Source organism: Eschrichtius robustus, chromosome 5, assembly GCF_028021215.1.
Source record: "Eschrichtius robustus isolate mEscRob2 chromosome 5, mEscRob2.pri, whole genome shotgun sequence".
Lineage (NCBI taxonomy): Eukaryota > Metazoa > Chordata > Mammalia > Artiodactyla > Eschrichtiidae > Eschrichtius > Eschrichtius robustus.
Window position 1 is genome coordinate 71,587,881 of NC_090828.1, and position 288,358 is coordinate 71,876,238.

At 40.2% G+C, this 288,358-nt stretch overlaps 1 protein-coding gene across 7 annotated transcripts; it reads left to right on the plus strand.

Moving 5' to 3' along the window:
* Window positions 1-21,636: 21,636 nt before the first annotated feature.
* Window positions 21,637-229,654, plus strand: RBMS1 (RNA binding motif single stranded interacting protein 1). Of its 7 annotated transcripts, none has more exons than XM_068545019.1 (15): window positions 21,637-21,872; window positions 137,707-137,882; window positions 187,617-187,675; window positions 192,671-192,762; window positions 201,761-201,918; window positions 203,948-204,027; window positions 215,600-215,706; window positions 216,591-216,640; window positions 216,767-216,860; window positions 219,344-219,391; window positions 220,287-220,337; window positions 223,689-223,799; window positions 224,740-224,820; window positions 226,136-226,220; window positions 227,036-229,654. In XM_068545019.1, exons 1-14 carry the CDS (start codon window positions 21,798-21,800, stop codon window positions 226,211-226,213), a joined length of 1,260 nt encoding a protein of 419 aa, XP_068401120.1. In that variant the 5' UTR covers window positions 21,637-21,797; the 3' UTR covers window positions 226,214-226,220; window positions 227,036-229,654. The 7 variants fall into 7 exon arrangements, with proteins under 7 accessions (XP_068401120.1, XP_068401119.1, XP_068401118.1 ...); XM_068545018.1 differs by having other exon boundaries at window positions 137,710-137,882; window positions 215,600-215,715; XM_068545017.1 differs by having other exon boundaries at window positions 21,639-21,872; window positions 215,600-215,715.
* The last annotated feature ends 58,704 nt before the right edge of the window (window positions 229,655-288,358 follow it).

Consider the following 288,358-nt stretch of genomic DNA (forward strand, 5'->3'; position numbering starts at 1 on the left):
GCTCAGAGTACAAACGTGTAAAATACATAAATTAGCACCTTGAGTCAAAAACCAAGGTATGTTTTTAACCAGCACTGAAATGTGGATAAGCTCTCCCTCCCACTCTTCTGCCCCCTTAGGGTGGCCCCGCAGGAAGCCAAGGGGCAGTGATGAAAATGTAATATATCGTGATTGTTGTAGTAGTTTGACAGCTATAAAGACTTATCAAAAATCATAAAAAATTCATGTAAAGTTGGTGAATTTATAATAGATGTATATTATTATATATTATAATAAAACAATTAATAGTAAAATGAAATATTTAAAATGTAAATGTATTCTATTTAAATATCACAATAAAACAAATAAAAAATGTAAAAGAAGGGGTGAGAAAATTTGAAAATAATTAGCAATTAGAAGAGCTACATGGACCTTAAAATGTTCCCTCTTCCCTCCTTCATTGTTTCTTTTTTCTTTTCTTTTTTTAAATTTATTTATTTATTTATTTTTGGCTGTGTTTGGTCTTCGTTGCTGCGTGCGGGCTTTCTCTAGTTGTGGCGAGCGGGGGCTACTCTTCATTGCGGTGCGAGGGCTTCTCATTGCGGTGGCTTCTCTTGTTACGGAGCATGGGCTCTAGGCTCAGTGTGTAATGGTCTGAAATTACAGAAAAAAAAGAAATATGTTCTCATTTGTTCTTTATATATAGAAGAAGTTAAACTTACTGATGCACTTGTGAAAGCAACCTCATCTGAACTTCTAACTTGAGAACTTTTTCCACTCCTCCTCAGGAATGGTAATGTCCTGATGTATGGGATGTTTTCTGTTTGCCCTTCCAAATCCACCATACACCCTTCTCTTTTATAGACTGCATCATTGAGCATCTTTTCCTCTGGCATCCATTTTGATTCAACCAACAAGAGGCACCAGTAGGAGGGTGGAAAGGGAATAAAGTTGGGTGTTTTTTCCCCCAGCTTTCTTTATGTCAAGTGAAATTCTCTTTCAAAGCCATACAGGTGCCTCCCTCCCCACCTACAGTTATAGCTACTGGCTCTAGATTCCGTTGAGTACTTCCTCACGTCTCCTGCAGTCCTAGTAAATACACGCTATAGGATTTCACTGTCCCTGTTGGTTTCTCCCAATCCTGCTATAATGGGTTGAATGGTGGCCCCAAAAAAGATATTAAAAGATGTCCACATCTTACCCCTTTGTTTGTAAAAATGATCTTTGCAGATGTAATTAAGTTGAGGATCTTCAGATTAGGAGATCATCCTTGACTGTTTGGGTGGGCCCTAAATCCAACGACAAGTGTCCTTATGAAAGAAAGGCAAAGAGAAATTTGACACAGACAGAAGAGAAGAAGGCAATGTGAAGAGAAGAGGAGAAGGCAACGTAAAAACAGAGGCAGAGACTGGAGTGATGTAGCCACAGTCAAGGAAGCCAAAGAATGCCAATAGCCAACAGAAGCTGGAAGAGGTCAGGAAGGGTTCTCCTCTAGAGCCTCTGGAGGGAGTGCAGTCCAGCCAACACCTTGAATTTGGACTTCTGGCTTCCAGATTGGTGAGAGAATAAACTTCTGTTGTTTTAAGCCACCAAGTTAGTGGTAATTTGTTACAGTAGCTCTAGGAAACAAATACACCTGCCCATACCTTTGTAAAAATACCCCCTTAAAACTCTTGCCAATTACCCAGTTTGCGTGTCTCACCTATCTCCTGCCAAGATCCGCTGGATGTATCTGGCAATGAGTGAGTGTCTTATTATTTTTACCTCTGAACTATAGAAGTGCTCTGGTGACATAAAAGAAAAACTGGTATTTCCATTACTTATTCTTATCAAATAGTATTTAGCCTATATACACTGGTAACTTTCTATTCAGCATGAGGTAGACCTAGATGCATAAGGTATGCTACTAAGTCCCCAAAAGACCTTATTGTGGGGTTGTTTCTCCTGTAAGATAGTTCCACAGTAAGGATGGTAGTTTTCAAAATGTTCTATAAAATGTCCTATGCAGTGGGAATTGATATCTGGAAGAAGAGACTGTAACTTAGTTTTATGACTATGACTTTTCATATTTAATTTCCAAAACCATGATCAAGAATAGAGTCACCAGGTGGCCTACCAAAACAACCCCTGTGGGAGAGATCAGGCCAAAAGATAATTACATGAACGTTGTTTCTAGAGAAGTAAAGCCATGACACAGGCCAGGGAAAATTAATCAGAGAAGAACCCTAGGACAGCTCTTTGGGGAGCATCTATATTTAATGTGCAAAAGGTTGAAGAAGAGGCAGAAGAGTAGTTAGAAGCATAGGAGGAGAACCAGGAGAGTGAGGAGTTTCAAGGTACCTGAAAGCATGGAGTGTTCCTAAATCTGAACCTCAGGGGTTCAGAGGAATGAGCACTAAAAAAGGCCATTAATTTGGAGACGTTCAGGAGAGTGTCTGGGACAAAAGCCAGACTGCAAGAGAAGGCTCTCCTGGCTGCTGATAAGGGTCTACTGGGCTGGGTCAGTTTTCAAATACACAAAGGGCAACTATCTCATAGTGATGGCTCTCAACATTGGCTGTACATTCTCATCTGTAGGATGCTTTTGACTAATACCAACACTGGGGTTCCCTCCCAGACCAATCAAATCAGAATTGGGGGAACAGGAGTCCAGGAGATACCATTGTTTAAAAGCTCCTGGGTTCTTCTAATGAGCATCCAAGATTGAGATTTACTGCTATGGAGGAGTCCACAGAATATAGCCCAGGCCAAAATCCAGCAGGCTGACCATTTTTATAAATAAAGTTTATCGTGAAACAGATGCACCCATTGTCAGCTGGTATATTGTCAGTAGCTGCTTTCATGCTACAATGGCAGAGTCAAATAGTTGTAATGGAGACCACATTGCCCACAAATATGAAAATAGTAACTATCCGGTCCTTACAGAGAAAGTTTGAAGACTTGGTATAGAGTGGGGTTTCTCAACTTTGGCACTGTTGACATTTTTGACGGAATAATTCTTCATTGTGGGGAACTGTCCTGTGCATTGTAGGAAGTATAACAGCATCCTTTGCCTTTAACCACTAGAAGCCAGTAGCACCCCCTCCCAGCCCCACTCCCCACCAAGTCATGACCATCAAAACACCTCCACACATTCCTAAATGTCCCAGGGGATGCAAAATTGCCCTGGTTGAGAACCACTGCTGTAGACTATCAAAGAATATGCAGTAAATTCTTGTTGTTCACCGTAGTTATGTTCTGTAAAGTCACTGAAAACACTGAATTAATGAATACTGAGCCATTGCTCCTAGGGGAAATACAGGGTTAGGTTCCTGTGAGCTTCTGGTCAGAACAAAATCAATACATATTCTTGTTTCATGTGCGTTTCTGTTTAAAGACAAAATATATACATGATTATACATATATAATAATATATATAATATTATATGTAATATAATCGTATATATACATATATATACACATATATATCTTACAAATAATTATTGACATATTTCTTTATAATAAAACACTAGACAAGATGGGTTTAACATTTTCATGACCCTAGGTAACATGACCATAAATCCTTTGTTTTCAGCCTCACAACAATTCATCATCCCATGAATCCACAAATACAGTTACATTTTTTATCTTTTTTATAACTTCATCATGGACTATAAGTGTCACACTTTCCGGAGCAGCCTCATGTACAGATTGGTGGATTTCCTCTTCCTTTTTCTGAATGTACCATCTTGTTGATTCATTAACATTGAGCTCACAGCCAAAGCACTATAACTCATGCCTACACAAAGCATATTTTCTCCATACGGAACATCACAGTTCATTGTTTAAGGAACACACTAGACAGCACTTCACCACAACATTTGAGGCCATTTTAAACAGTGAAATCATCAACAAAGAGCACAAAAATGCAAAAATCATGGCAACAAATAGACTGCAAAAAGCACACCGTTTACAGTCTGAGAGCTGAAACAAGAAGGCAGAGATCGCCTTGCTCAACTTGAACTGAAAATGTGCCTGACAGGAGACAAAATTCTTTGCTGCTCTGTGCATGTCCACAAATGACCACAAAAGCCACAAGAATTGGTTTTGGAATTACAAATAAATTTTAGTGCGTAAACTAAACAGTAAGAGAATCAACTATATAAGATAACACTAAATTACCAGCATGTAAATCCCAACTTGGACAAGGACCATGGTTTATTTATCCTTACATAACAAATGCTTAACACATGGCTAGTGTTCAATACACATATGTCTAGCAAACTAATGAACATTAGAAACAAAAAAGTATTCTAATCTGCTCATCGTTCTTTTAAAAGGAAGTAATTCTTATAGCATGAAGACTATGGAGAATTTACAGAAGATCTGGTGATTTTTACTGACTGTTCCAATGCTATCTGAAGAAGTTTGAAACTTGACAACTGGTTATCCAAATGTGGAGAACACAGGTGAAATTTGGAAGTGCACCATGGAGCAAGTAGAGAAGGTGACAAGTATAAATTTAAGTCAGTTTTCAGGTCCCCTTAAACTAAAGTGAGTTTGGAATATGGATCCCAATTCATCCTGACTTCTACTGACTGGTGAGGTCAGGCCAGCTCTGGACATCTCAAGAAAGTCAGAGTTGCCTCTGTGACTCTTTATGACAGTTAACTTAAGATTCAATTAATCACAGAATAGTGGTAACTCTGCTCAATAAAGGGTAAATTCTTTTCTTCATGTTTGCACATCTTCTACAAGTTTCTGTGCTGTCTGGAAATTCTATGAAGAATTCCTATTCTCTGGGCAATCACTTCCAAACACTGTAATTTTTGCCAATGTCCAAGATCAATATAATAATTGCAGCAATGAGATCTTACATTTTAAAATTAGTAATAATAGCTAACATATTATTATTTATTATTTACCAGGTAAATAATACTTAGTGATATAGACTTATGACATAAGTAATATTATAATAGTCATATGATATGAATAAATATATATTTATTCATATCCATTTAATATAACTTATAAATAGGAAAAATTATTAGCCTCCTCACTATTTTTCCAGTTTTATTGAGATATAATTGTACATACAGCACTGTATAAGATTAAGGCGTACAGCATAATGATTTTATCTTCCCCCATTTTATAATGAGGAAACTGAGGTACACAGGGGTCAAGTAACTTGCCCAGGGTCACACAGCAATTAAACAAGAGAACAAGGGTTCAAATCTATTTCCTAACTCCCATCCACCAAGCCATCTGCTATACAATATAAAGAGACTGCACAGTAGTTTGAAATGATCAGAAAATATATCTTTGGCTAAATTTTCTGAGTCTGTAGACGCATTAACCACTCAGTACTATTTATTAGTCATAAACCTACTGAGCACTGGTAAAATACAAAACGTCGTTGCACTTGAGGAGACTGTAAATTTTTACCAGTGCCTGATGATTTTCCACTTCTTTTTTTTTTTTAATTTTGTTACCTGATTCAGACGGTTATCTGCTTTTTTCTCTTTCTTTCTTTTCTTTCTTTTTTTTTTTTAAATGGCAATTATTTATTTATGGCTGTGCTGGGTCTTCGCCCAAGCGGGGGCCACCCTTCATCGCAGTGCGGGCCTCTCACTATCGCGGCCTCTCTTGTTGTGGAGCACAGGCTCCAGAGGCGCAGGCTCAGTAATTGTGGCTCACGGGCCCAGTTGCTCCGCGGCATGTGGGATCTTCCCAGACCTGGGCTCGAACCCGTGTCCCCTGCATTGGCAGGCAGGCTCTCAACCACTGCGCCACCAGGGAAGCCCTCTCTTTCTTACTAATGTAATTTGCCTCAAAATTTGTTATAACATGAAAAATAAAATCATGCCTTTGTCATGGGGGTTTTATAATTCATGGGAAAAGATCAAGACAGCCTGTCAAAGTGATATTAACCGTTTCTTTGAGAATATGAAGATATGACCTTAGAAAGCCCAGGAAATGCTGTAGCACGAGTGGAAAAAAACAATTGTTTCAACCAGGACATACTCTACTTTACTATACACAAATTAAGATGATTTAAGGACAGGAGTAGCTGTATACAGTGACTGCCAGAGGAACCTAGAAAACACGTTCTGTTTTGACCATAACAAAATTAATCATGTGCAGAATGGCTGAATCTGATAAAGAATTCTTATCTAGCACACGTGGCTACATGTTAGCCTCAGTACCAAAAAAAGAAAGAAAGAATACAGACAAAAGCAGGCTGGATCAAGGAAAAGTATTCAATCTTTTTTACATTCTTCAAAACAGGAATTTTCTAAGAAAAATAAAATGAGGAAACCAGGCTTGTCAGAATGTTGATATCAGAGGAAGACGACTGATTTATTTTTGTAGAATAAATTTATAAAATAAATTAGCCGAAACTACAGCAGTAATGCAGGATGCTTTAAGAAAGCATGTCCTCACCTATAAAAAAAGATTCCCCTGCAATATCAAAAAAGCATTTGATTTTGGGAGAGGGCTGAATGGAAAAACATTTAAAAAAAAAAGGGATGTTGACCAGGTGTGAGTTAAAGTAGTCACTTCTATCCTTGACTAATCTTTGTCCTTTTACATCTCCTCAAAAATTTCAGCTTCCTGATATGTATAAGAACTAAATAAAATCTGATGGGAGGCAATTAGCAAAACTCTAGCAGGATGGTAAACAGCGATTTTTCCCCCAAAGCAATCTAACCTCATTGAACAAAAATAAAAGTGTAGAAGGAGGTGGAGTAGTTTTCATTATTGTGTATCTTAAATATAACCTTGTTCAAATATAATCTTGCTTAAATATAATCTAATTTCACTAAGCAAAAATGAAATCTTTTGGGGGGGGGGGTTGCGTGCAAGGTACATCATTTTCTCTCTTAGACATAAGCATATGTTCCCAGTCAAATGTCTTAAGATTTTTAAGATTACATAATTACACTTACAGAATTTGGGATTTTAGAAAACCCTATTTGTTAGTGCATATCCTATTCTTACAACACAATGTGACATTTTACTAGTATATTTAAAGTCACAGACAATCTAAAATACATCTTATTTTCTATTTGATCCATTTTTATTATTTCCTTAATTTTAAATTTGTGGAAAATGTCTCTTGTATTAGATGGAAATTTGTAAGAAGTGCATGGAGGCCCTCTTAATTGCGTGAAAAGCAAACCAAAAGTGTGGATTGGATTTGAAATGGGGTTATTGAGAAAGCAAGAATGCTCCCAGTCCCTGGGTCTTGTTAAAAATAGGGCAGACTGTCCTCTGTCTGGGCGGGTTTGGGTGTGGTCCCGACTGAAGGCAGGAGAATGGACGAGAATAGACGACCGCACACTGTTACTGACATCCTGAGGACACTAGGATCTTAGAAGCCCCTGGACTCGGCAGGGTGGGAGTAAAGGAGAGAAAAACTCTTCCGAGTTTTTGTTGAACCACCAGAGCCTGAGATGTAAACACATCCTTCATTCCTGTAGGTTTCTGTAACTGGAAAACCCTAGAATATATGGGTAGCCTCGTTTTACCCAATCAATGCATTAGTCACGATGTGCTAGAAAGGATCTCAGAAAGTATTCACCCTTAGGCAACCCTTCACAAAAGGGTGTAACCCTTAGTTTTAGGAAACTGAATCCCCTGGGATCCAGGGAAGCGTATTATTTAAAGGAATTCTATATTGAGTCCTTTCCTTAAGAAAATACCCACCCTCTGCTTTGCTTTTTTTGTTTGTCCATAATTCTGGTTTTCCTAAAATGAGGTGTACTTGTGTGAGACTGTCTTAATTTTTACTACTACATTAAGAATTTTTTAAAAAAAAGATTCAGTATTTATTGACTGTATCTTTGTGTAGTTACTAAAATTATAACTATAAAAACTAAACAACTTGTGAAAATGTAAATGAAAAGTTGTATGAGAAAAGTAGAGCTTGAAATCGTGCATTTGCTAAAGATTTTACAACTATATAAAAATTATAGTTATATCCGAATTAAGATCAGAAGATGCTTTTATAAGATAAGGGTTGAGGGACTTCCCTGGTGGTCTGATGGTTAAAACTCCGTGCTCCCAATGCAGGGGGCACAGGTTCAATCCCTGGTCAGGGAACTAAGATCCCACATGCTGCATGGCGCAGGCAAAAAAATTTAAAAATTAAAAAAAAAAAAAGATAAAGATTGATAACAACACAATATTATAGAAAATTTATATAAATGTGCCTATTAATTTCAAATTAATTATAAAATTAACTGAACCATTTATATGTTCCATTGGCTCTTTGCTTAAAGTGAAATATTGAGGCATAATGCATTGAGTATGAACTCAGTTCAAAACCTGATTCCTCCACTCTGAAGCCTTGGGCAAGAGGTAACCTCACATAGTCTTTGTCTTCTTATCTGCAAATGCAAGGATAGTAACCTACAAAGCAGGGTGACAGAGAGGATTAAGTGAGAAAACATTTAGTAAATGGCTGACATTGTACAAGAGCTATGAAGTGCGAAAGATCCATGGAAGTTAAATGTAAGCCTGAGCTTCAGGAAGCCATAGAAAATGGCCATTTTTCAGGCTGGATCCTGGTGGGTCAGAGGTGCCCTGACCTAACCACACTTTGCCCATTCCCCACCAATGCCAATTACCCAGCAAGCAATCTAGTCTCCCTGCACAGCATTCATTAAGGGGTGTTCACTACCCTTTGAGTACATAAGAGATCTACCTTTCAAAAAGTTGGAATATTCTAATGATTCCACAGCAGTAAACACCACTGCCATGTAATCACATTACCCAGAAGTCTAACCTACTTCCTTCTAGACATCAGGGTGCAGGTACAGTCCTTCTGAATGCTCGATTAGATTTCCTCCTCCCCCTAGGCCAGACATCTCCCAAATACCAGGAAATCCATCTAAAGCATCTTGAAAGTGCAGGATTACTCGCATTTCATTATTGTTGCTAAGTCAACCACAATATATACCAAACACAGAAAGCCCTGACAAAGATTGGATGGCTTACAATCACTGGCATTCTGCATTGTACCTGCAGGAAATGTAAATGACTGAGGTTTGTATGAACTGGGATTTAGTCCACCAAACAGTCTTGCTTATGTTCCACTATCCATTATAAAGTGGGAAGGTTGCAAACATAACAAGTCTCATGCAATCCTTGAAGTGTAAGTTGATGGGGAGTAATGTCCCCCCAAAGTGCAGGTGGACAGCTTAGTGTCAATCTAAGAAATCTAGAAAACTACCACACAAGGGGTGAATTTTAGGTTCCCAATGTTGTTCAACATTCCTTATGAGTGACAAAATGGAATTGAGAAAATTCTCAATTCTGGTATGATAGCACATATGACAAGATTATTAACACTTAAAAAATAGAAGAAGATTGAAAATGTTCTTTGTAAATTAGAGGTATGTGTAAACAAAGAATTTTGATCGAAAAGTACAAAGGCAACATTAATTAACACGTGCCCTGAAATTGAAATACTCTCTGCTGATGTAACAGGAGAAATAATCTAGACATGCCATCAATAAAGGGGTTTGAGATTACAATGGAGCACAAGTTAACGATACTGATAAATCAATAGTGGATTTGTCTTGTTTCCTTGTTATAATAACAGAACAGGATACTATCTTCAAAGAAGGGTGGATTGTAAGAGCTTGGTAGAGCACACACTTTACTGAGCATAAGAAGACAGTGTTTTACTAGACTATCCAATTGAATCATGATGTAGTAAATTATGGGAGACCCAGAAAATGCATCTAAATTTCAGAAAATATTTAAAGGAAAGGTGAAAGGCCTGAAGTTATTTAGTCAATAAAAAAGATGCTGGAGAAGTTTTTTATATCACAGAGCAGTGACTAAACATTATCCATCTTCCGCAGGGCAGGATGTGATTTCTTATGTCATAAATTACAATTTGAGCACCTAGAAAGTAGGGATTTCTTGATAATAAAATAACTAAACTGTTAAATAAGTTATTGAAGGGAGTTATGCGATCCTACAAAGTCTATAGGTCAATGATAAATGAGAAGCTCTGTATAATGTGAACTAGTTTAATGTTTACACTCAAAGTGTTAGACCAGAGAATGTCTAGAGGTTTTAGCCAAGCCCTGTACGCCATAGACATTTTGACTTAACTCCTACCTTCAGTCTACTGCCCTTTTCTCTCTACATGCTTTCCCTCTTGGTTTTGACCACAACCCACATACAGTTGCTGACTCCAAGTCTATCTCCATCTCTGACCTCTCCTCTTAACTCAGACCCACAGATACAAATACCTGCTGGACACATTCACTCACATTTTCACTGGCACCTTAAAATCAATGCCCTCTGCCCCAAATACTTTACATAAATGTTCATAACAGCACTACTCACAATAGCCAAAAGATGGAAACAGGCCAAATATTCATCAACGGATGAATGGATAAACAAATTGTGGTATACACATACAATGGAATATTATTCAGCCATAAAAAGGGATCAAGTACTGATACATGCTACAATGTAGATGAACCACAAAAACATGCTTAGTGCAAGAAGCCAGGCAAAAAAGGTCACATGGTATATAAATCTGTTTATATGAAATATCCAGAATTGGCAAATCCATGGAAACAGAAAGCAGATTGCTGATTGCCAGGGGCTGGGAGGAGAGGGGAATGGGGAGTAATTGCTTAATGGGTAATTTTCTGAATTAACTTCCAGGTAGCACACAGTGTGTACTGTATGAGTAAGTAAGTAAAAGAGTACGTAGTAAGAATGTGTTCCTTTGAACTTTCTACATATGTTACTGTGGCAGTCAGACTCCAAGATGCCACTCATGATCCCCACTCCTTGCACTCACATTCTTGTCACATTGTAACTAATAGAATGTGGCAGAATTAGAATTGATAGTATGTCACTTCTGAGATTTAGGTTATAATAGACACTACAGCCTCTACCTTGGTTGAGTTTCTCTCTCTCTTTCTCTCTCTCTCTCTATACACATGCACACACACACACACATACACACTATATATGTATATACAGTTGTCGTGTCATTAGCAGAGCCGTCCTATACAAAGGCTCACATTGAGAGGAACTGAGGATGCCAGCCAATAGCCATAAGTGAGCTTGGAAGTGGATCCTCCAGCTCTTAACCTTCAGGCGACTACAGTCCCAGTAGACATCTAAATCTTATGAGAGACCCTGAGTCAGAATCATCCAGCTAAGCCACTCCCAAGTTACCGACCCTCAGAAATCATGTGAAATAATGATTGTATGTTGTTTAAGTTGCTAAAGTTGGGATAATTTGTTAAGCAGCAATATATAACAAATATATACAATGATTAAATTCAGCACTAACCATGGCAATTATTTGGAACTTACACCAGCAAAAGATTTTTTTCAGGGAGGAGTGTTTTTATCACTAATATCACACTCCCTTATTGCCTGCACCCAGAATGGACAGCTCTTATTGCTCTTATATATCCTGACTCTAGATTAAGCCATTGTCATATCTTCCCTGGAATAACTGGAGTATCTGATTCTAATCTCCCCCATTGCCATTGAATCTATCTACCATACTGATGACACTGTAATCTTTCTAATCGTAAATCTGACCTTGTAACTCAGATTACAACTCAGACTCTGTAAAACCCCTTAATAACTCCCTTATACAGGCAGAATAAAGCCCAAGTGATTTACAAGTTCATGTTGCCTATGCAAGAAATACTGGAAATGTCCACTTATTGCAGAGTAGTATTCTAATAAGGTTGTCATGATCTAGTCCCCACTTAGCCTTTCCAGCTTCAATCCCTGCTCACCTCTGCGTGTACTTGGAATTTAAGTCATAACGAAAGATTTGTAGTTCTCCAACACTTTTGCATATACCAATATTTTGTCGAGAATTTTCCAATTCTCCTTCAACTCTACTCTTGCTTCATTCCACTTGTATCCCTATTTACTTGGTGAATTATTTTTTTTCCTCACAAACTATAGCTAAAAGTGTCTCTTCTTAAAAAAGCTTCATTGGACATCCTCAGTCCAAATAAAACGTTTCTTCCTTATCCAGCTTACCACACTCTATAGCAATTGTATGTTTACATGTCTGTTTTCACTACTAGACTGAGAACCACTTAAGGACAGGAACTATATTCAATTTGCCTTTAGTGCCATGTTGATTAACACAGTGTCAGGTTACCCAGGAGACATGTGCTAAACAATGGAATTAATAAACATTGAAAATTAAACAGCAACAGCAACAAAAACTATCCAGTATCACAAAACCCTAACTCACATGCTATTGTAATTTTTACACAAGCATTTTCATATTTTTCTAGATAATAATTTTATATAAATTATCAATTTTTATTCCTAGCATTAGCACAGTTCAGTGTTCTGCATTTATTTTTCATTTTGGATACTTCTATTGCTATCTGTTCAAGTTCAGTAATCTTTTCTTCTTCATTGTCTAAGCTGCTGTTAATCTTTTCAAGTACATTTTTCATCTCAGGCATTGTTTTTTATAAATAAGTAGAGACCATCACTACAAGTTAAATATATAGCATAGTATGACTGTCAGCTAAAATCACCTTTTTCTTCCTTCCTTCCTTCCTTCCTTCTCTGTCATCCCATTAAAAAGAAATTTATCAGCATGAGTTCCTTTCAAGTTCACAGGCAATTTAGTCCATCACGCTAATGTTTCTGGTGATGATGTTGGTGGCACTAGTGGTGGAACAGGTGGCGAGGGTGATGGTAGGGGTAGGAGAAGGAAGAGGGAGAGGAGAGAAAGGAGAAGCTGAGGGCGAAGAAAAAGATGAGAGAAAGAAAGCGATCAAAGGGAGAGAGAAGAGAAGGAGGAAAGAAATACAAAGGAAACACAATCTAAGTAAGAAGGTAGTACTGAACAATATTTAAAAATAGGGCTTTTAGCATCAGCAGTCCTGGGGTTTTACCCTAGATTTTTAACTTACCATAAAGAACTACCTTAGTTAGGCCAATTACTGAATATCTCTGTCTTTTTTTTTTTAATATATAAAAGAATTGTAATTAATACTTTTATAGTGCTTACTTTGTGCCAGGCACTAGTTTAAATGCTTTATGGATATCAACTCATTTAATCCTCTCATAAACCTCATTTTACACTTTTCCAGTCAGGGAGGGGAACAGCCAGCTTTAAACCTGGGCAGTCTGACTCTGGAGTCTGTGCCCTTAATAGCAGCATCTACCTGGAAGGATTTCAGTGAGGATCAAATGACGTAACTTATGTGTGAGGTCTTTGTAAACTAAAAAGTAATTATGGGGAATTCCCTGGCGGTCCAGTGGTTAGGACTCCACGCTTTCTCTGCTGAGGGAGGGTTCCATCCCTGGTCGGGGACCTGAAATCCCGCAAGCCGCGCCGCGGCCAAAAATAAATAAATAAACAAAAAGTATGAGGTTAAAATAATTTCAAGATAACTGTGATGGCAGTGACGCTGATAAAATGTAGATAAGACTACAGGAAGTCTTAAGGACAAAAACAAAGTATTGCTAGAATTCAACTATAATTTAGGTTCGGAAAATGCACAAGTGCTAAGGAAGCTAAAGGTGATGCTTCCTTTATGTGTTTCCTTTCTTCCCCAGCTTTCTAATTCCACGGCACCATCAAGCAAATAGAATTACCAGCGCCTTCCCCCTTGACTTGGCTGATCACCTATAATCCCACAGAACCCATACCCTGGTAGATAAAAATTGATAGAATTTATAGTCTTAGGCTTCTATTTTGATCAAATATTTCTATGTGGCCTTGAAACACATATTATATCTTTTCATTTCAGTACTGCATTGAAGAGTGTATGTATGTATAGACATATATATATATTATATATACATATATAATATATATATACACTGTTTGGTTAAATCTCAGCTTTTAGGACATTGTACCATCTCATTTAAAATGCTTTTTAAAAAAATCTCAAACCTTGAAGAATTGAAACAACTAAATAGTTATCTTTAAAGTTGGGGTTTTTGAAAGAAAGAAAGAGAAAGAAAGAAAGAGAAAGAAAGAAAGAAAGAAAGAAAGAAAGAAAGAAAGAAAGAAAGAGAAAGAAAAAGAAAGGAAGGAAGGGGGAATTAGGGAAAGGCAAAAATTCTCTCCTCTCACTCTTCTGATATCTCTTTAGAAGTTCTCTTATTGGTGAACACACTGGAAACATCCTCTAATTTAAAAAGAGCCTTAAAATATTAGGAGCACAGGCACCTTTTCTTGACCTCTTCTGACTATGAAATCATGAAATCACAGCCTACCTCATACAGGCATCTAAACATCTTGCTGCAAGGGTCAGGTTATTTTAAAAAGTGAAACTGCAGTTGAAAAAAAACCCCCTTAGTTGACACATGCTTAATAACATGATTTTGTTTGACTTTGTAAAACATTTTAGAAAAATCATGTCATTAAATGATTTTTATCAAAAGCATTTTAAAAACCTGGAAAGCAAGGCACAAAAATTAAAATCTATCTTTAGGAAATATTGGCCTCCACAAAATGCAAATTTCTAACCAATAGCAGCTTGAGGACTGCTGGCCTATTAGGAAAGAAAACAGACCATAACGTGAAAGAATTTTTTCCCCTTCACATTCAGCTGGCTTACTCCCTGAACTTTTGAAAATTTTTAATTATTTGGGGCTTTAATATCATCAAAGGTTGTAATAATACTTATCAGCAGCCGGTTTACAAACACATTCATAGGACCAGCTAAGAAGTGCAAATCATGGAACCTTGGTTCTTCAAGACCGGGTTCTATGTCTTGACTTGCCTCTAGATGCCAGACCATTGCACACTGAGGGTGCTCACTAAATGCTTACTTGATGAATTAATTAGTTATAAATTATTTCATTCACCTTTTTCTGGAGATGATTCTCTGGGCTATGGTGATAAAGAGGTGAAACCTTCTTTATAGACCACCCATCCCCAACAGGGCTGATTGGGGGAATGTACGGCCTTGACGGTCAGCTGAGTCCTTAGTTCGACCATATTCTTAGATAGATAGCAGCATCCAACTCCGTGCATGACTCGCCAAGTTTAGGACTAGTAGTCCCCCACCATCAACACTATTAAATATTCACTGTAACTGAGTTCCTCAGCTGTGCCCAATTTTAGCCCTTATTAATATATTTATCAAATACACATTTTAATTCATGTATACTTTTTGTCTATTTCACTTCTTGAAGGAATTTTTTTCTGAAGTTTAGTATCTACTGGTTGAATATACGTGGGCCCCTTTTATTGACCTAAAATACACTGGGGCAAGGAAGGGGTGTGTAGGTGGTTGTTACACAGTCACTCTTGTAAATCACGAAATCACTGAATTTCTAAATTGGAAAGGACCTTTGAGCATTTAAAGAACATTTCTTCCCACGAGTTCTGGAGGATGCCTCCAGTAAATTTGCATGTAAATTGGATAATTGGTGTTCGGAGAGAGGTTCAGACTGGGTGCCATGGGAGAGGCGTTCAGTCCAACCTGGTGGTTGAAGGAAGCCATGATGGAGCTGTCTTAAGGAAAGGGTAAGAGTAGACCAAGCGAAGAAAGGTAAAATGTGCTCCAGGCAGATGGATCAGAAAAATCCAAAGCTGGTTGGAGTTGTACAACAATTTGGTGAAGGTTAGAAGGAGCAGGCATGAAGGAGAGGAAAGAACTACAAGTCACAAGGAGAGAAATCAATCTGGAAAAATGAGAAGGTTTGGTCAGGAAGGGAGTTTTGAGCTGTGATAAAAAAAAAAAAAAAAAAGTGAACTAAACAGTGCTTCCCAAACTCTGGTGGAGGATAAGAGACACATTCTGAGAATTTTTAAATTTGTGTTTCACCTTGATGGAAAAAATGTTAAAGTATATTGCTACTTATAAAGGTAACAAGATTTTAGTTTCTTAAGACGGGTCTCTACAAAATAAGGTTTGAGGATAAATACCTGAGAAGCATCAGTGATTTATACATACCTTCCCTGAAGACTGTAAAACAATTCCCTACTCATGACAAAACTTCATTGTACATTATAACCAATGGTTCCCTTTTATCTACACTATTATTTGTTTAACCGTCTAAGAACTCTAACATATATGTCAGTCACACTTTCACCTTGCTAAAGCTACGTGGCCATTCTGTTTTAAGTGTTTAATAAATGTATTACAGACATCACCTAGTTACCTAATGTGGAAGTAAATTCTCCAAGTTCTGCGTGAAGTCTTTCTGATGAATCTAAATCCCATTTCCAATTCACTGATGCTCTAGCACAGGGGTTTTCATAGCAAAATTTCTAATTTTATCCTTCAATTATTTCAATACTCTCAGACAGATGGCATTAGAACAACGGCATTCATCAATGCTAATTTGTTTGGTCCACTTCTGATTAACTGTACTGAAAAAAAAAGTTTACTTTTAGTTATAAGTGAAACCGGATTGGAGATCTTCGATGGGACAATGTGGGCCTCAAAGTCTTTAACTTGGGGTTGCTTCTACAGAGACACAACCCCCCACCTTTCACCTCATCCAAGGTTCTTATGGATGACCCACTCTCATTATCATGTCTCCTCGAAGTGGTTTTCCCTGACTACTTAAAATTCCTAACCAGCTCCCACAAAGTTACTCTCCTCCCATTAGCATGTTGCGTTCTTCATAGAGTTTATCATAATTTATTATGGTTTTATCTCTGTCTCTCTCACTAGACTGTACGCTCTATGCAGGCAAACACCAAGCCAACTGTATCCCCAATGTCCTGCACATAGAGGATATTTCTTAAATGTTGGTGAAGCTATAAAGGTATAACTTCTCTTGGGGAAAACACCAATGGCTCATGCTTGCCTAAGGGTCATCTTGGCACAAATTTCATTAAGAATATTTCATGAGCTCCTTCCCCCACATGTAATAAGGATAAAAAACACATTTTAAGGAATTTGTTATTGCATAAAAATTTTAAGAGCAAGCTGATGTGGGTTTCTTAGAAAAATAGCTAATCCAGGTGTGGGCATGAGCTGTGCAAGGACCCAGGACAATATTACTATGCTAGAAAGCAAAAAAATCTATCAAAGACTCTTGGGGTCTGGTTAAAAAAAAAAAAAAAAAAAGCCACAAAAGCGAATTTGAAGGGTTCCCCGTTAGCTGAAGATGGGACAGTTCGAGCATCAACAAGAATAATGATTGTGGTGGATTGGAACAAATCAAACATATAAAAATTCACAAGTTCAGGATGTTGTTACTTAAAGCTGGTTAGCTTTGGAGTTTCCTATGGCATCAACTCATTATTCTGAAACTTGGTAAATAGGGGGAAACTTATCCTGCTCTTCCTGTGCTAATTGTATTTCAAGTTAACCAAAGAATTGAAGAGAGAAAAATTCTTCTCCATAGACAATTTCCAACTAATAAGTAAAGAAGGAATGAAAAAACTATGAAAACCACAATTTTGTAACCTCTAATGAAATAATGGATTGAGGTAAGTTATGAATGACTATTAATACCATGGAACCTTTTAGGGGATAAATCAAACTGATAATACCTGAACTTCTGATCAATCTTAACATCACTAAAATGAGACAACCAGATATTATGTGTCTCTCTTGATGTGACGTGATGGACATCACATCACCTCTGTGTGTTCAGCACCATCTATGAAGCGTTCTTTGCCAAAAACAGTGAACCAGCATGTAATTAAACCTCTAGAACTAACCATCAACTTTAAATGACACCACGAGGTTGCAGTCAGCCATGTGGGAAATTCTACAGGACAAATGACTTGATTTCTTTAACAAATAAACACCAATTTAGAAAGTGAGTGGGGGTGAACGTTTATATATTAAAAGAGGCTTAAGAGATATATCAACCAAATTTAACATGTGGACATTGTTTCATCCTGATTTAAACAAATGAACAACAAAAAGCGATTTTTAGATAATTGGAGAAAAATGAACAAGAACTGGGTATTGATCTTAACAAATTGCCGTCAACTTTGTTAGAGGTGATCATGATACTGTGTTTTAAAAAGTTCTTACTTGTCAGAGGTAGATATCAAAAGTGTTGCAGGTGAAATGACACAATGTTTGGGATTTGCTTTAAAACACTCCAGAAAAATTAAAATGTGTGTGTGCGTGTGTGTGAGAGAGAGTGAGAGTGAGAGAGAGAGAGAGCGAGAGGAAGAGAGAGAGAAACAAGAAAGACAAAATGGTGATACATTTTGGAGCTGGGTATTAGGAACAGAGGAATCATTATTCTCGCTGCTTTGGTATATGCTTGAAAATGATCATGAATAAAATCAAAAGCTGAGTTTTGTTTTTAAAATGTTTTAGTATGCAATACAGCAAACATACAAAAGAGTCTTGGAACCACTTAAAGAAAAGTATTGAAATATATTTTTATAGATCCACAACCCAGTGCAAAACATGGAACATTACCATCTCTACAAGTCCCCTCCCAACCCTCCGTGAACATCTCACTCTTCTTCTCCCTCAGAGATAAACCACTATTCTGAATTTTATGTTATAATCCCTTTGTTTTTCTTTATAGTTTTAAAACCATTACTCATGTAACTATTCTTACACAACATATTGTTAAGATTTTTTTTTTTTTCTGTTTTTCAACTTCATGCAAATGGAATCATGCTTTATGTTGACTTGCTTCTTGCAACATCAATTTTGAAATGATCCGTGTTGCTGCTTTTACCTATAGTTTATTCATTTTCACTGCTGCAAAATGTTCCGTTGTAGGCATATACCACAGTCTTTTTATCCATTCTACACTTGGTAGACATTTAAGTTACTTTCTGTATATTATGAACACTCCTGTACATTTCTCTTGGTACACAGATAGATGGAATTCTCTGAGGTAGATGCCTACAATTACTGTGCCATAGCATACATGCAAATAAATTGGGGAATATCAAACTGTTTTCTAAAGTGGTGAATGTACCAATTTACATTTCCTCCAGTAAGCAGTGTTTTTGAGATTTTCCCCTTTTCTACATCTTCACCCACCCTTATTATTTTCAGAGTTCTTAATTTTTGCCAATCTGGTGAGTGTGAAATGGTATCTTATTATTATTTTAATTTACATTTCCTTTATTACTAATGAGTATGAGTATCTCTTCAAATGTTATAGGGACATTTGTGTTTCCTCCTCTATGAAATATACATGTTTAATCTTTTACTCATGTTTTAACATGTTATTTTTCTTTTTAAAACTGATTTCAGGGAGTTCTTTATATATTCTATTAGCCTTTTGTAGTTATATGGATTACAAATAATTATTTTGTGGCTTGCTTTTTCACTCTCTTTATAGAATCCTTTGATGAATCAGTGTTCTGAATTTTAATAGAGTCAAGTTGATCAATCTTGTACTCTTGGTCACCTTATTAAAGAAATCTTTCCCTACTTCAATGCTATCAAGATATTTCCTATATTATCTCCTAACAGCTTTATAGTTTTGTTTTTTTTTACATCTAGGTCTTTGATTCGTTTGAAATTCTTTCTTCCCCTTTTGTGAAGCAGGGCTCCAATTTCATTTTTTCCATATGGATAGCCAATTGACCCAGAATCATTTATTGAAAAGCTCATTCTTTCTCCACTGCTCTGCAATACCACCGCAGTCATAAATCAAGTGTCTACATAATTGTGGGTGTGCTTCTGGGCTCTGTAAAACAGACTGAATTTTCATCATCCAGAAAAACGTACAACAGTCTGAGTTTGGTAATTTCTTTTATCAACTCAGGCCTAGAACTCCTGAGATTGTTCTTAACTTGTTCTCTTCCTTCCGTCACTCCTGTAAACCATCATTCCTAGTCCTCCTAGGTTCTTAACACAGGTTAGTTCACATGGTTCTCTTAACAAATGCATTCAAGAGTCCCACAGTGAAACAGTATAAAGAACTATTTTTAGCTCCCTTAGCTAGGCAATGGACCACCCCGACCTTCAGATCGACATTAACCTCCACAGGGCCCACCATACAGCAGAAGCTCAGCTATAGGATTTCACATGGGTTAACTGTTAATTTTTTTAAAAGAACGTGATTTGCCTCCTGGCATATCCAAAATATTCTCATATGAACTTACATTTGTTTTTTCAAAATGTATAACCTAGAAATTTGTCTAAATCATATAAAGATGATAAAGGTTTCATTTCACTATTGCATCATTTTAAAGTATCTTACTAAATCTTTTGAAATGTAATCAAATAAAAATGTAACTGTTTGACAAAATCATGCATTCCATTTCAGTTTGATTTACCTTTGTGCTATTATGAAAACAGACTCTCAGAAAACCAAAATGACCAAACAGAGTAATCAAGGTCTACTTAATAACAGATTAATTTTTCATTACATTTTATTAGATGCGCAACAACTCCAATTTGAAGGTGCTTTCCTACTTATCCTATTTGTACATTTTTGGTATTATCTCTTGTTGAGCTAGAATATAAAAGTCTTCTACAGGCAGCTTCAGGGACCAATTAACTCCATTAAATTATATCCAGTTATGTAGTGAACTGAACCACTGCTGTCTGGGGCTGTCTGGAGCTGTGACAATTAGGAGATGGAGAGAGGCAGAAAGGGAGAGATTGATTTTAATATGTCACTGAAGCACACTGCAACAATATGCCAGCGTGACTTTCAAAATGGCCTTAAAATATTCCAAACTCAGGGAGTTTCCTTGTTCCTGAGTGGGAGTTGTCAGACTGTCTGGCAGCATTAGAAAGAGGCAGAGAAAAGCTGATGTCTATATTGTGTCCTCTAATAATAACATTCTGCCTCTTTGCGACATCTTCCCCTTAGAAAGATCCGTCTATTTGTTGTGAGGAGCGTGTGTGTATATGTGTTTGAGTGCTTTGCCTCCTCTTGTGCAGAGGGCATGATTTCACCTCTCATATCTCACCAAACTCACCAATCCGAAGGACACTAACCCTCCCAAGGTCACCTAGAAAATTAGTGTTGTGGCCTGGGGGGAACCGAACCCAGGTGTCCCCACTCCAGCCTTGTGGTTGGGCACTAAATCATTTTCCTCCTCTTGTGAAAAAAAAAAAAAAAAATCATTGGGCGGGGGGGGGGGGCGGGGGGCGGGAAGTGAGAGATGAATCAGATTTCCTCCTCTTTCCCCCTTACCTCCCCTCCCCCTTAAGGAGATAAAAACTCATGAAAGCAAACAAGGTGTCCACTCTGCAGTTTTTAAGCTGGGTCCCCCCAAAGAAGGTGTCCACTCTGCAGTTCTTAAGCTGGGTCCCCCCTCCCCAATCTACCCCCACCCTCCACCCCCAACACAAAGCGATTCGGGCTCCCAAGGCTTCTGCCCGTCAAGCCTGGGAGGTGAGGAGTGGTTAAAAGTCAGCCCTCACCTCCAGCCGGTCCCGGCTCCGCGGCGCCCAAGCCCCGCCCCCGCCCGCCCTTCCCCCACGGCCTCGGCACGCCAGCCCCTCTCCCCTCTCCCAATCGGGCGCACCCACCCCAGATGCCGCCTGGCACCGAGCGCAGCCGCCGCCGCCGCCGCCGCCGCCGCAGCACTTTCCACTTGTATTGATCACCTCCCGGCCCCGCTGAGCCTGCTCGCCGCAGCGGAGCGCGGCCGGCGCGCCAGCCCTTGGCAGCCCCGGAGCACTCGGGCTCCGGGAGGCAACTCCTTGCGAGCGCCCTGTCCGGGGTGCCCTCTGCGCTCTGCAGTGTCTTTCTCTCTGTCTGGGAGCAGAAGCAGGAGGAGGAGGAGAAGGAGGAGGAGGAGGAGGAGGAGGAGGACGTCTGGTCCGGGCTGGGAGGTGGAGCAGCGGCAGCCGCCACCGCCGGAAAGGGAGAGGCAGGAGAGACCGAGACTTGGAAACCCCAAAGTACCCGCGACCCTGCACGGCAGGCTCCCTTCCAGCTTCATGGGCAAAGTGTGGAAACAGCAGATGTACCCTCAGTACGCCACCTACTACTACCCCCAGTATCTTCAAGCGAAGGTAAAGGGGCGCCGGGGGCGGGGGGCGCCGGGGGCGCGCGCGGCTCCGGTCCGGGAGGGGCACGCGGCGAGCCCCCGCCACCCCCGGTGGAGTTGATGGAAGGTTGCTAACTATAGCGCTGGCCTGGGCGAAGCCCGGCGGCGCGCGGGGCGGCGGCTGCCCGCGGAGCGGAGTGCGGGGATCGGGTTACAGAAAGCCGCGGGGGGAGAGACTAGACAGGAAAGAGCCGCCGGCCCCTTCCTGGCCCGGGAAGCGGGGAGGGTCGCGGGCCGAGCGGCGCCCCTCGCCGAGCCTTGGCTGCTCGGCCGCCGACGCCTGGGGCCCGCGGCAGGACCCGCTGGTGGCGCGGCTCTTCGAGCCCTTCTCCTGGGCCTCGCCCGGCGAGCAGTAACTCTCGGCTTCCCTCGGAGTGGCGCGGAGCCTCCCACCCCCCGGGGACGCCCCTCAGCCTCCCGCGCGCGAGACAACTGGGGCTCGAGGCGGGGGACGGGACTTTTTCCTCCCCGCCTCCGGCCCTGCGCGCCCGCCCCTCGCCTTGATCTTTGTGCGGTGTGGCACTTCACCTGGTTACTGATTTCTACTTTTACGCTGTTGTTTTGGGTAGAAAAGTGGCCAAAGTTCACTCAGCGTTCATTGATGTCCCTTTTAATCTTCCCTGTAGCTTCTGCAAAGGAGGGACAATGGGCAGATTTCGATGCAGAGAAAGGAGTGACTTAGTATTTAGTTTAGAGACATACTACCTTACATGTTTACCACAGATCGATTTCCAGTGGTGCTTTCTCAAAAACGGCCTTGGAACACGCTTAGGTAACACAGCGGATGACATGTAGTCATACAAATTGCGACTGGCTTTCCAGGGGCCCTGGGTACGTTGTTAGTGGGCCTATCCTATTTTGACAATAAGAATTTGATGCCTCCTGAACTCGAAAAAAAATATTGGGTCCATGAAGAGTGAGGGTTTCACTGCTTTGGAAGCTTTTTCCCACAGTTTGGGAGGGCGAAAGTTGGATGCACCAGACTTCTTCAGCAATTAGCATCTCTTATCTTGACTCCTGGTGCCCTTCTAGATCACAAAAGATGCAGCCTCTGAACTTTCTTTGGGAGGTTGTAATCATGCCCTGCTTGCTGGCAGAGGGCATTTCTGGCCTGGTGCAGAGAATCTCTGATTCAACCTTGATCCGCTTTTCTTTCTTACAAGTGTGTGTGGTCCATGTTATGTACCTACATCATAGTTTTGTATGTGTCCATGTAAAAAGGACACTTGTGAGCATAGAGACCTGAAATTTCTTAGCCCTCAAGGGCCTCATTTTCACCCCTCTCCCCATTTTCATTTTACTTTGGGTCGCCACAAAGCGGCAAGATGGTAGCAGCAAGGGTACCCATCATTCATTCTTGTGTGGTCGCTGCTGTATTTGTTTTCAGGGAGTGGAGGGAGGTACCCGTGTTTTGGTGAGCTACGCTGTAAATATAAGTTGTTCAAAGAAATTTTGAAGTGCAATCAATGCTCTACCTTTTAGATATCATATATGTTTAATGCACTTGTTTAAATTATGCAGCATTGGGTACCTAAAAGACAGCCTGTTCAACACTTAACTATATGAATAATAAATAACATACACTCAGGTGAAAAAGAAAAAAAGGCCATGTTTCTACAGGCATATTCACCTTAGTAATTTTTATGTACCATTAGTAAGTTAGAAACCAAGTACATAGCATTTAATATAGCTAATGCAATGCCATTTGGCTCTTTTTGCCCCGTAAATAATTGAAGAGAGAGAGACAAACGGCAAGAGCCTGCTCTAGTAATTAGGGTCGGATCCCAGAAAGCTTTAGGGCCCATTTTCTGAAAGTGTGCTTCCTGCATAAAGCATTTAATATTGATTTGTGTTACGGTAAATGACATTCTCAAAACATATCTTGCTGTTTCTACTATGAAATCTGAAATCCTATTATTCTGAATCTCTTTGTTTCCGGAGAAAGACATACATACTCACTTGACCTATATAACTTGGTATTAAAGTTTGATAATTAAATCTAAATTCCCTGTTGTAAAGTATCTTGATTATCTCAGGAAGAGGCATCTCCTAAAATGTAAAGCGACTAGATGCAGATTTTAGGTAGCATAGTTCAGAACACATAGCCCTTTTTGTCTCCCTTATCTCATCTATCTCTTGGTCACATGGTATTGTGAGTCATTAAAAAAAATAGAGACCTGATTTGATTTGTAGTTAGTTAGTTTAAAAACAAGTGTTACCTAATCTACCTAAACAGTTAATAAACTGACGTAGAATCTGTTGTCTACAGTGGTGATCCTTGCCTCTGTGTGTGTGTGTTTTAACCTTCCTGAAATATGGGATAGAAAACATCACTGTTTAAAGTACAGTGATGTGTTTGCTAGACAGAGTTGTTTTGAAACTTCTGTGTGGAAGCTATATCAAAAACTGAGGGATGGCACGGTCGTTTACCAAGTGATATTTGACTTAAACTTGTGATCAAGAGATGGATGTGTTTTGAATTGAAAAAGAATAAACAGATGGGATTTCTTTTCATTACAAGGAATAGATACCAATGAAAATGGCACTTGAAAATGAGTTTTGTTGCCATACCGTAAAAAGTTAACATATGTCAAATCATTCTTCGTATGTTAATCATCCAGAGTCTGTTTTGAAAAAATTTAGTAATTTCTCTCTATAAAAATATATTAGTTACTTCTGCATTCTACTAACAATCAACAACCAAAAAAGCCTGTGGAGCTAGATTACAGTGTGTGACCATATTGGTATGCTTTGTGCTTTGACAGAAAAAGATAATTATTAGAAAAAGTAATACAGCTGCATTAAACATAAAGTAAAATTGAGGATGTTATAGAAAGGGAGGACATGGGTGGAAATGAAGGAGACTGCGAAATTTTCATAATGCCTTAGCATAGAGTAACAGAGATTGCAAGTAACCTGATTTTACACGCTTGTTGAGTTTTTTGTATTTCTCTGTTAAGGATGGTCTTATCACAGCAGGGTTCTCTTTGTCACCTGACACATTCATTCTAAGATACAGGTTGATGTAGCTTCATAAATATAAGCACGTATTGTTCTAAAGGATTTTCTAAATTATTAAGTGGCATGCCATATTACTAAAAATTAAATTTGGTATCTACTTTTCAGATACACAGGAAAAATTCTGATAATGTAACATATTTTAATTAACATTTTGTGTGTAGACGTTTTCACTTATTGCAAGGCAACCCTTGAATTCTGTTTGTTTCAAAGATACCATGATGTACGTTACTGCCAATATGTGTATGCAAATATTTATGGAAATCGAAATACTTATTCTAGTTCTTCTGAAAAAAGGGAAGTACAAAATGTTCTTTACATGGTTAGCTAATATTTCATACCAGCTACAAGCAGTTTGACACATTTGTGTCTTTATTCATAGTTATATTGTTTTGTGTCCTAAGGAAATGTTCTACACTAGAGAAATGTTTGTTTCTAGAACAAATTTTTGTTTTAAAGCCATTTTTGTATAAGTGTATGCCAAAGAACATACCTGAACCTAGCTTCAAAATCTGAAAAATAATGAGTAATATAATTTGGTGTTCTATTAGTGAAGCTACTAGAAAAAAAGCAGCTTTTCTGAATTGAATTTTTGGGTACATTAACATTCTGTTGAATTCCTTAACTTTTCCTTAGTCATAGTCAAATGAATATTGTATCAATCTGTTTCTCCAGGAATGAGGGGTCATGATTTGATACGTGGAACTACTGAGTATATTAAGGTGAATTGGAGGTACAGTGGCATGATATTAAAACTTGGGTTGCTCTGTGTCTTGAGAAGTAAGTACGTTTGTGAGATGAATAAAGTTTGCTTAAATGCATCAATACAGTAATACAATATTTTACATGATGAATACACCTTATTTCCTTAAGCGAGCGGGATATTGTGGCTATCTGGAAGTGGTGTTGGAAGGCTCAAGGTCATGGAAATGCTAAAAAATCAAGGTGCATTATGATGAAATATTGTAGCACCCTTCCCCTTGGGTAGCCATTTCTTTTGAATTTCCATAATACATATTATTTTTTTATATGTTGGGAGACAAATCTTATGCTCCTAGAACGGAACAGGGAAAGATAAGTGAAGAGAAGTAGGAAAGTATTCAGTCATTTAGTATCAGTATAACTATATATACCTTACATGTTTGGTAATCTTGGCTTCGAATTTAAATTCAAATATGGGCAATTTCCATGTAATACACTTTCATGAAAAACATTTTTTTAAGCTTTACTGACATATTTCTCAGACTTTGTATTTTGCTTAGTGGTTTTTTGGAACTTTTAAATTACCCCAGCTTACTTAATGAGTACTGAAATTTTAAGTCGTAGGTCTTTAAAGACAAAGGGACCTTTTTCCCTTTTCTTTTTACTAAAGAGGGAGTTGCCAGAAAATAAAATTCTTTTTTTCCCTTATGTCTGCTTAACCAATAAAAATCATGTGAGGAAGATCTAGAATGGAGGTAAAAATGATATGGACACCTAAATGTTGTTCATTCTTTTTAAAGATGAAGAATTTCTTGTCTAGTTTGTTTTTTATTGGATGCTCAGTTCCCTAAAGTTTATTTTCCCCAAGCATGGTGTCCTTATCCCACACTAAGTCTCTCTTCAAAGGCTATCAGCCCTCCCTATTTCCTTGCTTGATTTGCAGAACAGTAGGTGCTAAATAAATGCTTGTTAGTGACTATTATTATTCTGAATGAGTACATGCAAAATTTTCTTAGACCAGAAAAAAATTATAGACCAAAATCTACGAATATAATAACTCAGCCTGATTTTCTAATGAAATCTCAATATAGTTTGATTTGAATGTTAATTTATTTTGTTCCTATAATGAAAACTTCAAACATTTTATGAAGTAAGATCCCTAAGATGAATCACATTATCAGTTGATCCATGCTTAATTTATGGAATCAAAAAGTGCCTTTTTTTTTTTGGCAGTCTTTATTAAAGAATATGGTGCCAGGAAAAAAAACTCATAGTATTATATCAAAGAGGGAAATGTTACATGTGATAAATCGGTGACTCAGCCTGTCTTTGCCTCTTATTACTGGCCCCCACCAACACGAGTCAAACTTTTTTCTGCTTAATTTTCAAGAAAATCCTTATTTTTCATAGTATTTCAGATGTGGTAAAAACATTTATTCATTTAATGGATAATAAGTAAAACATAAACTAGCATTGAGGTGTTCAGAATTATAATTATCTCTGTTACTGAGCGTTGTATAACGTTAAATATGACATTCAGCCACCTAGCTTTTTATCTCATTCATTGGGTATTACAGGAATAAGCGGGAACATATCCAGTTGTTCTTAAGTGGAAGTGTTTTATTCAATGTAACATCGCTTATTTTAAAGAAAGTGTAGTAATGATATGTCAGTGATTTAAATGCAGTGCCATAATATTTGGTACAAAATTAAACCATATATTCAAAATTGAACATTGGGCTTGGGGATTTTATGTGGAATGAATGTAAATGTTCTGGTTTCTCTGCTGTATCATTTTAACGAGTAAGTAGTAAAACCTGGTGGAACTCGGCTATGCCTCGGGAGAAGCAGCACTTGGATGATACAGACATTTACCACCGGGAGTTTGGTCAGATGGTACACAGCAAAATGTCTTCTTAGATTGTGTGTGTCAAACACACATGCAAATTTGAGCATGCACACAAATTTGATAACAGAAACTAAATCATTTCTTAATCAGGTAGAAATGTGGGGAAAAGTGTAAAGAGAAAGGTAACAGCCAAGCCAACCAGCTAAACATGTATCTCACATATTTGAATTCCTTATTTTTGCTTAATGCATCTAGTCTCCTTAAAATAATTATATGAATATTTAAAATTTTCAAACAAACATTGGAAAATAAGTGTGTCAAAGATGGTGAGAGAGAAAAAGGGGGCAAAAATCAACACCTCGACCTCCTAGAGGAGAAAATGTTCAGTCTAAAACTGAACATTGTCATTCTCCATACATTGTCTTTTAGCTAATTCTTCAATGGATGCATTTACCATTTTAGAGCATGGAGAACAGTCTTCTGGATGACAGATATGAAAACCTAGATTCTAAAAGAGAGATTAGATGCTTATATCAACAGCTAACTTGCTTATAAATCTGCTACTGTAAACACACAAAATCAACGTCTGGTGGATGATTGCCTACAATGGCTGTAACATCTGTATTCTGGAATTAAGCTAAATTTTAATCTGGTGTTTGTGGGAAATTGCTGAGGCTCATGAAGGGCTAAAATACTAACTAAGCGATCGTATTTCCTTAGTGACCCCAGAGCACCATTCTCTGCGTTTGATACTGGGAAAGGTTAGGGAGTGTAATATCTGGTCCCTGCTCTCCAGCTGCCAGGGAAGACAGAATAGACACAATTCAAGACATAAGCAAAGGATATTTACAAAATAGTACACCCAGGAAGGCAGCATACCAACCAAGGGTCTGAGTGACAGGAAGGCACTCAGATCTGTATGTGGGATTAAATACAGTGCCATGTGTATTGTGAGAAAAAGTAAAGTGCTAATAAAAGTTCTAGTAAACCTGGGAATTTTAGAAAGAATTGGGCTTTAGATTAATGAATGAAAATTTCTTGAAATGATAGTCACCATTGTTTTGTATATTTTCTGCTCTATAATCCTTTTATGACTACTTAGAACTTTAAAGAATATCGCCTTTTTCTACTTTATGTTAACTCCTTCTCCTCAAAGTTTCATATTCAATTACCTTATTTTACATTATTATTTTTCCAGTTTTATGCTTTTAAATGTGCTATTAAACCCACCTATTAGGGTTGTGACAGGCCGAGAATATAATTCTTAAATGATGACATAATGGTTATATAGAAATATAGAAATATTACATTTATTGTTTAAACCATTTGAAGTGATGTTTATTTCTCCTAATTTATTAGCCTTCTTTGGAGTTTTGTTATGTTGCTAATTACATCTTTGTGTGCCTGCAATCTACATGGTGATAATGTGTCTATTGTGAGCTGGCATTTCTTCAGAAAATAACAGATTTTTTTATTATTCCTGATCTTTCCTGGTTATAGCTTTTTATTCTCTTTATTTGGTCATTATCTATCTTTAATTCTTTTAAAATAAGCTGTTTACTCTGCAATGGAGCTATGTCCGTCAGGAGTCATATTATCCTCTGGCCTCAGTGTGAGACACAGAACCTATCCCTCTGGCTACCCATTGAACAAGTGCTGTTGGGCTGCTGGGTCCAGAAAAAGAGCAATTTCAGGGATGGTTTTCGTGCAACAAAACTAGATCATTTCATTGATATCATAAATAATTTTTACTGATCTTGAAGGAAAAATGCATCATCTTCCCAGCTCTGCAAGTGGGTGGGCCTTCTTTACATGATACTAGTTTTGTTTTTTATAAGTTGAAAAATTTACTAATAAGAATGGGCAGCTTTGATTAATTGCATTGTTTTAAAAATGGAAGCCTTAAAAAAAACAATTCCTAATCTCAGCTCTTAGGTTTTATTCTACATGATTATTTGCATACCTTTATTAACAACAACAGCACAGAAAGAACTGGCTAGCAGAGAAACTTCTATAGCTGAAATTCTATAGCTGGGCAAATGATATTTTTTAGAGCTCTATGTGATTTGTTCTGTGATTGGGTATACCTTATCTTACAAGCGAATTGTTTTTCCAACAGGTTTTGTTCCCAAAAGTTCACTTATCAATTATTTAGAACTTGAAACTCATCTAGTATATTTCATATATAAATTGTTATCTTTAATGATAGGGTCCCCAGCCAACCCATAAGAGCTTGTGAAAGTAACCCACTTTATAATTCACATACACTTGTTCTGTACTGGTCCTACCATAGAACCAAATCATCACAAGGGGACAATGTTTCTGGGAGGAGGGGGGGCGGTGAGTATTCAGAGTTGGAATTCGGGGAACCCATCTTTGCCCCCTTTAGGGGAGTGAGGAGTTTTCCCTAACTCACCTGAGGGGCAGTGGGAAGACGAGTTCCCTTAGTCCCTCAGAAGGGGTTTTGAGCTTCTAAGACTGGGGGCAGGGTTTCAAGAAGAGATGGGAGGTGTGGCTTGTGGAGTCACGTGGGTCAGGGATTTGCGAAGCTGGGAGTTGTGGTTTCGGGAGCTTCTTGCTGAGTTAAGACCCTGGGAGACGTCCTCGCTCCTCACTCCTCGCTCCTGAGACTAGCTCCCCGCTTACTTGTTTTCTTTTCCTGTGTTGGCCTCACTGATCATCTCTTGTTCCCTTTCCTCCTAGCCCACCCCCAGTTTTCATAAAGCAGTCCCCGGCTTTCTAAGAAGTAGGGCTTTTCATCCCTAGCTCGTCACTGACTAGATTACTACAGCCTCACAAGCTTTCCTTGTCTTCTCTAGCACGGAATCAAGCAAACAGCTCTTGAGACTGGTAACAAGAAGGATATCAAAAGACAAAGAAAACATTGTTCAATACCATCACTTCTCTTATTTTCACCAGGTCCTGGTCCAACAATGGTTCATAACTCTTAGGGGAACCTCAAACCTTGAGAATCTGATGATGGCACATTCCCATTAACCTCAGATTTTTACTGAGACTCAGCCTGTAGAGCACAGGTTAAGAATCCTCCCCTGAAAGGAGGGCAAAAATGGGACCAGTCTATGCTTTAGAACACGACTCAGACCATAGATCCCTTGGTATTTTGTTTCCGGATTGCGGCTTGACTCTGAGGTGAAGAGCTAGACAAAGCCCAAGGGCCTGCAAAGTAGGAATGGCAAGGGTCCAGGGGGTTGGGTAATCTCAAAGTGTGCTTCCTCTTTCCCGTCTCCTTTTCCCCCACTCCTTCCTTCCCCTTTCTCCTCCATTCCTGCTTCTACCTTTTCTTCTTGCGCGGTAACAGTAGTGCCACTGTGGACTGGCTTCTGACCAGCTACACGTTTGTGTGCCCAGTGGTGAATCTGCCAGGGTGATGGCTGCATACAAGCTACTCCCACTGCGTCTGCCCAAGTGGGTTTGACTTAGTTTGGCTTAAAAAAAAAATCTTTGCTACCTCTTAATGCTACAGATTATGATTAAGAATTTGCTAATTACAGTTCCCTCTTTAAATGGGATTTTCTTTCTGATTCCTTATCCAATTTTATATGGAAAATTTTAATAAAATTGTATTTGGTAATGTATAAGTGTTATAGAAGCACAGGCATGATGTAATACTTTGAACAAAAGAGAATATAATTAGCATAATAAAAAGTGTTTTGATGCCAAATGTGTGCTCTTAATGAGATTGGAACTTAAATATGACATAGTGAAATGGTAAGCTGCATACAATTTTTCTGTACCCATAATAAAATTTAAAATCATATGTAGCCATTTTTTTCTGTTTCTTGAATATTTCACAAAAATATTCTTTATCTAAAAATAACCACAAAAGTATTTTTCTGATTGGCAAAAGACTAAAAAAAGGTGTGTTTCTTACTTGGTAATAGTTCCTCAGATTTTAATTTTAATAGCAAAAATCTTAAATGTTGATTTCGATTGCTTTTTTTAAAGAGTAGATTATATCTTAACATATAAATAGGATTTCAAATGACAGTGTTCTTTTCTACCCCTCTGTCTCTGTCACCAAATTCAAATTCATGTCTCAGCAGTTCGGGATGTTCTTCGGTGCATATCCTTTGAGCCTTCAAAATTTGATTTGACTGTGTGTTCTGACGATAGCTGGTTCAGATAAGCACATGGTGATCGTCATCTGTGTGTCCGGGCCCTAATGAACATCTGCTTTCTAGGGCGCCACAGGAGCACCTTTCTTTGTTTCCTCTTCCTTTGCCTTTTTGATTTGAATCTTGTTAAACCCTGCAAATGGGGTTGTTTTTCAGTATGCAAATACTCCTATCTCCCTTTTTGGAAAAGAAAAAAAAAGCGCCAGATATTTTAAACATGAACGCGTTGGGAATTTAAAAGGAGGCTGCAGGAAGCAAGTGCACAACTATAGTTCTACTCTTGACCACTCAGACATGTTGTACTAAAATCATCTAGCTGAGACCATAGAGTTGGAGCTACCTGGTGGGCAATTTAATTAAATTCAACAAACACTGAGCAGGCATTGTATTAGGCCCTGGAAGGTGCAAATATGTAAATGAGGCATGATTCTTGCCATTGTGGAGCACGAGATAATTTTATTTACTTGTTTATTTAAAATTTTTATTTGAGGTAGAACATATATATAGTATAGCGCACACATTTTAAATATATAGATTGTTATGCTCATGTAATGGCCACCCGGGTCACTCTGTGACATTTCCAGCACCCAGAAAGCACCCTCATGCCCCTTCTCACAGTTTCCTCCTCAAAGGTATCTGCTAGTCTTACTTCTATCTTTGTAGATTGGTTTTGCCTATTCTTTTTTTCGTTAGGTGTTTTGTATTCACAGCAACCTTGCACATTAGAATCACCTGGTGAGCTTTTATTATTTATTTCTTATTTTTTATTTTTGGCTGTGTTGGGTCTTCGTCTCTGTGCGAGGGTTTTCTCCAGTTGCGGCAAGCGGGGGCCACGCTTCATCGCGGTGCGCGGGCCTCTCACTGTCGCGGCCTCTCTTGTTGCGGAGCACAGGCTCCAGTCGCGCAGGCTCAGTAGTTGTGGCTCACGGGCCCAGTTGCTCCGCGGCATGTGGGATCTTCCCAGACCAGGGCTGGAACCCGTGTCCCCTGCATTGGCAGGCGGACTCTCAACCGCTGCGCCACCAGGGAAGCCCTTGCCTATTCTTGTACTTCATAAAAATGAAGTCCTATCGTATGTATCCTTTTGTATCTGGCCTCCTTAGCTCATCAACATTCTGGTTTGATTCATCCATGTTCTTATGTGTAACAGTCGATTTCTTTTTTTAATGCTATGTAGTATTCTATTAGAGAATATATCATGATTCATTTATCTGTTCTACTATTAATGGGCATTTGGATTATTTCAATTTGGAGCTGTTATGAATAAAATTGCTGTAATTATTCTTGTTCATACCATTTGGTCAACATATGCATTTAGTCATAAGAGAGGAACTGGTAGGTCACATGATATGTGTATGTTCACCTAAAATGGTAGATATTACCATTTTCTAGTCCTACTGGCAAAATGTGAGAAAGCTATTTGCTCTGTATGTCACTAACACTTGGTATTGTCAGTCTTTTTAATTTTAGCCCTTCTGGTGGGTGGTATCTCATTATGGTTTTAATTTGCATTTCCCTGATGATTAATGATGTTGAGCACTTTTTCATATATTTATTGGCCAATTGGATCTCCTCTTTTGTGAAGTGTCTTTCAAGTATTTTGCTCACTTCTTAAACATAACAGCTTTATTGAATATAATTCACATAACATAAAACTCAACCTTTTGCTTGCTTTTTTTTTTTTAATATCTTTATTGGAGTATAATTGCTTTACAATGGTATGTTAGTTTCTGCTTTATAACAAAGTGAATCAGCTATGCATATACATATGTCCTCATATCTCCTCCCTCTTGCATCTCTCTCCCACCCTCCCTATCCCACCCCTCTAGGTGGTCACAAAGCACCGAGCTGATCTCCCTGTGCTATGCGGCTGCTTCCCACTAGCTATCTATTTTACATTTGGTAGTATATATAAGTCCATGCCACTCTCTCACTTCGTCCCAGCTTACCCTTCCCCCTCCCCGTGTCCTCAAGTCCATTCTCTATGTCTGTGTCTTTATTCCTGTCCTGCCCCTAGGTTCTTCAGAACCATTTTTTTTTTTTTTTTAGATTCCATGTATATGTGTTAGCATACGGTATTTGTTTTTCTCTTTCTGACTTACTTCACTCTGTTTGACAGCCTGTAGGTCCATCTACCTCACTACAAATAACTCAATTTCGTTTCTTTTTATGGCTGAGTAACATTCCATTGTATTTATGTGCCACGTCTTCTTTATCCATTCATCTGTCGATGGACACTTAGATTGCTTCCACGTCCTGGCTATTGTAAATAGAGCTGCAATGAACATAGTGGTACATGACTCTTTTTGAATTATGGTTTTCTCAGGGTATATGCCCAGTAGTGGGATTGCTGGGTCGTATGGTAGTTCTATTTTTAGTTTTTTGAGGAAACTCCATACTGTTCTCCATAGTGGCTGTATCAATTTACATTCCCACCAACAGTGCAAGAGGGTTCCCTTTGCTCGCTTTTTATATGGGGTTGTCCTTTTTATTGGTTGTAGGTTTTTAAATAAATTCTGGATACAAATCGTTCATCAGATATATATGTATGAGAGTATCTCCTCCCAATTTTCAGTTTTCCCTTTCATTTTCTGATTACTATCTTTTAATAAATAGAAGTTCTTAATTTTAATGAAGTTCAGTTTATGATTTATGTTCACCGCTTTTTGTGTCTGTTTTAGAAATCATTGCTTACTTTAAGGTCATGAAGTTATATTCCTATTTTTTCTTCCAGGAGCTGTATTTTATCTTTCATATTTAGCTCTGCAATCCATTTCTAATTAATTTTTGTGTTTGTGGATAGGGTCAAGATTCATTTCCCCCCCATATGAATATCTAACTGATCCAGCAGCATTTATTGAAAAGACATTTTCATTTTCCCCTTTGAATTTCAGTGCCGCCTTTGTTGTAAATCAGGTGACCACATTTATGTGTTTCTTTTTCTGGACTTTTTGTTTGGCTCTGTATGTATTCTTGTGTCAATACTACCTGGTCTTAATTACCAGAGCAATATATTAACTGTGTATTCTTCAAAGTGGCCTTAACTATTCTAGATCTTCTACCTTTTAAAATAAATTTTAGAATAAGCTTATCAATTTTCATAAAAAAAGAAATCTCATAGAATTTTTATTGGACTGACATTGTCTATACATCAATATTGGGACAACTGATATCTTCCAGTCCTTCTTAATCCTCAGCAATGAAGTCAAGTTTGGGGTTTGGGTGGGGGGGGTGGTAATTATTACATCACAAGTACATTTGGCAAAATCAGTTCTGATTTTCGAACGATTTATCCAAATATATCATCTTTTTAATGTTACTCATTTATTAGAAAGATCCTTTATCCTATGAATTGCTTAAACCCTTAAATAAATTGCACTTTAAAGGATTATAAATAATCCATCTAAAAATTCAAGTTACACACCTCAGTGTTGGTTACTATGCAGAGAGAATGTCATTGTGTATAGTTTCATGAAATCTGTAAGAAGGATATCTCTTCTTATTTATTTATGAACTTACCAATTTTAAGTAACTGATAATAAAACACAATGGAAAATTATTGTTTTAAATGCTTATTTCTTAAATACAGCCGATGATTTCTTCAAAATTTATAGTATGATAGTTGGCATAGACTCTAAGAAAATAATTCTTTTGAAGGGCGAGAGAGAATATTCATTATCAGGTAAAAATTAATTTTGAAAAGTAGCTTATAACTGAAACTTCGCCCTTAAGAACAGATGACATGCTTTTGGATTTTTCTTGAATGCATCTCAAAATGTAACTGTTTCTCCTTTATATTCTTTATTCTCCCTTTGAGGCTTCGTTTATTTGATGATGTGTCATCCAATCACCTTGTCTGATATAAGCATGATAATCAGCTGAAAATTAGTTTGTGTTCGGAGAATTTCCTAACATCCCCTGTGATTTTTTTTTTTTTTTTTTTTTTTTTTTTTTAATATACCCTGGATATTGTGAAAACAAAGGCTGGGAATAGATGTGCTTAGAAAGCAATAGGACATGCTGCTCTATGGGCTTCTGTTCCTTCAAACTTTTTCTTAGATGTTCTAAAAATCTCATATATATTTTTTTCTTGCTTTATATTTAAGGTTTTTAAGCTTTGATTACTGCCGACTTCAGCCAGCCAAAAACAACTACATAGAACTTTCAAAGCTTATTAGTTCTGGCTGGGTTAGCTTGGGTTGAGTAGGAGGTTGAATAGGTGACTTCTGAAGTCCCTTTCAACTCTAAATTTTATGATTCTGGGAATTTATAACATCCAAGAATCACAGAATGTTAGAACTAGAAGGAACTTTAAGATAATCTGATCCAAGCCACTCACTTTCCAGATGAGGAAAGCTACCCAAAGTGAAGAGACAGGAGTAGAGTTCCAGAGCCAGGGGGTGGGGAGTAGGGGGGGGGTGGGGGATGGGGAGGGGGAGTGACAGGAGGGCCAGACCTCACATGACTGGCCAGTGCTGTGACCTGAAGGAGGGAAGGAAGGAAGAAGGCAGGCCACACACAGCTTTAGCAGCTATTCCAGGAAACTTATCAGAGGTTGGACTGGGGTGTGAATGGGGCCAGCGTCACCAGCTGGTTTCTGATTGGAAACCAATAGTGGTCACCCTGCCGGCCAGACTTCTGCGCTTCCTTCCCCAAGCACGGCCACTTCTCCTGGTTTGCCACAACAGTGTCCAGATCTGATTCTGCTTTGTTCTCCTGTTTTTAACCCTACAGGTTAGCTGGGTAGCGCTACCGTAGGTGGGCCCTGCTCATCCACCATGGCTTCTGGCCTATTCAAGGCCTTGTCTCCTTCTGGATTCTTCCTTTACCACATTCCTAAGGGTCTTTGTTTTCATAGCCCTGTGTCTGGGGCCAAAACCCTCTCACTTTTTCAGCACGCCTGGAGCCTTCCCACACTAGCAGGATACACTCCAGACTACTTCATTCTCGCTACACTTTCTCTGTCTTGCCATCACTACCTGCTGTAACCTGTTTGGTCACCAAAACAACAACAACAGCACAACCCAGAGAGGCTCTGATTAAGCACCTCCTTTCTTTGTTGAAGCCAACCCTCTCATTCACCGCTCTGATGGGAACCACTTTCTTCCTAATGCCAAGCACTCCACATTAGTCTCTAGTATCTCTTGTTTTTTTCATGAGTTGTTTGAACATAGTTGACAGCCTTCTGCATTTATATAGGATCGGGTTTCAGGAGCTCCATTTTAGTCAATTACATAGAAGACCTCAGAGAAAGAAAACACACAGTAGGAGGCATCAACAGGTCCATTGTGCTACTTGGATACAGCTTTTCCCTCATGCTGTTTGGATCATATACTCATTAAATACATTAGCTGGAAAGAACATGCCTGGCCATATGCCTCACTTTAGGGAAATCAAATACAGGAGAAATTGGGATATAGTAAGCAAATAAGAGAGAATGATTTTCCCACAGTTTACAAAACGTTCTTCAGTGAAAATGCCTCCCTAAGTTCACTTACATATTTCTAAGTCTTTGACAGAAAGTATAATTTAAAGTTGAGCCATCAGGAGCCATGGCCTATTAAAGAGTAATTAGATATTAAGAGAAATAGTTTGTGAAATAATTTCTTAAGTCAGTTGGAAAGGGTGAGTTTATTTTGTCGTATTAGGTTTACAACCAACTTCTGAGGAATGCATGATTGAGCAAAGGTACAACTGTAGTAGCCTTTTGTGTTTGTTTTGTTTTTTTTCTCACTGCTGCAAAAACCCTCAGTGCTGATTGGTTCAAACCTTATGGTTTTCCTCCTACTAGTGTGTGTCATCGTGACTGGTAAACTCTGGAAGCCATGGCACGCACAGAAGGAAATGACAGAAAGGCCTGTGGGTGATTTAAAATCATCATATTAGGGCCACTACATTATCTGTAAGGAAAACAAATTGTTTGTGGACCATTAGTAGTTGATAAGGGTCACAGTCAAGGAGGTTTCCAGTGTGGTGGTGTTTTTAAAGATTGGGGAGAGACGTGCCTTTTTAAAACATCTTAGGGTGCCTCTTTTACAGAGCAGTTGATTTCTTGGGCCAGAAAGTTCTGTCAGGTGGAGTGAGTGAATCATCTTTAAACAACATGTTGCAAAGCAAAACGAAACGAAACAAAAAAACACCATGTTGCTCTAACATATTTGGCTATTAATAATGTGTGTGTGTAAATTGCTCTGAGTCTCTCCCAAAACACAGTGGTAGCTTTGTGTTTGAATTTCCTTTACTTATTTAATTATTGCAGGAAAGATGGGCCTGCTTGACACTTTAGAAGTCATGTACATTGTTTGTCTAAGTTAAAAACATATGTATTCCATCAGAGTGACTTAAAGGAAAGTCAGGGTTCCAGTAAGCACAGGAGTAATTATTATCCTTAGAAACAGGGAATTTTTTTCTGATCCAAGTTTACTTCCTAAACTAAATGTTTCTGTTTTTAGTAACCTTTTATCTAACTTTTTCAATATGTCACGAAGCTTTTGAGCAAAGTTTACTCACGTTTTAAAGAATGTACAGGCCTATTAAGGCAGATATATCTAGTTCTGCATTGGTTATTATATGCTTACTCTTGGGCAGCTGATAAAATCTCGTTTTTAGGATGTTTAAAATATGGGGACATAAGAGTTTACTAATTTGATCTTTCCTCATTCCTTATTATATGTTAACTTTCACTAGGTGGAATTTCATTTAGACTATATGTAATAAATTTCATTATAATGTAATATAATTTACATGTTGGGAGATAAGATGGAACAAGTCAGAATATCAGGAAAGAAAAAGCATAGCATGAAGTTTTATGTGTATTTAAACTGAATTTAGTAACAGTTTAATATATCATTTTGTTAACAGTAATTTGTGTGTATCTTATCTCCTTTATAAGAATGTAAGATTCTTAAGACAAGAAATATGCCTTGTTCATTTTTTGTGCCTATTACAATGCTCTGCACATAGTAGGTAGTTAAATAAATGTTTATTAAATTGAATCCATGTCTATTGTTTACTAATATGATAAAGAGAAGTATGAAGCACAGCCAGAATTCTTTAGGGGTGAAATGCTAATGCTTAAAATACACACATGATTACGATAAAAACGGGTTTTTAGTCTAAATTACCTAAATAATTTTCTCAATCTGTAGCTTTACTATTAGACTCCTTGTTTGTGCCTAGAAGGCCATCACTACTATTAAGCTAGTTTGTCATTGTCATATCAGCATTTCATGAAGTACACAAACAAAATATTCAAGTTAAATATAACAAATGTAATGTGTATAGAAATGAGAGGCCCGGACTTCCCTGGTGGCACAGTGGTTAAGAATCTGCCTGCCAATGCAGGGGACACGGGTTCGAGTCTTGGTCCGGGAAGATCCCACATGCCCGTGCGCCACAACTACTGAGCCTGCGCTCTAGAGCCTGCGAGCCACAACTGTTGAAGCCCGTGAGCCACAACTACTGAAGCCCGTGCGCCTAGGGCCCTTGATCTGCAACAAGAGAAGCCACTGCAATGAGAAGCCCATGCACCACAACGAAGAGTAGCCCCCCCCTCGCCGCAACTAGAGAAAGCCCACACACAGCAACAAAGACCCAGTGCAGCCAAAAATAATAAATAAATTAAATAAATAAATTTAAAAAAAAAAGAAATGAGAGGTCCATTCAAATGAAAATTTTACTTGTAAGTTTTTGAATAACATATGGATGGGGCATTATTATTGAAAAGCAATTAAATATTTTAAAAGGGCTACATTTCTAAGAACGATGTTTTTTAGGATTAGCTGGAGGTGTCTAAGGGCCTAGAACTGTGTCTGGAAGGGTTTGTGATTATAGTTGTCAGGGTTTTGACAGGAAACATATTGCATACTCAAACTCGGTATTCAAGGGATGTTTAATAAACAAGGATATTTACAAATGTGTTGGCAGGACTTAGGGAAACCACAAAGGGATAATGACATGTTCTGAGGCCAGCAAAAGATGGGTATTTTTACTACACAGGGTCTGAAGGGCTAGAGGTGGGAGCAGTTCCCAGAAGCTAGAAGGGGAGCCCTGCGAAGAGGGCTGCCTGAGAGGAGCAGTGACCTTAGCTGAGGGCCAAGGCCAACCTAGGTTGGGCAGACATCCCTCACTTCCCTCCCATTTTTGGATCTCCTGCGAGTGCCTCCAATTGGAATCCGTAGGAAGCCAGAGGGAGGAGGGTCCCTCTGATGCAGGGCATTATGGGTCAGCCTCTCAGGGCACAGAATAGGGTGGAGAAGGTGGAGAGGCAAATGGAGGAATGGGGATCAGTAAATATTTGTCAAATAAATAAATGGCTGCTTACTACTTTTCTTAATGAATAGTTTTCTTTTTCCTTCAATTAACAGTGCTACTTATTGCCTTCTTAAAAATCTGTATTATTCCTTGAATGAGCTAAGCAGTATTTAGTAGAGTGCCTACTATGTGCAAAGCATTTTGCCAGGCCTGTTGCTATCAATAGCAGATAACTTTCTAAGAAAATTGTCTGCTAGTGGAGTTGTACCTTGCTTTACACAATAGATAGATATTGAAAACAACCAAACAAGTGTTGACATTAAATACTTTGAAGTGGCATTGTAAAGTAATCCAAAGCACCTCATTTCAAGTAAATTTGGGAAGATTGCTCTTTAAAGCAATCCTTTAGTGCAGCTCTGTCCAGTAGAACTTTCCACAATTATGGGAATGTTCTATATCTGCACCGGCTGATGCAGTGTCCACTGGCCCTGTGGAGACTATTAAGCACTTAAAATGTGGCCTGTGTGACTAAGACACTAAAAAGGTTTAGCCACATGTGGCTAGTGGCTCTCATATTGGGCAATACAGCTCTAGTAAATTCTTAAGGAAGTATGGGCTACCTGATTTAATCTTTGTGTGAAATCCATTTTGAAGTAAGAAGTTGGATCCTGCATTTACAGATTTTCAGATTGCTAGTCTCCATGTATAGGAACCCTGCAAATACTGGAGACCAGAATGTAAAGGGAAAAAAAATCAAAAACACCCAAGATGGAGTTGGTCCTAAAGCTTTTTGGCTAGTAAAAGTAAAGCAAAAGATGCAAAAACCCTTTTATGTTATATAGGATATGCTTTACAGATATAGGTTATGTTTATTTAGACTGAGTTATGTTTAAAAATAGACCATTGTGTCCAGGTTTCTCATCATTAAAAAGTCTACTTCAATTAAAAAACAATACATTTATTTCCATAATGTAGATATTCTGTACCATACTAGTTGCTTCCATTCTTAGGCAATTTGTTACAAAGAAGATATTCAAAGAATGAAGCTAGGAAGTCTAGTATGTACCCAGCTAGAAGAAAATATGATATTTATCATATTTTATCATTTATATTTTATCATTAATAATGATGTATTAAAGGTGTATATATCTTCTCTTTAAGATCTTGATATTTAGAGTCTTCATTTTTTGTTTATTTTCTTGGGTTTACTGTATATATATAATATATTATATACATATAATATATAATATATATTCAGCTTTATGATAAAATCTGAGATTTCTCTTGGCCATTTTTATAAAGTTTTCTTCTTTTTAGCCTGTCTTTAGAAATCTGCATTACACTAAGTCCAGAATCTGAAAAAACAATCACTTGAAGTTCATAATTATTCCATAAGGAAAAACAGATGATTACATCATGGATATGACATATTACTTGTAATGCAACTGAAAATATTTTTCAGGGCATTAAGTTCATGGATATTTGGTTTCTGATTATTCTTATTCTGTTCAAGCCTACCTTTCGCCTGCCTTTTCCACATTGTGCTTTATTTGATTGGTCTTTAGTAGGCCATAAGAATTATATATGAGACTGTGCCTTTTAAAGTGAACAAGGTCTAAGGTCATTATGGCAGATTTTAAAAATGACTCTTGCTGTACAAACTCAAGAATGTTTTTGTTTTGTTTATTGTGGTAACATATACATAACATAAAATTTACCATTTTAACTATTTTTAAGTATATAATGCCGTGGCACTAAGTACATTCACATTGTTGTACAACTATCAGCACTCAAGAACATTTTTCAGTCCCTAATATTGAGAGGTGATGTTTCCAGTTTCATGGAGATTTTTTTTTCTCTTCTAAAAAGAGCAACAAAATCATCCACAAATTCTTGTTTGTGTCAGTAAGGAAACATCTGCTAAAATCCTATCAAATGGCATTGTAAAGTGGTATTAAATTAGCATAGCTACTGTAAGCTTGTTCATCAATATACAAAAAGAAGTTGTTGAAGTAACTTTTAAAATGAAACGGCACTTTAAATAGGAAAATGCAGTTATTTGGCCTCTTTCCATTTCATTTTTGAAGGAATTTTGTCAGAAACCCAACAAACACTATAGACCAATGATATGGTATGTGCTGAAGAAAGGTGTGGTTTAATGTATGGGATATATCACACTTTGTGACTCACCTTCCTTTAATGTATTTTTCAAGTTTGTATAATAACATCCATACTTAAGCTTCCTTTTTTTATTCCTTTAATTGAGTTCTTGAGATGATACTAACACAGCAATGAAATTTTAACTCACTTTTATGTGTGATAAAACGCATAATTGACTCATAATATTTTGGGAAATTATAAAAGATAAAACCAGCTTTCTTCCACAACATGAGTTCTGCCTACTTATCTGTTGCCATAGTAACCAGGTAAACACTAATAAAACCAAAGGGGCATCAAAAAAGTTTCTTACATCATTTGCATTGAAAATTCTTCATGGGACCTTTTAAAAATATTATCTGGGTAGGGGAAGGAAAGATTTACGTAATGGAAGAGAAGTCAAACTTTATTTGAATATAGAAAGAGAGTTGAAGGGGTAGAAATCTGTATTGCTGAGAAAGGAGTTTTCAGAGCAGACTGTTTCTGGTATTTTATACCAATTATGTGCAGCTATTGCTTTGAATAAATTTTGCTGCCCTGCTGAGATTTCCTTTTTACAAATCCTGGAGCAATTATAAGATGGAAGTCTGGAATGTATAAACAATGTCCTTTGAACAGTAAATGAGTCTCATTCTTATAAAACTCAAGGGTAGGAATGTACTACCTTTTATTCTGTTTCTCTGCCTTTCCTTCCTCCGTAATCATTGCACAGAAACTCGTGTCTACTTTGAGTGGACAAAAACAGGAATTTTGACTAGAAATTCTTTTGAGGTATAATTTCTATCCAACTAACAAAATCTCTCCATTGCTATAACACAATAAACAGTATACTTAATAACTGTTCAGTATAGCTATTGATTATATATTTCTATATCTCCAACCTTAGCCCAACAAACTGTAATAGATTACCTTTTTCTATAGACCTGGAAAACAAAATACTGCCCCAAGTCAGTTTCGTGGGGAGAAAAATGACACCCTTAGAGCATAACATTAGGCTGAGTTTCCAAATGTTAGCTTGTTTTATGTGACAAAGCAATCTGCACTAATCATGGCAAACAATATATCAAATCCTAAAAAGAAGTCAGCTGTCACTTGGAATTAACTGTAAAAAGCCTGAACTCCATTATTTTGCTGAACTTACAGACCTTATACAATGTTTACAGTAAGGTTTGGAGAGTTGCCTAGCATTGGAATATATACAATTAAACAACACAGTGGAACGGCCCTTTTATGTCAGCACTGCTAAAAGACCGCCATTATGCTCACATGATAGTCATTCTTGGAACTCTTAACATAAACAGGAGTAGAGAACATTCATTTGTAATTCTGTCTAAGTGCATGTAGGATTTTATTTTATTTTATTCACATAAACCCGCATGGAAACTAAAGATAGCAATAATAAAGGGATCACCGAATGAGAATTATTTCTTTGTCAAAGAATGTCATACTTTTATTTTGTTTGCAACTGAGCCTAAGTACTCAGGTCTTTGGACTTTTATGTAAGCTTCTATAAACAAGGCAGATTGTGTTTAAATTTATTACAGGGGCTTCCCTGGTGGCGCAGTGGTTGAGAATCCGCCTGCCAATGCAGGAGACACGGGTTCGAGCCCTGGTCTGGGAGGATCCCACATACCGCGGAGGAACTAAGCCCGTGCGCCACAACTACTGAGCCTGCGCGTCTGGAGCCTGTGCTCCGCAGCAAGAGAGGCCGCAACAGTGAGAGGCCTGCGCACCGCGATGAAGAGTGGCCCCTGCTCGCCGCAACTAGACAAAGCCCTCGCACAGAAACGAAGACCCAACACAGCCAAAAATAAATAAATAAAGAAGCTTTCATTTAAAAAAAAAATTTATTACAAAGTGAATTTATTTGTTTGAAGATACGTTTACACTAGAAATTAATATAAAATGCACTTCCTGGTTCCCACTTTCAGACATTTATCAAAAATAACAAAGGTAAAGAGGCAACAGAATATCATAGATTAAAATGAAACCAAACATAGGCTGTGTTAAATCCACATCATGTTTCCTTGAAGTTAGATTAGGTCAATTTAATAGTTACAGCTAGACCAGAAGGGTTGATCCTTCAGTGCAACCACAAGAGGGAAAGATACACAACTGAAGCAATTTCTTGTTTTTGGAAAGTGGAAATATTTAAGAGATTGATTTATAGTTCTGTCTTTCAGTTATATAAATATATATTTTTAATACATGTATTGGATTTTCCCTGTAGTATTTTTTTCCTATAGGCTTCCCAGGGATGTGTTTGGCTTTATAATTCCGAAAATTAGTTTACATTGAGGCCAAAATAAAGCATAGCTGTAATCACATGACTCAATATCAAGAGGAAGATTTGAGCTCAGTTTAGATCACTGGAGCCAATGACTCCAGCTGTTTTTGCCTCTGTTTTCTAGTCTGTTGTCTAAAATTTGGGAATTTGTTAAGCATGTTTCCAGAGAGGTTTGAACTGCTTGACAGAAAGTTGACCTGTTAAGTGGCCAAACAAAAAAGGACTGTCAACTTGTATATGAAAAGTTTGCAGGATATTTGAATGACTGAGTGTTAAAGCACCTCAGAACATAAAAGGTTATCTGAAATAGGATTTTTTCAGTAAAAAATGAAATGTTTGCCTCTCCCTAATCCTGGCCTGAAATTTGTAGTTTAGAACCTTCAATACAGACCACTTTTTGTCCTTTACTTTCGTTTGTAGCATGAATCCTTCTCTCCACTTCTCTAAATACCTGGTGGGCCTCCACTCTTAATTAGAATAACTGAAAGATTATATTGAATTAGACTAAGGATTTCCCAAACATGGTTTTGACCCTATTTGGACAGGGTCAACCAGATGCCCCAAGTATCCTTTAAATAACCAGTGAATCGATCATCTGTATGACTAGACTGTTCTTGCACCCGCTTACGTGTTTAAGGACACTCAGAGCAATAGGATCCACATACATTTGTGCAGTACTACTGGATTCCTTTTTTTTTTTTTTTTTTTTCAAGAAAATACACACTTCAAATGTTTCCTCTATTCCTTTCTTTTCATAATTTCAGGACTAAGTTTGGTTTTGATTTTATAAACTTTAAAAATATCTCTTTCAAATTAATATTTTTCCAGAACGAAGAATCCTAATTTTATATTTCTTTTCTTTGAATCATTCTAGTTTATAATTTAGTTTAGTTGTTTGGAAGGGCAATAATTACAACTTCACAGAGTAACCTAATGCACTTGAATTTTGTGCATAGTAACATTAGATTTTCGATTATATTTCCATTAAATAGCTCGCCATGCCCCATGTTCATTGCTCTTTGGGGTTGTGGTTCATGTTGGGCTGCCACCTTTCAGGTGGTCCCAAATGACTCCCGGACACCGTTCCAGTTGTAGCTGGTAGTTTAGTGGGCTGTGTTAGTCTTACTCATGGATATTGAAGATCATCTGTCACCTTTTTGACTCACTTTCCCATTTTCTCAGCCTCATCAGCACAGTATGTGTCGTGATGACAGGAAAGAGTGGTGTATGCAGATGTGGCATTTCAATGCGTACCACTTCTTTCAAATTTTATATAAAAATGTTAAGTTAAGCGGGACATGAGTCTGAGAGAGACCATTCTTAGAACTTAAAAGAATTATGTCATGATTCTCATGTGGGTTTCCTGTTACATTTCCTTCCACTCTAATGTTCATTGCACAAATACTCTTACCCAGGCCTATGGAGGATTCGCAGGTCAGAAGACATATCCCCACTCTTGGAGAGAGTACAATACAACTAGGGGAAATAGTATGTAATTAATAGCCATTCACAGTTTGAGTTGAGGGCTGTGGATGGTATGAGGAGAGTGGTCTATGGGAAGGTGGAGAAACAGACTTCTTCACTTCAGGATAAATGAAAAACATCTCTGTGGATGGGGCAACATCTGTGCTCAGCTTTGATAGCATGGTGATGATCAGCGGCGTCAGTGGCAGAATAGCGTTGGTACGTTTGGGGTGGTCTAGAAGAGCAGTGCAGAGAGCCTAGCATCCATGTAGGAAGACAAGGCGGATGAAAAGTTCTTGCTTTATCCTTTGGGCAGTAGGGAGCGATTACAGGTTTTAAGCTGAGAAACAGCAACATTTCAGGGAAATTAATCCAGCAGATGCAAAACAAATGGGTTGGAAGTGAGGGGAACTCTAAGCATAATAAAGCTTTTTCTGAATATATTTTAAAGTGGATTCTGTGGCTACTGTGTCAGAGATTTCTTGAAAACCCCTAACTAAGAATATAGACAGTACCTAACGAAGATGCTGTCTATATTCTTTCAAATATTCTTTCAGTGTTAAACAGTTCTTTTCACTACTGACCACGAAAATATTTAAGTGCAAAATCAAATGTGCCTGTGATATGTACAAAAGACACCTAGGCAAAGTGATTCTATGTTTTTTCCTTAATTATTTGAATTTGGAATTCCACTTTATAAGACTCAAGTACTATGTAAATTCATCCTGCACAGCTGCAGGTGTAGGCGATGAGAGACTGCATTGTAGTAAGGTAAATTGTTTTGAGCAACAGTAACAAAAATAATAATGCTAATGATTACAGCTGACATTTTTTGAATATTTACTCTATGCCAGGCACTGTTCCAAGAAGTTTATGTGTATGCAAATCACAATTGTTAAAATAGAATATATAGTTAAGTATGAATGGGCCTCATATTAAACAACAGAAAAATGGGAAGAGAACAACAAATTGGTGTGCTTGATAAATAGAACAAATTTAATCTATAAATATTGTCTCTTTTCATATAATCAAGAAAACACCCATGTACTAGGCCCTGTGGGAAATGAATGATGTCACTGTTTTATACTGACAATTGAAAAAATCTATAATATAGTTAATTAACATATGCTAGAAAGTAAAAATAAATTGGGTGAACAGAATAATATTTGGGGAGTGTGATGTGGAGCTATTCCAAGCAGAATACCAGCTTGGATTTGTTTTTCTTTTACATCTACACCCGCACAGCAGCCTCATGGATTTAAAAATAATTATGTGCAGTTTTATCGCCTTGGCTCTGGAGCACTGCACTCAGTGAAAATCATAGTTATCTGCATTAGGAGGCTGCCGATGCAGCCTGAGCATCTTTTATTAAGAATCTTGTCTCACTCTGCCTTTCAGAAATGTATAGCCCCGCCCCCTTCATTGTTTTATCTATTCACTACGAGGTCAGCTTTTTGTCTCCTTAACTTTATTCTATTTTTTGAAATCTCTCTTTTACTCACTTGTGGAGTTACATTACAGAATGTGTATCTCCTATAATTATATATCTTGTGACAACTCTCTTGATGCTTCCCAAGAATAATTTCTGAGTTGTTTGCATAATCCTGTGGCTTGAGTGAGAGTTAGTTATAGGGATACCAATAAGGTCCTGAGAGAAATCAGAAGGGCCAGATATAAATGCTGAGATTAGTGGCTCCCTGAAGAAAAACACCCCGTGGGAAGGTGGGTACCAATGTGGGCAATTAGAAAGCTTTGGATAGTGATTCTGGTGGAGGGTTGTCCAACCTGGAAGAAGCTGAAAACTACTAGAGAAATGACGAGTTTAGAAGATGCTGGACGTCCCTGGGGCCCCGAAGCCCTGAGTAGCCATCAGGGGCCACGTAACATGCATGGGCAGAGTCCAGGGAAGCCCGGAGTCAGGGCTATGGTGGGAGCAAGGACCCAGGGGATGAGAATCAGACCCAGGCAAGAACCTCTGGTTTTTTCACATCCAGGGAGGCGGACAGAGAGGATTCTGGTTTGAGTTAAGGTTGAGAATGAAGGTAGATTTGGACAAGAGACTGAAAATGCTATGGAAGAATGATCTATCTCTGTAGATATCACTATATGTGGAATCTTAAAAAAATGATACAAATGAACTTATTTACAAAAGAGACATAGACTCACAGACTTAGAAAACAAACTTATGGTTACCAAAGGGAAAAGCGGTGTCGGGGGGTGGGATTTGGGATTAACAGATACACATTACAATATATAAATAGATAAACAACAAGGACCTATTGTATAGCGCAGCGAAGTATATTCAGTATCTTGTAATAACCTGTAATGAAAAAGAATCTGAAAAAAAATATATAAGTATAACGGAATCACTTTGCTGTACACCTGAAGCATTGTAAATCAACTATACTTCAATTTAAAAAAAAAGGAATGATCTAATGTGTAAACATGAGCCAGGCCACGTGGAATTTGAGAGTGTGTACCTGTAATATGTCTAATTTGTATGTAGTTTATTCCCTGAGATTCTCTTTAACGTTTGCTTGTAAACAGTTACCAAGTCAATCATTTTGTCTATTTTAAATGACTTTCTGGACATGTGGTACTTCAGAGTGGGGACTGAGGGCATTGTAAGAAGAGTATAAAGGCATGAAATCAAGTGGTTTTGTCTTAGGAGGAGAAACCTGTGTTCCTTCAGATGATGGTAACAGAACATTTCCCGTGAAGTGGCATCAAACAGAGACTTTTTGTTTAAGGGTCCCCTGGGTCTGGGTTTTGGCATGTATACATGTAATAATCCCAACACAGGTAAATACTGACTGTATCATGGGTAAGGGCAGAACTAATGCTAACAAATAATTTTTTCAGTGGGTTGTTACTAAGCTAGCCCTGCTACCTCTTTTCATGCAAGAGTTCAAATTTCTCGTGGTCAGTAAATTAGGTGTTCACTGTTCAAAGCTGAATTAATGAGTAAAAGTTGCTTCAATGATTTCTTACAGTTTTTTAAAAAAGGCTTAAGGATAAAATTCCCTCCAACTTTCCTGCCCAAGATAGAAGTTAATGTGCCACAGCGGACTTCCCTGGTGGCGCAGTGGTTAAGAATCCACCTGCCAGTGCAGGGGACACGGGTTCGAGCCCTGGTCCGGGAAGATCCCACATGCTACGGAGCAACTAAGCCCGTGCGCCATAGTTACTGAGCCTGAGCTCTAGAGCCCACGTGCCACAACTACTGAAGCCCGTGCACCTAGAGCCCGTGCTCCGCAACAAGAGAAGCCACCGCAATGAGAAGCCCACGCACCGCAACGAAGGGTAGCCCCTGCTGACCACAACTAGAGAAAGCCCACGCGCAGCAACGAAGACCCAACGCAGCCAAAAATAAATAAATAAAATAAATTTATATATAAAAAAGAAGTTAATCATATTTACTTATGCTATATATTTTAACCAAATGATCAAAATTGCATGTTCCACATGCTGTACATAATAATGTTATTTTGAATGAGAGCTAATCAAAGTTATCAGAAAGTAGTTTATATGTTTTTTGTTGAAATTGGAGGAATGAAAATAAGCTTACTTCTATTAAAGCTATTTATTTGTTTGTTTTTTATTGAAGTATAGTTGATTTACAGTGTTTCAGGTGTATGGCAAAAAAGCAGACTAAAGACAACCTTTCAATGCTAGACCATAAAATAACAGACCCAAGAAGGGGGGGGACCTGTGCATTTACTCCTCTAACCATTTTGGGATAGCACTCTAACCATTTTGGCAAAACAATCCAAAAGTAAATCAGATAGAAACACGAATCTATGTTCCCAGAGAGACTGTTAGTAAGCTGCTTGCAAGCATGGGTCGTGCCTTCAAATTGCTTTGAAACCTCTGTTATACATATAGTGGACACATACGAATAAATACTTGTTGAGTGACCCAGATCCATATATAATATCATCTTATTCTTTTTAAGAAAACAGCTACTGCGTTTCCTTAATTCCAAGTGTACACATTTCCCCCCAATACTTAACCTTCCCTGAAATCAGAGTGCATTGTCTGGTTGGTGGCATGTTTGAGGGGTTGCCAGCCTGGGTGAAAGTCCTGTTCTTCTGGAGGGGATTTGTGGATTTGGGTTTACTTGTGATAGCCACCTGGGGACACTACCAATCTGAGCCCACTTGAAATTAAATCTGCTTGAGGTTTTGTTGTGCCACACTGGTTGTGTGGATATCGTACCAGCTGGTACTTCCAATTCTTGGAGGAGATTTTTTTTTTTCTTCTCTTCAGCCAGTCATGAGCTTGAGACATGCACATTTCCTTGCTGTGTCTTTCAGTGCAGTAAGTTTATTTCTTGTTTGCCCTACTCCAGATGATGGGACCCCCCTTGCTCTCCCCATTTTCTATAGAGTTCTTCTATCAGATTCCTCATTTTTTATTTCGAAGTGGTACGTGGAATAATGGTGTATCTTGTTGTTGGTGGCATCTTAGGTTTCATGAAATACAGTATTTGTTCAGGTTGCAGTTATCCAGCTGGTCCATGGCACTTGAAAGCCCAGACAGAGGTTCTGCTGATTGGCTGCCACTGGGGCCAGAAAGCTTATTTTGTGTAGAAGATGGTTACGATACCCTCTTGGATCTGAAGGTATGAGCCAATGTGGATGACAATTAACGTCTTAGTGTTAATTCTGCGAAGCCTCTTTGGGCTTTGGGAAACAAAGTCCCACTGTACTTCATCATGGTTCTTTGCAGGTGGCACTCAAGTGATACAGTCCAGAGTCCAAGAGGTATTTAATCAAAAGCCCTCATTCTTCTCATTAGTTCTGACTACATACTCTTTCTTTTCCTTTATGGCTAAGTTTCCACTTTACAAACTTACTGGTCAGTTGCATCCTTTTGCATTTCTCATAGCAATTGATCCTTGCCCATTTTTTTTGCTATCACATGTGCAGAGTAGAATGCCCTCCCAAATTGTAATCTCCACTTGTTAACAGACTATTCATTTCTCTCCTTCATGGGTGTTGCCAACACTTTCTTAATGCTTCTGTCCCAGGTGATTCTCTTCCTCTTTGGGAAAAGAGACAGGAGGAAGAGAATATTTATTTATTGCCTGCTATTGTCAGGTACTCTATGAAATTATTTTCTTTAATCCTGACAACAACCTGTGGAAGATAATTATTATTATCCCATTTTATGTAAGAGAAGACTGAGGTTCACAGAGGTGAAGCACCTGCCCGAGGCCATGCAGTAGGTAAGGAGTTGAGCCAGGATTTGAAACCTGCGTTAGACTTCAAAGCCAAACTATTTTCACTCTACTTCATCTTTTCATTTGAGGGCAGAGCTTCATGTAGGTTTTTATGTTTTGTTTTGTTTTTTAAATTTCTCTTAGGCTCACTGAAGTGATTTATTCACAATAGAGATTGAATACACATATAGAATTCCACTAAAGCAGGTGCTGCATCTGACTATATCATAGGTGTTGGCCCTGAAGCTTGAAATTTGGGCTTTTGTTTTGTGTGTGTGTGTTGCATACATGTTACATTTTGGTTACTGTGCTACCATATGAGAAATGAGTGCTTTTACCTCAGATAAAAATAAAACTGAGGGCTCGCTAATCTAATTCTCAAATTTAAAAATCTCAAAATTCGTCTGATATCTGCTTTGGTGTCTCATTTTTCAGATAGATATCTAATTTAGAGTTTTTACTCTTTAGGATTTGGCAAAGCATCAATTGAAAGCAAATAATATTTTATATTTCCGTTCAGTTATATTCTGAGACTCTCTATAACTTACTACTGCATAATTTATTGAGTGAATTTAATGTCGTAAAAGAAAATGATTTTAGAAACTTTTATTTTTAAAGGTATGATTGACAGACATAATGTAACTCACTGGGGATGGCAATAAATTGCAATAAGATTATAATCAAAGCACTTTGAGTGTGTATGTACCATATGATAATAATACATGAATACGCTTTAGGCTAACACAGACTTTTCTGATAAGTGTGAGAATTACCCAGAGAGGGAGGTTTTATGGAAGCTAGATGACATTCATAATTACTACATAAAGACTGAAATTCAGGAGTGTGTGTGTGTGTGTGTGTGTGTGTGTGTGTATACACATACCTGTAGCCCTACCAAGGCCTAATTTATTTATCTGTCCTCTTGTTTCCCACCGCTTGATCAGACCCAAGCATAACTTGGGTAATCTGAACTAGGCTTCTAATCTGATGGGTTCTACCGTGAACTTTGATGACTGATGAGCAGTCTCAGGAGAAGGCAATAGAGAGAGGAGAGAATTCTGTCCCACAGTTCTCACACTTGGTTCCTGAGGCAAGCCTGCTTTAATGATTTCTTGCTGGGATTCCTTATTTCTTTTCTTTTCTTTTTTTTTTTTTTTTAAAGTATTTGTTTATTTATTTATTTATGGCTGTGTTGGGTTTTCGTTTCTGTGCGAGGGCTTTCTCTACTTGTGGCAAGCGGGGGCCACTCTTCATCGCGGTGCGCGGGCCTCTCACTATCGTGGCCTCTCTTGTAGCGGAGCACAGGCTCCAGACGCGCAGGCTCAGTAATTGTGGCTCACGGGCCCAGTTGCTCCGCGGCGTGTGGGATCCTCCCAGACCAGGGCTCGAACCCGTGTCCCCTGCATTGGCAGGCAGATTCTCAACCACTGCGCCACCAGGGAAGCCCGGGATTCCTTATTTCTGATACTGGCTATGATTGGTTAGTATCTGACTTTTTCTCACCCTTAGACCTGGTCCCTCTTTGAAAACAAATAATCGGGTCGCCTGACTACAGGCGTGAGGGCTGACAGGTGATGACTGAAAAAGTGGTACCTTTCTCATCTTTACCAAATAAAAAAGGTTGAATGAAAAATGTAGTATTGAGTTTGGCAGGAGTAATAATGTTGGAGTTAGGCTACAATATTGGGACCTGATTTTTTTCAGTGTAGGTGGTGATGTATGTTTGTTATGCAAAGACTACACAGCTACCTTAGAGAAAAACAGGAGAGACAAGACTTTGAGTTTGGAATTTCTACAGAGTTGAGTCATAAAATGTTGGACGTGCTGTTGTAGTGTTGCAATGACTATGCCAAAGTCAAGTTTTACTGCATCACGTATTGTTGTCATTAGTAGTGACAGGCTGGCCAATTAATCTGTCTCTTTGGAGAAGGAAAGATTAACTTATTTGTCTTTTTGTCATTATGATTGTCTGTCTGATAATAACTCAACTTTGGAACATCTTCAAAACTCATTTGCTTCAATGCCCTTTGAAAAACTCTTGGCCAGAATATAGTTAAAGATAAATATTGACAATTATATTTGTGGAACTGTAGTACTATGCTATTCTGTAAATAAGTACATTGCAGTTACTCTTGGGAAAATTCAAACCTCATGGAGATCCTTCCTTATTGTATATAGCAATCTACGTTGTGGAATGTGACACAATTCCTATTAAATAGGATTAGTCCATTCGTGTGGGCCTTACAAGGGCAAGGATCTTTTCTTAGTCTTCATATCCCAGAATTAATGACACGTTCGACAAATATTTGTTGAATGCATGAGTATATGGGCAATTGAATGATTTTAGAGAACATGTATGACTTTTAAATAAAAGGTATTTAAAGCTATACTATTTTAAAAAATCAACCTCCAGAAAGCTTCAGAGAATAAGAACCTATATATCTACCTTAAAGTATTAATAGTTATTAACATTTGCCACATATGCTTTACCTCCTTTTTTCTTCTTAATCGAAGAAATAAAATAGTGCCTTCACTCCTTTCTCAGAGGCACCTCTCACCATGAATATTGAGACTATTCTTCATGTTCGTGTCCTTATACTTCTCCTACATTTATGTGTATTAATAAAACAATGTATAGTAGAGGATTATTTTGTGTTTTTACATTTGCATTTATGATATCATACTATGTGTATGATAGCGTATCATTCTGCAGTTTTGTTCATTCACAGGTTACATTTATGAGAACTGTCCATGTTGATTACATATAGATCAGTTTTATTCATTTTATTGCTTAGTAGTTTTCTGTCTTATACTGTAATTTGTCTACTCACTTTTTGATGCATATTTAGATTGTTGCAGGTTTTTTCACTGTTCTGGAAATGTCTCCACAAATATCTCTCTATGGGTCCCTTTGTGCGCATGTGTGGGAGCTCCTCTGAGGCCTGTTTCTGGCAGGGGAGTGGGAGGTCTTGGTGGGTCCTGTGCTCTCTGAAAGGGCTGTCTTAATTTATCCTGACACCAGTGTGCAGGAGAGTACCTTTCCTCCATATTCTTTCAAACAGGCTTTAGTATTTAGTAAAATATGCAAAATGGGTTTTTTTAAAGTTCATGGTAGATGGCTTAACTGTTACTTACTTTTGCAAAATTCAAACTCTTTTTCATAACCTTAGAGGAGAAGGAAGACAACATAATAAACAAAACCCTTGCGAATGAGAAAAGGGAATAGCCATGGAATAAAATAGGAGACATTAAGTTAAAAACCCTTTGGTTGCCCTTCATTGAAGGTTTCTGTTGAACCACACTGAAGTGCATCTCATTCTCAAAGGGGTGGTGACTAACCCCCTCCCCACTTCCCATGACAATCCTGGCTGAAAAGACTCCATAATAATCATTTTTCAGTCCTAAACACTCGGTCTCGTAGCAGCCTGAACTGATGCTTTTGAGAGGCATATTATAAAATGAAAGTAGGTATCTAATGAGAGGTTCTGGATTAAGTAGCTTAAGTGAGTAAGAATCAGCTTTTACAGTGATTGGATTAACCATCCTGACCAATCTGAACATCTTTTTGAACCTCTTTTTTCTAGAAAAGATATCATCTCTTTTATGTGGAAACTACTATTAGCAGAAATGAAACCCTGGTTTTGTCAGAAAGAAAAAAAAAGCATTATGACTAATTTTATGGATCAGGGTTTTTTTCTCTCAGCCCCTGACAGTGTGTTCTGTTTTCTTCTCATTTCTGCAGGAAGAGCCCATTTCCTTGGCATGCTTTTGCCTTTAATGTATAAATAGCAAGTGTTAGATGGCCTTTACCTCAAATCTCTTCCATTCATCTCAGGTACTCATTCTTCTGTTGAAATGGCCCGCTAAATCTGGCAAATGACCACGGTTAATACGTTCTTTACCTTTTTGCCCAACTTCTCTATTTCTCTGGCCAAATATTCTTATTGTTGAGAGTATCATTTCCACTTACCCAGTTCTAGAGTCTCCAAAATCACCTGGTTGTGAAGTTTTCCTCCTGAGTACCGCTCACTGCCCTTGCCATCAGAAAATCAGCCTTTTGTCTTTTGTCCCTTTCTCTCCTACCCTCATCTGACCGGTGTGAGATGTTAAATTCTAGATTAAAAGAAGGTCTCCTCAGGGCTACCTTGAGATGCCTGGGCAAAAGGCAGGCCTAAGAGTAGAGGGCAGGAGTCATGTGCTTGTTTTTTCTATATAGTACTTAGCACGTTGTGAACTCAGTAAGTCTTAAGCACAGACTCTTTAGTGTCTGCTTGCCAGTTATTGTGATAAATGGCACAGAACAGATTGGTTTTCCTCAAAACACAGTATGCTTTCAGGCCACTTGAATACCCTCCCCCAGATGAAGTTGGTGCACATCCAAGTTTGGGGCCCATTGGGCTAAGCAGAAGAGAGCTGGGGAAGGAAATTGGTGGGGGCAGAGCACATAAAACAATAGTAATAGCTGAAACAATAATACTAACTGGTGTTATCTGTTGTTCAGGGTCATCTGCTCTGCTCCTTGCCTTCCATTGCCATAGAAAACTGAAAATTGATTGAATTTATTAAATCAAGAAGATGACAATGGTGATTCCATTCAGCTGCCTATAAACCTGAGGGATTCTTTCACAGCTAAGCAAACAGCTACATGGCTAATGCCTAAAAGAAAATAAGCAGCAGGTCCAAGGGAAATTAAACTCTCTCCTTTTGCTGACTCCCTTTCTATTATATTCTACTGGAAACGTGTATCTGTGAAGAATTTCTGAGTCATTTGCTGTAGGCAAATACTTGTGTGGACCTAATGGAGTATAGAGCAGTGAGAACAGAGGTCATAACTCAGGGAGGAGGGCGGGCAGTGGCGGTGATGGATGGGAACTAGGGCAGGGTGTCTTCTGCAGCCTTCGAGGCCCTTTGCGCTTGCCACGGTCCCAGAGCTCTCATAAAGCCACACCAGCCACAGGGGCTCTCCTTCCAGAGGTGATGGAGGTGCAGGCTCGGGCCCTTCAGCGACCACTGTGCTGACTTTACAGGAGTAAAAGGAAAGGGACAGGAAGTCACACCCTGCCCACACATACTTGAATTGAGTGAAGTAAGTTCTAGAACTGCAGACGAGGCCACAGCCACCCTGCCTCTCTCTGAGGTTTGTAATGCCACCATTTACACTTTGCTCCTTCCGTCAGAGCATTGTCTTTGGTTCAAAAAAAAAAAAGCACATCTTCTGAGAGGGATAATATTAAGCTTCATTGCTCATCTCACTCTTATTGTAGCAGACTGGGTGAAGAACAAAGAACAAGAGGATGCTGCGTGTCTATAGAAGAGCTATGGTCACCAGAACGGGGGATGGGGGATGGTCATTCCTCAGGGAGCTTAGGGACCAGAGAGAAACCCACCCCCGCTCAGTGTGTTTGTCATATTAGTAAAATGAGAATAAGGTGAATCAAGGGCAGCCTTCAAGGAGCAAAACAGCCAAACAGAAGAATACAGAAAAAAGCAATGGGTTGTCTGATGACCTGTGTTAGAAAGGGGAGTGAGCGCTCTTGCAGCAGCAGCTCTGGGACTTCCTTCTCCTGGAACCTCACCAGCCCGTGACCTGTGGCCAAACCCCAGTGACCTTAACCGAGGCTCAGCCTCTCTGAACTGCAGAGTCCTTATCAGCGAGCTGTCCTTTCTGGAGCCTGGCTGTTGATTCGCTTACCTCCTGGTGACACGCTAAATGATGAAGACCCCCAGATCTGGTCACCACCTTCTCCTCCTACCCCTCTCACTTTGTGCCTCTCAGAGTCATTAAGTGGCCTCAACTTCTATCCCCACAGAAAAGCCGATGCATCCCCAAATTGATGACCAGAAGCAGGACCTTCACCTTGATTGCCTCGCCGCAGGTCAAGGATGGAACTTTTGGGCGCGGGGTAGGGTCATCACCTGCTTCAGGGAGATTCTACCTCCTTTGGGCCCAGAGATTTGTTTTAACTTATCTACAAGGTTAATGGATTTAATTGTGTGTTTGTTAGATTGTAAGTAAGGATTCTTCCCAGTTAATGATGCTGGTGTAGGAAAAGGCATAAATTCTCCCATGGCTCAGCAAGCTTAGCCCTGAAGTAAAATAGTGTTTAGACCTTTTCTCCTAATATATGCTTCTGTGCACACTGGGTTCAATCAATATTGACGAACGGGTCTCTTAGAAAGAAGATGGGTGCGTTAGACCTTATCTCATCTATCCAGTAAGTCAGTTGTTGTGCTTCAAGTATTAGTATCAGGCACTCTTCTGAAACTTTACTTTCAAAGTAATGGAAAAGTGGAATAAATTATTTATTGAGAACTTTGATCATGAAATGCCCTGGTCTCTTGAGGCAATAAGATTAACCGTATAACACGTGAAATAATATACAAGTTGGTCCACGGTTAATAATGATTAATGAGTGGAAGAATGAGGAAAATGTTTTAAAATAGGTCAGAAATGTAGTGCTTATGTTGGTTCGTACTTCTGTTTGAAATTTTTAAAGATCAGTATATGTATCATTTTCAGTTATTTGAAATATGCCATTAAGAATTATGGATATAGAGTTTCCCCCAAATGCATTTAATCTTTTAAGCATTTGTACTATTACAAAGATCGTGGAGGATCAAATGAAAGCATTTTAAATGGAAATCTTATAAGAAGGAAGAATGGCAGCACTTTGAGTGGTGTCCTGTTTACTTTTCTAAGATGAAATTAAATGTCATGTATTTGGGAAGCCCACTACAGTTTTTTTTTTTTCTAAGGGAGACAACAACTTTGTAACCCTAAGAAGGAGTAGATACTTATGGCAAATTGGAATAAACATGCCAGTGTTAGAAAGAAGACCAAGAAAGCTCGAATCTACATGAATGGAAACTATCTGAAGTGCCATAGACACTCTATTAACAGGATTGTTTGGAACATGAATGCAGACCAACTGTAGGCCAAACAATCTCAAAATGTAATTGCATCCAAAAGCAATTAGACATGGTGGGTATTAGGTCTTGTCTCTGAAGCAGTCTCATAAAGGTGCTGCCTGAATTTCTAAGGAACTATGTAAGCTGGTACAGTTTTTGCCAGTGTGCCTCTGATTGGTGGTTAGAAAAGCGTCACAGCAGCACATAAAGGCTTTGTGAGTCTAAAGTGAATGAGACTTACAGATCTGCCCCAGCCAAGAATCCCTTTCTTCACAACTGTACATGTAGTGTATATTATGGACCTTGTGCTTAAAACATTTCTCTGGAGATTTCTGTCTGTGCGTTTTGAGTCCCAGGACCCCAAGATGTGGCCAGCAGTTCTTACTTCCTTGCTTCTAAGGAAGTTCTTGGGGTGTAGTTGCCGTGTGAAGACCTCTCCACTTTGGGTAAAGACCCTGGTAACTTTAAATATTAGTAAATCGGGAAGAAAACGTTCTTTCGTGTAATGTCATGTGTGAAACAACTTCAGTGGAAAATTTCTTGATCCACTTTTTAAATACTGACAATTTTAATGATCATTGTGAGTAAATGAAGGTACACGTTAATCCAATTACAATCACTGCACCTAAGTAAATATTCAGGGTTATGTACTATAGAAAGAGTCACTTCTACCCTGCCATCTAGTATAATATGTAGCACAGATTATCTGTAGCAGAGTATCTACTTAATAAATATTGGTTAAAGAAATAAGTGAATTGGGACAACCAGGCTGAAATAGAATTAGGTCTAAATAGGAGAGATAAGTGCCATTTATAGCATCCAAATAAGGTGTCTGAATATGGTCATCAGTAAAGCTTTAGTGTGATGATATGCAAAAATTAATGCTGACAATGTTTTTATTCTAAGAGATATTTAATGTGTATTAGAGAAACCTATATTTCTTTGCAAAGTTGTCTTGCTCTTATGCAATAAATTGCTCGAAAGTGGTGGGTTGCACCCAGAAGTGTCAGGAAATCACTGAGGAAGTCACGTGATGTGTCAAAGCATGACATTCGGGCCGGCACTGATTAATGCGTAGGTAGCACTGCCCAGCTAGCTGATCAACTGTTGTATGTTGCCTACTTAGCAATCTCTGGTCTATGCTCTGAATCATGTCTTATGATTTCAACATGTATTTGTGAAATTATTCAACACTTAGCATACCTTAAAGGCATAAAGCAAATTGTGGCTATTTCTTGAGGCCATTGGTGCCGCAAGAAATGTTGTGCTCCCCGCCCCCCCCCCACTCCTGTTTGTGGCAGTGAAGCTTAGGAATAAGAAAGACCATGTTCACATCAAAGCTCTGTGACTTATTTGCTGTGAAAGCCTAATATTTCTAATATAAACATATGATAGTTCTTAGCCTCAGTTTACCTCTCTGTAAAATGGGGCTACTACTACTAATTCACAGGATCGTTAGTCTTCTCAACCTCTGTTAAGTTACACAAAGTCCCTTGGAACTGGCCAGCTGAGGGGTGCTGGAAAGGAAGTGTAGTTGTCTTGGTTTGGCCGAATATCTCTATTATTGTTGAGAAAATAGCCCATGGAGGACAGTTGGAGGCTCCAGAGGAGGTTGGAGAAGCAAGAAGCAGCTGAGTTAGTGGAGAGGGAGTGCGAGAGGCAGACTCCTGCTAGAGCTCAGTACCCTGACGGCAGCTAAACGTTAGAGTTGGTAACTTGGCAATGAGGGACTAGACAGTCAGAACAGAAAAAGCTGGAACAACTCAAAGAGGCTTCTGCTCCCATTTGGTATAGAAATGAATAGTCCTACATTTTTTAGTATCTCTTGAGGTTTGCTATTAAGGTAAAACATGATACCTAATGTTCAGATTATGCTCAGTATATGGTGAATTATTAAGAGAACTTTATCTGTAGAGATGCTCAGGATATTGTGTTTAAGAAAGACGGAAAATCTAAAATATTACTTAGAAAATTTTTCATTAAAAGAGTTAATATAAAAATCTATAGTGTATCTTATTTAAACTCGTAATTATCTAGATTAAAAGGAACACCAAAACTTACCTGGAATCCATTTGCAAAAAGCTCCAGTCAGATGGAGGTGACCTCTCATTCACATTTTGGCTTCGTGATACTGATTTAGCAACAGTTTCCTCATCTTTCAAATGGAAATAAAATTACTACCCACGTACAGCTGGTAAGAGGTTTAAAATCAGATAACCCCTGGAAAGCACTTAGCACAGTACCTAACACAAAGTATGTGCTAAACAGAGCTTAGCTTTTATGATTGGTATTCTTACTGTAAGTGTTACAATTACTATTTTACCCTTTCAAGATTCTTTTTCTGAAATTATTAAGACCCACTTCTTTTACATTAGCTGAAAGTCTTTGCTCTCTACTCCTTTGCTTGGTCTGGATTTCCTTTTCTTTCATTGATTTTCCAAACATTGTTTTGATATTGGGTAAATCACTGCCCATTAAAAGCTTGGGAAAGGAGCTTATATTGCATTGTGTGTGCTGGTTATAATTTTCCCTGTGCTCTCTTTCTTTTCTTGTCTTGGCTGGATGTTGGATATTTCTTTGGTGTCCTCTCCAGGCATGTTCATAGTTTTCTTTCCCAAGCTCTAAGTAGTGCCCATGGGACATTGTGGCTTGCCAGCCAAAATCCATGTATTGAAGTGTGCACATGTGTGTTCCTGTTAGTCTTTGTTCATCCTGCAACTATATTTCTCTTCTTCCTTCCTCTCCCTCTTTCTGGTTGTAGTATTTCTTTTGGTTTAACAAAATGTCACAAGAACATTCTAAAAATGATACTGTGCATTATCTCCTTTTTGTGACATAACTGTAACTTGAGTGAATTTGTTCTCAACAGAGAGAAGGAGTGTGACATTTCTAAACAAACAAAAGTAACAGCCTTTACTGTTTCTTATATGCCATTCATAAAGCCGCAGCTTAGGTAGAAAAGGCCAAGTCTTCAACTGAAGTTAAAATGAAAAAATTGAGTTTCAGTCAACATCAGATACTAGTCTTTATCTTGACAAGAGGCTTTAAACACTTTGGAAAGATAGCTCTGATTAAACATTTGTTGGCACGTACAGTGTGGCATTCCAGGAACCAGGATCTGTACTGTAACTTCGTATACGTGAAGTATATTTTCAGAGAAACAAGAGCTACAGGGGTGGCTTGGGTTTAACTGCTGAGGATGATCAGAGACAAATATTTGACTGATGAATATAATATTTGCTGGATGTTCAAATAACTATTATCCCAAATGTACTAGAAAATCAAATAAACTGAGAACTTTTCCTTCTCACTAGTAATTCTACCTAAAGGAATTTTAATTCCTCACTTCAGAGTGGTATTTTTTAAAATGTAAATCTGATCCATTACCACCCACCCCTCCGAACTCTGCCCAAAATCTTTAATGGCTTTTGGGTGCCCTTAGAAGACAGTACAGTCTCTTTGATGGAACCAGCACGTCTTAGAGGGGCTGGCCCACTGTGCTCCTGCTTCACTGGGTTCCTGGCTTACCATCCTTCACTTTCTCAAATGCTCCACACTCCCTTCTGTCTCAGAGCCTTCCAGGACATTTCCCCTTTTGCAATTCTCTTTCTCCCGTTCTTTACAGGGTTTATTCCTCCTAAGCCTTCACTTCTCATTGTCACAGTTACTTTCTTAGAGAGGGCTTTCCTGGTGTCCTGATTTAAATTAGAGCCTCAAAGTTGCTGTCTTACATGCCCTTCTGTTCTTTTCCCTTATGGCACTTATCACAGTCTGTAATTGTAGATTTATTTGTGTTTCTTTAGCATCCATCTCACAAGTAGATTGTAAGCCGCATGAAGACAAGGATTCTGTTTTATTCACAGCTGTATACATGGTACCTAGCCCGATACCTGGCAGACAGTGAGCCCTGGATAACTGGGAGCTGAATTGATAAATATGTAAGATTGCAAGAGAAGGATAAACAATTGAAATGGTTTGCATGTGTCATCTTTGCTTCTTTTCTACCTCTGGCTTGCTGTAAACAATCTACCTCTCATGAGATTTCCTCAAAGAAACCATTATAATATTATTTTAATTTGAGTAGCAATGACGCAAACGTTCATTGAGTTACAAGCCGGGTGCTTCTGCGCGCAAAGGTAAATTAGATGTGGCTTCTACGTTAATGGAACTCATAATATAAACCGAGAGATAAACATTTATCTAGCTCTCTGGAGGGCAATATGGGGAGAGTTCCCAAGGGCTTGTGTCTGGGGGAGAGGTGGACCGGATGGAAGAAACTTTCATACAGGAGATGACATTGAAGCGCACTGAGTTTGGAAGCAGTTGTAGAATGTTTCTAGATGGAGAATGTTGAAAGGCTATTCTTGGTGGAAAACCTAAAATGTGCTAAGGCAGAGGGGCATCAAAGTACATGCTGTGAGAGGTTCTGTGTGGCTGGGAGTGGGTGTGGAGAAGGGTGAGTATTGGAGGAGAGTGGCAGGAAATGACGTCGGCAGGATAGATTGGGTGTAGGTTCTGGATCATTGGAGTCATTTTGCTAAGAGTTTTGGATATTATTCTGTAGACCATAAGAGGCCACGAAATGTTTAAAGCAGGTGAATGAGAGAGCACATCTGTGTTTTAGAAACTTAATGCTGGAGTTCCTTCTGAAGACCTTTCCAAGAGAGCTGTTTTAATAGAGTGATGGCAATGTGTTACTGAGTGCGTAGGAAGGAACCGAAGAGGACAATGAATAATAACCAGGCTTTGCAGAAGCTAGGTTATAAGGGGAAGGAAAATAATGATGGGATCTCTTTTAAAAATCTTTCTTTTTAAAAAAATTATGAAAGTAATACGTGCTTAATAGAATTTGGAAAATACAGAAAGTTATAAAAAAAAAAAAAGAAAGCAAAGATTATAACATGGTTTTGGAAGGGAAAGCAGAGTCAAGGGAAAATGTTCTTAGGGGAGCTTTTGGAAATGATCTGGAAGGATCTTCCCCTGTAGAGATGCCTTAGTTTGTTTTTTTCTTTTCTTTTCTTTTTTCTTTGCAGGTGCTAATTCTATCCATCTAGAGGGGCCTTTTGGGTCTCAGGGCTTTTGCATATATTTGTTCCTCTGTCTGGAATAGCTTCTCTTGCTGTCCTCCCTTCCCCCCTTTGACTTAGTTAACTTACACCTTCAGGCAAATAATACTAATAATGAGCATCATAATAATAGCTATAATTTAGAAACATATATTGATCACTTTTTAGATGCTATTCAGTGGTTAGTGCTTTCATTTGTTATCTACTTTAATCCTCACAAGAGTTCTATATGGGAGGTACTATTTTTATCCCATTTTCCAAATGAAAATGCTAAGGCATGGCCAGATTAAGTGACTTGAACAAGTATAAATACCACTAGTTATTTCCTCAGGGAAGCTTTCCACACCCCCGACCGAGTTAGGAACCCCTAAATATGATCTCATAGCTCCTAATTTCTCCTGGGAGACTTTTATCACTTTAGTACTCATTTGATAAATGTAGATCTTGCCTATTGGACTGTATGTCCCATGAGGGCACGTTCTATGTCTTGTTCCTGGCTGTACCCTCCAGTGCTTAGCTGTGTGATTACGTGGCACATAGTACGGTGCTCAGTTAACCAATCACTTGACACTAAAGATCGCTACTCTTGTAGTGAGGTCAGTCTAAGCCTGTGATGCTCTGACCTGGTAAAAGCACCTATACTGGAAAAGGGGCTGTTTCTTAGCTGGGCTCCATGACAGCCCTGGGGCCTTGAGATATGAGAACTTTGGAATTTCCTGGGGCTTAGGTGCCTCTAGATCAAACTGTATATCTTTTTTTTTCCATTTCCTCTCAGTTCCCTTTCTTCCATGGAGCAATCTCGTAACTGATCTGATTTTCTAGGCCTTGAACTAGATCGCATCTTCATGCAGGTCTAGACAACAGGGACTCCTGGCCTAGGTTGATACTCAGATTCTCTGAGCAGTTTCCTTTAAGGGTTTGAGTTTGCTTTTTTTTTTTTTTTAACTCATTCAGGGCCACTTTGGACAGAGGCTCTGATTCTTTTAAAAATTTTTTTTTTTTTTTAATTTTACTTATTTATTTTTGGCTGTGTTGGGTCTTCGTTTCTGTGCGAGGGCTTTCTCTAGTTGTGGCAAGCGGAGGCCACTCTTCGTCGCGGTGCGCGGGCCTCTCACTATCGCGGCCTCTCTTGTTGCGGAGCACGGGCTCCAGACGCGCAGGCTCAGTAGTTGTGGCTCACGGGCCCAGTTGCTCCGCGGCATGTGGGATCTTCCCAGACCAGGGCTCGAACCTGTGTTCCCCTGCATTGGCAGGCGGACTCTCAACCACTGCGCCACCAGGGAAGCCCTGAGTTTGCTTTTATTCAGGTTTTATGCATCTGATTTTCACTGAACTTTTCAAGCTTTATAGTTTAAAAAAATAATGAATTAGATGGAGATTATAGAAAGGTGATTTTTCAAGATAATGCATTAAACGTTTCATTTTCATATTTTGTCTGACGAATTGGCTTTCAATAGATTTGAAAATCACCAATAAAGAAACTGAGGTTTATTTAGTAAAAAAGGTAAATTATTGATTTTTTACATTTTAATTCAAATGTAGGTTGCACTGTACATTTTAAAGTAAATATATTTTTGGATTGGTTTTGGACCTGCTGCTTCTTTATTCTGTTTATCAAGCAATAAGAACTGTGAAGGCACTAGAATTTGAATACTCTCGTTTCAGGAGGTTAATCTCTCAGGTATTTTGAACACAGCAACCAATATCCACAGAGCAAATGTTTAAATTAGTTTTGACATAAATAAATTTAAGGATCCTGACTACTTCTTTAACAGTTAATACAAAGTATCAAGAAAAGAAGCACACATTATGAATTTTTTTTCCTAGTTTTAGACATTTAGTAGAGTTCTTTTTGTTTTGTTTTGTTTTTTCCCCCCTTAACAAAAAGTGGTCACAGTAAGGCATTTAAGGCAGGTCAACTTGAGTTTCAAAATATTGTCTTGGGAACTACTTTAGTCTTTATCTTTGTCTTCCTGTTTATTTATAGACTGGAAAAGGAACACAGCCTTTCCTGCTTTTTCAGTTTCCTAATGATGATATCTCAGTTTGTACCGAATTAATCCAGAGGAAGAAGGCATTCTTTCTACCTCTACAGCAGAAACCACCTCTGTGAAAAGCTGGGGTTAGGGCTGTCAGAGTCAAGTGGTTTAGCGATTTCCACCATTTTACTTTATTTAAAAGGTAACACAACTTTCTAAAAAATTTCTTCGCCCTAAAATGTATTAGAGCTGGTATTATAGAAAGAATATAAGAATTGACAGTATTATAAAAGGATATAAAGATAGTAAGCCATAGTAAAACTAACTTTGTTGGCATTTCATGGCTGGTTGTGATATCAAATTTTGTTACTTTGGGTATGAAATGAAACTTAATAGAGCCTATGTTCTGATTACCCTATTTAAAAAAATATTTTGCATTCATTCATTCAGCAGACACTTCCTAAGGGTGCTGAGTGTTAAGCATTCAGAGATAGGTACGACCTCATTATTAGACAGAAGGAGTCTGGGTCCATGAAGGGTTGTGTGCAGTTCACTCACCCACCTTTAAACAATGCCCCCTCCCAAATAATACTGGACTGTAATATAAATGAGAAATAAATTTTCATTGTGTTAAATCCCTAAAATTTGAAGGTTATTTTTTATAGCAGTTAATCTATACTGATTAATGTACTCGCTGCCCGCTGTCAGGATACCTCCCCCTAGTAAGCATTAGTGAGAAGCGGAGGAAGAGTTTCCCAAGTGGAGAGTGGCATAGGGGAGAAAGAAAGGTTGGAACTTTCGAGAAGCAGTTTAGTGTGGCCAGGGGGTAATGGAAGTGGAGGGCAGTGTTTATGGATGGGACTGGAAAGGAAAGTCAAGGACCGATCATGGAAAGCTTTATGGGCCAAGCTAAGGGAAGAGAACCACTGAGACCTGAGGGAAAAGCAGCCTCAGGGATAGAGTATGTGATGGAGGGTGTCCAGGCAATAAAGAAAAGGCGCTAACCCAGATTTGGTAAATGGTTTAATAATAGAAACAGTTTCTCACAATAGAGATAATTTTTAGTCATGGTCATGCTTAGTGGGTTTTCCCACATACAAGGTCTCCAAAAGTTTGTGACTGTAGACCCCTCTATTGATGGTAATGGACATTGATAGAACATGAGCCAAGTGAAGGAACTGGGAGTGTTTAGCCTGGAGGAGAGGGAACTTGAAAGACCATAACCATTGCCTTCAAGTGTGGATAGCAGATGGAAGAGGGTTATACTTGACTGAGTGGGCCCAAAGGCTACTTAAGACAAATAGGTGGAAGGGTAGGGAGACAGATTTGCGTTCAGCGTAAGGAAGAACTTTCTGTTATAACTGCCTGAAGAGCAATCATTCAGTCCTGGAGAAGACAGCCACAAGTTTTATGAACAGAAAGGATTGGCATAGACTGGCTTCACAGCTTGGGGGTATTGCCATGCAGGTGGTTCAACTATTGGATGAGACTGAGACGAGATACCTTTTGAGGTCTTTGCTAATAGTCTCATGTTCTTTGATATTGATCTGAAGTTTAACATTTTATGAAGGCTAACTACTTAGATTTTGCCCTGATTTCAAGGTCAGGGAAATGTGTGATATAAGGGTTTAAAAACTTCCAAAGAGAGGGAAGACTGTACTTGCACAAGTGTCTCTACCCAGAGCTAACCATTTGGCACTTAATACGTACTTTTTGTTGGAGCTGATGAACAGGCATTTTTGTCCAGTTCACATGGCTAAATGACCTTGCCTTGATATCACTGAATGGTATCTCCAATAGAATGTCAACCCGCAACAACAAGGCAGTGGGGTGAAGGAAAAAGATACTATCTTCCTCTGAGATATTGGGGGAAGAAATTTTCCCTTAACTCCCTTATTTATCAGAGCCAGATAGCTCAGCTGTTCCTCTGAAACTGTCAGGCTTTCTCACATTGCTGCCTCTGAACTGATGGATGGGGATTGATGGATCTTGCTTACCAAATGTGCATTGTAGGAAGACACAACTTTATTTAAAATACCATTAAGATGCAAACATATTATAGCTACTCTGAAGGCTTTCTCTTACAACATGAATTATTCAAACAGCTTCTTAATAATTGCATTGATTTCCACAGTTAAAAACAGATCAGATTATGGAATCTGTTCAATACCACTTAAATGTTTATAGATGTTAGAGTTGACAAAGACCTTTTAGACACTGATAATTCCTTTCACTAGATCGGAATGCTAGAGATTTGACATTACTAGTAATGCTCTGTGATTATTTTTAATAAATCAGGAGCACTGTAACAGCAGCCATTAAGGTCTTCATTCTTATTCCATTTTTTCCCCCGAGTCATTGCCTGAAAATCTAGTTATGCTAAAAATCTGAGCCAAAACTTTTACATTTATATTGATCAGAAGCTTTTATGTTTCCTTTGCAAAGATCAATATAGTAAACATGCCTTAACCTGCCTGTATTGATGCACGTATTTTAAAAACCTATGAATATTTATTGTGATAAAATCCAATAAGATTGCAGCTTCTCAGATGCTGTTAGTACCCTATGAAAGAGAGGCAAGTTAACTAGTATGAAAAGAAATTATAGGTGAAGCAAAAATTAGATCTTATGTTCTTTTTGATTTTCCTCTTATTTGGAAGTTTCTGGGAAGATGATTTCCGTAGTGTTTTACTCTGTGCGGACTGCCACAACAAGATACCATAGACTGGGTGGCTTAAAAACCAGGTATTAATTTTCTCACAGTTCTTGGAGGCTGCAAGTCAGAGGTCAGGGTGCTAGCATGGTTGGGTTCTGGCGAGAGCTCTTTTCTTTTTCTTTTTAAAATTTATTTTATTGAAGTACAGTTGATTTACAATGTTGTGTTAGTTTGTGGTATACAGCAAAGTGATTCAGTTTCATATATATATATATATATATATATATATATTCTTTTTCATATTCTTTTCCATTGTGGTTTATTACAGGATATTGAATATAGTTCCCTGTGCTATACAGTAGGACCTTGTTGTTTATCCATTCTATATGTAATACTTTGCATCTGCTAATCCCAAACTCCCAATCCATTCCTCCCCCACCCCCCTCCCACAAATCTGTTTTCTATGGCTGTGAGTCTGGTAACCACAAATCTGTTTTCTATGGCTGTGAGTCTGTTTCTGTTTCATAGATAAGTTCATTTGTGTCATATTTTTAGATTATACATATAAGTGATATCATATGGTATTTGTCTTTCTCTTTCTGACTTACTTTGCTTAGTATGATAATCTCTAGGTCCATCCATGTTGCTGCAAATGAAATTATTTCATTCTTTTTTATGGCTGAGTAATATTCCATTGTGTATATGTACCACATATTTATCCATTCATCTGTCAATGGACATTTAGGTTGTTTCTATGTCTTGGCTATTGTGAATAGTTAGAGTTCTTTTCTTGATGTGTAGATGACTACCTTCTTGCTATGAGCTCTCATGGTCAATCCTTGGTGCTCACAAGGCATGGAGAATAAAGCCACCAATCCTATCGGATTAGGATCCCACCTTTATAACCTTATTTAACCTTAATTTCTCCCTAAAAGCCCTATCTCCGAATACAATCACATTGGAAGTTAAGGCTTCAATATAAGAATTTTGGGGGGACAAAATTCATTCCACAGCACATAGGCAGTGGACTCTGGAGTCAGATTGCTTGCGTTTAAATGTGACCTGGAGCAAGTTACTTAACCCTCTCTGTTTCTCAGTTTTGTATAAACTGAGGATAAAGAGTGATGATTTCATAGCTTTATCATGTTGAATAAATGAGTTAAAACATGCAAAGTACTTAGTGCGTGGCATATACTAAACATTCAATAAACGTTAGCTATTATTATTGAATATCTAACTAGGTATTTATGTCTCAGCTAATAAGACTTTTGTGATTTTATATATGTATTATCCAAGTATTCATGTTTACATATCAAATGATTACTAGCACTGGAAAGTCAAAGCATGCCTTGAAAATTTTCCCTCTGAAATTTGATAGATACTTAACTATAAGAGAATAAAGTATATTTTATTTTATAAAATTCTTATAAAGAAGTTGTTCCCATCAGTGTTGATCTAGTCACCCCCTTTCTCCCTGTCTTATCCCGTCTCCCAGCGCTGGAGAATGTCTGCTCTGCAAACAGACTCAGGACCTTCTCTGTCTATAACCTAAAGGTTTCAAGATGACACTGTAAAAACAAATAGCAAGGGTGGAGTAACTTTCCTAGTGACTGAAAAAGGAATTCTCTACTTTTCCTATTTTTCCACTTAAATCTTTTACACACACACACACACACACACACGTACTCACTCGCTTTCCTACTTGTACAATAAAAAACAGAACACATGGTTGTATACCTTATTGTTGTGGAAATCAAGAAACTTCATCCATAACAAGAAATTCAATAATCTTTGGACTACCCTAAAGGGAGTTTGGGGTAAAAACATCCCCATTTAGTTATTGTCTTGGAAAGCTAAACAGAAAACAATTGACAACTTACCAGTAGTTTTATAGGTAATATACGGTTGCCTAATTCATTGGCTAATATTCCATTTCCTGTGTTAGATTGAACACCGACTGGAATTTGAATTGAGTTAAAAGGGTAGAGAAAGTGCACTTAACTGATTCTCAAATAATAAATTATTTTTTAAGATTTGCAACACATGCCATCAGACAGTCTCCAATCCTTCCTGGCTCTTTCTGAGTCTAGAGAAGGAGCTATGTTTTCTGTCAGCATCAGTCATTTCTATTTGGCAGGTAGGCTTAAAAAAAAAAAAGGAAGGAGAAAAAGCATGAAAGACAACGCCCATGAGTTCTCTTTGCCCCCTTCCTAGCAAGCAGTTCTCTTTTCCTGCCTTCTGAGTCCATGTTGCGGGTGTTGGACCTATAGCTTCCCTCCCTCTCCCATTTTGAGTCCATGAACAAGTCATGGATATATTACACTTATAAACGTTTCGTTCTAGACAGTTGTACTTATGAGTCAAATTTTAAGACTTTCACTAAAATTGGAAACCTAAGAGTCTTTTTATATCTGAGCTCCTGCTTTAAAAAAAATTAAAGTGAAATATTTATGTAGTGCAATCTCTAGCTGCTGTAGGATGTACAGTTTAAGTGATCTATCTTTGTAATACTTTTCAGTGTTAGGATGGCCAGTTCTACTAGAATATTGAATGCAGTAGAAAATAAAATCAGCGTGGTATGGGCATGTACCACTTATGTGCAAATTAAGGCATTTATAAATTATTTTTCATATGTACTGGGATACAACTATTTTGCAAACTATGGTCAAATATAGTATCAAGAAACAGTCCTTCTGGGGGAAAAAAGTGAACTTTCACACCTATCTCTGTACTACAGAATTAATTTGAACTGAATCGTAGACCCAAATATAAACTCAGAACCATAAATCTTCTAGAAGACATGGGAAGATGTCTTTGTGACCTCAGAGTATGCAAAGGTTTCTTGGATACCACACAAAAAAGCACATCATAAACTTTAAAAATTGATTAATTGGATATCATCAAAATTAAACATTTTTGTTCACCAAAATATAACTTTAAGAAAATGAATAGACAAGTACCACCTGGGAGAATATTCGCAGCACATATATCTGACAAAGGACTTAAAAATACAAAACACATAGAGAATTTGTACAAATCTATAAGAAAAAGACAACCCAATTAAAGACTCGAACAGGTATTGCACAAATTAAGATACATGAATGGCCAGTAAGCTCAAAAAAGATGATCAACATTGTTAGATGTCAGGGAAATGCAAATTATAGCCACAATGAGATGCTATTTCACATCCACTGGAATAGCTGAAGTATGAAAAGCTGCCAGTGCCAAATGTGGGGGAGGATATGGAGTACCTGGAATTCTCAGTCAATGGTGGGAGTATAAGAAGGTCTAACCACATTGGAGAACTGTTGGACAGTTTCTTACTACTTTAAACAGACATTATATGACCTAGCGGTTCCAATCCTAGGTATTTACCAATGAGAAATAATAATACAGGCTTACAGAAAGAATTGCATAAAAATCTTTGTAGCAGCCTGATTCATAAAGCCAAACGCTAGAAACAGTCCAAATGTCCATGGAAAATGGATAAACAAATTCCTTTATAATGGAATACTACTCATCAATAAAAAACACTACTGATTTAAGCAACAATACTGGTGAATCTCAAAAACATGCTGAATGAAAGAAGCCTGTTGCAAAAAAAAAAAAAAATCCTTATTCTATGATTTCATTTACATGAAATCCAAATACGGGCAAATCTAACCTATGGTGATAGACTTCAGATAGTGGATGGAGAGGGAGGTTGACAGGAAAGGGGCATGATGGAACTCCTGAGGGATGGAAATGACCTATGTCTTGTTTTGAATGGTGGTTACACAACTGTATATAGTTGTCAGAACTCATGCACTAAACATTTAAGATCTGTGTATTATATCTCAATTTTGTTAAAAAAAAAAAAAGAAGAATCTGTCTTCCTCTGTCAAAACTTTTGCAGACAGACGAATAATCCAAGATGGGAGCCTAGAGAATGTGAGAAAATGTTATATGTGAGATTTCTTGGAAGAAGAAGCAATTGGCTGCCCCCAATGTGTACAAATATGTCTGTGCTACCAGAACTCCTCAAAAGAATGTTAGAAAGGAGGACCTGGAGTCAACAACCTACTGAGGAAATGGAAAGCACAGCTTTTGGGTGCCAGCAGATGCTAGCGACATCACTGAAAAGGCCATTTTAGAGTGAACAGATTTTGGTGAGGGGGGGTAGTGGGGGAAGGGGGTTTTGCCAGCAGTAAAGTTGGCGACTTTCGTGCTTCACCTAGAGGTAAAGGTGGTACATGGGGATCCTTCCAAGGATACTTCAGGTGTTCCTCGGCTTGGGAGTCGACTGACCAAAAGACCAGTTAGTCAGTCTACCTTGAAGGTGGAGCTGAGGCATCCATCCTAAAGTCAGGGAAGCCGGATTGGTTTTAGGTGTCAGAACTGTCGCTTAGACGTGGTTTCTTAAGGCCAGGAATGCTGGGTTCCGTCTCAGGGAGGAGACCAGATCCATCTGGTCAACCTTCCTGACGGAGAAGGTGAATCCATTTATGTTCCCAGTTACCAGAGAGCATTGATCCTCCAAAGATTGCCTTTTGTCCGCATAAACAATGGGCTTTATATAACTTGATTCCCCTACGGAATCCCTTAAAATGATCTCAAAGAGTATTCTTGACTTCTGAATGCTTTGAATGCTGCTGAAAAGCAAAAAGGACTTGATGGGGATTCAGAGAGGGCATCAACATCAAAGTAACTTCTTCTTTTCCTGCAATGGTAGGAACAGCAGGAACCTAAGGCATTTCTTATCTCTTGTCCAGGTCCTGTCAAAAATCTCATCTGGTCACAGTAGTAAAAGTGGTATGAACAGGGTGATTCTCCTGCATTTTTGGAGTCAGGCTCTTGAAAACTGTTTTAGAGAAGTTTATCCTTAATCCCTTAAATAGAGAAGTGTGTAATATTGCTATAATTGGAAGTTTGTTTTAGAAAAACTGGGAAGTATGAGTTGAGTCCCTTAATAATCAGTGCCTCTGATTTTTCCTGAATGACAGAAATGTATATTGCCTGTGATACAGACTGTTCCTTTGTACCCATAGCCCTCACAGTTTGAATACTTCTTATGTTGTGTGTTCTAAAGATGCAAAAATGTTGTGAGACGATGTCCATCAAACACTTGGGAGATTGACTCAGAAGGAAGCATCATATTCATGAACTGCCTTCATATGGTTATAGGCATTTCAAGATTCATTTGTCAGCCACAAAATCGGTCATATTTCAGCATCTGTAACTCCTGCACTTACTGATAGAAAGATGAAGATTCTGTGCAGTGAGTACTGGATTGGAGTGTTGGCATTTCTGACAGAACTGACAGTTTTTCACATTGACTGAGGCATTAGGTAGACTTTGCTTTCTGGATTATATATCACTTTATTATGGATTATATACCATTCTTGCTAATTGTGCTAAACTGGGAGCAACTGCAAGAGAAATGAGAATAGTCCATGCTTTGCACCCGTCCCTCCCCCAGAGGACTTTTAGGAGGGCTCAGGTGGGAGCCACAAACTAGACAAAAAACTAAGGAGGTGGCAGTGATAGAGCTGAATCAGGTGTCACTAAGGGTAACCATGAAGGTCTGGGATGATGGCCTTTAGGATAGTAGTTGCCAGTGTGCTGTTCTATTTTTGTGTAATTTTTTTCCCCCCTTAACATCACTCAGGGTTCAGTCTCAGTGGATTGGGAATGCTAAAGCAGGTTTTCCCTTGGAGAGTGTCCCCTTTAACATTTTAGACTCCTCCAGCTATTCAGGTTTTTTTTCATGTCACTCATATTTATTTTGTCTATTAAAAATATTTTCCCAGCATCATTTTATTCCAGGGAAACGAAGCAGTCTCCTCCACAATCGAACAAGATTAATGTGCAAAGTTAGCACTTATCTACTTATGCTTTGCAATGATTTAAAGTTCTTATCCTATCGTTGAATTAAATATTCATGGTAAAAAAGAAAAGGCAAGAAAGAGAGTGGCGGCAGGGGTGAAATTCGCGGATGTACTTCAGAGACAGACAGCCGGCTGCTTGATTTCAGTTAATCTGGCTATTTTTCTTCATTACCCTTCAAAGTTCAGTTGAAAGACCTTAGCTGAGGATTCTTTTGCTAAACACATTCTTTCAGATCCTTGTAAAAATGTATGCTCTAGTTTTCCAGGAACCCAATACTCTGTTAGCTCCCATTTTATTTTACTTTCTTTTTGTTAGTGGTGGTAATAAGCATGAGACCAATGTAGCAGGAAACTATGGGGATGAGCTTTCTCTTTGGGTGAGCCTTTTCCATGGTAGTCATACCCTCAGAGATCCTCACATTCAGTCACATTTGAGCTTGGGTGACAATGGTCAACTATACTTCCGAGTTATTCCCTTTATTCAGAATAAAAAGTAGAGAGAAGGGACAATTTTAGAAAAATTGCTAATTTTATTTGTTCCAGTAAGGTGGACTGCTACGATGAAGATTATGAAAGCTTTCTTGACGGGTTGTTTCATAGAGATGACTTTATAAATCCAGTAATGTTGATTGAAACTCGTCCCCGACCCCTGCATCCCCCTTAATTTGTCAGTGCTCGTTAAGTAATAACTTGACTGTGTGATGGAACATTTATTTATACACTCTAACTAAAACCTCGGGATGCTGTAATGAATGAATTCTTGATCCTTAGGAAATTTGGACAAAGAAGTTCAACTTAGTCTAGATCTGAAAATAATTCCAGATTTCCCATTATTATACTCCAATGGACCTTAACTCTTCTTGTTTTTCCTCCTACTTCTGGAGGAGTAGCATATGTCCATTTTCTCACAGCCAGAGATGATCTTGAAAATAAGTGCCTTTTTTAGAAGAGAAACTAAGGCTACACTTCTAATATAAAAATCCTCCCAAATATAAAGATTAGTCTACAGCTTGGTGAATGTATAAATCTGTTCCTGTTGCGCTCCAATTATTAGACGGTAAAATGTATTGCATGATTACTGTGTACTAAATATTCTGAAGAAAGGGTCATAGAACAGGCGTAAGAAGATTGATGTTCTCGTCACCTTTGGCAAGTCACTCAACTTGGAGCCTTTTTCTTTTTTTCTTTCAATCCCAGTTCTTTCTTTTATTTTTTATTATTTAAAAAAATTGAAGTATAGTTAATCTACAGTATTGTGTTAGTTTCAGGTGTATATTATTTTTCAGATTCTTTTCCATTATAGGTTATTACAATATATTGAATATAGTTCCCTGTGCTATATAGGAGCACCTTGTTGTTCATCTATTTCGTATATAGTAGTGTGTATATGTTAATCCCAAACTCCTAATTTATCTCTCCCCCCCACCATCCTCACTATCCCCTTTGGTAACCATAAGTTTGTTTTCTATTTCTGTGAGTCTATTTCTGTTTTGTAAATAAGTTGACTTATATCATTTTTTAAGGTCCACATATAAGTGATATTATATGATATTTGTCTTCCTCTGTCTGACTTATTTCACTTAATATGATAATCTCTAGGTCCACCCATGTTGCTGCAAATGGCATTATTGCATTCTTTTTTTTAATGGCTGAGTAATATTCCATTGTGTATATATACCACATCTTCTTTATCCATTCACCTGTTGATGGACATTTAGGTTGCTTCCATGTCTTGGCTATTGTAAATAGTGCTGCAGTGAACATGGGGGTGCATGTATCTTTTAGAATTAGAGTTTTCTCCAGATATGTAAGGCTTTTTCTTAATCTATAAAGTAAGGAGAATAATTCCTATTCTGCCTTCCTTAGAGAGTGTGAGATTTAAATGAATAAGAGTATTCAGGGCCACACATAAGGTATGATAACTGGTGATGAAAGAAGTGTTGGGATACCAAAAAATGAGAAAGAACTCAGTTTAGAAAATATATGTATATATATGTGTATTCCCTCCAAGGGGCTCAAGTATCATTAGAGAGCATTTCCAGTAGAGTATCTAGTTAAAGCATAGAAATAGTTTAAGATAATCCCAATGATTTCCAGAGAGAGTCAGGAAGACCCTTATTTTTTCATTCTGTCTCACTCTTCTAGCTATGTAGAAAGTTTGGGTCAGGCTAAACTGCCCTAGCCAGAATACCAGTCCCTTTAAATGTTTAATTCCTTTTAAAAGCTGGGTAACATGGCAGAACATTAACTACAGGAATCAGCACTGGGCTTGTCCTTTCTGCCCTGACATTCTATGATTTCTGCCCTTCCTTGACAGTACTTTTACTTATATATGGTTAAAGATCCTTTTCATGATCAATTTAATAAGGATTTTAAAAGATCATCAGCTAATCATCAGATAAAAATAATTCTAGATTCCTGCTGGCCATAAAATCGTTGCCACATTTAACTGATGGTATATAGGCATACTTCATTTTGTTGCACTTGGCTTTATTGCACTCTACGGATATTGTGCTTTTTACAACTCGAAGGTTTGTGGCACCTCTGCATCGAGCAAGCCAATTTTCCAACAGCATTTTTCTCACTTCGTGTCTCTGTGTCACATTTTGGTAATTCTTGCAATATTTCTAACTTTTTCATTATTATTATATTTGTTATGGTGACCTGTGATGTGTGATCTTTGATGTTATTATTATAATTGTTTTGGGGCACCAAGAACCATGCCCATGTAAGATGGCGAACTTAATCGTGTGTGTGATCTGCCTGCTCCACCAGCTGTTCCCCTATCTCTCTCCCTCTCCTCGGGCCTCCCTATAACCTGAGATAAAACAATTTTGAAATTAGGCCAATTAATAACCCTGCAATGACGTCTAAGTGTTCAAGTGAAAGAAAGTGTCACACATCTCTTATATTAAGTCAAAAACTGGAAATGATTAAGCTTAGTGAGGAAGGCATGTCATAAGCCAAGATAGGGCGAAAGTTGGCCTCTTGTGCCAGTTAGCCACGTTGTGAATGTAAAGGAAAAGTTCTTGAAGGAAATTAAAAGTGCTGCTGCAATTAACACATAGATGATAAGAAAGCAAACATCCTTATTGCTGATACAGTGAAAGTTTTAGTGGTCTGGACAGAAGATCAAACCAGCAACACCATTCCCTTAAGCCAAAGACGAATGCAGAGCAAGGCTAACTCTCTTCAATTCTGTGAAGGCTGAGGGAGGTAAGGAAGCTGCCGAAGAAAATTTGAAGCTGGCGGAGGTTGTTTCATGAGGTTGAAGGAAAGAAGCCGTCTCCATAACATCAAAGTGCAAGGTGAAGCAGAAAGTGCTAATGTAGAAGTTGTAGCAAGTTATCCAGAAGATCTAGCTAAGATAATTAATGAAGATGGCTACACTAAACAGATGTTTCAATGTACACAAAACAGCCTTTTATTGAAAAAAGATGCCATCTAGGACTTTCATAGCTAGAGAGGAGAAGTCAATGCCTGGCTTCAAAGCTTCAAAAGACAGCCTGACTCTGTTGTTAGGAGCTAATGCAGCTGGTGATTTTAAGTTGAAGCCAGTGCTCATTTACCATTTTGAAAATCCTCTCATAAGAATTATACTGTATCTACTCTGCATATGCTCTACAAATGGAACAACAAAGCCTGGATGACAGCACATCTGTTTACAACATGGTCTACTGAATATTTTAAGCCCACTGTTTTGACCTACTGCTCAGAAAAAAAGACTCCTTTCAAAGTAGTACTACTCATTGACAGTGTCCCTGTCACCCAAGAGCTCTGATGGAGATGTACAATGAAGTTAATGTTGTTTTCATGCCTGCTAGTACAACATCCATTCTGCAGCCCATGGATCAAGGAGTCATTACTTAAGAAATACATTTTGTAAGGCTATAGCTGCCATAGTGATTTTTCTGATGGATATGGGCAAAGTCATTTGAAAACCTTCTGGAAAGGATTCACCATTCTAGCTACCATTAAGAACTTTTGTGATTCATGGGAAGAGGTCAAAATAGCCACATTAACAGGAGGTTGGAAGAAGTTGATTCCAATGCTCATGGATGACTTGGAGGGGCTCAAGACCTCAGTAGAGGAAGTAACTGCAAATGTGGTAGAAATAGAAAGAAAACCAGAAGAAGTGGAGCCTGAAGATGTGTCTGAATTGCTGCAATCCCATGATAAAATTTTAATTGATAAGGATTTGTTTCTTATGGATGAGCAAGGAAAGTGGTTTCTTGAGATGGAATCTACTCCTGGTGAAGATGCTATAAAGATTGTTGAAATGACAACAAAGAATTTAGAATATTAATAGTCGATAAAGCAGCAGGGTTTGGGAGGGTTGACTCCCATTTTGAAGGAAGTTCTACTATGGGTAAAGTGCTATCAAACAGCATTGCATGCTATAGAGAAGTCATTTGTGAAAGGAAGAGCCAACCGATGTGGCAAACTTCATTGTTATCTTATTTTAAGAAATTGCCACAGTCACCCCAACCTTCAGCAACCACCACCCTGATCAGTCAGCAGCCATCAACATCGAGGCAAGACCCTCCACCGCAAAAATATTACGACTCGCTGAAGGCTCAGACGATGGTTAGCATTTGTTAGCAATGGAGCGTTTTTAAAATAAGGTATGTACATTGGTGTTTTAGACATAATGATATTGCACATTTAATAGACTACTGGATAGTGTAAATATAACCTTAATATGCACTGGAATATTTGCTTTATTGTGGTGGTCTGGAGCCAAACTTGCAGTATCTCCAAGGTACGCGTGTACAATAGTTTGCTTCTTCATTTTTCAGGGATCCAGTAAATTATAGGCCTGTGCTGTCGAATATGGTAGCCACTAGCCACATGGGACTATTTCCATTTAAATTTAAGTTAATTGAAATAAAAAATTCAGCTCCTCAACCAACACTCAGCCATATTTCAAGTGCTCACCAGCTACCGTATTGGACAGTACACACGTAGAACATTTTCATCATTACAGAAGATTCTAATGGATGGCACTATTATAGACGATTTTCTAACCCATTTGTTGCTGTGTTTTCTTCCTGCTATCTCCCTCAAAGTCTTGCTCTTTCATGCTTGTTTGTTTCGGGTGAGCAATGGGAAAAAAAGAGATCAAACTCCTGTCCAATGTTTCTGTGTTTTAGTAGTGTTGATGAAACAGCTGGTAACTGAATGAGCTGAAACTATTGACCAGAGTAAGATTTTAGAAATATCTTTGAATTTAATTTATATGTACCGCCCAAAGAAGTGGCAGAGAGGTGGCTACATTTGGTTTTTAAATGGACTAGTATCTTGTCTTCGCTAAACACTTCTCATGAGCTAGTGACTACACTTTTCCTTTTGAGTGTTGTTTCATTACCTCTAAAAATTTTGTTTTATTACAAACTCCTTTAGTGAGTGAAACTTAGGCCACTCTGCTCATATCTAGGCCTTTTCTCAGTTTAAACAAAATTTCTGATCCGAGATATGTTCGGATCTTGATATACGCCAGTTAAAATATTGACTTTAAACAAAGAGGTCATAAAAAATGTGTGATTAAAATGATTAGGAGTTGAGTCCTTATCACATAACACAAAGTAAATGAGGGTTGCATAATTCTGTACTTAAGAGGTGCAGCTCCATTGCACAGGCATGTTCCTGGATATTCCAGACTGCTTTTAAATTATAGTGCTTCGTGTTGAGAGATTGATATTAAAATAAACTTGGGACTTAAAATTCACTTATGATGAATAGTTGTTTAAAAAGCTTTAAGATAACACCGTGGAGACATGGTGTTAAAAAAGAAGCCTTCAAAGCCAAGCCACATTTCTTCAGATCAGAACCAGAAACATTTGTGTAAGCAGTATATTTACCAAATGGATCTCCAGTAATGGAAGCCCATTTTTCACTTTAACATTGATGTAATTTATGTAAAGCCAGGCAACAAAATTATGTCTTCTTGTTGCTTAATGTTTCCTACATGGACCAAATTTCGGTCATTTTTTTATTGTGAAACTAAAAATGAAGTTTGCTGCTGAAAACTTGAATTCTGTGAACAGGCTCGTTTTAAGCATATTTTCCTATCTTCATATCCAAACCAGTGAGAGTAGGTACTTACCCAGGAGATTCAGTCAGTTAGCCCGTAGCCACGAACCCCAGAAGGGAAGAGTAGTTCATCGCTCATCTAGTTGGACTTCCTACATGATGTGAATTGCTTGAGGATTGGGCAATGAGGGTGATGTCCCAGGTGTGAACGGGCTTTGTTCTAGGCAGCTGGGCAGGCTCCTTAGTAGCATATCTTTCCAGAATTCCACATCATTAAATGAGATGCTTGTTTCCCAGTCACTGTGTCATGACACACCAGTGAGTCACAAAGATTTCCCTGCAGTGTTGCAGCAAGCCTAGCTTTCCCCAAAGCTCTGCTTCCTTCTTGGACACATTGTCACCAGGCTACCAGCATGGCCTGCACATTCTGTCCCCAGTCCCAAGGGTTTTACATTCTTTATGTCTGGATTTAGCTAAAGTCTTTTCTTGGCTAGGGTTGGTTTGCAGTTCCTAATCTGAATTCCTCCACCCATGCCAAGTTGTTTTTGCAAGGGGTTAAGCCAGTGTCTACACATAGGTCTAACAGTTTATCGTTCAAAATGACATTTCTTTGAGTTACTCATTGCCAGTGTCCTATGAAACCACCATTTCTTTTATTTCCTAGAACTGGGAAGGAATTTGAGACACCAGGTGAAAAGGAAGAGTGAAGAAAGAAAAGCGTCGGGATGACAAACGCTTGTGAACTTGACAGTTTCTTATGGCCCAGAAAAACATATTTGTGTCAGCCTTGCCCATTCTTACAAGCCCTTTCAGAATCTTTTCCGCAAAGTTTTCTGTAGTCACTGTTTGGTCAGTCTCCTTCTCCCTGTTCTCCTACTGTGTATTGTTTATATCTCCACCGTATTGCTACTGATGAGGTTCTGCTTTGTCACTTGGTCATTTGTGCATGTCTCTTATTGAGATAGATTCTTCTTTGTATCTTCAGAAGCACCTATAATATAATATGATATAATATAGTATAATATACAACATAAAATAACAATATATAAGTTTATACATAGATATATATTTTTTAAGTTCCTTAAATATAACAGATTCATATTCAATACATAGTATTGAGTACTTACTCTACATTGTACAAGACACTGGTGAAAAAACAATGAACAAAACAGGTATGACCCCTTCTCTCAAGGAGCTTCCATCAGAGTATGGACATTAAATAATAATTTAAATTGCAACTTGATGAGTCCAGAAAAGGAGATGTTCAGCGTGCTCTATGTAAGATGATGTAACAGGAGGGCCTAGCCTCTTCCGGGGGTTGCAAGGGAGGATTTTCTGGTAGAAGTACCGTGTGTGTTGTAAGCTGACACTTGAAGGATAAGTAGGAGTTAACCAGGCAGAGGTAGAGGAAGAGCATTCCACGCAGAGGGAACAGCATGTGTAAAGCATGTTGCTGGATAGGTTGCCTTGCAGATATGAAGACCTGAAAGACCAGTATACCTGGAACATAGTGGGTGAGGAAGAGAATGGTGCTAGAGGGGTGGATAGGTATCAAATCTTGCAAGTATTTGTGGGCCATGTGTGGAGGGTTTGGTTCTTTACCCTAAAATCAAGAAATCACCACTGAAAGGTATAAAGCAGAAGATGCTTAATCCACATATTTATTCAATTAAATCCTAACAGCCTTCAGCTTTCGGAACTTACACTGGCACTCATTGTTCTCATTTGCACTTTTACTGTCTGGGGAAAAGAGGAAGTAGTATGACTTATACAGGTAATTGGAACCTCTCTACCAAAAGATAATAAGATGCCTCCTCAAAAAGAAAGAACTACCAGTCTGGATCTAAAGCTTTTGAAATTTGAATTTTATTCTATCTTAGACATGGACCACTCAGTTTATTCTGAAAACCTGATTTCTAGCAATCATCTTCTTCCCAGTTTATTCTTGGACTCTTGTCTCAGCGAATTAGACCCTTCTTGAGTTCTGAGACCGTTCCCCCTGCTGCAATCCCCCGCCCCACCCTGCCCAAACACTTAGCCATTGAAGGGAAAAATCTCAACGGTTTTTCTCTTGCTGGAGCCGTTTGTCCATATCAATCATAAGCAGTCGCATGGAAAAGCAGTCTCATGGAAAGCTTGGAGGAAGGAAAGGAGGGGAAGAGGCATCAAAGGACCTGGGGCTAGGTGCCCAATCATTATTGCTGAACTGGAGCTCAAACAGATAGGAGAGTTGCAAAATTTGTGAATGCAGTGAGAATAAGGAAGGCAAGAACTTTTACTTTTTTTTTTTTTGGAGGTATAATTGACCTACAGCACTATGTTAGTTCCAGGTACACAACACAGTGATTCAATAATTCTATACATGACAAAATGATCACCACAGAAGGTAAGAATTTTTAATGCGTATTCTCAAATTTTAAAATCCAGTTTATTATATTGCTTGAAGATGCCAGTGCTTTGTGCATAGAACCTTTAAATGATTAACAGTTCTTAAACATCACAACAAAACTAGAGGTGTGCATAAAGAGGCATAGGTTCTGAAAGGTTATCTTTTGCTTTTTGAATCCTTAAGACTAGTAGAAATGAAAAAAAAAAAGTTCAGATTAATCAGTTCTTCCTAAAAAGAAGCACTGGAGAGTAGTTTTTAGTCAATTACTTGGTTATTTGATGATCACTACTATACTAGATACAAAATAGAAGAATAGAGATACAGTGTTTTCTTATGAGAAACATACCTCTGAAATAATTTTGTATTTGCTTTTAAGCACTCTCAACTCTTGGACAGAGTATTTCACCTCTGACCCAGTTTCCTACTACATGGTAGGGCTATAGGAGCTTATGGATGTGAAAGGGCTTTTAAAAACTATAGAGCACATACAAATGTATATACTAGTATTATTGTTCCAGTTATCTATTACTGAGGAACAAACCATCCTAAATTTAAAACAATGATTTATTATTTTGCACAATACCCTGGGTTGGCTGGGATCTGCTGGGTGGCTCCAGGTGACTTTGGGTCACTCATGCAGCTGCATGCAGTTGGGAACTGAGCTGTGGATAGAAGGTCTAAGATGAGTGCATTCACGTGCCCCCCAGGTGTCTGGCTCTTGGCTGGAGTGCCTCTGTGCCCCTCCACCTGGCTTCCCATTCTGCAAGACCTCTCTCTCCATGTGGTCTCTCTAACTGGATGCAGACCAGCCCAGACTTCTTTACGTGGCATTTTGGCTGAAGTCTTCTTAAGTTACTCAGCAATGCTTTTACATTCTTCTGGTCCATTACAGGGCCAACTCACATTCAGTGTCCAACTCTTGACCGAGGAGAGCAAACTCACATTGGGAAAGCATATGCAGACTGGGAGGGATTGTGGCAGCCATCTTTGGAAAATTCTATGACAATTATTAGGTAAAGCTTGATAGGTTAAAATATTCTACTCTCAATGAATAAACAATTAGAAACAAACTCTTGACCTACACTACTTCCAGAGATTAAAAAATTTTGTCATTTTTAACATGTATGCATAATAACCATCAAATATATTCACAGTAGTTATTCTAGTTGTAGGGGAAAATGTATCCCCTAAAAACCTAATTCCTGATTTAGTCTTATTGTTTAATAACAAAGAAATATACTACAATCATACTTTTTATTGTTTGAGAAGTTAAACGCACTCTACCCGTTTATTGATACAAAGGGAATTTGGATCTCCCTCTAGTGGCAATAGGTTTTCTTTTCTTTTTTTTTTCAGAGCTTGCTTGAAACAGTAAGATGGCTGACATATATAACAGAACACAGTTTCAAAAATGACTGGTTTTCACTGAGATGGATGCTTTCTCCTGTGTGAGTTATGGTAGATTCTTTCATTTCTTATGAGAAATGTTCACCTTCCTAAGAAACAATCATCATATTATATGAAAAAAAAATTGAAAGGAGACTTCCTGTTAACTTTTAAAGTATAAAAACTGTTCCCGTCAATCAAGGTCTTAAGTGAAAATGATTATATTTTGACAACTAAAATGGCTTGATCCTTCACTGAAAAAATAAATTGGATTTTTAGTTTTTGTCTGAAGAATTATTTTTGGAGCAGATGAATGTATTTAATTGCAAAAGTCTTTAGAAAGAGAGCAATAGGTAGTTATTGAAATGTGAAGCTTGAGAAACACTAATAGCCAAACCAAAAATAAACAAATAAAAATAGAAGTGCCAAAGCCTTATGCTTTCCTCTAAAAAAAAGTTCAAGTTCGGATAGCTATCGCTATCATTGTATAAAAGGAAGCACCACGTCAAAGGGTGGGAATAGAAAAACAGCTACAGCGGAATTTGTAAATGAGGCTTTCCTATCCCCACCACACCACCCAGGAGAGTTAATAATGTTCATTACGTTAGTCTCTTATCTGTCCATTTACAGGCAGAGCTATTCTGATTCTTTAAGAAAGGACATTTTCTGTAATGCTATCAGGAAAGACGTTCTTACAAAATGCTGTTTTCTCAACTATTTGCTGAAGCTGATCCAAGTTACTTATACTGCATTGCCTTGTGTGGCAGGCTGAAGCCCTCATCCCTCTCTTCTCCTTCGCACAAAGATAGCAGGATGGGCAGGGATGGTAGGTAAGAATCCAGAGATATTTTTTCTTTTTTAATTTCCAGAAAGTAGAACCTAGGATTATCAGAAGAATTCCAGGATATTTTTTGTTTGGGAGTAAACTATGAACCAGTAAGGTTTCACGAAAATAATTAAACCATCCAATGAAAATTTAGTGTTTCTTTCCAATACCTCTTTTCAGTTCGATGTGTATAGCCAAGTATGTGTCTCTTGTGGTCTCGATTACATCCGGTGTTTTTAGCTGGCAGCATTTCCTCTGTTGAGGCCCCACTTGATTTGCCAGGCTTCATTTCTGTGAATAGAAAGAGAGTAAACCAAGTTGTATGAAAGAGTGACATTTAAGAAAAAATTAAGTGTTAGGATAACATTGATTTTTGAAACAAAAAATGAGACACTAAATCTGTTATAAACAAACTGGTCCTCTGATTATGGAAAATATATAGGCTACAAAAGTACTTGGAAAGTCTTATAGCCATCTTTTAACCACCCTGTATGTTTTCTTTTGAATATTTATAAAAACCTAATTCAACTAACAAACAGAGACCAAAGAAGCCCCTCCTATGTAGTTAGTTGCACACATCTGGAATAATGAAAGTGAATTTGCAATTCTTAAAATGGTGTTTTCTTCCAGTTCTCATAGAAGTGTTTTTGGAGCAGTGGTCTGTACTAACAGCTGTATTCAATCTTGAGTAAAAGTCACTTCCGGAAGAGAATGAAATTCAACTTAACATTCGAGCTTGCCCAGAACGTAATCCTGTGGGGCGGGTGTACTATGTGATTATGAAACTGGACGTGGGCACCCTGCTGAGGTGATTTCTTGTAAATAGTACCCAACAGAAACCGTTAATCAGTGCCAGTGCTTTTAACTGAAGATTTAATCATCTAAAAGCATTGCTTATTCATTGTCAATTAAGACAAAACCATCTTAATTTTCAAGAATTTTATTCTTTGGTATTTTGAAAATATAATTTCCTTCTGAAATTATATTTATATGGAATCTGTATCTTTATCTGTCTATACATACTCATATATATAGATATGCATACCTACATATGTTTATATATATTTAGATGTCTCAGGTTTTTTAAATTGCTGTGTCATTCTTGAGTTTCAGGCAAATTTTATTTTTGATTTTTTAAATTCATTCATTCATTCATTTACTGTAGTGAACCTGATTTAAATAGAATTTTTGTTCCTGGCCTCATAAGATTAGTTGATTACATGTATAGATATGAGAGGTACAGTTTTAGCTATTTAATATCTATTTTAAAAATATCTTTTAGGTAGGTATTACTGACTTTTACTCTCCTAAATATTGTACTTATTTAAAAGAAAGAAAATGTTGTATAATTTGGATATTGCTAAATCTTAATGGAATCATGGTTTAGATGGAAAAGTTTTTACTGAATCGGTTGTTTTCTTTATGGATCATTCTTTTGTTGTCTAAACAATGAATGCATAGTTTTCAATCAAGACTATCAAATTGAAATAAAGTCTAACACATTAAGCCAGAATTAACAAGCAAACATATATAAAAATTCTAGCCTTCTCAATTTGTAGAAATCAAAACCATTTCCTGTTTTACTTTGGTAACAAAGAAGGAGCTAGGCTTTTTTCATTCCTTGACGAAATCTCTAAGTTGCTTTGAAGACCTTTGTTTATAATGGCTTCGTGCATTCTTTTCTTCTTGACATGCTCCCCTCCCTCCAGTGAGATACTAATTAAAGAGAGGCCACTGTGACCCTAGATTGTTTAAAAGTCACCAGGAATGAGGCAGCAGCACAAATCTGGACAGGAAGTGCTCATTCCTAAAATACAACACAACCCTTAAGACCATCTTATCAAAAATCTGTTGGCTTCTAATAGCAAAAGAAAAAAAAAAATGCTTCCTTTGATTTAAAACATATACATTTAAAGCCAAAATAGAATCTCTAGAACTTACTTAGACATCGTATATACAGTTTTTAGAAGAATTTGCAAAAAATAACATTATCTCTTATATATTAAATGATAGTTTAGTTTAGAGACATTGAAATAGATAAACATTGAAAACATATTTTGAATTTGATGGAGAATAGTCTAATTTGTATGTGGGTTTTGTGTGTGTGTGTGTGTGGGGAGAGGAGCCTATAGCTTGTCATTCCTTTGAAAGAATTTGAGACAGCTCAGATTGTATATGAGAAGCTTGGTTTTCTCATATACAGAAAGTGGCAACACTTTAATTGGGATGATAAGAAAGATGAATATAGTACCAGCTGATCATGTAGGCAATTTTGTTAATACTAAATGATTTGAAAGAAATGGAAATAATTTAGTAACTTAAATAAGCAGGTGGTACTGCCTGACATCAAATTATTTCCCTCTTGAAATGACTTGCTGTTGCTGAGTGCTAACTTTCAAGAAGAGTTTCTTATACAACTGTTAGTATTTGTTTAGCAAGATGCTTTTGATTGCAAGTAATAGAGACCCACTACTGTTTGTGTTAATTAATGGGGGTGGGATTGTTCTGAGAATATATAGGGGAATCAGAATCTCTGTTATGAGACCAGACCTCAAGGGAACCCAGGAAAGCTGCCTTACCAGGCCTCGGGATTGGCAGGACCATAGTGGCCATGGGGCTTGTGGAGACCAACTGGATGATTGTTCTCAGTTCAAGGCACAAATTAAACAGCAGGAGTTTTGAATTTTCCCTCTTGAGCTTCCATCATTTCTGTCTCCCAGTTGCTCTTTGTTTAGCTGCTGAGTCTAGCTCCTTTGCTTCTTGCTATCTACTGGCAGCTCATTCCTCCACTCCTGTGAGTCTCCTTGTTGAAAATCCTTGCCCTGTGAGTCACTATTACAAGTGATGATTCCTCTGTCTCATTGTTTCTGCGTCTTCCCAGCTTCTGCTTAGTCATGGCCCCTCAGCTGCCTCATGACCTCCCTCTCTGTGCACAGTACCTGACTGTTTGACTATAGTAGGCTCTCTGTAAGTATTGGTTGAATGAATAGATGAGGACTATTGTTAGGGAATTACCATCATCTTCTCTCTTAATCAAACTTTTAAGGAATTAATAAGATAGAAAACAACTAAAAGGCAGGTGGAAGAGAAAAGTTATTTTGAGACTTTTTAGTGACCTGATCATCTCTCTTTGGATTAAAAAGAATTCACTGTAGTAGTAGTAAGAAATTATTTGTTTATGCAGGCACTGAAGAAGTGAATGTGTTCAAACTTGAGAGTACAGACTATCCCATTAAAAGAAAGAAGTACCTTTAAAAATCTCCCACTTCATGCTGCGCACTTAAGCAGCTATAGGTACTATCAGGAATGGAGATAATTTAACTTCAGATGTCAGGAAATGAAGCACTCATTTTCGTGACCATATTCCACCCAGGAACCAAGATTAAGGTCTCTAATGTAGGTCTGAAGGCTTCTTTTGGCCTTCAGATCTGAATCTTTATTATTTGTCTGTGAAGAGATGATCAATTCCTGATTTTCTCAAGGCAACCATCCCCTTTTATGCTTGTTTTTTAAGTCCTCTACCTTCCAATAGCTGCTCATGTTTTAGCTTTTGGTTGCTCAGGGTATAAAAATAAACACCAGGACAGAGTTCTCAATTCTTTATTCCTTTGCTTGCTTTTTTTTTTTTTAATATGAAATTGAGGTCCTGAAGTTTATTTTATAAAATCTTTCCTAGATTCTGCCATTTGTCTAATAGTATATGAGTAGATGGTAGGCATAATTAGACCCAAATGGGTAATTATGTTTTTCATTTAAAAGTTTTCCTCTAACAACTGGGTTGAAGAAGAACCTGACGAGCAGTTTAAGATTCAATAAAATTAAAAAAAAAAAAAAAGATTCAGTTGCTCAGCTTTCCCTGTTAGAGCATGACTATCCAAAGTTGCCAGTTAATGGGGCTTTCATTCCTCCTGCACTTTGGAAATGATCAGCATTCCCAAACACATTTGAGAGTATTTTCCCTCATTAGAGAATAAGTGCTTTTCTGATTCTGAGGACTTTCTGTGTGAAAACAAAAACAAAATAGATAATAAAAGTGCAACATGAGTATAGGGAAAATTTTCTCTTTAATTTTATGAAAATGGTATTTTTTTTCTTGGACTCATATGCCAATAAATTTAAAATAACTTTTGTTTGTAGAGTTGCAACTGTGTGCAAGGCATTGAGCTAGACCCCTAGCTTTTAACAAGCGTACACATTCCAGTGAAATGCACAGATGGATATAACCAAAGTACACTACAAGTGGCCATAGTAGGGAGCATATAGATTTCAGTGGTAACACGAGAGAGAGAGAGAGAGAGAAAGAGTGAGCACATTGCATGCTGAGCAGGGAAGCAGAGGCTCGAGGCAGTTTGGACTATGGGTCTGGATCCCTGGAGAAAGAAAGAAGAATGCCAAGAAGAAATATATATATTTGAGAAAGAACTGAGGAAAGTTCATATAAATAATGTCAGATGATCTCTATGTTATCATTTAGCAATGAAGAGTGAGATTTAGAGTTTCAGGGAAAAAAAAATTAAAAGGTTTGGAATTAATTCGGGGGGGGGGATGGGGTAGGGAGCCACTTGGAAACGAGTAAAGTGAACATTAAGCTTAAGTGATTTTTTGGTGAAGCCAATGAGCACGGTTATGATTTGCAGTCATTAGCAACGCAAGAGGAGGAACAGACAAGTCTGATGGTGGAAGGTGCTTGTCTGTAAGACAGGACGAAAGGCTGTGGATACTGGATACTGGAAAGAACAAACTTGGTGTCCCTGATTTGGGGCTCTAGATTAGTTAGGAAGTGAAATGTGGGGAGGAGGTGCTGTTGGTAATGGTGGTGATGGTGTGGCCTGATGGAACAGAGGAATGGAAGGATAAAGAGAATGAAGGGGAAGCTTACATTTTCACATCTGGAATGGGAAGAATAATGGTGGTGTGGGGATTAATGAAACAATGCCTATAAACTACTTATAACAATGTCTGGCATATATTATGCACTCAAAAATGCTAATACTGTTATCTTTATTAATGAGTGTAGAAGCGATGGAAGAATGGGCATTTCAGGACTTGATGGCATGTAATGATGTTAGTCATAATGGAGGTATTGTTATCTTTTCCCTTTTTACAGTTAAACAGATTTAGCTGAAGATTGCTAAGTTATCAAGTGGTAGAATTGTCTTTCAAACCTGGAAGTTTTTATTGAAAGCCCCTGCCTCGTCCTCTACTCCATACTATAAACGGCAATGGCAATCTGTAGGTGATATAATGAGACAGAGAGCATTTCTAGGGCTGTACTGTTTAGCATTGAAGAGGAACAAGGGAGAGGCAGATGCCTCTTGGCGTGGGGAAGACAGAAGAATCAACCATTGGAGTTTCAAGGGAAGTCGTGTCATGAGGAGAAAGTAATTTTCAGCTGTGTTAGTCATTCTAAAATACATTTTGGTACCATCTTGGGTTTTAATAAAATACATCCTTACCTGAGAAGACAGTTCATCAGTCGCAAGCCCTCTTAGATCAAGAGGCTGTAATTTTTATGTATCTTATAGTAAACCTTTTTTTTTAATAGCAAAGCATTATATTCTATAATATATGTTATATAGACATATCTCTTATATCTATATAAATAGAGCTGAAGTTAAATATATTTTTTCTGGGTCTTCGTTTCTGTGCGAGGGCTTTCTCCAGTTGCGGCAGGTGGGGGCCACTGTTCATCACGGTGCGCGGGCCTCTCACTATCGCGGCCTCTCTTGTTGCGGAGCACAGGCTCCAGACGCGCAGGCTCAGTAATTGTGGCTCACGGGCCCAGTTGCTCCGCGGCATGTGGGATCTTCCCAGACCAGGGCTCGAACCCGTGTCCCCTGCATTGGCAGGCAGACTCTCAACTACTGCGCCACCAGGGAAGCCCTGGTTCATTCTTTATAACAGTGTTTTTCAGATAAGGGCGAGAGTGTGTGTCCTCCTCATTTCTGACCCAGAATCGTGTAGAAGTAAGCCACAATGACTGATGGGAATACATAGTATTCCTCAGGTGTGCTGGACTGGAAAAGAGACTGAGAACAACTGATTTATGGTGAAGCCAGGCCAATAAGTTCTTGCTGAGCTCTTACAGGATGCCTTTCGATGTAGTAAATAGTGGAGAGTACATGGTAAATCTTGGCCATGGTTTCATCAGTAGAGGAGTTTACAATGTAAAGACATTAGGTTGACCTAATTTAGGCATTAATACAGTCCTTAGAAAATGTAGCGAGAGGTCTTGGAAAATAGATGAAAGTAGGAAAAACTCAGAGGGGGTGGACCATGAGCTGTGATTTCAACAGAGTAAACAGAGGGAGGGATGAATGTGGTTTGGCTGATGGAAAAACAGAGGCTGTTTCCTGGCAAAACTCAGAGCCAGAAAAGAGTGAGTTCATCTGTAGCCAAAACACAAGTAGTAGCCGGAAGAGAGGTAAAGGGGGAAAGGAGTTAGAAAGAGTGCTTTACAAGTGATGTTCAGAAATTTGCACTTGATGTGGGAGTTTTAGGAAGTACAGTGATACGGCCAAAGAAGTCATAACAAATTATTTTAGAAGCAATGTACACAACAATTTGGAATAAATAAGGACTGGTTAGAGGGAGAAACAGAAGAGGTTCCAGCAGTTCTAGTTTGAGGAAACTAATGGATAAAAGACATGGAAAAAGAAAAGAGTCAGTAAAGAACATAGAGGTGCTGCTAATTTAGAAATAGTGCATTTTCACTGTCGATTGTAGAAATTGGCTAAATCCTATGTTTAATCACTTGAAGTTATATAGCATTTTCCAACACATTTGCTGTCACCCTTGTACTATTCAGACTGTAGTCTCATATCTCAACTTTTAAAATGTTTTTCTTTTTCTTTTTTTAGAAGAAAAGAATAAAATGGACAGATAAAGTAGTTATTTAAAAGAAAACTTTCTAGATGTTGGAGCACCAAGAATCAATTTGCCTTGGTTTCTGGAATCCTCTGAGAACGAACCTCACAAGGCTTTTAGTACACTGTATCATTTAAAAATACTTTAATTATGAAAATTTTCATATATACACTGAAGTAGAAAGAACAGCTTCAACAATTACGAACAATTTGCCCATTCTTATGTACTGATAGAATTTTTTTAAGTGTTATGTGATAGAATGAAACAATCTATTTTCAGTTACAAGAGTTTGTACACCTAATTTTAAAAATATGGTAATTATCAAAACTTAAATTATAATTTTTTTTAAAATAAAGGAGACATATAGAGATGGGAAAAAGTTTCTACAATGATTTGCAATATTTTGTAGCCTTCTTTACCTAACTGATGTCTATGGTAAATAGCTTAAATGAATTCTAAAGCTTCTTAAAAGAGCCCCTAGATAGAATATATTTTCAAATCACTCAAGACGTTATGAATTACAGAAGCTGGAAGGATATTCTTTAATACTGAAGAAGTTTGGCTACTCAATTCGAATTTATAGTTTGTCATTGAATTAACATATCAAAATAATAAGCTTGTTTTACTTTTAGGACATAATATCTGTTTCAATAGGACTTGCATGCATTTTGAAGATATTGTCTATTTATTCATTAAACCAATATTTGAATGCCTAGTGTGTGCCGCACCCTGAGTTGGGGCTTGAGATATATTGGTGGTTTGACATGTTAATTTCTATAAGATAATATTCAGTGTGAAATCAATTATAATTCTTTCTTATAACAAGGGAAACGTTACAGATAAATGAAACTCATAGATAATTTCCAACCTTCAGTTTGACCAACCTCCAGTCAGTTAATAAATTGACCAGTTTGTTTCACTTTTTCCTATCGGTTTTATCTTCACATCAGCAATGAAATGACTAAAAGGAAAGCTGCATAAGGAAGGAGGAGGAAAAGGGACCAGTCAGTTCCTGAACAAATATGAACCCTCAGATACCAACAAGTACTGATAGTCATTGCTCTAAGTGTGAGCCATTTACATCTTTTTCTGTAACTGGGTCATCTCACCTGCTAAGTTATTGCTTTTGATTCACTTTGTCATTTCATATCAATTTTAAGGGTTGTGATAACCATTTTAGATATATATCTTTTTATCTGACTTACCTGATTCACATAAAAATTACTCTTCCAATCGGAAGTCCTAGGAAGACTGAGAACTGGTACTCCAGGCCCTGCAAAAAGGTAGAAACCTGTAAGACTCATAGGTTGGAATTGATGCTGTGTGCCAGAACAGCACTGAGTGATCTTTTGAGAGTGCGTGTGTCCGTGTGCATGCATTTGTGTGACTTAAACTTGATAAAGAAGTAACAGTCCAGGATGAATGTTCTCAAGTTATGTTCATAATTGACAACTTTAAAGCACTAATAACAAGAAGTGTGGCGTGGAGAAGTCTGATAAATATCTACAGATTTAGGCTCCTCTCCCTCTAACCTTTCTTATCATATAAATGCACTGTATATCTAAAACACTACGGGTGTAACTTGAGGTGACTGAGGAGATGGCTGAGGAGGGAAGCTGGCAGCTCAGTTTGCTCCTTTGTGAGATTAGGGTAAAGTTTCTTATTCTGCCTTGTGGAGACTGTGCCCACTGGTATGATAGTCAGATCTTGGAAAAACTGAGTGTGTGTCATTTACTTGTAATCACTCAGTAGCTCTGGGTTCTTTAGAAGATTAAAAATGAGTGTTTGAGAAATATATTTCTGGAGCCTAGGCTATGAATAAAAAGAACATGTGTGCATTTGTATGTACTGTGCTCATGTACCTGTGTGCCATACTACACAGATTCCAAGATTCACTTTTTTCACATTTCAGCATTGCTGAAATCAGAATGCATCTTTTAATTTATGATGTCCTATAATTACTGTTGTCCATTTTTTCAAATGTTAACATCTCAGTAATTGTCAAGCATATTATAATCAGTGGCATCTTAGATTGCACGGCATACAGTTTATATCCAAATATTTATAGGAGACTGATCTCAGAGAGATTTGTAGGACATTTCTCTTTTCCCCAAAAAGTAAAGCAAGAAGATTTATTCTGACAGTAATAGTTGAGGTCAAGAGAGAGAAACCATTTGATCGTGGAGTACCATTTCCTTAATAAGTAACATACAAATGCAAAATGCAACGTTCATTACAATACCTCTTAGGATCCCAAGTGATCTAAAGATTAGGATGCAAATTCACCATGTTTAATATAATCTGTAAAATGTAGTCTTTAAGATTTGATCACTCCATTTCTTACATTCAGCTCTTTCTAATTTCAAGTAATCATCATTTTGAAAAGAGGATGCAAATCATCATTTCTGTCATTTGTGTGTGTGTGTGTGTGTGTGTGTGTGTGTCTGTGTAAGAAAGCTACCATTCCTCATCCATTCATGCCTCCAAAAAACTTTACTGCGTGTAAGACAGTGGGTTAAGTAACTCATTAGAGATTTAGAGACTGTTTAAGCACTCTTACAAGGTTGTTAAGGCTCAAAATAAGGTGACTCCACCCTCACTTTTATGGGTTGGACAGTACAGAATACAGAGGAAAGCTGTATACAATCTATAGAAGACATAGACGGTAGTCCTGGGGTAGGAATATAATGAGTAGGTTCAGATTTGGAGGCTGTTTAACAAAGAACCTTCTAATAGAAATGACTAAATATGGATAGATTGAATTTATTATCGGTCGTGGTGTCCAAGGAGAGACAGTAGCATTCATTCTATTATTGTATTATTTCTTGAGTGATTATTATATGCCAGGCACAGGAACTGGCTTTTAATAATTCTTTCCAACCTTGAGGTTCTGCTTCATGACCCAGGTCAAGTCGTTTAACCTACCTGAGGCTCACTCTCCTGTTTAAAAAAAGTGGAGGATGCCGGCCCTGCCTCCTTCCCTGAGACTTTAATGAGATGTACAATAAAGCATTTTATAAATTGTAACATTTTATAATATGCTATGATATAATATAATATGTTATATATTATAGGTCTGAAAAATGTCTTCAGCTATTATCTAGTGCTTCCTCCAACTTAGAAGAATTTAATAGATTTTAACATTTAATAATCCTTTAGTTGAAACTTCATCACATCTGCCACTAGATCAACTATTAGATTGGGAGGTGAAGGAAGGGTGGTTCTGGGAGGATCTGTTTAATGTGTTGTCAGCGTTCTGGGAGTGTTCTTCATAGTCTGGAATTAGGAATTGCTGATGTCACGATCAGTCACATTGTCATGACAATAGCAGAATTTCCTCATTTGCCTTCTCTTCTCTAGGGGAGTATCAATTTGCCACAGGTCTGTCATCAGTTTGTCCCATGTGTTAAGTGTATTAGATAACCCAGAACTAGTCATTCTTAAAGACACTTCGGGTGGAGAATTTTTAAAAGCTCCTTGTGTAGCCCACTGCAGTACTCTTAACTAAATATTCTACTGCTGGAAAGGTTGCCTTCATGTATCCCCAACTGAATAGAAATTTACTTCTAATTCTGTACTTTCTTGTCTGAACCTTCACATTTATAATTCAGGGGAGAATAGAAAGCTTTTCAGCATCCTCATTTACTTAAAGGATGTTATTAATTATTCTGTTATCCTCTTCAGGTGAAATAAACTAATGTAATGGTCATCTTAGCAACTAAAGAGAAAGGAAACTGTTTTATTGGGGTTTTTTTCCTGTATTTTGAATGCTTTAAATCGTAATTTGTGCTCTGGATCCCAGGTTTTGCATAGACATTAGTTATGTCTCCCAGACATTTAGGAATGTCTTATACCTTTTGTCATTCTTGGCTTATACGAGGGTTTTGTTTGTCCAAGGTATAGTTAGTTGTTCAGTCTGTACTGTCCGAATTTTCTAACAGTTGATTTTTACTCATGGAAAGGAGACAGTTTTTCCAGGTTTGAATTTTGTTTTTCATGATTTAGAGGTTTTTTTTTTTTTTTTGGCTTTAGTTTTCCAAAAATTCTGTTGATTTCCTAAGTACTTTCTGTCTCTTCCCAAGTCATGTAGCAAGAGGTGGATGTGATTAGCTGTTTCCACGGCACATCAGCCCCTCCCTTCCTTACCTCAGCTCTTATCCTTTATACATAGTTTGATCACTACAGTAGATGATCATGTTACTTCCATCTCTTTAGATAAGCTGTAATTGCAAAAATCACTTAATATCTTTCATAATTTGTAATTTCACTGTAATTCATGGAAAACTCATTGAATTATCTCAAAGTATTTTGAAAAGAAGCACTTATTTTCTTATAGGCTTGCTAAAGGATGGAGAATAACAGCTCTAATACTAGATTCCCACAGTCAAAGAATGTAGAGGATTGAGGCATCCATCCAGGTAAATTAGGAAAGCAGTAATCCACAATAAACGCAAAATGGAACTTCTCTTTCTCCTGGTTTCCCAGATAGTTGACTCTCCTTTATTTTGTTATAGAATTTGATCTACAGATACAAATTCAATATAGTGTAAACCAAACGAAAACAAAAATCTTGAATTTTTAATTCATATAGCTACCCCCAAGATTTTGTTTTTTGAAAAGAATAAGGACCCAAGTACTTATTTTTATAGAAAAACATAGGAAAATAAATTTAACTTACAGAGAACCACTATGCCAGAAATTTGAGTGAGCTTTGAATTTTATTAACTATTTTGCAAGAATAGGGCAGTAACTAATTTATGAATAGATGATATCCAAAATTTTTTGAGTGTAAATTATTTGTTTGGAATTTAGAGGTTGTTTTGCCACAGAGAGAAATATCCTAAATGATGAATAGGATGTTAGTTGTCCGATAAGCATGTATGAATCCCATAATGAAGCTAATCTCTAATACGATTTTCCACTATTTTTTGAGTGAAATTATATTCTCAGTTTCAGTTCAGGATTCTGGAAATACCTTTCATCTAATCACCATCCCAGCTTTTAGAAGATAGTTCTTTCTGCTTCTCTCCCAACTTCACCCCACCAACTATCCCAGAAAATAAAACTGGTGGTTGTAAGAGAGGAGTTATATTTTAGCAACCATCAGTTAAATGAGATTTAGGAGCTAGGTTGGGCCAGAATATGTATTTGTACTATTAACTATATGTTCTAATATTGGAAATTTTGCCTTCATAATCAACTGAATGGAAATTCAATGTAATTTCATATATTTTTAAAAGTGACTTGCCCAAGGTCATATACATGGTAATTGAAGCTCAGATGCATACCCAGGATTGGGCTCTTATGTTTTTCCCAATGGGGTTTGGACTTGAACCATAGATCATAGTAACAATAACGATCACGAGTGTCATTGGAGCTTGGCGACTTGGAGTCAGAGAGACCTAAGTTCAAACCTCAGCTCCATTATGTATTGGATCTGTGGCCTTGGAAAGTTTGCTTAAGCCTCTGAGCCTCAGTTTTCTCTTCTGTAAAATGGGCTAATCATTCTCTCATGGTGTGTGTGTGTGTGTTGTGAGTGAATGGGGGGGCGGGGGAGAGGAACCTGCTGAGAAAGTGCCTAGAATATAGTAGTTACTCAATAAATGACAGTTATTTATTAGTCCATTCAGAGAAGCAGCAGCAGGGCAAAGCCTATTTCTTCTGTTTTGTTCACCAGGATAGGTTTAAGAATCATTAGAATGTTGCTTCTGGTAAGACTCATCAGAATTTGGCTTTGTTTATGTTGTTCTATATGCCTTCTAGGATTATAGCTATAGAGCTATAGTTTTATTTTATTATAGTGGTTTCATTTTTATATACATGTGATTTTATATGTGTCTAGGGAGACTTTAGGTCTAGAACAAGAATCATAGAATTTTAAAAAAGCAAAATAGTAAATAATAGAAAATATTGCTGCTCCTTTAGAAATAAGACACTTTATCAACTCTATTTTGTACCAGGAAAGAACAGAAATTTAAAGAATCTGCTGACCTCATAATTTTTTTTTTTGTTTCTTTTTCTGTTTTGCTGGGAGCTAGAGGCTTGCGAGCTTTTAAACATAGGTACTCTCAAATGTAAACAATTTTTTTAGTGTGAACTGTTTACACTAACCAATACTATGTGGTTGTATTTTATTCCTTAAAGATTGTAATGTGAAGTAATGTTGGATGAATTTTTCCTCTTCATTCTTTTCTGTTTTTAATGTGATCCAAATAAAAATGGGTGCTTGAAATTATTTAGCAGTGATAGAGGGATAGAACCTGCTACAGGTCTATTCTTTTGTTGACAGAGGTGTTCTATTTTTATCTCATTGGACATCTTCTCTTCCCCTATTTTTTTCCCTTCTTTCAAAGCTTAGCTTTCCCACCACACTTTCTTTGTAGTAATTTTACTCAAAGGCTCCTCTCTTATATGAGGTTCAGTAATGCATGTGTTGGAATGGGGGCTCTCCTAGCCTTTTGATTTTGCTGCTGCCTTCAAGGAGCTCATTGATTAGTGATGATTTCAGCAGCAATCACCCCAAATCTACATGCTGTCTCATACCATCCATCTCTCTCTCTCCCGCTCTTTTTGTTTTTCTCATCTTCACAGTGCTTCTTTCTGAATGTCCCTCAAACAAAACATTTATACAGCTGAGCTCCCCACACCCATGTTACATCCTGTATTGATCTCTCCCTGCAGTGGACTGGCATAGCACATGATTGTCTAGACCACTTGGCTGGCACTTATCACGTAATGCCTCGCATTTTTCGTGTCCAGCAACTCGGTGCTGTAGAGGTTACGAGTACTCACCTGGGAATTGTAGCATTATTTATAAGGCTTTTTTTGAGTCCACAGCATTATAGTGTTGAAGGAGCACAGGACAGGGTCTTTCAACCCTAGCTAAGCCTAGGTTTAAACATTTACTTGCTACTTCCTTGCTCTATGGTTAAGTCAGTCAGTCTTAACTGGTTTTCCTCTCATCTGTAAATGAAGCCTAATAACCCTTCCAACCTCATAGCGTTGCTGTGAAAGCGAAATGAGATGTGAAATTTATAAATGAAAGTCTCATTTTCAAAATGTTTCTGTGGGACAAATATCTTCTGAATTCAAAAGTCTCACATTGCAGTTATACAAACACTGGGGAGTAGCCAAGTCTCATCTGCTCTACAAGGCTGCAGGCTCCTGCATGTACCGATGGCTCCATCTTTATTATCCGCATTCAAAGCCTCCTCCTGCCTCACAGTGTGATCTCTGATACCGCTCACAGTCTTCCCATTCATACAGAAATGGCCCTGGTCCAACACACAACCTCTTTAAAGGAAACAGGACAAAAACAAATGTGGGAGAGAACCTTGAGTTCACCTAGCTCTTGAAACAGACCTTCTGTCAGACTTTTTTTTTTTTCTTAAACCTCTTAGAGTTCAGCCTTAGAAAGCATCTTCATTCAGCCATTCAACAAACAGTTCTCGAAAAAGGAGCCTCTCCTTACCTAAATTTGCTCTTTTTTACTTGTCAGTTCCGACTACACCCTTGCCTCTGCTCTTGGATGGTCAGCCAGCCTTACTAACATCAGTTGTTTACACAGTATGCCCACTTAAGTCTACAAACCACCACTCTGAAACCTGGAGAAACAATACTAACAGCTGCCATTTCTTGAGTTTGGTACTTTTGTTGGAGTACCATAGATACACTGAAGACAGTCAGTGAGGAGTCTGGGACTCAGGTTAAACTGACTTGCCCAAAGCCATGTGGCTAGTGAGTGGAAAGCTGAAATGTGGAGCCAAATCTGTTTGGCTGTTTTAATTTTGTTCCTTGGATTGCAAAGTCCAGATTCACTTAAGCTCTCTGAGAAAGAGGGGTGGGGCTGGTTAAGTGTGCACACGGAGGGGCAGTTGTCGGTCTTAAGAGCCAAAGCAGCTTCAGGACTCCATCCTCTCACGGCCAAGTGCTCACCCGCTCCTGGCATCTGCTTGCCTCTCCGCTTGCTGCCAGCCAGCTTCCTGTTACTCATAGTTTCTGCTTCCTCATAACCTTGGCTTGCATATGGTTTTGGCTTTTTGTGGCCTCAGCTCTACCCCCTGGCACTCTTGCAGTTTCTGCCCCTTTCCTAACTGGAGTTTTCTGAATTAAATTCCCAAGGGTGAGAATCTGATTGGCTCTGCTCATTTTTTCAATCCCAGCCATGTCATAGGTCACTGGCCTATCTGTGGATTGGCTGCCCCTGGGTCAGATTCCCACAGCTTTACCCACCAGCTGAGCTGCGGGAGTAGGATGTTGTCTGACCGCCCAGGCAGCAGAGTCTCAGTTTCCCTTTCAGGAAGATGAGCATCTACAGGGCAGATTCCAAAGCCCTAATTCTTACCATGATAATTTGCAGTTTCTCTGGAATGTTTCCTTACTTTGTCTTAAAACATATTTGTTTCAAAGGTCAATAAACTTTCCCAGATGAATCTCACTAGGATCTATTCCTATAATCATTTATAACTAAGCACTTGTGAATATCTATAATTGAGTATATATACATATATGGTTTCATGTTTCTATTATTTCTCTTAGGTTGGAATTATTTGGGCTTTAGTGACTGTTACATTTTATATTTTATAGTCTTTGAGGGTGGAAAATCTATCTTCTCCTTTCTTTGCAATGCTTTACCTAGTTAAGTGTGTAGTACCTACCTAACTCTGGAACTTTTGAACCCTGGCTTGTAGACATTGTTTTAAAAAATATACACCTTGAGTTATCTCCTTTTATGTCATACACTATATAGAACAGTTTGTTTTGTTGCTACTTAGATATCCTTTTTATTCTTAAAAATAGTCCTTTTAATATTTTTAGTGTTCTTAGTATATTTTAGTATCTAGTATTAGAATTGCTTTTGTATTCCAATTTAAATTTTATTATCACTTAAAATCATGTCTTATCCCTGTAAAACGATTGCAGGGTATCAAATCAAGTCTTCCCATTCTAGAATAGCACAATATCCAAAGTATCATGACCTTAGAGAAGAGCCATAGAAAAATTAATCTATGCTGTTCTTTTGTGGTTTAGACTGTGGTTTCCTAAGAGACCAGTCATGACAAGTGAGGTTGTACATGGAATTTTTTCCATAGATGACAGGTTTGAACTGCTAGGGTCTTGGGCATTAAGTTCTCAGGAAAAGGCATCTATGACTTGAACAGTTCTGCTTAAAACCTTATATTTTATAACTTGTGGTAAAAGGTCCCTGTGAGAGGAGACAGCAAAGGGGCAGCCCAAACAATTGTAAATGCATGCAGTAGCCCGAAATAGCATATATATTAACACAGAACTGAATGTTAGTTGTATTGTTTCTATTAAATCATTTTAAAGAACAAATACGTTTCTGTGAATGTTATCTAGCAAGTTCTTACTTGCCCATTGTGCACCTAGTACTACACTTAGAGTAAGTTTGCTGCTGCTTTTTTTTTTTTTAATGCAAAGAGTTAAGAATTATATATATATATAGTTTGTGTATATAGTTGTTTTCAATCAGGTGAGACTTGCTAGTTCTCATCACTTTTGCCTGAGAATGTCTTATGGAGGTGGCTCCCTAGGTCAGCAGTAGGAAGGATATCTAGGATGGATATTTTTTAGTTCCTTGTTGCTGGAAACACCCTTGAATGGTCACAGCTTTGCTAGAAGACTCGGTTTCCATAGGGGACACTTTGTTTTCCTTATGGCAGCCAGAAGTTGAGAGCCTTCACTTCTTAGCCGAGTTAGGATTTTTCATTATCATGGCAGATGGCCCTTTCCAGGAAGGCGTTAGAGGCCAGAGGCCAAGGAAGAACGCTGTAATATTGACCGCTTAGTGCGGTAATATAACCCTGTAATAGTCACTGCTGAACAGGCCAGCTGTCCCAGTGGCCCATCCAGAGACCGCGGGGCTCTGGCCGGTGGGACTTGCTGTAGAGGCCGTCTGCCTTGCACAGGTTCTAGGCTTGATACACTAACGAACGCAAAGGCGATCCAGAAAAAAAAAGGGGGGGGGCATCTTGAGTCGCCTTGATTTCAATTGAAAAACAAAGGAAACTACCTCCTCACTTTGTCCGTTTTGCAGTTTCTGTGTCCCTTCTATAGAACACATTTGTGTCGCATCTCATAATTAACATATAGAAGGATCACACACTTCCCGTTTTCGGGAATGCTTACTAAACCGATGGCTTGAAATGATTTTCGCTATTTGACTTTGGCATCTTGAAGGTAAGCTTGCCAACTCTGGCATAGGAATAAAGTACGAACTTTACCTTGCGTGTTTGCGGTGAGGGGGTGGGGAGTGGAGACTTATTTTCTCTGCTAAGATTTTAGCGTGCGAATTGGGGGAACGGGGATTTGCAGAGATTTGATGGAAGGCTGGTTTGTTCGTTGAAGTAGGAGTGATTGCCCGCACCTTTTCTGGGAGAGTGGACGGTCGGGGGGATAGTTTGGAAGGGTGAAAGAGGAAAAGAAGACTTGGGACCAGTTGGCTTCCTCCCCAGGTGTTAGCGTGATCCCCGGCGCGGTACCCCGAAAAGGGGCTTCGAGCCCGGGTGCAAAGCTGCCGCGGGTGCTGAGGCCAAGAGCCGAGGGGGAAAAAAGAAAAGAGGAGGGGGGTGGCTACTCCAAGGAATGTGCGGCATGCGGGGAGCCAGACCCAACCATTGCACCAGAGCGGGGGCGCCGGCGGCTCCCCGGGCCGCGCGGCCCCCGCTCCGGCCCCGAGCACGGGAGGGAGCGCCCGGGGGCCGGCCGGCCGGCGGGGCGGCGGGCGCGGCGCCGGGCGGGAGGGCGGGGAGGCGCGGGTGGGCCTGGGCGCGGCGCGAGGCGGTGCGCGGCCGCCTCCCCGCCCCCGGCCGGCGCGCTCTCGGGGCGGTGGTTGAGGCCGCGGGAGGTGGGGACGCGGCGGCGCTGCTCCTCCGCTGCCGCCGGGAGAGTCCGCGGCGCCGCCAGCTCCGCGCGCGAACTCCCGTCCATGGCACGCAGGGCGGCGGCCGCCGGAGCTGCCCGAGTCCCGCCCGCCGCCGCCGCGCCGCACTTTTAGGCGAGTCCGGAGGTCGAGGGCGGAGGAGAAGTCAGCCCGGAGCTGCAGCCCCCGCCGGCCGCCGCCGCGCGGCGAGAGGGAGTTCCCAGAGCGGCCGCGGCCCCGGCCGGCCCCCTCCCTGCGCCCTCCCCCTCGCGGCGAGGCTGCCCCGCGCCCGCGCCCGCGCCCGCCGCCCGCGCCCGCCGCGATGATCTTCCCCAGCAGCAGCGGCAACCCTGGGGGCAGCAGCAGCTGCAGGACGCCCTATCGCAAGCAGGTGAGGCGGCGGCGGGGATGCCGCGCGGAGGCCGGCCGCCCCGCTCTACAAAGGGTGGCAGCGCTCGGCCGGACTCCGCAGTCGTCCTCGGAGGGACCGGGCCGGGCGGTGACCTTGTTTCGCAGGAGGCGGCCCGCGGGGACGGCTCGGGCCGGTGACCTTAGCCGGGGAGATGCCCTCGCCCCCTCCGGCCGGGCCGGGCGGGAAGCGGAGGAAGGGGAAGGGGCGGCGGCGCGGCGAGAGGAGGAGCGCGCCGGGGGCTTCGCCCAGCTCTGCAACAAGTTTGGGTTTTTTTCCGGAAACCTTTGTGTGTGGAAGAGTACGATAATAAGTCTTAAGATTGGGATACAACAATCTTCACTTGGAACCTCAAAGAACCTGCCCGATTCGTACGAAACCCGGAAGACCTGTGTGTGTGTGTGTTTGTGTGTGTGTATGTGTGTGTGTGTGTGTGTGTGTGTGTGTGTGTGTTCGCGCTCGCTCCCCCTCCCAGTTATATATTTAAAAAAAGAAAAGAAAGAAAAAGAAACAGGAACTTCTACTGTCACTTTCTCAAGGTTTTCAGTTTTCAGCAGCACAGGGAAATCCTGTGACATCCTAGTTGCAGAGATACTTGGATAAGCCTGAGTCATACACATGCCTTTTCCTATTTTAATACCGTTTCATACATTTTTTAACAGATTGAACTCCAAAGGCACTTTAGTGGTTAGATCAAAATCCCCTGCCGGGAAAAGGAGTGGAGCTGGAAGCTTATAGTCATGGCCTTTTGTTTTGTTTTTCATCTTTGTTTTTAAAGGAAGGTTACTGAAGCCATGTTGTGGTAAATCTCACGGAGCCTTTCAGCAGCAGCATTAACAAGACCTAGCTTTAAATTATGTAAAAAATGTGCAGGTCTGTTTAGAAAAGGTTAAACTGATTTAGAGGTCAGTGGCAAGATGCTTGTTGAGAAAACAAAAACACGATTGCAGATATTTTTCTTCAATAATAGATCTCTTGTCTACATCCTTAGCCACTGAGACAAATCAATTAAGTTATTATCCCAATAATGATTCAATCAAACTGTATCCTTCCATGCAGACCATGGCTCTGTTAAGATCATGACAGATGACAGTGATGCCTGGTGGCTTTCCTAAAGGCGTTCACAGGATTATTGATTATGTTTAGTCCTTTTTGTTCTCAAAGTCATTTTGGGGGGTGGGGTAGGGAGGGCACGTCTTACTATAAGTATATCTGAAAATGGTGCTAATTTTCTGATACAGTGACAGTGTTAAAAAGTATTGTTTTCTGGTGTTTGGTTCTTTCACTTGTTAGCTTTCCCTTAAAAAGACAGTAAACACACCTGGTCTGTATGCCATTGCTTTCCAAGTCAGTGGAACTTTTACCTGGTTTAAGAAAAGCCCCTTTAATTAAAAAAAAAAAAAAAAAAATCTGCATTTGTGACTTGGCTGAAGTATATACTAAAATTTGTCAAGATTCAGAAGCTGGCATCTCTAAAATCTCTTCATGTGGCCTCATTTAAAATAAATGCCCTCAGATCCAGTACACTTACATCAACTTCATAAATGAAGCCAATTTACAATAAATATTCTCCTGAACCCTCCTCCCCCCACCCCCCACCTCCCTTTACCTGAAAAGATGGCTAATTATGTAAGGGCCTTGTGTATTCATTTATTTGTTGTCAGAACCCGGTGGGGTGTTAGCTGTGAAATGGGGAAAAGGCTCTGAGGGCGAGGCCTTTTGCTGTGAGGGGCTGGAGTTTTTGTGTGTGGAGGGGGACAGCCTGCTGGTCTGGAGCACGCTGATAAGATGCTCTTCTTTTCACTAGGCTCTCCTTAGATTCAGAGACTAAAAGGGCTGACTGAATCAGAAAAACAAACAGACTTTCTTTTTTCTATAGGCGAAGAAAGAAATGAATGTGTAGGCATTATACAGACACAAGACCCCGGGTACCAGTGGTATTTGAGTCAAAGGTTTCTTTTGTTAGTATTTAGCCATTCACTGGGAAAGCACACTTCCAGCAAGGGGACCTGGTTACCATGAGTGACTTTGTGATCTCATCCTGGCTTAGTCTAAATGGGAAGTCTAATTAATGCTTTTTATAAGATTTTGTGACATTAAGCTTGCACCTTTCAGTTCACATTAGTTTGTTCATTTTGATGAAAGAATAGGTCCATTTTCGGTGTATAAGGCAGTTTGATTTTAATCTAGAAATATATGATCAGCTGTTAGAGCTGATTTCAGATAGTTTGCCTGAGGAAAACACTGCATGTGAGGAACACTTAAAAATCACCTTTGGAAAAAAAAATAAGCTGGAGTCACACTTGTATTATACACATTTATTAATAGTGGCAAACCATCATTGAGCATCTTATAGCCTGTGGGTTGCTGTTCTCAGTGCTATAGGTGGGTTAACTCATCTAGTCATCTTGACAGTCCTATGAGGTAGGTAATGATAACATCTCCATTTTATGGTTAAGAAAACTGAGACACAGATTAAGTACCGTGCTCAGTCTGTATGACCCAAAGTGCAGAGTCAGGCTTTGGCAGTCAAGGTCTTAAGACAACCACACTACAGCAGCCTGCTTATTACGTGCACATCTCAATGAAAACTCACACAGAGCTTCTCTGCGTCACTGCCCGTCACCTTTCTAGTCTCAAAAGTCTGGTTTAGGGATTCCTCCCACCTATCTGGGCCATGGACAGGTGCGGGGAGGGGGTGGTGAGGAGGGAGTTGCAGGTGAAGGAGGATGCTGTGAATGACATGGATGGTGGGTTCGTGATATTTGGGATCGGCATTGATGTTAAAGGATTGCTTTGCAGAGTGATTGTAGGATTTCTTCTTAAAACTTTACAAATATCGGAGTCAGCCAGTTTCAGTTAAACAGAGGTGGGTGGTACTCATGCCCCTCCTGCCGCACGTTGTGTATCGAGGACGTCAAGGAGCGCTGATCTCCGGCATCATTTAGGATAAACAGGATTTTCCTGCATCACAGGCCTATGAGCATGTTAGAAATACATCTGCTCGGCTCAGGTCAGAGTAAGATGCTTTGAGTGGGTGATAACCCAGGAGGCAATATCTAGACAAAGATTGTTGGTTCTAGTCTCAGTGGAGAAATGTGTATGGCCTATGATTGTTGACTGTGACTTTCAGATACAGGATATTCGTTAAGCAAATCCAGTCTGTATGAGAACACCGCCACAAAGCAGAATGAAAGCCCTTTAGTAGGACTTCTGTAGTTGTGAAAATATTTTTCGTATGTCTCAAAAGAAAAAGTGCTTTCCTTTAATTAGAGAAGATAAATATTTCCATTTTATTTTGAATTCTTTTATTAGCTACTTTCCCCTTCCTGTTCCCTTATTTCCATTTCAGAACTGCTTTTCTTGAGGTAGTTGATTCAGTGATGTCATATACTTGGTTTTTACAAATTGAGGTGTGTAGCAAGTACTTTTTTGCCTAGTGGTTTGCAGTGGGGTCTTTGGGGTAGGGGAGTGCGTATAAGAATTTTCGTGTGTGTGTGTTTCTTTTCTTTTCGAACGATCTTGCCAACCAATAGCTGTACTTGTTAAATGTTGCTAAAACTTTTGATGAGTGAAGTACTTATCTCCCCAGTTTAAATAGATTTACATAGTTTGCTGCTTTCTTGAAGATTAACTGGGTGTAGCTGCACGTGAAGAATTCAACAGTGATTCAGTGTTTGGCCTTGTTAGAGGATGACATACAAAGCTGTTGATTAATCCTCTTCAAGCAGTTTCTGTTCACAGCAATTTATGTGTAGTAGATTGGGTTTTGTTAAAGTTTGAAGATTAAAGTGTTCAGAGAAATGTTTAAATGAACACTGTCTGAGCCAGTCCCAATTTGTTGTCTTTTTCAAAGAAGGTAAACCTACTCAAGCCATAGAAATTGGAGGTTTAGGGGAAATTAGCAGAAAATTAAATTGGTATACATAAAAAGGTCTTGTCCTGTTTTTGTATTAGGCTATTTCAGTGTGTTTGTGATTCAGTAGTGCGTGTGCCTCAAGGTAACTGTTTGAAATATGTAACCATAGCCATTTGAAAAGTACAGAATTCGCTATCAGTGATCATCCAGTTTTTCCGCTAGGCATCCCTTTTGGCGTCTCACTACATTTTCCATAGTTCGCTTCAGGTTTTGAACACGTTTCTCGTTTTTGTTCTTTCCTTCCTTTTAGAGACTGCTGTCAGCTGGGCTCATCATATATTGGTAATACTTTCTGAGCCCTTTCTTGGGGTGGGCGGGGACGGGGGGGAGTCAGTCTTTCCAAGTTTCTGAGACTATATTTCCAAAGCACTCTGCCAATAAATAAATATTTAAAGATGTATATGATATCCCTTCCCAACCTCAGCTATATTTAATCTTCACAACATCCATATAAAGTAGAAAAAGGTCAGGAATTTTGAGGCAGTGAATTTAAATGGCGTAGTTGGTGAAAGCTCAGGTCTCTGGAGTCAAGGGTTCTGTCAGCTACCAGAAAAAAGAGAAGGAAGCTCGGTCAAGGACAGCTGTAGCCCCACTACACTTCCCTTTACTTGGCCTCCCAAAGACATGTGGCACACAGAACATCCCAGATTTCAGCTTAGGGAATTGTAGCTTTGTAATGTATTAGTGTTTTTTGTTTGTTTCATAAAGGCCTTTGCTCTAGGGTTCTCAGATAACATACGGGACACCAACTTAAATTGGAGTTTCCGATAAACAATGAATAATATTTTAGTATAAGCACGTCCCAAATATTGTGCGGTACTGTGTGTTTTTATTTGCTAAATCCAGCAGTCCTATCTCTGGGGAACCCAACTCACTTTTTAAAATGAGTTATAAAAGAAATCGTAATTATAAATAATATTATTCCCATGTTTTTTTCCTCCAAAAATCTTGCCTCTTAGCATATTCCTTGAGCCCTGGTAACACAGATTTCACATCTTAACTTCTTTAACCATCACTCAACCTAATTGAAAGACCCCGGCTTAAGTTCTGGCTCTGTCTCTTGCATGCTTTTTCACTTAACCTCCCAAAGCCTCACTTTCTGTTAAATAAAGATAATAGTGCCCACTCCACAGGGTTGTTGTTGTTAATCCTTCTAAGGTGTTATTATTATTATTAATGTCCCTACAGAGCAAGCAACAGCGGGTGGTCCTGGGAGGCTCTGTGTGATCCTGGGAGACCTTGACACAGCCTCTAAGAATGGACTTTGTTTAGAAAGTGGGGGCAGCCTCCAAAAGGGTAAGGATCTGGAGCTTGAAAACGAGACTCTCAACCACATTAAAAAAAAAAAAAAAAAATCCAAAAAAAAGTAGAAAAGAGCATCCCACCGTATTTCAGAACAGTTGTTCCTGTATTATGCTCTTGTTAGCAGAGTTTGCCTTCTCTTTGGGGAAGGAAAGCCTTTCAACCCTCTGCTCTTTATTTTATGCAAGTATATGATTGGAGAAGGAAAAAAAGAGCATTAATCACTCTTGTTGATGAAAAATGCTACCTTTTAATTTGCTCAAAAGCGGACGGATTTGATTATTAGTATAATATGCGTGATGATTTCCTGAATTCTTTCCTTTGTCTTGTTGGTTTTCAAAGATGCCATCTTTGCCTTTCTCAGAAAAATAAACATTGTTTTTCTCCTTGGACATCTGTAGGTGTTTGGTGGGTGTTTGTTTTTAAACTCGCATCTGTAGAGAATGCTTTGCTTTAATACATTCTAAAAGCTTAGTCGATTTTTAAAATAGGATAGACATACCATGAGGAAGGAAGTAATAAGCTTTTCCTGAAATTAGGACAAGATGAAAAAATTAAATGGAGCAAACTAACTTCTGTATTAAAATAATGAACCAATGTAGCTGTTGTTGTTTAACACTTATTAAATGGCAGCAGCCACAACAAAACTTGGTGTTAAACTTAGTAGTGCTCTAATAAACAGAAATGTATTTTGGCTCCACTTTATTCATTTAAACATACGGACTTACAAAGCAGTGTAACATAAACTGGGGAAAATTGTATTTGCATTTGTTAATTGTGCATACAATACAGCCTCAAAAAATGCATTTAAAAAAAAAGACTGGAAGGAAATATGCCGAACTATTAACAAGTGTTTTCCTCTGTTGGTAGATGGAATCATGAATGACTTATTTTTCATGATTCTCTTTACATTTATTTTTCGGCCTTGCAGTCCCCCTTGTTCCCCACCTGACAATACAGTCCCTTCGGTTATCAAGAAAAAGATAAAGTGAGAAGAATATAGAAAATTGTATTATTTTTAATGTTTAAAAATTGCAGTGAAAACCCAATTCTCATGTCATTGAGAATTTCAGCATAGCATGTAGGTGTTACTTGTTTCTCTGCCTGCGCTTTGAGATACAGTCCTTTACTATTCTTTATGAATTTCTGTTTTTATTTTTACTGCCAATTCCTGTATCCCATTTTTGGAAATCACCTGTTTCTGACAGATAGTTTTTATATTTATGAACTTAGTATTTTCCCATTTTATACATACTCGACAGGACTTCTGTACATTTTAAAAAACATTTTTAAGACACCAACTTGTATGAGTCAGCAAGGAGAAAATGTAGCTATATATATGGAATTTCATATGCTAAAGTATTTTTCACGGAAGGAGTTATTTTAAATATTGAAGAATTACCGCTGTTTTCTCTGTTGTCATTTGACTTACAGGTGCATTTAAGTACGGCTGTTTTGTGGACAAACTCCCCCACATAGAATTTCTGTATTAAACGTGAAAAACCAAGACTGTTCTACCACTCATGTCATAATCCTTTGGATTTATTTTATTATGAATACTCATGGCTGTCTTCATCACACACTTCCTTTTCACTGTAGCTTTTTGAAAGGGCAGTGGGGTGGGAGGCGTGGCTTCCGTACAGGCAGCTGTAATTTATAATGGGACAGTGGAGGTTTCTGTAAGAAACACACAGTACAGATCATGTCTGCACTTTAGAAGCTGTTGTTACTGTGTAACCCGGGGGGATTTTCAGTATATCAGGGAGTTTTGGGTGTGCTCTGTAGAGGCTACAAGACTTCAGAGTGAAAGGAGGAGAGAGCACTGAAGGGAGGAAGGAAGAGGTGGGGGGGTCTGAGGGAGAGATAGAGAGAGAGAAGGAAAGCAGTATTGCTTTGTTAGCTTCTTACTTTATTAGTTGACACGCCACTTTACAAAATCTGTTTGTTTCATTGTTTGGATGCCCTGTAGGTTGGGTGCCGATACGTAGCCTCATTGGTCTGTATTATCTGAGATTCTTACATCCCATTTTTTTCTGCATAGTGTTCCCATCACCTAGAATTTCCTTTCAGCTCTGTTCTAAAACAAGATCTCTGTCTCTCCACTTCCAGGAACTGCCTAAAAAAAACATCACCCTTTTGGAAGACCATTTTTGATCAACCCAACCCTATGTATTCAAATATTCTAGAAACAATGTTGTCTCCGCTTTCTCTGTCTGTATTCTCATTTTTATAAGTCAGATGCCAACAGGCCAGCTCCAAGGGAGTGGATATGTTCTTTTGTTCAACTGAAAGTTTAACAGCGACTCCGAAACATTGAGTCAAATAATTACTGAGTGTGTAGCGTAGGTTAAGTTGGGAATGTCATCGTGGAGGAAGTAAACGGGTGACACGCAGAAGGTACACTGTTGCTCGTTAAGGGAGAGGCTGGGTGGGGGGAAGCCAGTTTAGCTAGCACCTCAAACAGCTGAGAGATGGTGAGGACCCAAAAGAAGGCAGTTACATTGTGGATAGGAGGAACAACCAAATTCTGTGGACATTGGAGGACATAAAGCCCCTAAAATTTAATGTAAAATGTGACATACATCCGCTGTTTCCTGGGGAGACGTTCGTAGCTTTCATCAGTTTGCCAAAGGGATTTGTGCCCTCCAAAAGAATTTATGACTGCATGTGGAAATGGAGGAGGACAACCTAAAGATGGTGCCAAGATTTCTAACTCGGGAGGCAGGTTGCATCATGGAAGGTGACATTTCAGGTGGAAGGAACATTACAGCAAAGATTTGAAGATAGAATACATGGGCTTTTGTAGGGGCAGAGTGAGAAATTCAGGAGAGCTGGACTGCAGGGTAGAGGTTGGAGGACAGAGCAGGGATAGCGTCAAGCTTGCTGAAGAGGATGCAAGGAGAGTCTGAGTTTAAAGGTGTTGTAACAGTTGAAATAAAGCTGTAAGATGGAGTAACGGCAGTGTGAATGTATTAGATGGGGTGGATTCAAGTTATGGTTCAGAGCTGGCGATTGACTGGGTGGGGAGTGGACAGTGTTGGTAAAAAAAGAGTCCTAGGTCTCTTGTGTGAAATGATTGGAAAAATAAAAAGTTTCTGCAACATTACTTGCTCTGGTCTCAGTGATTAGGTAGAATCCAGCCATTCTCTTACAGGGATTGTCTACATTTTTTGTAGGCGTTAAATTGGGGGCAGGGGAATGCTAAATTCTACTGGTATTCAAAGTCCAGACACCAAGAATACAAACGGTCCTTCTGTATCCATGTTAGTCTCATAAGGCAGAATCGTCCAGCCCTGAAAGGCTAGTAGCACCCAGCGCGAACCACCTTAAGTACTCTTTTTGGAGCCAGGAGATGGTTGTAAATATTTTTTTTACTGCTCCCCTGGGATTGACTTAAAGTCAGTACAGAGGCTGTGTCACATGGGTGTGTAGATTTCCATGTTTGGCCTGGATCCTTACATTCTTTGGAGTGGAGTACTTATCCAGCAGATCTTTTTCTTGATAGTGTATGTCATCTATAACATCTGTAGTATAACAAGTGCATTGGTTATATTAAATACTCCCACCTCAACAGGAGTATGAAAGATGGCAGGTTGGATGAGGAACGGGTTCGAAAATTCACCCCACCACAATAAATTAGTTTCTGAGGAAAAGCCATAAGCTTGGTTTGGCCATTTTAATTTGGCCATGTGAGTCACACGTTACCACCCTTCCCACCAACCAAGTGCAGGCAGGAATTTCCAGCAAGAAATACAGAACTAGAGTTTTGGGCAAGAAGCTCAGGACCTCCTGAAACTTAATAGGTGGCACATTGGGAACAGATTAAAGCAGCTCAGGAAGAGAAGGTGTCCAGAAGAATCTGGAGAGACCTGGGGAGCATAGGTTCTGTAGTGGGAAGGATGAGCCTTAGGCAAAGAAGGGGAAAGAAATGGCAAAATGTTGGGAGAATCAAGAGAGTATCACAGAAGCCCAAGAAGAGCAGAGTTTCTAGCAGAGCTGGTCAGCTCTGTTAAGTGTTGCCTAGAGGTTAAGGAAGATAAAGGCGGAGTAGAGGCCGTTGGAAATGTCCATTGGGAGGTCTTTGAAAGTCTTTGAGACAGAAGTTTCAATAGAGTAGTTTGTGTGTGGTGGGCAAGGAAGGGAGCAGGGGTGAACGTGGTAGAAAGCACATTCCAAAGGGTTTAAGGAATGCATGAGTGAAGAGGGTGTGTCTTTAGAAAAACTGGGTGTCAAAGGAAAGAGTCCCTTCTGACAATCTTGAGGCAAGATTATTTTAGCATTTGACTGGTTGTAGGTAGAGCGAGGTGATAGAAAACAGGGACTAGTTGGAACTAGGTCTCTTTTTTTTAAGAAAGATTGAGGTTAGTCTTACAGGAAAGGGATCTGAGAGGGTTTCCTGACAGTGATACAGGAAGGAGGAGATTGATTATGCTAGAGATGTTAGGAGGAGTAAGGAGGCCAGTGAAGCTCAGCCTTTTAAAAGCTTACATTTCAGTAAAGAGGTTAGGTCGTCTGTTACGATTTAAAAAAAAAAGAAAAAATGAATCTAGGCCTAAAGAGTGTGACAAAAGATTTGGAGTAATCGCTCTTGGGAATTTGGTGAGCATTCAAATAGAGATGAGTAAAAGGATGACTAAGCTGTAGTGAGGGCCCCTGCGAGTGCAGGGGTCTGAGTTGGCAGGATATTTTGACCCTTCTCCCACAAGAAATGAGGGAAAGCATCTGGGTAATGAATTTATGCAGGGTTTGACATTGGTAAAGGGATTAGGTATGAAAATCGAGAGTATCGTGATGAACGTTAAGGAGACAGGTGAATATTACTCAGCCATAAAAAGAAATGAAATTGAATTATTTGTAGTGAGGTGGATGGACCTAGAGTCTGTCATACATAGTGAAGTAAGTCAGAAAGAGGAGAACAAATACCATATGCTAACACATATATGGACTCTAAAAAAAAAAAGGTTCTGATGAACCTAGGGGCAGGACAGGAATAAAGATGTAGATGTAGAGAATAGACCTGAGGACACGGGGAGGGGGAAGGGTAAGCTGGGACAAAGTGAGAGAGTAACATTGACTTATACGCTACCAAATGTAAAATAGATAGCTAGCGGGAAGCAGCCGCATGGCACAGGGAGATCAGCTCGGTGATCTCTTTGATTCACTTTGTTATACAGCAGAAACTAACACAACATTGTAAAGCAATTATACTCCAATAAAGATGTTAAAAAAAAAGGTGAAATCAAGAGAGACACTGAACTTTGAGAACAGGGAGGGTCCTGGAGATTCTGATAAGATAAAAAGGAAAGTCCCTGGGAGTGAGGGAAGGAGAGTGATCAGAGAGGAAACTCCATGGTCAAGATCTTGAAGGTGTAGTAGTTCCAGGATCTTAACCTTGTAGAGTTATTGGGATGATTAAATGAGTTGATACAGATGTGTCTGCCTGGCATGCCAGAAATGCTCAAGTGGCGATAATTATTAAGATGTGGATCTCATATAATTTATACCTCCCTGTAACCATTGTTCAAATATTTGTGTAAATCAAATCATATTTCAAACAGACTTCAATCAGGAGCCACGAACCAAAATAATATGTATTTTTTAACTGAACCACAAGCCCAAATTAAGTTTTAAAGTGTACTATCAAACTATTTCAAAACATCTTAAGTTGCTTTTAAAGAAAAAAAGGTGGACATGGGTGTGGATCCCAACTTCATCATTTATCAGTTCTCTTACTGTGAACGCATTTCTTAAATTTCCTGCGTCTTGATTTCCTCAGTGACAAAACGAGATAAAATAATTACTTAATGTTATTGAGATGATTGGATGAAGTCATATATGTGACAGTGCGTGACGCATTATCTGGCACATGTGCTCTGTCTGCTTGCCTTCTTCCTTGCGGTGTCGCCTAACAAGTCAGTTGACACAAGAGGATCTCGGCGGATGGGGCACAAAATGATAATAGTGGTAGAAGATTGCGATCATTCTGTTCATGAGCAGAAAATACTTTGTTAGGAGAAAGCTCTAGAAGGGAAACTCAGTTCTCATTGATAAATGGAAATGATTCTTACATTGTCCTTGACTTCCTAGAGTAAAAGATCAAGGAGTTAAAGTAAGATAAAGTGCTTTATGACGGACAAACACTACAGAGATGTTGTTATGGATTCTGAAATGGGTGCCCTTAAACTGTTACATGAGTATTTTGTTTCCTTCAGCGTGTGATTTTAAGTTTATGAAGTCTATTGTTCAAAGCCACTTTTCCCAAATTGTGTTCACTGATATACTGGGGTTCTATTAAATGTTAAAAGTGTTCCAGGAATTGAAATATTCAGTGTTCAAAGAAACTTGGGAAGCACTACAAACTGTATAGTATTGTTGTCTTAGAGAGTAACAGTGGAAATTGGCATTTGAAAGTCTGAGAAATCCTGCAGTACAGACATTTGTCCAACTTTGTGTATCTCATTGTTTCCTAGAATTATTTGATCATGGTACCTAGAATATTTACTAGCTATATTCTGTGGAACAGTTTGGGAAACACTTACTTAAAGGAACCTTTTGCATTTTAGAGTTGGAAGGGACCTTAGCGATATCTAGTCCAGCCCTTGTAATTTACCCCTAAGGAAATTATAATCCAGAGACATTGAACGATTTGTTCAAAATCTCACAGCTCAAAAAGCCTAGGTCTTCTGACCCTGAATCCTCCATCATTCTACCTTCAGAGTCTTGGCTTTTCCAAGTGGGGCACACCCTTGCACCAGTGTTTTCAGAATTGCTTTCATATGAAGTGTTTTATTATTCTCTGAACAAGTAAGTCCTTAGGGATGGTATGTTGCATGTTACTTTCAGACAAAATAAATTATTATCTGCCAACTGTCATATGTTTTGTTTTTAATTTCTCCTCTTTTAAGGTCAGTTTTCCCACCTATTTTATTGTTTCTTAAAGCATTTATGAAATCTAGATTACTGACTTGGGAAGTCAATCTAGTTTAAAATATCAGTGACCTAGAAAACCCACAGGTTCTAATTATTAATGAACATTCTTTTGCCCTCTAAATTTGTTTTGTCTTTTTCACCTAATTGGCTGCGGGTAGACAAATTTACATATTTTTAGCCCCTTCCTGCCTGACTTACTACAGCATGCAAAATTTGCTCTGTGGTTTCTAGAGTAAGTTCCTGTATAGAAGAAACCACAGTTTAGACTTTACAACCCTGCTGTCTGCTAAAGGCCCCTCTAGGACACACTGAAATGTGCTCTTTAAAAATCTGAATGACCAGTTCCTTGCCCTTTGTTACCATTAAGATATTTCAGGTACTAATAGTTCACTTGGATACTTTCTCTTTTTATGTATGTTAAAGTTCATAGTTGCTTAGTCTAAAGAAAAGTGGGTGGGTCCCTGTCAGAGACCCTCACTGATTCTTTCTGGTGTCTACAACATGAAAATTTATTCTGAATGAATCCTGTGATGTGATAACTAGTGCTCTGGATGAAGTGATATGAAATAATGTCTGTTATATCATGTGTATCACAAAAGAAGCATAGAATATTAGTGCTGAAAGGACCTTAAGAGATACAGTTTTGTAAGTACTTATTTTAGAGTTGAGGATGTTTCAACATCACACAGCTTATTTGTAACAAAGCCAGGACTAGAACACATGTATCCACGCCACTAGTGCAGTTTGAACCTTTTCAAACAAATCCAGCTTGGATTATTATTCATTCAATCAATATTTTAGAGACCAATATGGGCCAAGCACTGTGTTAGGCCCTGAAGGGAATAAGAAATTGATGATTTTATTTCTCAATACTGTAGTGAAATAGGGACTGTGGAACCGGTGTATAAATAACTATACAAGGTAGAAATGAATCAGTGGCATAAGAGGTGTAGCTATTTAAGAAGTGCATGGTGTAAGAACATGTCTAACCTATAGCTATCATGCTCCGATTGACCTTAATTTAGATTATTTGACTTTTAGGTGCATTTGATTTGATTCCGGATAGAAACAACGTTCTCAGTTGGCTGATCCATTTTGTCATTGTGTTGATTGTCACATTAGAGTTACTCTACCCTTTAATTGACTGTATTAAGCTGCTTATTAGGGCATAAAGCAGAGAAGAAACGGAAGTATATCTTCCACATTCTTGGCATTAATTCGTTGCCAAATTTGGTTTAGTTCTCTAAGAGGGGTGTGGAAAAGCTAGAGAGCACAAAGAGAAATTCAGGCAAAAATGGTACTATTTCAGTTTCTAAGAGGCTCTTCTTTTCATTGTTCACAAGTCAAATGTATGAAGTAGGATTGGAAAATATCACTTGTGGAGCTGGGATTGTTGACAATCAAGGGAAACAACAGATAAAGGTTTACATAAAAATTGCTCGTACATTTCACAGACTATCTATAACTGGGGTCAGCATACGGTTTTCTGTGAAGGGCCCAGTAGTAAATACTTTAGGCTTTGCAGGCCATAAGGGCTCTGTCACAATTACTTAGCACTACCTGTGGCTTCAAAGCTGCCATAGATAGTGCATTCGGATGGGCTGTGTTCCAGTAAACTTTGTTTACAAAAGCAGGTGGCAAATGGGATTTGGCCTCTGGACAGTAGTTTGCAGACCCCTGATTTATGGAATCCTTTATTCGTTGGCTCTTTTACCAAAAGGTGCACAGAACAAACTGAAAGAAAATGATACTCAAACCAGATAGTAATGATACTTATTAGTACCATCAAAATAGAGTACACAAAGAATAAAACCAAGTGAGTGTAGGTTTGATTCTTAGCTTTGATCAGAAGGTTTTGGATTAAAGGCTCAATCTTTTTTTTTTTTTTTAATATATTTATTTATTTATTTATTTTTGGCTGAGTTGGGTCTTTGTTGTTGTGCGTGGGCTTTCTCTAGTTGTGTCGAGCGGGGGCTACTCTTCATTGTGGTGCACGGGCTTCTCATTGCAGTGGCTTCTCTTGTTGCGGAGCACGGGCTCTAGGCATGCGGGCTTCAGTAGTTGTGGCACGTGGGCTTCAGTAGTTGTGGCTCGTGGGCTCTAGAGCACAGGCTCAGTAGTTGTGGCACATGGGCTTAGTTGCTCTGCAGAATGTGGTATCTTCCCGGACTGGGGCTCGAACCCGTGTCCCCTGCATTGGCCACTGCGCCACCAGGGAAGCCCTAAAGGCTCAATCTTGACCAGATATTTTGTTTGGTTGTATTTGGGGAGGCTTCCTTCATGTATCTATGTAATCAATACTACCTTGGTCATTTTTTGTGTGTGTGTATTTTGAATCCCTAAATCTTGGTCATAATTCTGAAATGGTGAGACAAGAGAGCCATGATAAAATAGAAATAGCATCCTAGGAGTAAAATGTTAAATTTTTTTTTTTTCTTTAAAAATATGTTTTGACTTAGTTTGCTAGGGCTGCCATAACAAAGTTCCACAAGCTGAGTTCTTAAACAGTAGAAATTCATTTTCTCACAGTTCTGGAAGATAGAAGTCCAAGACCAAGGTGTTGGCAGGGCCGCACTCCCTCAGAAGGTGTTAGGGAAGAGCCTCTTCAGGCCTCTCTCCTAACTCCCGTCTTCACGTGACATTCTCCCTGGGTGGATGTCTGTCTCTGTGTCCAGATTTTGCCTTGTAATAAGGACACCAGCTGTGTTGGAGTCCACCCTAATGAACTCATCTTAACTCCATTACCTTTGTAAAGACTCTCTCTCGACATAAGGTCACATTCTAAGCTGCTGGGGGGTTAGGACTTCAATGTATGTGGGGTTTTTTGGGGGGGCGGGTGGGGGAGGACAAAATTCAACCCACAACAACCTGGTACCAGACATTCCTTCATCTTGAGTGAAGCTCATCAGTTGGGTGCCCTGGTGGACCCCAAAAAAAGCTAAAATGCTTCGTGACTCACTCGTGGTCACTTTGGCTTTCATAACACAAGTGTTAACACTGGTGGCCCTCTTGTGCATAGCATATAAGGAAATGTTTTATTTTGTTGTTGTTTTTCACCTGTAAGATAAAAGATACTTCTTTACAGAAATAGCTTAAACATGTAAATAGCTACGGATGCGTCCATTTCCAACCATAATCTTCAAGGACCTTGAGGAACTAACTGCTCTGTCCCTGATCTGCTTTGCTCAAGTCCATACCTGCCATTCCCGTCAAAAGTACTTTCCTTGCTTCTTGAAGTCTGTTTTTCCTTCCTCTCCTCCAGTCTTCTGTTAGGCTATCACAGATGGCCACGAAACTCCACCCTCTCATCGTCAAGCTCACTTTCCTTTCTTCTGGAAGTTGAAGTTCAAGGTCTCCCTCTTCCAGGAAGATAATCTCTGTGATCTCCCTTTTCTGCAGTTGCTGCTGTTACATTAGAGCAGAATTTTGATGTGATGGTTTTCCATTGACCGCATCTCAGTTGGGATGTGTATGTGGTGGTGTGGAGAAGCAGTAATGCCCTTTATACTCAGAAAGGGATGAATCGCACCATTACCCATTAAGGCATCAGGTTACCTCTAGGGACTTGGAATGGAAGTGAGTTCCTGAAGTTATTAGGTAAGTCCTTCGGAACAGGGAGATTCTTGCCACTTGTAAGTTTGTTTTGAAAGCTGTCATAGACCTGTAGTTCTGTAAGAATGTGAAGCCGTATCAAAGCTTCTTGAGTCTTATACAAAAATTTAAAGCTATTCATACATTCCATTAGAGGTGCCTCACTTTTGTTATTCTTTCTTTCACTTCTTTTTCTTTCTTTATATGCCTCCCCTCTTTTTTTGACAGATACTAAGGACACATCTTGATGGCACCAATTTTTTAAAAAAACAACTAAATTAGTTATTTCTCTTTACCAAAGTATTCTTCATTATATATAATTGTTGCTTATTTGCTGAATTGTTCTTTTTGTTTGGGTGTGTTTCTCATTACCAACTAGGTTGTTTTAAGATCTCTGAGCACTTGGAAACTGTATTTCTTTGCAGCATAGTGTTTACGGAGCATAGTGCTTTACATGCATATTTGGGGCACAATATTTGCTGCTTTCATTTTCAGGTTTTCTTTAAAAATCCTGTTTCCTTACTGCATTCAGGACATGGATTTGCTCATGCAGAATTTTTCAGAACTACCTCAGCGTGTGAAGTTAGGCATACTTATCAGTTATTATTTCAGCAAGAATTTATCAGTGACTGGCAGTGCTATGTGTCGGGGAAGGTACATTTCTGCCCAGAATGAGGTGATTGGGTTTATAAAAGCAGCCACTTTCTGAAGTTTGTTTGTTTGTTTTCTGCAAATAGTCACATAAACCAAAGTAAGGATTGAGACAATTTGTAAAATGAACACGTGTGGAATTGACTCCCTGACTTCGAATGGGAACAGAAAGATGTTGTCTTGTAACTGTGCAGGAGATGCACTGTGGAAGGCCTCGTTCCCGGGGGGGATCCTCTGAGCCGATGAGTTGACATTTCTTTGTACCCAGTGAAGTGTATGTAGAGCTGGGCGTTGAACTCTCTATATGTCTGTTAGGGAGAAGCCACGAAAACCTCTCACGTCTGAGGGAGGGCTAGTAAGAAGTGTCAGATCAGGGAACCAGAAATTGCTTGGATCAGCTGATGCAAAAGAGGATCTAGAGGGTGTGACTAGAGAGTGTGCAGTTTTAGAACCGGAGACGCCTTTTCCTGCCGGCAAGTCCAAGGATCCAGTGTCCTTTGGGAGAGCTGAAAGATAAACCCTGTGGGGAGCAAGGGGACGAGATGGCGGCTGCTTTGCGAGTAGGGTGGTCACAGCCAGGGTGCTGGGGCGTAAGTGGGTAGGGGCCTCGGTGCCCTGAAGACTCCGATTAGCTGTAGAGACCATAGCGTAAACCTTCCAGAGTAGGAGGGACACCAAGGTCTCTGAATCTCAGAGATGTGCTCTCTTTGTTCTACTGTTTATGTAGGCACTTCCTGAAGTGTGGTCCCTGGACCACCGACATCAGAATCTCCTGGGGTGCTTATTAAAAAGGTAAATTATTGGGTCCCACTGCCTCACTTTCTCAAACACTACAGGGGCATTTTAAGGTCTCTAGGTGACTTAGAACCTCACTGAAATCTGAGGACCACTGGGTGAAATATTCCTCAGAAAAGCTCTGCCTGTGGGCATCTTCAGTGATGAAGAATGAGCTAACTTATAAAGCAGTGATCTTTTAAGTCCAGGGGTGATGTAGGCAGGAAATGTAAATGGGTGCCAAGTAAGAGAATGACAGATGTATGAGTAACTGAGTCAAAACTGGGTCCAAAGAAAAATTGGGATATATCTCCCAAGGCTGACATCAGAAAAGCTAACAGCACATGTCCCTTGAAACTTTGGTTGGCCAGAGCACTGGACCAGCTGGGCTGATGCATTTGAGCCATTCTGCGTTCCTGTAGGAAACTGGAAACGGTTTCAGAGGTCAGTCTCTAGAAGTGCTGAGCCAGCTAAGATGCCAGGGCCAGCCATAAACCTCAGGGACCAGATGAAAATCTTCAAAATCTAATATACAGAAAGCTGTTTCTTTTTTTCCCCCGGTAAAATTTTTGCCAGGCATGTTTTTTTTTTTTTAATTTATTTATTTTTTATTTTTGGCTGCGTTGGGTCTTCGTTGCTATGCGTGGGCTTTCTCTAGTTGTGGCGAGTGGGGGCCACTCTTCGTTGCAGTGCACGGGCTTCTCATTGCAGTGGCTTCTCTTGTTGCGGAGCACGGGCTCTAGTCTAGACACGTGGGCTCAGTAGTTGTGGCTCATGGGCTCTAGAGCGCAAGCTCAGTAGTTGTGGCACATGGGCTTAGTTGCTCCGTGGCATGTGGGATCTTCCCGGACCAGGGTCCGAACCTGTGTCCCCCGCATTGGCAGGTGGATTCTTAACCACCGCGCCACCAGGGAAGCCCTCCAGGCATGTTTTTTAAGCAACTGCCTAGGGTGTATATGTGTGTTGGGGGGTGGGAGGAGGTGCATATGCTGCTAGCCCTGTGTACTTGTTGGGGGAGAGGACATGGCAGGGAGGAGAGATTCCTGAGCGTCTCAGAGTCTACATAACTGTATGTGTATGATGAGAGTGGGTTTCCATTTTCTTTGCTTTGTTGACCCTTTTTCTCAGCATCTCTCCTCTACGCACTGAGTGGGCAAGACTGCCATTGGCAGCAGGGATGAGAAAGGTTCCAGGGCTCACACCATTGCTGAGACACTCCCCCACCCCCTCCACAGCTAGACAGCTGTCTAATCAGAAGCAAGCAAAGGACCAGCCCATCAGACAGTGGCACCTGGCTCCTTTCACTTCCACGTGCATCTTTTCTGCTTGCTTAGCCACAGCCCACAAACCTTGGCAGTTACTGTTAATTTTAGGAAACATTTGGTAATTAAAAGCCCTTGCTAATAAAATTTAGAGATTTACCCGATTTTTATTCAGCCCTCTTAAGGGAATAGGGCAAAAAGAACCATTAAGAGAAAAAGAGTAGTTAGTGTGATCTCACTTGCCTCAGTGTTTTCCCCATCATTGCCACCTCTCCAGCCCCATTTACTAAAGCCACGATTGGCAGTCTTTTGATATTTGTAACTTCGATATTGACAATCATATATAGCTCTATCTCTAGCTAAGAGGGAAAAAGCAGCCCGGAAAGTCAAGAGGTGGGGGTAGTCTTAGGATTTGAAAAACCAGACAGTAAATATCCTGAGATAAAATCTGTTGAAAACAGCAACTTGTACACCACGTAGAAAACATGCTTCTCAATTCTTCAGGTGACGTCCAGCTGGGAGGAGTGGTGCACTACAGAGAATATCAATTAGCAGAAGGATACCAGCACACTGGAAGATAGGCACCAGTTAACAAAAAGAGGGTTAATGGGAATAATCATAAAATCGTGCCGTTCAGTTAAAAAAAAAATTCTGAGGGAAATCAAATACGTACAACTAGGTATGTGAAAAGACCTGTGTGGTAGGTTTGACCCCAAATGAATTAGCCAGCTGATGTAGCTGCTTAGTCTGTTGGTGTATAATAAAATTTGAGTATTTGGATTAAGAAATGAAGTCATCCTACTGCATGAGTATTACAAGTTCTCATCCAAAAGTTCATCTGTAAGTTGAAATTTCAAAAATTAGAACACTTTTTTTTTTTTTTCATAGAAACATTGTATTTGGTGAACTGGTTCCTAGGTTTGCCAGTGGAAATGTTATTAATAATAGCTAGATTCCCAGGTTAGCCCCAAAGCCCATGGTCTTCAAATGGAATTTTAGAACTGATGGTGCCAGCTTCAGTTCTGAGTCTCCGTTGAGCAAAGGGTTATCGTATGGTACGTTCAGCAGAGGAAGAGAATGCCTTTTTCACTTCTAATAATCATAGTGAAAAACATAAATTGAGTGGCCTTTTGCACTCCCCCTCCTCTCTCTCTGAAGGTTGAAGATAACAAAAGTCAGGCACCTCTAATGGAACATATGCACATCTTTAAGTTCCCTTGCTGATGCCATCTCAACTGTTTCAGGTGATGACTGTTTTACCACATCAGATTCAAGAAGTTTGGGGATTTTAAAAGAGAGGCCCTAACCCAGATGCATCTCTAGTTGGAATTTTAAGTGGTAAAACTCACCCAAATGAAAAGGCCCAGGGAATAGGAAAATTTTGGTTAGCCAGCCTTTCCAGGGAGCCTTTCCTGGGGAATCAGCTCCCCCGGTTTCCCTTGCCTTTTGCAGCATCTTCCACTTTTGAACCCACAGGGTCATTTTCATTTTCAGTTTTCTCCATTTTCTTCTTTACTGCGGCTTTGCAAAGGAGACTCAGGGTAGGAGGAAGGGGGATTGAGAAGCTACTTACCTGTATAGGTCAGTTTCAAGCTTAGGACTGGTGGTGTCTGTACTGAGCAGAGCCCTCTTGGCCATCTGGGTACCAAGTTATGAGAGGAACACTGAGAAGGATGAACTCAAGTGTAGCTGGCAGTCGTTAAGCGCTTCTTCCAAGCTTGGCATTTCACTAGGGGCCCAGCAGTGATTAGCTTGTGCTGTCTTCACACCTACTCTGTGAGCTAGCATAGACCGTATCATCCTTACTTTACAGACGAAGAGATGAGATTCAGAGATAATTTGCCTTAGGTCATGGTGAGTGGCAGTGGTAGATCTGAACTTGAGGCAGTCTGATTTCAGAATCCATCCTTTCAACCGTAATCGCTTTACTACCTCCTTAGGAGTTGTCTAGGTCAAAGAAGTTGTTCGGTTATTGTGGCTTGTCGGGAGGTTTAAAGGAATACCTTTGGGGGGATGATAGTTATCATTAAAGATTTAAATTTGGATAAAAGAAGGGGAGACTAGACTTGTATGCTGTGGCAACTAGAAGTGGTTTAGAAATAAACTGGGGCATCTGCTGTCTTGTAATGGTCCCCCACCTTCACCCCCCGTCTCTATGCCATAGAGAGAAATCTTACTTTGGATATGAGGTTGGACAAGATGTCACATAAGTTTCTTTCTGGATATAATTATGGTTAAAGAATTAATCGGTGTTATAACATAGTGGGTACGGATGTAAAATAATTCTCTGTACATGTTTTGATTACATAAGTAAGTTTAGGAGAAGTAAGGTTAGGAGGGTCAAAATCGGCCTTTAGAGAAAGTCACTGTAGTGGGTTGAATAACGTGTCCCAAAATTCGTGTCTAACCAGAACTTCAGAATGTGACTTAATTTGGAAATAAGACCTTTGCACATGTAATTAGTTAAGGGTCTTGAGATACAATCAAAGCAGAATTAGAGTGGGCCCAAAGTCCAATGACCGGAGTCCTTCTAAGAAGAGGAGAGACACAGAGAGACACAGAGAGATGACCACGTGAAGGCGGAGGCAGATTGGAATTACGCTACCTCGAGGCAAGAACAGCAGGAGCTACCAGCAATTAGAAGAGCAGGAAGCAGCCTCCCTTAGAGCTGTCGGGGGAGCATTGCCCTGCTGACACCTGGATTGCCGACTTCTGGCCTCCCGGACTGTGAGACAGTAAACATCTGCTGTTGTAAGCCACTAGGTTTGTGGTGATTTGTTACAGCAGCCCTAGGAAACTGATCCAGCCATTTCCCACTTTCTCCCCATTTATATTTTATCTTTAACTTCGGTATAGCTTAATGTACAAATGTAACATTATAGTTACTATACAAATCTAAGTTTTAAATTTCCTGACAGAAACTAATGACATTTAAATTGTATTAGGATGGTGATGCTTATATTTAATTAACTTTTTAAAAGCAATGCGGTTCATTTCAAGGAGTAGCGTTTCCTCTTGTCTATTCTTCTAAAGCCATGCTGCAGTTGAGGGGGCGGTGGGTGTGATTTGTGGTTCATCCAGAGAATTTTATCAAACTACTCAGATGGCTCCATTAAGAAGTTAGTCCTCTAAATAACTCTCTGTCGTACACTTCTCTAAGGTTAAAAATCAATTAAAAGGATTGGAGTGAAGGTGTCATTTTTCAATTGAGAGTCTAATAAAGCAAATCCTGGCAAGAATGAATAACAACTGCCTGACCAGATGTGGCCATTACCAAAGGCAGGAGGATCCCAGAGTGATTACATCTTCTTGAAGGTTTATAGTAATTCTGATTAATCTGTTTTGAAAAAACAGATACCCACGTATCTCAGGTATCCAAAGGCAATAAGATTAAGATTATTAGGACTCATCTTTTTCTCTGAATTATAATTCTCAGTATCAATCATAATTTGTCCAGCATCCCTGGTGTTTTTGAAGTCTTAAACTAGGAATTTTAAAAGTCCACCTGTCATAGAGTTGGGACATTGTTCCAGAGATGCTACAAGTCTGGAGAGGAAATATAATAGATTTTAGTGAAAATAGAGATCTTGTTTCAGCTACGAAAAGGGTATGATTGATGCATTTTGCCCCAGATATCAAACTCCTTTCTAAGACAGGCTCTGCCATCATCCAGCCCTGGCCAACTCCTCTCACCTCTTTATACCCCAGAGCTGTTCAACATACAGCAGTTAAAGCCCTGCAACAGTTGCATGGTTTCTAACATATGTCAGTCTATGTTTTTTCCCTCACCACATACATAAAGTGCTTGGTCCAAGCTCTGTGCTGTACAGGGTGGGATAATCAGGCAGGATGTGGTTACATGTCCTCAAGGGGCTTACAGGCCAGGGAAAGAGATTTATTCTTTAATTCAAATGTAGAAATAACCATGTTAGAAAGTATTAAACTTTTGTTGAGATTAAAATACCATGTACTGAGAAGATCTAAAGGAAGCATGTTGCCCGAGTGTTTTCTAGCGATATTCCTTCACAGTCACGCTGTACTGTTGGGATTGGGGTAAGGGAGGACATATCACTAAGTTCCACTGTTTTGCAACCAGTTTCTTGAGCCCAAAACCTTTGGTTATTATTATTATTTTTTTTAATAGTAATCTTTTATTTATTTATTTTTTTATATTTATTTTTGGCTGTGTTGGGTCTTCGTTTCTGTGCGAGGGCTTTCTCTAGTTGTGGCAAGCGGGGGCCACTCTTCATCGCGGTGCGCGGGCCTCTCACTATTGCGGCCTCTCTTGTTGCGGAGCACAGGCTCCAGACGCGCAGGCTCAGTAGTTGTGGCTCCCGGGCCTAGTTGCTCCGCGGCATGTGGGATCTTCCCAGACCAGGGCTCGAGCCCGTGCCCCCTGCATTGGCAGGCAGATTCTCAACCACTGCGCCACCAGGGAAGCCCTGGTTATGTTTTATTGATGGGTATTAGGAAGATTTTTAGTAACCATGACATAGGCAGAATATTCACGGCGAAGGTCATTTTTTTAAAAAAAGAGTCTTTAGATAGAGCAACTGTATATCAAATAAGGCCCCCAATTCAGTGAAACTCAATGGCACACCCCTCCCTTATGCCTACTTTCTCTTTTGCTTAGCTCCTAAAGAGGTTGTCAGGCAGACCGTATTTCACATCCAGACGGCCATCTCCTCAGTGATGTTGGGAAAATCTCTTAACTTCTGTTTTCTCAGCTGTAAAATGGTGAAAATTATACCTCCCTTATTGTGATTAAATGAAAGAATACATACAAAGCACCTAGCTTGGTACCAAAAAACACAATAAATGCTCAACAATGTTAGTGATCAGTATGATGAATAACACTCAGTTCTCTAGAAAAAAATGTTTGCAGTAAGCTGTCATGGTTTAAAATGGTGTTCTCCCTTTAGCTGTTGCTTATTTCGCTCTTTTTAAAGGTTGTCTAGGTAAATTTGATAGTAAAATGATAAAATATTACAGCCCCAACTAAAACAGGTAAACAAATGGCTAAGCCTACTCCCCTCAATTAAGAGAAAAGTATTATTCTTGACATTTTGTCTCTTTCTAGAAAGATAACTGCTAGCGAGCATTTGCACATCAGCTATTATTGCAAGGTATGTTTGGATTTTACAGTAAGAAAGAACGAAGATGAAGTTAGAGTCTCTGATGCAGGTGATGCAGGCAGAGTTTCCATGTGTATTTCTGGGGACAGCAGAGTGAGATAGCCTGTCTAAGATTTTAATGGATAAATTCTGGCTTCAGTATTTACAATTTACATATTACCTTTCGAAAAATGTATTCAGGCAGGATTAAATTGTTTTTTAGATCTGCATCTCTTCCTAATTTGCTAGGTACTGGAAGTTCTCCTAAAAGTAGGATGATGTTTTAATTTGAATAATTCTTATGTAACTGGGAGCAGCTACTGGGTTGCAGAGACAAGCAGAGCAGGGGCTGACTGGCACCCTCTGTGCCTCGAGGTGAGGACCTCCTTCTCCAGCTTCCCTGGCTGGAGTGTAGAAACGGCAGTTTGCCCATTCATTCCTAATTTTTTCCCCCCATACAAGAAGTTACAGTGCCTGGTTCTGATCTTTAAAAAAAAAATCTACCATTCTTCTTAGTTCATTCTTTTGTTCTATGTCCTGATTTTTAAATTGGGCAGAGAGTACTGTTTTGAGATTAAATCTAGTCCAAAACGTAAAGGAAATATCCGAAGACTTGAATTTTAGGATTTGTGATGTTGTCTGTATGGAGAAATAGAAATTTTAAAACTGTTTGTGTCCCCCTCCTGCATTTTTTCTGTTTCAGCAAAATGATTTGGTAATGCACAGGTTCTCTGAGGTATCCTTGCAGCTACTTTACATTCACGCAATCCGGAGAGCTGCTACTTTACATTCACACAATCCGGAGAGCGTAGGAGATCCTAGGTGGCTTGCAGGCCACACTTGGACCATTCCCGTCTGCTCTGTCAGGGCAGGGGTTCACAGCAGTGTTTTTCCCTTTCCTGTGCCGGCAGTGCTCATTGGCTGCTTTGGTTTAGGTGGGGTGGGTGCAGAGAGCTGGCCCCTCATCACTGGTCATCGAGTGTAGAGTCTCCTGAAGCCAGTTTCCATTTAGGTACGATTGTCTTCACCACTGTGTTTCTTTGTCGATGCGTGGGAAGAGAAGACGTCGTTTTCTTGTGCATTTAGAAGGACAGAGATTTATGAAATCCAGTTTGGGTACCTGTCACTAATAAATTAGGTTAATCTGGGATCATGATTGAGAATGAAAGATTGCATGTTTGATTTCATGAAGCAAAGGTAAAGGATATTTTATTTGCTATTATAGTGAAACTAAATATAAGAAGAGGAAAAGGGGACGGAAAGGCTCAATGGAGCTGTGCTGCTGTGGGGTGTGTGACCCCCATACCCGACCCCCCAAATTCACAGAGGTTCCGGGTCTCCTTTCTACCGAGAGCTAGAATTTGAATCATAGGGTCCCAGGTTTCTTGGAAAAGAAGGTCCCTCTGAAATTTTCAATTTTCAATCAGTTTCAAATGAAACTGAGGCTTTGTTATTAACTTGAGCAACAGAAAATAAAAGGGTCTTCAGGAAGATGAATAGCTTCACTTTTTTTCTTCTTGAGCTACAATCCCTACTTTAAACAAAGAGTATTGTGAAATCATTCTTCTTTTGAAAAAGAAGTCCTGTCTGGTTTACGTAAATACTGAAACTGTTTCCCAGATTCCACTTGCAGAATGAAGTTGTACGTTAGTTTATCCACTTCAGAAAAGATGAAGAGAGGAGTGAACCTTGCCAGCACTTGGGTTGGTTACCTTCCAAGGCACCCAGGTACTCCAAGGCTGATACCATCAGTCCTGAAGTGATTAGACAGCAGTAGTGCATGGGCTGGCTCCACGAGAGAGAGGAGAGTCTCTGGGCTGCTGTAAGCAGTGGATATTCAGTCTAAATATACAAGAGAAATACCACAGGGAAGAAAACTTGTTCCTGCAAAAAAAAAAAATGAAGAAATGCTTACTCAGATCAAAAGAGAAACAGTTCTTTAAGTATACTGGTGAGCTACTGGGAGCAGGGTTCTCATAACTGGGGATTTCTGAAGGAAAACCAGCTCGTCTTAGAGAATTAATATGAGTATAGCCACTGTGAAACTTTAGGATAAAACCAGACACTGGAATACATAAAAGGAAAATCTTCCAAGTCTCTAGTTTCTTTGTAAGGAAACTGAGGGTTGAAGTTTCTTGGTTTAAGTGAGTGAATTTGTGACATACATAGGGAGACTAGAGAGTGGGCGGACAATTCTAGAGACTTTTCAAAGGTTTCTAATCTAAGCTTATTAAATTGCCAGTTGACCCTGAATGTACTTCTCTGACACAAAGGCAACAAATTGCTATAATTAAATCTGTTTGATTTGTGTATCTTCTTGTAGATGGTACAGATAATGATTGTATTATTCACAAATTTTTAATATAAACACAAAAATAGAGTGGTAGCATTCACAAGAATTTTTTAGGAATTTTGAATTGTGAATTTAATAGATGTTGTGAGTTTCCTTTTTTTTTTTTTGGTAAGCAGGAAATTGGATGTCTAGCATACACTTGGACATCCAAGTAAGCAATCTAAAATATGAGGTGTAAAAGAGGCAGTACAAAATATATACTTTTTCTATGATGCCTTAACAAGACTAGCACATCAATTTTCCTTTTTAAGACTCATTGAGAAAACTTGGCATGTACCATTATAATTGCTACAATCCTTGTAGCAAATAAGGGCTGGTGCCTTTTGACAGCACTGGTGGGAAGGGAGACCTAGTTCTGCCTTGAATTAGCTGTACAACATTGGACGTATACATGCTTTGACTTCTTTGGGCCTCAGAGGGGTTTCCTGAAAAGTAAGGTATTGAATTAGATCAGTGTTTATCAACATTTTAAAAGTCAAGCCTTCTTGAGTAAAAATAAAAATACTGCCCCTATCTACACTCCCCACCCATCTCTTAAGATTCTTTTATACTTCCAGTTGAGGAATACTGGACTGCATGATCTCTGATGTCTCTCTCAGCTCTGGAAAGCAGATGAACAGAGGTTTTCATTTCATTTTATGGGTAGATGCACCTTGCTCCTTCTTAAAGTTGGAAAGGGTCCTTTCCAGAATTCATTGTCACTCACCAAGAGTATTTATTGCCTTGAGTCCTGCCTTATGCATGGGCAACACCCAGAAGCTTGCTAGAACTGCAGAATCTTGGCTCTACCCAAATGGCTGAGTCAAAGTCTGCATTTTAACAATGCAGGTGATTCCTGTGCACATCAAAGTTTGAGAAATGCAGCAGAGCACTGTTTTGTAACCTGCAAGTGGCAGTATTAGTGGGGTGTGGAATCAATTTAGTAGGCCGCTACTAAGTCGCTACCAGCATTTCTTATTTAAGGAAATAGGCAAGAAAACGTACTCTTAGGGTACATTGCATACGGTAAAGGAAAATAACTGTTTCACAAAATTTTTGTTTCAGTTTTCTATGTCTTTGCCTGTATGTGTATACAGTGTTTCAATCTCAGGCAAAAAGTTAATTTTTTAGGTGGATCTCAGGCAAAAAAGAAAAAAAAAAGCCACTGTGCTTTGTGTCTCAGAGACAGTGTGTCTCAGAGACAGCCATCTGCTTAATCCCTTCTATTTGCTCACAGACATTTACGTAGAAATACATACACAGAGATACATAATAAAAAGCTGTCCTACACTAATTATCCATATTGTGTCAGATGTAAACTGCTGAATTTTACCATGAAAAAGCAATAAATGTGATTATTAATTTTTTTGAGTTGTAGTAACTCAAAAATTTTTCCTGTTGACGCTTTACTTTGGCAATATACAAATCACAACACGGTCAGATAGGATTTCATTTTTTGTATTATTATTATGGGAAGATTTCAAATACTTGTTCAGTTTCCTGAAACTACAGATAATGCTTTTTTCTCCAGGGGCTAATTTGTGAAACCCATAATACTGCAAGCTTATTCACATGTCCCTTTGCATCTTGGAAAAAAAAAAAAATTGAATAAATTCATTTGGGGTTTTTTGGGGGGAAGCTGGCTCATATTTTTCTAACTTTAGTTAATCACTTTACAGTACTTTCAATAAGTATTGTGTAGTGTAAAGAAAGTATATTTTTAAATAGGTAATTTCCACCCTGAGGACTTTGCAATCTCAGCAATAATTCTTTACTTACAAGAAATGCTAGAAGATACAAACTGTACTGTACATAGAGTTTTAAAAACAGCTGGAAGGAAGTTGACCATGCTGGTATCCTGACTCCACTGGGGTGAGGCAGGAAATTCAGGCTTTGCAGAGGTGTTCTGAGCTGTCATGATAAAGGTAATGCTGCACTTCCCTTAGGAAATTTCCTTTTTTCAATTTATTTTGAGTAAAAAGGAAGAGTTTGTTCTTTTCCCTTCGCAGGGCTCTGTGTCAAGGAACAAAGCAGGTGTGGATTTGAAAATTCTTCATTTGAGACCCAGGAAGAGAATAAAAACACTCTCTATGCACCTGCATTCAGAATCCAGAAGAGTAATCAATTTTGTACCTGAAGTTTGGCAGGATTTTCTGTTTACCGTGTTCCAGTAGCTGGTTGTTATGAACTTTCTTTTAAGGTGGTTTTGGAGCTATGACATGGTCTTTTGATATATAAGAGATTAAATAGAATGTGAAATGCAACTTTTTACTGATTACGTGTTGAAACAGAAAGATGTGAGGCTGTTAACCGACAAAAAGTCTCAATAGGTCCAAGTTATTCCGCTATAATGTTTTCACCTGAAGACCACTCTGGCTATAAGAACTCTGAGTATTATATCTTTCAAAAAATTTTTTTTAATTTGTTTCTTTAAACTTTAGTTGTAGTTTTAGTACAGCTTCTGTATTTACTGTATTTCCTCATAAACATCTGTGGCTAAATAGGGACTCTGTGCTTGGCTTAAGTGGTGTAGGGAGGTGGGACCACAGTACGACTCCCGTCTGTCTTCTAGCTGCACGTGTGTAGTTGGGTGAGTCTTCTTTCTCGGCTCTGCTGATTCAACCTCTTACTCCATTTCTCTGGCTGTTGTTGGTGCAGGTAGATAAGAGTACCCAGGGGCCTGGCTGGGTTCTGTGGTGATATGCCTTAGCTGGAGACAGCCAGAAGCATTATCCAGCCTTAGAATTCGGAAATGGAAGGGAGCTTAGACATCACCCAGTCTAACCTGCTCATTTCCCGGGTGAGGACCTTGTGCTGCCCAGAAGTGATGCTCCAGTTACTGGCCAAGGCAAGACTGGACTCTAGATTTTTCCATTCAGTCATTTTTCTTTTGTATGTAGAGAGGAGGGGGGAGAATTTCCTTAGGTTCATGTCCCCCACAAGCTATGCTCTTCATTTATCATCTTTAAATTTTCTGTTCTCCCTGTGAGACTCTGAACAGTCATGTGTGACGTTATATCCATATTCTATATCGATTTCTAGGTAATCCTCCTACCTTTCTAGTGTCATTCCCCCCCCCCCAACCCCTTCTCCTCCCCAAACATCAGCTTGTCCTAGCATACCCTTGAGCCAACCAAGGGAAAAGACCAAGGAAAAGAGGTTGGTCTTTTCGCTGGCTTCATGAGGAATGATGCTTCCTGTCTGTATCTTGGTGGGCTCTTCTCCTCTGCCCACACACCCACCCCTTTCAGGACTGCCCTTCCTCTGTTTTTAATGACTTGCCGTTAATATTTAGCTCCCTCAGCCATCTACTCCCTCAGTGAAGCTGCCTTCAGCCTTTCTGTCCCAGGCCCTCTCACCCCTCTCATCTCATCTCAGGGTTGAGCACTTGGTTGAACTCTTACTGCTTTTAGAAACCATACCATACCACACCATTTTACGTGATGCAGTTAAGGGTAGATAAGGCCAGGAGCCCACAGTTAAAAGCTTTTCCTTCCTAATGAATGTGCTTTCTGGTGAGGAAGTTTTGAACCCGTTGTCTTAAGCCCCTCACTTACTTTCTTGGCCTTCCAGTTTTCCGGTGAATAACCTATGTTTAATGCCTTCAGTCCAGTATCTTCATGTTGTTTTTTGTTTTGTTTTTAAAGATTTTTTTTTTTGATGTGGACCAATTTTAATGTCCTTATTGAATTTGTTACAATATTGCTTCTGTTTTACGTTTTGGTTTTTTGGCCACGAGACATGTGGGATCTTAGCTCCCCGGCCAGGGATCAAACCTGCACCCCCTGCATTGGAAGGCGAAATCTTAACCACTGGACTGCCAGGGAAGTCCCTGTTTTTTTGTTTTTTAACGACTTTTTTTAAAGAGGAGTTTTAGGTTTACAACAAAATTGCGAGGGAGATACAGACTTTTCACCAACCCCGGGTCCCACACACTCATTCGCTTCCTCCGTTATCTGCATCACTCACCGGAATGGTACATTTTAAAATTTCATTGCATGTCTGAAATTTATTTTTTTTTATCTGATGGACTTAGGTAAAGAGATTTCTATGTAGAGATTGCAACTTCACATTTAAGGATGAGATTTGATAACTATCTTAGTGAATATTAATTACGAAGCCTTGGGAATTTTTAGTTTCACATTTTTTAAATAGCTAACATAACAACATGGACCTCTCTGCTTCGACAGACAGAATCCAGCAAAAAAATACTGAATAACCTATTGCTCAGTTTCATAGTTGGAGGCTACAAAGTTTGTTTCCAAACAAGGGACCGTGACAATATGGGACCCAGTTCATTAACTAATTAGCTATGTGATTTTTAAGCTTTGATATCCTGGCATCCAATGGGATTGCCTGATATCTGCCCATTTGTCCTCCTTCCCACATGATGGGTGAGTAAGACCCTGCATGTGTGAAGGGGCACCATTGTTCTGGGCCGATGTCGGTGCTGTCCTTTCGCCTCCTGGCCTACCCGGAAGAACATCTGCTTCCTGGCCAGCTTCTCATCTCTCACTAACTCACCTCCCACTTCTCAGCTGTGTACTTTCCCAGCTCCCTGTGCCAGGAACTTTATCTTTCTCAGTTATTATTCCTAGCCCTTTTGGAGCCACTCAGATGTCTAAATGGAAACAAACCAACAAAAATGTTCTGACTGTGACGAAATTGGCCTATTCAGATGATCTGCCCCCCCACCCCCGTTCCATAATTCCCCTAAATTATTAAATTTCCTTTGTATCTTGAAAGCTTTGGGAGAAGAACCAGTATATGGCATTAGTATGGAAGACAGTGCCTTTGTGTAGTACTCAGTTCACGCCAGGCTTGATTATTATACTATTTCCTGGAGAAGTGATGATGTCCATGACTTCTGTCTGCTCTCAGGAGCAACTGTAATAATTATTTTGCTTCTGGATAAAGGAAATAGTTGATGTGGTAAACCTTCCTGCTGTTTGGTGGTGGGGGGTGTGTGTGTGTGTAGGGGGTGGCAGGGTGGGGACAGGGATTATGGATTATAACCTTAAACTATAAGGATGACAGCCTTAAAGAAGACTTCAGGGTAATTAAAAGGCAGATACTAGGTTTCCCTTCCCTTCAAAATATATTCTTAGGAAAGTTACTAAGTGAGGGGGTGACGGAAGAACAGCTTCAGCTATAAGATTGGTCAGAGCACTATTCTTTAGTCTATTAGAAATAGGAAGGAAATAAGACAATAGAATTTATAGTGACAGGTCTTTGTTTTTTTATTGTTCTTTGCTGAATAGGAATCTACAACAATGTACATGATTACTAATATATTTTTAGTTCACACACGGTTAATCCCGTTTTTAAAAAAGACTTAGATTTACATTTATATAGAAGAGACTTCTTAATGTGCATTGGGGTGAGGGGTGATGTGATGGGGAGGGAAATAGATTTACCGTACGTGTAGTTGCTTCGTGTCTGTCTTTTAGTGTAGGAGGTGAGTGGGCTTTCCTGGCGGGATGGAGGCATCAGAGCTGTCCACACAGGAAGTCCTCCCTGATTGTGGTCCACACAGGAAGTCCTCCCTGAGTGCTGACAAGCCCTCTTCCTGCTGGTGCCCACACCCACTCCTGCAGGGAGTGCAGAGAGGCTCTGCTAACAGAGCCACCCATTTATTCACCACCAACTTAATTTTTCTATCACTTAAGGCATGTGAATTCAGCCTAGTTAAATGTTATTGTGAAAACTGAATTACCTTGTTTTCCCTGCCCTTGGATAGATAACTTGATAGGTATCTTGTTTACCTGACCTGAGGCAGTGAGATGAGGCCAGAGAAGGCTGAGCTGTAGCCTCCTAGGCTCTTGTGGGATGGGTCAACACTTAGCTGTGGTCATTCAGCCACCCAGATCCTTAAATAAATAGGTTGAATTTGTGAAAATTGTCCACAGGCTTCATCCAGGGGGTGGAAGGTGGGGAGTGTCTTTTCAAATTCTAGGGCAGCTTAGGGGTTTTGAGAGGCAAAATGTAAAAGGACAACCAGTGATGAAAATGGAGTTTGATAAAATATCGTCCACTTGTAAGCTTTTTTTTTTTTTAAGTTTGCTGTTCATGCTGTTGAGGCACTTGACTACAAAGTGTAATTGCTTTAAATTGATCAGTGTTCTGAAGTTGTAGATAAAGACTTGTCAGTGTTTGTGTTTCAATCTGGGAGTGAGGGTTTCATTCTTCACTGGTTAAGTGGAGCCTTCCTAAAATGGTGACTCTGATATTCGGCTGTAATGTGCTGTAGCTTTCCAAAATTGTTTGCAGAATTCTTTTAATGAAAAGATTTATAAGGTCGAATTTTAAAAACTGACCTTTTTAAGGGTTTTGTTAAAAAAAAAAGCACAAGTTGACTGTTGCTCATTAACTTAAAGGCACCTTTGACTTTTTTTTCTTAAAAAAACTTAGCCACCAATGGTATTAAGTGTCATATTTCAGAAAAACTTGAATTTCATAATTTAAGTTGCAGGAAGAATGGCAACAGAAAAATGAAATAATATTAATAGTTCATTTAGGATATAGACAGTGTTTTGGGTGCCATTTAGAGCACAGATTAAGGGCTATGGCTTTGTTGTCCGGCAGATCTGAGTTCATTTGCAGCCCTGCGCCTACTGAAAGTGTGACCATGGCACATTACTCAGCGTCTCCTGAGACTCAGTTTCCTGATCTGCAAAATGGGAGAACAATAATGCATCTGTCTCGTTTGGACTAAGTAAGATGATGCATGGCACTGTGACACGTGGCACAGTGTCTGGCACGTATGAAACATGCAGGATATGACAGTAATTATTACCCCGCTCTTACAATTAGCATTAACCCATTCTGAATATTTTGGAACAAACTCCTTTACTGTGTTTGCATTTTCTTCTTTGAACATGAGGAAGTCTTTATCAGGATTTAAATTTTTAATTTCAGTGAGTTCTAAAAACTCAATCTTTGATCTAAAATGTTCTGTACCAGAAAATGGAAAATGGACAACCTGGACTAATTTAATGCTTCTTCTCTTTAGTCATCAACTATTTCTGAGAGTTGATAATAGGATACATTTGAGTTTAACCTTGGTCACCAGAACTCACCAGAGACCAGTCATCCTCCTCAGGATGCATTCGGGAACTCCCTTCTCCCAGCTGGGATCAGAATACTAGCAGATTTCTTTCCCCCAAAGAGTAGGTTAGAGAGAAAGTGGGGAGGCACAGACTGTATATGCTCCCCACCTACTTCCAGCATGGGAAAATATTGCTGTCATAAATATGGAGGCCGGTCAAAGATGCATTCCATCAGCTAGGTAGATCACGGCTCTGCTTCTGCCAAATATAGATACATAAATAAAAGCCTGCTCCTTCAGGTCCGAGAGATCTCCAGATAACTCACACGTCCACATGTTTCTTTTCATCGTGTAAGTCCATGCCCGACACTCCACTCTCCACCCCAGGGAAGAGCAGAGGTGACAGCTGAGGCAGACTTGGGATGCAGTCTTGCAGATGCCTGCTGGTTCACTTTCTTTGGGTGGTGTCCTCCCACTGCAGAGTGGGCATGGACCCAAGCCACAGCTTCTGTCAGACCCCTGCAAGGCTTACCCAGGTGACCGCATGTCATCCCCCGACTGCAGCGCGGAACACACCAGGTCCTATGGTGAAAAGCTGTGTTTGAGGCAAGCACAGGTTCTCGGATGTTAATCAGAGGTGATTTAAGAAGAACTACAGTCTTGCCTAGATGTCTACAACTATCAGTTCTTTGTGCAAATCGAAGACTAGGAACAGGGTGGCGATGTATGTATGTGTTACCTTCCCAGCCCCTCTGTTCTTCGCTGAAGTGAGAAATAGAGGGTGCCTGGCTGATTGCAGGTTGCAGCTAGCAGTTACATTGAGTGACTTTGGAGAAGGGACACAGACCTGTGTGGCACAACTGGGGGTCTGAGGTGCCATCAGTGGCAGAGCAGGAGAAGGGCTTAGTTTATACCTGGAAAGCAGTTTTTATCCCTTAGAGAAAAACAGGGATGAGAGGAAAGGATTTGAGTTCAACTGCTTATTAAGGGCATAAATCAAATAGATTTGATAGGATATGATCTCAGGCAGGTTTTGTTTGGATTAAGCAGTGCTGATGTTCCTGGTTCAAGTTCAGCCTTCATTTGTACATTGACTGTTGTTAACCCTTCTTGCAACTCTCCTTTCTGAAAAAGAATCCCTTGAGATAAAGTGGTGTTTGGACTCTGACTTTAATTTAGCAAGGGCGCTGGGCAGTGAGAAGAAGAATCTTCATAGTATAGGCCATGAAGAAATGGTTACATGTCTAGGTTCATGAGGAGCCCAGTGCCTCAGGATAATACTGTGGAGTTAGAGTGGCCATGGCAGAAACTGGGTGCAGAGCCAGATAATCTATCCTGGAAAGTTGAGATTGCTGACAAGGTCAGCAAGGTTATATTTATTGCAGGGGGTCTACTTTTTGAACTTTCTAAAGTGGAATTTAACTGTGTCCTAGAGATGCCTCATTTTCTTGTTTATGGTGGTAAAAACCAAGCTGTAAGATTTGAAAATTTTGTTGAATGTCTAGCGACTAATTTTACATCTTCAAACTGTTACTCAGTGTCAGTGATGTCCTTGGTTGGTCTATTTATTATTTAGAAGATGTGAAGTAAAAAAAATTCCTGTCCTGGTGTGAAACTGCAGAGCATTTGCTGTGAGGACACTTTGGGGTGAGCTGACTTCCATGTCAAACTGAACCATTTAACTTCCTCAAAGGTCATGTGTGTGGCATAGGGACAGAGAACTGTGGTTTCTTTCGATTGGTGAACAATTATCTGATGTGCGTACATTTTCAGACATTCTTCCTAGGTGACTGCCGACTGAAACCACACCGAGCCTGGCTTGCAGGCTTTGTAAAAGTTACCTTGGTTGCTGCCAGGCCTGGGAAGGTTTCCAGCTTCTACACCATTCTCACAGGGGTTAAATTTCACAAGGTTAGCCAGAGCGAAAAGGCAGCCGACCTGTGAATCTTATCCAGATGTCTCAAGGAAGCCATGGGCCTGTCTTAGAACTAGGGGAAGGCTTCCTTATTTGAGCCTCTTGACTGAACCCTAACTTCCTTACACTTGAAGAGTAATCTTTTTTTTTTTTAATCCCTAAGAATCATCTCAATAAAATTGTCAGCAACTTTCAATCAAGTGTCCTTCAGAATTGGAAAACCTTTTCAAAAGTCCAGTGATTTCTAAATGACTGTAGATTAAAATGATATTATCAATAACTTTATGCAAGTTCGTTTTGAGTATCAGATGTGTTCCTTAAAGTATGTGAATAAAATCTTACAAAAACTTAGTCCTGTTTCAGGTGCAGGTAGAGAATATTCTGCTGAGTAAAATCCTGTTATTCATGTTGAAGGAGAGGGTATTTTTGTAGAATGAACAGATCTTTTTTAAGGTGTGAATTAAAATCTGCGGTAAAGTAGCTGAAGATAAATCTGTGTGCGTATCTTGGTAACTTCATCTTGGTTGGGAGGTCATACAGCCTCTGAATGGTGCCGAATCGGTTCTGTCTGGCGTTCTAACGCTGCCGTCTTTGTTTTCCAGCAGTCTCTGGTCCCAGCCCACCCCATGGCCCCTCCCAGCCCCAGCACCACCAGCAGTAATAACAACAGTAGTAGCAGTAGCAACTCAGGATGGGATCAGCTAAGCAAAACGAACCTCTATATCCGGGGGCTGCCTCCCAACACCACAGACCAGGACCTGGTGAAGCTGTGTCAGCCGTAAGTAGAAGTTGTTCTTGTGTTTAGCTCCTAAATATCTCCTTGATCATATTACAGAGTGAGATAAATTGTGTTCTAAGAGAGGTTTAGTACAAGACAAATCTGTGAACGCTCATTCTGGTCACAGTTGACAGGGTTTCTAAGTTTTGAGTCCTTGGATGCTTTTTCATTCAGCATTACGATCAGCAGAATGCCTATATAATAAAATAAATTGGAGCATTTGCTCAGTAGAATTTGACTTTATTGGCGCATGAGAAGCAGGCTATGAATTGTTTAAAAACATGGCTGGTTCCTTTTTGAGGAGTGCTCATATTTTGTGGAAGCACCTCTCGGGGCCAGTGTGTCTCATCATAAGAGAAACTTCAGTTGTCACCGTTTGTCAGAAAGGTAGTTACCGTCTAACTTAATCCTAAATGCGTATAAACTCTAATGCCAGGGGGGCAAAGGTAGTCTGTCTTCACTCACACCTGTAGTTTTGTGGTCCGGGTTGTTCACGCTCAGCTCTGGGCATTCTTTTTTTATTTTTTAATTAATTAATTAATTTTGGCTGTGTTGGGTCTTTGTTGCTGCGTGCGGGCTTTCTCTAGTTGAGGCGAGCGGGGGCTACTCTTCGTTGTGGTGCGCGGGCTTCTCATTGCAGTGGCTTCTGTTGTTGTGGTGCGCGGGCTTCTCATTGCAGTGGCTTCTGTTGTTGTGGTGCGCGGGCTTCTCATTGCAGTGGCTTCTGTTGTTGTGCAGCACGGGCTCTAGGCGCGCGGGCTTCAGTAGTTGTGGCGCACGGGCTTAGTTGCTCTGCGGCATGTGGGATCTTCCCGGACCAGGGCTCGAACCTGTGTCCCCTGCATTGGCCGGCGGATTCTCAGCCACTGCACCACCAGGGAAGTCCTCAGCTCTGGGCATTCTTATTCCCAAAGTTCCTATTCCTCTTCTCACTGCTACCCTTGCTGTGTCCTGAGATGAAATGTGCATACATGTATAACTTTGTTCCAAAGAAAATTTGCATTATATGCTTGTCGATAAATAGAATATAAGTATGCTACTTTGCTACAATCACATTAACGAAGGAAGAAAGCACTAGTTTAAACCAAGGAGACAGAGCACTGTACATTGCAAAGATCACAGTGTAAAGACTAAAAGCCTCCAATCACTTTAAGCTATAAAAGCCTGCACATACAAACAGCCTCTTTTATTTATCCAAAGACAATCATGGTCCCTCACAAACAGAACTTTATATAACTGTGGAAAAGGACGTCCACTAAAGAATGTTTCCTGTTCCCTGAAAAGTATTTCCGTTTCTAAACATATGATTAATAGCATCTTATTTTTGTTGTACTGGGTAAAATATAAATTTATTACTTCTTGCTTTAAGAAAAAAAAATTTTTCAAAACTTACTTGGGCAGCGTTTCCAAACTGGAACTAAAAGTAACATCTGGCCTTCCATCAGGAGCGATGGTGGTTTTGCTCTGTTGTGTTTTTAGAGAGGCGGGTGGGACACTGGGAGGTGGTTCGTCAGCATCTGGAGAGCCTTCCAAAGGCCATCACCCTCAGGACCCTCCCTCCGCCTTTCCCGTGTTACCCTTCTGATCAGCCCCTTTGGACTTTGACTGCAGCCTTTGCTCCCAGGGCAGTGAAATAATGTCCTGTGCTACGGATGACTTTGAAAGCAAGTCCAGCTCTTGGGGTTTGTCATGCCTGACCAGAGTCAGATGGAACTTTGCCAGACACGCCCTGCCCTGTTGCAGCTGTTCAAGACCACAAATAGGCCTTTTTGCTATCTTGTCTGCTGTTGACCTTTACAGGCATCTTCCTCTGCTTTTGCAACATAATTACAGGTAGATAGAGCACCTAAAGTCTAAGGAGCTAAAAATATAACTTTGTAGGACACAAAAGAATGAAACTAACCCTCACATTCTTGAGGTGTAAGAGAAGGGGAAAGGATTTCAGAAGACAAATTGTTCCTCAGCTAGTTTTGAATCGTGTAAGGTGAGTTGTAACATTAAGGGGATAGAGTTAAACAACCATAAAATAATAGAATAATACCATGTTTTATATGCAGTAAATACGTATTTGAAAAATTAAACCAGCAGTTTTTTACTGAGTCAAATCATATTCCAAATGCAGCAGAAGAGCATTTGATCATCTTATCTGAAAAATTCATTCCTTTGTTGTTGTTGGTCTCTTTGACATTTGTGGATTTTCTCAGCATGTGTAGATATCAGTCTCTTTGCTGTTATCGATAGCAGCAATAATGGTTTGCCACTCACTCTCTCCTATCATTTGCAAAACCCCAGGTTTGATATTTAACTCTGATGATAGTTTTCTTTATGTATTATACAGAGGCGAGACATACAGTAATAGAGAACTCTATGTCAATATCTGCTGAAAACTTCATTCCATTTAACACAGAGGATCTAATAAGTACCAGATATGTCTTGTTGACAATTTTGTGTCTTAAAATGTGGAGAGAGCAAAAAGGAGCATTCCTGTTCTGGACTTAATTGTTTCCAGTAAAGAATAGCTAGTTGGCCACATGGAAGTGACAAGAACCTTATGGAAAAGTGACTCATCCTAGAGCTTAAAAAACTGAGTGGACATAATTAGAGATTTTTTAGAAAAGTTTCAGAAGCTTCTCAGAAAAGATAGGTGTAAATTCATAGCTCTAAAAAAAAAAAATTGTAGAAATAAAAATTTAGCACTGTAATTTACAAATTCACGTGAATTGTAGGAGGGGCAACAATTGAAACAAATAATTTGGGTCTCTAGGGGACTTGGATATTTTAGAGGGTTATGTAACAGACAAATGGAAAAAGATACCTAAGAATGTTTGCAACAGGGACTTGATAAGATACAAACAATGCATGAAACCTGAAGGCAAGAATGACATGAGGATTGTGAAAACTGGAGAGGGAGACAAAGTATTTTTAAAAAGCTATGTTTGGAGTAGAGCATACAGATGCTATAATGTTAGAAGAAATGACAGTGAAAAAGCAGATGTCAACGCAAGAGATGGCAGTGAAAAAGCAGCCTCAGCCCCAGTCAGAGAGGGACTCGGGACACTGGAAAGTGTAGGTCAACATGGCCGAGAGAAAGGGGGCTCACACTGGAGGGTACTCAGTTTCGGTGACTTGAAGGACACTGGTCTGAAGGACTGAGCAGGGATGTGACAGTGGTGATGGTGGTCAGGTGATAGGGAGTGAAAGGAGATCAATTTTCTAAGAGGATTTGATGAAAGAAGCTGACCAGCTCTAGCGAACTTCTACACTGTGATGTGTGTATATATAGGAAGTCTTGTTGGGACCTCATGACCACTCTGGCTGCTGCAGCTCTGCACCCTATTTCTGAAGTGTTATCTGCTCAAAAAGAAGACATCAGTCCAGTTAACCAGCACATTTAGGAAATGGAATGAGCTGGGTGACAGAAAGGACTCATCTTTTACCCCCTGACCTTTAGATAATCTTCATTCTCCGCCTTCTGTAAAAGCAAGCCAAACAAAAAACTTTGCCTGACTGTGTTGCCCTTCCAACTTCTCTGGCAGATTTTCTAGGCAGATGAGCCGAGGGCTGCTGGTGCTGCCATTTTCTCACTACCTTAACCCTTTGCATTTTCCTTTCAAGTTTCAGCTGAAACTGCACGGCGTCTTCCATCTCCCTTATTTCCTCTGGCTTGTTTTCATGTTGTCCACATATCCTCAACTCCTTGCTCTTCGATTTAAGTTTTCTTGGCTTGTTCCTCTGCAGCCCCATCCTCTCAGAGGGTTATTCTCCACTCTTTCCAATTTTCTGCAGATTTTTCCACTTGAATATCTTACTAGCACCTCAGATCCAACACTATCTCCTTCCTCTCCAAACTGTCACTTTTCCACATTTACTCTCCCCAGGTTGAAGCTTTGGAGCAGTGTTGGCTATTTCCCATTATCCTCTTAGTCACCAAGCCCTGCGGCTTCTTCTTTGGCCTGTCTTCGTTCTCAGAGCCGGAAGAATTGGGTGGTTCCTCCCTCCCTCCCTCCCTGAGGGGTGACAAGCGAGAACCATTTGTTCCTGCTGCCGCCTCCCCTCAGGGGCCTCTCCGTTGCCCGGTCTTGATCTCCAAGGTCGAGTCTAAGCTCCCCCTGCCTCCTTCATGCGTGGCCCACACTAACCTCTCCTTACTTATTTCTATGCTTCCCCACCTCCCAGTCAGCATGTTACTTCCATACAGTTCTGTCTGCAAGGGCCTGTTATGTAGCAACATGTCTGTGACTGTGTGTAATGCTGACAGCATATCATCTTCACAGATTTCTTACCTACAGTATAAACTCATGGTGGTCAGGGTGGCAAGATTTCGGTGCCCCAGAATTACCTACCACAGTGCTAGGCAAGTACCTTATTCTCAGTCAGTAGCCTGTAAAAGGGGTCAAATAATGCTTATATCATGAGGTTGTGATTAGGATTAAATCAAAGTAATATAAGGAAAGGAGCTGGTCCACAGTCTCGGTCATTGAACAAATATTAGTCTCTCCATGCCTGAGCCTTTGCTCCTCAAAATCCTAACTACTAGATTAAGTTTAAATTATATGTAATCCTACATTTTAAATTAAGGAGAAAATACCAGATTCTGATCCTGAAAGCTGGGAAAGCCAGAGAATAGGTTATATTAACATGAACCACCAACCTTCTCTCCCTGAGGCATTTTTGGGGGGGGGACAAGGGGTGAGGGCAGGGTGGAAGCACTTCACTCACAAAAGACTAGTTTTATCCTCATGCCACTCACCCTTGATTTATTCCTTGTCATAATACTGTAAAATCTTTTGTTGTGTCCCAACTATTTTTTCTGAAAATTTAAAAATAATATTTGGTCCAATAAAAACAAACAAAAACAGTATTTGGGCGCAAGGTTTGGTCCATAGTTCTTCCTGGTTTGCAGTAGGAGCAAATATGTGGGTGTCTGTTGTCCAAGGATGGACATTTCTGTGATATTGACATCACATGAAAAGGTCTGCATAACTCAGTGTATCAGCAGCTTACTTTAAAGGAAAAACAGTCTATTGATATTAAAACAAGATGAGGTATTTCTACTCCTCCCACCTTCTACAACCTTTTTCTCATTCCCAAACCAATCCTTGGTCAACCAGTTGTTTTGGGGTTTTTTTTCCCCTTTCATTCAATAGATATCTAATTCATTTCAAAGTACAGTAAAACATGATTTTTATATAAATGTGAAATTAAATCTATCTTATAATATTGTAATAGCCTATTACTAATTAAAAGGAAATATTTTTGATATAGGATGTTTCCCTGGTTGTAATAGCCAGTATATTTTCATTTCCTAGCGCTTTGTTTTCTGTTTTCTGCAAGTTTTCCTTATTCTTTTGAATATAATGCAACTCTTAAAAAGGCAAAGCGGAAAAGCAGCACAGATCAACAGAGGCAGACATAAACAGCCAACCCTAATATAAGACAGAATAAAGTAAATGTTATAATCAGTGCAGTGTTCTGGGAGGGGTCAGAGAAAGTCTTCGTTAACCTCGATACCAGGGGATTGGGGTAGCTTTCAGGGAGGAGATGATTCTCAACCTTAAAGGACAAGGTAGATTTCATGCCGGGTGGAAATGATAGTGTCCTCCAGGCCTCCGAAAGGGCCCAAGAGATGTGAGCGTGCTTGGATGTTTAAGAAAGCACAAAGAACACTTCTTGGTGCGTAGCTGCCATTCAGCAGTTGTTCGTTAGCCAGGGCTCCTGGTGCCCGGAGTGGAGAGTGTGGATGCAGAGCAAAGAGAGGCTGAGATGCAGTTTGGGAGCATATCGTTAGCACTTTGAATAATAAGCTGAAAAGTTTGGAGTCTATTCTTTAGTTACAGAGGAGAAGTTGGCCCTTGGAGTGGAAGAGAAGCATAATTCAGTGTTTTCTTTCTTTCTCAGAATGGTAATTACGACAGAAGTCGGAAGGTTGGCTTGGAGAAGGGGGCTGTCATAGGCTGAGCCGACGCGACCCTGAACCAGGGTGGTGATAGGAGATGGAGGGGAGAGGCACTGGGACGGCAGGGCGCCTTAGAGATAGGAACGCGGGGACTGAAGCATGATTTAAAATGACTGTAAGGCTTTAGCTTTGAATAAAGTGAAAATGTGAGTTGCACTAACTGAGAGAGAGTGCACAGGAAGGGCACAGACTCTCACTGATTCTCTCTCAAACCCTAAACTCCAGCCTCTCCCTGTGTTTCCCAGATGTGGCCATGCTTTTATTCATTCGTACAACCCACAAACAGGGCCCACTGAACTAAATACTCTTCTGAAACCACTAGTTTTTCTGTTGAACACTGACTTTAAAAGAATAATTTAAGTTCTGGCTATAGTAAAAAGTCAGGGCAACTGTTAGGAAAATGGACAACTTGAAATGATAAGGAATAATTCTTTATACATTTCCATTTATCTCTGTAACTCTAAAATTTCTTAAGCAGTTTATCTGCTGAAAGTTCTTTTTTCTCTACCCTGGAATAAAATGATCATCCCTTTTATTTCAAAATCATTAGGCTACTTTTAGGGTAAATTTGAAAGTGAAGGCATTCTAGTAAGATAAATACAGTTTTTTTATGCTTAATTAATCCACCTTTAACCCTAATAGGAAGTTAAACCTTAAGTGTTTACCCTGAAAGTAACAAGGGCCTGACAGACCCACTATTAGGAAATCCCAGGTATATATGAAATCCTTTGGAATTTATATAAAGTGCATGAAATGAGAGTACCTTAAATTGAAAACAAAACAATGATCCTGTGATGAAGTAGGAAAAATCACTCCACCCAAAAGTGATCTGATGCTCACTTTCAAATTGAAGAGAGACTTTAAAGCCAGGTAACCTAAGGCCATTCAGGTATCCCCAAATGACTCAGTCCAAGAAGCCTGAACATACCCTAAGTTATTAATACATTTACTTTAGGAAAGAAACACACACACACACAGCCCACATGGATGTATGCTGGAGTATTCAGACAGCTGTACAGACATGAAAGACATGGACCAAAAGATTTTATTGCCTACATTCAGTATTATTCTGAAGTCAGACTTGTGAATCTTACAGACCCATAGCTCTTGATATAGGGTTAAATTAGAAGCTGACATATCTCTTTGAGGCATACTTTACCCTTCAAGTGACGTTTCTAGGCAAGTTGAAGTAGTGTCTTAGTGGTAGCGGCGGTGGTGGTCATAGTGTATTTAAGTCACACACATCAACAATGAAAGACCCACAGATGGTTTTTTCTTTGGTATCCACCGCCTCTAGGATAATTGAAATTTGGACATACTGAGTTGTATTGTATTCCAAAGCCATTTGAGTTTTTAGGTTTTTTAAAATTGCATTTTACAAGGGTACTGAAAACTGTATCTAGCAAAATTGCATTTCTCAGATTCCTTTGAAAGACAGTCAGAAAAAGAAAAGTTAACAGAAACATAGAGTGATAAAAAAATAGTTCTCTCATTAAATGTGTGCCTTAACAAAAATGTTTTATTGACTGGAGTACTTAAAAAAAATCTCTCCCCAAAAGTGAAATTGAGTTAAGATGATGTTTGCCACGGTTAATCATAGCAAATGCATGCCATTTTTCTTTCTGTTGCTATTATATAGCTCCTTGCGTATATATAGATTTTATTTATATGGTAAATAATAGGATTTCTTTTAGGTTCCAAATGTTTTTGTTCTGTAAAGCAGCTAATTTTTATCCTCTCAATAATTCTTTCTTCATCGATCTAGAAGATTCTCAGAACATAAAATACTGTTAGCAATAGTTTCTGGGACTTGGCTTCTTTTACTATTACTAGCATAAGAGGGTGACACATAATAATTCAAAGAGGGCTTAGACCAAGACAACTGGGCATTTTCTGAAAAGTGTGATCTAAGATGTGAAGTTTTCAGACTTTATCTCACTCTTTTAAAAAGGTGTGCCAATCTATTGCATCAAAATATTGAGTCATTAATTGTAATTTAACTCTTTCTTCATGGACAATATTCCAGTCAGAGTCTATATAGTCAAAGAGTAACACAGGATGCATTAGACCTGGAGCAAGATATATATCATCTTTGTGATCTTTTTTTTTCTCTAAAAATGGAAGTCAAAGCAGATTTCAGAGTTTAGGAGCAACAGTGTGTATTTAGCAGTGTGTATCTCCCTAGTCATCTCTTGGATAAGCCATATGAAATCGTTTGTTTTCTTGTTCATGTTAATTGCTTCCTTTTCCTTCTTGGTATGAAAGAATTCTGGCACTTTAAGAAACACTTTGTGTGCAATAGATCTTTGACGTACCGAGATACAGTCTGAAGACTTTTGGAAATCCCAGAATTTCACAAAAATAATTTCAGCATCAAAAAAATTCTCCACAAATACCTGCTTTCCAGTAGAGAACCATCTCTTTCTTAGACCTCTCTTTGCTCTTTCTTTATTTTTATCATTAGAACTATCAGTTGGCTTTTTTTAGGGGGTGGGCAATTTTCAAAAATTGACACAATATTTAATCCCTTCTTGAGAGTTACTGCTACACAATTAGAGCAAAACCTTCTTGAAATATGGACCCTGGGTGATGGGCTACGCTTCTTCACTGGCTTCATGACTCACTTCCCTCTGTCTGAGTGCCCACGATTCAAATACATACCGCAGCACAATTTAAAATTACTACAGGTCGGAGACTTTCAGTGTCATCACAAGTAGTTGAAACCTCAAACATTAGTTATTGCCAAGTACCTACTGCATGCGTGCATTTGATATTTTGGCAGAAAACCTCAATTATGTCTATTTTCTAATTTATTCTCTGTGTACAATCTGCTGGTAAGCATGGATATTTAGAGATTTAGCCAACCCTCCTTACTGTCAGTTGACCTTTTTCTTAAGGGTTTCGTTTTGTTATTCCTAGACATGATTAAAAGCCTTCCTCCCTGTATTGCCCAAATACTGCACACACCGTTGGCAAACCAATTTCGATGTTAGCCTTAGCAGAAGTTAATTGGGAAGCCAACACTGAAGATAATGGCCAGAATCACAAGAATTTTTTCAAGAGCATCCTCTCCTTCCCTGTGAGAGCAGACGAATTTTACTTTATGTTCATCCCCTGTTCCTCTGTATGAACCTTAGGTTTCTGTGGCAGCAGCTTGGGGGTGTTTAACCATTAAATGAAGTTGAAGGTATCATCAGGAATAAAAGCCTTAAGTCTATATTTGGCAATTGTGCTTGGTTTGACTTAGAATTTCCTTAATGGGTTAGCATGAATATTAGAAATGTACAACCTCTCCCTTCATCTTTCCCCATCTTCATTCTATAATAAATGTATGTAAAACATTTCTGTATAATGTGTAAACACCTGAATAATGCCAGCAGCTAACCTTTGACAGATATTTCCTGTGTCCCAGGGACTGTGCCAGATGTTTTATTATTTAATCCTAAGAACAACTTTATGAGCAGTATTGTTATCCCCATTTTATTTTTTTAACTTCTTTTAAAAAATTAATTGATTAAAGTTAATTTTAATTAATTTTTTAAATTAATAAATTAAAAAAATTTTTAATTTAAATTATTTAAAATTTTAGAAAATATATATTCTTTTTTCAGATTCTTTTCCATTATAGGTTATTATAAGATATTGACTATAATTCCCTGTGCTATGCAGTAGGACCTTGTTGTTTATCTATTTTATATATGGCAGTGTGTATCTGTTAATTCCAAATTCCCAATTTATCCCTCCCCCTCACATTCCCCTTTGGTAACCATAAGCTTGCTTTCTATGTCTGTGAATCTATTTCTGTTTTGTAAATAAGTTCATTTGTATCATTTGTTTAGATTCCACCTGTGTTATCATATGATGTTTGTCTTCTCTGTCTGACTGTTATCCTTATTTTAAAGATGGAGTTGAGAGAAGTTTTCTTCTCTTATTGCTCAGGATAATTCAGCTGATAATGGTAGAGCTTGGACTTGAGCTTGGACAGTCTGACTCTAGAGCCCGTACTCCAAACCACTGTGCTTTCTACTTCCCCAAACATACTCTGAATGCCAGTTCATTATCTTCATCCTCCCTTCATCAGTGCCCACGTTCCTCTGTTTACCACAAGCTATAAAAAGACTCATTTCTCCAGGATCCTAAAAGAGATATTCAGCCATGATAGATTTAACAAGATTTTGTTAGAAAAATCAGCTTTCTTTCAGTCCGCTTGAGTAGCCAACAGAATCAAAAGCTCAAGCTAAAGGCGGGAGGGTAGAGGAGGAGCTCATCTTTCCTGACATATAACAAAGTAATCCCTTCTAATGTAGCTGGTTATACACAGCTCAGCTCCTGGTTAGCTGTCTAGTGTGCTTCCTGAGATTACACAGTACAGAGAAGGTATGTCATTTGCTTGATGCCTGAGGGTCTTAGTGCATTACAAAAAGAAACATTCTTTTAGGGATCCCCATCTAACAAATCCAAACAACAGTGCTTTACAAAATGGCATAACATAGCATTATAATTTTACTAGAAGTATAAATCTGATTAAAGCATAAGACCAAACCTCTTCTGAGGAGAAATTAAAGTAGAAGTAAGTGAGTGGTAAATTCCATTATTTATTAAGCATCATGCCTTTGATTTTGCTAGATACTGCACTGGGTAAGGCACATTTCCTACCCTCAGGGAGGTTCTTGTCTTATATGGAAAATAAACTTCACACATCATGTAGACCAGAATGTGGTGTATCATGTGAGACTCAGAAAGTGCTGTGGAGATTACAAGATAGGGCGTGATTGCATATGATTGGGCGGGCATCAAGAAAAGCTTGGCATTTGAATGAGTCTTCATGGCTGGGTGAGCAGCTCAAGCCCAGGTTTAAAGCCAGTACTAGCCTGGCTGCCTGCCTTGTCTGGTCTTCACTAGGACCATATCACGGGGTTCTTTAATCCCAGAAGAAGGCTTGTACTTCACTGGGAGGAGGGTAGGTCCAAAGAGGAAGATGATTCGATGAGTGTAAGATTTTGAGTGTAGGAAACTGGGAGTTTGGTACCCTTAACAGATATAAGGGTCAGGAGGAAGAGCTTGTTTTTTATTCTTGCCTGCAAATTCTCATCTACTCTCTGCAAATTCAAATTGAGTACCTGTTTGCTTTATGAATTTGTGTGCTTTTGATATGGCTATTAAGTGGAAAGAAACAACACGTCAGTTCCAGACTGATGAATCTTCAGTGCAGAAGAGAGACTAGTAATTAAACCTGATTATTTGTCAGCTGGAATACTGTATATTGGAAACTTTCCGCCGATATAGCCCTTATGGTCAACCATTCGATCTATATATTCCTCCAACATGTCATTATTTTCATAATTTTTTATAGTTCAGTTTTAGGGGCTTACACTTTTTAAAAAGTTGCTTTTTGTTTAATCACATGCTCTGCAGCTCCCTTGATAGGAACATTTGGCTTCAGACTGGAGACTTTTGAGAAGAGATTTTGTAAGAGAGCCATGGGACTGAGTGGGAGGAGAGGAGGACACATTTCCCTAAATGGGGTATCTAGAATTAGAGGGGAAGTGCACTCATAACACAAACAAACCTGACCAAGTTCATGGCTGTGCCAGGGGACATGGACTCCTGCTCCTCCTGGCCGTCTGTGCCCTCACTGACCTGGCCATACCAGGCTTAAACTTGTCTAAATTGGTTAAACTTGCTTATGGGACCAGGATCACTTGTCTTCCTCGTTTTCTCTTGATGCCATAACATCTTTCTGACTCTATTACTCAGACGTCTGTGAGGGAATCTGTATGAAAAACGAACATTTTCTGGATTACAGTAAGTCCCCTACATACGAACCTTCAAGTTGCAAACTTTCAAAGATGCAAATGTGCCCCAGTACGCCAGGTGTTGTACTGTACTTTTCAAGGTACTGTACTGTAAGATTAAACATGTTTTATTTTTTGTGTTTGTTTTTTATGTATTATTTGTGTGAAAGGTGTTATAAACCTATTACAGTACAGTACTATATAGCTGATTGTGTTAGTTGGGTACCTAGGCTAACTTTGTTGGACTTACAAACGTGCTCTCAGAACGGAACTCATTCGTATGTAGGGGACTTACTGTATCAGCATGTACGTGCAGAGTTCCATCTTTCCAAAGGCCACTCTGGTAGCATAAGGATTGTTTCTTTAAAGATGAAACAAAGAGGCAGTTATTTGCGATCCTAGGAACAAAGAGACCTCTGGCCCATTTGGATGGGAGCACTGATACTTTCCAAGGGTTTTTCCAAAATGTTTCATCTTCACCCCCAAATCTAAGCCAAAAATTATGAAAATATTATTGTTACTGCCCATTTATAGGCTTAGGTTTTACTCCATTACTTAATCTACTTAAGTAACCCTGTGTAGTCTGCCTACTTAACTAGCTAGATAACATTTTGTTTCCTAACTTTTTCCTACTATCTCTTTATTATCTTTTTTGTTGTTGTTTGATACCATGCAATTTTACTGTTAAAAGCCAAACCCATTTAATTTTGACTGAGATCTTTGAGGCCAAAGAATTTGAACATTTATTAACTAAAAAGTCTGTGGTACTTTTTTCATCTCCAGGCTGAATCACAGAACTTTACATCTCTTCTAGTTCAAGTGGCTGTGACCGAGGAGTGCTCACCAGAATCAAAATTTGCATGTCCAGGCCCTTCAGTAGATTCTGAGTCAGAAGATTCAGATATACATACATATGGAGAGAGTCAGTGTAGCCTGCAGTTGTACTAAAGAGCTCAGGCTCTGGATCCTTCCACCTGGCTCTGCCACTTAATTTGGCAAATTTCTCAACCTTTCTGTGCCGCAGTTTCCTCACGTCTTATAGCACCTACAACACAGAGTTCTTGTGGGGACTAAATGGGTTAATACATGTGGAGTGCTCAGAACATTTCTTGGCACGTATAATGTTACTGCTGTCATTATGTATTTTTTAAAGCTCTCAGGAGGTTCTGATGTTCAATCCCTGTTACGAGCTACTGATTTAGTCCCTTCATGTTATAATTGAGAAAGCTGCAGTTCAGAGAAGGTTAAGTGACCTTCTTGGAGTCAAAATTAGGAAGTGGCAGGCCTGGGAAAACATCCCATCGTCTCCCCCACCACCCATATCTTGATTTCTCTCTTTACTTTTCAGGAGTGAATGAAACTCTACCCTCATCTCTGCCCTTAATCATGAGTATGAAATATCTGCACTTCAGTTTCTTGCCAAAGAACTCAGCTTTGTCCTCTCCACTGCAGCTCTTGTCAAAAGCTGTTGGAAGAAATCAGATTTATGAAAAATTGCCAGAAGGATTTGTAGTTCCTTTGTTCATCACAGAGCTTCCCAACCTTGTCATGGCACACGTAGAAGAGGATAGTGTTTGTATTCGATTATGTTGCTATCAGATTAGATTAGACTGGCATATCATCAGCTGGCAAGGCTGCTCAGTGCTGGAAATGATGGGCCCCACCCAATCTCCAAGGGTTGACGGGATCAGTATCCCCCTATCTATAATAGGACTACCCTAGCCAGAGGGGGTTTCGAAATTTTTTAGTAGAAAAGGCCTTCGGTCAAATGAAATTTTAAACAGAACTACCTATACTAATACTTCAAACCAGTATTTTTTTAGTATGTATTTTATAAATGCAGATTTGTAACATTTATAAAATTCATCAGGGAGAATGATGAGGCAGTTTGATGAACTCAGAAATTTGAGGTTGGGACTTCTGACGGTTGCAGAACAGTATCAACAGCTTCACATCTAGAATATTTCTGTTTTCCATTTTGGTGGTATAGTATTAGGGAAAAATACTTAACATCCATAAGCAGTTGCAGAGGTACCAATCTTCTAACAGCTCATTTTATCTTCTTAGTATCGTCTTGAATTAATCTGATCCAAAAGCTAGAAAGAACCAGAAGTTTTTTTGTCTTGGCCTTGACATAATACAGCTATTCGCATGCCTCATGATAGGTATAAAGGTCAGACCAGGGGCACCTCAGAGTATGGTTGGGACCAGTCTTAACGATGTTACCTTGTTGTGATTCAATGCTTATTATTGTACAGGTGGCTTAATAACCATGGTCATGGTGAGGGTGTACGCCAACTAGTTGTACTTGCTCCTGGCCTGTCATTTGTTTGAACGTGATGTATGTGTAGGTTATTTGTACAATTTTATATGAATGGACATGTGCAGGCTTGAATTTCCAGAATACCAACGCAGAATTAGAACTTTCCTAATCGGTGACTCATTTTTAAGCAGTTCAAATGTACGAGAAGGGATGGCAGGAGACACATTGACCCAGAGTCTGCCCTTGAAGAGACTTAATGTGAGGGTGGTTATCGGTGTGATAAAATGTGTTGTGCTGTATATTTGCTTGCGTTTCCTGTTTGGTTTTCTTGGTGGGGTTTTTGTGGGGGCTGTCTGGTGTTTTGGTTTTTGTATTTAAAGGCTAAGAAATTGAATTCCAAGAGAAAATTGGTGGAACTCCGAAAGCACCTCTTTAGAGCCCAACTTGATAACCACTGTTCCAGGGAGTGTGGATTTTATCCCTGGATGCTGCAGAGTCAGCAGAGAGTGTAGTATGGTAACCACAGAGCTGTTTGCCCTGGTAGAATTGCACACGCCACCGGGGTACTCGGGCGCCGTGCTGTCATCTGACCTGGCTTTGCACCTAACTTGTGGCCTCAGGAAGACCTACAGGAGGAGGCTTCTTTTGGCCTCAGAGCTGGAACACACAGAACTTCTCCTGAGCCCTGGACTTGCTTTTACTCTGACAAACACTAGTTTTGTAACTGTTATATTTCTTCTCATTTTGACTGCTAGGAAGTTCTAGGCCAAATTTGCATCCCCTGTTGGCAGTTCTGTGGGACTTCACTTTCTGGTTCGCGTGTCTGTGTAGTAACTCTACTCCTGGGTTTATTTTCCCTTCACCTTGAATTCCATATCTATTTCTATCTTGTGGTGTTACTTATATTTCTGCCAGCAGTCTCAAGCTTTTATAGAAAGAAATATAAATAAATGTTTCTTGTGCTCTCTTTTTGACATCCCCTTTTAAAATCACAGTAGATGGGACTTTGCTGGGTCATCTTCTTTTATCAGTTTGTACTGCAATCATTCTTATCAAAGTGGTTCTCTCGGGAATGCTAGTATTTTTGACTGTCCAATGGCATTTCCATTGGAAAGGAAAACCTCTTCATGGCCCTATAAAGACATAAAGACATAAGTGGATGCACAGCTGTTCCCTGATCGTCAGTAAACATTAAAATCAGCAAATACTCAAAATCCTGATTCCCAGCAACTCTTTGCTTGGTTGACATCTTTAAGGAAAAGGAAGGCTCTTTTTTTTTGGCTGCGTTGGGTCTTCGTTGCGGTGCACAGGCTTCCATTGCGGTGGCTTCTCTTGTTGCGGAGCACGGGCTCCAGGCACGCAGGCTTCAGTAGTTGTGGCTCGTGGGCTCTAGAGCACAGGCTCAGTAGTTGTGGTGCACGGGCTTAGTTGCTCCGCAGCATGTGGGATCTTCCTGGGGCAGGGCTCGAACCCGTGTCCCCTGCATTGGCAGGCGGATTCTTTTTTTTTTTTTTTTTTAATTTTAGAATTTTATTTATTCTTTTATACAGCAGGTTCTTATTAGTCATCCATTTTATACACATCAGTGTATACATGTCAATCCCAATCTACCAATTCATCCCACCACCACCCCCACCCCCCACCGCTTTCCCCCCTTGGCGTCCATACGTTTGTTCTCTACATCTGTGTCTCTATTTCTGCCCTGCAAACCAGTTCATCTGTACCATTTTTCTAGATTCCACATATATGCGTTAATATACGATATTTGTTTTTCTCTTTCTGACTTACTTCACTCTGTATGACAGTCTCTAGGTCCATCCATGCCTCTAGAAATGACCCAATTTCGTTCCTTTTTATGGCTGAGTAATATTCCATTGTATATATGTACCACATCTTCTTTATCCATTCATCTGTCGATGGGTATTCAGGTTGCTTCCATGACCTGGCTATTGTAAATAGTGCTGCAATGAACATTGGGGTGCATGTGTCATTTTGAATTATGGTTTTCTCTGGTATATGCCCAGTAGTGCTGGGTTGTATGTTAGTTCTATTTTTAGTTTTTTAAGGAACCTCCATACTGTTCTCCATAGTGGCTGTATCAATTTACATTCCCACCAACAGTGCAAGAGGGTTCCCTTTTCTCCACACCCTCTCCAGCATTTGTTGTTTGTAGATTTTCGAATGATGCCCATTCTAACTGGTGTGAGGTGATACCTCATTGTAGTTTTGATTTGCATTTCTCTAATAATTAGTGATGTTGAGCAGCTTTTCATGTGCTTCTTGGCCATCTGTATGTCTTCTTTGGAGAAGTGTCTATTTAGGTCTTCTGGCAGGTGATTCTTAACCACTGCCGCCACCAGGGAAGTCCCAGGAAGGCTTTTTTAAACTGTGCTTTTCTTATACCCATTCTCACTTAGAATTCACTTTGTCCTTGAATTAATTGTCCCTCTTTTTAATGTTTGAAAACAGGAAACATTCAGAAACTTTACTGGATATGTATTTTAGCTGTAGAAGCTTATTTCACCTGTGTTTTGGTGGCTAAATAAATCACAGTTTAAAATACTTGGTTCTGGCTTCTAAATCTCCTGTGGGCTATGCAACTACTTTATTCTCTATCTACTACAAGTTCCTGATAAATTCCTAGGCTTGAGCTTGAAGGAACATTCTTCTTTCAGAAGTAGGTCATCATGCCACAGTTAGTTTCCTCTCTCCTTCCCCTCTGCTTTCCTCTCTTTTTGGATGTCTGTTCTGACAGCACCAGCCTTTACTGGGCTTGCATAGACAGTAATGATATGTCGGTTATGAGTTTTTCAGGATTGGTTTTATTTCTTTATAGGGTTCATTTATACCCCAGTCTTACAACAGATGTTCCTCGACATACAGTGTGGGATTATGTCCTGATAAACCCATTGTAAATTGAAAATATCCTGAGTCAAAAGCATTTGATACACCTAACCTACTGAGCATGATAGCTGAGCCCAGCTTACCTTAAATGTGCACAGAACACTTACATTAGCCTACAGTTGGGCAAAATCATTTAACACAGAGCCTGTTTTATAATAAAGTGCTGGATATCTCATGTAATTTATTGAATACTGCACTGAAAGTGGAAGACAGAATGGTTATAAGTGTATTGGGTGTTTATCCTTGTGATCGCGTGGCTGACCTGGAACTTCAGCTGCTGCCCTGCATCATGAGACAGTATCACATATTGCTAGCCTGGGAAAAGATCAAAAATCATAATTCAAAGTACAGTTTCTGCTGAATGCATATACCCCTTTTGCACCAGTCAAAAAAGTGTTAAGTCGAACCACTGTTAAGTCGAGGACTGTCTATATATAGATTCAGTGGTTTTCTGACCTCTGATACTTGCCAGACCAAGGTTTCCTCTGTGGGCCCACCACTTACAAATGTCCAGGAAGAATTTTAATACCACGTTGAAGAGAAATGACGAGGTGACACTTCATAAATGACCTCAGACTGCAGCAAATCAGGCAGCCCCTCACTCTCCACTTGTCTTGCTCTTGCTTTCTAAACCTTCCCAGCAGTACGATCTCAGGAGCACTGCTGCCACACGGGCACAGTTGCCAGGATGTGTCACAATCCGAGCATGTCTTTTCACGTTATGGACCGATACGAGCCATAAAGATAAATATCTTTGGGCATGTTCCTAAAATCTGTGTACCCTGCTGCTGTCCACATCTGCACAAAATGTACAGGTCGGCCCTGTCTCTAAAGACAGGGAACTCAGTCATCCTGGCTTGCTGACCCCAAGTGGCTTTTTCACTTTACTCGTCATTTACAAGTCTTATGATGGCTGCACGATCCTTTATTACCTGCCCCCCTCCCCCATTATTTTTCTGACCTTATCTCCCCCTATTCTCCTCTACTGCTTTCCTCCAGCCATGGTGGACTCCTTGGTATTTCTAAAACGTACCAGGCCTGCTTCTGCCTTCCAGCCCTTCATTGGTTTTTCCTCCTCACATAACTGCCTTGCTCCTCCCCAGATCCTCCTGACTCACCTCCTCACCTCCTTCAAGACTTTGCTCAGATGTCACCTTCTCAACAAGCCTACCCTGGCCACCTTTTTAAAAATTGTAATCTGCCTCCACTTTACCTTGGCATTTGATATCTCAATCCCCCTTGCCTTGTGCTATCTAATTGCTATAATACCACCCTCTAACATACTGTGTAATTTGCTTATTTTTGTTTATATATTACAAACAATTATCAGTGAATATTTTTGAATGAATGAATAAAATGCTCCTTTATATGGCACAAAGGAAGGCTGAGGTATGAGTCCAAATCTCTTAACTGCAGAGGCCTTGTTTTCTTTTCTTTTTTAAAATTTTACTTCTATTTTTTTATTATCAAAGAAAAATATTTACTTCTTCCAGATAGCTATGACAGAACCAATAACTTTTTACTATACATGAATTCATTAAAAGTCTCCTTTTGAAATGTATTATTGCCAATAATTCAAAGTACAGTAGCAAAATAAATGGGCAGTGGTTCTTAGAGGCCTTGTTTTCTTGATAGTCAAACTCAGGACCTATTCCTGGGGTGCATATTTGTCACACACACACACGCGCGCACGTGCACACTCACACTCACATTCATACTCACATTCGCTGGGATGAGCAGCTAAAATATCAATGAATCTGGATTACCCAGTGCTGGGAAGGGCCATGGTGAAAATGAAGGCTTTAGACTTTGCCACAAGGACAAACTTTATCCTCCCCATGATATATATATTTTATCTCTCATCCTGTTTTTCACATCTCTTTTTTGTTATTATGTGTATTTCTGTAACATGTCAAATAGTTTTTATAATAAGGCAAGCTAAAATAAATCTAAAGAGAAATGGTAAATAAGTAGCCCAGCACTTTAAGTCTCCAGTTCCTCACTGGTAACATCAACAAATTGAACTGAGATGAGGAATAAAGCAAGTAAGCAGCAATGTACTGCCTCATTTCCTCTTCCCTGGCAGAATTTCTAATAAATAGATGAGAACACTCTTTCCTGCTGGGCCTGGCTGGTCCTCAGAATCCTTCCCTACACGACACAACCACTAGCAACTCTTCAGGGTTGGCATGTGAGATGAAAGCTATTTGAAACCCTTGACAGATTCCTTCCAGCTCTGTGATCTAAGAAAGGGAGAAATAAAGGGTTACTCTTTGTCTTTCTAGGGAGCTGGAACCTTGCTTGTTTCCGTTTTTTGGGGTATTTAATATCCCTGCATAAAACACATTAATAAGGCGGGAGCTTGTATCTCCAAGTAATCAATAACTGGGCTCTCTTCCAGTTTAGTCAGGAAATAGGTTATATTAATTAAATTTTCTGATTATAGAGTTTTATATATTTTATCTGAATTGTCAATTTTCAACGCAACAGGATACAAGGAAAGAAATACATTTTCTTATCATGATGCAGGTTACACTTAACAATTGCATTTCAGAGTTATCATTAGGACCAATTATCATTGAAGTATGCTTGTGCCGAAGAGCTGCTTATGATAGATTTCTTGTCAATCAGGTGCTTGATCTCCAGGTAATTCGCTGTGTTTGATCAGTGCTGGTTGATAGTCATTAGACAAGCTCTTCAGGCTTAACCACCGATGAGAAGTCGGGCACTTGAAACAACTGACCTCTCTCAGTAAGCCATTTTGCTCCTGCCTCATTTTCCCTTTGTCCTGTGTTCCTTGCCATTGATTTTTTACCTTTATTTTATCTTGTAGGGTATGCCTTTTTATTAACTTCCTGAAGTCCTTTCTAGAACAGGACAGCCAGTACACATATTATACATATATGTATAGATGTATATGCGTATATAGACACATATATACACACAAGCATCTTATATGTTTGGATGCATAAATAGATGGATAAATGTCATTTTTACTCTTGTGAGTAAAATAATGAAAAACATCAACTAGAAATCTTTTTATTCCTCTGGTGAAGAGGATATTTTGAGTGAGTCACCTTTTGAAATGTCTTGTAGGAAACATTTGGAGTGTCAAATGCGTATACACCCTATTTTAAAGAAAAACCATACCGAGTATTGATTTTGGGTAGATTTATATAATGATTTCCTTTCATATTACATTTTCAATGCGATAGATGGTATTCTTTAATTGGATCACAATTAGGAAAACGTGTTAAAGGTAATAAAGTTAGAGATAAGGACTGTGGAGGCCATTGTTCTGTTCTAGAATGGTCAAAGCTCAGGAATACTGCCCCTGACCATTCTCCACGCAATGGACAGTGTCTAATTTGTTACCATTTATTTTAGCCTCCTTTCTCAATGAGGAACTGTAAATTATGATTAAGATAATGACTATGAAAGCACTTTGTCAAGGATAAAACAATCTATTCAAACATAAGATCAGGAATATCAGGACCTCTGCTGGTGTCCTGTTGGGCTAATTTGAGACATTGCCATGAAATGCAGCAGAATTCCTTAGTTTAGAAATGTTATGATTCATGTGATAATGTAGGTGACAGTGCTTTCATATGGTGTTAAAGAGCAATAAAAATGTTACTCTCAAAATTGTGTATTCTATGTACAAAATTAGTGGACAGACCTCTGAGGTGGTTTCACCCATAGTATTCAGGGTTGGTTATTTATACTGTTACTTGATGACCTCCAGTGAGGAAACAGATTAGTCCTTCTACTGTCTTGGGTTCACCACCATTCTATTCCAAATAATTTTCCAGTTCTATAGTTTAAATTGGTCTCCTGCATCAACGAAGTCCATTATTGTGACTATCCTCTTTTATCACTGGATAGCACATGGATGCTAAAAATGGGGATAAAAATAAGGTTTAAAAATGGTGTTTAAATAAAGAAGCGCACAGCATGGCGTTATAACTATTATGTGAAAATTATTGTTCGAGAATCTTACATTTTTGCAGGGTTGTGTTCACTTTGGTGGTTATGTGTTTGAAATATCTTGCGAGCGCTATGCTGGGTTGTTCATTGAATTTTTAAACCATTTGAATTATTACAGCTACAGAGGCAATAGAATATTGCGTGAGTATTCTAAACAATTAATTGCTGGGCCTTAGACAGATAAAAGGTATCCATGGTCCCACCTCTGCATTAATACTAAAAGTGATTTTATTCCTCTAGTTCAAAGTCATTCGTGTCTCTGATGTTCACTTCTTACATTTAAGTTAAAGCACAGACATTCTCTGAGAGCGGTTTTGCTCTTATTTTTTCACGGATGATAAGAAAAGATCTCTTTCTCATAGTGCTTATAGAAAAAGAAGCAATGAATTTCCTTTTGTAACCATTCTTTTGCAAAGTTTGCTTTAAAAAAAAAAAAAAGTAGTTCTGCATAATAATTACATTTAGCTTGAATTGATTAAGGGACCTAAATAAAAAATAAAGAGTTCTCTGGTGTTTTTTGAAGGTAGCTTTAAGAAATTTTGTTCAGAACTCTGTAGTGTTTAGAGGATTTTATTATTGGACACAAGACCATTAATTTCTGTTCCTTGGTTCTTCCATCGCATTGTATTGCCTTTGAAGTCTTCACTTTTTTTTTTTTTTCATTTTAATGAAACATTTAATACTCTGTTAAACATATAAGTTTGCTTAGTTTGATATCTTATCCCTGTGGTTTCATTTGCACAGGCTAGCCTCTCTCTAACAATGACACACATTTGATTAGCACCTACATTTTACAAAACATTATTTTCATATATATGGTCTCACATTTATTCTCCTCTTTCCCCCCAGTTTGCTGTTAAGGGATTTTCCTTGAGTCAGTTAGTTGGTAAGAATTAGAACATGGTTCTGTTTCCAAAACTTAGCTTTATTCATTGTCATTTATCTGTCCTAAACAGTGTGCTTGTACAAACACATACACTGACTGTCACTCTCTATTCTTGAAGTCTTCACTTTTAAGAATGGCTTAAAACAAAGGAAGTTTCAGTCACACCATTTATCATGGAGAGAGTTAATGTGTAACATCTCTTGCTTGCTGGCTGCTTTCACCCTAACCCCATTCCTGTGTTGGTTAATACAACTTTAGGAGGAAGGGACAGAGAATGGAAGCTAGCTCAAGCCAATTTTACAACAGGTCAACTTAGGTTAAATTTAGAAATAGACATAAGGGAGTTTTGGATATTTTCTGTGATTTGTCTGTATTTTAAGGATATGATCTGATTCTCATTTTATATAATTTTGACCAACAAAGTTTTCATCTTAGGAAGACAGGAAAGCAGGGTCACTATTCTGAAAGAATGAATGATCAGGGTGGCTGAGGGCTGCGTTCAGCACCAGGAGGGCCCACTGGCCGCTGCCCATTCTGATTGGTCAGTGCCTGTGTCATACCACCAGTTAAATATTTTTAGCATCACATCCGTGCTGGCATATCTGAGTTAAAGGCTACATTCTGATGGTGAATAATATTGTAGCTCATCTCTGATAAGAAGTGTAAAGACCCACAGCAAAAGAGGTCAAAAGCTGAAGCTCTAATTAAATGTTTTTTCAGAATGGGCAGGCATGGGAGATATTCCATGATTGAGAAGACTCTGAATACTGGAGAAGGCTTCCCAGATTTGGGGAAATTTGTTTATCAAGTAATTCAGCAAATATCTATTGAGAGTGCTTGCCATGCTAGGTTCTGGGAGATCCAAGGTAAAGTTAATAACACAGTCCTTTACTCTGAACAGTCACTCTCTGCTTAGGATACTAATTATGGCACCATGTTTGACATAGCCTGGACTGTTAAAGTGGTGTCCATCCTTAAAGTTTTACACATGGCATTTGGAGGGAAGATTATTCCTACCACCCACCACCTTCTTCTGGAGTGAGAGTCAAAATATTTAACAATTAAAGCAGACTGTAACCAATCAGAATAAGCACTGGCAAACTGATATATTTATGTTCTGCCCAGCCATGGGGAACTTCTCTAATTTTCTAAGGGGATTTTAAGGACACGATATACCTGGGCTGTGTTCTCAAAGTATAAGTAAAAGACAGAAGACCTGATTTCAGGCCCTGGTCCTACCCGTTCCTAACAAGGATTGGTTATAAGTCAGCCCTTAGGAATGCACTAAATATTTGAGTTTCAGTTTCTTCACCTTTAAAATGGAAATGATGTCATATGGAATGTGAATTTCTAACCCCTACTCCAAGTTTCCTAACTTTCCACAGGAATGAGCAATTTCAGTTCTCCCTTAAGAAATCTCCACAGTGTCCCCTAAAACAGGACTAGCTTCTCCATATGGGCTACTCTTCCTGCCTTTAAATGCTTATAACTCACTCTTCCCTCCCCCTTCCATATTTTTACCTGCTCTCTGTAAACTGATCATTTCTGGTGTAGCCCTCTTTTCTGAGCTGCTTGCTATCTTATGTTTCTGTTTACCAGCCTGTAAGACCTGAATGTCCTACAGGTTACTCAATTTAGCATTGTGGGTTTTACAAACTGAAGGGAAAGTTCGGTTCTTCTGAAATTACTGTGTAAACTTGGACGACTTTGCCTGAAACTTAGTCTCCCTTTTTGTAAAATGTGGGTAGAATACTAACACTCTAAGCTTATTTTTAAGAGAGAGAGAGATGTTACCTAAGCTGTTACATAGACCATCTAACCCATGAACACTCACAAATGGAAGTTTCTATTCATATGATCATTGTCATCATATTGTAAGGTAAGGATCAATAATGTATCACTAACCCAGTCGAGGGAATCTCTGCATACTAGGTTCAGTTCAATGAAGTTTTATTTGAGCATCTGCTGTGTGTCAGACACAGTGCTGAATGATAGGATACAAAGATGTTGCTAAGCCGAACAAGCAGAGACCCCTGTAGCCCACTGCACCTAACACATACCCACCTGTATTATTATTATAACTCTCTAGTCTAGCAGCTGAGCTGAATGCTAACACATAGTAGGCACTCAGTAAATAGTTGTGAAATGTCATAGCTGTGAAATTTTTTGCCATTGCAATCTGACCTCTTCCTTTTGAATAGATTATGTTGCATCTTCCTAGTACCCATCAGTGTTCCCATATATTGTTAAGAGTCATGAATTAAAGTGCTCATCAAGTCAGGCAAAGCATCATAGATATGGAAAGGAATACGAAAACCTATCTGCCCCTGTTCTGCCTTTGAGTAAGGTTTCATTGAAATTATCTCAGAAAGGTAAGTGTTTGATCTTAAGTTAAAATTTCTAGAGGAACAAACTGTTTTCTTTTTAGTAATACCTGCTGCTCTACCCAGTATTGCTGCTTACAAGTTCCCCATTTTACCTACTTTATTGCCTATTGTGAGGACTATGTGAGATCATTAGTAATGAAAATATCAGAAATAGTTCAATTTCACTGATTTCATTGACTTTTTGAAAATATAATTTTCAGGTTAAAAAAAGAAGAAAATGTGCATTTAAATGGTAATAACTGGGTCCTTAATTCCAAGTTGTTCAAAGCATTTGGCCAACAAAGCATAGGACAGGAAATAGATATGTAGTTTTAAAACATACATCAGCAAGTCCTATAATATTGTTTGAAATGTCCATCTAATTTCAGTCAGTAAATCCAGTTTCTTTAGCTCATGTTCTTGTATGTTGAAAAATATATAAAGAATTTGCTGAATTAATAGCACACGGGAAAATTAGTATAGATACACCGTGGTCTCACCTTCTGGATGAATTATTTTTAGGCTTTAGAAAGGGGTTTAGTTATTATTTTCCTAATGTCAAAGCAAAAACTATAAGATAGTATTTTGCAGTCACAGATGCCTCACAGAAGCCATTTTATATCATCCTTACTCATATATTCTCTGGTTGGTAATTAAATTTTACTCCAGGTGACACACAGCAGAGGTCAGAACTTCCTATAATGACAATAATGCACATTAATAACTGTGTGGTAGCCAGTAACACAACCCTTAATTAGAACCAGTAATCCGATAGGCTTCCTAATGAAACAGGAGGGCCCACTGAACTTGTTCTATTTCCATACTCAGACCTAGGACAGAGCCACTGCTAGGATTTGGCTATAATAAGCCAGTAAAATGTGGCCTAATGCTAACTAAAGTCAGATTGTTATTTTAATGTGGATTTTACTTTTTTTTTTTAATGTATGACATTCAAAGAGAATTTCTGAAGTGCTGAACAGCTATTTTTTGAAGGTACAAGTAATGAAAACTCTTGATTTTACTTTTAAGAATATTCACTAGAAATAAGGATCTGTCTTGCCTAAAATTCCACAAAAAGAGAAATTCCTAACCCTGTAAGAACTGTGCTGTGTCCCTCCTTGGATATAGCACTTGACTGAAGTGAGCATTTTTAACCCAGACAGTAATAGCCTTCCTCCTGATGTGGTGTATAATGGCAAAATCACCGGGAATCATAGTTTGGTTTGGTCAGTAAGTTTCCATGAGGTGTGTTTCGTGCCATGATGGCTTCTTAGGTCCCTTATTTCAGTTCTTAGGAAATAATCATTTTTTTTCATATATCACTTGAAGATCCCCAATTTGGATTGTAATAGGGTGATAACAATTTTTCCTTAAAAAAATTTTTCTTCTGCACCAAAAACTTGATATGGCCCCTGAAGGACTCATATATATGAGCAGATGATACGGATGCTTCAGGGTGGAAGAAGTGTCTGACCCCTAAGAATACGCCCTATTCCTGCTCTAATGCTGATTTAACAATCTTAAGAGGAAACTTTATTGTGTGAGCATTGAAGTAAATAGGCAGCTGGCGCTATTAAAAAATGAATGTGATGGGTTTAAAAGAAACCTCTTTGGTTGGGTTTTCTTACTTTACATTACACGTTTTGTAACTTTCAGTAACTATAAGGATGTCTGTTTAGATGTTTAAAACATATATAGGGACACAGCTCTCAGACTTTTAAAAACTGAGATACAAATTGCATATAACATTGTATTACTTTTAAGTGTACAATATAACGATTTTATATATGTATACATTGCAAAATGATTACCACAGTAAAAACGTTAATCACCACACATAGTTACAATTTTTTTCTTATGACAGGACTTTGATGATCTACTCTCTTAGTAGCTTTCAGATATACAATATTATTAACTATAGTCACCATGCTGTCTGCACATTATATCCGCAGGACTTATTTGTCTCATAACTGGAAGTTTGTACCTTTTAACCACTTTCAGAAGATTTTTTGTTTCATGATACTATGCCAAGCATTAATAGAAGTCATTTTCTTCGAGGAGACATGGTCAGATGTTGAAGACAAATTTCTGTAAATGACAGTAATAAAACAGCTGCTCAGAACTCAGGATGTCTTAATTAGCCCTTTGAATAATTTGTTACTGTCACTTGATTTCAGAGGCAGTTTTATCAGGTTCAAGATCAAACATTAGGATTGTGAAGTGATTTATTATTGCTAGATAAAACAAATGATTTAGGAGCGGTCTCACCAGGTTTACTGAGCTTTTCTTTTGGAGAATAAGTTTTTTATTGAGTTTTCTCAATATTATTAGTAGACCATATTAAGTATTTTAATTTAGTTGTAAATGTTTGAAAACATATAACTGTATTGGAGGTAAAAGTTCAGCTTCAGATCTTGCTCAAATTCATCTATCCTCTGAAATACTTATTGTGAGATTTGGAATGGAAGGGAAATTAAGATGGGAGATAAAATTATTTGGACATTTTAATATATCTTGCTGGTTTAATTTAAAACAGAAAACAGATGGTGGTATAGCTCAACTTTCCTATCTCCTCTGCATTTAGCGACACCCTTTTCTAGGTATCCCTTAGAACAGGGAAAATGTTCCCACATACTATCTAACTAATATGTCTCTTCTTGTGGCAGTGTCACTAGATTTATGGTTTGTGGGTGTTTTGTTTTTTTTTTTTTTTTCTGGTTTCTTTCTCCACCCTTAACACTCCCCACCTCATAGTAAACATGGGGTTCCCCTGACACTGTGGGGGTGTCAAGAGGGGGACTTTCTCTTTTTGACAGTGGTAACAAGTTATCAGCTTCAGTGTCAGAGCACTGGGCCTCCGGGCTCGGTGCTGGGCAGAGGGAAGGTAATTTACGGCGCTGAAGATATCAGTAAAAGGGTATTTATCACAGTGCCATTTGTAATATTAAAAAATTGGAAACAACTTGAATGTTCCAAAGTAATTAATGAATTTATAGTGTATCCATTAAAACATGTTATAATCACTGTAGATCTTGTTTTTTGTTTGTTTGTTTTTTAAACATCTTTATTGGAGTATAACTGCTTTACGATGATGTGTTAGTTTCTGCTGTATAGCAAAGTGAATCAGCTATACATATACATATATCCCCATTTCTCCTCCCTCTTGCGTCTCCCTCCAGATCTTGTTTTTGAAGAATATTTAATGACATGCACAAAACTCACAGAATATATTAAGTGAAAAAGATTTAATAGTTATATATTCAACATGATCTCAATATTGTTAAAAGATTTTAGTTGTCTATCCAGCCACTCACATACATTCATCTTTTAAAACTCTTCTAAGACAATTAACAATGTTTCCAATTTTATAAGAGCACCAGTTTTATAACCAAAAAAAGGCTGCAGATTTCACAGAAGGAGAAAAGTGACAAAAATGAGAGTAGACTATGCAAATGTTCCTATCATTAATCATTGGATTAAGGATCATCATTCAGGGTGCGACACTCTCTGTGATAATAGTTGGGTAGTTGGGTATTTAATCACTCCTCTAACACGCGTATGTTGTAAAATAGCAAGTTTTAAAAAATTTATGTATTTTCTGACATACCTGTGAATATCCTAGTTTTCTAAAACATTAAATTGGAAATTTCACGGTTTCATTAAGGGATGGACATGTACTACTAATTTCTTTAGCTCTGACTTAGGAGTTTTTTGTTTTGTTTTCTGGATGGTGGTAACAGCCTAGTTTTGTAACTTGTATCGGAAAAATCTGGTTATCTCCCATTTTTTCATCGTTGATTTTTCACGTGCTTCAGATCTTTTCCAAGAGTTGTTGACTCCTCACACTCTCAAGCCTCCTGTAATTTCTATCCTTGTTTCCTTAGAGATCTTTCTTTCTTCCTTTTCCCTTATGTACCCTGAGGTCAGTTGGTGTGTTTCTGCTCTTACTAGATTACTCCTTGGGGAACCAGAAGTCAGTGTTGGGCCTCAGCGGACTATGTTTTGAGAAATTCTTCCTTCTGGTGTCTTCCAGAGTCTCATATCCACTATAGCAACATAGCCCAAAGATGTGCGTTGTTAAAGCTGTCAGTGGGATTCAGCAGAATTAGAGCTCTTTTCAGATGATTACCTCACGTGGCTGTTTTACTATTTTGGCTGACATTCTTTAAGTAGTGTTGATCCATTAATAAATCACAGCAAAGGAAATGGCCTTTTTTAGTATTTTCTTCAAAATAGTATATGCTCATAAAGAAATGAAAAAGTATACAAAAGTTTAGAGAAGAAACTAAGAATCAAAAGTAATCCCACTGCTAAAGAACCCCTCTCCACAGTTTATTGGTTGATACTTAAAATATGTCTATGTAGTTAACCTAAACTGGTTCATTAAGGTCTGCACAACAGAGTACCAAATTTACGTGGGCGAGAGAACGAGGGAGAGAATGATTGATTGAAACATGACTCTTCTGAAGGAGGGGATGTGGGGTTATGGGGCACCCTGAATAGTGTTGTGAACATTAGATGTGCACTAATGATGGTCCAAACATCACCAATCCAAGGATAAGATAAATACCTTTAAATATATTCATGTATCATAAGAAAATACCTACAAACTAAGAACTAATCTAACATTTACAAACTATACCTTATTACAGTTTACTTTAGTTACAAAGGCTATTTCTCACACACACACACACACACACATACATTTTGTAAATTGCATCACACACAGACACACACATATGTATAAAGACATGTGCATATTTGTGACCACCTAGAGGGGTAGGATAGGGAAGGTGGGAGGGAGACGCAAGAGGGAGGGGATATGGGGATATATGTATACATATAGCTGATTCACTTTGTTATACAGCAGAAACTAACAGTACATTGTAAAGCAATTATACTCCAATAAAGATGTTAAAAAAAAAAAAAGATGTGTGCATACACTGGGCATTATATATATTCATTTTGCTGTTTTGGACACTTTACTAAGAACCTTATTTTAGGACAGTCCACGGTATGTAATAAAACACCCTTGTGTTTCAGTTCCTGGCACTGTGGGGAAAATTAATTTACAGATACTGTTCCCAGAACTTCTAAATCACCACAAATAATTTTAGAGCATCAACATAGCTTTGACATCTGTTTGTTTCCAACTACACCAGAAACGCAGGAAAAACAATGGGTAACAAAATCATTGTTACCATAAACTTCAAAGGCTTAAAATAATTTGTTTTCCTGGAATTTTATGTTGAATATGATGAAAGTAACTTGGTCATCAATTTAGAATTTATGCTCAGATTGTAATGTTATTCATAACGAAAGTAAACTTATTTCAGTAGGCTCCAGTGAGATGTGTAATCAGTAGAGGAAAAAGGAGAAAGATAACTACCCACTTGGATAACGTAGCACAGAATTTTCCTCCAGAGTCTGCACAGCTGGCATCTTCGCCTTTTCTTTAACAGGTCCTCCCCTTGCGCTGAGGGCACAGGCAGGCCTAGTTCGCTCCTGGCTTCCTATGTTATAGCTGGGTGATCCTGGGCAAGTTACTCTCAGTGTTCTCAGTCATAAAGTCAGGGAATTAAGTGAGATAACATACGAAAGTTCCTCCCCCAGGGCTTGGCACAAATAGGGTGTGGAACAAATATGGTTTCTTTGGTTCTTTCCCTTGCCTTCCCTTTTCTAAGTATGGAGTGGTTATTGGATATTCTTTTGTGCTCGCCCTGTTGTCTGTGCCTTATGGCCACTACCTCTTCTTCTCTTTTTTCTTTTCTTTTCACAGTTAATTCATTTTAAATTAGTTCAAGCGCTGCTTATTGAGCACCTACTATATGAAAGGCACTCGGGGTAGATAGTATTGGACATATGAATGAGTAAGGCATGGTTCCAAAAAAAAAAAATAAGGCATGGTTCCTATCCTAAGCAAGATTATAATATATATGAGAGAAAAAAGATGGATAGGTGGGTGGATGGATGGATGGATGGATGGATGGATATATAAGATGTGTTAACTGCTTTCCGAAAGTAGAAGGAATATCAGGTTTGGTTGGGGCAATGAATGAGTTTAGTTTGAAGTTATTACACATTTTCATTTAGATCCTATTTAGATGGAAAATAGAATGTACTGTAATGTGTTTTTGTAGCACATTTATAAAATTAAATTGAGTATTCTATATTGTTACAGTCATGTTATTGTAGCAAAGGAGAAAGGAAAAAGTGTGTGATTAATAAGTTCCAGTTATATCATTAGGTGGATTCTCTCAGCATTATTTATTATGTACCTTATAAAGATTTAGAGAAAACATTTTATTAAATTTACCATGTATTTTTTCAAATTAAGAACTGCCTTAACCTTGGAAACTTCAATTTCCAAGTTATATGTACAATAACAAATTCAGTTTTTGAAAATTTGGATTTCTCCATATTTTCTGCCTCACCTGTCTGTAAGGAGGGCTGTCACCATTTTGCAGTATTTAAAAAGGATGGAGTTTTGGGTACTGATGCTCCTGAAGGAAATATATAACCTACACATTGAACTCATTGCTCTCTCCAGAGCTTGCTATTCTTGTCTGCTATTGTGTGCCAGCTGGGAAATTGTTCCCAGGACTCCCATACAATTGGGGATATTGTCATCTGCATAAGAAATGCCTGGTTAGCGTGGGTATGGGACTGAAATCCATCTCAAAGTCAGTCACCAAGTTCTGTACCTGAGGGATTTCCTCCTCCCACAGAGGGTACCTTTTTTCAATTTGTGAGAAAGGTGTCTTCAAGACTGGCGGTTGCCCTTGTTGCTCCCCTAACCTCGTGGTAGTAGATGGTTAAAATGTGATACCTGAGATAAGTAAAGACCGACTGACGTCAGATTTAGTCAGTTCCTTGTTTCTAGACTGTGAGTAAATATGTGGTTACCCCCCACATTTTTTTCTTAAAATGAGGCTCATCAAACAAATGTGCCATTCTGACATGCGATCCTGTCGTATGTTATTCATTCCAGCCAAAGGACATGACTAGAGCTCATTCAGAGCCCCAGGAGTTGGGCATGATGAGGGAAGAATTGTAGAATATTGTGTTGTGTATGTGCCACAGGACTTAATTTATACGGTGAGAGTAACTATAAAATCTTAGCAAATAAGTCAAAAAGACAGTGCTGTCAGGACTTTTCAAGTATACCTTGCTGTTCATATATTCTCAAAGATTAGCCCCAAAAGGTGAATGATTATTATCTCCCTTACAGCCAAGGTTAGAAAAATAACATTAGAAGTGCAAAAGTTGTATGATTGCCCTAATTTGTGCACACTCTAAAGCAACTACCGGGACTTCCCTGGAGGTCCAGTGGTTAAGCCTTTGCCTTCCAATGCAGGGGGTGTGGGTTCAATCCCTGATAGGGGAGCTAAAATCCCCCATGCCTCGTGGCCAAAAAAAACAAAACATAAAACAGAAGCAATATTGTAACAAATTCTGTACTTTAAAAAAAATTAATTAATGAATAAAGCAACTACCATAAGCAATCTAAAATAGTAGTTGCCAGCTGCTGTAGCCATGATTTAAATGGTGCCAGGCTACCATTTCCCATGGCAAGGGAAATCTTAAACTGCAGAAGAAGACACAGCAGCCCATGAACATCTAGGTCTGCACAAACAACACGAAGACCAGCAGCCACATGTGGCTCTTGAGTGCTTGAAACATGCCTAGTCCAAATTGAGATGGCTGGAGTGTAATATACACATGGGATTTCAGATACTCAGGAGAAAAAAATATTAAACATCTCACCATTTTTATATTGATTATATGCTGAATTGATGATATTTTGGATATGCAGGGTTAAAGAAAATATTAAAATTAATTTCCTGTTTCTTTTTACTTTTTAATGTGGTTACTACAAATTTAAAGTTACATATATGGGTCACACTTGTGGTTTGCATTCCACATATTTCTTTTGGACAGTGCTGGTCTAGGTATTTCAAGAGAAAAGATGGGGGGATGTGTCTATGATTTCTTCATAGTCTGTATCTCACAAAACACTGGATCTCTTGTTTGCTCTGTCCCACAGGCATGGGCTGTCTCTGTAACAAGGACATACAGTATCATTGGTTACATGTTTTTTTCATCCCATGGCTGTTCTGCAGTTTACTTAGTATGTAGATTATTTACAATCATTCTGTATAATCTCTGCCGCAGAATCTTTGTGCACAATCTTAATAGTTTCCTTAGGAGAAATGGTTTTCAGCTTTTGCTCCACATTACCCTCCAAGTATTGGGTTTGGCCAAAAGGTTCATTTGGGTTTTTCCGTAACATCCTACAGGAAAACCCGAACGAACTTTTGGCCAACCCAGTATGACCAGTTTGCTCTTAGCAGAGGTGCATGCCTCTTTTGCCATTTTTCTCTCCAACCTGGGGATTTTCTTTTTTGTTGTTGTTATCTTTGCCAATGTGACAGAGAGTGTGTGTTATCTCTATTAGAAAAGGAAAAACAACTAAATTTTACACTCTGACATGAGCTGCTCAGTGTAAAGTAACAGGAGAGAATGAGAAAGGACAGTGTATCCTTACCTGCTTTAGATAGAGGTTTGAGTTAATTTGTAGTCTCTGCAGAAGTGTGTCAGACTGGGTGACCATTCCAAATTATATTTTTCATGACTATCTGGTCCTCTTTGCCAGCATGAAGACCTTAAGAAATAAATAATTTAACCTGGCATGGAATACCTGGCAGGATGAGTCAGCCCATACATGTGCCCTCGAAATGAAAGAACACCAAGAGCAGTTAACATCACACATAGTTGTCCGAGCACATAATGAAGATCCTGGGGGAAAGCATCCTTCTTGACTGGGAAGTTTTTAATTGGCCTGGCTACCTGGGATACAGTTACATCAGGACTGCAAGTCCAATTAGCCAAGAGTTTTCAAAAATCCATCCTGTGCCTTCTGCACTTGAGGAGAACAAATGAAAAAGAGCCCTGAACACACACACTCTTTGGCTTTCCTTCTTTTCACTTGCTAAGCGTAGCACTGGTTTATGTCAAGAAATTGATCGTCACTGTTGTCTCTGGCACATTACCATTTTTCACACACAAGTGGAACAGTTCCCTAGGAGGCTGCTGTCCTGTAATTGTCATGTCTCAGGTTTGCTACGTGGTTGTAACAATAAGAGAGGCTCAGCCACTTGATGAATGGGATGCCCCTAGACATTTGTGCTGCCTTCTTTCTCCCTGCTACTTTATATTCTGAGAAAAGCTTGACAGTACTGCAAATCCTTATATGACTTTGTTTTTTTCACTTGGTTCATTAGTTTGATAATAAAATACCTACATTAAAAAATATTTCCCCCCAAAAAAACATCCCACACATTCTCTTATCCCCTTTGCAGGTGATGGATAGGTCACATGCCATTTGCTGAGCTTATGTGTGTAAATCATATGCTTTACATTCTAGACGTTTCTTCCTCTTTCTTCTGCACAGGGGATTGGGATAGAATTTAGTCCTCATTACTTTGCTTTTTGTTATCTGATTAGCTGAAGGGATTTGGCCCTTTCTTTCTGAGATAAATATCTTTTTGTTTTCCCCATTTCAGGATAAAGTCTTCGATAATACCTTATAGCTTTTTCATTTGGCTGAAAGACTATAATTTGGGGTTGTTTCCCACCCCACTCCCCAATCGTCTCAAATCTCTACTTTTATTAGTATAAATTTTTAATTTGTGCTTTAAACTTAGCCTGGAAGGGTGACTAAAAAGATGAATTTTGGATTTAAACTTAGCCTGGAAGGGTGACTAAAAAGATGAATTTTGGATTTAAATGTTTGTGTTTCATTTCCCTAAAAGAAGATTGTGCTGCATTATTTCCTTGGCCCAATACACTCTTCATGGCTCAGGTCCAGTCTTGGCTTTCTTTAGTAATGATGTTTTCTTGCTTTAGCCAACAAATTTCCTTAACACACATTTTCACTGAAGGGGCTACTTAGTGAGCTGCAGGAGGAGCCTGACTCAGATTCATTTTAACTAAGCATCTACCAAAGAGCCTGGTTTCCTTTTCTGATTCCTTTGTACTGGCTTGTCCTGGAAAGATGAGTCCCCCTGAGACTTTCCCCCTCAATCTCAGTTTCCTACCTCTGTAGTACAAGACTGGTCTCCTTTGCTGGGTTGTCATGAGGCTTGGATGAGATATATATGTGAAAGCCCTTAGAAAATGTCAAAGGTGACAATTCTTTAAATGTTTATCCTGGAAATCAAGCACTTGTCATAGCTTCTCTCCTGGTTCTTATCTTAACTGTCTACATGTTCATTGTACACTCGTTAGAAATACAAATTCTCCATTCATTAGCTCACTGTTTACTCAGAAATATTTTGTTGCGGACGTGAAGTACATTACTACATCTTCTTCTCCTTTTCTACAAAATCTCCTTGCGTAATGTTGTGTCAGAGAAATGGAAATCTTTAGGTACTGTAGATAAGTGCTCTGTGAGTAGTAATGGAGGATTCCTCATTGAACAGGATGAAAATATTTTTAGAAGTGAGCCCACACAGTAATCATCATTGCCAAAATGGATTTACAAATGTGGGCATCTCATCACACATGGTACTGGAATAGGTGCTGTACCCCTCAAGTTTTCATCTGTTTAAAATGAATGCACTTTCTATCTCTGTTTTCTTTAAGGTTCACCATTCAGGGTTCATGCTCGAGTTGCATGGCTTCGTTGTCGGTTTTAAAGATGCTGGTTTGTTCCTGTCTCCTGAATTTCCATTGCAGCTTCTAATTCTTCTGATTATTTCTTGTGTTTTACGTCCAGGCGCTAGAAGGAAATTTAATTTTTCATTTACTGGACCTAAAAGTGCTTCTTCCTGTCCGCCAGTCATCCCCTGCTTCACCTGCCCTGCCTTCCGTCCCCATTGCCTTTGTAAATGAGGTGCATGGCTTGGGAAGGGGTCTGGAGTCAGTTCTAGAAAGTGAGCTGCAGCTTCAAGCCATTCCCTGCTTCTTTCTGAGTTAGGGTGTTTGTAAGAGGAAACAAGCAGGGGCTTGGAGCAATGAGTGAGCCCAATGTAGGCCTGGGTGTCAAGGGGGCAATTATCACCTTCCTCTGGATACAGTTTGGAACTGGCGCTGGCCTGGTGGGGGCCACCCAGGTAAAAGAAGAACAAATATTTTGATAAGCTGAGCTTTGAACAGTTAAGTAGTGGGAAAGGGTACTTAATATTTACTTAGGACTTTGTCTTTATTTTACCTATGTGCTAAAAGAGATACCATGTTCCTTACAAGAGAGTGGGAGTGTGGATCATTAGGATCATAGTATAGATTATATGTAATATGTATTTGGCAAATAAGCACAGGAGAGATAATCATGTCATATCCCTCACCTCTCCCGTGTTCTCTCGTATTCCCTATTTTCACTCTCAGCTCAGAAAAAGCCCACCTGTCCTTGCCATCCCACCCACACCCAGCGGTGCCTGGGATGGGGTCTGGGAGGAGGGATTTCATCTCCATCTGGTTGCCTTTTATTTGCATCTCATGTGTTAATGCCAGAGATGTTGCACTTTAAAATATAAAGCGCTTTACACTTAACCTAGAAAGAACTCTGTGTGGGGTGTGTGTGTGCACGCGTGCGCACACGCACACATAATGTATGTGTTTATATATGTAAAACTGTGTTATGTGATAAACTTTCTGGTTGCTTTCTTTAACACCATGTCTTCAGTGATTCTCTAGTATCAACTAGGATCTCGGCTAGTACCGCGATTTATTTTAATACCACTATTTATTTAACACCACTACCTATTTAATACCAAAAGTGTGAGAAGTCCACTTTTGAGGATCCCTTGCAGATTGTATGAGGCCTTTCTAAGGATCTATAAAATGCTGCGTTTGTGTTCAGGACCCATTTTTATCTTGACTGTTTAAGCATACAAGTTTAATTTAAGTAAGCCCTGAATGAGGCAGGAAGTCAGGGGAGCTGAGGGCTCATTCAGCAGGAGAATTAGCAGAAGTGTAAAGAGGCACCATGCTGGTGACGGCGCCCATGTCAGCCGCATCCTAGAGAGAACTAGAGGGAGGTAAGCTAATCAGAAGCCTTCTCCCTGTTCTCACTTTTTTCTTATGTGTATTTTTATTGGGGGCATGGTCAATTCATACACAGTTTTATAGAATTTTATTGGGCTGTTTTTGACCCAGTCTATAACTTGACATTAAAATAAATGGAATGCTGTGTGGTATTGTTTTTTGAGAGATGTCTTTGCCTTTATTCTTTTCGCTAAAGATTCTGTGCATGTAACCATTATCCTTATTGACATTAATCTGATTGATCACCCAGGCCAGTCTTCTTTTCAAAGCAGGGATACCAACCTCCCACTCACCAACCCACGATATTTTAGTGCTTCCCCAGATTTTTGGATTTTAAGGACCAATACTAAACAAAAATAATTAGGGTTAGGGATCTAGTATCGACTTAAATTTTTATTTTGTCAGAAAGGACACAAACTAAAACAACGACCATCTTTCATCGCTATTTCATAAAAATACCCAGGGGCTTCCCTGGTGGCGCAGTGGTTAGGAATCCACCTGCCAGTGCAGGGGACACAGGTTCGAGCCCTGGTCCGGGAAGATCCCACATGCCGCTTAGAGCAACTAAGCCCGTGCACCACAACTACTGAGCCTGCACTCTAGAGCCCATGAGCCACAACTGCTGAGCCCGCAAGCCACAACTACTGAAGCCCGCACGCCTAGAGCCCATGCTCCACAACAAGAGAAGCCACCACAGTGAGAGGCCTGCGCACCGCAACAAAGCGTAACCCCTGCTCGCCGCAACTAGAGGAAGTCCGTGGGCAGCAACGAAGACCCAACGCAGCCAAAAATAAATTAATTATTTTTTTAAAAATACCCAAAGTGTTTTATTTATTTATTTTAATACCAGTATTTATCTAATACCACTACTTATTTAATACCGAAAGTGTGAGAAGTACATGATTTTAGATTAAAGTTAACTCTTTGAAAAATTCACTGCACTTGTTTTTCTGTTTACCGCTTGGCGATCATCTCTTCCTGAGTTGGTTTTGGTGAACACCTCCTATGCAGCCGCGTCCCTGACCCAGGTCGCCTCCCAGCCCTGCTTGAACACTGCTAGTGGTGGCAAGCTCTCTACAATAGTTTTTAGACAGGATTTCTTTATAGTTTTTTCTTTTCCAGGTGAGCATCTGCAAGGCTGTCAGCCATTCCTTCCTTGGAGCATATGATTTCTAGACCTTTGTCTACCATTCTCACTCTTCTTCGAAAGAGCTCAGACTAGGTAAAAGGAGGTGTTTAGAACAAATGTGTTTTATGTAGAAAGCATTCAATGAAAGCAGGCTGTTGTTGTTCATCTATTCCTCCACTCCTTTCTCCTGAATTTTGACTGTTTATCATTTGTCAGGCACTGTGCTGGGGCCTGACAAAGAGGAAGCAGTCCAAGGACGCGTCTCTAATGGGGCCGCAGACATGGAGGTGATGGCAGCAGCGCGCTGAGGGCTGCACAGAGAGGCGGTGTGGACACACTGCCATGGGCAAGTGCAGAGGCAGCCCTTAGCTTGGTCAGGGAAGGTCAGAGAAGGCTTGCTCCTGCTGGAGAGAAGCATTAAACTGAGGCTTGCAGAATGATGCTGAGTTTCCCAGGTGAAGTAACATCTTAAAGGTCAGAAAATTAAGATGGATCAGGTCAGGTGCAGGGACTTATATAGGATCTACAGGCAAGCTGGAGCCCTATGAGTTGCCTAGGGCTGCTGTTACAGAGTACCACAAACTGGGTAGCTTAAGATGACAAAATTTCACAGTTCTCAGGGCTAGAAATCCAAATTAAGGTGTCAACACAGCCATGTTCCCTGTGAAAGTTGTACGAAGGATCCTTCCCAACCTCTTCCAGCTTGTGGTGGTTTGCCAGCCGTCCTGAGTGTTCTGACTTACAGCTGCATCTCTCCCACCCCCCGGGCTCTGTCTCAGTGTTCACATGGCGTTTGCCCTGTATCTCTGTCTGTGTCCAGATTTCCCTCTTATAAGGATAACTGTCACATTGGATGCAGGCCTACCCTAATGACCTTATCTTAATTTGATTATATCTGCAAAGACCCTATTTCCAAATCAGATCACATGCACAGGTACTGGAGCTTAGGACTTGGACATGTCTTTGCTGTGGCAGGGGAACACAGTTCAACCCATAGCGGTGGGTATCAGGGAATGGTGAGCCAAGGGGCCCAAAAGCATAATTTCTTTCTATAGTCAGGATCATATATTTTCCTCAGTACAAACCTAAATCATTCAGAGAACTTGAATTTGTTCCTAATCAAAAAATCCAGGTATTTTCATGTGAATAAGCCAAGGCTTTCCCTAAGTTTATACAGTCGATTTTTCTGCCCTTGTAACTTATATGTAAGACTTTTCCCTATTAAATATTATGGTGTTGGCTTTGGCCAAGAATTCATGCTGGCCTATTGAAATAATTTCAGGTATTAATTCTGAATCTTACATTCACCATCCCCCCTAGCTTTGAGACATTTATATATTTAATAAGTGAGCTATCAGTGACCTGATTTATGGCATTTTTAAATTTATTTATTTATTTATTTTTGGCTGTGTTGGGTCTTCGTTGCTGCACGCGGGCTTTCTCTAGTTGCGGCAAGCGGGGGCCACGCTTCATCGCGGTGCGTGGGCCTCTCACTATCGCGGCCTCTCTTGTTGCGGAGCACAGGCTCCAGACGCACAGGCTCAGTAGTTGTGGCTCACGGGCCTAGTTGCTCCACGGCATGTGGGATCTTCCCAGACCAGGGCTCGAACCCGTGTCCCCTGCATTAGCAGGCGGATTCCTAACCACTGCGCCACCAGGGAAGCCCTATGGCATTTTTAAATGTTGAAAAAGGCTGGCCAAGAACAGAGCCTCGTGGCACGTCACTAGATGCTTCCTCCGTGCTGACTGTGACCCTGACCATCTGACTAACTCAGTCACTTGTTTAGCTAGTTACCCACTCATCCAAACCACATTTCCTCTTCCCAGATATCCTCGTCTAATCCATGAGCAAATAATGATTTTTATTTAGCTCAAATCAAAATATACTACGTAGCATTTCCGAGCAACCCTGACTTCCTCACCAACCCCTAAAGGAAAAAGAGCAAACGTTAATGTGCATGACTTGCTCTGAAGGACTTCACTGGTGCCTGTTCTTTTCACCAGTCTTGCTAATAACCTTCTATTTCACCAATCCATTCTGGAAATTTCACTTCAGATCAGCATTAGCCTTACCTGCCTTTCATTTCTAGAATCTAGTTTTCTGATCTTTTAAAGAATCAGAATGGTATTTTTCCTTTCCATTAGCACCTCTCCTATTATGCAGGTTTTCTCAAAACAACCAAGATTGGAAAATCGTTACTGATTAGGTCATGTAAATAAGAAGCACTTTTAGCCCCAATCTTCATTCACAGACCCCTTACTTGCATCTTCTGGAAAATGCAGTAAATTCAAGCTATCTTGAGAGTGAGGCATATTACCTTCATTTGAAATACGGTAATATTGTAAAACTGATACTAAAGTAACTTACAGCATGTGACTCTCTTTGGTTCCCTTCTTTCTCATAAAGATAATTCCTCTCTGATTTTCTTAAGTTTTAAGATTGTAAATTTTTAGAGCCCTACTACTCTGTCTTTGGAATGATTGTTTATCTGCAGTGTCTAAGGACGGTCTTATTCAGAAGCAAACCAGTAGGAAGCCAGTGTGGGAGCCCTATTTATCCTTTTCCATCCGATCCGCTCTTCAGAGACGTGACCACTGTCACAAGTGACCCTTGAACGAAATATCTAAGTTTAGAAACATCAACTGTGCTGGCAGGCTACATTAACATTCCCTTGCCTATCAGCTCAAGTGTATTTTTTTTTACTAATGATACATTTATATTATATCCCCAGATTTCTTAAGAGCTGAAGTGAGTAAAATAGATATCATTTTCCTTTTCATTCTGTTCTTCAGGCGGGCTTTTCAAGGTCATGGGGCAGTCAGGATTTATTACTTAAAAAAAGGATGGCCTGACAGCATTTGGAAATTGATATGCTGGTGCCGTGTCCTGGATCAAAGCCAACATTAGTGTTCAGTCTAGGAAATGTCCAATTTGACTCTGTCCTTTTTTAGCTTGTGTCAGAATCAAGACAAAGTTCTAGGTAATTTGCACACTCTGTTTTAATAGTTTCAGATAACTCTGTTTTGCTTCAGAGAGCATGTTTACTTTTACTCTCTGTCATGCTGTTCTTGTTTTGAATGAAGCAGTCATTTATGGTTTTCGGTGCTGAAGTTTAGTGCATTCAGTTTCTACAGATTCTGAAACAGTTCTCTGGTACTCTGTGTGTGTGTGTGTGTGTGTGTGTGTGTGTGTGTGTGTGTGTAAAAGCTTTCTAGTTTTGATTTCTTTTAAAAAGAGCAGAAATTTAGAGATAGTTGCAACAGGTCTAGGAACCAAAACTCTTCTCGGTGTTTTGGGGGTTTTTTCCCCCAGCAACCTTTTACAGTTTCCTTTTTGGTAGCAATTTTTAATTCCCTGTTAAACACCTAAATTACCTTGCTACCCTCATTTGTTTTTATAAGCTAAATTGGGATAAAATACAAGGCCATGTTCATTTTCCAAGGCAAAATGTAGTATTTCCCTGCTCCCTGCAACTGCCAACCTCCCTGAATTCCCCACACCAAACACTTTAAGGGGAAAAAATGTGTACTCCATGTTTATGTTTCATTCACTGAACCAATATATATTGAGGGGTTTCATTATGCAAAGATCTGTACTGAAAAGTAACCATAAAGATGGTAGGTCTACAGTTTCTCAACATTTTGTGGCTTAGGACCATGTCATTATGAAGGTGAGGAGAGTAGTCTAGTGCTCTCCAGTGGTTAGAATTGGAAGTGCTGTTATTCCAAAGAATTCTGGGGCCGGGGTCAGGGGGGCATGGGGAGAAAAGGTTAACATTTATCTGTTACCAAACATCTGTTATGTGCCAGCACTGTGCTGGCCCCCTAATAACAGTGCCGTGAGTTAGATGTTATCACGCCCTAGGTGATGGGTATGGTACAGATGGGGATGCTGAGGCCAGACACCCACACCAGAAGCACAGAGCTGGTTATTGGCCGAATGAGCACTTGAAAAGAGAGAGGTCTCTCTCTCGGCAACTCCATCAGCTTCCCAATATAATAGTCTTCCTTCTCGTAAAGTACTAGATCATCCTGAAGGTGAGATTGTTAAAGCAAAGAAAATACATTACAGGTTTTGTTGGGAGAGGAAGAAAATTTTTTAAATGCTCTATCATTGTCAGTTCATAAATTCAACTCAGAAATAAAAGACCACTTTATATAGTTAAATTGCCTTTGTTTGAAAAGTTAGACATTTATCAGTGTTTTGAGACTTTTCAGGACTCATTTTTATGTTAGATAATCTACATTTTACTTGCAAAATTCTGGGTTCCATTTTCAGCAAGTATTATTTTCCTCTGACATATTAGTACTTGGGAGCACTAATTTGGTCCTGACCATCTGTGACTGCATCTGTAAGTGCTGCAGTACGGTGACTTGTGACAAAAATACTGTCAGAAGATAGTGTCAGTGACCCTTTGTGTGCTGTGTGCTCTTAAAAAACCAGAAAATAGTGTAAAGCTACTTTACCTTGATTGCAGACCATAATAGACTGGATACTAAGCTATAATAGCAAATCTATATAATAAATCAAATGCTTTATAGTGTTCTTTTCGTTTAGAAGAGAGGTACAAGTTTTTCATAGAATATGGCAAAAAGTGCATCTTAGCCATTTCTAATGAGGTAGTTTTAATATTCATTCTATATGAATTATTTAGTTCAAGCCATACATGCAGTACACAGCATCAATTGTTACTTTTGTATAGCATTTATAATAGATTAGCTGTGCCAGCAGGAATGTTGAAAAGGCAGGGTAGCAGGAGTGGTTCTGCATTTAGTCAGAAGAGGCTATATTCATCCCAAATCTGGGTGTAAATTACCAATTTTATTTGTGTTCTGAAAGAATGTGTTTATCTTAAAACTTCAGTGTTATGAAAAACTAGATATGTAGATGTATGTTTTCTCTTGAAAAACATGATACTTTGTCCCGAAGCTTCTGTGGTTTATTCTCCAGCAGCTCACATGTCGTAAAGCAGCCTGTCTGGCCGAGGGCTGGACCACCTGAGGATGGTGTGCACTTCTGCTAAATTAATCTGCAGGCTCCAGGTCTGGGACTGGGGCTGAAATTCACTGTCCTTTCCAGGATAGTTCAGAAAAGTGAACCATGGTGATTCCTTTTCTCCATCTCCTCTGCCTTCACAGAGGCAAGCCACTAGCTTTCAATAACACAGATCCCATAGGTTATTTTTCTCAGATGTTAAGTAAAAGCATTTAAGGCTAGTTAGAAGAAGTCCTCTGTCTTAAAATTTTTCCTGTCTTTTAGAACCTTTCCATTCTTCTCCTAGCTCTCCTCAGCCCTCCATGGTAACTTCTTGAACTTGAGTGTTACTGCTTGAGTACGGAGAGCCAAAAAAATAATAGTAATAATAAACCAAAAATGTGACATCTCTCTTTGCTAATTCTAGCCACAAGATTTTCATTAATCTTACTAAAATCCTGCTTTCATCATATCATTCCGCAGTTGCAAAACCTCCAGCCACATTCTGTTCCCTGACTCCTTTTCCTAGAACCCAAGGCCCTCTAGGACCTTTTCAGACTTGGTTTCCGATCCTCCCCACGCAGCTCGCATTAGACAGATTCTTCTGTTTATTATCTTCCGTGGCCTACCTGAGTCTCTGTTTTCCCCAAAGTCTTTCTTGCTGAACTTGACCTTCATCCTACGTTTATGCTCCTTTTATTTAGCATTCATCATACAGGATCTCAATATTCTTAATTATTTTTTAATATTAAAAATTTCTTACATTCCTCCCCCCCCCCCCCAAATTATCCCCCTCGATGGCAGGAATGGCATCTTACATACATTTCATAGGCCTTGGATGGTGAAGGGCATGCTGGAGACGTGCTGTAAATATGTGAGGCTTGATTTGATTTCTTGGTCTGGCCTCCTTCTTGACTGTACTTGTCTTTCCTGCATTCCATTCACCTTCAGCACCAGGTTTGGTTTTGACCTTTAGGGCTGTAGCAGCTTTTCCTGCCAAGCATTTTCCTTCTTCACACCCTGGTTTCCATTCCAGCTGCATCAGGTGCAGCTTCCTGTTCTGTTCCATATTCCAGGAATCCTGTATGCACAAAGCACATCCAGCCGTACCGCACAAGTGGAAGGGGCAGTTAACGAATGTTAAGAGTTAAGCCAAAATGACTGGAATTAAAAATGGAATATCTTTCTTTACCTTTAATTTTCGTATATCTTAGAAGTCTTATAGAAACAGTGAAACTCTTCAAGGCCAAAAAGGTGAAGTCTTAGGAAATCTGTCTGATATTGATTGCCTAATTTTAAAATTTCACATGCATAATACCTCATCCTCAAAGGCTTACCACTTCCTATACCAAGTAGATAAAGAAAATAGAATGAGCTGAATTATTCAAGGTACTGAGGATTCAGGATAACATGGATAAATGACTCCTTCTGCTAGAAAGCAGAACTAGAGAAAGAACTCTTTTAGGCCTCATTGTCCAGCAAACTTTTCTATTAGCAAAATGAATGTAATTTATACTTTCTTTTCCTTCCCCTATTCAACCACTGTTAGAAGACCTAAAGCAAATTGTAGGAAACCCCCTTATCCTGGGAGGCCATTGGAAAGGTACAGCAGCAAAAAAAAGCAAGTTAGAAAACTGCCTGTACAGTATCATCCGGGTGTGGGTGTATGTCTGTGAATTATTTTCCCTTTTCCCCCACAAGTCCACAATAACAAAGGGCTCCTCGTTCCCAAATCCATTCCCACCAAATAGATACCTGCATTACTCCTTCTAAGCTTTAAAGCCAGCCATACCTCCTCTTCACTGACACATTTGTTCTCTTGGGCCTCTTATTCCAAATAGAACAATGTTGTCTACCCAGAAAGTCAGGGAACAACTTTCTGAATGTTATCAGCATCTGTGTTAGAGGCTTTAGCAGTTCCAGGGTCTGCCCTCATCCTCATGCCACTTGTTTGGAGCTGTGCAGATGCACAGTGGGAGCAGCTGTGAACCTCTGGAACAGTCTGTGGCTGGCGACTGAAGTTTCCGCACTCGTCAGCGTGATTGGCCAAGCAAACTTCTGTCTCCCTTCTTTGCTGCTGTGTAACCTTTAGTGGGTCCCTTACTCACTCTGCTCCTTCGTTTCGCAGTTGCACAGTGGGAATAAAACTTCACCTACTCAAAAGGTCGCTGTGAAGATTAAAATAATTGACCTAAATCACATAAAACAGTGCCTGACATAACATAAAAGCTGTGTAAATGTAAGCTGTTACTTCTGTTATTACCCTGAGTTAACTCCCTAGGTCATAGGCTTTCCATTGTGGACGCTGATTTGATAGCCCATAGAGGTTTTGTTTTTTTCTCATTTCAATCCCCTCTCCCTCCTTCGTGCTAATTATGGTCATTTGCATGGGCACAGCCCCTCTCACGGTGGTAAGTTTCTTTGTCCTTCAAAGGCAGTTCAGCTATTAAAACAAACAAAAGCAATCATCCTATATGCATGAGCAATATCCCGCCCTTTTTCACAATCAGTTTTTATTTACATTATAGGTGTACACTTTTTCTTACTGTTTTTTCCCACGCACCCATTGCTTTTTTCAGTTTAATAACGTTTGGAAAATAAACTAACATAAACCTTGCCAATGACCCTATGGTGCCTTAAATGAGTTTCCAACTGGGATGACCCGTATTAAAATAACTCGTCAACCCTTACCGCCATCTGTTGGTGGTGGGTGGAATGGACTCTATTCTCCAGAGCCTTGGCTTGTAACTGGCCATGTTCAAAAGCTCCAAGTTCCCTAGTAGATGAGAGAGAGGAGAGAGAGTATGTGTGCGCGCCTGAGTGCCATGTGCACACACTTGTACGTGCACGCTGGACAAAATCTATAAGGATACGCATCAATCCGTTTAACATTCGTATTCAGGACTTCAGGTGATTCTGATATTTCAGTCTGCTTTTTCTGTGTCTTCTAATAACAACAAATACGCATTTCTTTTGTAATTATGGTAAATTATCAAAAAGAGAATTAATGAAGGAGTAAGTGATGGGGGGCAGAGGAGAAAATGAAGCTTTATTTTAGTAAGTGCAAACTAAAATATGCTTAGATTTTATATTATAGCAGATGAAAGAAGAAATGGAAATGGGGGAGAAATGACAGAAGCTGTGGTACAAACAAAAGAAACTTGGGTAGATCCTAAGCAAAAGGTTTTATTAGCCAATAGGTTTAAATGTGAGTTTTTACTTGTTATCCTCTCCCTTTGAAATTCTCATTATTCTGTAGTCATGTCTCTTAATTACTCTTTATCCTTTTACTGTCAGAGCTTCCTCTGGAGTGGACTAATCTACTCTCAGCAAAGAATATTATATTCTGGGTAGCCAGGACTGTGCGTCTGAGCCTTGTTACTTTGAAGCTGGGTAAAACCCAAAGAATCTTCATATTCACATTTTCCCCATTAAATTCTGCAGCTTGCTTTCTTGAGCGTGCATCTCCTTGGTGTCCTTGGAGTGTGAATTCTGCCAGTCAGGAGGCCTGTTTTCTCCTAATAAATCCTATGTCCCTGTTACTTGACCTTTTTTTTTTTTTTTTTTACAAATTAAGTTGCAGATAGGAACAAGGGGAGGTGAAAATCTGGTTGCTTTATGAATTTCTACCCAGATATCTGTTACTCTTGCAGGCACTGCTGATCAACAATAGAATTAGACTAAATGTTAATCATCTGTAATGACTTCTCCCCTCACCACCATCCCATCCCTTGCCTCACATTATTAAATCTTACTGCAGATAAGACTAGCAGAGAGGAATCGGGACCACTCTGAACCCTGCTGCCCCCTTTCCCGTTCCTTGAGGTGCCATTTGCCAGACGACTCTTCCCCATATTGTAGATCCTTTCTCATGTCATCAGAAGAACTTGTTCTGTACTCCATTCCCACAACATGGTGACTGCATCAGCCCCTGAGAAGCCAACTGAGTGAACAGCTCACAGAAAAAGATATTGTAGGAGAGGAAAACCCTTCAAAACCTCGCCCCACCACCACCCCAGGTAACTCCAGAGAAGCGTCTTACTGAGCCTCTGATTGCATGCAGGCTAGTATGCAGTAGTACCACAGAGTGAAAACTGTTTTGACTTTCTGGGAAGTCATGGGCTTTCAGTGTTAACCCACAAATCCTGATGAAAACCACAATAGAAAGTAAAACCGATAAAATTCAGACGTATTTCTTCTCCTACACACACCCCCCCATCCCTCCTTCAATCATGAACCACATATTTATTTCTTGTGTCTAAAACAAACAAACAAAAAACTTGCTTCAGTTTGAAAAATAAATCTATTCCAATCCCTTAATAGAAGAGAGCTTCCATTTTTTTCCTCACCTTTCATACTGAGTATGTAAAGGAAACATTGTTTCTCAAAATTATGTCGTAGATAAATTGCACTGAAAACTTTAACTGTTTTTGAGCTTTGAGGTTTTAGGCAAGATCTTAGTCTGAAAATTTCTATGAGCTTTTGTTTTCCCATTAGCAAAAATAGGAATAATAACAGCTACCTCATAAGATTGTTGTGAAGTTAAATAAGATCATACATACAAAGTGCCTAGAACTTTAGGAACTGAGTAAATGTTATTCCCTTTCTGGTTTCTTATAAAATCGCCCACTAAATGGTTGAGGAGATTAGGGATAGTTTCGTGGAAAAGTGTGTTTTGTAGTGTTACAACAGGTTCTTTAAGTTCAAGCATGGATAGAAGGGGGCAATGGAGAGATAAGAGAACCATGTTCAAAGTGGTGTTTAAGGCAGAGTAATGCAGCAGACTGGGTTGGAAGGACCAGAGGGAGGCTAGAGGCAAGAACTACGATATGCCTTTTGTATAGGTGTAGGCACAGTGAAGGGAAGGAGTGAATATTACACACATGTCAGAGGCAAAACTCAGAAGAGTGATTGACTGGCTGGATTCAGGAATGGCTGAGTTGAAGATGTCTCAAGGACCACCAGCTTGGTGGAAGATTGGGAATGTGATGATGCTATTGAATGAAACGAGATATGAAGAGGAGACAAGGAAAATGTGTTTGAGGTTCTTTGGGGATGGGATTTAGAAAATAATGGACATGAGGTAACATTTAACTAGATATTTAAGTATCTTAGTAAGATACAAAGATAGTTAAGTAAAAAGAAGACAAAAACTAAAGCTTTGGTTAGATTAAAAAAAAAAAAACAAAAACAAAGACAGGAAGGAGAAATGGGCTTCATCAAAGAAGATGTATTAATTAAATCTGTGGCACTGGATATATTTCCTAGGAAAAGGAAGGGTTGAGGACTGATTATCAAATGTGAAGGAAGGGTTAAGGACTGATTATCAAATGTGATGAAAGTACTTGGTTAAGGAGAGAGAGGAGGAAGCTGAATGGGCCAAAGAAAAAGAACTACTGAAAGAGTGCCCAGAAAGGTAGGATGAGGTCCTGAGAGTGAGGGTCCTAGTAGCATAGGTGTGGAAATGAGGAGAAATGTCAGATGTAGCAAAGATCAAAGAGAACCCAAACCGGAGTAGAGTGTGGCATGGATTGAGTCTAGTGCTCTCAGCAGCCTCTTCACTTTTCCTGCTGCCCACATCTTCCTGTCTCCATGTCTTCTTCCCCATTATTAACGTGGAGAGCAGAACCAGAAGGGTAGGAGGCCAGCCCCTGACCTTCTCTAAATTTGCTTTCTTCTGTTTGGTTTACAAAAGACCCTGAACTCTGTGACCGCAAGCAAAGTCTCTTAATCTCTGTGACTCCCAATCCCCTTATCCTACATTGGAGTCATAACCAGTTTTCTTCCCTACTTTTGGAAAGGGCTGTGATAGGGATGCAGTCTAAAAGTGTTTTCAGCTAAAACTTGTGCAAAACTGGTAAATATCAAGCGGTCAATAACCTAGGTAGATAAATGGTTGCTAAAAGGTGGTCTTTAAATCACTTATTGTTTCTGTTTTGCAGAGTTTAAAAAAAATTTTTTTTTGTAAGCTTAGTGACTTGTGTTAAGGTTGTTATAAGTACTCAGAATCTCTACAGGGAATTGAAGGTGTTTGTGTAGCCTTATGCCTCTTGGATGTAATTGTCATTTGAACCTTAAATTATCTTTACTTTCATGTGCCCAGTTAGTAATCATTTGATTACATGATTACACAGAGTGAAGATTAACTGAGGGAGAGAGGTGGCCCAAGCCATTTGTTTCTTCTAGACAAGTATCTTTCAGCTTGTTCAATACATAAAATAGAAACTTGCAACATTTAAAATATTTTAAAGTGCTGCACAGATACTTCAGTTTTCTAAAACTTTTAAGAGCCTTTTTAGTCCTCAGCAGAAATCACAAGAAAGTAGTATTAGAGAAACTGTGAAATTTTTAAAGTAAATACATAGGAAAGTAAAATTTTGGAATTTGCCACATGTAAATGGGGAAATGTCTCAGATACCTCAAGTATGTTATGTGCATTCCCCAAAGACCTAGTAATTTTTAAGAGTTATTTTTCAAAGGTTTTTCTCCGTTTTTAGAAGACAAACATAGATAGCGGTGCTTTGCATTGTGGTCTGGTCACTGTGAAAGGATGTAGGTAGTACATATACTTAAACTCTGCTGCCCCTTTGTTTCTGATAGCAGTGCCCTCAATTTTAATAATCTGAATTTTTTTCCTTCTTCTCCCAACTTCTGTTGTACATTAAGGAGTTTGAACACATTTTTCATACAAACCCTCATAAAAGTAATGCTTAATTCCTGATTCATTGTTTTATATTTTTGTATTGCCTATTTCTTGCACACACGTGCCTGCACACACATTAGTGAGTACACCGTATAGCTATTATTACAGCATTAAAAGAGGTCTTAATAAATGTATTTATAAACAGTTGGCAAAATCTTAGGTAAAAAAGACCTGTTTTAAATATCACATTTAAAACATTTAAATAACACATCAAGTGTGTTAGGGATATATACACATACGCGCCCTTCTGTGGTGATCTAGAGCCATGCAGAGCTGCCTGCAAAAGCAAAATGAATAGATATGATCCAGGCAGCTTTCCCACCGTGATTAGTTCATAAAGGCTATGTTGATCTTAGTACTTTCCATTAACACTTCTGTAGCCTTGCCTTTGGGTTTGTATTTGACCACAGACATGGTGTTACTAGGCGAAACTATTTTTATAGAGCTCACATTCCATTTTTTTGGTCCCAAGATCATCAGGTAAGTACCTGATTCCTCAAAGCTAAACATCAAACTGTAATCCAAAGATTCAAATGAGAGGCCTAGCTGTTCCCCCTTTTTAGTTTAGTTTGTGTTTAGAATTCTCATTTCCTGTCCCCTAGTAAAGAACATTTTGTACTTGAAAGTTTGCAGATGTTTGATAAGTGTGTGTGTTCTCTGGACTTAGACATTAATAAAGGTTCCTCAGTTATGACTTCTTTTTTTCTCTTTTTTTTCCTTAGATACGGGAAAATTGTTTCCACGAAGGCAATTTTGGATAAGACAACGAACAAATGCAAAGGTATGTTTCCTTGGCTGATGATTTGCTAAATCAGAGCTTTAGAAAAATAATGGAATTTTAGACTTGATCTTTGGTTTCAAAACTACCTCCGTTTATTAAAATCCAAATCTTACGTCACCCAGTTACTGTCTTGCACAATGTCAGCATATTGCTTGCGTTTGTCCCTGGTTGAGTTTTGGCTGGAAACCCAACAGCAGCTAGCCCTTTGCCAGAATCCGAGATTTGACGCCAGTAGAGTTAACATGCAAAATACCGGCTGGCATTTATCCCCTGCTCTTAAAAGGGGAGTAGAGTTAGAAAATAGCTTTTCTTTCCTGAGCCTGAGGCGATTAGAGCTGCTTACTGAAGACCATTGGACTGCACTAAAGAACTGAAAAGATTACATATTGTGCAAATTGGCTCTATTAATTAGAATAGAGTAGTTTTAAGCAGTACTTAATTACATGTTTCAATACTCCCAATTGTTCTCTGCTGAATGCCTGTTGACAATATTGGCAGCGGGGAGGAGAGAACCATTTTCACTGACCGAATTGTAATAGGGAGGGGAGGTCATACGCCCCTTTGAAATATGCTGCTGCGTTAATTTGATGCACTGACCTTCAGTTTTCCGTGTAATTAGGATGAGCTCATCCGGCTCCATGAGCTGGAAGAGGAGGCGTCTAGAGTAGGCAGCACTGATACTCCGTGGTTCTGACTTTTAATGATCCAGCATCTTAACAATAGGCATGTGATTTCTAGGAAAGGGGAAGAATGGAGTCAGCTGACTTTGAGTCTAACGACTGACCCTGTGAATTGAAATAAGGTTGACAGGAATAGGCAGAGAAGGCAAATCTCCTCATTAATTAGACCCCAGTTTTTCAAGTAGTGGTGACGGCTGTGGCTTAGCACAATCTGAAAAAGGCAGAGAGCATAAATGAAGCCTCTGGATGGTATGGTAGGGCCTCACCATAGAAGCCAGCCGTTTCCTTTAATCTAGACTTGAAGTGATTCATTGTATTTCTGTCTCTTCTTCAAAGCTCCTGAATTTAAAGGAGCTATTGTGGCAAATATCTAAGCCCATGTTTAGTCAACATGGCACATTCGGGCAGTTTTGCCTTAGGACGGTGAATAGAGCAATGCTTTACGTAGAGTGGTACTCAATTAATATTTTAAGTGAATTAAACTGGAGAGAGTCAAATTGTAGACTGAAATGTCTACCCAGTTACCAGATTAGTCTTGTTTACCATATTTTAAAATGATTTGGGTGAGCAGGGACACAGAAAAAAACCTTTCGGTTTTATAACAAAAAAACCCAGACTCTTGCAGGTATAAAACAGGAAGCTGACCTCAGCATTTGTTTCAAACCAAGAGAGAAATCACAGTAGACAAGTCATTTTATAACCTTACCCTACCTTTCTTCCTCCTCATCTCCCCAACCCCCTTACCCCCCAAAAAGAAGTCTTCGCAGCAGATCAGTGTGTTAAAAAAGCACAGCTGCCCTAGTTAAGTGAGGGAGAGGACCCAGAGGCCTCCCTGGGTGAATTCTCTGCCACACCTCCACACTGGACACGCTACTGTTATACACTCTTTTCCAGCAAGACCCTATTGCCTAGAAACCAAAACTCCACAAAATGCTTAGCATGATCTGGAAAAGGTACAAGTAAAAAAATACTAAAGCTAAACCTAACATCATAATACAGACCCATGATATTTGGGAAGGGTCCAAAGATAAGTGGAGAGATTTCTGGGGCTTCTAAATAAGGATAAGAATAATTCAGCACTGGTTTTCGATATATGTCTCCTGGAGACGTTCTCCTAAATTGAATCTCAGGAGAGACTGCCTTATGTTGGTGGGGGGGGCGGAGGGGGGCGATGATAGAAACCTTCTGAGTCTCTTTGTGTCACACAGGCCTCTCAGGAAGAAATAGTAACAGATATCTGGGGTGTGGGTGAGTGAGTGAGGCGGAGAGAGTAAGCAAGAACGGGTTTATAAAACTCTGGGAGGGAGAATGAAAGAGCTCCTGAAAAATAGTAATTTTAGGACAAATGAGAAAAAGATAACACAGCGTAGCTCATAATAAAGACAGATAACATGTCAGCCATGTTATAGATAACTTGAGAAGGTGGGTAGGTGGATGGATGGATGAATACAGGTAATGCTGAAGAGGTTATTAGTATAAATGGAAAGTGCTTGTGTTGTATACTAATTTTTTGAGAGTTGAACAGATCAAAGAATTTTATACCTGGAAATTAGAGACCTTATAGGTCATAGAACATTTTTTGTCACAAAACATATTTTGAAGCCTCTCTCCAGAAGACAAAATTAAGCTGAAGGAAATATTGCTCTGAATAACATGTTATCGTAGTTATTAAATTTAAAAATTCACTATTCAGTTGCTCTACCTTTCAATTTTTGTCAGTTTTTAGCCAACAAAAGGTATTTAAATGCTTTTCAGCACTGGAATATATGGTAGTGTTCAGGACCAAAAAAAAAGCTTACAAAGGATTGATTGTGACACCGACTGGTTCACTATCAATGTTTACAGAGTTGCATATTAAGACCAGAAAACACACACACAGACACACACACACACACACACACACAGACGTTAAATGGGTGAGGATAAGTCAGACCAAAGGGAAAATAGGGGTAAGAGCAGGAAACTTCATTTTACTATAGAAATAGCCCTGTATTTCTTAGTTGCCAAAGCAAAAATAAACATACCTATTTCCATGATTCAGTAATCGCAATGTAGAAGAAAATCCAAGAAGCAGGAATACCATAACTGTTCCTGGTCCTGAGACCTGAGAAGAATCCTCTTGGGGGTCCAGTGAGAGGATGCTGAGTTTATCCCACCTTCAGAAATAGCTATACATATTTATATAATGAAACCCATGGAACCTGTGAAACTCATTTATATACTCTTATATTTACTTGAAAGTAATATAATAGAGGAAGTGAAAGAGCACAGGTTGCATGCTTACCTGTTATATTTGTTTTTCAGCAAATATTTATGAAACAGCTATGTAGTAGACATCGGGCAAGGCCAGAAAAGGTTATAAACAGTTAACTAAAAATGCAACCATTATGGATTTTTCCTAATAAGGAAATAACAGATAAAATAATACTAATATTACCTGAATGAATAGCAATTTCAACTACATGAATATCAAGCTTGAGATCTTCTGTTTATTGTAATTTATTGACAACAGCAAAATTAAGGAGGGTGTCTTAAATATCCATCAGTAGAAGTTACATCATTTCAGTGTAGTTGGGTGTTCATTTATGACCTGCTTAAATTGTGTTTGGTAGTAAAATATGTATGAGAGTGAGAGAGTGAGTATGTGTGTGCCTGTGTGTACCTTCATAACGGGTTGCATGTTAGCATTAACAACAGATTTCTAAAAAGGAATCCAAAATACGTTTAACCTGACTTCTAACCTGGCTGTTGAGTAGCGTTCTCTGCTTTTACTTGGGTCAACCTCTTCTTTTTCTTTCCAACCTGACTATTTCTCCACTCACTGTCAAAATCAAATTAGGCCTTATTCCAACCCAATTCCAAGTAATTGAAGGAAGCAGCTGCTTGTTTCAGCTTTGACACTTCTCTCTCCTAAAACATCTATTTCTGTAATCCATAGTCTAGTTCACTAGTTTTGTTACCAGGCAATGTTTTTGGTATTAATACTGCACACTCACCTTTGGACTACTTCTGAAGTTTCTGTTTGATCTTGTTGATGCATATATTTGCCTATTTTGACACTAGTTTCTTCCTGTCTAAATTACTGTAGCTTTATAATATCTGCAAATAAATGATAGGGCTGGCCCCTCTTCTGTGCAACCTCCAAACAGGGCTTTTCTTTTTCAAAATATTCTTCCTCATTTAAAATTAATTTGATAATAGGTTTGAATTCCAAGGAAATCTCTGTTGGTATTTTTGCCTGGTACCCTGATCTTTTAAACAGTGTGCTAAGTAGAATTGAACCTTTTCTCAGTAACTTAAGAGTTATCATAGTGACAAATCAGTGATTGCCTGATTTAATAGTGATGCTTATGGATCAGTGAAGTTCATGGAGCTGTTGCTCATATGCTGTGTAAGGCCTATTCTTTGTATAGTTTTCCTCTTTTCTTGATTGCTATTCATTTTCACTAATAATTAGCATATGGATACCATCCATATGATTATTTTGTAGCAGCCCTACCCTCAACCCGACCCTTTTTCCCCATCATTTCCTGCTTTTGATTTGTCATGGCCAGGCAGAATAGCTGACCAGCTTATTTAAAATGTTTGAAAAGATGTGGATAAATGCGCTTTGAACCAGGACCTCTATTAGGAGGTTATTTACTTATTTGTTTTATTATGTTTTGTTTTTAGACTTTAGGACATGAACTGCTAAAACAGCTATTTTGGGTTTCTGGAGCCATTCCCCCCCCCCCCCCCCGCCCTTTATTTATTTTGAAGAGATCATGAGCTGTATTTTAGATAAATAATGATATTTTTAACCAAGTTCTAACATTTAGATTATTTTATATTTGGGGTATCCAGTGGTTGTACTTAACTTATTTGAAAAATAAAATGTAGTCTACAGAATAAACATACACTTGTAAGCTCTGTAGGATAGCACCGTCTTTCTTACCAAATTATTAAAAATGCTACTTCTCTGAAGTTGATTTTTTTTTCTTTTTTTTTTTTTAAATCTTGGTATAACTTAGATGTCTTTTTGTTTTCCCCCAGTAAGTACAGGACACCTGAGAAAAAGATGTGGAAAAGGAAAAAAACTGGTTTCTTTTTTTTCCTTTTTTTTTTGAACTTTGAAGGGCAACTTGCCTAGCCCGTGATAGACGGGGAAGGACAGCTCGGGGAGGATGTTGCATTGCGGCTGTAAAGCTTGAGACTTGTCAGGACGTCAGGGCTTTCATTTCTGTTGCCTGTATCAGAGACGAAATGGAGTCATCCTTTTCCTCTTTACGTAATCGTAAAATAATGGCTTAAACACTAAGTGTGTTTTGCATTTCAGGTTATGGTTTTGTCGACTTTGACAGTCCTGCAGCAGCTCAGAAGGCTGTGTCTGCCCTGAAGGCAAGTGGGGTTCAAGCTCAAATGGCAAAGGTGAGTTGAGAGCCGGTACTCACTGCTCTGGTCTCTGGCTTTGGTTCTGAAGCTAGATACGTGGCTTTTCCTGTCACCATTCAAGTTCTTCCTTCCATCCCAGAGAGCCACAGTTACCTGTGGACACCTGTCCCATGCCTTCGCATCCTCAATGGTAGCTATTTTGCCAAAGACTGTTCCTCATAATTTTATATGTGAAGAAGGATTTTATAACTGTATGAAATTTTACATAGCAGATTATGTAACCCCCTAAGTAAATGGAGAAATAGCACCAGATTTTCTCAGGTAAATGGGTACTTGTGGGCTGAAGCTCTGTACTATATTTTTAAAAATAATTTTAAAATGTCAATGCTTAAGGAATTAATACATTTTAGAAACACTTCAGGAGGTAATTGTGTATAGAATGTCATATTCTGAAAGAATAACAAATATAATCACATATGTATGCTTTGTACAAATATACTAGTAGTTTTAATGCAGTGTAAGCTACAGATACTATTTCCTCTGTGTAAAAAAGTCAGTGATTTTTAGACATTGGTTATTTATGGATTATAAATCTTCTCTTTAGTAGTTCTGCAGTGGCTTTATTCAGGACTTGTTTTGATGAACTCTTAATCACTGAAGTGGTATTTATGCTCCAGTCTTATTGCCTAAATGTAAACTTGAGTTATATCATACCTAGTGCCTACAGTACATTTATTAAGATACTCATACAATTATGTACGTATTTTTTTTTGTGGTTTTTGAATTGCTATGGAACATATTTTCAAGTTTGAAACTTGGCAGTTTGATATCTTGTATATTCTTTTCAAAAGATCGATAATTTTATATTATCTGGTGTCTTGAAGTACGGAAGAAAGTAATTTTGTGCTGTCCTTTGCTGCTTCTGAAGAGTAGCATGTGGTCATTCCCTGAGGGGTATTCACATTTCCATAAGGAAAGAAGATTTATGGAAGTTAAAGAACCCTGGTTGAGATAAGTTACCTGCTAAGACCTTAAAGCTGTTGAAGGACATATATGCAGCTACCAGGATAGAGATTTACCTTGATTAAAAGAATCAGCATGAATAAAGATTTCAGGAATTGATGAAAGGGATCACCTTTCTAAAGTAATCCTTGACTTTTAATATTTTTAGACCTTTGGATTGAGTTGGACTTATTTCAGATGTTTTTAAACTCCAGAGGAAGAAGCTAAAATAAACAAACGTAAATACTAAGCACCGTGATTTTTAGATTACTTGTCCATAATATACAGCAGTTTCCTGTGGTATTGTTGAAAGACGGTGATTATGAGGCTTGAAATATATTTAATTGTGAGTATGCAGTACCTATGTTGTATATGATTTACAGAATGTTTAATATGCCTATGTAAACAATGGGTAACCATACATTTTCTAAGCAGGACTGTTAAGGCACAATTGGAAAAGGGCTCTATTTTTCCCTCTGTTCTGTCCATTTCCTCTACTCTGTGAAGCTCCTGTTTCTTCCTCTCATGGATAAAATCTAGGGCAGTTCCCATGACTTTTCTGGCAACTCTCGTTATTTTGAAAAGTTCCGTCAGTTGCTTCTGTCATTTCAGGTCTTTCTGGTTAATTTTTTTCAGTAGAATGCCCCTTAATTTTTTTCATATCCAAATTTAAGGGAACATAATTGTCTTTCAGTACATTTTCAGCCTTTCTATATGTATTTACACCAATGTCAGTACAATATTTTAAACAAGATGTTTAAGGGGAAAATCTCAGGTTATATTCCGAATACAGTTTGTAAAATGTCAGAATTGTGTAGAGGTTTTGAAAACTCTGCTGAGAGTCAGCAAAAAGGGATGTGTGTCTTGGGTGCTGCTGGTGCTAAGAGAAATGACAACTTACAAAGCAGTTGTCTGCTAACAACCATATTGATAATTTGGTGATCAAGAAGTGATATTTTAAAAGTTTACATCCCAATATAACCATGTATTACGTGTATACAAACACACACACACGTACAGATGTGTAACAAATGTATTTAGTTGCATTTTAGGAAATTGGGGGTTGTGATTAATGGTAATACATTATACTTTTCTTCTTACTTGAAATAATATGAAATAGGCTCCTGGTTAACATTTTGATGCTGAGTGTCTGATTTTTTTTTTTTTTAAGAGCACATTTCCAATGCTAAGTGTGTGATACCTATAACTGAAATGTCCAATCCTGTTTATTTGACAAAATTTTGAGTGCCGTATAATATTAAAACTTCTCCCTTCCCCCAGCTCTGGTCTGTTCTAAGTAGTAAGCTTGTCCTGGGATGGGAACATGGTTAGTCTCTTTCCTATTTCCCAAATTTGTGTTTTTCCCACTCTTCCATAGCTAGCTGTGGTTTCTAACCCCTCCAAGGTTGGAGCAGTGGCAAAGGATGGGAAAGTTTCTTGACCTGACAATTCTGTGATCTGGTGTTGATTTCTCTGGGCAGACAGAGAACTGATGCTTTCTTTAGTAGAATGCTTTGCTCTTTCCCCTGTAGTGCCTTCAAGCTAGAGAAGACGTGTCCTCAGGCTGTTAGCCTCAGCTCCTGAGAATCTAAGGGTCAGCCTTCAGCCCCTTTCTTCTAGGACCTTCTTATCCTTCAAGACAGCCTTCCTGGAAGGCTCTAACACAACCCTGGGCCAACTCTACCTGTGTGGCCCACATTGATCTGTTTGCCAGCTGTCTGTGGGAGACTAGTTACCTCCCAATTGCACTTATGGGCCCCTTCAACCAGCCTTTGCCTTTTAGATTCCTCAGGCTTAAGTCAGACATTGATTCATTGTATCCACCAAGCTCAAAAGGTCACAGACCATGCCTCCTGAGGGGTCTGTTGAAGCCCCTCTTGCTGCACCGGCAGTGATGGGGGAAGCAGCCCGTGTGGTGGGACTCAGAACACATCAGCGGTTCTCTCCACATGCATGTTCATGCCAGCCTCTCCGGTCCCTCCCAGGCAGACGAGAGGTGGGTGGTCAGCTGAGCCTCTCAAACCAGATCTCAGCCACTCCTATGCAGACTCTGTGTAGGTGGTCTGGTTTCTCACTTTGGAACGTGGGCATGCCTGAAACCCATTTTTTGGTGACTTCTGCTGAAACAAAGTTAGAAAGAGGCCTATTTTAACAACCTGCTCCAGGTAATACAGAGGCCTTTTTTAGAGCGGCCCCATGAGCACTTACCTAGGCATCTTTTCAGTGCCGGTGATATTGAGTAGCATAATATATTAAATATATCCTGTTTGAAGAAGTCTTTACAATGCATTTAGTCAGAACTGGACTGGGCATAGATTGGCACTGTATGTTGTGTCAACAGTGCACTTTGAATGCCAGCTTTCCCGTGGACTGATAATGAGCACTGTTCAAAGACCTCCTTGGGTGGCTTGGACTGTAAATTGGCTAGGAAAAGTGATCCCTTCCTACATCATCTGTAGGGAGGGAACAATGCACGGGTTCAGAGATGCTGGCAGTGTGCCAACATTCTGCACGTTGTGAATTTCTTCGGGTCTCTGTAGGATGACTGAGTTTCCTGGACCCGATTTCTTTCTTATTATATCATTAAAGTTACAAAAGGTATTTTAAATGCTAGAGGGTCCATTGTTCTGTGCCACGGAACCATGGATTTGAGTATCAGGAGTTGACTTATCCCCTTTATGCTGTCTGGATAAAGGAGCATCTGGCATGTACCTTTTGTGGAGACAGTTTATAAAAGTTTAGGTCTGGCTCCCATGTTTGGGTGATAAGGGACCTATCACTTTCCACTTTCCTCTAGTGAATTAATCTGGACACTATAAAGTTTTGAAAATTCACATTGCCACATATTAAAGGCTTGCTTTCTTACATAATCAGAAAAAATTAAGGGACATTCCAAACTAGGCGAGTGTGGGGAGTGGGGGAGAATATAATATTGTTTGACACTTTGACTACCTGAGTTGAAAAAGAACTCCACAAATATTCAAAACTGAATTATAAAGCTACAAGTGGAGAACGTTGGACAACAATGGTTGTTTCTTATTCGTGTTTTAATTTCAGTGCCTTGCTTGGTACTTGGCCTATGGTAGATATTAAATGTTTGTTGATGATCAAAGAAGCCAATTAAGCAAGAGAAAAACTTCCCAGTTTGGGCAGATATGGAGAGATAAGAATGGGACATTTAAAAATTATATTTATTGAGTCCATTGAGTACCCTGATGAAATTTACCAAAGGTTTTCCAAAAGGCTCAAGGTTAAACTTGAGCCATTTATGTTAAACTTGGCATTTGTTTCAAATGTGTGCATTTTTCAAAATAAGAGACTCAGAATCTATGAAAAGAAGAAAAAAACCTCAGATAACGAGCTCAAAAGATATAAAACTCAAGTCAACAATGGTGATATCTGTTAATAGAGTGACTTCTGTAGGCCTTTCCGCAATACCTCTTAAGACCTGCTGGGGGTCAGCGGATCGCCCTGTGTTACTTGCCTAGCGGTATGCTCGCACTTTTTTCAGTAAATAGGCAGTCAAAGGAGCAGGAATTTAATCGCCCTTCCACACAGAGGTCTACCATGCTTCAAGCAGTTTGCATTCACATGCCCATAAGCAGCTATCTGCTGGTTGGTGAACCTACTCAGTTCAAGAGAAAACAGATGTCTGGTCTTCCTGCCAGGTCCCTTTCTTGCATTTTAGGAACCATTCCACACACATAGGGAGGTTTTTGTTAATTTCTTTCAGATGATGACTGAGTGCTTTACACCATGTGGGACCTCCAAGCCCCACTTTTCTACTCAAGTGAACATTAGTAGCCATTTATCCCTCTCATGGCCAATGTGGGATCCAAGTGTTCTACTTGTTAAAGAAGCCATTGAACACTTTCCATGCCTAGGGATATAAAGAGGCCTGTTGGCCCCATTTTTATGTCTGACCACCCATAATTTACAGAAAAATTGTTTTTTCAGACATAGCATTGTATGTAATAAAACAGAGTTATGGTTGTCCCTGATTTTAAAGGGGCGAAATTACCCTTATTCAAGAACCACTCTCACGTAGTACAGGTACTGTATGTGCCGTTTACTAGGAATGTATGGTGATTAGAATGCATGGACCCTTTGGTGATTAGATATTCTTGTGGCCATTGCTGCCAGCTTGGAGTTGCTTCTCTTTTTTCTTTTCTTTTTTTTTTTACTTGCAACTTTGTATGCAATGTGTGCAAGATAAGTTGACCATTTGAAAAGAAGGATAAATAATGTTAGCCCTAGAGGTCATTCCAAAGGAAGAGAGCTAGTTGACTGAGTGTTTGCTATTGAAAACAAATGCGTTAAAATCACAGGAAATATCTACCTGTATTTAGTATATCTTATCTCACTATTTATCATAGAGTGGGTTAGGAGCTCAATTTCCTGATTCTGATTTAGCACTTTTTATTTTTTTTTTTCTTCATTGGTAAACATTCAAGTTGAATCAACATTTTAAAGAATAACATTTTTTTTTAATTTATTTATTTTTTATTTATTTATTTTTGGCTGCACTGGGTCTTCATTGCTGCGTGCAGGCTTTCTCTAGTTGCGGCCAGTGGGGGCTACTCTTCGTTGCGGTGCACGGGCTTCTCATTGTGGTGGCTTCTCTTGTTGTGGAGCATGGGCTCTAGGCACGGGGGCTTCAGTAGTTGTGGCACGTGGGCTCAGTAGTTGTGGCTCACGGGCTCTAGAGCGCAGACTCAGTAGTTGTGGCACACGGGCTTATTTGCTCTGCGGCATGTGGGATCTTCCCGGACCAGGGCTCAAACCCGTGTCCCCTGCATTGGCGGGCAGATTCTTAACCACTGTGCCACCAGGGAAGACCCAAGAATAACATTTTTATTAATAGTTTAATAGCAACTAAAACACAGATTTAGAAAGTACTTAGTTACCTACATTGTCAGCCCTTTTGAAACTACTTCACAGATGACAAAGTCTACGAACATTCTTAAATATTCTTAAATGTTAGTCATTTAGATTTTAATAATTGTAACTCAAAAGGAAAGCTCACAATATTTATGATACATGTTTCTTATGTAACATTTTTTATACCACATCTTTGTCCAAGGCGTGTTTTAGTGCGCTTTAATTAGGGAGTTCCCAGCTTTATTCTGAATCTGACTAAGCATGATTCAGAAATCTTTCTAATAAGATAGACTTGATCACATCACTCCCTTGCTTCTGTGCCTCCAGAAGCTCCAGATTTTTTAGGGCGTGGCTTTCTAGCTGCAGCACAGGGACGCGGCTCCTCCTTCCTCCTCCTCCCCCTCACCCAACAAAGTATAACACCTGAAATCACAGGATAAACATGGGTTATCTTCCTGCAGTATCAGTATGACTGGAAAGTATTAATTCAGAAATATTATTTCTATATGAAACAAACTCAAATAGTTAGGGAGTAGATTGCAACATTTACATGATATATATATATATATTTTTTTTTTTAGATAAAATACAAGCCTTCAAGGAAATTTTGCAGCTCTGGCAAGGCTACTTTATCCATTGCCCACACACTCTTCAGGATACATAGTCATTCTATTTCGTGCTAGCTTAAGTGGAAAAATTTAAGCAGTGATAACTGACAAAAAAGTCATACTCCTTGGATAGCTTTTCACAATCTGGTTTTCAGCCTCATGCCTTATGCTTGTTTCTCAAGTCTCAACTCAATGTCATGCCCTCTGTAAAGTGTTCCCTAATAAAGACAAGCTCCCCTATCTGTCCTCCCATTGTGATTTGTATACATCTCTATTACAGCATTGATTACATGTGTTTTTATCTCCCCAACTCAACTATAAATGGCTAGAAGACAGGCCTGGAGTCACAATTATTGTATAAGAGGGTCTGGGATGTACAGGATGCACTGTAAATGTCATTGGGCTGTATTAGGCTACAGGACCCCTCAGTGTACCCACCTTCAGGGAGAAAGAACCCCATCTGTGTTCACCAACTAAGGACCAGACTTCCGCAGGAACAAATACAGTCTTGTGCACTCCAGGAAAGCTTCAGGGACTTGGGAGGTTAGAGCCAACATGAGATAGTTAATTGAGGAGCTGTGGATTAAGTGGGTGAAGTCAGGGAAGGTAGTGAATGAAGTGGAAATAAGGAATTAAGATTTTAGCTTGCAGGCCACCTGAGAAGAATTTGAAAAATTTAATATCAAAGACCATTTTGTTTTTCCCTTTATTTTGAAGCATTTTATCTGTTACTGTCATGCATTTATTAAATCGCTTTACAATTTTTATACATTAAAGATATGCTTTATGTAATTTTCAGTGGGAGGTTTTGCCCAGCATAAGGTAACCAGTGGTACCACACTGACTTTATCTACTTTCAGACAGAAGCAAAGGTAGTTGCCATTTTTGTTTAGTCTGTCAAGGGTTAATGAAGTTAAGTTTCTGGCTTGCTATTGAGCACTTGAAAATTTTTAATTTTTTTCTTGGACACAACTGCACTGACACACCCCTGAGAGTCTGGGCCACCCAGGTTGGGAGTTTCTGCTCCATACCTTTGGGACTGGCCTGGTAACAGGCTGCCTTCTGTCAGAACCAGGAAGTCATAGGGACAGTACTTTCTGCCCATAGTTTCTCAGTCTTTGGTAACTTTAATTCTTGGGACTGCCAGGGTATTTGCCATTCCCTAGGATACCAGATTGTTGTTTTAAATCTTAAAGGTCAGTTACTTTTACTTGCAGATTATCTGAAAGGAAAGGTTTTATTTCAGGTTTAATTCATGCCAGGATACATTTGAAAGTAGAGACTTTGTACAAATATGCGTATGTTTCACATATATTTTTAAAGTACTGTGCATTTTGGAAATTTAAATATAATGAGTGTGCTGTTCTGTTGCCTAAGGCTAAGACATCAATTAATGACTTTGCTAATAGTGCTTGTTAAAGAAAAATCATAAACTTGCATAGTTCCATATGTAAAGATACAATTGGTAGTAAGATCAAAGGAAAGCCTGTTTTAAAGTTAAGATCATCCTAATCTCACAATTGCCGAGATGAGTTTTTACTTGGTCAGAAAATATTCCAGATATCATATAAGCTTATTTCCTGATGATTTAACACCAGACTCAGTAAATATACATAGCAGTTACTGGTTCTCAGAAAACTCAATTGCTATCTTTGGTTTCAGCTGATTTTACCTCAGCAGTGGAAAGGTGGGTGGGAAATGATCTAATTGCTGCTTCTCGAACTTTCATATGCATTTGTACTGCCTGGAGATCTTATTAAAATGCAGTTTCTGATTCTGTAGGTCTGGGATGGGGCCCGGAATTCTACATTTCTAGTAAGCTTGCAGGTAATTCCATCACTGCTGGCCTCTGGATCACTCTTAGAGTAGCAAAGATTTAGCAAAACTCCCTTCCCCCATCTACACTTGAGTTCAGCTTTATCCAGATTCTAAAATTTGTTCTGCCTTGAGTCTGTCATTTTGTATGACTTTGTGGGGTTTTGTTTTGTTAATTTAGGAGCTCTCTATTTCCCATTGGTGATCACAACTCAGAGGTAGTAAGGACTCTGCTGTAGAGCAAAAGAAGGGAATTTGGGCAAAATCCCACTGGACTTTAGTTGACTTAGTCCAGAATCCGTCGTGTGTTTCTTTCTGGATTGAATTATTAGCAGTAACAGCCATTTGTGCAATAAATGGAGCCCAAAATGGGCTCCTAAAAATAGTAGTGGAGGAGAGGTTAGTTATTTTGTAGAACACTGCGAACAGCCGAGGGTTGTGCTTCCATGAGGGCATCCTCTCCAACTCAGCGACGCCTGCCAGCACTTCTGCTTCCAAACCTGCCAAGAATGGTTTGGTGGGATCGTGTCTGACCTGCACAGATTGTCCAAGCTTCAGACACTGTTTTCAAGTGTTCATGGTGACTCGGGTGTTCTGTAGATCCCATGATCTCGCTTGCTAGTACTTTCAAAGGACCTGAGCTAAGAGAGTGGCCAAGTAAAAGTGTGTTAACATACATATCTCACCTTCTGCTGGAAATTAATAGACAGTTCTCTGTTCGGTTTTAGCAACAGGAACAAGATCCTACCAACTTGTATATTTCTAATTTGCCACTGTCCATGGATGAGCAAGAACTTGAAAATATGCTAAAACCATTTGGACAAGTTATTTCTACAAGGATACTACGCGATTCCAGTGGGACAAGTCGTGGTGTTGGCTTTGCTAGGTAAGCACGCTGCCCTGTCTTCTTGTCAACAACAGTAGCTCTGCTATGTTTCCTGGAAAATAAAAATTGAGCAAGAAGAGAGAATTTAAGCCAGGGTTATAGGAGCCAGTTGTACCGTGAACTTAAATTATGCATAAAAAATAGTTTGCATTTTTCCAAGTCTTTTGGAAGCTCATTAGGATTCTTGAACCTGAGGACACTAAATATTTGGTGACTTAGGGCAAGGAAATACCACATGAGCAATAGTTCTGCAAGTATGTTTCCTTAATAATTTGACTAATTAGATCAAGATGCCTAAACTTCTTAAAAATAACAATCTCAGGCTCCTAAATTTCGTAAATAAATTGGTATTTTTGTTGCATTAGATGGAACTTTGGTTCATCATCAATGTGGTCAGTGAATTAGATTTTTAAGTGAAATATTTCAAACACTCAGAAAAGTGCAACAGACACCTGTCTAACCACCAAGTGTTACACAAGTTGTAACGTTTTACAGTTTTTGCCTAGATTTTTTTTTTTTAAGAAGTAAAATGTTGCAGATATCTAAAGTACCCTCATTCCTTCCATCTTATTTTTATCCCTTCCTCCCCAGAAAGGATACTTCCGTGTAATGGTTAGTTTGCTTCCTTTAAAAACCTTAAACAAAAGAAGCTTTGGTTTTTGACGTAGTTGCAATCTGAAAGCCTGCGTACAAAAACTGATTTTACATCATTTAGCAACCTATTAATACTGTGCAGTAACCGAAAATGTCTACATGTCTTAAAGTATTGACTTTGATTTTGGAGGGGAAATCGCTGACGTTTTACTTTCCTATACATTATCCTATTTGATGACAATCGCATCTACCACCTGTGAGATCAAGGCCTGTGAGATCAAGAAAGCAAGCACTTTTCACTCTTTCACATATAGGAAAATTGAGTTAAAGAAAGGACTTTTCCATTGTCACAGGGCTGCCAAGCGATGAAGCAAGGTCTAGTACTTGGTTCTTCTGGCTTTCAGTCCATTACTCTTTCTGTTAGGCCAGATGATTTTATAATAAAACTAAGATATTCTACAGGTGGAAAGTCACCAAGGCCAGCATCCCCAGTGTGCACATCGTGGGTTAAAAGGACCCAGGTGAAACAGTGAAAGGCCCAGCGCCATCTGAAAATCGTCCCTCTGTGGGTGTTCTTCTGAAAGCAGATCAAGGACTTTCATTTCTGTATCCAAAGATAGAACCCAATTAAATTCTATTGCTTTTAAAAACTATTAAAAACCACCCATTAAAACCAAGGTGCAACTCTTCTGGGTAGTCCAGGAGCGTGGTGCATTTTGAGCAGATTATTCAGTGTTTTTTCCATTAAAGAAAAATAAATCAAAATGATTTAATTCCCCTGAAAGGTTTCTCAGGTGTTCTTAGACACCTGCAGATGTAGAATAAGTTGTTAGGCTCCATCCTTTAATTCCTCCTCTAAAGCGAAGATGACAAAGAAGGTACATAATTGACTTCACTAATTTAATTTTAAACTTCAAGCTAATGAGAAAAACCTGTAAGACACATCCTCTGATTAACACCAGTTCTTATCATGACTTTTGAGTCTGTCATTTTTTTGAATATGTAAAAGGAAAGACCATCTTTAAAATGACCAATATCCCAGCAGCACTAAATACACTAGTATTTTAAACTGGTATTTTTATTTTTAATTCACTATCATGACTAACAAAGCTATTGTGTATTGATTATCAGTTTTTCTACAAGTGGGAAAAAATTATACCTTTCCTATGCTTGATATTAAACACTCTTTGTATAATTTATTTCTTTTATGATTCTGAATTTACTGTGTGGTTATCAAGTTTTTATTTTACTCTGGAAGCACACAAACAACAGTTAAATAAAAGATAGAATAAACCCACTTTTTCCTATCATTCACATTTTTGTTAGTTTTCATTTGTATCCAATAAACCTATAGAATTGTATTCATGTGTACAGAACAAAATGAAAACTAAGATATCTCTGATTATTTACGTGTTTTATTTTTATGTATAAATAGGATGGAATCAACAGAAAAGTGCGAAGCCGTTATTGGTCATTTTAATGGAAAATTCATTAAGACACCACCCGGAGTTTCTGGTATGTTGTTTGTCTAAAATTGTATCGGTAGTCTTTTGTTGTAGGATGTGGTGACTCTTATATCAAGAACAAAAAACTCCTCATTTAGCTCTTTAAAATTTATTTCTTTGGATCTACAAATAAGACTTCAAAATTCACTTCTCCCAGCTGTTTAAATATGAATGGAAGCATAAAGAAACAAACTTATGGTTACGGGGTGGGAGGGGGCATAAATTGGGAGACTGAGACTGCCATATACACACTACTATATATAAAATAGATAACTAGTAAGGACGTACTGTATAGCACAGGGAACTCTTCTCAATACCCTGTGATGACCTATATGGGAAAAGAATCTAAAAAAGAGTGGATATATGTATATGTATAACTGATACAATTTTCTGTACAGCAGACACTAACAGAGCATTGTAAAGCAACTATACTCTAATAAAAAATTGTTTTAAAATTCAAAAAAAAATGAAACGTAAGCTTAGGAAAAAAAACATATATATATATATGAATGGAAGCAGACCCAGTGGTAAGGAGGTGTGTGACTTGCAGAGCATTCAGAAGCCGCTCCTCCTTGGATGAGGAAGCCATCCTCTAACTCACCTCATCACCATCCTCAATAAATATTCTGTCAGTCCTGTCCGTTGAGGACTGTGGTACTTTCCACCCTAGCTCCCGCCTTCGTTCTGGAAGATGTCAGCGTGTGTTACCCCTCCCCCTTACAGTGCCGGGACTCAACTTCTGTGGCCCCTCCATCCACTCCTCTGTGGCCACTTCCTCCCATTGCTCTGCCCCGTGTTGTCTTGGCCGAGAAAACACTGCACCTCAGGAGCTTTTCATTCCAACGTTAACACCCCCTCTAACTCCCACTAAACCTGGCCTGAAATACAGTGAGCTCCAGCTTGATCAGACCCTCAGCACCACTGCTCCTCACTCAGCCTCTCACCCTTTCCTAAATAGCAATTCTCAGTTTTCACCAGCCTGCTCAGCCCTCTCCCTAAACTGCTCCCACGCCCCAATCCTAAGGACATGACTTCACTTCCCTTTAATCAGGCTGTCCTGTCTTGCCCTTTCAACACCTTCCTCTGCTGCCATTGGGTTACTGTCTGCATAGCGCCCTGGGGACACCCACCTGTACGGCAGCATTTAACATGTTTACACGTGTCAGTGCACTAAACTAAGCTCCTCGAAGGCAGAGACTGTTTTCTCATCTTTCTGTTTTCATGCCTAGCTCAGTACTTGAACCATACTAAGCACCAGTAACTGTTTGTTGGTTTTGCATAAATTTCACTTCACTATTCGCCAAGACAACACTACCTATTTACAAGCTAGCGTGCAAGCGGCTGACCACAAACTAGAAGACGTTTCCATTTGTGCATGTGTAACTAGTGTTCAGTATTTATTCTTCTGTAGCTCCAAGGTTCCATCTTTAACTGGATGGCTGATGATTATGATTAGGGATCCACTTTACTTTTCTGTATCCAGGTGAGTCTCACTTCATAGAAAATCTATTTATAAGTGTGTGCAATACCACAGACTAACTGCATCCTTTAATACCAAAATCTGACAGCATACAGTTTGCATGGCTGTATGTGAGCTTGAGCTAAAGCATAAAGTACAAGGCCTAGAAGTACGCTCTTCCAAGGAACTCAGCCTTGTGAAAGAGCTTCCTTTTCTGTTTTTTAGGTCAGTTTTGTTTTTCCATCCACAACACTTGAGTTGAAAGAAAAAAAAAGAAACGAGAGGGGAATGTTTTTACCTTCCAACCAAGTAAAGACAAGGGAGAAATTTCATACGTGGGAGGCTTCTGTCAACCTTGCCCTGCGGGGCCTTCCAAGGCCCCTGCACACAGCTGCCCCCTGTGTTCTCCTCGCTTTCCATGCCATCCTCAGCATAGGCAGAACCCCAGAGTATTATATTAGTCCCTTTGAAGGGCTGCTCACCCACCCACCTGTGACCTCGTTACTTTCTCAGCTCATTCTTGCATGCAACAAGGAAATTTCGAGAAGGAAAAACACCCCAGCACACATTTGTTTCGATGTTGTATCAGTCTAAGATAAGATCTACCAGCTCCCTGAATGAAATAGATCTCAGGGTGTCACGAATTGAGGTTGGACAGTTTCCTTTTTTCTCCAAAGGACTTAATGGTTGTGTCATTTAACTGTTCTCTTTGAAGTAGGTTTGAAGACTCTTGGTCACACCCATTCTAGGAAGAAAAAGACCTTGTTTTCCAAACCACACGCAAATAATTGTAGGATTCTCTGCACCTTTGCAATGAATAGTTTCTTCCAAGTAGTGCTAAGTGTCAAAGCGAGCGTAAGAACCAGATGGGCTCCTTCTCCATGGAGAGCATCCGGGCAGGGAAGACAACTGTGCAATCAAGCTGTTCTCTTTATTCTGAACCAGGACTTAACTTTATGCCATTTTCTGATGTTTGATGATCTCTCACATGTTTTAGTCTTGGTTCCCAACTAGACTGCATGTTCTTAGCGGCAAGGGCTGTGTTTTATATTTTAATTTTGTGGTAGGCACCAAAAACCTGTGCATCACCCTATACCAGCAGAGGTCACCAAACGGTTTCCAAGAGCATTTTTCACATAGAGCTCATCACAAGAATCGTGGCCATTTTGATGGCCTTTTTGGATAGCTTTTGCCTTTAAGTGAGGTTGAGCTACTTTTTGGCAGGAGTTTGAAACGTACAATGCGGGATTGGGAAGCATGCTATTCCAGTGAACCCAACCTTTCCCCAAAACAAGTCTCCAGTGGACTCGAGAACCCACAACAGAATTTGAAACCACTTTCAGCTTCTCAGGATTGTTTTTTGTACACACAATACAAGAATTATGTTTGACTACCTGTCTGTTTATTAGATGCTGCTGTCTCCCTTCCAGTTACCAGAATGGCTGCTGTCACATGGCTTTCCCCGTGGAATGCATATGATTATTTTCAGTAGAACCAGATGAGAAACAAAAATATTGTCAGGCAAGGGTAAATTGAATGCGCCTCCACTTTAATGTTTAAATAATGTAGGCTCATTGCTAGGCAGACATAACATTTCATAAATACAGTCAGAGGATGGTTTATTTAGTGATGCAAGTTGTTTAGCTGGCATAAGCAGAATTATCCAGGATGGTTTGTGTCAGAGTACTCCGATTCTTGCACGACTGGCGATTTGCCTGTGACACTGGAGCCAAGTATAAGAAAGGAACCTACATTAGACACAGTCCCCAAAAGACACTTTCTTTTGAGGACTGAAAAGAAAACGCATCGCGTGAACAGTGCGATGAACAGTAAACTGAATGTAAACTCATCACATGACACTCTTAAGAAAGTCTCTAGATGGCAAAGCAGAGAGGTCAGCTGTGCACGTGAGTTGTCACTTCTCAGATGCCACCCATCCATCTGCCAACACACTCTTTTCATACCAGGGTGATGTGGCTGGGTTCCCCCATGCCTGGCATACCCCACCCTGGCCTGGGGCCTGGTACGTAATGTAGTATATGTTTAGAGTTCCATAAAGATCCACTATACCACATCACAGTTTTTTATACAATCTGCTTTCTGAAATCACTTTTTAAAAATCTTGTGCTTTTGTGTCTGATGTTACCACATTTTCAAAAAGGCTTTATCTTATGGCAGATTCTTCAAGTGTACATTATAGTTTGTGATAAAAAAGTTGCTCAGAAGGCCGTTCCTTCTGTCCTTCCCCCCAACTCAGTCTCTCATTTTTCCCTGAAAATGTTGAAATATTGTCCTCTGTTTGGATTTACCTTGATTTCGAGTGCTAGCTGGTTTGCAATAAGTCAGATTTGCTTGGAAGGACCCCAACAAGGGTAAAAGAAGCAATGACTTCTTTGTGAGACAATCTAGGTGAATTCCACAGAGGTTTAAAATAAGTACGTCCCATTTGCTTGATAAAAATTCCATTATGGAGAAATAGGATGGTGGTGGTTTCCCGCACAGTGAACATTAGAAACAAGAGATGGGTAGAACTGATGCCCAGATTAGGAGACGTGCCCAAGGCAAAAACACTGTCACTCATGACCATGATTCAGGGATTTGTCTGAAAAATATTCTTCCAGTACCTTCCTGGAAGAGAGCACTGTCTCCAAGAAGACTAATGCACATGGCATGTTAGCTGGAACTCTCCTAGGGCTGCTTGCCCTGCACCCGTTGTTTCTGCCTCTGTGGGAGACGTGCACGACACACACACCCCATGGACAAAGGCCACGTGTATATTCAGTGCTGCAGGAAGCAGTACGGTCACATCTCTCTTCCTGGACCTCTCCATGGCGTGAATGGAGTCTGTCCTTGTGTGCTAAGGGCAGAGAGTTTTTAAAAAAAAGAAGTGTCTTTTCACTGGATATGTGAGCGCTTGTGAGATGCCCAGTATTGTGCGGGCATCATTCTGCCACATCGCCCAAAGCTTTGCCTGTGTCGTGGAGGAGCTCCAGTGAAGTGCACATGTGACTGCTGGCCTACTCCATCCAAAGACCTCAGCTTGTTTTACATCTCCTTTCTGTGTTACTTTGACTTTTCAGATTGGGTACGTGCCCAGCAGGGCTTGAAAACTGCTCTTACATTCTGGAACGTTCTGTGTATAGGTAAAATTATTAAGGCCTTGTCCTATGCCAGGAGGCAGAAAAGGTAATGTTTAGGGGAAAAGTTACAAACCTAGTAAAAAGCCTGGAAATCTTACAAGGGTTTTTTTTTTTTTTTTTTTCCACACTGTATTTTATTTTTACAAGAGATAAATGGACTGACACCAAGCATCTTACAAGGTTTTTTATTGCCCGTTTCATTTCCGGAATGTTTGGCTTAAGCATTATTAACTCTGTTAAAAACAGAAACGTTTGGCAACTCTAGGACAAAAGAAATACTTGAAGACATGTGGAATGTTCCTGGTACCTTTAGGACAATGTGATCATACCTTTGGGATCGTGATGTGTTCATGTCTCTCTCACCCAGTATGTACAGCAGAGCAGAGTCTGAGTGCATGTATTGTTGAGATGTTCCCTCCAAGGGCTGGAATCTTACGAGTAAATCATTGCCATGAAAGCAAAAGTGCTGGAACCATCCTGGGAGGCCAGTGGGGTGAGGGCTGTCTTGCAGATCCAAAACTCCAACTCATTCTCTACCAAGGAGGGAAGTCTGGTTTTTAAAAAGTGACGAGGGACCTCAACTAGAAGTGTGCCAGTGTTTGTTTTAGCTGAAGACCCTTTGAGTGCCGTGCCAGGCTTAGGAGGAGGCTACCTTCAGGCAGCTGTTACCACCATGGGTCACACCCAGCCTACAGCAGGCCCCCTCCAATCAGCTTTACACCTTTCCACTATCAGGTTCTGCCAGAGAGGAACAATAAATAGTGGAGTAAGATTTTATAAAAGCATAAGGATCTTGGGTGGAAGATGTAGGTGTTACTATGAAAACAGTTTTCTAAAAGGCATTTGCCAGTAACTTCATCCTTAACTACAGCTTGAACATTTCTTTATTCTATGTGAAGCCAAGGCAGCAACTATAGCCAGCTCTTAAATATCACAGAATCAAATTCCAGGGAAAACAGGCCAGTCCCTAAAAATGTTTATAACTTCTGAACCAGAGGTTCCTCTCCCGAGAATTTATCTTGATAAGTCAAAGGTAAGAGGAGGAGCCATAGCTCAAAATTTGAGCTCCTCCTGTTGTCATAGTGATAAGATAATAGTAACTAATATTCATTGAACTGTTCTATGCACTTTATGTATGTTAATTGTAACAATCTTTTGTACAATCTTAAGTACTCTTATTATCCCCATTTCACAGATTATGAAACCAGAGACGTGCCTGGAGTCACTAGCTAGTAAATGGCAAAACCAAATTTCAAACCCAGGGAGACTAATCTAGAGCCAGTATTCTAACCACCATAGAATCTGACCACCAATATCGCGTGGGCACTGGAATCAAAGAGATAAAAAAGATAACACACACAGATGTTCATACGGTGTTAGTTATATTGGCACTGGAATCAAAGAGATAAAAAAGATCACACACACAGATGTTCATACAGTGTTATAAGAACAAAGAAACTATACATGATCCCTTTTCAAATAGAACATTATGTAACCATTAAAGAAAAGAAAAAATTCTATAACAAGGTAGAGAAAGGTCCACAATGTAAATGGTAGAAGAAAAGGCCCTATCATTGCAAAAATGAAAAATAAATATAGACTTAGAAGAGTAGTAAATATAGAATATTAAAATATTTATGTTGGAGTGATGGGGAAGTATTGCGTTTTTGTTTTCTATTTAACCTGGCTTGAATGTTGTTTAACCATTATTTTACTGATAAGTAAAGCTGAGTGGGAGATGGAACTACTCTATCAGGGTCAGGAAAGGAGGAGAGACAGACCCTAACAGAGCAGGCATGGGAGTGTAGGCATCTGCAGAGAGAAGCCGGAGCTCTGCCCTGTAGTAAGAGGACCGCAGGGTTTGGTTAGAAACAAATAGGGGACTGAAACAGGAAATGATGTCGTGCACACAAAGAAGGGATAGTATTTATTGGATCCTTAGGTTGAAATTTTTAAAAGAGCCCTGGATAGTTTCTTGCATGTCATTTAGTTGAGGAGTCTTGAAAGTAGCCAACAGTTTCAGGAAGAAAGCTAATTATGGCTGCTGAGTGGACTACTTTTCTACAACGGATAGAAGAGCTTCTATCAAGGGCAGTTTATGTCTTAGAGACCGTTGACTGGGATAAAATACTGCATAGCTAGAAGAACGGGAGTTTGGGAGTAGCGGTTTCTCCAGCTGTTAGAACTTGGTGAGGAAAAGTTCCACTTTGTTACAAATACAGAGAACTCATAGTCCTCTGAGCGGTTGGATTAGATAAGTGAGGAGGATGTCTGGGACGTGTAATCATGAACTGCAGTGCTTGGTCAAAGCAGGCATTCTAGAAGTGATGCTTCATGTGGGTGTCCGGGGAAGACAGTTGAGCGCAAGTTACTGTAGAGTTTGAGCTTCAGAAGATGGGTAGGGACACGACTTGGTAGAGATGTGCAGTGAGGCATCGAGGGCACCACCCCTATGGCTTAGGAGGGACTGTTAGTGCCACCCGTCAGGCATTGGTAAAAGATCGTCCCTGTCGAGGAGGGCACATTGGAGAATCCAGTAATGCAGTTACCTTAGATGGCTCTTAAGAGATTCCTCCCCCCAAAATATCAGATCAGTGCTTGCATGTGGCTCTACCACAGTAGTTAAGCTTCTGGAGGTACATGTTCTTGTTGGTTCTGATGAACAAGAAAATAACTTCTCTGTCTTGGCTAGTTAAGGACGAGAATCTGACCTGAGAGGTTTCACAAGACATCTGAGGCACACCCTTTACAAACCCCAAAGATCCTGATTCATTAAGGGAAATTCAGCCTAGAATATGTTGCATATTTGGCAGAATCAATCAATAAGGGGTGATGTTATGAAACATTGTATCATAAATGTTTTTGTTAGAACTCTTTGCAATTATTGTTTTGCTCAATAAGGTGAAGAGTTACTAATCTAGAAAATTACCATATAGAGGATACAGGTTGACGGTTAGAAACTAATTTTTTTTTTAAGGTTAATATACCCAAACTTACCTGTTGATCACAGTCATATTACAAGTATTCATGGCATGTCCTTTTCTGCGTGTCAGGCCCCCTCAATACCTCCCTTCCACAAAGAACAATCAAGGAGGCCACCTGAAGGATCTGTTCTGTAGAAAAAGCTGACATCACATAGCATCTCCCAGTCTTTAACCTGGAACCTGGGTATTAGGCTCCAAATGCAAACTGGAGACTATTCCCTGGTCGAGTAAGCCGCAGCATATGCCAGTCGAATTAGGAGCTCTCATTTTGTAACCATCTTGCACTCACTTAAAAATAAGTGGGCCATGACACAGATCTGGGTATGTAAGTTTGGTTTTCGATTCAAAAATCTAACTGAAATCCTCTGACTCTTGCTCAATCTAATGGTAACATAAATGTCTTAAAGAAATCTTCACATAGTTGCTTTCCTAGCACACATGATACAATCTTTGTAATAAATAGGTTATCAAGAATGCTTAGGTATAAGCTGTGTCTCATGTCATCCAAGTTCAAGGAGCGGCAGCTGTAAAAGAAATATAGCTGTTCCTGTATCAGAAGTGTTTCACTTCTGCTTGGCATTTTTATTAAAAACAAACATTTCAGTAAACAGTGCTCTGTCCCATAAATGGCTAAATGGCCTTAAAAGATTGGGGATGCTCTCGTCCCCATTAGACTGCAAGAACTATGAAGTAAGACCCTGTTTTATTCACCACTGTATCCCTAGTTCTTCACACTATACCTGGCACATAGTAGGCACTCAGTAAAACTTTCAACTGCTAAACAGACCAGAGAAAACTGTAATAGAGGGAAGAAGCTGTTAGAATTTTATATTGCGTCACACACACAGAATACTGGTGTATTCCTGTTCCCCAGAAGCAAGGAACCAACAACTATCTAAAAACTGTGTCATTTCTACTGGTTATAATTCTTTAAAATGAGAAATTAATTTTCCTAAGATACGGGACACCTGCCAGTAGACAAACTGTTTTAACTACTTACCTTTTTGGTTTTAGAGGAAGGAAAAAATCTTAATGACAGCACAAAATCATGTAGCAAATGTAAGTCATCTTTGAAAGATTCAACTACATTCTGTTCCATTTGTTTCATTTTAAATGATATATTTGCAAACATGTCATCGCTCACTTTATGTTTACCTCCGTTTTTAGCAGGCTTGATTGTTGCCTGAAATTGCTTTTTCTTTGACGGAGCTTAGTGTAGATGAATGAAAATGTGTTGGAAGCACCTTCCCACAGATAGGGAAGGCCTGTTTGGTCTCTCAGCAAATGTGCAGCCCTGGCACTCGCCAGGGATGGCTACCCAGCTGCTTCCATTCATGCCTGCCTGGGCAGCCCCGGTGAACTTCCAGAATGAGTCCGACTTGGTCGCCTTCTTTCTCTGCTAATAGAGGAAAATGGTGCATTTGCATCACTTGCTGTGCCAAGTAAACTTTTTTTTTATTTGAATTTCGGTCTAGGAGCTAGTCTTTATAATGCCTCTAGATAGAAGCAGTTCCCCAAAGTGAAGCCCCACAAAGTGTCAGCACCACAGAGTTTAATCTCTCTCTCTTGTTCCACAAGGTTATGGGGAGGCAGATTCCTAAAACCTCAGACATCATTGGAGAAAACATTTGATGCCATAAGGACCTTTCTAGGTCGGTGGAGAGTGAGATCTTGTTTCCGGGTTCTCAGTTTGTCCTTAGAAGTCAAGGATGAGGCATCCCCGCTACGGCAGACAGGCATTCTCCTTCCTTCCACTTGAATGCTGTCTTCTCTCGGCCTTCATTTCCATCTGGCCCTGAACGGCCCACTTGTAGAATTAAAAACATCATCAGGGGTTAGAAGGCTCTCTTGTTTCACTGCATCCATTTACTTTACCTTCTGTGATTGTTAGTGAAGGTGGAAGTTTCCAAAAGTCAGTATCTTTTTTTTGAAAAGACAGAGAATGTAGTTTAGGAATGTAAGATTTGGCCCCTGTCCATCTTCCATCACACCCGGTTTGCCTTAAATGGAAGAATGGAAGTTCCTCTTTCTGGAAATTGGTGGGTGGGGGAGGTGTAGGAGTCAGAAAGGAAGCCCGGGACATCTCACCAGACACATGACAGTTTTGCTCTCACCTCCTGGCACCCATAGTACTGCAGCTGCCATTCAGAGAGCTCACATGCCAGCCCGTCCCTCTGGAGCAGTTCACACCAGGGAGAGGAAAAAGGAGTGCCAAACCATGGCCCCCGACAGCCTCGAGGAGGAATTGCAGTTGCGTTTTGGGTGCATTTTGTGTTTCGGCAGAGGAGTATTGAGAGGCACTGTTGTTCCCACCCTGTCATTAGCGGGTGGGTAATAGTGATATAAAATAAGAGATGAATTAGGATAATAAGAGGCAAAGGAGAAAGGAATAAATTTTCCACAAGTAATATTTTTCTCTTCATGGTTATTGAACTTTGAAACAGAACTTGAAAGTAGTAATCATGGTTCCACGGTAGACAAAGGACAGAATGTGAGAGCCAGACAGGAAGGTGTGATTGTCTTTATTACATTAACTAGAAACATACGGAAACAAGCACAGCTTTGAGGAATACACTGCTATTTCCATTCAAGAAAAATTTTTTTAAAAAAAGGAAAAGTCATGGGTGGCCTACTATGTCATCGCCTTTTTTTTTTCCTTTTCTTTTCTTTTTTTAACTAATGAATCTGTATCCCTGGTAAGAGAGTCTGTGCATCTTATACATCTTTTGCTTTCCTTTGTTAGTTTCTTGGGATCATTTTTTTGAGGCAGATGTATAGTAAAGCAACACCAAGTGGGATGATTAAAGGCCCAGAAAAACCTTTAAATAGGGTGGGCAGGTGCTTTCAGCTCTCTCACAACAGCTGTCTTCCATGTTGTATCCCCCAAATAAACAAATAAGACCTATTTGTATTGATTCATTGATTCAGCCAAGACGTAGAAAGCGCCTGCAACATGCCAGACACTTACTTGGGCACTGGGGATAGGAGTGATGAACAGAAGTCACTGCTCCCGCGGACCTTCCACTCTAGAGGGGAAACAGACACCAAACAGATAGCCACACTCACGAAGTGTGATAAATGCTCTGAATAAAAATACAGTGTGAGCAGTATAAAGGGGGGCTTGTTCTCTACTGGAGGAAGTGAAGGCTGCTCCGAGGAATCGTCATGGAAAGCTATGGGAGCACTTTTAAGTGGCGATGGGGAGGGTGACACAATCCTGTTCACATTGGAAGATTTACCGAAATGGAATTAGAGAGGGCCCAGAGTGAAAAGAAGAGTATCTGCACCTAAAGAAGTACAGAAGTGAATCCAAAAATGCCTTTGCTTCCTCGAAATAGCTCTTGAAATGTTTCATTACGCTCTGGTTTGAACACCATAACTAATATATTCTCTGTACAGTATTTTTCACCAGTGGATCATCTCCTAAGGGTCTGAGTAAACTTTTGCCTTGAAGTATTCTATCCATTCCCTTAGAGCACCAACACTGCTCCTATTAAAAAAGAAATTCAGGGACTTCCTGGTGGTGCAGTGGTTAAGAATCCGCCTGCCAATGCAGGGGCCATGGGTTCGAGCCCTGGTCCAGGAAGATCCTACATGCCACGGAGCAACTAAGCCCGTGCGCCACAACTACTGAGCCTGCACTCTAGAGCCCGTGAGCCACAACTACTGAGCCTGCGCTCTAGATCCCGCGAGCCACAACTACTGAAGCCCGCGTGCCACAACTACTGAAGCCCGCGTGCCCTAGAGCCCGTGCTCCGCAACAAGAGAAGCCACCGCAATGAGAAGCCCGCGCACCGCGACGAACAGTAGCCCCGCTCGCCACAACTAGAGAAAGCCCGCGTGCAGCAACGAGGACCCAACTCAGCCAAAAATAAATAAATAAACAAACAAACACGCACACACGTATATTTTTAAAAAATAAAAGAAATTCAACTGCGTTTTGTCACTCGTACACACGTAAAATTTTGGTTTCCTGTTAATTTTTCCCTGTTTATTCAGCTCCTACAGAACCTTTATTGTGTAAGTTTGCGGATGGAGGACAGAAGAAGAGACAGAACCCAAACAAATACATCCCTAATGGACGACCGTGGCATAGAGAAGGAGAGGTGAGACTTGTAAGTCCTCTCTTGAAACTTCAATGGGGTGTGTGATCATGAAAGCTACGTGAATGGTTACACAAGCAGCATCTTGCCTTGGCCGCCACGCTTCTAGAATAGGTGCCAGGATTAAAACTTTATAATCCAGATAATGGCACATAAAACTCTTCCCGGTGGATACCGTGCTAAGAGTGGTGATTCTCCCGATGGACACATAGATGATGGAAACAGCTGTGTTTACCAGTTAGCTACATAAGAAGTAAAAGAGCATTTTAAATCGCTGTAAGAAATGCACGAGCGGTTTTTTCCTCTAATGTCACGGTTTCTTAGGTTTACATTTTAAATTATTCAGAAATTACTTGAAATATTATTAAAATAAACAGTATATTTGTCATTGAGGATTTTTTGCCTAATAATAATGGTCTTTAGAAAAAAAAAGAGCTCAATTTCTTAATAAGAATGTTGGCCCATCATTCCCCCATATTTATCGTAAATGGATTGTTCTTTTGTTTTTGTTTTTTTAAGTAACATACTGGTTCAAGAATGTCTAGGGAAGTGCCGTCCAGTAGAAATGTTCTAGAATCTGTACTGTCCAATGATGACCACTAGCCACATAAGGCTATTTGAGCACTTGGAATGTAGCTTGTATGGTAGAGGGACTCAACTTTTCATTTCATTTTAAATAGCTGCCTGTGACTAACAGCTACCATATGGGACAGTGCCGAGCTACAGCTTAATTCTCGTGTTGAGTTTATAATTACATTTGTCTAACGGAAGCTCTCAATTTTATCAAACACTACTAAACTATCACTGTTTTATGTTGCCATGACTCTGAGAAATGGAATTTTTAATTTGTGCCTTTGCAGATGAATGTTTCTTTTTCTTTCCCATAGGCTGGAATGACACTTACTTATGACCCAACCACGGCTGCTATACAGAACGGGTATGTCATTAAGATAAATACATAATGGCTAGAGGGAAAATGTGAAAGTGGAAAATATCAGATGTTTGTTCCGTGAATGATTCTATTTAAAGGATTACTTAATAAAGGCTTTTGTGTTTGTTCTAGATTTTATCCTTCACCATACAGTATTGCTACCAACCGAATGATCACTCAAACTTCTATTACACCCTATATTGCGTCTCCTGTATCTGCCTACCAGGTTTGTACCTTTAGGATTCATCAAGAGTACGACAACTTGCTGACCTTGAATCACTGCTACATTTTTATGTGTCTTAAAATTTTGAACATTTATAATGAAATTTTAAGTCAAATGTTATGCGGCTTGGATACCCAGTTTAGAATCAGCTGCTTTTTATTTGACAGAGTGATTTACTTTTATGTTTAGGAGAATGTGCAGCGAGGGGAAATGGTTGTCAGTTGTCAGTCCGTGAAACCATAGCACTTTAGAATTGGGATGAACCCAAATACTTCCTCCACAACAGGCCCTGCTGCTGGACACCATGTGTCCCAGAAATTGAAACGGAAAGAGAATTGCCGTTAGGTAAAATACAGACTAGGTGTGCACCCTTGCCTTTGTTAATTTGTCAGCAGGAACCAACAAAAGAGCAAGTAAACATGTTAATAAATAAAGGCGTGTCTCTGTTAGGTAACATGAAATGAGCAATGCAGTGAGATTTGAGGCCAAAAAAGAGAGGTGACTCCCTGTTTATGTTATTTTGTGAACAGGCTTTACCCTAAACTCCCAGCTTAGAACCAAGATCTCATTAAGCACCTTGTTGTAATGTTGATTTGGTTTTATTGCAGGGGTAGCTCCTATTCTCCATGAACCCCGTGTTGGTGCACATGTACTTGTCCTCCCGTATCAGAGTGCCTCTCACAGGGTTGCCGCCTTGGCCCAGACAGGGGCACTCTAACGGAGTCAGTTACAGACATGGGAATACACTTTTGTTGACTGTTGAGATCCTGTGTGACTAAAGTAAACTTCTGTGTATTCTTGTTTTTAAAATAATTGAGTTAGTTATTGTAGCCCTGGTTTCTGGGGGTAAGGGACGACAATAATAACTGTGTTATTTCACTTCTATAAGCCTCAGTTTCCTCATCTTTAAAATGGGGATAATAACAGTTTCTATCTCATAGGCTTATGATAAGAACTAAATGAGATTATCTATGTAAAGAGCTCACCACAATACCTGGCATATCATTAGCACTCAGTAAATGTTAGCTATGATTATTATTATCATCCTTTACATCCAAGATTAACTGGCTGGTAAGAGTATATCCATTCTGCTTTTTTAAAATAATGGATTGGTCAATGTGAGCAATATCATAAAGGTGGTTCTGTCGAAAAGCATGAAAGTAGCTCTGGATAACAAAGAGAAGAGATTAAATGCACTAAAACTGAAGTTGTAAAGTAGCATTCACAGCCTCCCTCAGCTCCTAGGTTCTTTTCACTTCCTTTCTTTGAGTCGTCACTCATTTTCTTTTATCTCTCTGGGTTGTTAAGTTACTTACGCTGGTGCTTCAGTCTGCTAGGCATAGCACTCACTCATTTAATGCCTTTTTAATGATTTTGAACTTAAGATTTCTATGTTTTCCTTTCCTGTATGAGATTCAATGAGATCTGCTCTAGTGCCTTTTCCCTAATTAACAATTCCTATTTCTGATGTTGAAAAGTAGTCTTCTTTCTTAACTATCTGAACTTGGAAACCTCTTTATGTGTACCACTAAAAATAGGGACAAGTAAGCTTATTCTCAGACAAATGAAAGATTGTGCATATTAATTTGAATGTATGCAGCTATAGATGTTTACAGCTATGAATGCTTCTCCTCACCACCTCTTTTTCTCTCTTTAGTATAAAAGCAGTGAGCATTTTGGCCACAGAATTATTTCATAGAATAGAAAAAAATTAGGAGACCAGGGTTGTTAATAGATTTGATAGACCTAACTGGAAACAACATTTCATTACAAAGGGCTGATTTCTTCTCGTAGGCAATCTGTGTTTCCCTAAGATACATGTGGAAATTCATTCCAATTGCCTGGCACTCAGTGCCGTTACCTTTTAGACTGATTCTTAACCCTATAAGTTCAGGAACCCAATGGGGTCAGCAGATGGGCTTTAAGTGGTCTGTGATTCTCTTAAATTGTTTGCAGAATGTCGCTTGTATGTGTGCAGTCAGTTGGGGGGAAAAGATCTATTTCCTTCATCAGGTTTTCAAAAGGATTCATGATCCAAAAGAGGATGAAGAACCAATGATAAAGAGTTCACAGAACATAGATTATTATTCCCATTTTATAGTTAGGGAAAATTGAGGAATAGACATTGACAGCAGCAGATTTGTTGCTTAAGGAAGAATATTGGATTAGATGTCATGACTTCCTAACCCCATAATGATATAAGCTATTAGATTATTAGGACCACTGGAATTATACCCAAAATGGGTGCATCTGGCCCAAATTGGGGTCTATAACGGGAGCTGCTCGCCTCCCCGTGATTTATTCAGTGAAGGCCTTGCACTCATGTTGGAGCAAGCCTTTCTCTGCTAAACCACTATATGCTCATACAATTGGATTTGAGAAATTGGCATCTGCAAGAAACCACCAATATCCCAATGGGGAAAGGCTGCAGTCCAGATAACTGAAATGTTAACAAGGCAGAAGCACTTAACTTTGGTCTGCCTTAGGTGGCAAAGGAAACCAGAGAAAGCAAGTATCGGGGCTCTGCTATCAAGGTAAATCATAATACATTCTTCCCCCATGACTCTTCCCCATATCCTCTCTGTAGAACCTCTGAAGTTAACAGTAGCGGATGAGATACAGGAGGGTTTTGTTCTCAAGAATTAGAGGCAAACTTATTTTGAAATCACATAGTCTCAGGAAAGCTCTGGGCATCAAGAAATGGGCTGATAGTCTTTCTCTGGGGTGGTAGAGACTACACATGCTTTCTTTCCTGCCGCAGAACCTGACTCTCACGTCTTACTTCTCAATCCAGAGGGTCTACTGTAGAGATGCCCTTTTGACTGTGGATGTCAGGATCTAGTTACTGAAGTTTAATTTCCTAAATCTGGATTTCAGATTCTTATGTTTCACACTAACTAGAAATTGTTGACTGCCAGACAAGATTTCTGAAATGTAATGTCCTGGGTATAAAAAGGGGGTTGAATTTGATTATTCTTTTTAAATAAGCACATACTTTAAGGATTAGTTTCTAATAAGATGTGCTGGAATTAATTCTCATTGCTCTGTATTCCTAAAGCACCTACGTTCATATCTTGATTGTAATACTTTTCACTATTTCTTTGAGTTGTTTACTTGTTTATCTCCCTTGCTTATTAGACAGTAAATTTCTTGAGGGTGGGGCCTATGTCTCCCTTTTTCTCTTTGGTGCTTGATACTCAGTAAATACTTTTTGAGTGGGCAAATGGAACTTGGCTTTAAATAATCATTTCATCCTATTCAGAGTGACCAGTTTGTCAAGAACCCTAACTGCCTTAATCTTTTTAATCATTGATAGTATTGTTTCCTTATTTTCCTTCTGTAGATCTTAACATGATTAAAAGAGCTCTAGAGAAATAGGTAGCACTCTAATGGAAATCAATGTTTCTTCCAAAATCCTTCCTTTTCCAGGTGCAAAGCCCTTCTTGGATGCAGCCGCAACCATATATCCTACAGCACCCCGTAAGTTTTTCATCTTAATGGCTTTGTAGTTTATAAGTAAGCTATGTATACGTTAAAAACCATTCTCTGGGTTTAAACCATTTGCCCAAAGATGGTGTAGGATTTGGGAGATTTTAAATATGAAATATGAGAATGAGTTCATTATAAAACTTTCACTCACCTTGTCTTAAAATAAATCAGTGGTTGACCTTAAGTCGAATTCACAGTCCATGAGAACTTAAACGTAGGAGATTGTTGCATTGGATGTTTAAATTTTAAAGTTTTAAAATTGCTAAATTTTTAACCATACTTAGGATGAAATAGCTCTCATTTTTTACATTCTGTTGAATGCAAATATAAAGTGTTCAAAATTGACCTAGAGTTTTTCATTAGTGTTAGCCTCTCCATGGAAATTATAAAAAACCTAAAGTAGTAACAGCGACTTTGGTAAATAGCAAAGGTGATTTCTTTAGTGACACGAGCATGTGTTGTACTTATGTATATATTACAGTTTTTAAATTGAATGAGTTACCCTTCACCTTATTAGGTAGTATAGTTAATGTATTTTTCAGAGATACATAAAATCCAGTTTGTGGAATTAAAACATGGGTTTAAAAGTTGAAAAATAAAGGTGGAGAACAAAATCACAAAAAAGACCAAGAATGCCTAATGTAATAATCTAGATGCTTGCCATGAGGAGGCCGCAAATTTGGCCTAAGCTTTCTAGTAACCAGTGCAAAATGGGAATCTTAATAAGCAATACAGTTCACAGTACTTATAAAACGGATCAGTTGCTTAGGAAAAGCACACTGTTTTTGGCCTTAAAATGAGACGGGAATTTCTCTCAGGACAACTTCCTAAAGAGGACATTATGCAGTGTTAGGCCAGGCATGTGAAACAGCAGAACAGGGACACATTCTGAACAGGAAGTTGCTGAGATGACTTTGAAGAAGCAGATAAAACATGTTTAGTCGATAACACAGGAGAAGAGCTCTCTGATGCTATATGTATGTGTGTTGTGTGTCTGTATAAACATACACACGTATGTTTCTACACACACACATCTGCACACATACACCCACAAAGCCACACAAACGCCTATGGCAATCTGCATCCCGGGTACTCTGTGCTGTCCTATTGGGGAATGCTGGAAATCAGCTCACTTTTCATTTGGGGGCTTCCTAGTACGGTAGCTCCTACAGATGAATGAGGAAGAGGAGCAGGAAGCTCCTTCTGCATATTCTGGGCTTTTGAGTCATTTCCATGTTACCACACACTTTTTGATGTTGCACGTTAAAAATTTTAAAGGAAAAAATTTCTTATGAAATATATTAATAACAAACTACTTCTGACATGAATCTATATCCTTTGCGGGGGAAGGGGTCAACTATTACAGACAGAGGCAGACACATCTCTGAGTTGAACAACTTTGAGACAGTAGTGGTGTGTGCAGAAGGCTCCTACCTGAGGATTCATTCCTTCTCCCCACCCAGATTTAGACTGCCTGCAACCAGCATTAACGCACCTGCACACCAATCTTCGCCCTCAATTGTGTGTCAATTTATCAGTAATTAACAGTGTATTTAAGGGATGAGTCAGGTACAGTGATACCAAAAACCTAACATTAATATTTGTAGGGTGTATCAGAATAATTGCATCCTCAGGTAATCAGGTGATAGCAAAAGTGAGAGGAATGCTATAATCCATAAGAATATTACAATTGGATAAATTAGAGAAAATGCAAAAATCCAGAAATAGAACTAATTGAATTTCATACACAATTAATGTACCATTAAGTAATCATTAAAAATGATGATAATGACAGCAAGACAGTAAGGTAAATATTTATAATGGAATGTTAAGTTATAAAGCAAAACCCAGGGGCTTCCCTGGTGGCGCAGTGGTTAAGAATCCGCCTGCCAATGCAGGGGACACGGGTTCGAGCCCTGGTCCGGGAAGATCCCACATACCACGGAGCAACTAAGCCTGTGAGCCACAACTGCTAAGCCCGTATGCCACGACTGCTGAAGCCCATGCGCCTAGAGCCTGTGCTCCACAGCAAGAGAAACCACCACAGTGAGAAGCCCACGCACCGCAACAAAGAGTAGCCCCCGCTCGGCGCAACTAGAGGAAGTCCGAGCACAGCAACAAAGACCCAACGCAGCCAAAAATAAATTAACTAATTAATTAATTTTAAAAAAAAAAAAAAAAAAAGAAGAATCCGCCTGCCAGTGCAGGGTACACGGGTTCGGGCCCTGGTCCGGGAAGATCCCACATGCCGCACAGCAACTAAGAGCATGCGCCACAACTACTGAGCCTGCGCTCTAGAGCCTGCAAGCCACAACTACTGATCCCGCGTGCCACAACTACTGAAGCCCGCGTGCCTAGAACCCGTGCTCTGCAGCAAGAGAAGCCACTGCAATGAGAACCCTGCGCGCCGCAACGAAGAGTAGCCCCCGCTCGCCACAAGTAGAGAAAGCCCGTGTGCAGCAACGAAGACGCAACGAAGACCCAACACAACCAGAAATAAATCAATAAAATAAATAAATCAAAAACAACAAAAAAAAAGCAAAACCCAGGATATGAAATAGTTCATGTGCCCTGGTTGCAACTCTGTAAAAACATGCAGAGACCAGAATCTGGAGAGTGCTACCCTGACCATGCTAACAGCTGTGTATTAGAGACAGGCTGGGTTATACGGGTGATTTTTTTCACCCCTCCTCTCTGTTTTTAACTATATTTAATTTTATTTTTGATGACCAGCATTTTGTCAAATGAAATCAAAGATTCTAAAATTGGATTATTAATCATATCTGAATCTGCTTCCCTCCCCTGGCACCAAATTGCAGTTGCAAGTTCTGAGAAACACTGAGTGAATGAAGAATGTGATCTTGATCCTAACAGCCTGAGCTTGAATCAAATGACTATTTTTTTTAACATTTTTGAACGAAACACTGTATTTATAATATTCAATATAGTATATTGTTTTGTGGCTGCATGAAACATCAACTGTCATTTACTTTAAAAAAAAAAATTAAGCATTTTGTAACCCTGGCCAGCCAAAAGTAGTTTGCGTTTCCTGTCACACCCCATAGTTCTCCTGTGGACTAGCTTGCTTTACAGTTAAGTGAAAGTAAAGGGAGAGGTATTTAACCGAAGGATTTCTGTGAAGTGGGTGCTCTTTTAAAAAGTCTCAGGAAGCACAATCTAGACCATTTATAAGAAATCATGACACCATTTGCAAGTTTGAGGGCAGGTTATTTTAGCTTCATGTTCCTCAGTAAACTAAGGCATTTCCTTTGCAAAAGGTGGTTCCAGAATCTGCACTCCCTCCCTCAGTTTGTCTCACTTCCTCTGTCTCCGACTCCCCAGGGTGCCGTGTTAACTCCCTCAATGGAGCACACCATGTCACTACAGCCCGCATCTATGATCAGCCCTCTGGCCCAGCAGATGAGTCATCTGTCACTAGGCAGCACCGGAACAGTAGGTGGCAAATTAATATCATGTGTCTCAGCAAACAGAGGAGGGTAAATTAATTCAGCCTGTGTCTTCCTAATCAATTATAGACTCTGTAATGTCAGAGATTATGTCTGATCCCCTCTCTCCTTCCCACATTGCCTTTCACATAGTAAGTACTCAGATATTTCTTGATTAATTGATGAACTAAAAGTCTGTCCTCTGGGTATCTATCTCTCCTTTATCAGAATATAGCATCCATACAAGACCACTTCTAGCCCTAATGACTAGTATCGTTCACTCACACTGGCAGACCTGGTCTCATGAAGCAAAAAATGAAGGTGATTCGTGGCAGTCAAGGCAGGGAATTTTTACTCACTTATTTCTTCTTGTATGGATTTTGGGGGCACTGAATCACAATCTTAGTATTGACTTATTTCCTCCAAATCCAGGGACTCAGTTGGGAATTGGGGTTGAACTAATCCCAGATTCACTTCCAGGGCTGATATGTGTAGTGTTTAGATGGTCAGGTGGCCAAAGGCTTTTAATGGAGACCATATCGATGGTAGCTTAAAAGAACAAAGGGGGTAGTATTTTCCTGGCTTACATTCACAGCCAGCAGAAGCAGCTTGTAAAGGCTAAGCCAGGGCCACACACATCCAGTGAGAAACCTCTCCTGCCTTTGGAGAAGGATGACTGTCGGCATCAGGAAAGCAAGGGTCCATTTCCCATTTTTCAGTGACCTGCTAAAGATGTAATAAGTCATTTACTTCTTGGGTCTCCACCTGTGGAAACAATTCTAGACACTGCTTCAGGGGGCTGCTGGAAACTCATGAGGTCCTTTGAGAGAGAGACCTTCTAGAATAAAATAGCACGTTAGTGATGCTGAATTACCGAGGACAAGAAACTGTAGTGACCGTCGCCCGTGGCTCGTCGTTGGCCATGCTGACTGTATTCTTCTTTTCAGTACATGCCTGCCACGTCAGCTGTGCAGGGGGCCTACTTGCCACAGTATACACACGTGCAGACGCCGGCGGTTCCTGTGGAGGTTGGTATAGACTGTCCAGTGGCCATTCTGGCAGTGAGTAATTTCAGAAATGGGTTAAATAGAACTCAAAGAAGAATCAATCGAGAGTCAAACATTTGCATAAAGAATCGAGTTGAGAGGGAGTCTACGCCTAGAGTTGTTTTCAACTATGAAATATTCTCTGCATACAAGTTAGTAAACAGCATCCAAGCCACACCCCCAAGACTCCCAGAAATACTGATATTTTCTAGGCTTGTAGCACACTTCATACCCCTTCAAGGCTCTATCTTGTCTCCTGTAAAACGACGCTTACAGGCAAATTAAGATAAAGCTGGAATTTGCCATCCTAGTACCAAAGATTATGTCAGTAATAATAATTACAAAAATTAACTTGTTATCATTAAGATACTTGAAAAAAAATGTTTCAAAACTGTAACAGGGATGAGGAACAAACCATACCTGTTTTTATAGAGACTTAGTGGAGCTAAATAACTCTTAGTTCTTGTTATGGAAGATACTGTTATGATATTGATATGGAAGAAGTCTGACATTTGAATTCAAGTTGGACAGAAGCATAGTGTTTTCCTGCAAAGTACCCTTGAAATTCCAAGGAAATTCATCAACCCAGTCCATCCCCCGCTGCTAGGCAGATCCCATAGGTTCCAATTCCAGAAACAACCCTAGGACTGTGGCTGGATTACAGGGGAGGTGGGATGTGTTTTGTTTTGTTTGCTTCTAAATGATTTAAATTTGTGCAATTATTGATAACCACAGTTATCAGAACCCACAGTCCCTTATCTGCAATGCTGGAACAAACAAATCTGAAACGGAAAATTTTCCTTGTAACTACTTTAGAAAAAAACCTGACCTGTGGCAGAACCCAAGCTGAACTGATGTAAGACAAGATCTTTACCCCATTTACACTGCATATTCATACCTTTCAGCACAGACCTATTAATGTGTTTGATTATGAGGTACAGCCCTAGGCCCCACTGGGCATAGTCTCTGATGTACAGCATATGCATACCATGTTTCAGATTCTAAAATCTGAAAATACTGAATTCCAAGTCACATCTGGCCCCCAAAGGGTAAGAGATTTGTTTGGTAAATTGCAGCTTGATATGAAGAGGCAACTCATAAAAGTTAAAGGAGGTTCTTTGGGTCTATCAGACATTTTAACTTCTTAGGGAAATAATTAACTTTGAAGGCTCTATGTGACATTAAGAAAATCACTTTTAAGGAGTGCTTGTTTTTAAGATGTGGGACTCAGTCCGACCTAGGTAACAGAGTTTGGATTTCTTTGCTCACATGTCTCATCTGTTCTGCTTTGTTGTAGGAGGCGAGTGGTCAGCAGCAGGTCGCTGTAGAGACGTCTAATGACCATTCTCCATATACCTTTCAACCCAATAAGTAACTGTGAGGTATGAGAGAAAGGTCTCCATCACTTTAGGGCTCAAGTCAAGGAAAGTCTATGATTCTTGTATCAAAATGGTACTTTAAACAACTCAGGTCTGGTCACTGCTTCAGTCATGGCCAGGGAATCCAATGTTACTGAAATGTTAAAATCAGTGATTTTGTGGATTTGTAGATAAGTATTCTGTCCAAAAATAACAGTGCCTTATATTGAAGTCAAATGTATATTTACTCTCTCTTCCTCCCTACCCACCCCCCGCCAAAAGATTGGTAACATAATCAGACAGCGCCAGGTACCAAATTTGTCCTACAATACATTTATATATATATTTTTTATATTATATATATATATATATATATATTATATGTAATATATATATTGTTTTAATGCTCACAAACTAAAGGAAATATAGCATAAGATTTTGCTTAATCTAGCATTACAAGATTAGCAGTATCTTGACTATGAATCTAATATGACTATCCTTAGATTGAGAGATTGCTCTCCCAGCTCCCACTTGGACCACGGATCTCAAAACTAGTCACTCTGCCATGCAGATTGCAGTAAAACAGCTGTGTGGAACTTAGAACACCTGGGTTTCTGGATTGCTCTGGTGAAGTATGTTGCAGGTCCCAGATTTGAAAGGTGGACTCGGGGCATAGAAAGTGACCTCAGTTCCAGAGTTTGCATTTACTGGCCTACCAGCAGCGATGAGCAGAGCCTTTCTCAAACACATATCTTTAAAACAAGAAAGAGATGACAAAGCTCTGGTATATTACACCAAATGTACAAAAGCATTTTTTTTTTTTTATTTTTCTCTTCCAGGTGTACAGAAGGGTGTGCTTAAATGAAGAAGGTTGTGAAGGCTGAACAATCATGGATTTTTCTGATCAATTGTGCTTTAGGAAATTATTGACAGTTTTGCACAGGTTCTTGAAAACGTTATTTATAATGAAATCAACTAAAACTATTTTTGCTATAAGTTCTATAAGGTGCATAAAACCCTTAAATTCATCTAGTAGCTGTTCCCCTGAACAGGTTTATTTTAGTAAAAAAAAAAAAAAAAAAAAAAAAAAAAAACCAACAAAATACAAAAAGATTTTTATCAAATGTTATGATGCAAAAAAAGAAAAAAAAAAAAAAAAGAAAAAGAAAACTTCAATTCTCTGGGTATGCACAAAGACCATGAAGACTTACCCAAGTGCATGACCGGATTCTTGTGGTTTTGTTCATTTTGTGTTTCGTTTGTGTTTTTTTCAGCTGTATGAAATGGGCTTTCTGACGTTTAAATAGTCCAACTTCACCCCTGGTGTTCTGTGCTTGCAGTGTGAGTGTTGCCGCCAGTGTCTCTTTCCTTAGCTTTCCGTTTTCCTTTCCACGTAGTGTGAAGTGTCTTATCCTTTTCTATGAATTCCAATTTGCCTTAACTCTTTTGATGCTGTAGCTGTTTCAGTAAAAGTTAGTTCAAACTAATGATGTAGAATGCTTTGACCAAATGGGCTGGTCTATTATGCCTTGTAAAACAGCAGCATAGGGCTTTTAAAAGGTAGTCAATAAAAGTTGCTGAAATTTTGGCTTTTTTAAATATGTAGTAGGTGTTTTTAATGATTTTTCACATAATGTGTAAGGTAGTGAAATGCAAGAAGGGAAAACTGTTTTGTGTGAAACACATTTTCTGACTGGGGAACTTTTAATAGGGTAAATTGTTTGTAAGGCTGTACGCCAAGAGTTTCCTCTGATAGTTTGACTGATTTAGGATATCTGCTGTATGATGCAATGTAAAGTCTTTTTTGCCTTTTTTTCAGGAAAAAAAAAACAACTAACTTGATGTTCTAGATTTAGTGTAGGTAGCGTAGGGGCAGGGGGTGGGGGGAGGGGAGGGAGTCACCGAATGTTTTGTCCTTCCTTTATACTAACGATAGTGCTTTAGAATGAGAATGACGCCTGAGATCTGGCAAACCGAAAAAAACCCACAAATGTTGCTATTGCAACGAAATGGCAAAAGCTAAAAGTAAGGATTTATCTTCAAACATGAGCTGAGATATGAATAGAAGCAAAACGATTGGCTACTAGCTCTCTCTATCACGTAAATTTGAGAAACAAAAATTACTTGGCACTTTTAAAGGTAACTTCACCAAAGACCGAAGAGCCAGTAACCAGTAGCTCCAACTTGTCTCAGCATCACATCTTCTGTGCTCTTTATTTTTGCCGGACCAGTTTGCGGTTAGGAGAATGTGCCTTTTTTGTACCTTTGGATTTAGGTTTTGTAATTTTAATTGATGTATGGACACACACAAACAAACAAAAAAGCATGAAGGAAGATTTGGATCCAAGCAGTGCCACACTTTACATCATCACTACAAGTGTTAAGTGTAAAGAAAAACCAATTTTGAAACTATGAAATTCCTGATTCATAAATACACAGTTATTTCTACTTTAGTACATATAAGATAATTCACTGTTATTAAAGCTCTTTTATTAAGACAATTGCATACGTTTGAAAAGCAATGGTAAATTAAGTTGTCTTCCAAAACTGTGTACTTGTCTGGTCAACTGTGTGTGATCAGTTATCTACCTCAGAGTCTATTTTCTTTTGTGCTGGGACAGGTTGCTGGCCCTCCCTGTTTCCACAGACCAAATCCTTCCTAGCTCAGGAGCTAGGCCTAAGCAGTTATTTCTTTCGAGTATTTTTTAGTTCTTAAAATTTATGCTTGTGTTTGATTATAGATGTCAGTGACATTTCATAGTTTCAAAAGTCCTTGCTGCTCTGAGAAGTGTAGATTCTAGTGAAAATTACATAGTCATAAGAGAAGTGTGTTTTTGTTTTTGTTTTTGTTTCCTTTTTTAAAGTTGTGGTATTATTGGTTCTATGCTCCCTGGAATATTACTGCTTTGTGAAAGTCCAGACTGAACGCAGCACCCTCTTTGTACCTAGTACATTATAAACCTGGGTCTCTCACTACTTGATATTTTTGCATTAGTTAAGACAGAAATTTGATAACTCAGTTAGAGGGGAGGGGAAATCTGCTGCTAGAAATGTCTGAACTAAGTGCCATACTCGTCTGGGTAAGATTTGGGAAACATAACCTCTGTACATAAAAAAAGAAAAAAAATCAGTTAAACATCACATAGTAGACAGCCATTAAATTATAAAAAAAATTAATTTATGAAGAAAGACCTTTTGTACAGATTGAAAAAAAAAGATTTTCATAGAGATATCTATATGATCAAGAGAGTTAATTTTTTATTTTTGTTTTACTAGTGCCACAAACTTGCCAGTGGTAACTTATTTGTCCGGTTCAAGATAACTCTGTAGTTTTCTTTCCTAGGACTTGTTGTTAAACGCCAAAAAGACATTTTTGAACTGTACATTTGATCAGATTGTTAGCTTTTTCTGTTTTATTTCTTTTGAGAACCTTTGAATAAAAAACATCTGAAATTTTATTTTTCCTGTCAATTTTTTTGAGATTAGATTAAATGTATATCAGAATTTCATTTCATTTCTGAGCTCTTCTTTCAGCTCAGTGGATTGGTTTGAAACTGAGTTGAAAATTATTTTCAGATTCAATATGTACTCGAAATACATTTCCTTCAAAAGAACTGGGAAAAAAACCTTCCCACCCTGTTGTTTTTGGTTATTTCAGTTCATGTACAGGGACAAGCATTAGCTCACCGTGTTTCCTCTCAGCAAAGTCCCCCTTTGGTCTGTTCTTAAACACCAACGAGCCAGGCCCCTCTCCTTCCTCCTTCCTTACTGCTACCTTTTGACTGTGGCAATGTCATTGCCCAGCAAGGAGGGCAGAATAAAATCAGCATCCCCATCTCTGGTAAACAAGCTCACGGGTAAGGATTTCAAGGTGATCTTATCCCTGCCTTGATGCCTCTGGCCTCCTTTAGTGACCTTGTTTGGCTGTTCCCAGTAGGAGGCTCTGGTGCAGCATTCATGGGGCAGAGAGACTACAGCTGTCTTTGCCACACTGACGTGCTTTATGGGAGGCTCTTAGTACAAGAAATTGACTCTTACCCAAGGTAAATGAAATGTTTCAGTGTAGTTGTAAAAGTTTCTTTTTCTGCTGCCCAGTGGCTCTGTCCTGATGAAAGGAGTGCGGGAGAAAAATATCCATAGCCTCCATTTCTGTATGCCTCTTCCGCAGTGTGGACGATGGGATATGTGAATTAGATACATGGGGTTTAGAGCATTTACCTTGCCAGAGCCGAGAAAGCCCCACTACTCACTGGCTCTTTGAGAAAAGGGAACCCGGTCCTCTAATGATAACCAGTGCCTCAGAGAGAAAGATGTCGGGGCAGGAGCAAAGTGTAGTCTCACTGAGACACACGCAGGCTGCCAAGAATGTAAGCTATGTGGCCTCGTGTTCTGTCCCAGCCTCACACTGTCCCCATGCTCCTTCATAGGACCACTGACCAGAGGCAGGAAAGAAATACTGCTGGGCACCTTAGGTTTTGTTAACCTTATTTTTGTTCTCTTATTTTAAGACGGCTTATGTCATTGGAGTCCTGGGACATCCGGGGGCTGTCGTTCACACACAAACTGATAACACTTTTTCAGAGCACCTTTTCTGTCTGTGCAACAGGGCTAAGCAAGCCAGAATGCTGATGGATAAAAAAAGAGCTGTCGCTCACACATAGAAAGAGGACCTGTGGCACCTTTGGGGATCAACCCCCACCTTGCTAAAATGTTGTGGCTCCTCGGGTCATGGTCAGGGGTCAGGACTCCCCCTTTGTCTGAGATGGCCTGGGTCCAAGGATCGGGGAGGAATTCTTGCCTGGAAAAGAGGGAGGAAGCTGGCAGCGACTCCCGGGCGTGCATATTTCTCTCTCTCTATGCGCTGGGATGAGGGAGAGCAGTGGGTGGACAGGAGCCCCGTTTTCTCCCCACCATCCATGCCCTTCAAGAGCAGTGGCGCGAGGTACATCCGCTGGAGCATGAATTCCGCCTCCTCTCAAATTTCACAGATGCTGGTTAAAAATTCACTAAGAGAAAGGTAGTGCCTCCCAGCCTGAGTAGGGGCTCAAAAATGTGCAGATCTGACAACGATAGTCTCATTCCACCAGAATAGCCAAAGAGGCAAAGATGCAGCTGCCTTGGGAGAAAGGTCACGGACCTGTCACCACCACCTTCCTTCACCACCCCCCGCCCTTGCATGAAAATCTTCAGAAGATGGCAAGTAGGTAGGGAGGAAAACTCAGCCCAGGGTTAAAGAAAAACCGGGCAGCTTCTTGCCCTGCAATAGCAATGTGATGAGATAAGCGCCCCTCGGTAGTGGCGGGGAGCGGGGGAGGGGTGGCCGCAGGCAGCCCCGGCAGGTGGCGCTGGGGAGCAGGGCTGCGGGGCAATGCTCACGGGGCCCAGCGCAGCGTCCTTGGTACGGCTGGGGAGGCGGTGCCATGCGCTCATCCTTCCTGTGGATGACCTCGGCCAGGCGATGGAATTTCAGCCCTGTGGGATGGCTCCGGAGGAGTGTCTCCTGTCTTTGGACGTCCTGTCTTGACGCTCTGGGTCTTTTCAGGGCCCGGGAGTGTTCTCACTTGAGCCACTAGAGGGAGGATTTTGTCGTTCTTCACCTGCAGCTGTGAGCTTGAAGGCAGGCGACCCGGGCCTCGCAGGGGGTGCTCCCGGTGGAAATCGAGGATCCCCAGGCACACACCTCTGGGGATAACAGGGTACTCGAACTGCGGGTCAGTAGTAAGAACGTTGCCCGATGCTGTCAGCTCCCTCCTGAGAGCGTTGTTGCTCAGACGGGGAGTAACTTACATGTGACTTTTAAGGCTCAAGGAAGGGGTTGGGGGCAGGGAAGGAAGTCAAAAGCCTTGCCAGACCTCATGACTGCAGGCGCAGGAAAGTGCTGGCAGGTCTCTGGGCTGCTCGGAATTGAGAACAGGTGGCTTTGGATTAAATACAAACTTTAATGCTATTATTCCTTTTGTGTGTGTGTGTGTGTGTGTGAGACTGAGATTTGATCTAGGTTAGTCCACTGCTCACTGACACCAAATACGGATCATGAACGAGACTACAGGTATCTCCTACCCTCTAGTATCCCTGAAACCACTGCCTCTCCTTGAATACCTCCAGTGACTGGGCACTTCCCGCCTCTCTTGGCATCCTGTATCTTTTTGGAACTGCTCTCAAACTTGCTTATGGAGTCAAATTTGCGTCTTTGTAATTTCTACCTGTCAGCCTTAGTTCTGCCAACTGAGATGCCACAGAATAAGTCCGTCATTCCCATTCCTGAAAAGACAAAAGCATAGTGACAGACGACACATCAGTGATTGCCAGGAGTTAAAGGGGAGAGGAGGACGTGACCATAAAGGGCTAGCACAGGGGTTTGGGGGGGATGATGAAACTGTTTAATATCCTGATGGTGGTGGTTACACAAATCTACATATGAGCTAAAATTCATAGAGCTGTATACCCCAAAATTCTATTTTAATGTACAGCCATTTATTCAAAAAACCTTTTAAAAAAATGAGACAAGTCAGTCATTTCTCAAATGTGGAGAACTCCTGGCTCCACAAATCTTCTCTGGGCTGAACATTCCTTGTGGCTTTAACTGTTACTCTTCAGCTCTGGCTCACCATCAGGTCACCCTCCAGATGCACCACAGGTGACTCAAAATAAAACCCAGAACCCCAGGAATAGCCTGGGGCTTCACCTGTCTCCCCGGCTCAACCCCATCCGTCTGCTGCAGGTGAAATGGTCTCCTTCTTGACTTCCCAGTTCTTAAAGCTTGTAGCCAATTAAAATCCCTGTTTCTTTCTCTTTTTTTTTTTGTCACAATGATTAAGTATAATAGACATGCAATGGAATATTACGTAGCCATTTTTAAATGAAGACCTTTTCACAGCGTGAAAAATACTCAGGATTTAAGGTGAACAGAAACTCTCAGACGCAGAACTGTAGATATAGTATGCTCATAATTATGAAGCAGTATTTAAGTATAAAAATGAGGAGGAGGTACTTCAAAGTGCTTAGCTGTGGGTGAAAGGGTTATGGAAAGTTTGTATTTTCTCATTTATACTTTTCCAAATTTTTCTAGTTGTCTACAATGAAAACATTTTATAATCAGGAAAAAAAAAAGTTTTAAAAGAATGTTGTCAGATCATCCTAAAATTATGCAAGTTGCTATGTTCATTATATTCCAATTCAGCACGTTCAACTAATTTGTTTTTTCCATTTAAAAGATACTGCACCAGACATCAGAAGACACAAAGAGGACATGATGTGGTCCCAGTCCTCAAGGAACATTCTTGTGAGGAGACGGTGTATAACTGACAATAGTTCAAGAAGTAACAAAAGTGTGATCTAAATAAAGAACTTTGGGAGCGCTGTGAGGGGCCCAGGCAGCATAAACGCTCTCTCCTGAGGTTCTTGTCAGTTTCACATTACCAACCACTTAGTTCCTTTCTTACTGATCAGAATTTACTCCAAAGCAGCCATTTCCTCACTAGTTCCTCTGCCTCCTGACAGATGAAATTGTCGGGCAGACAAATGAAGTCTTTGGTAGCTCTGCCCTTGCCAGAGTGGGACTTGGAGCAGATGTCCAAAGAGTTGGCTTCTTTCGTCACTCCTGCTCTGAAAATATTGGGATGTGTAACAAGAAAGTGTCATCTTGTTTTGTTTTGTTTTGTTGTAAGCAATCAGGGTGTAGGATACTTTTTCTTAATAATGTCATCTTCTTTAACCTACCTCGGTCAGATGTTCTGCACACACCAGATTGTGGATTTGCAAACACCTGTGTAGTTTTCTGACTGCCTCCCCCGCAACCTCCACTATAGTCTTGAGAACTCATGTTTATTACTTTCTTCACAGAAGTCTAGCCAGCAATCTCATCATATCCACTTTGTTACACATTGCTTTGACGTGTGCAGGAATAATACGTATATTATTTCCCTCAGCTTTCACTCTCCCAGCGATTCGTCTGTCTGTCTCTGTTTTACAAACCTTTATTTTTACAAAGGTTTGAAGCAACTGACCAGAAACACAGTAAAATAAATGTAAAAATCAGGGCTTGAGACGTTAACAGTGAAAAGAGATAAAGAGAGCACAGAAAGTAGCTCTGCAAGCCAAAAGGCCTCCATCATCCCTATAGTTGAACCTCAATGATTTTGAGTTTCCTGGCAGCCAAGGTGAAAAGGGAGAAAGGTACATACGTCTATAGCTTTTATTTTCAAAGGGAGCAAAGACTACCAGATCCTCTGGGAAAAGATAGTATTTACTAGATTTCGATAGGCGCTCCTGCAGGCAACACTGGACAGTGTCTTCCACCACCTTTGCTCTGCCAATACAATCGCACTTTCCCAAGGTGGTTTCAGGTAGGGCCTCTGAATGAAAGTCAAGGACAGCATCCCAAAGCACCACTCTGTGAAAGTTACTCTGGAATGCTATAGACTCGTAACGGACGTTTTCAGTTAAGCCTCTTCTCAAATGTTCTTAGGCGGTATACTTCATCCCTCTCACCAAGCCCATTGCTCTACTTCTGAAGGACAAAAGTCTGTTTTGCAACAGCACAAACATTCCAGGTGCTCCTTTCACTTCCACGTTCAGATCCTCAAAGGAAAAAGAGGTCCTGCGGCTTACTGAGCACTCGCAGTGATGCCTAAGGCCCTGTCGTGTTTCTTCCATTCCACTGGAAGCAGCAGCTCGGGGACAAGTGGCTGGGCTGGCTCGTTTGGTCAGGCACTTGCTCCTCTGTGGCAAGGCCTGTGAGTTGGGAAGCAGGATCATGGCACTTCCCATTACCTAAGAAGACTGCAGCTTTCCAAAGCCTCTCAAAATTAATAATGCTTCTCTATTTTTTCATCAAAGGACCCTTGAGAGGTGAGGAGAAAGCATAGGGAACTCCAGGGATGTCGAAGCACAGCTCTGTGTGGCCCACCGTGAACACAAAATTTCTCATGTTTTCTCAATGGGAAGCTTGTGTTTACTTTATAACATCTTCCTCTTTTCCCCCGAAGTGGTTGTGCCTTTGAATTTATTTCTTAATTTTTAAAAAAATTTTGAAACACGAAAATTGTAAGTACAGTACAAAAAAGAAAAAAAAAAACCTTTTATCTTGATATATTTGAGAGCAAATTATCAACCCAAAGCTCCATGACCCTCTACAAACAAGGACATTCTCCCATATGACCACAATACAACCGTCAAAATAAGGAAAGGCACGCTGAAACATCACTAATTATTCCAGTAATGCCTTTGGAGTAAAAAGATCCAGTTCAAAAATCACGCATTGCCTTTAGTCATCGTGTTCCTTTGGTCTCCTTCAGTCTAAAATATCTCCTCGGTCTTTAGTTGACTTTTGTGATTTGGACACAATTGAAGATTCCAGGCCGGTTACTTTGCAGAGTGTCCTCAGACTGGTTTGTTTGATGTTTCTGTGTGGTTCTGCACCTTTTGCGGGAATATCACCGAAGTAGAGCTGTGTTCTCCTCGCTGCGTCCCATCGGGAGGTGCGTGCTTTCAACTTGTCTCATTGTCAATGATGTTCCCTTTGATCACTTAATTAAGGTGGTGTCTGCCAGGCGTCTCCCCTGTAAAGTTACTCCTTCCCACTTTGCAGTTAATAAGTAGTTTGTGGGGAGATGTTTTGGAACCATGAAAACGTGCTGAACTTCCTCAAACTCCAATTTATTCATGTACTTATTTCTATGAGTATGGACTCAGGGTGTCCTTTTTGTTCAATGGATGCGAATACGTAATCGTTATTTGTTTTGATGCTCAAATTGTCTCTAACTTGGCCAGTGGGAACTCCTGCAAGCCACCTTCTGTGTTTTTAAAGATGTGTCCCCATTATTCTTCAAGAACCTCCTTGCTTGCTGGCCGCACCAGACGTGCCAAGCTGGCCTTGTACTTTCCCTGTTCCGGTCCTAGATTCAGCCATTTCTCCAAAGAGTCCTGGTTCCTTTTAGCAGAGAACGGTGTTTAGAAGGTAAGGTTTGGGCACTAGATATACTCATTGCTACTGACGTGTCACTGTTCTCCAGCCCCATCAGTAAATAGGGATAAGGAGTGTGTGGGGGGGTATAGGCGTGCAACACACACACTTATATCTGTATATTCTCCATGATCTATACATATTGGAAAACATACATCTGCATCCATACCTCCAAGTCCTTTCCAACACGACAGCATTCATTTTCCCTTACTTGTAATTCTCTTTGCTGACACCAAGGAACCTGGCTCCCGACATCCTTGATCTTGTACTCATTCGATCAGATCCCCTGTCTGTGACCAACCTCCCATCTCTGACACCGTCTCAGCAGGACAGACGCCTCAGCCTTACTCTCCTCCTCAGGCTCTCACACCTCACGCTGCATGGGAGTCTGGGGTGGCGAGGAGGTTAGTTCTCCTCCTACCCTGCCCAGAGGGAGATGGAACCGTATGTCAGGGGACAGGGGTCATTCTGCCGTAAGAGGGTGAGTGCTCACCAGAGGAAGGGGGCCTTTTGTGATGCCGTAAATTTGCCCCATGAAGTCTGCTTTCCTCCCACTGTCAGATGGAATGCGGCCAAAGTTTAGAAACAGAAAGTTGAAGAACAGGAATGGTGTGGAAGTGGAAAACCCAAAAAGGAGACATAAAAAGAGACATGGAAGGATGGCAGAAAGAAGAGAAAGAAGGGAAGAAGGAAAGAGCAACTTAGAAAGGGACCTAGGTAGGAAAACGAATATTAGACAGTTTGAGTGGAAGAGAAAAAGAAGATAAAAGGAACTCCGTTGATTGACATCACCCTGGCAAAGCTGTCCCCCAAGGGCCTGGTAAACACGCTGGTCTCCCACAAGCTCTCAGACACGAAATTTGGTGTGTATTAAATTAAAGAAACAGAGATGTTTCTAAGATGCCTGCACTGAGTTGCCATCTCTGAGGCCCCAAATCCAACATTTTGCAGAAACTCCAATGCAGCAGCCCCCTGATTTCCCCAGATGTTTTTCCAGCGCCTGGCAAGCGAATCTAGTCCAGCGTCACAAAGCGCGGGGTTACTTTCTTACCAAGTTGAACCATCTCATTACCCGTGAGTTAATTCTGAAGTCTCTGAAATAAATGCCTTTGAGTTTTTGAGAATAGAAAGAGCTACAACCTATTGTGGTCATGGAGAAAGAGTGAATTCACCGATCTAAACCGTCTCATGTCTCTTTTCCTCCAAGTGGGCCTCCCTGCAGCAGCGGCCAGGGTGATGTCTCCACTTCCCTGCCTCCAGTCCCACCTCATCCTACTGCGATCTGGGCTCTGCTGCCAGCTCTCCACTGCACCATTCCCATCCCGGCTGGACAGGGACCTCCGATTCCCAAGTCAGAGACCTCTCAATCCTGATCTGAATGAACTCTTGGCTGCATTTGTCCCTGTTGACAGGCCTCCTCTTCTTGAAATTTCATTCCCCTGCTTGAAGTTCTTCCACAGCCCAAGTCTAAAATGCCTGGATCCCCCAGGACCTCATTTCCACTGGCTTTGGGACCTCACCTCCAGCCACACCCCCTCTCGAACTTTAAAATCTCAGAAGCGTTCTGTAATCTGCACCTTTGCCCCTTCTTGTCTCACTCCTAGGATGGTCTCCTCCACCTGGATAACTTCTATTTATCCTTTGAGAGTCAACTCAGTACTTAAACTCCTTGAGAATAATTAGGCAATAAATAACTGCTTTCTTTTGAACTTTTTTTCAGTTGTGAAATAAGCTTAGAAAAGTGCATAAACCATAGATGTACAGCTCGAAGTCCTGTAGTAAAATGAGTACCTGGACCTCCACCTGAGTTGAGAAATAGAACACGGCCCCCTCCCTAGATGCCCCGACAGCTGTTCCTCTCGACAGTCATCAACTCCTCCTTCAGCTCAGTAGGTAACACTCCACAGACTTCATGTGATTCACCTCCTTGCTTTTCTTTATGATTGTATCACCTAAATATGCTTCCCTAAAACCTAGAGCTTAGTTTCGTCCATATTTGAACTTTATATAAGTGGAATCGTGCTTTCAATATTTCGTTGTGTCTGGCATCTTTTGCTCAATATTGTATCTTGAAGATTTAATCATGCATTTTTGCTTAGCTGTAATTTATTTTTATCATTGCATAGTATTTCATTGTATAAATATACCAAAGTGTGTCTATTTTATTTTTGATAGACGTGGGAGCTCTTGACTATTCTGAACATGCTATGATGAAAATGCTCGGTGCATCTGTGCCTGTATTTCTGCAGGGTATATGCCCAGGGGCGGAGTTGCTGGGTCATGGGGTATGCCTAGCTTCAGCTTTACAGGATAATGCCAAAATGTTTTCAAAGTGGTCATCACAGACCCTAAGATTAGATGAAATAACTGTCTTTCGTGCAAAGAATACCTCTACTTGAGATTTAAAACAAAACAAAACAAAAACAAAAACAAAAACTAGTAGTAAGGGTCCAGTGGGTGAGAGGTGAATATTGACAAAGATCAGCAGGGAGGGTGAGGAACCACAGCGGAGGGGTCTAGCCCTCACGGGAAGGGGAAGGTGCAGGGTCAAGGTGTAACCAGTGTACAATCCCACGTAGAGTTGTGTTGGCCTCCCGCTGTAAATGCTGAAAAAGAGCTCCCCTCCTTTCTCTGGAAAAGAAGGAACGGGGCTTGACTAAGCAAGGATGCCATTCATTGTCATGGTGCTCTGGCGCTGCGGATGTTGTTTCCGCGGTGTCCATGGACACCCAAAGCAGCTGTGGATCAGACCAGGTTGCTCCTGGGCCAGGCCCCCTCACCCTCCGCCCTACTTCCCACTGGCTCCCACCCCTCAGCCTCAGGAAGGCTCCTCCACTCGTGGCCCAGCAGTGGCTCTCATGAGTCTCTCTCAGTCTCAGCCCTTCCAGCCCAACAGCAGCCTCATGTTGCCACCACCTGAGTGGGGTGTGGAATGTTCTCCTTCCAGAACTTTCACTTCTCAATCACCGATAGCACTCAGCGATCACTGAGAGGGTGGGGCAGGTGGAGGTGGTTCCTCCGGGCATTATTCTGAAGCTGAGGCTGAGGGGGTACCCAGGTGTCCTCCTCTTCACTGTATGGAGAGGTTGGGACCATGTCTTAGTCTTCACTGGGTCCTTCCCTTTCCCCAGACCACTCCGGTGCCCAGCAGAGTTCCTCACACACAGCTACCTAACCTAAGTTGGTCACTTACCCAACCAGCAGCTTTGTAACAACTGGGGACACAGGAGGTGCACTGTTCCTAGAACTCCGTACTGCAGCTGCCAGAAAATGGTCAAAATGACCATACAAATCTACAATGACTATGTGAACGGCACCCCCGGAGTTGTGTAGAGCACAGCTTTCTCGCCGTAAGCCACTTTCTGGCTGATAGATAAATAAAATCCGATGCTTATATGCAAATCTCATGTTTGTCAGTAATCCCAAACTCTTAAAATGGGGTTACCAGAGTGCTAACAAGGAACGATTATCTAAATGACATTAATGGCTCCCTTTAGGTGGAAGATCCACCAAATTGTTATTTAAGTTCAAGTCAGCCAGAAAATGCCAGCAAAGGGGGATTGATTGATTTAATAAAAGAGGCAGTGATAAATTCTTCTGTAGCTTAATGATTCTTCCCATGTGAACTAGAGGGAAACCAGTTCGCAGGGTATAGCAGACACGACATCAAAATCTGTCCTTCCATTTCTTCATGGTGAGGGGCTGGAACGAAGGGCTGATGGCTTGTCGACTCTGAATCTGAGTCCGTGATAAGGGTGGCTCCCCAGGGTCCTGCAGGGTGTGCTTCGCTGAGGACGGTGAATGGTGAGCTCATAAAAGGACCGCTCAGTCCAGTTGAAGCCTCCTTTCTCCAATTTGTCTGCCCACAGGGATGTCTTTTTCTAATTTTTGCAAGGACTAGTGCTGTGTAAGATTTTCAAACTGTTTCCACAAACCCAAGGCTCATAACAGCATTTCTGTGAAACTAGCATCTCTTTTGCAATCCACAAGGCCAAACACCCTGGTTTATCTGGCTTCTTTCCTTCTTTCTATGTTAAATTATTTATAACACTATAGGTCAACGAAATCTCTGTTTTCTAAGTTCAGCGCTGCGAGCCGGGTGTTCTCTGTTTGCTCCTCCAGATTACTCTTTTTAACTCTCTGTGTCTCAGGAGACTGACCTTCAGGATGGCATCAAGCTGGCTCCCTTGCCTCTGGCTTCCATCTGGGGTTGGCCAATGTGAGGTACCTGCAACCAGTGGGCTGGAGGGTTGATTAATCAAGGTTTATTGCCCAGGCTTCCTCCCTGTGGCCCACAGATTGGCAGTGTCCCCATCACAGGTTGAATCGTGTCTCCCCTAAATCCATATGTGAAGGTCTGATCCCCAGGACCTCAGCATGTAACTGTATTTAGAAATAGGGCCTTTAGAGAGGGAATTAAGTTAAAATGAGGTCATTAGGATGGGCCCTAATCAAATATGACTGATGTCTCTATAAGAAGAGATTTGGACACAGATACACGCACAAAGGGAAGACCATGTGAAGACACAGGGAGAAGACAGCCATCTATAAACCAAGAAGAGACACCTCAGAAGAAGCCAACACTGCCAACACCTTGATCTTGGACTTCTAGCCTCTAGAATTGTGAGAAAATAAATTTCCGTTCTTTAAGCTGCCCAATCATGGTACTTTGTTAGGGCCTTCTACCAAAGTCACAGGTGCAGACCCTGCTCCCTGTGCTAGAGCCACAGTTCTCTCCATGGCTTGTGTCACCGCTCCCTCCCGGGACTCCAGGCTTAGGGGAAGGAAGAAAGGGCTCCCTGCTGTTGCTGCTCTATCGTGGCTGGTTTCCCTTTGCTTTTATTATAATAATATAATATAATATAATATAATATAATATAATATAATATAATATAATATAATATAATATAATATAAAATATAATATAATATAATATAAAATATAATATAATATAATATAATATGCCGTCTTTATTAAACCCTCTTCAATTACCCCATTTGTGTGCATCAGCGGTTACTTGCCAGAACATAGACTCATCCACCTGTTTCCAGCAATTTGTCTGGGTTGTTCCTAACATGTAATCCTACCCAGCAGACCCAGACCAGAACGGTTCATCAGGTGAGATGAACCCTTCTGCCATCTTACCACGTGAAAAACATTTTCTGAAATTTCCAACGGCGACAAGAAGCTCTTAGAATATGCAACCTAGTGGTGAGCTCTTCGTAAATAAAGACGCCACATCGGTCTAGCCCAGGAAATACTGACATCGTTGTACCAGGGAGTGAGAAAGTGACTGTCCTGAAAAAGAAATTCATGCTATGGAGAGAACACTCTGGAAATGGATATTTAGAATTGTTTCCACCATTGTGTAAATCGCTTCTGAAAACAATGTTTTCTTTGTTAAAAGTTCCGATAAATACACATTTTAAAAACTTGGAAGTAGGAGTTAAAGAAATTATTTAAAAACCTTTCAAATGTATAATTTCAGAGAGCTTTGAGCATATCTCTATCTATCTATCTGCTATCTGCAAAAATAGTGCTTCAGTGAGGCTTCCTTGCCTTCTGACTTTCTCTGGTTTTGGCCAATTGGAAGCACTTTTTCATTAGATTATAAGAACAATTGATTGATGCCAAAAAAGATGGAAATTTATTAATAAACTTTCATCAGAATCTTTGCCTAGTTAGTGGATGTGGCCAAAAACATGTCAAGATGGAGTCATTACAGACAACAATGTGCTTCTTGCCTATCTTTGTAGCATTGCTTTTAGACACAGTAGTCACTAATCAGGTACCAAAATAAACTGTGCTTAGAATCAGACTTTTGAATCAAATCACAAAGTGGTAATGCAAGCTTTTCGAGTGAAGCGTATAAATATAAAATGAGCATACAATGTTAATAGCTAGTGAAAGCAAAAAGGGCTTTTTTTGCCATCCAGAAAACAAAGAACTTAATACTGTCTCACCTTAAAAAGCATTCTCTTTGTTTGTTTTTAATTAATAATGTATTAGTTCAATAGTACATGTGTATCTATAAACAAATAACAGTATTGGGAGTATCTGCTTAACATCTTTTACTGATTCTGGTGAGGCATCCAAAAAGTTGGAGACCACTGAGCGTTCAAGCATAAGGGGCTGCAAAAGAAAAATCCACTGTGTCTGGAATCTTAGAACTTCAGGTTCACAGTTCTATCTTGCTCAAACTGACTTCAAAGCCAGCGAAGGGGGAAAGCACAGAGGAATGCTGTGCCCGAGGGACAGCCAGCGCCACCCAGCCTCCCGCCCGAGGCAGGGGAGTCCGCTCCTGGGGTAGAACTGCCACCTCTCAGAGAGTTTGGAAATATTTGGAATGTAGTGGGAGGCCCAAGGGACCACCCAGTAGTAAAACCCGGAGGAAAGCCTTCCAAAAACAACAGAGGGCAGAATGCGGGCAGCTCCTCCCCAGTTCCACCTCCTGGCCAGGCCCGTGCGGGAGCGGTCCATCTTCCTGCATTCCTGACTGTCACAGAGGCTACGAGCCTTGGAAATAATGCTATCACAGTTGCAGTGTTTGGAGGTGACAGAAAACATCCTAGTCACGTCAGAGAAAATAGCCGTTTAGACTAGACTACGGGAAAATGCCCCTGGCACTCAACTCAGCGTGCCTTCTCTCAAATGCCACCAGCAAAACAAGAACCCAGCTCCAGGCAGAGCTCTGGACCATATGTATGCCTTTCAGGAAAAAGGCTATGAAAATACATTGATGGAGTGGAGATGTCATTATGTGATTTTGAAATCAATGCCACTTCCCAGCTGTTTTTTGTTACTGTTTTTACAGGATGCCTCAGTGATTAAAATTAAAATGTGGTTACAGAGCAAGGGACCCAGAGAGCTGTTCATTTCTCTGCATTCCTACAAAGGCATCCTGCTGTTTCCAGCTTTTCTCCTTAAAGGCAGGGTGAATTTAAATCGGCTGCTCAGCACTGAAGGATGCACCAGAGCAGTTTCATCTCCCTGTAGAAGCCTCTAGAGGAGATTATCTGAATGCTTGAAGAAGCCATTCTTCTTTACAATTATCCAAAAGAAGTCAGGTGATGTTAACAAGACATTCTTTCTGCTCCCCACATTCAGAGCTGTAGCTTTGTGTCTTAGATACTGGTGATTTGTTGTAGTTTTGTTTTTTAAGTCCATTCAGTGGTGGTCTGAGTAGAGATTAATGGGATTTTGTAATGTAAGTGAGGTGAGCTCATTCCTGAGTTTTGCTAAACTCTACTATTCAGCCTCCTGCTCAGCTCACAGGGGACCTTCTAAACCCCAAGAGCCTCCAGCTGAATGGAAGCACAAACACTCTGTCCCGAGCCACGCTCGGTGGAGCCAGAGCTGGCAGATGCTGCCATTTTACATGACGGTACCCTCCAAACTGGATTTGCCTTCTTTTCACTCCTACAAAGAATAAGAAGGCCACATGGTCCCAAATTATTTTCCAAGATGACCTTCCAAATGGATACCTGGGGCCTCCAAACTCCCTCCTACCGGGGGGTGTCTTTCATTTTCTCCACACACCATGCTCCAGCAAAACCAGACTTCTCACCTTGAAGAATGAAGCACATATTTTCATCCAGTCGGCTTTTTGAAGAATGAAGCTGAGACCTTGATTTACTGTGGTTTGCCTGCCCTGCTCTATAATGCCAACAGATGACTGGGCCTTGTGGCAACCTTGTCCTTCATGTTTTGTGGCCAGGGCCATTCCTATCTTGGCTGGAGAGCTAAGAGTGGAATTTTAACTATGAGTTTCCTTGCGTTTAATAGGCTCACGTCAAAAGGCCGCATTCTGCCTCAGATATGCAAGAACAACTTCCACTGGCGTTACTCATGTATCTCTGAGTTTAGTTAAAATACTCCAACACTTGGGCACTATTGAAAGACTTTCTTCTTCTTGTTTAATTGCTTTAATGTGCATGTGGGAGGGTGAAACAGCACGTGGAAATTAATCAAAAATTCACTCCGTTCTAGGTAATGTTTGGTTTTTTAAGGGAACAAAGCCATTTGGACAATCCCGCTAATCAATTCCATCATTGTACATACCAACCACGGAGCCCCTCCAAGCTACTCTTGGAGGCCTCATTAGCCCAGACCCATCTGGTTATTTAAGGGGCAGCTGTGATAGAATGAAGCACACAACAGGTCTGGACTCAAAATAGGCAAGATCAAATTCCAGCTCTGTTAATATTGTACCGACTTGGGCAAGTCACTTAATCTTTCCCAGCATCTATTCATCTGTAGACTGTTGAATTTGCAAGGTTATTGTATGAATTAAATAAACAATGGGTGTTAAGTTTGTTTTTTATTCAAAAGTATTTTGCCTGATATAAAGGCAAAATAGGTAAACTAATAAACAAAAGCCCAATAATTATGGAGATAGTAAGGAGAGACTGACTTATGGTCAAACAATGGTAGAGCAAGCATAGATTGGTATAACTCCTTTGGAAAGTAGTTGCAATGCATACCGATAACACTAAGCAGATAAAATTGTCTTCTTTGATCCAATAATTCCACATATGAGAATTTGTCATTGGAAATACAAAAACTAAATAAATAAATAAGGGGAAACCTTTGTGTGTAAAGCTTTTCTTCATAGCATTTTCTTTTTATCATGGGAAATAAGTGGAAGCAACCTAGATTTTAAGTAAATAAGGAAATGTTTAAGTACATCATCACATGCTTAGATGATACTTAAATTCTTACAGTGTTAAATGAATAAAAATGGATTCAAAATACATATTCTGTATGATCACATACAGAGTCATTTGTACCAAGGAAACATAAGCATTAACAAGGACTGGAAGGAAATAGGACAAAATTTCCAACAATAATGGGTAGAAGAAAACCAGAAGATGCTTTGGATAAAAGCACTGTATGAACTTTTGCCCCTCTTTGCATTCGTAATACCTTATACATAGATGGCACTCTGTACATAGTAAATGAATTTTTTTTAAGTATTATACCTTAGCTCCTAATTAACTAGAACACTCGGCTCAACTAACTTTCCAATTCATCAAAGCTTTACCTTAATTAGCCCTGCAAAATAGTTTTGAAATATTTTTCTCTGGTGGTTTGTTCTTATTTTTCCATCCAGCTATCTGTAAGATCATAGATATTCAGGAACTAGCACATTGGCATTTGGTCAAATAGCAAAAGCTTGGATTCAGTCATTGAGTGTCACAAGGCGCAACATCAAAGGAATTTTCCAACATTGCTCCCCACATACAGCTGGGCCCATGTCACTTGATCCTAAAGAATGCCAAGCAGTGCGCAGCGGGTGGTGACCGCTCATGGCAGGGGAGCCAATGTATATGTTTCCCTCAACAGGAAAATGGGTGCAAGCCTAAAAAGCCGGGGGTGGGGTGGGGGGGGGATGGGGTGGAACGGGGGACACTTTAAGTGTAGACAGCAGTTTTCAGAGAAAGTTCATCAGCATTATCATAGTGAGTTATGCACAAGGAGGGAATGCAGTAAATAAAACCTCATTAATTTACAGAAATAGAACCAAAGCATCCAAAACAGGCAACGACATGAATATTCGGTTCTCGGAGCCACTGGAAGTAACATTTATTGCCTTCAGATGAGAGCCACCGTTAGTGGCTTTCTTTTGAAATAACATTATAAAATACCATTTTGTATTTCTAGCACGTCCTATGGGCCTCTCTATGGCTCCTTTGGGAACAGAGCGCCATGCTCACCATACAATGGAGTTTTCCACCCGGGAAATGGAAGCTAGCCTGTGTTGGGGCAGTCCACAGAGGAAATGAATTTTGCAGAGAAGGAATAATATCTCTAGGGCAGAAATTAACTCAGTCTTTGAATTTCAAATAGAAGTGTTTTCTCACTGCTGAGTTCACCTAAAGAGCAAAAGAACAAACTTGCACCTCAATTACAGGAAAGGAAAAGCCCCTTGAAGGCTCATGGGATCACAGAAGGTTAGAAATGAACAGTACTAATACGCCACCACACACAAGACACACATAGATGAGGAGACAGTTGGAAGAGGTTAGAAATTTTTCAGAGATCACACAGCCAGTAAATGGTAGAGTCAGGATTCAAACCCAAGTCTCCTGGCTCTCCGCTGCTCTGGCTTCTACACTACTCAAATACCACAGGGCTTGCAATCTGCCAAACGGCCACCAGTGCTGTTCATCAGACGTTCAAGAAGCAGTGTAGCACCATGGCAAGTGCTTTGGAGTCCGACTGTAGTTTAAATCTTAACTCTGTCACTGACTAGTGCGTGACCCTGGGCAAGTCATCTCTCTGAGCGGCAGGCTCATCTATAAAGCAAGATCATAAACCCAACCCCACAGTGTGGTGGGAAGAATTAAGTGAGATAATGCACCTCAAGCGCTGAGCAGGGGGCCTGGACCACCACGGGGACTCAGTGAACAGTATCTGTCATTACTATCCTACCCCTGTCCTTGAAGGCAGACCCAAAGCCCCGAACAATCAGCTCAGCCACGGAGGAAGAATGTGGTCCAAACACTTCATCCTTCTTCACAAAAGCTGTATGGATGTCTCTTGTCCTCCTCTGTGCCCAGCAGGAATAAATCAAACCCAATCTAGACCATTTAGTGCTTGTCACCATTTTTGATACTAACCTCAGCAGTTTTTTTTTTTTTTTTTAAGTATTTGTTTATTTATGGCTGTGTTGGGTCTTCGTTTCTGTGCGAGGGCTTTCTCTAGTTGTGGCAAGCGGGGGCCACTCTTCATCGCGGTGCGCGGGCCTCTCACTATTGCGGCCTCTCTTGTCGCGGAGCACAGGCTCCAGACGCGCAGGCTCAGTAATTGTGGCTCACGGGCCCAGTTGCTCCGCGGCACGTGGGATCCTCCCAGACCAGGGCTCGAACCCGTGTCCCCTGCATCGGCAGGCGGATTCTCAACCACTGTGCCACCAGGGAAGCCCACCTCAGCGGTTTTTATTTTCATTTTCTAGTTTACCCAAACCAGCCATTTTTAGAGGCTAGTGACTTTAAACCAAGGTTGCCAATAAATTAGACTCATCTTGAAAACACCAGGATCCTTCTGAGGGAATATCAATATAAACACACACAATACAGGGAAAAAAATTTTTTTAGTTTATTTTTTATTGAAGTATAGTTGATTTACAATGTTGTGCTATCTTCTGGTGCACAGCAAAGTGATTCAGCCATATATATATATATATGTATATACATATATTCTTTTTCATATCCTTTTCTATTATGGTTTATTACAGCATGTTGAATGTACTTCCCTGTGCTATACAGTAGGACCTTGCTGTTTATCCATTCTATATGTAATAGTTTGCATCTGCTAACCCCAAACTCCCAATCCTCCCCTCCCCAATCCCCCTCCCCCTTGGCAACCACAAGTCTGTTCTCTATGTCTCTGAGTCAATACAGGAAAATTTGATAGGAGTTCGGCCATCGGCTTGAATGCCAGCTCAACTCTAAATTTGCCCAGTACTATTTTGGGGTATTAAAATCTATATGTGCTTAATACCCCACCACCCTGCCGTCCATGAGGTTTGAATGTCCTTTATGGAATGAACTTGATCCTCCCGCCTTACTTTCTGTCGCTCTCCAGAGAAGCTAGCACACTGGCATAGCTCTGCCATTTGTCAGCCAGAAGTGTTGTTACACATTTGCTCGTCAATCTAAACCTAACCTATTCTCATACAACCACTTGGGGTTTTGTGTAAATCAACCAGACGTTCTGTCATTCACCAGCAGTATCTCTCCATAGTGTTCTACACCCATGTGACTTCATGAACTAGTTCACTATGTTTGTGGAAGAAACATTCAAATGAATGTGCTTTTTCAGGAATAGTGACACCAGAATGTAATAAATCTGTTCATTACCACAGCAAGGGTAAGTGGTATTTCTGCCAAAGACTTTTGATAACGGGTGCAGTAATGCATCTCAGCACTTTCTGAGATTAAAGGTCTGCCCTGAGAGGTAAGTAGGATAATGCATGACTAACAAAAGCAAACCCAAATTTCGGAGCTAAGTTTTCCTTGTCAGTGTAACTGATCGTTTCGAGCAGACGCTGCCTTAGAAAGTTTATAATGTTATTTCTATTCTCTTCATCTTAACATCCAGGTGAGGCTGACCCCATAGTTTGTAAAAGGGCAGATCCTTATTAACTTAGCATGCTTTATTGTGATGTTTCTTATATTGGAATTCACACATGTTTTTAACAGTTGTGCTTCAAAAATCTGCTATGGTTTAAGGATAATATTTCACAGAATTATTAGTTCATCACTCATTAAAATACTTTAACATTCAGTTGATTAGTCTCTTAAGAAGCTTTTTAAGATATTTGTTTCTGATTAGAGTGATTAATTGTTAACATTTTTTAAAAAATAGGTGATTTGACTCTAGCCCTCACTAGCTCTTTTAGCATTTGCAAGAGGCAAAAAGGAATTAAGGAACTGGAAATTTAAACAAGAAAAATAACCGTTCTCATTGACACGCGCTTTACGTTGGGCCAGTTAACTTCAGTGTTTCTGGATTGTAAAATGGTGTTTAAATGTAGAGCTAATTCATGAGAACTATGGAGAAAATGAAGGGGAAATCCTTCAATCTAGGACGTCTACAAAGAGCACATTTTATTCCTACAAGTGTCTGAAAATGCCTGGTGTCATTACTATTCACTTTTGTATCATTACTATTCACTTTGAGCACTTGGAAGTATCAGTGCTGTAAAAAAAAATCCGATATCTGTGAAAGGTTATTCATCCAGATAACATGTCCTCTCAAGTTAAAGCCTCACAGATAGAGCTATGTCATATTGGCTTTCCAGATTCCTAAAACGGACAGAATATAGATTCTGGTCAGAGAGTAATGGCTGTTATTTACTGTTTTGGTTTCTAATCAGGCTCGGCAGATCACAGTTAAAGTTTTGGGGTACAAGGTTTCAAGTCACTTGGTGATAGTATAAAGATTAGTGTCTACCTAAGTAAAATTCTGAGCCTCGGTGAAATGGAGAAATGCCTTCCTCCCCAGCCATCTCTCCTCTTCATTCCTTTCATTCTCATGGTAGCCTTTTTCCTCTATCTGACGTACTCCCTCTAGCGTTTCCTAGATGAAGTACAGAAGCTAAAGCTCAATTTACAAACAAAAAACATTATTGCAGTCTCACAATATTATCCCCAGTTACCATACACTAAAACAAACTTACCACCAGATGTTCTGACATGAACTTTAAGTGACTGTCAGAATTTATCATCTGAGCATCTCAAAGTTAGATTCTTGTGTTCCAACTTCAGATCCCAAAAGGGGACATTGATTTCTACTCTGTTAAGGTTGGATTCCTTCCCTGCCTTTGAATCCTTATATTCTAATTTACTTTTATTGAAACATGTGGGGAGGCGGTAGGGAGAGTGGGGGTGAGATTAGGTACTGAACTAAAACATACAAGCAGGCATTTCTTCGGCCTATTTTCCAGGGGTAGAACTTACACTGAATTCTCCTAAGTTACCCAAGAGGTTCAAGGTATTTTGACTCAAGAAAAAAGTGATGAATTTTTTAAAATGGTTTTACAGAAACCATGGGCATATTTTCCACCATAGAAGCCCTTAGTCAAACCAGAAAGAGTAGCTACTTGGGAAATGTATTGCTTATGAGCACTTTTTCTTGACAGAGAAGAAAATATACTTGACAGAGAAGAAAACCTGTCAGCTGCTGTTGTTGCTGCTTTGGAAACCAGCCACAGCTGATTGTGAGACCTAACTATAGGCCAAGGTCATCTGGGGATCCACATTGCTCACAGGAATGTCACCCACACCTTGCCTGCCAGTTCAGCCGGCCCAGCCCAGAGAGCTATTTTCAGCTGGCCTTCCCACAAGAAGGCCCTGGACTGTCCCTCATGCCACCGCCATCTAGTTTTATACTTAACTATTCTGAACCATAATCTGATCTCTTCTCTCCTTCACAACATCCTACCTTTTTGAGACCCCCATAGCAGGTTGATAGATACCTCGAATTTTAATATTAACACTGATCTTTTGCTTAAACAGCACAAAGCTCACCCACACAGATAGCTCTACTATATCAAATTACTTCAACCAAGTGCCTGAGCAGGAGACCTCAGCCTTATTTAGCCTCCTTCATCTCTACAGCCATCCGCCACCTCCCATCACTGCCAGGCCTGGTCCATTCAGATTCCTAAGGATCTGTTGTTGATCCTCTCCCCTTCCATGTTTACTGTCATTACATTTCACCCACGTTTGCCTAGACTTCTGTAATAGCCTCCTAGCTAATCTCCCCGCCTCCAATTCACCAATATTCTACCCTTAGTTATCTTTCAAAATCACAAATCAGAATGCATCACTCTTCTGTTTAAAATCCTCCCATGGTTCCTCATCACCTATGAGATACATTTCAAACTCCCTAGACCAGTATTCAAGATTCTTCAAGATCCAGAAACTCCTGCTTACTTTTTCCAGCTCATTCCTTATCATTTCCTTCATGCCATCTTTCCATCTCTCCCTTCATCACATAAATATACTCTATGCTTTGACCAAACTAAGTATCTACTCTTCCCTAAACCCACCATGCTCTTCTGTGTCTCCAGATCTGCCTAGTGATTTTCTAGTTTTCTCCCATCAAGATTCAGTTTGAGAATTACCTTTTTGATGGAGTTTTCCCTGACTCTTTTCCAAAGCTACACACACACACACACACACACACACACACACACACAGCTCACATAAACATTTTGGACTCTCCAGTTAGACTATGAGGCTTTTAAGGTAGGCACCTTATATTATTCATTTTTGTGTTCCCATCATTTAGAGCCATACCTCAGTTGAATCAGTAAATACATTTTGTTGTATTAATTAATAAAAATATAAATCTCTTGAACAAATCAGCCAGTTGCCTTCACAAAAGTATATCTGAATCCAAGGCCCATCTTAACCTATGCCCTTCACTAAACAGAACTTGACTTACCAGGTTTGAAGTTGGGTCGTAGTCTAAGGACCCATATCTGAATTACAGAAAAATGGATGCTTCTACCAAGAGATGACCTAGAAAAGTCTTGGGGGCCAGGGAATTAGGTCAGAGAAAAAGAGGCAGGAGCAAGGATGTGTGGGGCTGGGGCTTGTCGCCTGATGTGGACTGTCCAATCCTGGAAGACTTAGGAACCCAAGAGGCTGTTAAAATTGAGACAGACATCATGCATGTGTCTTATCCATGGAATGCCTCTAGGCTGTCTCTTCTTCACTGCTCATCTATGCAAGTTCCCAGCTTGGATCTCAGGTTTAACCTGGTAACCTTGACTTCAAGATCAATTACCAGCACAGTTTCTACCTTTGCCGTTCTGGGTTAGTCGTTTCCCCCCATGCAGTTCTCCCCAAGATAAATACTTCTTTGAGAGGTTTCCGAGGTTTAATTAATCATGCCTATCGTGGTGACATTTGGCAACCACAGTTCATGACCCACAGTCTTCTTGGCATCTCCTTATCACACCAAGTATTGACTCTGCTTAAGTTCTGCCCAAAGCTCAGGCAGATGTTGATCCCTCACCAGCTGAGAAAGATTGACTCCCAGAAAAATATGTCAACCATATAGTTCTTCACAAACCTGGCTAGCCTTCATATCCAAACCTCTCTAACTCTTCATCTATACACACTCCCCATTTTTTCATTATATCATTAAAAAAAAAAATTACTGAGCCTTTATTTGCCAGACCAGGGATGGAGACAGTGAACAAGACAAACACAATCCTTCCCCCGCAAATCTTGCAGTCCAGCCATCTCTCCATTGTCCCTTGAATCCTGCCTTTATACAGGACTCTTCTGTTTGCACTGAATATGCTCCTACCTGCCATCCCTCTGGGCCTGTGTGAATCCTTGTAATTCATCAAGGCTCCATTCAAGTCTTCCTACCAATGTCCTGTGTAGCCTCTCTCTTACAGCGAAGTGGATATTATGAACTGATTAAAGGACCATATCTAAGGATGCTGTGTGCAGAACCAATGCTGATCCTAAGGAGGCTTCTAGAAGTACCTCCAAGGGCTCCGTCATACCTATAATTTGTATCAGTTGGAGGTTTTGATAAACGTAGAAAGTACACGCTTACTCCTTGTGTGAACAACATGAAGTTGGACGGGAAGAATGATATCCAACCACAGAATCAAGATGTATTAGTTATCTCTTGCCACACAGCAAATCATACCATAACCGAGGGGCTTAAACCAGCAAACATTTATTATCTCACAGTTTCTCTAGTGCAAAGAACTCAGACTATCCCTGTGAGCAGACAAAGAGGGAAACCCCTCAGCCTTCAATGGGGAGCCTCCCATCCACTTGGGGGAAATGGAAGGGCAAGACGAGCCTGAAGAAATCCAAGGAGAGAAATGGCAACATACTCCATGTCATGTAGGGGGAAGAACAGCGCTTTAGAAGATTTTTTTTTAATTAATTAATTTTATTTTTGGCTGCACTGGGTCTTCATTGCTATGCGCGGGCTTTCTCTAGTTGCGGCGAGCTGGGGCTACTCTTCGTTGCAGTGCGCGGGCTTTTCGTTGCAGTGCCCGGGCTTTTCATTGCAGTGGCTTCTCTTGTTGCGGAGCATGGGATCCAGGTGCGCGGGCTTCAGTAGTTGCAGCACACGGGCTCAGTAGTTGTGACTCGCGGGTTCTAGAGCGCAGGCTCAGTAGTTGCAGCACACGGGCTCAGTAGCTGTGGCTCGCGGGCTCTAGAGCACAGGCTCAGTAGTTGTGGCCCACGGGCTCAGTTGCTCCGCGGCATGTAGGATCTTCCCGGACCAGGGCTTGAACCTGTGTCCCCTGAGTTGGCAGGCGGATTCTTAACCACTGCGCCACCGGGGAAGCCCAGAAGAGTTTGAAAATATACTCGGGGCTCCCATTTTCACTTAGCAATAAGGCAACAGGGCCCTTAGTAAGCAGCTGCTCCCTTGTGATAACCCATAATCTCTAACCGGACTCAGTCCTCATGCTGCCTTGTAGTATCTCCAATCGTCTCAACACTGAATCTGCTGTCGGTTGCCATTTCAGTCGGCATTTACCCTATTGTCATCTTATAGAAGGGTTGAGGAAGATATCCCTGTCTCTTTTAAAAATGTGAAAACCGAAGGTAGACCAACAGGGCTCTGACTTTGTGAGAGAAAGAATATTCTTGTGTATTAGATATACAAGGAAAACCGATGTGTATAAAAAAAGTATCTTAAGGTGCTATTATGAAACAGCTTCATTCATTCACTCATTCATTCATGTTGCCCACCTGGCCCTGTTCTCATTTGAATTTTCCACTCTTCCAAGCCAAGCCTTTAATAACTTGTAGGGTTTTACTTCTGGCTGCACCCCGCCCTTTGTAAAAAATGGGAGGTGGTGAGCGCTGCTAGCAAATAGTTGATTGACTAACTGATAGGGTGGGTCAAGTTTCTGGGAGAGAATAAATTTGAGCGCAAGGTACCCCCTTCCTCATTTAGAGAATATTTTGTCAAACCCAAATGGCCAGTTCCTATCTCATCAGTGTATTTTAAGCAGGGACAGCTGGAGCTTACTGCCTGCATCCTGCCCAGTCTTTATTCCTTCAGTAAAGACAGGAAACAGCAGGGCTCTGCACACAGCAGTCACAGACCCTCATCAGAGACAAACCATTGACATGGGCACTTAATAAGAACAGCCTCGCTGGCCCAGTGTTGGCTTTGGGGAGCCACATGCAGGCACACACCAAGGAGCGCCATAAGCAGCCTTCTCCTTTCCTCCTCTGGGGGCCAAGGGCTGAGGAGCAAGGCTCCCTCCGTTTTGTAACAAATGACCTATTTCAGTGAAATAAGAAAGGGAAGGCAGCTAGTCAGTCATATGCCACGTTGCAGCGATGTTAGTATTTCATGCCAGTAATTCTGTCCCACAGAAACTCATCTTGGCTTTTTCCCATTCCTTTTAGCAAGATTGCAGTTGTAAATCAGCAAGAGTGTCCTGGAGGCTGCTTCAGGTTGGCTGTCAGGAGCAGTCTAAGGGGAAGAATCTTCAGAATAATTTAGAATCTGAGTCTAAGAGGGAAGGTCAATTTTGCTATTTAGAATCGGAGCACTATGCCAAACTTGGCTTCGAAGGGAGGCTCTAAATGTCAGCCCTGGAATTTGAATTTAGAATATCCGAAAACACAGTTCATACTTTTACCCCCATGTGGCTTAGTTCAGGTTCTCAGTTCTGACCTCTGAGCATCCGCTGAATTTGGGAGGCCACTTTAATAATAATCCATTTTGGATTGATAAAATCCCTTTTTAGGTGTAAGAACAGTTTTATTTGTAGCTCCAAGAGGAAAACAGAGTGGGTGTCTTTCTGATCTGAAAGGCATTATGAACAGAAACTGAATCTGCTGGGAGAGATCAGGTCTTGGCCCTACCTCGTTTTTCTTTTTTTTAACCAGTCTCTTCTTATTTCCCTTTTTCCCTACCCCCCAAGCTCCTGGCAGCCACATTTCTACCTCTGTCTTTATGAGTTTGACTTTTTTTTTTTTTTTTTTTTGAGATTCCGTGTATAAGAGATACCTTGCAGTATTTGTCTTTTTCTGTCTGGCTTATTTCACTTAGCGTAATAGCCTCAAGGTCCATCCATGGTGTGGCCTATGGCCGGGTTCCTTCCTTCTCATAGCTGAATAATATTCCATTGTTTATATAGACCACATCTTCTTTGTCCATTTATCTATTGATAGACACTCGGGTTGTTTCCACATCTTGGCTATTGTGTATAATGCTGAAGTGAACACAGGGGGTGCAGATATCTTTTCGATGTCCTGTTTTCATTTCCTTTGGATAAATATGCAGAAGTGGGATTGCTGGATTATAAGGTAATTCTATTTTTTATTTTTTTGATCCTATCTCTTAATAACAGTGTGGTCTTAGGCAAGTACCTTGACCTCTCTGGGCCTTTCCTTCTTTATCTCTAAAATTAAGAGACAGAGCTATTCAGAGGAATAAATGAGAAAGATTTTTTTTTTTTTTTTAAGTGTTAAGAAAGTGGAGTTAGAAACCATGGTGCGGGGAGATAAATGGCTCAAGCCGCTCAACCGGCAGCTGCAGAATAAAGGCTGGAATCTATGTTTCATGACCCAGCACTCACCTAGCAGCAGTTGGTTTGTTAACTGAATGTAAACATGTCTCCCTCTGAGGTCAGTCCCTTTAAGCTAAGGAGGGATTGGTAAGAGGCACAGATTAAGTAGAGCATAGAAGGATGGATCAGCCCACTTCTGAGGGCCCTCATGTGTAGACTGCAACTACTGCCAGATTTACCTAACCCCTGGCAAGTCACAGACCAACGCATGACTTAGTAGGCATTCCTTGATGGAAAGAATCTAATACAGGAATTTATTATGGCCCCATGGTTGGGAAGCATGAGTGATGAGGGGACTGGGGGATTTGGAAACAATCCACACAAATAGATACAATCCATAGATGTGGACTCCATTGCAACTCCCTGCCTAAAGCTCCTGCTCTGGCCCCGGCCCTGTATGCTATGAATGCTTCCCCTCAGTAGGGTCACTACTGAATTACACAAGAGACATCTCTCCCCCACCACCATTGCTATTGCACAATATTTCTCACTCTCTGTGGAGTTAAAGTGGAAAAACTGAGATCCCTGGAGACAAAAAACAACCCCCCTTCCATAAAAGCATCACTCTTGGCTAGTTCCACCCTCGCTTCTTCTTACAGAAGCCATTGGGAAAGAAAGAAAGACCTCAAGTAATATTTAACTCTGATCACACTGTTTGTTTTAATTATTAACATTTGGCAGCCAGAGGAAATAAATAACAGCACTTCATCCAGACACTTAAGAAAGAAAAAGGAACAGCTCATACCCTGGTCTTTATGTTTGAGCAATCACTTTGAATGGGCACGTGCAGTCTTCATACATACCAGCAAACTCTCCAAAGTGAGATGCCTGATTCACTCACTCTGCAAATATTTATTGAACTGGCACTGTTCTAGGTGCTGGGAATATATCAGAGAACAAAACAGACAAGAATCCCTGTTCTTGTGGAGCTTATATTCTAGTGAGAGGTAGAGGAGGCACATTTTTTTCTGGAAGTATAGCTGATTTACAATATTGTGTTAGTTTCAGGTGTACAGCAAAGTGAGTAATATATATCTATTCTTTTTCAGATTCTTTTCCATTATAGGTTATTACAAGATATTGAATACAGTTCCATATGCTCTACAGTAAATTCTTGTTGCTTATCTATTTTATATATGATCGTGTGTATCTGTTTATCCCATACCCCTAATTTATCCCTATCCCCCTTTCCCCTTTGGTAACCATAGGTTTGTTTTCTATGTCTGTGAGGCTATTTCTGTTTTATATATAGATTCCTTTGTATTACTTTTTAGATTCCACATGTAAGTGATATCATATAATATTTGTCTTTCTGTGTCTGACTTATTTCACTGAGTATGATAATCTCTAGGTCCATCCATGTTGCTGCAAATGGCATTCTTTCATTCTTTTTTTATGGTTGAGTAGTATTCCATTGTGTGTATGTACCACATCTTCTTTATCCATTCATCTGTCAGTGGACATCAGGTTGCTTCCATGTCTTGGCTATTGTAAATAGTGCTGCTGTGAACATTGGGGCGCATGTATCTTTTCAAATTAGAGTTTTTGTCTTTTCCGGATATATGCCCAGGAGTGGGATTTCTGGATCAAATGGTAGCTCTACTTTTCGTTTTTTAAGGAACCTCCATATTGTTCCCCTTAGTGGCTGCACCAATTTACATTTGCACCAACAGTGTAGGAGGGTTCCCTTTTCTCTACACCCGGTCCAGAATGTATTATTTGTAGACATACGTATGGCCAATAGGCACATACAAAGATGCTCGACATCGCTAATTATTAGAGAAATGCAAATCAAAACTACAATGAGGTATCACCTCACACCAGTCAGAACGGCCATCGTCAAAAAGTCTACAAATAATACATGCTGGAGAGGGGGCAAACATATAAGAAAACAACAAATAAGGAAATTATATAGTATGTTAGGAGGCAAGAGAAAAATAAGAGGAACAAGGAGTGTTGGGGGTGAGGAGTCCTATTTTACATGGGGTGGTCAATGTTGGCCTTAATAAGAGGGTGAAATTTTAACAATGACCTAAAGGAAAAGAAGAAGGCAGCCAAGTGGATATCTGGAAAGCAGTGCTATAGACAGATAAGAGTAGCCGGGGCAAAGGTCCTGAGGTAGGAGCTGAAGTCTTGGTAGAACATCAAAGAAGCTGGTTTGTTTGGAATGAAGTGGGTGAGGAATAGAACAGAGGAAATGAAGTCACAGAGGAAACAGTGGCCAGATAAGTGGAACCCTGTAGGCTCATATATAAACTTTGCTTTCCTTTAGAGAGATGGAGCCACTGGGGCCTCTGGAGAAGAGGTGTAACACTGCCTGCTTTGGGTTTTAATAGGATCCCACTCTGGCTCCTGTGTGGTGTCTTCATTAAATGCTCAGTTAAGGCCAGGGATAGGGCCTTTGCCCACTTTTACTTCTTTTTCTCAAGGATGTTCCAAGTTGGTGGATTTCCATGCTGACACATCAGCATCCCCCATGAACTGAGCTTTTCTGTGGCCTCCACCATGACTCCCCGCCCCCGGAAGCACAGTCCCAGCGTATTACATCCCAGCATCACATGGAGATGGACAGAGAAAGGGAAGAATCTTCTCTTCCCCTCTGTTTGCCGACTTCTCAATAATTCCAGCTCCACCTAGCAAGATCCATTAGAGCTAATTAACGACCCTCCTTTCAGGAGGTGTCTCTTCATGATGATTAATTCTGGGTCAGAGACAGAAAGCTTGTTCCATTATAGTTCTTTTTAAAAAATTATTATTATTCAGGCTTCTAATACTGGCATGAACTGCGGGTGAATTTCTGAAGTCATGTTACTTAGCTGTCACAACTAGTAATAGAAAAATTCAATTTATAAAGAATTAGGAGAGGCAGGAGAGGCATGCTCTTCGGTTTAGAACAAAGGAGATCAATCCTGACACAATGGCAGCATGACATTCGTGGACTTTGAAGATTCCAGGCTTCCTCTTCATTAATTAGAGAGAATCAAGAGTTCTGGTGGTTAATTATTTGCAGAAATTGTGCTCTGCAAAAGCAGATGCCAACTCACTCCAGCCACTTCCAGCTGCAGCCCTGCATGATAATTAAACTGCGTGTCAGTCCTAAGCTCTATCTGGGCTGGCAAATAAACCCTGGGATAGCCACTGCCATCCCCCACCCCCCAGGTTTAGTGGGGGTCATGGGACTTCCTGGCACAGGGGCCCCAGGAGGCTGACACTGTTCTGAATGGATTGCCCTGGATAGGTAGTGCTTTTAAGTCCACATCAAGAAACATGAGATCAGCAAAGGAAACCATAAACAAGACGAAAAGACAACCCTCAGAATGGGAGAAAATATTTGCAAATGAAGCAACTGACAAAGGATTAATCTCCAAAATTTACAAGCAGCCCATGAAACTCAATATCAAAAAAACAAACAACCCAATCCAAAAATGGGCAGAAGACCTAAACAGACATTTCTCCAAAGAAGATATACAGATTGGCAACAAACACAGGAAAGAATGCTCAACATCAGTAATCATTAGAGAAATACAAATCAAAACTACAATAAGGTATCACCTCACACCAGTCAGAATGGCCATCATCAAAAAATCTACAAACAATAAATGCTGGAGAGGGTGTGGAGAAAAGGGAACCCTCTTGCACTGTTGGTGGGAATGTAAATTGATACAGCCACTATGGAGAACAGTATGGAGGTTCTTTCTTTAAAAAACTAAAAATAGAACTACCATACGACCCAGCAATCCCACTACTGGGCATATACCCTGAGAAAACCATAATTCCAGAAGAGTCCTGTACCACAATGTTCATTGCAGCTCTATTTACAATAGCCAGGACATGGAAGCAACCTAAGTGTCCATCGACAGATGAATGGATAAAGAAGATGTGGCACATATATACAATGGTATATTAGTCAGCCATAAAAAGAAACGAAATTGAGTTTTTTGTAGTGAGGTGGATGGACTTAGAGTCTGTCATACAGACTGAAGTGTCATACAGAGTGAAGTAAGTCAGAAAGAGAAAAGCAAATACCGTATGCTAACACACATATATGGAATCTAAAAAAAAATGGTCATGAAGAACCTAGGGGCAGGACAGGAATAAAGACGCAGACATAGAGAATGGACTTGAGGACACGGGGAGGGGGAAGGGTAAGCTGGGACGAAGTGAGAGAGTGGCATGGACATATATACACTACCAAATGTAAAATAGATAGCTAGTGGGAAGCAGCCGCATAGCACAGGGAGATCAGCTCCTTGCTTTGTGACCACCTAGAGGGGTGGGATAGGGAGGGTGGGAGGGAGGGAGATGCAAGAGGGAAGAGAGATGGGAACATATGTATATGTATAGCTGATTCACTTTGTTATAAAGCAGAAACTAACACACCATTGTAAAGCAATTATACTCCAATAAAGATGTTAAAAAAAAAAAAAATTCCCAAGGAAAAAAAAGAAGAGGAAACGTAAGATCAAAGTTACCTATAATCTGCTCTTACAAAGTATATGTTTGGAAGGGGGGGGGTCTAGGGAAGTTCAGGTCAAGGTCAGCTGGTGCACTTGGGTTGTTGCTGCTGTTACCATTGTTGTTACAGGGTTGAGTAATCAATTGTCTTAAAAAAACAACTTGAATTGTTCTTAATTTTTTAATTACAAAAGTAATTAAAAGTATACCTCCTTCATATCAAATTCAAGCACTGTAGAAGTGTACACGTAGAAACAGAGGGCTCCTCTCTGCCCTCTTCCCACCCCACCCTCCTGAGAGAACCCCATGAGGTTTGAGACATCTTCTTCCAGACTTTTCCTAGGCTTCAGGTTGCAGCCTTTGAATCCTCTTCTGATGAGCCAGATCCCGACGACTGGATACAACATCTTAGCACCTCTGCTGCTTCTCCTGTACCCCCAAGACTCCTTACTGTCCTCAGTTTCTCTGCTTCCACAAGACTCAGATTTAACATAAGGGAATCCCGGTTTGGGAGTCTTGCCATTGGATTTGACTACATGGGCTGTCCTAAGAATGCAGAGACTTTGGTTCTTATTTGTATGATCTTAATGTTTCCACGCAGGAGACAAGTGGTAAATCTGACAACCCCACTGTGGTGTTAGCAAGGCATCCCAACTCAATCTGTTGAGCCCAATCTTTAATTTGACCACAGATACTGTTGGAAAGAAAGTAGAAGAGCATGCGCATTATAAAAGCTGTCAGCCCTGTTGATGGGAACAGATGCCAGCGGTCTGCTCACATCCACTGGGGGAGGGGAAACAGGACGCAGTGCTGGTCTTCCAGACATAGAAATGTAGTGAAGTTAGCCCGGGGCCTCCGGTACCCTCGGTAAGGCAGCAGGCAGAGCCTCGTCTCTAACCTGCCCTTTCAGGCATCAGTTTCTTGGGGGGTTTATCCAGATGACTTCAGATCTCACGCTGTGGAGGGCCTTGGGTATCTGATTGGCATTCAGGAAGAGCCACGGGTGGCGGGATGAGAGTGGCTTCCTGGCAGGCCTTTCCCCAAATACCCAGTTTGCTTTGAGTGGTTTGATATTTACTGGCATTAAGACCCTTTGGCCATTTCACAGTCCATTTATTTAAGGTATTTGAAACTCTCTCTGCAGAGCAGCTAAGGTTATAATATTAGCCTGGCTGACATCAGACCCTCTCTCGGGTTACCAAGGGTATTCTCAACCCTTAGAGGTTATCCAACTTTAAATGGCAGTAGCAAGTTTTGTCCACATCTTGATTACAGCATTTATTACACTCCTTTGTAAACTATCTGTCTACCCGACTCTCTCCCCAACTAGAGAGTTACCTCCTGAGGGCAATGAATGTGTTTTAAGCATCTTGGTGCTGCCAGCTCTTAGCTGGACATGAGGTACAGGTTTCAGGCCAACTCCGTTTTACTGGGCTTTTATTATATAGTATTTGTTTGTTTGGCGGCAGGTTTTTTGGTGGTAGTGGTGGTGGTTGTTTGTTTCAGTGAACATAATTTGACACAGGATGTAATGGTTAGTTTTGTGTGTCAACTTGCTAGACTACAGTACCCAGTGATTTAATCAGACACTAATCTAGATGTTTCTATGAAGATATTTTGTAGATGGAATTACCATCTACAACCAGTTGACTTTAAATAAAAGAAATTGCTCTCAATAATGTGGGTAGACCTAGCCAACCAGCCTTAAGAGTAAAAACTGAGGTTTCCTGGAAAAGAGATTCTGACTTAAGACGGCAGCATCCAGTCCTGCTTGAGTTTCCAGGCCACCAGCCTGCCCTATGGATTTGAACTAGCCAGGTTCCACAACTGTGTGAGCCAATTCCTTAAAATAAATATCTTTATATAAATAAATAAAATCTCCTATTGGTTCTGTTTCTCCGGAGAACCCTGACTGATACATATGATATACATAAGTTCATGTAAAACACACTATTTATCTATTTATCTATCTATCTATCATCTATCTATCTATCTATCTATATATTTATTTGGGTCACTCGACAAATATTTTTTGAGTGCTTGCCACGCTCCAGGTATTGTGCTCAGCGCTAAGAATAATGGTAGGAAGAGACCGTCCCTGAACTCAAAAAATGGTTTGATTTAAGGCAAGTCCAGGGCTGTGCTGGTGGTTTCCTAATGAAACAAACCCAGCCTAGAATCTGCAGGAACTGGACTCAGGCAGTGACTCACCTGCAGCTGCCTCGGCCTGGGGCACGGCCAGCCTGGACTGGCACAGAGCCAAGAGGGAACAAAACACACTTGCCCAGGTATCCAGGGCACCTGGTTTTGTGGTGCCAAAAAGGGAAAAAGAAAAGACAACAAGCCAGGGGGAGGCAGAGGTGGTTTTTCTTGCTACAGGCAACCTTGAGGCTGAAAAATCTTTCCTCCCTACCAGCACCAGTTCCCAAGAACTTCCCTTCCTGCCCCGATGCGATGACCTCACCTCCTTTCCAGGAGCCCCGGGGAATTCTCATCAGCCCAGAAGCTTCCGGGAAGGGCTGGCTCTGGGCTCTGTCATTACACCTTTGGCCCAGAGGAACGGCTGGCGGGAGGAACAGAAAGACCCTCAGCTCTTTGCAGCTTCTCCAAAAGTGGCGCCTTTTAAAGGAACCTTGGAAAGAATAGGCAAGCCTGATGTTTATGAGACTCAGTTGGAAGATGTAGGAGAAAGCAGAGTGAGCACAAGACCAGCCAGAAAGTTCAGAGAAAAGGTATTCAGAGGTGTGTTAGCCTTTCGATAAGCCAGGTCCTGCTCTGACCAGGTTTATGCCCTGCCAGCCCCAGGTCTCTCTCCACAGGGAGAACATGGCACATTTTCCCTCCTCATCCTCGGGGCTAGTAGCAAGAAGCGAAGGCAAGGCTCAGATTGGGCATTGCTGCTCCTGTGAGCAGTTCAGGGTTCAGGCAGTACTGACTGAGCCCGCATAGCACTGTTTATGAACGAGAAAAAAATGACACCTTCCTCAAGACACTTGACTGTTGTCTGCCCTAAAATGGTCTCCATCAATATACAAATCTACGCTGCAGAGGACTGAAAGATCATCTTTGGAGTTCTGCGAGGCACAACCATTCACCTGGCCCTGGGACCATCTAGGCTTCCTCTTGGGAGCTCTAGCCTCGAGCCATTGTGGTTTCCTTTACCTCAGGGAGCTGCTGTATTTGGGGGCCTGCCCGATTTAACTAAGAGGCATCCCCAAGCCCAGATCTCTCCCTAAAGGGGACTCAATCCTCCACGGCTTTCCCTGAGGCTGAGGACGTCAGTGCTACCCACCTGGCAACCTGCGGTAGAATTTTCCAGGTTCCCACAATCATCTGACTCTTGCTTGCAAGTGCTTCTTCTATCTTCCCGGCATAGTTATTTATCTAAGAATCTCAAAAAACTTAACACTTCCTCGGCTGAAAAAGATGCTGCTAATTTTGATGGAGCCATGTCAGCCCAGGGTGAAGCCCAGCACGGTGACAGGCAGACCGGGTGTCCCCGTTCCACTCCCCCTTCAGGGGCTCATCCTGGGGATGCAAATGGTGGGCGAGTCACGCTCCGGACAAAGGCTCTGGCTGTGGACGAGCCACTTAGACTCCACTGGCCTCCAGCGGCCTCAGTGCTGAGGACACAGGCTCAGAGATACCTGCCTCTCAGCCTTGACTTGATCAGCCTGGACCCTGTCACCGTTATCCTTCTGAGAGAGAAAAAGGGCGCTCCCCTGGTCCTCACCCTACACTCTGTTACCGATGCCCACTTATGTTATGTGAGGTGGAGGAGGATATGCCTATCATAGCTCCAGAAAGACTCCACTCTGTGTTAAGGGGACCCCTTTCTGGGAGTTCTGCAGACAGGTCACCACCAAACTTACCCCTCTTTCCGGCTGAGTCTTTGATTATCCACAGTTCTCCCCCGTACTGTCTTCTATTCCTGGCCTGACAGGCTTCTTAGTAAAAGGAAAAGAAAAGCTACCTGGATGCATGTGCGCCCTCGGCAAAATGCTGCCGCCTTCTCTCTCCAAATACGCAAAGCTGTTTCCTGTGCTTTCAACTCATTCCCAGGAGGGGCCTTTCCCCCAGGCTTCTGGAAGGAATTGCTGCAAAGGAGTAGCCATACGAAAGCCTTAACAAGTGGCTGGGAGAGCACTAATGGGTCCCGGTACGATTTTTAAGCGTCATCACGAATGGAAAGGCAACAGCGAGGTGAATTGCTCACTAACTGGGTGATCTGAGATGTCAGTCATAATTCCTGCTTCATAAAGTTTCTTGAGAACTTTAAATGAGATGAGGTACTTGAAGTGCTTGGTGCACAGTGGGTACAAAATGAGCACTGATTTCGCTCTTAGCAAAGTTTCGTATAAAGCCAAGCAACAGAGAGGCCCGTGTGGCATGCGTCACTAGAGGGGGGGCTAAAAGCAGGGTTCCTAGGGACAGAACCCTGAGCTCAAAGCCCTCGTCTGCCACTTAATAGTGGTGTGGATTGCGTAGATCTCTTAACCTCTCTGCCTTTTGTTTCCCCATCTGTGAAATGGGACCGATGGTAATAGTGCTTTCCTCATAAGAATTTTTGTGAGGATTAAGTGAATCCTAGAGCAGTGCCAGGTACAGAAGGAAGCATATACATACGTTGGTGGCTATTTTACTGTGTTATTACGCTACTGAGGATTACTCCATTTCTGTGTGTTCATGAGTTGCCATGTCATCGCAGTTCATTCCTTATTTCACAAATATTCTTGCACGCATCCAAGATAGATAACATTGTAAAATTATGTGCTGCAAGATTATAATTTTTCAGGGTATTAATAGGAGCTTTGTGGGGGAAAAAGTAGTTCGGCAAAGAAATATGTGATCCTTTGGCTTAATGATCTTAAACAGGTATTTTTACTGCAGGATTCACAGAACACTTAACATGCTGGACACACCCCAAGCAGAAGCCTTTTCTCCCACAGTCCCTCCCAAGTCTGGTGTCACCAGAACACACTTTGAGAAGTGCTGGCCTAGAATCAGGTAAAAAATAAGTCAATAAGCTGCTCTGGCTGTAAGTATAGCAGGTAGGGACATACGAAAGGTGCTGTCGGAAACAGCAGAGAGTCAAAGCGCCAGGAAAAGCCAGGCTGGGAAGAACTTGGCAGAACTAGCCTGGGAAGGATGAAAGTTACATTGCTGGGAGTTAGCAACACCCAAAGATAAAGCAGGCTGTAGGTCAGAACAGGTAAAAACTAAAAGTAAGGGGGACAAGAAGGTTGTGTGAGCTATCACTTCATTCTTTCTCCTAACTCCGAAATCAACTTTTTATTGAGCACATACTGTACCCCACACACTGTCCTTGAAGCAGAATGCCCTGCGTGCCCAGGAGGACAGCACACTCATGAATGGAGCCAGCAGGGAGGGAGACAGGCTCTATGGAAAGAGCAAAGGATAAAGAGCTCTGGGGGCTTGGGAGGGGAAGATACTCCAGGCGGGGGGTTGGAGAAAGGCCTCCAAAAGGATGTTCTTTGAGCTGAGTCTAGAAAAGTATTTATTATGTCAGGCGGAAATGGTAAGAGGGGTGTTTCAGGTATAAGAGGTCCCTTGAGCAAAAATGAAACAATACTGGCGGGACTTGGCGACAGATGCACCGTGAACTTGGTTAGGGTGTGTGGGGATAGGGCGGGGACAGCCACAAGTTCAGCCTGAAGAATATTGTCCAGACAAGATTGCGGAGTGCCATGAAGGCCACACTTACACGCCTCATTTATTCATTCGTTCAGCAAATATTTACTGAGCACCTACTATGGGCCAGGCACCATCCTAAGTGCTTAGGGATAGAACAGTGACACAACAAAGCTCCTGTTCTCCTAGAACTTATAATCCTGGTGTGGAGAAAAACAATAGACAAATAAACATACAACACAACATCAGGTAGCAATAGGTGCTATAAAGCAAAATAAAGCAAGACTGGAAAATAGAGAGTGAATGAGGTGCTGTTTTAGATGGAGTGGCCAGAGGTGGCTAAAAGGAGCTGACACTCGAACAGAAACCTGACTGAATTCCTGAATGAAATGAGGGGGTCAGCCAACCAAATAAGCAGAGGAATTATGTTCCCAGCAGAGGGGACAGTCAGCACAGAGGTCTGAGGCAGTGGGTACATGGAGGGTCCTGGAGCAAATCCCATGTGTGGCTGGAGTGGGCTGTGTGAGGGGACAGGAGGGAAGGACATCACTGAGGCCAGATGGGTCACTGCAAGAACCCTGCATTTTATTCAAGGTGTAATGGGATCTTGGGCTTTATTTTATTGGCAATCGGGGTGTTGAAGGTCTTGGAGCAAAAGGGTGACAGAGTGATATGATGTGAGCTGTTGTTTTAGGTCAGTGGTTTTCCAGTTTGAAGGGCAAGAAGAAATCTCACACAGAGACATCATACTTCAGTCTGAAATCAAGGGACACTCCGGCTGAAGTGGGGATGGGAGTCCAGAGCCCCAACAACGGCCTCCTTCTCTTGCCTTCCCCAGGGACCCCTTGGGACCCTCAGAACTTGGTATCAGTGGGGTGGCTGGGCCAGGTGTGTGGAATGCCTATGAGCTACAGACACTGGAGGCAGGACAAGAGCTTGAGGCTTCTGCAATAACCCAGAGGAGAGAGGCTGGGATCTTAGGCTGGGGTAAAGGGAGCAGAAATGGAGCAGAGTTGATGAAGTGAATCTGGTCTATTCTGCTTACCCCTCTCAGCTAATGTGCTGCGCATGCTGTGCACAGGTAAGAAATAAGCATATCCATGCCAAAGAGATGACCATCTTTAGGATTTGGCAGGGATGGTCTTTTTCTGGATGAGTGGTCTGCACAGAGATGAGGGAAACTGCAAAGTAATTTCTACTTGTTGGGAGGATACTATCAGATGGTTGGAATGGTCTCTTCTTCCCTCTCCCCATGTAAGGCAAATATTAAATATTGCCTCTTGGAGAAATCAAAGATGACACACACAGATGGAGAGATATACCATGTTCTTGGATTGGAAGAATCAATATTGTGAAAATGACTATACTACCCAAAGCAATCTACAGATTCAATGCAATCCCTATCAAACTACCACTGGCATTTTTTACAGAACTAGAACAGAAAATCTTAAAAATTTGTATGGAGACACAAAAGACCCCCAATAGCCAAACCAGTCTTGAGGGAAAAAAACAGAGCTGGAGGAATCAGACTCCCTGACTTCAGACTATATTACAAAGCCACAGTAATCAAGACAATATGGTACTGGCACAAAAACAGAAATATAGATCAATAGAACAAGATAGAAAGCCCAGAGATAAGCCCACGCACCTATGGTCAACTAATCTATGACAAAGGAGGCAAGGATACACAATGGAGAAAAGACAGCCTCTTCAATAAGTGGTGCTGGGAAAACTGGACAGCTACATGGAAAAGAATGAAATTAGAACACTCCCTAACACCATACACAAAAATAAACTCGAAATGAATTAAAGACCTAAATGTAAGACCGGACACTATAAAACTCTTAGAGGAAAACATAGGAAGAACACTCTTTGACATAAATCACAGCAAGATCTTTTTTGACCCGCCTCCTAGAGTAATGGAAATTAAAACAAAAATAAACAAGTGGGACCTAATGAAACTTAAAAGCTTTTGCACAGCAGAGGAAACTATAAACAAGATGAAAAGACAACCCTCAGAATGGGAGAAAATATTTGTAAACGAATCAACAGACAAAGGATTAATCTCCAAAATATATAAACAGCTCATGCAGCTCAATATTTAAAAAACAAACAACCCAATCAAAAAATGGGCAGAAGGGCTTCCCTGTTGGCACAGTGGTTAAGAATCCGCCTGCCAATGCAGGGGACATGGGTTCGATCCCTGGTCAGGGAGGATCCCACATGCTGTGGAGCAACTAAACCTGTGTACCACAACTACTGAGCCTGAGCTCTAGAGCCCGCAAGCCACAACTACTGAGCCCATGTGCCACAACTACTGAAGCCTGCGTGTCTAGAGCCCGTGCTCAGCAACAACAGAAGCCACGACAATGAGAAGCCCGCGCACTGCAATGAAGAGTAGCCCCTGCTCACCGCAACTAGAGAAAGGCCACGCACAGCAATGAAGACCCAACACAGCCAAAAATAAAATTAATTAATTAATTAATTAATTAATTTTTTAAAAATGGGCAGAAGACCTAAATAGACATTTCTCCAAAGAAGACATACAGATGACCGAGGGGCACATAATAATCTGCTCAACATCACTAATTATTAGGGGAATGAAAATCAAAACTACAATGAGGTATCACCTCACACCAGTTAGAATGGGCATCATCAGAAAATCTACAAACAACAAATGCTGGAGAGGGTGTGGAGAAAAGGGAACCCTCTTGCACTGTTGGTGGGAATGTAAATTGATACAGCCACTATGGAGAACAGTATGGAAGTTCCTTTAAAAACTAAAACTAGAATTACCATATGATCCAGCAATCCCACTACTGGGCATATACCCAGAGAAAACCATAATTCAAAAGACACATGCACCCCAATGTTCACTGCAGCACTGTTTACAATAGCCAGGTCATGGAAGCAACCTAAATGCCCATTGACAGACGAATGGATAAAGAAGAGGTGGTACATATATACAATGGAATATTACTCAGCCATAAAAAGGAACGAAATTGGGTCATTTGTAGAGACGTGGATGGACCCAGAGACTGTCATACAGAGTGAAGTAAGTCAGAAAGAGAAAAACAAATATCGTATACTAATGCATATATGTGGAATCTAGAAAAATGGTACAGATGAACCTGTTTGCAAGGCAGAAATAGAGACACATATGTAGAGAACAAACGTATGATCACTGGGGGTGGTGGTGGGATGAACTGGGAGATTGGGATTGACAAATAGACACCAATATGTATAAAATTGTTAACTAATAAGAACCTGCTGTATAAAAAAATAAAATAAAATTCAAATATTAAAAAAAAATTGCCTCTTGAGTTTTATTATCTTCCATTTCCCCATCATTTTTGCCATCTTTGTTGGCCTCCTCCATCCTCCTTGACTACATCAGACATGCTCCTGCCTCAGGCCCTTTGCATCTATTGTCCTTTCTGCCTTGGAGGCTCCACTTCAGAAATCCGATTGGCTGAGCCTTCACTGCCTTCAGGTTTCACTCAAATGTCACATCTCAATGAGGGCTTCATGCCCACTCTACCTCCTTGACGGTTCCTAGCTCCTTTCCTTGCTTTGTTTTCTTTATTGTTTAGCACTTTTTAGTGTTTAATGAACTCTATAGTTAATTTTTCAATATCATTTATTGTCTCTCTCCTCTTATTTAGGATATAAGCTCTCTGAGAGCAGGGACCTCTGCCTATTTAATGTCCCCAAGGCCAGCAGTAGTGTTTTGCATAATGGAAGTTTCATAGAGACTTATGGAGTGAAGGAAGGATTTTTCCTTGCATGAGTAACGGTCACAGGGTCTGGAACCAGTTAAATAATTTAATACAAAGGACTTGTTACTTATACATTTTTTAAGGCAGCAAAACACATTTATTGTGGGCCATGTGGTGATCAGAAAATCATTATTCTATTCCCTGATTTGTTAAAAATACAAAACATATGCTAAACAAGGGGTATGTTAGTCCACTTGAGGATGTGAGACTACTTTTGGCAAACATTTCCCCAGAAATACCCAGTGGCCAGTATTGTGCTAGGCACTGGGGTGCAGTGATGAGTGAATTTGGTAAAACATGTAATTAATTGAAGCAATTCTAAGATGCATAACCTACGTCTGCAACTCACTCCTGCAGAGTCACTGTACTTACAGACAGCCTCCAACTGACAAACAGGTTGCGTTCTTAAGACTCACTTTTAATTCAACTGATGGAACTTGGAATACATTGTCTTATAGAACCTGCATGATCAATGGAGGAGAGTTTCACAGGCTGGGCTACAAAATCGCATTTAAGAATAATGCAATTGACATACCATAAATTCAAGATGAAAAACTGTAGAAAAGAATATTGTTGGATTACTAAACAAAATATAACTTGAGTTAGAAACTCTGTTGTTATGTATGTTGGGTGGCCACACTTGAGAAAAGCATTCGAAGATGTTGAAGAAAATCTTTGGCTTCCTCAAGGGAAGCTGAACTCTTGATTTTAATTTGGTGACCTCACACTGGATGTCTCGTCCTGAGCCAGTGCCCTTTTCCCCCATTCCTCCCCTCTCTTGACTTTTCCTTGGTCTTTTCTTTCCCTTTCCCTTTGGCTGGCTGTGTACATCTTTATTTATCTCTGTCTTCTCTCTCTGAAGGTTGATGCCTCTCCCACCTCTTTACTGAGCATACGGCCTTAGTAAAATCTCCTCCCTTTTTTTCCCCTTACAATAGAAAAAGGGCCACAGGAAGAAAGCCTATGAAGATCACCCATTTGGAAGGATGTGGTCTTTCATCTGGATTCCTAGAGAGAGAGAGAGAGAGAGAGAGAGAGAGACGTTCCCCAGGTCCTTCAAAAACTGTGGCAAATTCAATCCTTTTGGTGGTTTTTTGTTTTTTGCTTTATTGATTTCTTAAATTCATGTTATAAATAATCTTCATGACTTAGGTCAGGGGATAGAATCAAAAGAGTATGAAGGTTTATATCTACTTTTCGTCTGCATAATGTTCAAGGCAATGTAATAATGTACTATGTTGTAATGGGGTTCAGCTCTTCTCAGGAGGAAAAGCTAAAGATGTCTTAGGTCCTCACTGCTTCTGCTCTCATAGAAAGAAACTTATACGGGGACCAGGAGACACCTGGTCCTGTCATTATCTAGGTGAGTCGTAGGGTCAGTTTCCTAGGACTCCATTTCCTTATCTTTAAAATGTGGATAGTAAATCTGTACTTCCGATCTCATTAGACTCTTGACAGGAAGAGATAGCCCAGTAGAAATGAAATTGCTCTTTAAGACTTGAAAACCCTAGAAGCCATGGTATTATAAATTATCAGAAAGTTAACTCTGGTCATCTCTGCAACGTTATGATAACCTGGATAATTTGGAAAGTCTCAGCCTTCTTACCTCACCCAGGGAAGTCCCAGGTTTTATGCAAGAAATTACTCAGGATCTAGTATTTGGTTTGGAACCATTACCAATAACATAAGCAGGCAGTTTAAGTCTTAAGTGCCATGAAATGTATTTGCAAAAGGAGAGGCCAGGAAGAATAAATGCTATGTTGAGTGAATGCTAAATTTCATACCTGCATGTTTTTCTACTAACTGGGTTGGGCCATTCCCACTTCAGAATTGGGAAGCAGGCACAAGCATTTAGAATATGCCCTAGGTGAAAATCTTTCTGTGTCAACTGCAGATTCAGGAGCCTTTCTTCCCCTGGGGCCTGACTCAGGTGTCTAGAATGTATACTTGCTCATACATAACAGGAGTATTCAGCTTTGTGATTATTTTTCTCCGCTGTGTTGTTTGGGGATTTCAGTTCACTCTGGGTAAATGACGAGTGTGTGTCCTTGTCGAATAAATGCTATGATGTATGAGAGTGCTTCATTAGGACACAAGCCATTTGTACCATTTCCTAGCCAGCCAGAGACCAGTATGGGTATGGCATCTTTTGCTCTAAGACTCACTTACACACCTGGCAGAGTGTTTCAGCTCATCAAGATCCTTTGTCGGAGGCAAACCTTGGTGCAGACAGAAGATACTGTGTGATGTGTTAAAGGATCAGTGGACAGAGAATCAGGACCCCAACATCCTTGTCCTGAGCAAGTGACAGTGTGACTGTGGATGAGCCCCTTGTCCTCTCTGTGCTTCAGTATCTCATCTATAAAGGGAGAGGACTCTTCCAGCTCTACAAATGTCAAGAGGCAAAGTCAGTGTTGTAAGCACTACCTGTTCAGTTTACCACACATCTCACCAGCTGGCCCTTATATATACAGGTAAATCAAGAGGTAGAAAACTGAGGCCGAATGGGCCAAATAGAGGCCTAAGGCAGATTTTATAGGCCCTTTATAATGCTTATTAAAAGTTTTATTTAAAAAAAAAAAAAGTTTTATTTTGTTGCAAATCTTTGAAAATCAGGAGACCTCCTATAAGAATCTAGATTTCTGGTTGCTCTTGAAAAATCAAAAGATCTGGCCACCTTGGGCCCAGATTCCAAAATAGCAACCATTAGCTGGAGCTGAGAGGTGGCTGTTCCCTTTGGATCAGGCACATGCTCTTCATTTTGCCACAGTCCCTACCACTCTCTATTGCCACCTACACATGGTCTACCTTATGGTACCTTCCTGATGCCTGTAGACATTTGAAATAGTAATAGTTGCCCTAATATCTCTCCCTATCCCAGACGTATTAACTTCCACTTTCAGTACCTTTTCTAAAAGGAGATTTTCTGCAGATTGAGAGACGGGGGAAGAGAGAGAGAGAGCTCATTAACACTCTGGCATAAAGTAGGTGAGCAGATCACTGCTCTCCAGACAGGAGGATCTCAGAGTCTTGGTGAGGAGGGAGAAGGGCTGAGAGGCCCAGGGATACCTGTGGAAGGGCAAAGAGTTAGGTAGAGCAGCTCTTTACAATAAAAATATCATGCAAGCCACAAATGCAAGCCAGATATGCAACTGAAAATTTCTAGAAGCCACATTAGAAGGAAGTAAAAAGAAATAGGTGAAACATTTAACTGAACATACCCAAAGTATTTTCATTGCATCATGTAATCAATTTTAAAATCATTAATGAGAAGGACCTACTGTATAGTGCAGGGAACTATACTCAATATCTCATAGTAAACTACAATGGAAAAGAATCTGAAAAAGATTATATATATACACACACACACATAAATATATGTATAACTGAATCACTTAGCTGTACACTTGAAACTAACACATTGTAAATTAACTATACTTCAATTTTAAAAAATTATTGAGATTTTTACGTATTTTTCACACTGTCTCTGAAATCCAGTGTATATTTTATACTTGCATCTCTTCTTGGTTCAGACTAGCCACATTCCAAGTGTTTATAGCCACATGTGGGAGTGGCCACCATAGGGGACAGCACTGAGGCAAGGAACCCCCTTCCCATTGTTGCCCAGAGCTCTTGCTAGCTACCGAATGGGATTCAAAAGGGAACCTCATGTATGCACTATACAAAATACAAATATGACTTGCTTTCTTTTAGTTTGTGTGTCTCACTAAAAAAGATAGCTAGAGCTCAGGGAAACACCACTGAAAAGGTATTGCAACTGGTACCCAACTCTGTCTCTTACCATTGCATGTCCCTGGACTTAGTATTTTTTAGCTTCAGTTTTCTCATCTCTAAAGTTGGTAATGATTGTATTTACCCTAAAAGATTTTTGAAAAATTCATGAGAGTGCTTTACAAACAGTAAATAACTATACAGGTTTAATGAAAAGAAAAATAGCTATATTTTATTGAATGTTAGCCTCTGTGCTAACACTTTGCACATCATTGTAATCTTTATAATACCCTTATCAAATGATATTATTATGCAGACTTTAAAAAGAAGAAACTGAAGTTTGTAGAAATTGTCTGTGTAAAGTCACACAGGTAGTGAGTGGCAGAGCCAACCATGGCTTTGAAAATAAGCTGGATTATACTCACGGTATTACTCTAGTTAGAGAGAGAGTGGCGGTGAGAGAGAGAAAGAATGAATCTTACCTTTCACTTTCTTAAGTGTTTTCAAGATGAAGAAATTGGGCTTTATAATTATATTCAGATCACACATGCAGCATATTAATGGCCCTGATAATTTAGAATTGAACAATATCTAGAGTTGTCATTCTGGTTTTAAGTCCACTGAACCTTCTGAGCCAAAGGAATCTCCTGATTTTTGAGATTATTTTTAATTCCAAAAATGAAGAGCATTTTTGAGGTCGAACCTCTTCAGTGGAGGACATGAATGCATAGGCCACGCAGGTAAATTCATTATCATTTGTTGATTCTGCCTCGTCTTTGCTCAAGTGACTTCAATAATACCAGTCCATCCCAATTCTTCCTACTTCCCGGGAGGTGAGTTACCACTTCTATAATGAGATAATTTATCATCAACATTCCCAGCTCCAGCCTGACTATGCAAATATAGACAAGAAAGATCACTTGTGATGAACTTCCTCCACAATTGCGCGCAGACTCAGTGTGAGCTGAGGCATTATTGACTCCAAAATGATATTGTTTTTATCACAGCAAATGATGTGACTGGTGTTAGTCTACATTTTTTAAAAAATTAATTAATTAATTAATTTATTTATTTTTGGCTGTGTTGGGTCTTCGTTTCTGTGCGAGGGCTTTCTCTAGTTGCGGCAAGCGGGGGCCCCTCTTCATCGCGGTGCGCGGGCCTCTCACTGTCGCGGCCTCTCTTGTTGCGGAGCACAGGCTCCAGACGCGCAGGCTCAGTAGTTGTGGCTCACGGGCCTAGTTGCTCCACGGCATGTGGGATCTTCCCAGACCAGGGCTCGAACCCGTGTCCCCTGCATTAGCAGGCAGATTCTCAACCACTGCGCCACCAGGGAAGCCCAAGTCTACATTTTTTTCAGTGCATCCCCACCAAACCTTCTCACCAGGTGGACCCCTCTCTTGCACACACACTAATCTTTCCCAGTGAGGTCCCCTTGTATGCGCTGCTCCCACTGCCTGGAGTGCCATGTCCCTCAGTCTGTCTCATCCAAATAAGTCTGTCCTTCAAGGAGCACTCAGCTGAGGTCAGGAATCTGATGATTTCCAGCTGCATTGTTTCTATGTCTTTCACTTCCAAGCACATATTCCCTGTACCTCTCATTTTAGCCCATCTCATGCTCCACTGTGTTTTGTCACTGAACTAGTTCGTGTGTATGTTTTTACCCAATGAGATGAAGATTCCTTGAAGACAAGCCCCTCGTATCTACAGTGTTTTACACTTCAGCAGCACCTAAAATATTTTATTTACTGACCCCCTGAATATACTTATTCTGTTTAATGGTGCTGGGTTATAAGAGGTGTGTAAGATCTGCTGAATCAAATAAACTTTACATTAGAAAACCATGCAGAATAGTGAGTTCTTCCAGGGGTTACAAAGCTCTGCCACGAGGTCAAGGTTCTTAATTGTCTCATTCTCCTTCCCTCTCTGCCCATCTCTTGAAGGTGAGATACTAAATCTTGCGGCATTTCCATTTTTTACATCTATTTATGAGTACTTTGATAATGCTACTCCCCACTTACAATATATGTTATTAATATCCTCCAGCAAAAGACTGAATTTTCTTGTGAAGTATATGATCAGAGTAACATGGAAAGCAATAAAATTGGTATGGATATAGAAAAACTTTGCTCCAGGTGAAATGGAAAAACTAATTGAAAACTATGACTCAGCCATCTGCATTTTTCCTGGTTTAACAAAACAGCACAGAATGTACAGTTGCCGTGAATAAACTCTCAGAGCCCTTCCAGGTAATGAGTAACTGTGTGTGACTAAGACAGATTAAGAGAAAGTCTCGGACCTTGGGAAAGAAAAAAGTTCCCCTGACTAGCTAGATAACTGGGTACTTCCAGTTTTGGGCAAGGTGATCATCTCAGAGGCTTTAGGGACATTAGTGCTCTTGTTTGTCAATAAGAACCTGTAAGGAAAAGTTATTGTCTCTAATTAAAAAATAAGTACAGTGATAAAATTCAGGGATCTGTAAATTCCTTGAGGTCCAGGGGGTCCTTATTTCATTTACCCTTTTGTGGGGCTTTTCATATTTTCATTGAGTTGTGTTGTGAAGTCAGCCCACACCAGGACACAGGTAAAGCCAAATGTTCCTTTGGGGTCTGGGTTTTCAGGTCCTTGGAGAATAGACCGGGCTGGCAGCCTTCATGAGAACAAGCACACGGGTTTACCTTTGAGTAATACAATTAAATTCCTAGGCGAAGACTGTTATCAGCAGTCCCTAAGCCCAGCCCAAACCCTGAACTCTCCCTCCCGCTGTCAGGGATATTTCAACAGGTAAACAGAACCACTGGCTACTTTAATGCACTCTACCTGCCTTGGGCTATGTTAAAGTTATTTGACTTTCTAGCCTCTGGAACTGGGGCTTTGGTTTGCTTTCAGAAAAAAAAAAAAAATCGGAAACCAAATGATTTCTTCTAGCAGGTTCTCTTCTGAGAAGACAGAGAGAGAAAGAGAATGAGAGAGAGAGAGAGAGAGTGCTGGTGCCCCTTTTTCCTCGTACAGAATCAGCCACCCTCCAGATACGTTGACAATCACCCAGGTCCAGTCCACCCATATACCACGCTGTGAGGGGCTTCCCTTGCCAGTCTAGGAATCCTTCCGATGTTCCTCAGCTCCTCACTCTCCACATCCAAATAATCAGCAAGTCATGTCAGCTCTACTTCCAAAGACCCCAAATCTGTCCGGCTTTCCAGGTCTGATTCAGTCACCCAATCACCGTCCGATCCCATCTGTCCTCCCACATCAAACCCTGCCCCTTCTCTCTGCTCCACTAAAATCCATTCTTCCCACAGCAGCCTAAGTTGTCCTTTTAGAGCATAATCAGATTATGTGGCTCCCCTGTTTCAAACTCCAACTGTTTCCATTATGCCTAAAGCAAAATAGGAATGTCTCTCCTGCCTTACAGAGCCATCTGCCATCTGGTCCTCTCGTGCAGACAGGACCGACCTCTTCTGGCACCACCGTCCCCTCCCTAGACACCCTAGATTCTTTCCATCACCAGATCCCACAGAGCTCGCCTCTGCCCACTTTCCTTTGCTGCTGCTCTGCCTGGAATCCTCTTTCCTCTGATCTCTGCATTGATGGTTCATCCTTCCTTCTAATCTCGATTTACTGTCATCTCCTCATGGAAGCCTTCCCTGGTGTCCCGCTGTAACAGAAGCTCTTCATCACCCTCTACCACATCACCCTAAATCAATTCTCTGCAGAGCACTTATCATAATCTGATATTTTCTTATTTATCACCTTAAATGTACTTAGCATTCATCTTTCTCCATTAGGATATTTTTTCTTACTCACCCTTATATCTCCAGTGTCTAGAACAGAGCCTGTCACATAGTAGGTGCTTAATATGTATTCTTTGAATGAATGACTAGATAAATAGTAAGTGTCATGGCCAGTGGCCATTCTGTAATGGTATCTATTGAGCATCTACAGTAGGCAGGGTCGTAACCTCATATTACGATGACGTGGCCAGTGGCAATTTAGGTATAACTTTCTCCACATTGTCTCATTTGATCCTTGTGGGAAACTGTGGGGAAATTAATGAAAAGGAATCACAGGACCTTGCTGCCACGAAGCTATAAGCTGCTTTCTAATGCCAGAAAAAGGAATATGCATGTTAGATGTGTAGTGCTTTGCTTGTTAGAGGCTCAGCAGGGCCCACTGAGCCTAAGTGGAGATCAGGCATGTGAGACCAGGACCCACGCACAGTTTCCAAGTATTTATTTGCACAGTTGAGCTACATCATCTTGTTTTTCAGCTGAGGGAACAAGGAAGAGTTTAATGAATGAGGGATGGGTGCTAAGGGAGAAGTGGGGGAAAGAGGAAGGGTATGCAAGACAGGGAGGGAGGCCTAGCCGGGCTTGAGCCCTGAGGGAGGACGAGGCCAGAGCCAGAAGCTAAGGACCTGTTTGCACGAGAGGGAGCTGTGGATGCCCAGGCAGAAGCAGAGGGGCTTTGGGATGCAGAATATAGAAAACGACACGGGGCAGATGAGGGCGTTTTCCTTACCTCTGCAAGGAAGGTGGCGTGGTCGCAGCATGAGGAGGGATCACAAGAGACAGACACAGAGCCGGGGTGCTTGCAGGAGGGGCAGGGGCCAAGGCGCAGCTTTGTGGCACTGGAAATCAGGCCGAGTGAGGGCGTTTCCATGGGGAATATCACGGCACTCTGCTCTAAGCAGCACCAGAGTCCCAGGTCCACTAAAAGCAACCTGAGGACACTGAAGAGGTCTGCATGGCCTCGGCACTGAAGGCTCACAGAGGCCCCAGCCAGCAGCTGTCCCCTGGGACAGGTAGGGCCAAAGCCAAGATGTGGATCCCCAGTAGAGGGCTTGGCACACAGGGTACCAGCAGGGTGGCAGTTTCCAGTGACCAACAAGCCATGACCACCATGCACGAGCTGTAAACTGTTTTTTGAGCACACTCAATACATCCTGTGGACCCTCCCCAAATAAGTAAAGAGATTTTGAGAAAGGGGAGGCATGGAGGGCTGGCGTTATGGAGGTGGAGCATTCAGCTAGCAGAATTTGAGTGAAAATGTGATTTAATTGGCCTCACAGGCTGGTGAGTCCTGGGGACATTTGGTTACATCCCTGCCAAGGAGCTCAGTAAACAGGTTCAGACCTACTCAATTGGGAGGCAATTAAGTACCAAGGCCAAGGGGGAGCCAGAGGCAATGATGGGCAGAACAATGGCCCTGTTGTGGCACCCAGACCTCTGTGGGCTGCCGGGATGGAGCTCCAAGCCCGCCAGCTGCTCTACTTCTGCACTTAAATAGACATAATTAATAACAAGAGCTAATTGTAATCATTTCTGCCCAAGGGCCACATTCTGCCTAAGTTTACAAACTATGGAAAAGAGTTTCCTGCCCTGCCATGGCACCGTTAACTCCCACAGAAAGTGCCCCAGATTGTCCAAAAGCGTTCCATTCAGATTGGGTCTGCGAAGTCACTTACTAAGGGGTTAACTATAAATGTATGTAATTGCCTTCCACATCACTAACAAAGAAACTCAGCTTTCTTCCTTAGGGGGCAGAGACTGGAACTTATGCATTTTTATTTATTTATTTATTTATTTAAATTTTTATTTTATATTGGAGCACAGTCGATTAACAATGTTGTGTTGGTTTCAGGTGTACAGCAAAGTGATTTAGTTTACATATACATGTATCTGTTCTTTTCCAAATTCTTTTTCCATTTAGGTTATTACAGAATATTGAGGAGAGTTTCCCTGTGCAATACAGTAGGTCCTTGTTCATTATCTATTTTTTTTTTAATAGATCTTTACTGGAGTATAATTGCTTCACAATACTGTGTTAGTTTCTGTTGTATAACAAAGTGAATCAGCCATATGCATACACATGTCCCCATATCCCCTCCCTCTTGGGCCTCCCTCCCACCCTCCCTATCCCACCCTCCCTATCCCACCCCTCTAAGTCATCGCAAAGCACGGAGCTGATCTCCCTGTGCTATGCTGCTGACTCCCATTAGCTAACTATTTTACATTTGGTAGTGTATATATGTCGATGCTACTCTAGACATAGAGAATGGACTTGACGACACGAGGGGGAAGGAGGAAGCTGGGACGAAGTGGTTATCTATCTTAAATATAGCGGTGTATACATGTCAACCCAAACTCCCAATCTATCCCTCTCCCCACCCTTCCCCCTTGGTAACCATAAGTTCGTTCTCTAAGTCTGTGAGTCTGTTTCTGTTTTGTAAGTAAGTTCATTTGTATCATTTTCTTTTAAGATTCTGCATATAAGCAATATCATATGATATTTGTCTTTCTCTGTCTGACTTACTTCACTTAATAGGATTATGCATTTTTACATCTTCCGAAGCCTCACGGGGATCTTGCACATAGTAGGTGCTGAACATCTGTTGCATGAAAGAAACGAAAGCCAACAAGAATGGAGTGTTCTTTCTAACTTTGAAGCGCACCTCCAGAGGTAAAGCCCTGGAGTGTGGTGTGCAGGAGGCACGTTCCTAATGACATGGAGAGAACCAGGTCCTTTCCCATCAACACCCCCAGGAAAAAGAAAACAATGCTACTTAAACAGAGCTGAATTCTAAGTACAATAAGAAGTTAATGCAACAACTCTACCTTTTGTGGTGGTCTAGCTGTCCCCACTCAAGAAAAGATTCCCACGTTTGGTTTTGTCCCATTGATGGGGAACCTCTGAGTGTGTATGTGTGGGTACGGTCTGTGGGGTGTGTGCGCCCATGCGTGTTTGTGTGTTAAGTTACCACAGGATAGAAATCAACACAGCCTAGGGCCACAGTGGTGAGCCCTGCAAACGCCACTGCTAAGTTCATCAGTGGGCAGGATGGACACTTAAAAGCTAGCCTAAAAACAATGGGCTACTGCCATCATTGAGTAGCCCAGGGACCTCTGAACGGTCAGAAGAGAAAGCCCTGGGTCAGTGTGGGGTAGAGGGGAGGGCTGGTTTTTGTGACTAAAGAGGATGAAAATGGTCATAGAGTGGCAGATGTCTGCTGCAGCTGAGTAAGGAGCTCGCAGCTACACCTCATTTACCCCTCCTTAGATGGGCCTCCCTGGGGCCGCTCAGCGGACCAGCTGGTCACTTTGGTCCCATGTGGAATCCAGGCAGCATGGCCACCAGCTCTGGGAAGTCTGCCTGTCTCAGAGTTGACTTCACAAATGGATCTCCCAGGGATTGTCAGGCGACGGCCTTGGACTTCAGCATCTCGGGACTATTTGGTGCACTGCAATCATTATTGTTGCATCACTACAGCTGCTGTTACCAGGAAGGCAATGTATGCTTTAGGAAACACATCCGTCCTTGTAAGGTAACCCTCCTTTTAGAGAGTTCAGGCTATCCCAAGACCCTGACTTCAAATTCATATGACTTTTGGCAGCCATACATCCAAGTTTCCTAGAATACCCCCAGCCTCTGATATCCCGCTCCCTTGCAGGCTGGGTAGACATTGTGAATGCCGGCGCATCCTATGGGTTGGGAATGTATAATTGCCCTAGTCAGATCACAAAACTAGCTTCTTTGCATTAGCTGTTCCTTCTGAAATGATGGTGATTCATCTGTCCCCACCACCTTCGGAGCTGAAGGTGAATCATCACGGAGGCCGGAGATGGCTGTCCAGACCCTGAGGGCCTGGGTTAGGAATGAGAAGAGTGAGTCAGACACGACAGGAACAAGCCAGCCGTCCTTAGCCACCCTCTCCGAGCTGAGCCACGTTAAGCTTTAAATAAATGGAATCCAGTTTTTCTCCCACCACTTTTCATTTTTATTTATTACTACCCATTGAGCCAGAAGCGGAATGGTCAAAACATTTCCAATGAAGCCGAATTTTCAGGGTATTTACAGTCAGCCTGGAAGCAGGAGGAAGAGGGATTTATAGATTTGTATTACCAGGCAGGCAATCTCCCAAGCCTCAGCATTTGGACTTGTTTTTAATGAAATAAATGTGCAGGCTTTCATCGGACTGGATCTCTGGAAACCTGGAGGGTCTCCCAATAAATTGAGATAAGATCCTTAACCCAGAGGCATTTGCATCCCCTAGAGAGTGCAGACAGGTGGGCGTTCCAGAAAGTGGGAAGGATGATTGCAGTGAAATACATTCCTGGGAGGTCAGAAGGGACTTGGCAGGAATGGAAGGTTCTGTCACGTCTATGACTAGGCTAGAAGGGAAAGGTTCTTGCAGCATAATGAGTTTTTTCAGCAGTGGAGAGGCAGAAGCCATTGGTGATAAAAAGCATGGCTCATTCAGCTTGGGTTCAAGTCCCAAATATCTCCACCAAAGGTTGCTATCGGCAAACCTCAAATGGCTGCTGATTTAAAAGCCTTATCTGCATACATCGCATCTCACGTTACTCCTCTGCTCAAAACCCTCTAATGTTTTCTATCTCATCGAGAGGGAAACCCAAGTGCTCTCTCGGACCTTCAAGGTCTGGTCCCCTGCTAGCTCTCTGCCCCACCGCCATCACTCTCCCCGAACCCATGGCCCCAGCCCACCTGACGGTCCTGGCACACAGAGCAGCCTGCATGCTCCAGCCTCAAGGCCTTCGAACTTGTTCTTTCCTCCTGAAATGCCCCTTACCCCCGTGCACTCCTCCTCTAGAGTCATTTGAGATAAAATGTCACCTCCTTAGAGAAGACCACCCTGACCACACTGGATAAACTTCCCCAACACTCCCTGAAAATTTGGTGACTGAAAAGCAGCAGGATCCCAGCATCGCCCAAAGGTCTCCCAGATATTGCCCAGGGGCTGACTTCTAAATCTGTGAGGTGTGTAGTTATGGCCACAAAGACAATTAGCATCTCTCATCCCGGGGGCCCCCTGGTCCCTGTTCCTCACTCACAAAGCTCCGGGCAACTTCTCTGCCACCAGCCATCCTGGGGTGGGCAGGGTTCCCAATCCCGAGGCCCGCAGTCCTCGGGGGCAGAAGAGTCCCGGGTGCCGGGCAGAGAGGAGAGGGACTCCTTCCCAAGTGGCTGTCACTGGGCCCGAGGCAGTTCACTGGCCACACTTCGCCTCCCGAGGCTTCCTGAGCAGCCTTTGTCTCCTTTGGCCACCTCCCACCACCCCCATGACCAGAGTTCGGAATCCTCCAAACAGGAGGAGGATAGAGAACACACCAGTTCCCTCCTCCAGCAGCTGCTTCCCCAATTTCCCTCCCCAAGAGGAAAGAAAAGAGCTCTGTGCAACTACTGGATAGAGACACCAATAGACGCAAACAGAAATCAATAGCGGGGCATGTGTGTGCGGAGGGGCGTGATCCAAGGAGACAGATAGTACCCGTGTGGTACCTTTATGCGAAATTAGAAAAGGAGGTACCCCTTCCTCAAGACACTTTACTTTTATCTCTTAGGAAATTGTCATAATAATTAGACAAATCTACAATGCCAACAAAGGAATTGTTTGCCCAGATGCCCCACTATGCGAGTTACCTGACTCAAGCAGGCACCTTCATCCAGCGCCTGCAACACTGTAAGCAACCTTTGGATTCTTCAGTTAATCATGTCCATCGACATCAGGGGCACAGTCAACAGTCTGGCCCCTCCCACAATGCTCAGCTGTCTGCAGATGACTGATCCTCCCAGCCTCTCTCTCTCAATCTGTGAAATGGGAGCAAGGACATTGTGAGGGACATGAGGGTCCTGCCTGCCCCCAGACCACTCCCAACCACCTTCCGGGTGTCAGCCTGGTCATCCCACCCAGAGCCAGATGGAGTAGAAGGCAGGGGCTCGAGGCGGAGGGCAGGCCGGGTTAGGCCTGGAGCAGATTTCCGCTCCCCTCCAGGCTCTGCTGAACAGTCAGCAAGGACGTTTCAGGGAGGGAGCCGCGGGGCTGGGGCTCACCTCCTTCCCCATCCCACCAGTCTCAGCCCCACCCACAGCACCGGCCTCCACGTCAGACCCGCAGGAAACTCCCAGGCCTGGAAACCGGTGGCTGGGAGGATGGGCTGTTTGCATCGTTCTGCCTGTTTGGTCTGAAGAAGGGCCTTCCAGCTATGGGGCTGAGCAAAACCACATCACCCTGGGCTGGCTTAATTCATGGAGGACCAAGATTTAAAGCCTCAGCTTCCTTCTCAAACACACAGGCCGAAAACTTGGGAGCCCCCAGCAGATCCCAGCACCTGATCGCTCCTGCCAGGCGTGCCCCGCACCCCTGTCCTGGGTTCCTGGCTGTCCTGACTGCACACCCTGGTGCTCCATTTCTCTCCACGTGAAGCAGAGAGAACTCTCAGGCAGGGCTACAAAGTGCTTCCTGGGATGCCCGGTTTTGAACTCTCGACATGGCAGGTGTGGGCCCCAGCAGCAGCTGGACGGGCCATCTCTCTGGTCCCAGACCGGGCTGCACTCATGCCATCTACACCACCCCCTCCCTGGGCCTGCTACCCTGCACCCAGAGGGGCGGCAGAGGGGGGGAAGAGCAGCCTTCTGAGTGATGGCACACGGGGATACAAAGGAGACAAGTGCTCACAAAAGTGAGCAAGATAATGAGACCCAACATGGGAGTTACGACCAGGGCTCTGGAGTTAAAAGGGGGGTCTGAATCCTGACTTGAATTCAATTATTAGCAGCATGACGTTGGGCAAGTTACTTAATGGCTCTTAATACCAAGCATCAGCTATCTTATTTATGAAAGGAAAGAAGGAGAATATTTACCTCACTGTACCAGGTGGAGTCCCAGCAGGAGACAGAAACTACACCAGTTATTTCAACAGAAAGAATTAACTATAAGAAATTGTTGACTGGGTACAAAGTTTCTACCTAGACATCTGAAAGGGTAAAAAGATACTACAGTATCACTGAGGTAGCAACTGCAGGAAGTAGCTCCCACCCTTAGGATTGGGAGAAAAAAAGGAGGGTTCTGGAATTATTAATTTAGAAATTTAAGGAGGGTTCTCAAAGGGCCAAGACTCAGAGCTCTGAGGAGGGGCATTGCTGGGCCGGCACTGGGGTCTCTGAGTGAGCGTGAGAAGGCTGGTTCTGCCTCCTGGTTCTGAGTGTTGAAAAAACAGCAAATTGGATTCAACCCTCATTATTGCAATGAACTCCACTGCCAGGGCTGGGAGGTGCTACTTGGGAGACTCTGGAACAGGAATCAGACAAGAAGAGGCAGGTCCCTTCTCCCTCCCCCGGCCTTGCAGCCTCCCTCCATGGCTCCTGTTGGCAGAGCCTAACGCGAAGCAGCTGGCAAAGCAGAAATGTGGTTTGCAGAGTCCTGGTTTCAGCATTGCAAAGCAGGGTCTAGAGGGCTGGGTCTGGAGCTCAGAGACATTAGTTTAACAAATGGCCCATTCACAGTTAGGGTTAAATGAAAAAAATGTACAGTCATCCCCCCTTGTTCTCAGTTTTGCTCTCCACAGTTTCAGTTGCCCGTGGTCAATCCCAGTCTGAAAATATTAGACGGAACATTTCAGAAATAAGCCATTCCTCTGTTTTAAATTGTGTGCTCTTCTGAGTAGCATGATGAAATCTCACTCTGTTCTGCTCTGTCCCGCCCGGGATGCGAATCATCCCTTTGTCCAGCACATCCCAACCGTTAGTCATTTATTAGCCGTCTTGGTTATCAGATCAGATCAACTGTGGAGGTATCACAGTGCTTGTGTTCAAGTAACCCTTATTTTACTTAATAATGGCCCCAAAACTCAAGAGCAGTAACGCTGGCAATTCGGATACACCAAGGAGAAGCCGCAAAGTCCTTCCTCTAAGTGAAAAGGTGAAAGTTCTCAACTTAACCAGGAAAGAAAAAAAAAAATCACATGCTGCGGTAGTTAGGATCTACGGTAAGAAGGAATCTTCTATCCATGAAATTGTGAAGAAGAAAAAACATTGTGCTAGTTTTATTGTCACACTTTAAACTGCAAAAGTTATGGCCACAGAGTGTAATAAGTGCTTAGTTAAGCCAGAAAATGCATTAAATTTGTACAAGATATTTTGAGAGAGAGAGAGAGAGAGAGAGAGAGAGACCACATGCACATAACTTCTACTACAGTATATTGTTATAATTGTTCTATTTTGTTATTAGTTATTGTTGTTACTCTCTTACTGTGCCTAATTTATAAATTAAACTTTATCATATGTATGTGTGTTTAGGAAAAAACACAGCACATATAGGGGTCAGTACTATCCGTGGTTTCAGGCATCCACTGGGGGTCTTGAGGTATATCCACCATGGATAAGGGGGTCTACTGTATACAAGATGCTTAGCACAATGCCAGGCATAGTAGTTGCTAAGTAACTACTATTATCATTTATTATTATGATAGATAAGTGGGCTTGGCAATTAGATGGAGGACAAGCAGACTCTGTGATGAGTTGATAGTGAGAGTGGAGATAATTTTGGGTTCCTTTTTGGAAGGTTCACTGATTTCAGGTGTAATATAAAGGACAAGAGTGACATCAAATAGTAGGAAGTCTGTAAATCAGTCACATGAATTTGATCTCTAAAATGTCCACCTCTCTTCACTCGCAATGCCCTGCACTAGATCAGGTACCCTCACCTCTTGCCCAGCTTCATTAATGCCCTTCTCCCACCTCAAGTCCATCTAAATCATGGCTCTGGGTCCAACAGTCATTCTTACTGCACTGTTGTCATCTCATTAGACTCCCATCACCTGCAGATGAAAAGCCAAATTCCTGTGATTGGCATTTAACACACTCAGTGATGTGGTGGGAGCCCCAGAAATACTACTTTTCATTGGATCTAGTGCTGCCCTCCCCATGTCAGGGTCAAATTAGAAAAGAGAGGAGTGGGAAGGAAGTCAGGTTTGGTCTGACACTTGAGGAATCTCCCTCCGGTTGCCCTAATGTCAGCTCTAATTCAGAATGTCAGAGCAGGACAACTTTAGTAAGTTCCTTGTCATTGCTGAGATGACATCCTAATGCCCGAAGCCCATGAGATGCTGCTCTTCTTTCCCTCATTAAATTAGCAAATCCCTTCTCCCTGTGTTCTCTTTAATGAAGTCTTCTTTTATTGTTATCTGCATCGTCAGCTAAGGCTAACATAAGTTGCAGTAACAAATAATTCCAATTTAGAGAGTATCATACTAAGTAAAGTAAGTCAAACAGAGAAAGACAAATATTATATGATATCCCTTATATGTGGCAACTAAAACACAAAACAGATTATTTACAAAACAGAAACAGACTCACAGACATAGAAAACAAACTTATAGTTACCAAAGGGGAAAGGGGAGGCTAAGTTTGGAGGAAAATTAAGTCATCTAGCTCCTTGTTACTATTCTTCCCCATATCAATTTGCCTTTTAAAATTTATATCTATTTCTCTAACAAGATGATAACCTGCTTTAGGGTGGGGATGTCTCATTAATTATCTGTTATAAAAGACCCTTGACATATATTATCTCTAATTCTAACAACAACGTTGCCGGGTAGCAATTATTCTTATTTTATCAGTGAGAAGACTAAGGGCTAGATAAGTCAAGTTATGGACCCAAGATTAAATAATCAGTAAATGACAAAGCCAGAGTTTATTGAACACTTACTGTGTGCTTGAAATTGTGCTAGTTCTCGCTTCAAAAAAAAAAAAAAAATGAAATACAATTTACTTAAAAAATAAATGCCACAACTTCAATATAGTTCATAACAAATCCCAAATGAGTAATAGATTTAGGACTATGGAAATTCATGTAAGGCAGGCATTGTGGCCAAGATACTTAGAAAGAGATTGGACGTGAGCTTGGGAATTAAGAACGCACAGGATACATTTAATCTAAGCAGATATGGTGGATGAGTGCAGGCATTTGCAACAAGGGTAAGGGAGTGAGCAGAAATTGGTAAAAATGGGTTGCTTGGAAATAGGGAAAAACCTGTTTGGCAGAAGCCATAGTTTTCATAGGAGAGTCATGCGCAATAAGTTATAATAATAGATCCGGGCAAAGCTATGGAAGGCTTTGAATGTCAGGTTAAGGTATTTGGAATTTATTCTGTAGGTTATGGGGAATCACCAAAGATAGTTGACATACAAAAGTAGTGTTTTAGCCAGTTGTGTAATGGGTAAAGGGAGGAAAAAGGACTGGGAAATAAGAGATTACTTAAAGACATCATAAAGTGGATTAAAGATTATTTTAATCACTTACTCGAACTGAGAAGGCTGGCATAAGGATGGGCAGGTTTGGAGGGTGATGGAAATCATATTATTGGTACTGGAATTATTACTGTTGTTTGTGGAGGTGGGAGTTGGCAACGTGAAATATAAATATTTTAAGTTGTTTGTTTAAAAGCAGACAGTCCTGTTTTCCTGAAAACATGTATATGGAAGTTAAGGGTATAAAAGCTAATCAAAATAATTCCTTGAGAGGCGGGGAGGGAGATTCTGTTCCCAGAGAGTTAAAAAGATTTATATCCACAATCCCATTCTACCTATCCTCTGCATGGTCTTCAGTGGTGTGCTTCTAATACATATTCTTTAATTTGGCTCTTTTCTTTCATAAGTAAACCTGCAGTTCAGCGAGCATCTGTATGAGGCTAAATATGTGCTGCTTTCTACCTAATGGCTTCTAAGTTCACGATATGTCTTCTTCTTGTAGATATTATCAGCACCTTTATTTTTTTCCATCCAATTCTTTGAAAAATAAAAGAGCCAAATTTACTTAATTTAACAAAATATTCAATTTGTTGCCCAAATGGGAATCAGTAGGTAGGGTGGGGTTGTTATACCCACAATGAAGGTTGAATAAATGTTGAATTTAAGACATATAAATCAATGCATTAATTATTTGCATACATTTCTTTAAAACTTTCTTTAAGAACTTTTTGTTTTCAACCCTGGAATCACTGTTGGGACTCCTCTCTGGCCCCTCTCAAAACTCAGGGTCTCTCTTAACTTTGGGGTTCAGGAAGATCTGGAAGTATTGGCCTAACCAACATCAATCGTAGTCAGAATTAACCGCATAACTCCCAAATACTATACCTTATTCAGGTCATGCTTGTTTTACCTTTCACAGGGCCAACTTATACATTTAATTGGGTGATCCAAGAACAACTCTGTGGCCTGCATCTGTATATCTGATGTCTCAATCTCATTTCAGGGATAAAGGGATGAAGAACATTTCAGAGGATTTTTGAAGGTCTAGAAAAAGGGTCTTCAGCCAGCATGACTAGTTTCCTTTCCTTACTTAGGGGTTCTGAACTTTTTTGGTGTGACATGAACCTCTTTGACTATCTAATAAAAACCATGGACCCCTTTTCAGAATAAAAATGTCTGAAAATTTCTGAAATAAAATACATACAATTAGAAAGAAAGCCAATTAGATTGAAAAATAGCTATCAAAATACTGAAAAACAAATTTTTGTTATAGTAACACACATACCTCTTTATTAACACTTTATCAAAGCCCAGTGGCAGGTCTCGTGACTACTGTGATTTGGACACAATGATAAGTGTTGACAACATTTTGAGATACCTGCAACAACTATAAAGTGATATGAAAAATATGTGTGATTCCTCTTGGTGAGAATTCCAGGTACTG

Coding starts and splice junctions, on each gene's coding strand:
- RBMS1 (XM_068545017.1), top strand. CDS start 21,798: ATGGGCAAAGTGTGGAAACAGCAGATGTACCCTCAGTACGCCACCTAC. Junction 192,763..201,760: donor TTCAAGCTCAAATGGCAAAG/GTGAGTTGAGAG, acceptor GTTCGGTTTTAG/CAACAGGAACAAGATCCTAC. Junction 216,861..219,343: donor CTCCTGTATCTGCCTACCAG/GTTTGTACCTTT, acceptor GGTCTGCCTTAG/GTGGCAAAGGAAACCAGAGA.